General features: G+C 37.6%; 2 protein-coding genes, 1 non-coding gene and 1 pseudogene across 36 annotated transcripts; 3 read left to right on the top strand and 1 right to left on the bottom strand.

Annotated features, from left to right (window-relative positions):
- Window positions 1–170449: 170449 nt before the first annotated feature.
- Window positions 170450–170991, bottom strand: LOC107973835 (small ribosomal subunit protein uS8-like; annotated as a pseudogene).
- A 2346-nt stretch (window positions 170992–173337) lies between these two features.
- ATP5MC3 (ATP synthase membrane subunit c locus 3) lies at window positions 173338–176986 on the top strand. Its single transcript, XM_054679964.2, has 5 exons — window positions 173338–173473; window positions 173663–173774; window positions 174948–175028; window positions 175879–176072; window positions 176728–176986. The coding sequence occupies exons 2-5, from the start codon at window positions 173736–173738 to the stop codon at window positions 176840–176842; spliced, it is 429 nt and encodes a 142-aa protein (XP_054535939.1). The 5' UTR covers window positions 173338–173473; window positions 173663–173735; the 3' UTR covers window positions 176843–176986.
- An 8825-nt stretch (window positions 176987–185811) lies between these two features.
- On the top strand, window positions 185812–283159 carry ATF2 (activating transcription factor 2). Of its 34 annotated transcripts, none has more exons than XR_010149651.1 (16): window positions 186816–186875; window positions 203984–204082; window positions 207170–207204; window positions 218613–218687; window positions 224901–224970; window positions 233579–233675; window positions 236751–236869; window positions 237002–237130; window positions 240244–240422; window positions 241004–241118; window positions 243450–243536; window positions 257804–257953; window positions 262125–262331; window positions 262773–262846; window positions 274628–274733; window positions 280555–283159. XR_010149651.1 is itself a non-coding variant. In XM_063790147.1 (15 exons), the coding sequence occupies exons 4-15, from the start codon at window positions 218656–218658 to the stop codon at window positions 280779–280781; spliced, it is 1518 nt and encodes a 505-aa protein (XP_063646217.1). In that variant the 5' UTR covers window positions 186809–186875; window positions 203984–204082; window positions 207170–207204; window positions 218613–218655; the 3' UTR covers window positions 280782–283159.
- Window positions 187452–187527, top strand: MIR933 (microRNA mir-933). The gene has a single exon (NR_036009.1). It is a non-coding gene; the product is annotated as a microRNA mir-933 (primary transcript).
- Window positions 283160–288358: the final 5199 nt, after the last annotated feature.

Raw genomic sequence — 288358 nt, 5'->3', positions numbered from 1 at the left:
TTCCCAAGCTGCAGGATTGCAACTGGATTGGCTTTGAAATCTCCTCCTAAGGAGGAGAAGGCAACAGGAATGGACAGAAGAAGCAGTCCTGCTGCAATGCAGATATAATGATGGCCTCAGCCAACCCCACATAAGCTCTGAGACCTCGACTGTTCCTTCAGGACTTTTCCAACTTGAGTTGAGATGGCCAGGCCTTTATACCCTGCATCCATCAGTGGGATGCCCCAGGAAGGGGTGTGACCTTACGTGAGGTAGTTCTGGGCCACCGAAGCAACCCTTGAAGGCTGTCTGCCAACATCGTCCCAGTAGCTGGGACAACAAGTCATTTATTGAAGGAGAATCTGGATGTCTTCACGGTGTCTGTGACAGCTTCCCCTCCTCTAAAACAGATTTGCAGGTAGGAAGTGAGCCTAGCTCTCCTGGTTGGCATATAACCTGCACTTCCCTCTGAATCCTATCAAAATCCCTGTGTCTTTACTGTAAAAGTTGAAAACTTGTCCTCTGCTGGTCCTGGCAGCCCAAGATGTGCATGGGAGGATGGGAAAGCAGTCTAGGGAAATTATAGAATAGCCTCTGATGTTCGGTGCCTCAAGTTATTAGTTTGTAGAGTGTTGGGCTTGCAGTTTGGATCAACTGCCTGAAAGACTGTGCATAGGGTTAAGTTGAGGGGGTCAAAACTAAAGACAGATAGATGAGTTTGAAGCTAGTAAAGAAATCCAGAAGAAATGCAGCAAGACCCTGAACTGGGGTAGTGTTCATAGGAATGAAGCGGAGGCAAATAGATCTGAGAAATATTTTGCTGGTGAAATGCCAGGACTTGGGGATTGATCAGAACTGGAGTATGAGGGAGAAAGAGGAGTGAAGTGCTACTTTCAAGATGCTGACTGGGGCTATTAAATTTTGGGTGGTGACACAAACTGAGACGGGTAGTTTTGAATATGTGATATTTGAAATGTTTTGAAGTGCTATATGTCTAGCAGGTAGATGCATATTTAAGTCAGAAGTTCAGGAATGAGAGAGAAGTCTATTCTCAGCATAAATATTTGAGAATCTTGGCATTTAGGCTGGGCTAAAACTGTGGCTCCAGATGAGGGCCCAAGCAGAATGGGAGAGGGAAACCAAGCGTGGACAGAGGACCAAGCTCCATAATTCACCTGAAGGCTAAGGGTAGAAAGAAAATCCTATGAAGGAGGGTAAGAACAGGAAGGCCAGAAAGCTATGAGAACAATGCAAAGATTGTGGTGTCAGAGGAGTCAAGGGAGCAGAGTGTTTTGAGGAGGCTTCGATTAACAGAGTAAAGTGCAGTAGCGAGCTACAATATGATAATCACTAAAATGTCCACTGCATCTGGCTGCTCAAAGGGTACTGCTGACCTTAGTGACAGAAGTTCATGAATGTGGTGGGGGCAAATGGCAAGTCACAGCTGGTCAAGTAGTGGATCACGAGGTCAGGAAGTTGAGAACAGCCTGACCAACATGGTGAAACCCCGCCTCTACTAAAAATACAAAAATTAGCCCAGTGTGGTGGTGTGTGCCTGTAATTCCAGCTATTCAGGAGGCTGAGGCAGGAGAATCGCTGGAACCCGGGAGGCGGAGGTTGCAGTGAGCTGAGATTGCGCCACTGCACTCCAGCCTGGGCAACAGAGTGAGACTCTGTCTCAAAAATAAAGAAAAAAAAAAAAAGAAAGTGAGAATGTGACATCAGAAAGTGCCCATAACTCTTTTGCGCTGGATAAGACACGTAAGATCCATTCCACTCCGTTCTGAGTGCCTTCCTGTACCAAAGAACAGAAAGCAGAAAAGCTACATTTCCGAGACTTCTTTGCAGCTGGGATCTGAATGCACATGAGATGCACTCCAGCGAAACTGGAAGGAGGAAGTGAGGCAGGAGCCCTCTTCCTACAGACAAGCAGGGCCTTGGAAGCACAATGTTTAGAGAAGTTGCTGCCCCTGGACTCTGCATTCCAGAATCTGGTCACCAGCCTCCTGGGTGTCAAAGGACAGCATTCGTTGTACCTGGCCTCTGTGTGACAACCACAGCACTGGTACACTTTTATCCCGCTGAGTCCCTCTCTCCAACCTTTCTAATAATCCCCTGTATTTAAGCCCTATTCAACGAAGCCAAAGTGTTTTCTGTTGCATGCTCTGACAGATTTTTAACAATGTTTATATTTAAAAAAGGAAGAGAAAGGAGGGACAGTAGCTAGAGAAGGGCAATGTCAAGGAGTGGAAAGTAAAGGCAGCATTCACAATACTGGCAGCAGGGCCCCACCAGTCAAAACAGAACAGGGAGGGCCGGGAGTCTCAGAGGGGTGGGAGCTTCAGGGAGCTTGGGAGTGGTGTTTCACAACTTTCACAACTGGTACTAAAGCGTGTCGTATTTTAACTGCTGGTGTGAGTGCATTAGTGAGTCCCAGAAAGGAAAACAGTTGAGAATGAATACATAATTGGGGGGAAATCACCTGGGGGTACTTGTCGAAAATGAACATTTCCAGACTCATCCCCAGAGATTCAGATCCAAGAGGTCTGGAGTAGGGCCCAGGAATTTCTTTTGTGAGTGTTCCAGGAGATTCTAATGAGGAGGCCCACAGAACATGTCTTGAGACATCCTACTGTAGCAGAGGCAGAGAAGCAGAGGAAGAGAAGGGGTACTGACAGAGCAGGAAGCAGGAGGTGCTGAGGCCGGAGACCAGAATCAGCGAGGCTGTGTCTCCTCATTCCACCAGGACCCAGCAGACAAAGTGCAGGAGCCAAGCATGTCAGTAGTCACATGAATCCAGATTCCGGGGTTTTCCAGAATGGTGCCCTGAAAGGATGCAATTAATCAGGGGTTATGGTGAGAAAAAAGCTCAAGGTATCCAAGCAGCAAGTGTCTAGGCTGAGCAGAAACAAAGAGGAGCCAGAAATGGGTTGGAAGATTGGAGGAAAATTGAGGAATCAAGCAACTAAAAGTCTCCATGAGGTCACAGTTCAGGGCTGGGGAAAGTGGGAGTGTGAGAGAGAAAGGAGGAGACTTTCTAATGTGAAACAGTTCTGGGTCGAGAGAGCCCTCAGTGCTGGTTGTTCAGGAAGTGGGTGGCTGAACTGAAACAGAGGTGGAGGTGGCATTCAGGAATGGCAATGCTGGTATAGCAGGCTGAAAAGAAGACCCCCCCCAAAAATAACCACATCCTTATCCCTGGAACCTGTGACTATAACCCTATATAGGAAAAAAAAAAAAAAGTCTTTGCATGTGTGATTAAGTTAAAGATCTTGAGATGGGGGCATTATCCTAGATTACGTGGGTGGGACCTCAATACTATCACATGTATCTCTATAAGAGAAAGGCAGAGGGAGATTTTATATAAGCAGGAGAGCAGAAGGCCATGTGGCCACAGAGGCGGAGATAGGGATGATGCAGCCACAAGTCAAGGGATGCCGGCAGCCACCAAAAGCTGGAAGATGAAGGGAATAGATTCCCCACTACAGCCTCCAAAAGAGAACATTCCTGCCAGCACCTTGATTTCGGCCCAATGATGCTGACTTCAGACTTCCAAACTTCAAGACTGTGAAAGAATACATTTCTGTTGTTTTAGGTCACTAAGTTTGTGGTAATTTATTACAGCAGCCTTGGGAAATGAATAAAACTAGGATGTTGGGTGTGTTCTATGGACACTGAAATATTCTATTAATAGCTTTACAGTGAGTTGGGTAGAGTCGATGGTTAAGGGGGAGAATGGCTCAGTAAGAACATTCATGGAGAGGAAATGCCAGGCAGTGGAAAGACCAAAAGAGGAGGAACTTTTATAAGAAGGCAGAAGGGTAATTGTCTAGAAATGGCCATGGGAGAGCAAGTTGAATGCCAATGCCAAGCCTCCCTGGCCTCAGGAATGTGAAGAAAGAGTACTCACCCCCGAAGGCAGCTTGAGGGAAGGATAGATCTAGAAACTTAACAGCTGGACTCTGGAGTTTTTTGTTTCGTTTTGTTTTGTTTTGAGGTAGTAGAGATGTGGCAGTGTGGGGAGAACTTTTCTATTGTTCTCCCATTGCAATTCTTTAGAGTGCCAAATGCATTTTTAAAAAACATTTCAACCAAAGATTTAAGATTTAGAATACTGTAAACCACATGTAACTCTGACGATTATTTATCTTCTTACATTGCAAACAAGGGAAAATCTGGTTTTGTGATACCTGAAGGTTATACAATTTGAGGAGGTTTCTTTAAGAAAGAAAAAACAAAATTACATACACAACATTGAATGAAGTTATAGATTTTTATTTGGAGTGGAAAAAATTAACCACAAAAGGTGAAAATGTTTTAAAAGCTGGCAAATACAATAAACTTCATAAAATCCAGAAAAATGCATATGTATTTACAATTAACTTCCTGATACAACTGTTTTTTCTATTTTTTGGCTGCATACTCTGAAAAATTATACAATATATAATCTTAAATTGAGGCATGTACAAGGACAATTAAAATATACTTTTAAACTGCCACTACATTGTATTGAGGTATAATAATTGTGTAAATCAAATTACACAACATCCATTGACTCGATAAGTATATGTCAATTTGTGTCTTGACTTTTCTGTTTGCTGAATCAGTGACAATTTTGTATGCCTTCTTCTCTGGAACCACCAGTCTTTAGCAGAGCAATATACATCAGTATCTTAAAGACACAGTGCAATATTTGGGGTGCATACAACATGCAACCCCACCTACAGATGTGTGTGCTGTTGGTAGTAATGCTACAACATTTGCCCTGCCACAAAGGAACTCTTGATGCCCCACAGAAAAGAAAATGTGTGGTGCACTTAAAATTGCACACCGCATTATCAAAAATAGTTCTGGCAGAGGAAAAGTTTCATTTTGATGAGACTTTGATGAAAACCAAACCTTCCATTCAAAAATTTTACATCTGAATTTTTTGAAAAAATGTTTAATCATGTTTCTCCTCCAACACCCACCTACTCTTTGTGTCGCGCACTATAAGGCACGTTCATACTGTGATCCTACTTCTGGCCCTGCCCATTCATTTCACAAACTTGGGTGTATCAGCCTATTAGGCACCAGAAGTATTCCTGGAAGTCATTCTTTCACCAGAACAGCTAAAAATAACTTAACTATACACAGAAGTGACTGCAAACCACATGAATATATCCCTCTAAACCCAAAATAAATGTATCCCCTTCTCAATTTCCTTGCCAGAACACAAAATTCCTGCAGCCATTTCAACACCACCCAATTCAAGGAGAGGCACAAAGGGGAGGATATGGGAGTGGAAAGGAACAATGTCAAGTTTTGGGAGCAAACTTTTCAAAACCGCAACTATGTGACCACATTGCTAAGTTTTATTTGACTTCACAGTAAAAATGCCTCTGGTTTCAGGGGTCAAACCATGCTCAAAGAGGCTACCTTCTTGCCAATGGTCATTTGCAGAAGTCTCAATCATTCATATCTGAGGTCTGACCTATGATAACAGCCTCTGAAATATTTCTGATTAGTCAAGTCCCACCGTAACAAATTCCAATGACATATCCGCCTTCTTTTACTGTCCTGAAATTTGATGGTGTTGGAGCTACCTATGTGAGTGAGTGCTTGAAATGGAGTCAACAAATGTTTGTGATTGTCAAGACCTTGTCATTGTGATGGCATCAGTAATGCAATCTGATGTGCACTGTCCTCCCAAGTTCATTTTGCTTTTTTCTTTGAAGTCCATATACCATAAAAATGGAAAATGAATATTGAGCAGAGAGAGCATCGGCTTTTACTTTCCATAGGGTTCTTAAGATAGTCACTGTCGGGCAACAGAAATGAACTATGTTGTATGAGAATGCAACATGTGTAAGCCAAATGTAGTGCAAATAATTGGTAGAAACAGATCAGAAAGCCTTCACAAATTGTCCAACTTTTGTCAGTTTTGTGTCATCATCTGTCAGACGAGAAAGTCAACACCAACTTATGAAATGGCTCTCCAGTGCTGGGAGAGTACAGGAACCCAAAACTGCTGCTTGCCAGACCTACAGGTGCATTTTGGGGTAAACTAAAATAGCATTCACATCATGCAGGATTAAAAGACATATTTCCAGTTGTTTATAAGTCCATGTCTTCTGCTCCTAAGTAAGCCAAAATACTCTGGGTTCTAAATGAGAAAAATGGCAGAAAAGCTTCGTGTGATAACATACCACCTTCCCCACAGCAAGTTCCCCAGCCCCAAGGGCCTGGCTCTGATGCTCACTACCATTATCCTGGAGGCTAGGAAGTGGCAACCATCATTATTCCCCTTTTCTAATTATGGTTTGCCCAGACCCATGGACCAACCAGAGGCAGAAAGGGGAAACTTCCAGGGTGTGAGCATCCCCTGCGGTCTCATGCCTGGACAGAGGTGCTTTCAGATGCTTTCAGATATCCTCGTAAAAGAGCAGATTTGGATTCTGTTCTTCGTATAGCATTTGGTACAGTAATTAATCTCCAAGAGGCTAAAAGACATGGCATTAAATCTGTGTTCAGGTTATAAAGCTACAACCATGTGGAAAAGTTCGGTGTCCTTACCTTAACACTTACTCTAAGAGCTGTCCTGACACATCAAAAGATTTAATTAATTTGATCTTTCATTAGCTAAGGGGGAAAGATGAAGACAAAAAAGGATATGGTAAAAAAAAAAAGAAAAGAAAAAATTTAATTCACTAAATTACCCAAATTATACATATCCTATGAGAACATTGGAAAGATTACCTCTATCAGGGTGAGCACCATTTAAAGCATTGTTATAAATTGTTCAAATCCTAGATTGTAGATCTATTTTGGAACTTTCAGGAGAGATGCATTAATATATATTTTTGTTCTTCAGAGGTATCCTTATGTGTAAAAAGAATGGTGGCACTTCTGACATGTGATTTCAGGAAAAAAAACCTACATTCATTACACCATATATATATTATCCCACTCCTCATTAAACTTCCTAAGGAATTTTATATTCTTACCATTTTATACGTAAGAAAACTGAAGCCCAGAAAATTTTAGCGCATTGCCCAAGATCACAGAATTCTAAACCAGGTCCATCTATCTGCCTGCAATGCCCTGTTGATACTATGTTGCCTTCCTCGAGCTCCCAGCAGCTGTCCTTGGTCCAATTCAACATAAAGAACAAACCCCTATCTGCTGGGTCTAGTCCTTGGACTTCCTTCTCATGAATAAAGCCCTTTGCCCCATAAGCAGAGATAAGATTTAAAATTTTAAAGTCCCAGAAGACTATTTCCATGTGTTAATTTCATGAAGGCACAAATGTCTAATTTTACAAACTTTTTGTGAAGGGAAGTTTTGGTAGGAGTAAGGATCCTGTAGAAATGATTATTCATATCTACCCAGCACCCCTATAGAAGCCTCTCCCACCCCCAAGTAGTAATATAGTTTAGGCTGCATCACTTACTATTTTATTCCCTTGCCATAGCAATTGGTCCATGGGCTGGAACAATATCATATAGATTTTGAAGCCACATGCTACACATGGCAGCCTGGGTCCCTTAATAACTGCATGGAGCAGAGCCAGCTGCCCTCCCCTGTCTCAAGCCACCCCATCATCCTGTAATACCCACTCTACACTGTTGTGTAAGAAAAAGACTTTTTTTTGTTAAAGCCATTGTATTTGGGGGTATATATGTTATAAAAATTTAGCCTACACTAAATAATGACAGGTATCAGTAAATGTTAATTTTATTACCACCTCCATTCCTAGATTTTCCCCTTTAGAATGCTTCAAGGTTCCTGGTAATTTTATTAGGGTTCCTTTAAAATCATTATGAATCTACAACTATAGTAGATGTTATGGTTTGAATGTTCCTGCCAAAACTCATGTTGAAATTTAATTGCCATTATAACAATGTTGAGAGGCCCTACAAGAGGTGATTAGGGTCATGAGGGTTCTGTCTTCATGAATGAATTAATTTCATTATCTTGGGTTTGGGTTGATTATCAGGAGAATGGGTTTGTTATAAAAGTAAATTTGGCCTGATTTCCTCTCTCGGCCTCTCCTGCTCACTTCTACCTCTACCCTTCTGCTGTGGGATGACTGTCACCAGATGCTGGAGCCATGCTATTGGACTTCCCAGCCTCCAGAACCATGAACCAAGTAAACTTCTTTTCTTTATAAATAACTTAGTCTGTGGTATTCTGTTACAGAGGCAGAAAATTGACTAAGACAATAGATATGTAAAAGTGGCCACTTTTATAAATAATAAAAACAATTTAAATACCAAAATATATACATATTTTAAAAAATAAAAAATGAAAATATTCAATCATCTTCCTTTTACCAAATTTCTTTCCAGGCATCTAGGGTAAGGTTAGACTTACTAAAGAGCAATCTAATATGGAAAAAAATCAGTACTTTTTTTCTTTGATGATAGCAACCCAATACCTGAACTTAAGGAGAAAAAAATACTCCCCTTCTACTACGTAAACATGTAAATAGTATCTCTTCTTCCATTTTTACTTCTCCACTGGAGAAGTCCATCAGACTATCCAGTTTATTAGTTGAAAAGCTAAACCAGAGTTTGGACTCCTGATTTATAAGTAATGAGTTTGGGAACTCTAATGTGACTTGTCTTCAGTGATTTGGGCCATATCTGAAACTAGCTGCATACTTCCCTATCATAAATGACCCAGCATAAGTAAACCCAGTTACAGCACCTAACATCTCTTAGCAGATAAATTTGAAAAGACACATTGTGCATATCAGTAGCTTTAAACTTGGAATGCTTTGGATCCCAGAATTGAACTCAAAAGCCAATTTAACCCATAGTACAATGATTTTCCAAACGTGGTTCATGGACCAGCAGCATCAGCATCACCTGAGGCTTGAACCCCAGACCTATGGAATCAGAATTCTGGATTGTGGCCAAAGCTGCAATGCAAATGTATTGTCATAATTTACCAAAACACCAGACCTATGTGATCAAAAGTGAATTACACCAAGCACATATACCACCCAGATCTTCGTTTCTAATACTATTCTACGATAAAAGGAACCAGCGCTCCTTGGAAAAATGGCTGTTTCTAGCACTGCACAGGAAATATACAATATGAGCCTGGAACATCTTGTAACATCAGAAAGTAAGGAAGTGCTTTAAAAAATATAGAGATATGTAAAAAAAAAAATAGAGTAGCTAACTGAAAGAGCCAAGGCAGGAACAATTTGAGCAATAAAATCAAGAAATATTGAATTATATTGAAACGGGGTCTGTATTACGGTAAATCATGTAAAATCAGGTAAAAATAATAGTTTCTATTGCTAAAGGAACTTTGCATTCTATTGCTACAGTCTGTTGATTGGACTCTTGTTTCCAAGTATCCATAGTATCATAGTCTTTCCCATACTTCTCTTATTTATTTTATTCTCTTTCTCTTGTTTTCATGCTTTCTGCATGTCTTGTGCCACAGGTCATGCTGAGTGGATTGAGCTCTCATGCAAAGATTGAAAGTTCAGCCCAGCAATAATCCTCTGAGGGAGCCTGGATGCCAGACTCAAATTCTGAATGTGATCTCCCATTCAGAATGTCCCTTTCTGGATTAAAAGCTTTAGCACGGCTGGGCATGGTGGCTCACGCCTGTAATCCCAGCCCTGTGGGAGGCCGAGGCGGACAGATCACCTGAGGTCAGGAGTTAGAGACCAGCCTGGCCAACATGCTGAAACCCCGTCTCTACTAAAAATACAAAAATTTGCTGGCCATAGTGGCACGTGCCTGTAGTCCCAGCTACTCTGGAGGCTGAGGCAGAAGAATCGCTTGAACTCAGGAGGTGGAGGTTGCAGTGAGCTGAGATCACGCCACTGCACTCCAGCCTGGCGACAGAGTGAGACTGTCAAAAAAAAAAAAAAAAAAGGCTTCAGCACAATAATGAGGCTTGAGACAATACAGTCCTCCATCTGGCCAACTTTGATCTGATCCATGTGATACGGTCATGAATGATTTTGACCCAAGTCCAGGGCCCCAAACTCACAGCCCCTGAGTTGCATTCCACAGGAATCCAGGGTGGGGTATAGGAAGTCAAGACTAAGAAATTGTTGTCCCCAAAGCGGGTCATTATGGATGAAGAAAAGAAGTCACCCTCATCCTTCCATGTTCTAGCCCACCCAAAGGCCAACATGGAAGATGACCAGATGGGGGTCATAGATGGCGGAATGGGACACCACAGTGAACCAATCAGTTATGTCATCTTGTTAGCCCAAGATGTGACAGCCATAAATGACTAGGAAGAAAGAAGAAGTCCCTGGGAAGAAAATAAAGAAGAGATGTGTCTACTGTCTACTGAGGTCACTTACATATAAGGGAACTACAAAGTACAAACATTACACTCAAAAGATAAATTGCAGCATTAACTACTCATTTAACAAAACAACTAACCACTTAATTTCCTTAAATAAAAAAGTCACCCAGGATATTTTTCAAATGTTAAGATTTGCCAAAAGCTATCTGCACACTACTTTTCAGAAGTACATCAACTTCCCAATGACCCTAGTGTAGACTACGTATGGTAAAAAAATACAGGGCTGGAAATGCTGAGTATATAGAAGTAAGGACTGCTTGACATTAAGATATTACTTTTGTTATTATTTCTAGAACAACAAAGGACATGCCTTTTGAAAATTAAAAAAAAAGTCAGTTCATATCTTTCAGATCAGCACAAGAAGCAACTTTCAGATTTCAGTCTTTGCAAAGAGACTGCCATAGTTTAAAAATCAGCCTGAAAACATTAACTCTAATGAAAGATCAAAGTTTCTGTGTTCCTTATGAGGATGTCGGTATGTATCCCTGCCTAGAAGTTGGGATATATTTGGCTCACTAGTAATTTCTGTTTTTTCAAATCTCATTTTATCCTCTATTTCTTTTCATTTTAATCCTTCAGGCACTACATTTTCTTCAATTAAAATTTTAATGACATGAGGCATCTGGTACTTGCCTCCTTCACAAAGAAAAAAATGGTGAGTAGATAATCACACTTCAAATAGATCATCTAAGAAAGAACACTGGAATTCAATGGAGAAGTGACAACAAACACCTAAAGCAAGGAAGGAGAGGAAAACAGGGCAGCCCGCTTGGCCAGGATCTACTGGGAGCCCAATGTGGGGAAAGGGTAAGTGAGCGAACTTCAGTGGTCCACATTTCCACTGCGGAATCCTGCAATCCTAGCCATGCGAGAGCCTTCAAACCACATAAACCCTGAGACTAACATGGGGAGCTGCCTGAAGGACACAGGATGGCATTGTTCCAGAGAGGGGACCCATGCTGGCTCCCACACGCCCTGAGCCCTAAGTAGCTACAGCAAAGTGCCATATGGTGATCCAGCCCCCAAAAGACTGAATCCTGCCTGCAAGCCCAACAGCTCTGCATCTCCACCTCCCTAGATCCTCAATGACATTCCCCACCTGTCGCCACTGCCTTGACTGACTGCTTCTGCCAGGGCTGAATTGCGAGCCATTGGCAATGACCCTGCTGCCCCCAGCAGAGAAACCACCATGCATTTTTACACACCTCAAGGACAAACTCCCCAACTGCAGCCACCATCACTGCAGGCTGCCACTGCCTATGGCCAAAGGGCAAGTGAAGCGCATGCTCCCCAGGCACCTACAGATAGCTGCTGCCACTGAGAAGAACCCTGCCCTCCCCAGTAGCAGGGTCACATACATAGCCAGCACCTGTGCACATCACCAAGAGGCCTGAGAACAGGTCTGCTAGGCCAGTTTCTGCCTCCCCAGTGCCTGAGCATGCCATCAGGGGCCTGGGGACTGCCCAGCCCAGTCCTCCATCATTGGCACCGAAGCACTCCTTCTGGGGACCTGAGGTCAGGCCTTCCCAACCTGCCACTACCACCACAGTTGACATCGCCTGCACATACCTCCTGCAGGCCTGAGGACTGGCCTGCCCATCCTTTCACAGCAACTGCCAACACCAACGTGGACCACTTAGGAGCCATATAATTGTCCTGCCACTGCTACTGCTAATACATACACTATGCCTGCTGCCCACAGGCTTGAGAATCTGCGTACCCACCTGGCCCACCACTGCCACTAACGGCACCCAAGCAAGCTGTCTGAAAGCTCAAGAATTGGCAACCTGGACCCACTAACACCAGTACCAGCATATGCCACCCTGGAGCCCAAGGACAGGCATGCTCAGCCAACAACTGCCACCATTGGAACCTGAGGACAAATTCATCTGGCATCCCTGTCCCCAGCAAACCTTCATCAGAGCCTCCACTAACCATTGCACCCTGAGGCACTGAGGAACTCATGTATACTATTGACAGTGGTTATAGCCAACAAACTCATACAAAGACTACACTACTGCATGCATCAAAACCAAAGTGCTCTACCAAACCCGTGTCATAGATATATATTCAGGAAAAAGTTCTCCCCTACCAAAGCAAATACAAAAAAATTTTTGAAGACATGATTGTCACATCAGATGTGCAGACAGCAATGTAAAAACAGGAACTATGAAAAAGCAAAGAAATATGACACCTCCAAACAAACACAGTAATTCTCTAGCAACAGATTATAATCAAAAAGAAATATATGAAATCCTGGAAAAATCATTCAAAATAATAACATTGAGCCAGGTGCAGTGGCTCATGCCTATAATCCCAGCACATTGGGAGGCCTAGGCAAGAGAACCATTTGAGCCCAGGAGTTTGAGACCAGCCTAGGCAACATAGGGAGATCCTGTCTCTACAAAAAAAATTAGCCAGGCATGGTGGTGCATGCCTATGGTCCCAGCTACTTGAGAGGCTGAGGTGGAAGGGTTGCTTGAGCCTGGGAGGTCGAGGTTAATATGAGCCATGACTGCCACTGCACTCAGCCTAGGCAACAGAGATCCTGACTCAAAAAAAAATCAAAATAATAATAATATTAAAGAAACTCAGTATAAGAGAATACAAAAAAAACTAAGAAATAAGAAAAATAATTCAGAATGAGAAATTTTGTGAAGAGATAGATATCATAAAAAGGAACCAAACAGAAAATCTGGAAATGAAGAATTTATTAAATGAAATTAAAAATACATTTGAAACCTTCAACAATAAACTAGATCAAGCAGAAGGAATAACTTGACATAAAGACAGGTCTTTTTGAAATAACCAAGTCAGACAAAAATAAAAAAAAAGGATTTTAAAAAATGGACAAAGCCTAAATGACATATGAGAGACCATAGAGCAACCAAATATTCAAATTTTCAGTGTCACAGAAGGTGAAGAGAAAATAAAATAGTTAGAAAACCCACGTAACTAAATAATAAAAAGTTCCAAGTCTACTAACAACGAATTTAGACATCCAGATACAAGATGCTAAGAGACCCCCAAACAGATACAATTCAAAAAGATCTTCCGCATGACACACTATGGTCAAACTGTCAAAAGTCAAAGACAAAGAAAGAATTCTAAAAAGAGCAAAAGAAAAGCATGTAGCCACTTATAAGGGAACTCCCACCTGACCAACAGCAGATTTCTCCACAGAAACCTTACAGGTCAGGAGAAAATGGGATTACATATTAAAGTGTTGAAAGAAAAAACTTTCAGCCAAGGATACTACACCCATCAAGGTTAGCCCTTGTAACTAAAAGAAAAATTAAGTCTTTTCCAGACAAACAAAAACAGATAATTTACCACCACTAGACTGGGCCTACAAGAAATGCTAAGGGAATCCTACATCTGGAAGCAAAAAGACAATATATAACATTATGAAAACACACAAAAGTATAAAATCCACTGATAGAGCAAACACACAAATAAGGAAAAGAAGGGACTCAAATGTTACTACTATAGAAAACCACTAAACTGCAATAATAAACAAAAGAGAAAGAAACAAAGAATATACAAAGCAACCAGGAAGCAATTAATAAAATGACAGGAAATAACCCTCACATGCCAATAATATCTTTGAATGTAAATGGATTGAACTTTTCACTTAAATAATACAGACTATCTGAATGGATTTTTTTCAGTGACCCAACTATATGCTGCCTAAAAGAAACCATCTCACCTGGAAAAAAAAAAAATAAAACATAAACTGAAAGAAAGGGGATGGAAAAAAATTCCATATAAATGGAAACCAAAAGAGAACAGGAGTAGTTACACTTGTATCAGATAAAACAGACTTTATGTCAAAAAAAAAAGTAAGAAGAAGATGCACTTAACACCAGAATACGCAGATACATAAAGCAAATATTAGTAGATCTAAAAAGAGACACAGACTTTAATACAATAATAGTTGAGGGCTTTAACACCCCACTCTTAGCATAAGATAGATCATCTAGACAGAAATTCAAAAGAAATATTGGATTTAAACTGCACATTAGACCAAATGGACCTAATAGATATTTACAGAACATTTTATCTAACAACTATAGAATATATAATTTTTCTCATCAGTACATGAAACATTCTCCAAGACAGACCATATGTTAGGACACAGAACAAGTCTTCACAAATTTTTAAAACTTAAAGGAAATACTTGAAATCAGGCCAGGCATGGTGGCTCAAGCCTGTAATCCCAGCACTTTGGGAGCCCGAGGCGGGCAGATCACAAGGTTAGGAGATTGAGACCATCCTGGCTAACATGGTGAAACCCCGTCTCCACTAAAAATACCAAAAAATTAGCCAGGTGTGGTGGTGGGCACCTGTAGTCCCAGCTACTTGGGAGGCTGAGGCAGGAGAATGGCGTGAACCCGGGAGGCGGAGCTTGCAGTGAGCCGAGATCATGCCACTGCACTCCAGCCTGGGCAATAGAGTGACACTCCATATCAAAAAAAAAAAAAAAAGAAAATTGTATCCAGTATTTTCTCAGACCACAATGGGATAAACCCAGAAATCAACAAAAAGAGGAACTCGGGAAACTGTAAAAATATATAGAAATTAAACAACATGCTCTTGAATGATCATTAGGTCAAGGAAGAAATTAAGGAGGAAGTAAAAAACATTTATTGAAACACAAAATACCAAAACCTATGGAATACAGCAAAAGCAGTGCTAAGAGGAAAGTTTATAGCAATAAATGCTTGTATTTAAAAAGCATAAAGATAATAAATAATCTAATGATGCACCTTAAGAAGCTAGAAAAACAACAAATCAAACCCAAAATAAGTAGAATGAGAGAAATAATGAAAATGAGAGCTGCGGGATGGGGCCAAGATGGCCAACTAGAAGCAGCCACTACAGGAAGCTTCCATCAAAAAGAACCATAGTATGTAAATCCTGCCCAGCAACTAACATATCCAGATTCTGTCATTACAACTGACTAGGTAGCTGGTATGACCCACAAAGAGGAAGGAAGAGCAACTTGATGTGGCAGCCCACTTGAGACCCACAGCCCCCCACCCCCTAGCCAAGGGAGGCAGTGAGTGAGCATGCTGCCCAGCCAGGGAAACTGTGCTTTTTCCATGGAACTGTGCAACCCATGGATTGGAAGATTCCACTCGTGAACCCATGCCACCGGGTCCTAGGGTCCCACCCCTGGAGCTGCACAGATTCTCAACAGCCTCTCAGCTAGAATCTGCTTAAGCCTGCTGAGTTCCCAGTGGGGAGGGGTGACCAGCACCACAGCTGCATCTGCCTGCTGTCTAAGCCATTTGAGCTCCTTGAGGAAGGGGCAGCAGCCAGCACTGGGACTGAAAGCTGCCTAAGACACTACGTTCCCTGGGAAGGGGAAGGGTGGCAGCCATTTCTAAGCTTCAGGCCATATTTTTCCCCTGCTGGAGCCAGGGAGGCTGGACAGCTTGTTCCCAAGAGGTGTCCCCCACAGCCCAACACACCAGCTGTGGCAAACTGCAACCAGAGTGCCTCTTCAGGCTTGCCCTGACCCATCCCTCTTCACTAGGCAGACTACCATGGACATTCTTCAAAGAATTAGAAAAAACTACTTTAAATTTCATATGGAACCAAAGAAGAGCCCATATAGCCAAGGCAATCCTAAGCAAAAAGAACAAAGCTGGAGGCATCACGCTACCTGACTTCAAACTATACTACAAGGCTACTGTAACCAAAACAGCATGGTACTGGTACCAAAACAGACATATAGACCAATAGAACAGAACAGAGACCTCAGAAATAATACCACATATCTACAGCCATCCGATCTTCAACAAACCTGTCAAAAACAAGCAATGGGGAAGGCACTATTCGGTAAATGGTACTGGGAAAACTGGCTAGCCATATGTAGAAAATTGTAACTGGACCCCTTCCTTACACCTTATATGAAAATTAACTCAAGATGGATTAAAGACTTAAATGTAAAACCCAAAACCATGAAAACCCTAGAAGAAAACCTAGGCAATACCATTCAGAACATAGGCATGGGCAAAGACTTCATGAGGAAAATGCCAAGAGCAAATGCAACAAAAGCCAAGATTGACAAATGGGATCTAATTAAACTAAAGAGCTTCTGCACAGCAAAAGAAACTATCATTAGAGTGAACAGGCAACCTACAGAATGGGAGATGTTAGCAATCTACCCATCTGACAAAGGTCTAATATTCAGAATCCACAAGGGACTTAAACAAATTTACATGAAAAACATCAAACAACCCCATCAAAAAGTGGGCAAAGAATATGAACAGACACTTCTCAAAAGGAGACATTTATGTGGCCAACAAACATATGAAAAAAAGCTCAACATCACTGATCATTTAAGAAATGCAAATCGAAACCACAATGAGATGCCGTCTCACACCAGTCAGAATAGCAATTATTAAACTGTCGAGGAACAACAGATGCTGGTGAGGCTGTGGAGAAATAGGTATGCTTTCACACTGTTGGTGGGAATGTAAATTAGTTCAACCATTGTGGAAGACAGTGTGGCAAATCCTCAAGGATCTAGAACCAGAAATACCATTTGACCCAGCAATCCCATTACTGGGTATATACCCAAAGGAATATAAATTATTCTACAATAAAGACACACATGCACACGTATGTTTATTGCAGCACCATTTACAATAGCAAAGACATGGAACCAACCTAAATGCCCGTCAATGATAGATGGATAAAGAAAATGTGGTACATATACACTGTGGAATATTATGCAGCCATAAAAAGAATGAGATCATGTCCTCTGCAGGGACATGGATGAAGCTGGAAGCCATCATCCTCAGCAAACTAACACAGGAACAGAAAACCGAACACCACATGTTCTCACTCATAAGTGGGAGTTGAACAATGAGAACACATTAACACAGGGAGGGAAACAATACAAGGCCTGCTGGGGGCGTGGGAGGCAAGGGGAGAAAACTTAAAGGACAGATCAATAGGTGCAGCACACCATCATGGCACATGTATACCAATGTAAACATAGGTATACCTATGCAAACCTGCACATACTGCACATGTATCCCAGAACTTAAAGTAAATTTTTTTTAAAATGAGAGCACACCTAAATGAAATAAAAACTGAAAAAGTAGTATAAAAGATGAATAAAATGAAAAGTTGTTTTTTTCTGAAAAGATGAAAAAAATAATAAACTGCTAGCTAGTCTAAGAAAAAAAAGACTTAAATACACAAAATTGAAAATGAAAAAAAGACATTATAACTGATACCACAGAAATAAAAAAGATTATCAGAGATCACTAAAAAACTGGAAAACCTAGAGGAAATAGATAAATTCCTGGACACATACAACCTGCCAACATCAAATCAGGAAAAAATAAAACACTTGAATAGACCAATCATGAGTAATGAGATTAAATCACTAATAAAGTCTCCAAAGAGAAAAAATGTCCAGGACCAAACGGATTCACTGTTCAATTCTACCAAACTTTCAAAGAAGGATTAACACTACTTCTCCTCAAACTATTCCAAAAAATTGAAGAGAAGGGAATTCTCCCTAACTCATTCTATGAGGCCAGCATTTTTCTGATACCAAAACCACACAGATGTAACAACAACAACAAAGAAAACTATAGGCCAATATCCATGATGAGCATAGACACAAAAATCTTTAACAAAATACTAGCAAACTGAATCCAATAGCACATCAAAAAGATAATACACTATGAACAACTGGAATTTATACCAGGGATGCAAGGATATTATAATATATGCAAATCAATAAATATAATACATCATATCAGCAGAATGAGGAACAAAAACCATCTGATCATCTCAATAGATGAAGAAAAAGCACTTGATAAAATTCAATATCCCTTCATAATTTAAACTCTCAACAAGTGAGGCATAGAAAGAACATATCTCAACATAATAAAGGCCATTTCTGACAAACCCACAGCTAACATCACACTGAATGGAGAAAAGTTGGAAGCCTTTTCTCTAAGAACTGAAACAAGACAAGGATACCCATTTTCACTCCTATTCAACATAGTACTGGATGTCCTAGCCAGAGTAATCAAGCAAGATAAATGAATAAAAGTCATCCAAGTTGTAAAAGAGGAAGCCAAATTGTCCCTCTTTGCAAATGACATGATCTTATATTTAGAAAAACCAAAAGATGTCACCAAAAGACTCTTAGAACTGATAAATGACTTCAGTTATGTTGCAGGATACAAAATCAACATAACAAAAATCAGTAGTGTGTTTATACACCATTAATGAAATAACCAAAAAAGAAATCAAGAAGGCCACCCCATTTACGATAGCTACAAAAAAAAAATACCTACAAACAAATTTAACCAAGGGGGTTAAAGATCTCTATAAGAAAAATTACAATACACTGATTAAGAAATTGAAGAGAACAAGCAAATGGGAAGACATCTCATGCTCATGGATCAGAATTAATACTGTTAAAACAACCATACTGCCCAAAGCAATCTACAGATTCAATGTGATCCCTATCAAAATACCAGTGTCATTTTTCACAAATATAGAAAAAACAATCCTAAAATGTGTATGGAACCAAAAAAGAGCCAGAATCTCTGAAGAAATCCTGAGCAAAAAGAACAAAATATATGGAAGTATCACACACACTACCTGATTTCAAAATATATTACAAGTCTATAGTAAACAAATAATCATGGTATTGCTATAAAGGTAGACACACAGACCAATAAAACAGAATAGAGAACCTAGAAATAAATCCACATATTTTACAGCTAATTGATCTTCAACAAAGCCATCAAGAATATACAAGGAAAGAATGCCCTCTTCAATAAATCGTGCTGGGAAAACTGGGTAACCATATGCAGAAGAATGAAACTGGACCCCTATCTCTTACTATATGCAAAAATCAACTCAAGATGCATTAAAGCCTGAAACATAAAACCCAAAACTACTAAAAGGAAACAGGGAAAATTCTTCAGGTCATTAGTCTAGGCAAAGATTTTATGGCTAAGACCCCAAAAGCTCAGGCAACAGAAACAAAAATAGACAAATGAGACTTAATTAAACTAAAAAGTTTCTGCACAGCAAAAGAAACAATCAACAAAGTTAAGAGACAACCTCTTGAATGGCAGAAAATATTTGCAAACTATTCACCTGATAGGGACTAACATCCGGAATATACAAGGAACACAAATAATTCAACAATAGAAGAAACAAATAATCCCATTTGAAAATGGGCAAAGGACACAAATAGACATTTTTCAAAAGAAGACATACAAATGACCAACAACAATATGAAAAAATTCTCAACATCACTAATCATCATCTCACACCAGTTAGAATGGCTATTATTAAAAAGACGAAACATAACAGATGCTGTTAAGGATGTGGAGGAAAGGGAATTCTTATACACTTGTTAGTGGGCTGTCACTAACAACCACTATGGGAAGGAGAATGAATAGTTCTCAATAAACGAAAAATAGAACTACCGTACAATCCAGCAATCCCACTATAGGGTATTTATCTGAAGAAAAAAAAATCAATATATCAAATGAGTACATACATCCCATGTTTATGGCAGCACTATTCACAATAGCAAAGATATGGAATCAACGGATAGGAGTCCATCGACAGACGAATGGATAAAGAAAATGTAGTACATATATACACAATGGAATGCTTGACCATAAAAAATGAAATCATGTCACTTGCAGCAACATGGATGGAACCAGAGATCATTATGTTCAGGAAAATAATGCAGGTACAGAAAGACAAGTATTGCATGTTCTCACTCATACGTGGGAACTAAAAATGTTGATCTCATGGAGGTAGAGAATAGAATGATAGTATCCAGAGGCTGGGAAGCGTGTATGGGTGGGGGGAGTAAAGGGAGATTGATTAATGGCTACAAACATACAGTTAGATAGAAGGAATAAGTTCTAATGTTTAATAGCAAAGGAGGGTGTCTATAGTTTACAACAATATGTTGTATATTTTTAAATAGCTAGAAGAAAGGACTTGAAATGTTTCCAATACATAGAAATGATAAATACTCAAGATGATGGATACCTCAAATACCCTGGCTTGATTATTACACAATCTATGCATGTGATAGAATATCACATGTGCCCTATAAATATATAAAATATTATGTATCAATAGAAAATTAATGATAAAAATAAAAGAAACATGTTGTAATAACATGTTCTCAGCAACAACAAAAAAGAACAGGGAAAGAATTCTGCAATTGCCATTTATACTATCCTCTGATAATCCTGCTGATTTTATTTATCTAGCTATTTTGATGTTAATTCTTAATGAGCATTAAAATTGTGTCTACTTTGATGTGGAATTTCATGTTTGTCAGAGTACATTTGGCCTAACGGTTTGAAAGAGAGAGAAAGTCTGAAAACCAAAGGATAAGGAAGAATAAAGTGATTTTAAAGCAATTTTGAATTGGTGTTAAGAAGCAGTAAAGGCAAAAGAAAAGCCATTCATAAAAGCTTGGTTAAATTAAAAAGTCGTCAAATGAGCCTACTTTGCCTGGGATGGAGAGAGTTCCTGGGATGTGGGACATACAGTGCTGAAGCCAGGATAGTCTGGGGCAAGCAGGGATGACTGGGCGTCCTGGAGAGAGCCTGAGGTGTTATGGAATACATACTATGTGCACCTTATATACTGCCTAAATCCGGAGTCTTCTGGATTCTGAAACCCATGTGTCCCTAAGAGGTCTGAGTACACATATGCTGTCTCTGGAAGGGACAAAAGCACTGGCCACAGCATCTGGGAAAGAAATGGGTGGCTAGAAAGCAGGGACAGGAGAGAGAGTTTTTCACTGCAAATTATTTGCATATTTATAAATACTGAAATTATTGGGGGAAATGTGGTCAGCATTAATTTGGGGTCTCTATGCATCTGAAACAATTAAGTTTCCTGGTTATTTATAAAATCAGTGATTTCCAGTATCACTTCAAATTACTCCCTTACTCTTTTTTGGCCATGTATACTATTACTATGGACTGAATTCTTCCCCGAGCAAATTTATACGCTGAAGCCCTAAGCTCCAATTTGATGGTATTTAGAGGTAGAGCCTTTGGGAGATAATTAGGTTATATGAGGTAATGAGGGTGGGTCCCTCATGATGGGATTAATGTCCCTATAAGAAGAGACACTAGAGATCTTACTGTCGTCTTCTCTCCCCTCTCTTCTCCCCTCTTCTCCTCTCCTCTCTTCTCTTCTCTTTTCTCTTCTCTTTCTTCTCTTCTCTTGTCTTCTTTTCTCTTCTCTTTCTTCTCTTCTCTTGTCTTCTTTTCTCTTCTCTTTCTTCTCTTCTCTTCTGTCTTCTTTTCTCTTCTCTTTCTCTTCTCTTCTCTCTGTTATTCTGCCATATGTGGACATACCAAGAAGGCAGCCATCTACAGGCCAGAAAGAGAGAGCCTTCACCAGAAACTGAATCACCCAGCACATTGATCTTGGACTTCCCAGCCTCCAGAACTGTGAGAAAATAAACTGTCATTGAAACCAAAAAAATTATATTTTAACTAATTGACTTTTAACTTTGCTTAATGATTTTTGACACATGACATATTGATCAGGATATATCATTATGTGTATAGGACACTATATGTGTAAGGACACCAAGTAAGACTAAGGCCTTACTTTGGTCCCTGGCCTCAAGAAGCTCACATCAATGATGAAGAAAGCGAATGTGTGGAGGGTGGGGTGGAGAATAAAAGATATTAAAGGAAAAACTTTCATTATAGCATCACTTTTAATAGTCAAGATTGAAAACAACCTCAATTTGGAAAATTATGTAATAAATAATTATGTAATCAATGAGTATAATTACTAGTAAGTCATAGCACTACACATGGTAAATCATTGTGTAGCCATTTACATTTGGTTTATGAGGAATTTTATATGCTATACAAATTTGTATGTTGTAATATTAAGTAAAAAACTGGAACACGAAATTATATGTGCAATATGGTCACTGCTATCTTTAAAAAAATAGGAAAAACTGTGGTTGTCTTTGGGTGGCAAAGTTATGGATGACTTCTTTCTACTTTTCTTTATTTTTTGATGATTGCTATTTTTACAATAGCAACACCTAATGAGACACTATTTTAAGCACTGTATACATTTAACTTACTTAATTTCTCAAAAACCCTATGAGTTAGGTATGTTGTTATCCCTGCTTTGTAGACAAGTGAAGAACAGACTTAGAGTAAATTTCCCATCACACAGCTATTAGGTTGTGTAGCCAGGATTTGAATTCAATCTGGCTGCAAGTCTATATTGTCCTATAATAAACGTGTATTAATTCTTATTACTGGAAGGCTTCTAATATTTTTTAAAAGCAGATACACACAATTTGCCATAGGAATTCAAAGGAAGAAAATAAGCCCTGCATCCTGGGAATTAGGGAAGTCTTAGGAGAAAGGTTGAATAGGATTTAAACATGCATTAATTGAAGGAGGGGCATGTCAGATAATAAAAGAGCAGGAGCTAAAACAGTTAAATTTAACATTGATGGCCTGCAAACAATGAAGATACATTGTTTTTGTGCCTGTTGTTTGCATTATTTGGTGTCTTTAATCATTCTGCATCTCCTGGGAGTGCTTATTTTGCTCCTGCACAGCGCTTGCTTTTTTCCCAAAATCCAATACCCTTTCAGAAAATGTCAGAACCAAAAGGTATTATCTTGGACAGCCCCCCATCCACAGCAAGGACCCCTTTATACAATTCTTAACAAAAAGCTCCTCTATGTCCCTAAAGAGCCCATTTCATTTTTAGAAAACTGTAAATCATTAGAATATTCTTCTTTATATATGGGCTTAAATCTAATGCTCCAAAACTTTTATCATTGGTCTGGTTTGTCCCCAGAGGTATTCAAAGTAACACTAAGCACTCCTTAGTTCCTGGGCCTTCAGTTATCAGACTCATCTTGATCTTTTCTTCCCCGTGATACAAATCTTAGTTTCCGTCTGCAATTTTCCATGGGACTTGATGCTCAAATCCTTCCCATCATCATTCATTCTTTTCAGGAAACCCTGCAGTTTCAGAATGATCTTTTTAAAATGTTTATTCAAAACTGAACAAGACCCTCCTACGGAGAGAATCGTGAAATAACTACCTATCGTGATCTGGGCCCCATCTATTAATGCAGCTTGATTTAGAAGCCTCTTTATACTATTGCCTCATGTTCGATGTCATCAACCAAAACTGTTTTGTTGTTGTTGTTGTTGTTTTCTTTTTTTTTTTTTTTGACAGAGTCTGGCACTGTCGCCTGGGCTGGAGTGCAATGGCGCAATCTCAGTTCACTGCAACCTCCGCCTCCTGGGTTCAAGCAATTCTCCTGACTCAGCCTCCTGGGTAGCTGGGATTACAGGTGCACACCACCATGCCCAGCTAATTTTTTTTTTTTTGGTATTTTTAGTAGAGATGGGGTTTCACTAAGTTGGCCAGGCTGGTCTTGAACTCCTGACCTCATGATCCACCCTCCTCTGCCTCCCAAAGTGTTGGGATTACAGGTATGAGCCACCACACCTGGCTGGATCTTTTTAACATATATCTGTGTGACACGAGGTATTCCTAAATATAGATTTCATTATTTATTCTGCTCAAGAAGGAAGAATATGATCCTGGTATTTGGATGAAAAAGAAATCCAATAATGGAATTTGACAGTTTTCACTTCTCAGAATAGGCCATACACTAAATCACTGGGTTTTGGACATTGAGGAGAAAACAGGGAGGTTGTGTCATGACTTTGCAGATCAAGAGGTTAAAGGGTTTTTATTTTCTGGGGATATATGGGAGAGATTAAAAAAAAAAATCTGCCTTTCCCTTGCAGGATAGAAGAAAGACACTAGTTTCCACCAAGGGCCTACTGAGAGCACTGTAATACCCCATATTTTGTGAGTGGCAGCATTTGCTCCAAGTGTTGTGTGTGGGCCCTGGACAGGTGTTTATCCCTGATGACATTGCCACTGATTCAGGCAAAATTAGAGGAAAGATAAGAACAATGACTTTTATGAAAAAGTCCTCTACCTTGTTTGGTTGGCAAAGCCTTGTACTAGTCATTTCTTGCTTTCTTTTCTGTGCCTTCCTATGCCACTGGAGTTAAAGCAGAATTTCCTTCAGATGTAACAAATATCCAGTCTCATATCACTCAATTAGCTTGGGCTAAACTTAAATGTAAAGCACTGATCTGCCTTGTCCAGGATCATTCTGTTTTATTTCACCTGCCATTAAGAGGACTGCCATCGCAGGCTTTGAGGGGGACTCTCACTTGATATGGCAAAGACCAGCTGAACATAGTGCTCACAACATATTCTGCTTCTCTTTCTTTATTGGCACACAAATACAATGTATTTCCTAGTTCTCCTTCTATTAGGGATGGGCGGGTAGTTGAGATCTCCTAGGCTGTGACTAGAAGGCTAAGGCCTTTAAGAAGTAAAGCATGTCCCCTGCATGCTCTCAATCTCCTCCACTGGCTGGAGGCAGTGAGGCCCTAGGGGATCCCTGAGCCACAAAATGGAAGGAGGTTTGGTCTTTGAACCACCTTCTGGAAGACAGCCACCTACCAACCTGAAACATGTCTCTTGGTTTGTTGCCTGGATGAGAAATCAACTTCTATTATGTTTGGGCCATTGTTATATTTTGGGTTCTAATTATTACAGCAGCTGGTGACATATTTAGGTTGGTGCAAAAGCAATTGCAGTTTTTGCTATTACTTTTAATGGCAAAAACCGCAATTACTTTTGCACCAACCTAATACGCATAATCTTGACCTTCTCATTGTGTTAAACTGGCTCAGTTTAAGCTATCTTCTCTCTGCACTATATTTCCTTGGAAAAGCAGCCTCTTTATGGCCTGGGCCTCCAGCCTTTCTCTCATCTTTCTCAATTTTGAATTGACACTGTCTCCTCACAGTCATCTGAATTCAGTATACACACGTCGGATAAGAACTTGTCCACAGAAAGTCCCCAACTAGTTTTTCCTCTCTCTGTCCTGGATGGCAAAGCTGAACCATGGTGCTGAGCCAGCATACTTCCTGTGCCTGCCTCTTATGTGTGTTGTTTTTCAGAAGCAAATAAAGTTACAGACAAGACAGGGCTAGAAAATGTAAAAGCACTAGAGCAGCAGTTTACAGACGCCAGTTCACAGACCTGAACTGAGCTGTCTTCGTCAGAATTGCCTGGGAAGAGTTTTTGAAAATAGAGATTCATGGGCCTCACACTCAGAGATTTCGATTTGATGTTTCTGAGGTAGGTGACTAGGAATCTGATTTTTGAAGTATCTTTATGACCCTGATGCATAACCACTGTCCTAGACAATGTCATGTCAGGGTCAGCATTAATGCTAGCAAATATTAACAGTGAAGCATCCCATGATGGCCAGCAAAGCATAGTGGGTAAGAGCTTGGGATTTGAAGTCAGACTTGAGTCTGAGTCCAGGTACCATCACGAATAAGTTGTGACTTTGGTAAACTTAATTAATGTCTCTGAATCTCAGTTTTCTCACCTGTTACCTGGGCTTAATAATGCACAATAACAAACTTAAATGAAATAGTGACTGTAAAGTCCCTGGCTTGGAGAAAAGAAGAGCTAAATAAATAATTGTGTGTGTGTGTGACAGAAAGAGAGAGAGAGAGAGAAGTTCATTTACAGAGATGACAGCTGTAACGACTTCCATACTGGGTAAAAACAGCATTGGAACAACACTGCATGTTTAGATCTTCCTCCCACAGATTACATTATCCTTCATAAACTATTCTTGGGGGCTGGTTTTGCTGCTCCCACCACTACTAGAAGTAACCACCAGAGGGAGTGATTTTGCCCCTGTCGTGATCTTTTGAATCTAACCACAGTTGGGTTTCCCCTCCCTCCTTCCTTAAGGAAAAACAAAGTGTAGCCAGGCCCAATAGTCTGATGCATGAGTCTAGCCCTGGTACACACTGAGCACAGGGCAATCTCAGCACCCCTTGAGTACAAAGCAGGTCCCATTCAGGGCAGCAGGCCTCCTGCTCTCTGCTGACCCCAACACTGGGCACCCCGGCTTCCTAGCTGCTGGAAAAAGCTCTTTTCACATCACCCAGGACCTCCAACATGTCTCCTCCCTCTGGCCCCTCTCCTACAGCTCTGGGACGCAGCCCCTTTGACTGCAGGTGTAAGAGGTGGCTTGACCCCACTCCGTCACTTGCTCCTGTATAATCCTGGGCTTGTCACTTAATCTCTCGGAGCTTGTCTCCTGATCTTTAGACTCATCAGTTTCACAGGGTTTTCATGAGGATTAAGTAAGCTAATATACATGAACATGTCTTGTAAATGGAAAGCGCCATGTGAGTGTAATGCATTAATGCTAGCATCAGTTAGCATTTAGCAGGACACAAACCCCAGCGCAGCATCACACCCAGTACACTCTGCTTTTCCTATGAACTATTATCCTACTTCCTGTTTCTCCAAGGCAACTTGACAAAAACCAAAGGATTATTCTGCCTTAGCTTAGTTTACTTTCCCAAGTTCGAGTAAGGAATGTTTATAAACCCGCAGAAAGCCCCATTGTGTCTCATCTGTCCCAACTGTCCATTGATTCTTCACAAATTCACAGCAAACTGAGGAAGCTGGATTTTACTACTGGAAGGTCCACGCTCAGGGTAAGGGAATCTTTGGGTTAGAAAAGTGATCCTAGAAGACCCTACTAGGAATTCCCAAAGGACTTTGAAGAATTAAGGGAAAAAAATTAATTTAGGTTCTGGGCCAATGAAGAGACTGAAATAAAAATTGGAAGCTTTTACTTCCAGAACTGCCAAAGCTTGTGGGGAAAAGACTTCACTAAGCCTCAGTTTCCTTGCCTGAAAAATGGAGTTAACAATCTGCCCTCCCACTACTCCATGGGATTTTTAGGGGCGTAATATAAAAGAATTACGATACAAAAATAATGTTGAGTACCTACTGTGTGCCAGACACTGTTTTCAGTATTTTATGCTTAAATCTTCAGAACAAACTCATGTGGTCAGCACTATTACCCCATCTTATAGATGAGGAAATCACGCATAAAGGAACAATAGCTTTCAAAGTGCTTATTGATGATTATCATGATTAAATATAAATGTTCAAGGGGACGGGCATAGGACTCACACCTGTAATCCCAGCAGTTTGGGAGGTCGAGGTGGGAGGATCACTTGAGCCCAGGAGTTCGAGACCAGCCTGAACAACATGGCGAAACCCCGTCTCTACCAAAAATACAAAAATTAGCTGGGTGTGGTGGCACACGCTTGTAGTCCCAGCCACTTTGGAGGCTGAAGTGGGAGGATTGTTTGAGCCCAGGAGGTATAGGTTACAGTGAGCTGAGATGGCACCACTGCGCTCCAGCCTGGGCAACACAGCAAGACTGTCTCATAAATAAATAAATAAGTTTCAGGCACTTATATTTCTGCCTTGTGGCACCCAGTGAAGACATGGGCTTTTACTAATCAGATGATAGAGACTGTCAAGTGAGATGAAGTTTTCTGGGTTCCCCTTAGAGCGGGACCCTTCACAGTAGAACATTTTAAACATGACTGCTCCAAAAGGCAGACATCCATGGGTTAAGATAAAGGACTCTAGGTGCCGTCACACTAGAATGGGGCGCAATGGATGGATACTCATCCATTTCATGGAGGAGACTAGGAACCAGAACACAAGGTGGCCTCCTCTATTCTTTTGCTGATTTCCCCTTCTCCATCCTGTCCAGGCCATGAATACCCTCCTCCCTAATTCTCTTTCTCCCAGGAATACTGCTTCTCTTCTTCCAGCTGCTAAAGAAAGTGGGGTAGATAAAACTCTGCATCACATCATGGAGATGGCTGTTTAATTTGAGATGAGTGTTACATTACTCATTGCTCTGAGCCCCCTTTGATCCACCAACATTTGCTTCTTTTATCCCCATGTAGTGAGTACATTAGTGCCTGAATGCTGCGTGATCTCATTGTCTTTTAGATGCTGTCAGAGATTATTTACTCAGGAAAACAGATGAATATCTTGTTTAATGTCAAAATAATTACTATTTGGCTGGCCTGACAGTTTATTTATGCTTTCAGTATTTTTATGTTTATATCAAAAGAGCATTGCTAAAATTGTATTTTGCCATTAAACAGGATATGACAACTTTTTTAAACTTAATTTTTCTGTTTGATGAGTTTGTTTATTAAAATGGTTAGAAGATAACGGAACCAAGTGGAAATGGTCACTCGAGTTGAAATGTGCAGCTTTATGTTTCTTATTTGTATAAAAGCTCGAAAGAGGCAGTAAACAATGCTTTAAGCAAGGGGCACTAAAATGCAGTGGTTAAGAACACAGACTGTAGCCCCAATTTCAAATCCTCACTCTGCAGTCTTAGTCCAGTTTTTCAACCTATCTGTGACTTGGTTTCCCCATCAGCAAAACAGATATTATTGTAAGAGTTGAAGGAGTTCATATACATAAATTTCCTGGCATATGCAAATGCTGCTTAAGTATTAGCTATTATTTAAATAAACATTTGTTTTTTGCTTTTTGTTTTTTTGCAGTTGCAGGATTTAATAGAGTGAAAACAGAGCTCCCATACAAAGGGAGGGGACCCAAAGAGGGTAGCCGTTGCTGGCTCGAATGCCTGGGTTTATATCCTGATAACTGTCCTTCCTGCTGTGCTCTCAGGCAATAGATGATTGGCTACTTCTTTACTTCCTGTTTTTGCCTAATTAGCATTTTAGTGAGGTCTCTTTATTACCTGATTGGTTGGGTGTGAGCTAAGTTGCAAGCCCCATGTTTAAAGGTGGATGTGGTCACCTTCCCAGCTAGGCTTAGGGATTCTTAGTCAGTCTAGGAAATCCAGCAAGTCCTGTCTCTCAGTAACCCCTCTCAACAGGAAAACCCAAGTGCTGTTGGGGAGGTTGGTCGACGACCGCTCTAACTGCTTCCTGCTGAATTGGGGCATAATAGGGGTTGTGCAGTTGAGATTTCCTTGGGAGGGGTGCCTTCAATGTCATTAACACAGAGCATGGGCTAGCAGGCCAGTCCAAGGGTCCTCGGTAGATTTTAGTCACGGACTGCATCTGGGGCTCCAATTTAAGAACGATTTGCAGCTTTACAGCTTCAATTCTGGAAGAGACAAACTTAACAAGGAGATAAAAGATACAGGGTCCAAAGAGGAGTAACAATATTATAGCTGCTAGAGGTCCTAAGAAGGGGAGAATTCAGGGCATCCATTGGCTGAGGAGGCCCCAGGGTCCAGTGTTTTGAAGCTCCTCTGCTCTACATTGCATTCGATCTTGAATTTCTTTAAATTTCTCGGTAACAATTCCAGATTGATTAACCTAACAACAGAATTCTTCCCCTAAAAATAAACAGGTTCCCCCTCTTTCCGTGGTTAGCAAGTCTAAAGCTCTTCGATTTTGAAGGACTACTGCTGCTAGGGAGTTAAGTTAATCTTGCAAAGTGACCAGGGAGTCGGCGACCCATTCCATGTCACCATTTAGTTCTTGAGACAGTTTGTAGTAGAACTGAGTAGAGGTTGTGATACCGCCACACAGCACACCTAGCACTCCTGCTCTGATAACAAAAGGAAGAATGGGTACTCTTTTGTTGCGGGGCTTAGGTACATGATTGTATAAATCTTGTTCAGTGTAGATGGTCATAGGAGGCACTAAGAATGAGAGGAAGCACATAGATTCTGAAGAGCCATTCAAACAATGATAGGCTGAGGTACCACAGACAAAAAATATTCCTGAGGGTAGGCAGACCACTCATGTTGGAGGAGTTACCCACCTGAAATAAACACAAGTTTTACAGTCATTCTGTGAGTTTGAAATGGGGAAAGGGAGTCCCTATAATTTTATAAGGGACTTGACCTAGAGTGAATCTCCGTGACCCACCACCTTCCAATGTCTCTGGCCCAATGGCCACCTTGCCTCCATTTTGTAAAGCAAGAAGCCTTCTAAATTCCAAAGCCCTGTCCTGACACTGGACAAATCTTCCTGTTTCTTGGCTGAGCTTATCTGGAAAGGTGTTAAAAAGCCAGGTTTACTTGTCAATAATGTGCCCACTGTTTTCTCTTTTTGGGGGACTCTCTGTAAGATTAATTCATCTACACAGACAGGTTTCTCTAGCCATAAACCTTTATTCATTTTCATTCAGCAGCTTTTATTTCAACTCTTTTGTTTACCAAAGAAGCTTAAGGGAGGAAAAGCCCTCCCGGCAGGTTACAACCACTGTGGCACTTGGAAAGAGACACAGGGGATGAGGATTCTACAACATAACCCTGCTGGGAGCTCTTCTGGTTATTTTGGCTTTGTTTTTGTGTGGTATGTTACTTCTTTATTCTTCATATGACTGCAACTTTCTATTAAAATAAGTACATATAACTAGATATTAATTCACTAATTCAGCCAAACCAGGTTGTTTCTATTTGCTTCTCAGCTGGGTGATAAATGTATTGGTTTAGCCTCAGGTATGCTTTCTCAAATTCAAGTTCTTTTCTCAAGTTTACAATGGCTTGTGGAGACTCATCTTTCTGCAAGATGTCATTTCTTTTTTTTTTTTTTTTTTTTTTGAGATAGTCTTGCTTTGTTGCCAGGCTGGAGTGCAGTGGCGCAATCTCAGCTGACTGCAACCTCTGCCTCCTAGGTTCAAGCGATTCCCCTGCCTCAGCCTCCCAAGTAGCTGGGATTACAGGCATGTGCCACCATGCCCAGCTAATTTTTTGTATTTTAGTAGAGATGGGGTTTCACCATGTTGGCCAAGATGGTCTCGATCTCCTGACCTCGTGATTCGCCTGCCTCAGCCTCCCAAAGTGCTGGTATTACAGGCGTGAGCCACCGCGCCCAGCCAAGATGTCATTTCTTAAGAGCACTTCTCTCTACCCTGAGAAGAATGAATCCAGAAATGGTTCTGTTTGTGTGTTAGGTTACCAGGTTTGGGGCTTGTTTCAAGTCTATGTGACCTTTGAATTTCCCTCTTTGCCATGGAGAGGCAGGTAGGATGACTGGAATCAGGACTGGCAGAGAAGACTATAGAGCCCATTATACTCCCAGAAAGTAAGCCAGGGTGGGGCTGGCTTCCTTAATTTTCCCAAAGCCCCTTAGCAGAAGACTAGTGGCCCCACAAAAGACACATTCTGTCTTGCAGAGATTAGATGCCATACACTATTTTTTACCCAAATGGCAAGAATTACACATGGCATTTCTGCCATGTTGTAAATTCTTTCTATGTATCTGGCATTAAAGATCTGAGAATAATAAAATTTTGTTTTATACCTTCACCAGAAATTTCAGAAATATCAACATTCAAAAGCCTGAGATGGGCGCAGTACCAGGCTACAATTAAAGTCAAGCACTAATGAAATAGCAATTTAATTAGGGTAGAATAGACATGTCATAGTGAAATACAATTCTGTGTGTTGGGAATCGATTCTTAGACCTGAAAAGGACCTTAAAAAGCCATTTAGGACTCTTCTGATATTAAAAACCTTAGAGAACCACATTAACTGACAAAAAATTTTAAAGTGCAGGATGTGGCAAAATAGAAATACATTGTGCAGGATGTGGCAAAACAGAAATACACTCCTGGTAGGGATACAAAGTAGTTCACACATTGTGGATAGCGACTTGGCAATATCTAGAAAACTCAAATATGTACATGCCCCTGCTTCACATATTCCACTTCTAATATATATACCTTAGGAAAGAATCTCATATAAATGCCCAAGCAGACAAGCAGAAGATGTTCACTACATATTTGTTTTAACAGCTTAATATTGGATAAATATTGAATATCAATATGAATTGATGAATATTGAAATGTTCATCAAACAGAAGATGGATAAATAAGTTATATATTTTTACAATATAATATAATACAACAGCTAAAATAAATAAGCTGAGCTTTGTGCATCAACACGCATAAAAGTTGGGCCAGGCGCAGTTGCTCACGCTTGTAATCCCAGCACTTTTGGAGGCTGAGGCAGGAAGATAGCTTGAGGCCAGGAGTTCAAGACCCATCTGGACTACATAATGAAAACCCATTTCTAAAAAATACTAAAATCTCAGCCAGGCTACTAAAATCTCCCCCAGTTACTTGGGGGAGGCTGAGGCAGGAGGATTGCTTGAGCCCAGGAGTTCAAGACTGCAGTGAGTTATGATCACGCCACTGCACTCCAGCCTGGGTGACAGAACAAGACTCTGTCTCTAAAAAATAAAAAATAAGATGGCCGGGCGCGGTGGCTCAAGCCTGTAATCCCAGCACTTTGGGAGGCCGAGGCAGGCGGATCACAAGGTCAGGAGATCGAGACCATCCTGGCCAACATGCTGAAACCCCGTCTCTACTAAAAATACAAAAAAATTAGCTGGGCGTGATGGTGGGTGCCTGTAGTCCCAGCTACTCGGGAGGCTGAGGCAGGAGAATGGCATGAACCCGGGAGGCAGAGCTTGCAGTGAGCCGAGATTGCGCCACTGCACTCCAGCCTGGGCGACAGAGCAAGACTCCGTCTCAAAAAAATAAATAAATAAATAAAAAATAAAAATTTAAAAACAGATAAAAGTTGGAAACAACGCTGAGTGAGAAAAACAAGTTGCTGAAGGATGTGTTCCCAGGATGATGTCATTTATGTGGAGTTGAGACTATATGCAAATACATACATACCCAGTAAAAGTAAAAATATAGAAGGGAACCATATACACCAATTTCACAAGAATGCTATCTCTGAAGAGGGGAGGCCAATCAGGGAGGAATAAATAGGGCTTTCAACTGCATCTGTAAGAATTTATGACATTAAAAAATAGACATGAAAAAATATGGCTAATATTACTGTGGTAGACACATGATTTCTTTTAATTCCCTGAGCTTTTGTATGCTTCAAATATTTTTTAAATTCCCTGAACTTTCTGTACATATGCTTTCTTTCATCATCCTTACAATGTAGATGGCAGGGCAGCTAGACTTTTCCTCACATAACATTTCTGTTTAGACTCATGTTTAGACTCTTTTATGATCATTAATATCTTTAATTCTTCAATTGCAAAGGAGCTTGAGGTTCAGGAAGAGCATTTTATTTTCTAATAAGTTCTTTCTGTCCTCAAGTGCTCTTGTTCAGACAACTGAAAGTCATTTCCAAATTAAATCAACTCATCAATGTCTGGACAGAATTGCTTCTCTGCCAATAGAGCTTATTCTTCTTAGGTATTTCCTCTGTTCCCAAGGGTGTCATGACACCTTCCCATCTAATTCCATCAGCCAATTTGTGAAGGTACTGTTTGTTCTCTAATCCAGATCACTAATGACTCTATCATGTGTTTCTATCTGATTCTCTTGGTTAGGAGAGAATTGTCTTCTGCCTAAGCTGAAGGAGAGATCTTACTCTCAGTAGAGACATTAAAGTTGCCAAAATAGCTCCATAGGATTGTCCATTCTCTTACTGCCTGTGTGCTTTCTCAAGGGTAAATTAAAAACCTGAAAAATATGTTGCTTAATGAAAACCCAATGTATTGTTCTGGATTACCCCAACTATGCACTTGCATCTTCTTTTTTTTTTTTTTTTTTTGAGATGGAGTCTCCCTCTGTCGACCAGGCTAGAGTCCAGTGGCGCCCTCTCGGCTCACTGCAAGCTCCACCTCCCAGGTTCACGCCATTCTCCTGCCTCAGCCTCCCGAGTAGCTGGGACTACAGGCACCCGCCACCACAACTGGCTAATTTTTTGTATTTTTTTTAGTAGAGACAGGGTTTTACCGTGTTAGCCAGGATGATCTTGATCTCCTGACCTCGTGATCCGCCCACCTTGGCCTCCCAAAGTGCTGGGATTACAGGCATGAGCTACCATGCCAGGCTACATCTTCTTTATAGTTGGCTCAAACTCCAAGAAATTTACCTCTAATTTGAAACATCAGGTCAAGGTTAGCTATACAGAAAAACAAATATTTAAATTTTCTTTGAAAAATCTTCGAGAGCACTAAATGGAAAATAAAAGAAATAGACACATTTCTACAGGGCTGCTGAATAGATAGAAATGGGAAAATTTAGTGCTTAGGGTGTTTACAAGTCTCTGTCCTCTTCTGTTTCCCAGTTCCTCTCAACGGGAACATTGAAAAATGTAGAAGGTTATTATATAATGAATAACCTTAAAGACAAAAGCATAGGATGAGTTCAAAGAGGACAAGGTCAAAATTTTTTAATTAAGGAAGAAAACCCAATTTCTGTTATATGCCTCCATCATTGCTCATTCATGATAAATTATTATTATTGTGGAACAGATGGATGAATCTCAATCATTATACTATAATGGAAGATTAAACATTTTCTTAACTTCTATTCATCAAATTAAGTCTTTATACTCACAACAAAGGACAATGCATCAATGTTATCATTAGGGCTTTTTTAAAATATAACTTTAGCGTGAAGCGTAATAAGACATGATTAATATACTGACAAAAGTAAATACTAAACAACACACATTAGTCTAGATTAGAATCACTTTTTCAGTACTTCCATTTTGTAGCTTCTCAGGTTGCTATGAATTGTGTCAAAGAGAAATGACCATCAAAATAATCTGGTCTTTTCAGCTACATCTTTACCTGTAAAATATTGCTTATTCTCTAAAGCTGTGGGTTGAAAGGGTGATAGTATCTATTCAACCCCCGGTGAGGAGATAGGGTTCTCATTTGGTTGAGTTTTATGTCACATTTAACAGATTGTCGGGGCTGGAGAGAAATCTCAGGATCTACAGCCCCACTTGTCCACCCCTTCCCAACACGAAAGAGCATCCAGAACTACAGCAGATCCACAAAGCAGAGCCAATCTTTACAGCAGCTGGGAAGGCAGTTCCGCAATCTCCCTCTAAATTGCATTTCAACACTTTTCATCATTACCAAACACTCATCTGTAGAGGCAAATTTAAAGAACTGACAGTCGCAAAAAACTACATAGTAGGACAAAGAGCACTAAACTGGGAGTCGTGGGATCCAAGACCAAGCCCCTGATCACCTTATGAACTGGAGGATCTTGCACATGCTGTTTAGTTTTATATTTTATCTTATTTTTTACTTATAACATTTATTACCATCTCTGACCAGATGCACATTAAGCATTTTGTATATAATGTCTCAGTTTATTCATTAGGAAACCCCTTCCCCCACTACATAGGTCCTATTATCCCCTCTTATGCCCATTGTTATTATTCTTGCTAATTTATAAAGAACTGAAATACAACAAACTTATGAAGGCTTCAAGAAAAAATGGTCCTGTGTGTAGTTCAGGTGCTGAAAAAATTTAAAAGAAAAAATTGCAAGAGTAGTTAACAGGCCTCATGCATTCATTGTTCAATGAAATATCAATAGTTAAATATTTGAAAACATAATAAAGAGGATCAAATGTCAACTACTGTGCAGCAGCACATCATCTATCAAGCGTGGGGATCCCCAGCTGACATATGTGCTAAGATTTTTAACATAAAAAAAAATTTCATGACAAATTTTCCCATCAGTCCAACCAAATTTTGGAGGTCACATTTTTCAATCAATAAAGCCTAACAAAGTAGGGTACTATGTGGAAAGAAGAAAAACAATAGTCCACTATAGTTTACAATAATGTATTATATATTTCAAAATAGCTGAAAAAATAATTCTAATGTTCCTAACCTAAAGAAAAGACGAATATTTAAGGTGATGGATATCCCAATTACACTGATTTCATCTTTACAAATTATATGAATGTGCTAAATTATCACATGAGCCCCAAAGTATAACGATTATGTAGCAATGCAAAAATAAAATTAATTTTTAAATGCTCAAAGATGCTCTATGAAGTAAAATACCAGCAAAACCAAGTAATGACTCTATGTTTGCTTCACCTTACAGAGAGGAGCTTGATCCACACAACAAGAAACATTTCAGCTTTTCAGGAGGTAATGCAGGAAAGTAGTGGGACGTAGTTTAAGTATCTGCAGTACTAGAATAATTACTCTACCTCTTAACCATAAAATAACCCTGATATAAATCAATCCTTTTTTGGTAATGATCCAGAAGTCATGTCAGATCTTGAGGCCCTGCAGCATCATTTCCTACATTATCACTGAACAGAACTGAAACTTCAGAGCTATAAAAAGATAGGCTGAATCTTGCTATCAGACCACTTGTCTGTCATTCATCTATTTCTTGTTAACATTCAGTACAGACACATGCATGCCTACACAGGCTCGGTTTAGACTCTAGATACAGAATTTATGATACCTAATCTAAATCTAATCCTTGTTTAAATCCCATTGTCTTTTATTTTTAGACTAAAAAGACAAGATGAAAGATTTTCTTCATGAGTGAGATGCTATTGTAAAAAGAACATAGCCAGACTCTGATATTATGAGGAAGAAAGCAAGCTTGGAGGAAGGGCCCGGCAGGGGTAAGGGTCACACATACATAGTTTGGTGTGGGAGCTAGCAAGCAAATGTACTGTCAAGGAATCATGGAGATTGTTAGCGGAAAGAAGGCATACACAACAGTGTGTACAGTTTGATCTCATTCTACAAAAATACATACATATATACACATACATGTATTCTTGGAACTATATGGACTAAGGTATAAACAGGAGCAATCCCTGGGTAGTGGGAACATGATGTTTTCCTTTGCTTATTTTTATCTGTATTTTCTAACTTCTTTCAATGTAAAAACACTGATTTTGTAATAATTAAGGGTTTTGCTAGTTATTTACTTAAAGTAGATAACTTTCTCTACACGTCTCATAGTCTTGCTTTATTGCTCCATCTTCTGTCTATTCATCATGGTCTCAGCTGCAAGGTAAGGCTAGCATTTTCCCTTTTGTTCTCAATGTTGGAAAAGGACCAGTATTGAAGAATATGCTAAAAGGCTGTGATTGCTGTCTCTTCCCTGCCCTCCTCAGCACACACATGCACATGCGCACATGCACACACACAGAGTTATGCTTCTAACTCAGAAACCTGTGTCTGACTCTAAGTTCCTCTATTTGTTAGCTCTTGGCCCAGACAAATGAATTAACTTCTCTCCACCTCAGATTGTTCAATTATTAAGTGTGGTTGGTAATACATACCTTAAAGTGTACTGAGTGAATTAAGTGAGAAAAATACTTGTAAAAACATGGTAGACATTCATAAATGGTAGAGCCCCAAAAAGCACATATGTGGCAATTATGTGGGGAAACCATTGCTCTTGGATGCTGACAAGTTGAACCCTGTGTCTCTCGGACTATTGGAACTGAAGCCTAAATATGATTTCTCATCTACAAAAATTACTGAAGCAGGGAAAGAAAAGGTATTCACCTTTTGCTACCCACTTTCTTATTGCCAAGAAATAGAACATTGTTTCCTGATAATCTGACAAGAATGGATATAGAAAAGAAGATGAAAATAAAATGCTATCTCATTTCACAACTGCAAAGAAAAGTATACAAAGGTCTTGGCATTACCATGTAAATACCATAATATAGAAAAAGTGTTACAAAAGATGATTGCAGAGTTTTTCCTAATCTGAATTCAAGAATCTACTACTGTCATAAACTGCCCCAACCCTCCTCTGTCCATCTCCAAATGTATTCACCAATATCTGTTACAGACTTGTCAAGAATATGGCTTGCATTGAGTAAGTGAGCGAGAAGCCAAATTTATGGCTGGAGGTCAGACGAAGATTTGGGAGATAAGTCTCAAGGGATGTGTGTGTGTGTGTGTGTATGTGTGTAATACAGATGCTTCTCAACCTACGATAGGATTATGTCCCAATAAACCCATCGTAATTTGAAAATGTCCTAAGTTGAAAATATATTTAATACATCTAACCTACCAAACACCCTAGCTTAGTGTAGCTTACCTTAAACGCACTAAGAACACTTTTATTAGACTACAGTTGGGCAAAATCATCAGGCAACACAGTCCTCTACAGAGTATCAGTTCTTTACTCTCAGGATCATGTAGCTGACTGGGAGCTGTGGCTCACTGCCACTGCCCAGCATCTTGACAGAGTACTGTACCTCATATCGCCAACCCGGGAAAAGATCAAAATTCAAAGTACACTTTCAATTGAATGTGTACCATTATAAGGTGAAGCATCATAAGTCTAGGAACATATGTACTCATTTGTGCAATGTAAATACTGTCTTCACTCTTTCCTATGAAACCCTCAGTAAAATCTGCATTGTTCACAAATGCTTTCGTGCAAATAGATTCCTTATGATGAATTTAAAGGAGTGACAGGAGGAGGTAATCATGGAGGTTGCCCTTGGGGCCAGCTAACATGTGGGTCACTTTACTCTGAATGAGTTCAACGTCCTGCTTAGTGCCAGTCAAACCAGCGTTGGCAAATCCCCACTGTTGCAATGTGATGCAAACACTTTCATAACCAACTTTCACCATTGATGTAGCCAGCCAAGGTAACGTGTTCAGTGATGCTACGCAAGAACTATCAAACTTACCCAACTCTCACTATGGCCCACCAGTCTGGGGTGCCCTCAGACTACTTTCCTCGAACCTGGGACCTCCTGGGTTCCATTCTTGCCCTCCTGTACTCAAGAATAACTGACGCATTATTATCTCCAGAACATAGTCTTTCTGAGCGGCCCTGCAGGCATTTTATTAAATGATACTGCTTAATCATTTGAAACTAATTCTCTCATCACCTTTTTTAGAAAATTTCTAGACCAAGTATCACTAACTACCCTATACAATGCTTCTGGGGTTTCAACACATTTCTATCTCTTTTCAGGTAAATTCTAAGAGTTCATGTCCCTGCTGTTATAAGTGGACTGGCCTAGTGTAAAGGTCAGAATTTAATACAACAAACAGAAACTGCTCTCAGTTTTTCAACCTGTAAGAGATTTAACATAGGGAACTGGGTTCTTTTAAACAATGGAAAGTCTCAAGGGGTGAAAGTCAGGAGGCTCCAATAGCCTGTGTTACAAAGTTCTAACATCATCACCTTGCAGTACTCAAAATAATTTACAAATTAACTGACAGCTTAAAATGTTTTTCCACGATAGGATTTCTCAATTTTAAGGGAAGATATACTGTATATAAGATAAACGTTTCAGGCAAAATTGCAGAACACATTTGGAGTAGATAGGCTTGTAGAGCCTAGGACCTATAAAGAGGAATGTCTACATGTCTGGAGGTCTAGTCCTAAATAATGATGAAATTCTATTCAATGTTAGAAAAAGAGAGAGCAAGCTCCTTGAGGACAGAGGTTTTGCCTTTTTTTTGGTTCTATCTCTAGCCCTTGGTAGAGCACCTGACATAATAGGAATTCTACAAATAGGAATTCTATAAATTTTTAAGTGAAGAAATGAGTGAGTAAACATGGCAGGAAGCTGCTTGGTTCTTTGTCTCTCTGCCATCTCATCACATCCACACATGATTTTGAAGGACATAATGTTTTCTTCATCAATCAACACAAACCCCACATTTGGTCCTTAGACTTGTCTCTGTGATTTTGAGTGGTAAAGGACATGAACAGACACTTTTCAAAAGAAGACATACATGTGGCCAACAAACATATGAAAAAACTCAGTATCATTGATCATGAGAGTAATGCAAATCAAAACCACAATGAGATATCATCTCACACCAGTCAGAATGGCTATTAAAAAGTCAAAAAATAGCAGACACTGGTGAGGTTGTGGAAAAAAAGGAACACTTATACACTGTTGGTAAGAGTGTGAATTAGTTCAACCATTGTGGAAGACAGCGTGGCTATTCCTCAAAGACCTAAAGACAGAAATACCATTCAACCCAGAAATCTCATTACTGGGTATATATCCAAAGGTATATAAATCATTCTGTTATAAAGACAGATGCAGTTTATGTTCATTACAGCACTATTCACAATAGCAAAGGCATGGAATCAACTTAAATGCCCATCAATGATAGACTGAATAAAGCAAATATGGTACATATATACCATGGAACACTATGCAGCCAAAGAAAGAATGAGATCCTTTGCAGGGACATGGATGGAGCTGCAGGCCATTATCCTTAACAAACTAAAACAGGAAGAAAAAACCAAATACTGCATGTTCTCACTTAAGTGACAGTTAAATGATGAAAATACATGGATACATACAGGAGAACAGCACACACTGGGGCCTATCTGAGGGTAGAGGATGGGAGGAGGGTGAGTATCAGGAAAAATAACTAACGAGTACTAGGCTTAATACCTGGGTGGTGAAATAATCTGTACAATAAACCCCCGCAACACAAGTTTACCTATGTAACAAACCTGCACGTGTACCCCTGAACTTAAAAGGTTTTAAAAATTGATTTTTTCAGTTTTTATTTGGAGGATGTTCTTACTTTGTTTGGTTTTGTCTAGTTGATTGCTTTAGTAAACTCTATGTTTCTTTGAGGCACAAATAGGGCATTTTGAGATAGCATATGTTTCTAAGATATTTCTCACTTGTGTTAACATTAACCATGTTATAGGACTTGCCTGAGGCACCCTGCCCACGTACAAGCTATCTTTCAGAAAATTTTACCAAAATGGGCATAAGAGCAGACAGGGAAAGACAGCCTGAATTAAAAGCAATTTTTAAAAAGTGGGGTATAAAGTGCCTCACAAACAAAGTACTGTAAGAGGTATTATGGACCAGAAATAGCAATTATAAAAAAGTAAGAGGCAAAGTATATTCTGTGCCCATAAACATACTGCTGATACAGATGAAAAATCTAAAACCTGAGCTTTTCAGAGTAAATTGCAGTCTTTGAAAAGACAGATCAAATTTGGGAAACTATTAAAATCTAGATTGAAATATCTCTCTTCTATCATCAATTTTGTCACAAGTAATAAAAATCCTCAAGCATCTTTAACTAGAAGTAAATAATCCATTCTTGAGTAGCGGAAATACTGACATGCAAACCAATGCTATTAAAGATTGGACTAAAGAAAGTCCTAGCTCAAAATATACAGGCATAGTAAAACCAAAAGAATAAAGGCTGTATTTTCATAATTACTTTCTTTCTGAGCCAGAAATAATTTGTGACTACAGGCTAATCTAATGTATTGCATTTGGATAGTTGTGATATCATCTAAACTTTCAAATAGTGCCCATTAAGTTGTACAACAAACATAAATATAACAGCCAAGCAGAGTTCCTACCTTCCTAATTTAAGATTTATCTCAGAAATTATTGCTGTATAGTGGCAAAATTAAGTTGAGAATAAGAATGTTAAGTCAAAGAAGAAAATCTCATTATTTTAGTAGGAGGTGTAAGAATTCCTTTCAGGGAGGGAGCCATTTTTGTTATGAAAATTCCTACTTGGGTATGAAGCAGAATCAGTAATGCTCACCAAATATTGTATGGCTTCCCTGTATTTCTAAGCCCTTTAAAGTTAGTGGAGTTATGTGGGGCATCTTCTGGCCGATGATCTATAAGAAGTGAAACCATGTGTCACTTTGACATAGAAGCATAGAGGAGCATTTGATGTGTTGAAATGGTGGAGCCCCTGTCAGCCTGGTTCCCTGAGTGGCTCTTTGGAGCAGAGACCCTTAATGACCCATACTGAACATCTATCAAGAGTAGGAAATAAATTTTTTTTTATGATAGCCTCTAGGATTTTAGAGTTAATTTGTTATGGAACATTCATCACACCTATTCTGACTAACACAGATTAGAAGACAGATCCTGAAAAGCCTGGGTACTCACAGAATTGATCTATGTGAAGAATGTGGTCTTAGTTTAAAAAGGAAAAGAAATGTAAAGAGAAGAATAGGCACAAAACGAAGGGAGGCTGTGAGTTATACAATGGTATCCTCATCCTATAACTTCCAGATCTTAAGTAAATGCTACAAAAACACAAAATGCTTGGTGTCAGTGGATTATCAGTAAAGCAGTAAATCTTTGCATGAGGGTGATACAGGAAGAGACTGCAAACAGCATATTTGCTCTTAGAAGCAACACCAAAACAGCATTGGGAAGTAGCAGAAATCGTAGGCAAGCTTATGAGATCTTCAGCCCATAAAACGGGGTTTGAGGCCCTCATGTGTCAAATTCAGGGTTAAGGAAGCCTAAGCTTTATTGTCTGTCTCAGCTATTGGACCACTTCTTTTAACTACAGGAAAAAGTTTTTTATTAAAAAAAAATTTTTTTTACTTGAATCAATAAAATCCAGTAGTTTATGATCATAGAATCTCTGGATCTCAGGGTTAGAAAGACCATTAAAAGTCACCTATTCTACCTCTTCCTACCCTCATTTTCTAGGATAATCTCACCAGGTAGCTTTTGATCTCTGCTTGGACATGTCCAGTGCAGGATATTCACTCTCTCTCAAAGGAGCACTTTCGATCTCTGCAGAGCTTTGATAGTCTGTAAATTCTCTCTTACATTAAACTGAAATCTTTCTCCCTAGAACTTTTAGTGGCCCAAGTTCTACCTCTTGAGGCATATAAAACAAGTCTAATCCCTCTTCCATGAAATAGGCCTTCAAATACTTGAAGGCAGCAACAATCATGTTCTCCTTTCTCTGTAAGTTATTTTTGGAAAAGCATTACTCATATTCTTATCACCAAGCCTGGGTGCGGTCTGTCCCCTTTTCTTCTACTAATTACTCTGCTCTTCGGAAATGAGTTAAATGCCAGGGAGGGGGAATAAGAGGGAATACAGATCATGTTAATATCATGTTAATATCAACCAAAGACCTAATTAAGCAAGATTTCTTGTCTGCTCATTACCACTTCATGAATCTCACCTCAAGGGACCCATTAAGTGGGTGAGAACCAGAGTTGCCTTTTGAGTGGCTCAAGTAAGGGCTGCCCCCATGGTATCAGTTGAGACTATACCAGACAGGGCCCTCTGCCTTAAAATGCCAAACCCGACACAAAACATTTGGCTATTATCTCTTTGGATAATTGGGGTTTTCCTGATGCACCTCCACAATAACAATTATGGTTTTTTTGTTGTTGTTTTGGGTTTTTTGTTTGTTTGTTTGTTTGAGACAGAGTCTCTCTCTTGTCTCCCAGGCTGGAGTGCAATGGCACAATCTCGGCTCACTGCAACCTCAGACTTCTGGGTTTAAGCGATTCTCCTGCCTCAACCTCCCGAGTAGCTGGAATTACAGGCGCGTGTCACCACGTCCGGCTAATTTTTGTATTTTTATTAGAGACAGGGTTTCACCATGTTGGCCAGGCTGGTCTCGAACTCCTGAGCTCAGGTGATCCACCTGCCTCGGCCTCCCAAATTGCTGGGATTACAGGCATGAGCCACTGCACCCAGCCACAATAAAAATTATGAGACAACAGTTCTCTGATTGCAGCCCATTCACCAAGATAAGACCATCCATTCTCATCTGCTAACAACACGCAGAGTCAAAGTCAAAACTGGTATCACTGACCAGCTATATTTGAACAGCAGTGAAATTAGGAAACATTTCTCCTCCATACCATTCTAGCCTCATCTATAACACAAGCCCCCAATATATTATGTTCCCCATGTCTTACCAAGATTTCAAACAACTTGCAGATTATTTTCAGTCCGATTTCTACCACTCAGACTGGGCTGGAGGAACTCTAAGAAACAGACTTCCTGCTGACCCTCCTGCTCTGACTTCTAGGCATGTCTCTGGTCCAAATTTGGGCTCCTCTTCCTCCCTCATGCAAATGAATTCTTAAAGATTAGTCCATCAAGTCTTCTAGAGATGTCTACACAAGTCTGAATTCTAGGGTAAAAGTGGCTGAGGTTTAAGTTGAGAATCAGGATGGCAGATTCCTGGCTCTTAAAGGTTTTTAGTTTGAAGAAGATGAAATGCATGAATCATACTAGGGCAGAAAGAGTTCACAATAGGTGTTTTGGTGACAAAACACTTGTCCTACATAGCTCAAGGGTAAATGCCAATACATATTTAGAATGGAGCAGTGAAATTGAAAATAAATTTGAACCCCCCTAATGTAAAGCTTCTGTTTCATATCCTGGCTCTTACCAACCGAGTGACATTGAGCAAGTTATTTAACCTTTCTGAGCCTCATTTTCTCACCCTAAAATGGAGATAATATCAATATTGTCCCTATCACTCCCAACCCCCCTACTGTTTAGTAAGAATTACATGACATAAAATATGTAACTAATGCAGTGCCTGGTACAAAATAAGGAGTCAGTTAATATTAGCTCTTCTTCCCCAACCAGCTCAGCTCCTTTCCTCTTCCTTATCCAGGAAATACAGAAATACATGGATTCACCATAGAAGCTGGAACCAGCTCCTCAGATGCAGCAGATGGATTGGCCCACTCTGTAACGGCCCAGGATGGGGCAGGTGTTCTCCCACAGGGTGACTGAGAATGTGAACCTCAGAACGAAATGTAAGAACATCAGGCTCCATGAGGAATGGCTGCAGCCACAAACTACAGGTCAGTGTTCACAGGTGCTCGTAGGAAGAGAGAGGGGTTTGCAATTTTTTTTTCACCCAGATGGAAATATGCATTCATAAAATGATTTTTCCCAAAAAAAAAAAAAAAAAGGAGTTTGTGCCTGTGCATGTAGTGCATCTCTTTGTCTTTTTATCCAAGAAAGCCAGTACCTTTTACAAAATGATGACAAAATAATAAAAATATCCAACAGTGGAGGGAGATGCAGCATCAGCTCGGCATGGTATAACACAAAACAACATGCCCTTAGATAAGAAGCACTTGATCTAAATGTATGTAGAAGCCAATAAATAATTATCCAATATGGAAAAGAGATGAGGTAAAAATTTTAATGCCATATCTTCCTTACTTGCCATTTTCCCCAGTGTACCTCAGAAAAGGGAAGGTTTTTTTGTGTGTGTTTGTTTTTTTAAATAAATAAAGCCAGAGTTCTTCCGCCTAGCCCCTCCACCCCCAAGTATCTTGCTAGGGAACAGCAAGGCATTAACTCAGAGGGGAGGCTGCCACCTACTGGGCCACCAATAACATCCTTCAACATTTTTTGTTGGCCTTTCCAGGTCTCCCCTTAACAATCTCAATTTGACCTGAACCTGCTTTGTTAGTGACAGTGACAACAGCGTAGCCCAAGGTACTACTATATAGAAACTTAAAAGCTGCGGCATAATCATATGACAATGTCTTACAAACTTTGCAGCAAAAGATTTCTTTCAGCCTCAGAGACCCAAATTCAAATGGAAAAAGAAACCTTTCTCTGAATTTCTCTGTTGTTTTCTGAGGACAAAGTGCTTTAATAGTCGGTAAGTGCTGCTAATTGCTCCCCAGACAGCCCTAATCTAGCCATTTCCTCCCTGCCTTTTACTCCATAAATCCTTCAGAAAACTAATATATTGGTTAGCATTCCCCAAAAGTACCCACTGGATTTGATTGGTTTATATGTTATAGTTTCCCTACATCCACCCATTTGAAAGAACCTATTTCTTTTTTTGATAAATCTTCTATTATTGATGCTCAAAATAACTTCAGGCTTATCATTATATTGCCAAGATCAACCACCAAATCATCTTTCTTTTCTTTGTCTTTTTCGTTTTTGTTTTTAGAACCAACGGCCTGTACTCAATGGCAACCAGAAAATATGAAATCTCTACCTCCAACCAGTTGTATGGCTTTGGACAGGTTGTATGCCTTGGATTTTTTATATATGAAACAGGAATAAGAAACCTGCCTTTTAGCAGACTTGTAATAGTGGCTATACTTAATAAGTGTGCACGTCACTGCTCTATCATGATAAAGCACTTTCTCTTATTCTGAATCCTCCAACAACCCTGTCTATGAGGCAGGCATCCATCACCCTAAAGAAGAAATTGGAGATTAACCTAAGGTCAACCAAGGAGTTGAATTCACACTGGGAAACTCCAATCTGTGCCAGGGCTATTTCCACTGCTTCCTGCTGTTGCTCTTGAGCAATAGATGGAGTTTTATATATGTGAATGCATTCAATAAAGATATAACTACATGCAAATTCACATTTCATAAAGAATAAACACTACCCTTTGAAATGATAACTTGGAATAACTGGCCTCCAATGAATACTCAGTACTCTGAGATTTAGAAATATTTGCCTGTACAAGCAGGCAAGCAAGACTGACAGATAGGTAGGTCGGTAGATGGATAAATAGATAGATGATAGATAGATAGATAGATAGATAGATAGATAGATAGATAGATAGATGAAAGAGCTCTTCTTTTCCGGTTCTTTTTCACTTCAGGCTTTTTCCCCCTGCATGTTTGCAGATTGCTTAATTACTTCATTGGGCTTTGGAACTTATACATTACAGATACATGATCATCCAAGTCATTACCTGCATATTTTCCCATTAAGAATAATTATAGCTCTTACCATCACTGCCCACGTACTTATGTCCTGCAGGCCTGGGCACACTGAAGTAATCATCTTTCAAAAATGATCTTGATGGGCAAGTGTTGTGTGTACAATCAGCAATAAGCAAGATGAGGTGGGAAGATTTCCACCTCCTCCATTATTGAGCGGCTCAAAAATCACATTCCCGTTATTTCATCACAGTGCCATGCAGGACACTAAGGTGGTTTATGTTCTCCTGAAAAGCGAATTAGTGCTAAGTGCAGAGATGAGACCCATGGGATGCTGGATTGTACTGTCTCTCCATGGATTATCTTTCCAAGCACGTACACATCACCCATTTCCCAGCTCAATTTCATTGTCTACAAAACGGGATTTACAAGATACTTTAAAAATGTCTGGTCATCAAATATGAGGTGGAACAGTCTTACAGATGGCAGCATAGCTTTTTTTTTTTTTTTTTTTTTGAGATGGAGTCTCACCTTGTTGTCCAGGCTGGAGTGCAGTGGCGCAATCTAGGCTTACTGCAACCTCTGCCTCCTGGGTTCAAGTGATTCTCCTGCCTCAGCCTCCCAAGCAGTGGGGATTACAGGCATCTGCCACCACACCCAGCTAATTTTTTGTAGTTTTAGTAGAAATGGGGTTTCACCATGTTGACCAGGCTGGTCTTGAACTCCTGACCTCAGGTAATCCACCCGCCTTGGTCTCCCAAAGTGCTGGGATTACAAACGTGACCCACCGCGCCTGGCCAGCATAGCTTCTTATACTGATGAAGAGTCCACACTCTGGGATTCTGGCTTCTCCACTTCACCAACTCTATAACCTTGGGCATGTTACTTAACCTCTTGAAGCCTCAGTTTCCACATCTGTAAAGAAGAGGTAGTTAATAGTCCATTCCCATTAGAGATTCAGTGAGATCTTCCTTGTAAGGCACTTTGTCTAGTGCCTGGTACAGGTGATTGTCCAGCCAACATTAGCTAATATTATCATCAAGATGAAACTCAAAGAGTCTAGGGCTGTTCAACAGAGCTCAGGCAACACATCTAAATTAAAAACATTAACTGTCTGCCCAATAATCACTGAAAGCCATTGTGAAGGGGTCACATGTTCTTTTAATCAGTGAATCATGAATGAGTTCAATTCCAAAGGTAAGAGAAAAGCTAGCAGATGTTTGAAAAAATATTACAGTATACCCAAGAAAAAAGTATTTCAATAACTAGTGAATAATCTCCAACTGGTTGTAATTAATTATTCTTAAGTTTAAAAAAGTTTTTTGTTTTATTTCCATACAGACAAAAAGCATTCACTGTTAAATTTTCTAGATTTTAAATTAGCAGTTAAGAGTTTCCAAAAGCCATTAAAATTGCCCATTTTAACTAGAAACAAGGCTTAATATTTGTTGCAAGTCATTCTGCTAGCTTTCATCCAGGTTCTTTCTTATTACACTTTCCATATATAATAAATAATGATTTTGTATACACATTCTTTTCTTATACTGCTCTTTTCACTAAGCCGTATCTAGTAAATACCTTTCTGTATCAGTTGATATTCCTTGTCATCTTCTTAACAGCTACATATAGCCATTAATATATAATGTAATTCATTTAACCAAGTTTTTATTGTTGATTATTTAGGTTTGTTCCCAAACGGTTGTCATGAATATCCATGTAGCTGACTCTTCGGATAAATTTCTAAAAATGAGTTTCCTAGATCAATGAGTACACTTTTCCCCCCACAGTTGATTTTTAAACCCCATATTTTTTAACTGATTTCTACATGTAGACAAGTTCTCATCTTAACTAGAATTTGGTGTTCCCACTGGAATAATGTGTGTGTTTCTTCTGACAGACTATCTTTGAAGCAGGTTCTACTGGTGCTACTTGGCTAAGCTGCAAGTAGCAAACGACCAACAGCTCTGAAGACAGCATCTACCTGGGCCTCAGTAGACTAAGCGTGTCACATTTATAACCTTCTTGGCTGCGCTCCCCATAGCTGGGGGCAGCATAAGCTTAAGGTTCGCTAGCCACTATACCCAACTGAATATAATTATTTAAGGGTCTGAGTAGCTTGGCTTTCCAAGACTCATTTAGTGTCATTGATTTGATAGACTGTGTTCAAAATGGTTTAGAAAATTCAACCTTTTTTTTTTTTTTTTTTTTGAGATGGAGTTTCGCTCTTGTTGCCCAGGCTGGAGTGCAACGCGGCAATCTTAGCTCACACAACCTCCGCCTCCCAGGTTCAGGAGATTCTCCTGCCTCAGCCTCCCGAGTAGCTGGGATTACAGACATGTGCCACCATGCCCAGCTAATTTTGTATTTTTAGTAGAGACAGGGTTTCTCCATGTTGGTCAGGCTGGTCTCAAACTCCCAACCTCAGGTAATCTGCCTGCCTCGGCATCCCAAAGTGCTGGGATTACAGGCGTGAGTCACGGCGCCCAGCCTCAACCATTCTTTTAAAAAGTTATTTGAAATATAAGCTTGTTTATACTCTGTAGAATATCTCCAGAAGGATATGCAAGCAACTGGGGACAGGATTTGCCTCTGACTAGGGGAAGAGAGAATAACAGAAGTGGGTGGGAGACTTACTTTTCACTGTATTCTTTTGCACTGTTTTAATTTCTTACATATACAGGTTTAATTTCTTACCTTATTCAAAAGGGAAATTATTAAGCAATAAAGATTAAGCCCAAAAGAAACAATGCACGCATGTAGATGTTTTCTCATTGTCAACTACTGGATTAGTAAAACATAAGCAACAGTAAAGCAACTGAACAACTTTACCAAAAGGGTATGGTCTGGTAGTGAAGAATGCAAGCTCTGGAGTCAGACAGTCTGCCAGGGTCCATAATGCAGCTCTGTTATTTACCAGTTACGTGATCTTGGACAATTACTAAACAACTCTGTATATCAGTTTCCTCATGTATAAAATGGGACTAATAATGGTACCTACTTCATAGTTAATTGTATTAAATGAGTGAATAGTGGTGATTCCAAATTTGCAAATTGTTGCAAGTCTTTGTGAGAGTATGTGACTCAAACTACTTCACATCAATATGGCCTATGAATAGATTTTTAAAGTAATTATATTTTGGGGGGTTAGTTTTATGTTTTGTGTGTGTGTGTGTGTGTGTGTGTGTGTGTGTGTGATTTTCTTTCTTTTTTGAGCATACAGGTACAGTGGTTAAACAATGGCAAAAGAAAAGCTGCAGTATCCATTCAATTTGATCATGTCTTAAAGAACTGTTATTTTTGAGAAAGGTGTTTTGAAATCAGTATTTGCCTAAGGAAACCATTCACAAGATAAGAGGGCATTAAATATTCTGGAAAACATTCTAATCCCATTCACCCTGAATAATGTGCTCAGTCATTGGAAATGTATTGCTGGCAAAGCAGGTGATATGGTGACAGGGACAAGTAGACTCTGCTGTCACACAAGCCTAGATACATTCTTTTGCCCAACACTTTACTGAACATGATAAACAGAGTGCTGTTATTCCTGTTTTATGGGTGACCCCTGCTTCCCTATTTCAATGTGGCTCTTCCCAAGCTGCCAAATCATCAGAATGGGATCTTCACTCCAGGGTTTTAGGTTCAAGCCACCCCAAACTCGGGTAAACAAATTTAATGGATGAAAATACAGAAGACTTTTAACATTCATGAGGACTCTATTCTGGAGTCTTCGTAGATTCAGCATTGTGTCTCTCCCACAATAGGTGTCCAATAAGCGTTTATTGAGTGAGTCCTCAAATTCATCATGTGGCTATTACATAGTATTTCCCCATAAATGCAGGCCAATCTCAAATGCCCTGGATATGCAACACCTTCAGGCATCAAAAGGCTGTTTTGTATGGTCCAGAGTCCTTCCCCTACTGCTTATTTGATTGCCATAGATGATTCAGACAGAGCAAAGGGTAAGACTTATGTCCAAACAATAAAGTCTACTGAGAAAACATTTTCATTTTGTAAACACAGTTTATGTTAGCTTAGAATTCTGACTCTCAGGACATCCTATGATAACAGCTTTAAAAACAAAATGAATATTTGTTTGCTTCATTTTACTAAATTATTCAAAATCCAAAAAGTTTGAAAAAGTGGGCTCCATGATAAATGATCTGATAGACCATCTAAAACCAGAGACAAATGTCTGTCCTGCCTTCCTTGGATGACATGAGCAGTGTCCAGTTTGCCTTACCAGTACAGAAGGAAGCGACGATCAACATTGTTCTGTGCACCACAGTGTTCAGTATTCCCCTGTGGAATACACATTCTTTGAACAGTGATATAATTGCATGACATAACTTTGAAGAAAGAATATTTAGACTGTGTGTCTGTGTGTTTGTGTGTGTGCGTGTGTGTGTGTGTGTGTTTTTTTTTTTTTTAGAAGGAGTCTCACTCTGTCACCAGGCTGGAGTGCAGTGGGGCAATCTCGGCTCACTGCAACCTCCGCCTCCTGGGTTCAAGTGATTCTCCTGCCTCATCCTCCCGAGTAGCCGGGATTACAGGCATGCGCCATCATGCCCGGCTAAATTTTGTATTTTTTAGTAGAGACAGGGTTTCACCATGTTGGCCAGGATGGTATCAATCTCTTGACCTCGTGATCCGCCTGCCTCAGCCTCCCAAAGTGCTGGGATTACAGGCGTAAGCCACCACGCCCGGCCTAGAACGTTTTATAAAACTTTTGGGCAAAGATTGAAATAACTATATTTAAGCCACGTAAATTAGAATTTACCAAGACATCAGATCCAGATATTTTAAAAGCAATATTGTAGTGAAACACTTAAGACACTGAGGGATGGGATAATGTTATTTTCTTGTCAGTGGTCACAAGCTATATGGCATTACATTGTTAAATCTCCCCCAGAGACAGGGAACAACTAAGTTCCTGGAATACAATCTGTCTTGTTAATATTAAAACTGATGGTCATGGCTCTTTGGGGCTTGTAGATATTTTAATTATAGTATATTTGCTTTATAATTTTAACTGAGGTTATTTTATAAACATTTTTAACATATCACTATTAATAGGCTGAAGGAAGAAATCTATTTAAGACAGCAGATGGGAAATAAATCTTCACTATCTCCTTGGTCTGCTAGTTTACATTTAGAACATCACACGTTTTCTGAAAAGCTCTTGGAGGCACATACTCTCATTATTGTCCTGCAGTGAGTTATCACTTACCCCGAAACACACAATATATCCGTCTTACACACTAACTGGTGTCCTATTCCAATTCCCACAAATTAACTCAAAATGTGTTACTTTTACACAAACAAAGCATTATTTTAACATTCTTATGCTTTAAATCTCCAACTAATATTTTTCTTTTGCCAATATTTATTGAAAACCTATTATATAGCCAATGCTGTATTACTCAATGATATTTTTTAGTTTCCCAAATATATCTGAAACTTCTAATATAAAAATTTATTCTCAAAACTGAAAATCTGTAAGAAGAGCCGCAGGGTCAGAGAGTAAAAATATGAGACTGTAGACTTTCATCCAAGCTATGCCAACAATTCATAGTGTGGGACAGAAGCCATTGCATATCTCTGTGCCTCTGTTTCTCCACCTGCAAGAGAGTAGTAAGTAATTTTCTTTGACCTGATTTCAACTGTTAGGAGAAACAGCTAATAAAAATTTTGCAAAGCATCATGAATATTGAAAAGTGCATGATCATCATGATTAATAATAATGCGTAGAGCTCAAATATTGAAATGACTCTCTGGCTTCATTCCAAATCAAGAAGTATAAGCTCTGGTCTTGCATAGTAATGAAGAGAAGCAGTGTGAGATATTCTTATTGTATTAGTTCGAATGAACATAGTGATGAATATCTTTAATTATGGATTGTATTCTGTAACATTGCGTGTATGTGTGTATGTTTTAAACTAAATGTATTGCAATCTTCTCCATAATATTTCAGGGGTTCAAATGGAACCATTCCCAAACCAGGCAGACATTTATATGTCTGTACCTAACCTTGGAATGAATGTTCATTTTGATAGAGAATGTGAACAGGTAGGAGCCCTCAGTTAAAGAAAGCAAGCTCTGATTTCATAGATCTCCAAACCTGTCATCTTCATGTTAGCCAACTGTCTGGCACCTAATGAGAAAAACAAATTGCTTTTACTTTCTACGTAAGACATTTGCATTTATAATTTTTGGGGGCTCGTAAAAGCTTTATAAAGCATCCACTCAAACCATTCTACCTGCATTTTTCACCTAAAACGGTCTTTATGAAACCTTACGGCAAATTTAGTAACCTTCTTCAATAAACATAAGCTTTTATGAGTGTGACATACCTAAACAGACTCAATGGTCTGGGAATAAAATCTGCATCAGTAATATTTTCAGTGCCATAATATCCCACATATTTTTAAAAAGCCACTTACAGAGCAGACCACTGCATAAGGAAAAAAAATCAGTCTCCAAGTTTAAGAAAGCAACTGTTCAGTGAACACCTGGGTAACTCATTAAGTTAAATGTGAAATGTCCTGATGTGTACAACATCGAGCTTCATAATATTAAAACATTAGCATCTGTCTTTTTCTTCCACTTTCAGCAAATGCACATTAGAGAAATAACTTTAGGAATGGCCTTCAGTAATCATTCACACTGGGTTTTTTCAGGAAAGGGACCTTCACATGAGACAGTTCCCCACTTCAATCACCTCCACAGGGAACTTCTGCTTGGGTGAACCTGCTGACGTGAGTCCTGCTGCCCTGGGAATCTCATAGCTTCTTTCACCAGTTAAGCTACCAAATTAGCCTTGAGACTGGGACCCCCATTTCTCCCATTGCTGGTATGTATCAGTGAGGAAGACAGGAGAATGCTAGTGACTTTTTTATAGCTGCTATATAACAAGAGAATGAAATGTCAAAAGCCTGGAAACTCCATCTTTCTTAGTCCCATGAAAGCTCATCTAGCTCCTGCTGGTCGTGGGACTTGCACTCACCTTCAACTTTGCCTTGCTAGAAAGTGGCAATTTAAAATTCAACAACTCAAAGCAATCCAATGAATGAAAACATCCTGATTATGGACTCAGTACTTATCAAACATCTACTTGTGCTAAAGGCTTGAGCAAGCATTAAGAGTGGCCAACCCTTACTGAGGTAGCTCACTTCCCACAATTAGACATACCCTTGAGAAGTTGCATGTAAGTTGCTTCCTTGATACCTAGTTCATATTTATAACACACCAAGGGACTGTGTTTTAGAACATGATGAATTTTTTATACATTTTTAAAATTCTTAAAATTATTTCCTTTTAAATCAAGCTTTGCTTGCTTAAGGTAGACAAGATAGGGGGACAGAGATAAATTAAACACAAACAAAACCACAAATTCTCATTTAAGATTTTATTTCTATCTTCTCTCACCCCCTCACATTTTTTTAGCAGAATTTCTAGCCAGAAACAAATGGAGGAAAGTTGTCCAACAGTGAAAAGAACTGTTTCCTCTTTTAGTTCAAACTTTATTTTTCAAATCATTACATTATAAAGACTGAGAAGCAGCAAGATTGTAAGAAAAACAGCTGGGGATAAACATGAGACCTCAGAAGGAGATGGTCCATCTATGCCTTGGGCCTTCTATTACCCTTATCTAGATCCTCTCGTTGTCTTCAATTCTCTGCAGCTTGGGACACAAGACCATATAGAAGCTGAAGAGGAGCCTCTGCTTCCATACTCATTTCTTCTCTAGACAAACTCAGCCTAGAAGCAGCAGAATTGCCCAGCCAATCTCTCCTTCCAGCTTAGGCTCCCCATTCTCATACCCAATCTCTTCCTCTGCTTTTTTTTTTTTTTGCCATCTGGGTGGACCTAAGGGGCTCTAAGGCAAGAAGGCCTTCTGCATTTTGGAGAACCCTGCGGTCAGATGCTCAGACAAAGCAGAGTTAGGTGCTTCTAGAATGCCCAGCGTCGCCTTAAAATCTTCCTTCCTGCCTGTCCTTGGGACTGTTGCCACAGAGCAGCAATTGGTCCAAAGGCTGACAAACAGAATAGAAGGAAAAGCACTCTTCTTAATCAGCAAAATAGATCATTGTCCCTAAATAGACAAGAATTGGCAAGTCACTACTTAAACTTGGTTTTAAAACTTGTTTGTAGGTAGACATGCCTGCTACCTACAGCGAAGTGGGAGGGTATTTGTCAGTATCCTTGCCAACATGACCAGGGGCCCATCTTCGTGCCAAAGAGCCCCATATGACCATAAAACGTTTTCCCAAGGCCTACGTAGCTGTGCCTACTGAATGTTCTATTCCCAAGAATCAATGAAGCCTACTGCTCCAAATTAGTGCATTTTAAAATGACCAAATAAAATGAATGAGGTGATGATACAGAGAAAAGAAAACATTTAAAGATAATGAGCACAGAGCACAGAGCTTCATTCTATACAGGAGGGGAAAAGGTCAGTAAATTTAGCACACACATAATGGTCCTCGCAAATCATCTCCTAATTAAACCTCATCCAGCCAAAATGTACTGGTTTAACCTTTTCATTCTGTGCTTCTCACCATATTTATGAACCACTGCCTCTCAGCAGAAATGGAAAATGTGCCCATTCTGGAACCCTTGGGGCTAGGTGTGCTTCTAGATGTGTTCCTGCAGGACAGGAGACGGTGCCTGGAGCTGTCCCTCCACGTACTGGCAACAATTTGGAGTCTGACTGTATAATCAGAAACGATAATCCAAACATTTCAGGCTGATGTCTACATTTTCAGTGCCACAGTTACACGTACTTAGAGGCAAAAGGTTTTGGGGGGTTGGTTTGGTTTGGTTTTGAAATAACAGTAATATAATTGATCCCTTCTAAAACAGTAGAGCTGACCTCAATGAGAAACAGGTCTCACTTGGATCCTGTCCAAGAGAGTATGATTGGTGATTTATGAAAAAAACCTTGTCCAAAGGCAAATTTAATTATAAGTTAATCCCTAGGCATGGGGATACTGAGAATAAAGAACACTTGCGAAGATGCTAGGGCAGAAATTCCAAAAGACTATTCCAAATACATAGTTTCTCAGGAACAGTATGTTGATAACCAACTTAGGGTTTTGATTTGGAAAAACCACAGGGAAGTGCATTACGTGCATCACCTACTGAATGCTGTCATTTTGAACCCCTATTACATTGTACTAGCCCTACTCTGAACAAAGAGTGCAGAAAAGGAATCAGTAGCCTCAGCTTTCATATAACCTCCTCCATAATTTCAGGTCTACTCCAGCCAGTGTGCAGCCTTCTACCCAAAAGGGTCAGTCACTTTGATCACCATCACATGAAGAGTCAGAGAACTTTGGCAGAGCTAGGATGAGGTGTGAGGGGAGTGAGAAGGATGGGTAAGACAGCAACCATATTTAATTACTCTAGTGTCTGCCTGAGTAAATATAATACATAACATCTACTAAATGCTTTCTGTGTCCCAGACACACTTTTATGTACTTTATAGTTATTAAGCCATTTAGCCTTCATGATACTCCTATGAGGTAGGTGTTATTGCTATACTTCTCTGTGCTGACAGAGAGATTAAATAATTTCCCTAAGGTCACATAGCTAGGAAGAGGGGGAGCCACCAGAGTGTGAATATCTCAAGGACACAGTGATATTTTATTCAACTCTGTATTCTTTCTTTAATTTTATTTTAAGTTCCAGGATACATGTGCAGGATGTGCAGGTTTGTTACTTGGGTAAACATGTGCCATGGTGGTTTGCTGCACCTATCAACCCATCACCTAGGTATTAAGCCCTGCATGCATTAGCTATTTATCCTAATGCTCTCCCTCCCCTCACTCCACTGACAAGATCCAGTGTGTGTTGTTCTCCCACCATGTGTCTTTGTGTTCTCATCATTCAGCTCCCACTTATAAGCAAGAACATGCAGTGTTTGGTTTTCTGTTCTGCGTTAGTTTGCTGAGGATAATGGCTCGAGCTCCGTCCATGTCCCTGCAAAGGACATGATCTAATTCCTTTTAATGGCTGCATAGTATGCCATGGTGTACATGTACCACATTTTCTTTATCCAGTCTATCATTGATGGGCATTTGGGTTGATTCCATGCCTTTGCTATTGTGAATAGTGCTGCAATAAACATATCATGCATGTATCTTTATAACAGAATGATTTATATTCCTTTGAGTATATACCCAGTAATGGGATTGCTGGGTCAAATAGTATTCCTGGTTCTAGGTCTTTGAGAAATCACCACATTGTCTTCCAAAATGGTTGAACTAATTTACACTCCAACAGTGTAAAAGTGTTCCTATTTCTTCACAGCCTCACCAGCATCTGTTGTTTCTTGACTTTTTAATAATTACCATTCTGATTGGTGTGAGATGATATCTGATTGTCATTTTGCTTTGCATTTCTCTAATGATCAGTGATGTTGAGCTTTTTTCATATGTTTGTCGGCCACATTAATGCCTTCTTTTGAGAAGTGTCTGTTCATGTCCTTCACCCACTTTAAAATTTTTTTTTTTGTAAATTTGTTCAAATTCCTTGTAGATTCTGGATATTAGAACTTTGTCAGATGGATAGATTGCAAACATTTTCTCTCTTTCTGTAGGTTGTCTGTTGGTTCTGATGATAGTTTATTTTGCTGTGCAGAAGTTCTTTAGTTTAATGAGATCCCATTTGTCAATTTTTGCTTTTATTGCAATTGCTTTTGACATTTTCGTCATGAAATCTTTGCCCATGCCTATGTCCTGAATGGTATTGCCTAGATTTTCTTCTAGGGTTTTTATAGTTTTAATCTATCTTGAACTAATTTTTGTATAAGGTGTAAGGAAAGGGTCCGGTTTCAATTTTATGCATATGGCTAGCCAGTTTTCCCAACACCATTTATTAAACAGGGAATCCTTTCCCTATTGCTTGTTTTTGTCAAGTTTGTTGATCAGATGGCTGTAGATGTGCAGTCTTATTTCTGAGTTCTCTATTCTGTTCCATTGGTCTATGTGTCTGTTTTGGTACCAGTACCATGCTGTTTTGGTTACTGTAGCCTTGTACTGTAGTTGGGTAGCATTATGCCTCCAGCTTCATTTTCATTGCTTAGGATTGTCTTGGCAATATGGGCTCTTTTTTGGTTCCATATGAATTTTAAAGTAGTTTTTTCCAATTCTGTGAAGAATGTCAATGGTAGTTTAATGGGAAAAGCATTGAATCTTTAAATTACTTTGGGCAATATGGCCATTTTCACGCTATTGATTCTTCCTATCCATGAGCATGGAGTGTTTTTCCATTTGTCTGTGTCTTCTCTGATTGTCTTGAGCATGGTTTGTAGTTCTCCTTGAAAAGGTCCTTCACTTCCCTTGTTACCTGTATTTCTAGGTATTTTATTCTCTTTGTAGCAATTGTGAATGGGAGTTAATTCACGATTTGGCTCTCTGCTTGTCTATTGTTGGTGTATAGGAATGCTTGTGATTTTTGCACAATGATTTTGTATCCTGAGACTTTGCTGAAATTGCTTATCAGCTTAAGAAGCTTTTGGGCTGAGACAATGGGGTCTTCTAGATATAGGATCATGTCATCTGCAAACAGAGACAGTTTGGCTTCCTCTCTTCCTTTTTGAATATGCTTTATTTCTTTCTCTTGCCTGATTGCCCTGGTCAGAACTTCCAACACTATGTTGAATAGGAGTGGTGAGAGAGGGCATCCTTGTCTTGTGCCAGTTTTCAAGGGGAATGCTTTCAGCTTTTGCCCATTCAGTATGATATTGGCTGTGGGTTTGCCACAAATGGCTCTTATTATTTTGAGGTATGTTCCATAATACCTAGTTTATTGAGAGTTTTTAACATGAAGGGATATTGAATTCTATTGAAGACTTTTTCTGCATCTATTCAGACAATCATGTGGTTATTGTCTTTAGTTCTGTTTATGTGATGAATTACGTTTATTGATTTGCTTATGTTGAACCAGCCTTGCATCCCAGGAGTAAAGCCAACTTGATCGTGGCAGATAAGCTTTTGGATGTGCTGCTGGATTCGGTTTGCCAGTATTTTATAGAGAATTTTTCCATTGATGTTCATCAGGGATATTGGCCTGAAGTTTTCTAGTTTTCTTTTTTTTCTTTTTCTTTCTTTTTTTTTTTTGAGACAGAGTCTTGCCCTGTCGCCCAGGCTGGAGTGCAGTGGCGCAATCTCGGCTCACTCCAACCTCTGCCCCATGGGTTCAAGTGATTCTCCCGTCTTAGCCTCCCAAGTAGCTGGGACTACAGACATGCACCACCATGTCCAGCTAATTTTTGTATTTAGTAGAGACCGTTGTTGAACAGGCTGGTCTCAAACTCCTGACCTCAAGTGATCCACCCACCTTGACCTCCCAAAGTGCTGGGATTATAGGCGTGAGCCACCAAACCCCGCCTAAGTTTTCATTTTTTGTTTATCTCTGACAGGTTTTGGTATCGGGATGATGCTGGCCTCATAAAATGTTCAACTCTATATTCTTACACCTAATCCAGTCGTTCTCACCTGGGTAGCTTTTCAACTGGCTGGTTGAAAAGAATTAGGATGAATTGCAGAGTTTAAGGAATGTAGGGGAGATTGCCTGAGGCTGCAGAGGGAAAGGGGGACACTTGCACAGTGCTTTGTGAGCAAGAATCATGGTTTCCTAATCCTGGTCAATATCTAAGGTTTGTAGATTCATTGGGCAGCCCTCTTTTGAGATGTATAGCACACTGGGAGTGCACATAAGCCTCCATCTCCCCTTGATATTGCCTTTTCTCGAACGGTGCCTGCTGATTACAAATAGTAAGCGTGTTTCCTACTGCTATGGATTTACTTGAATTTAATTTCACACCTTAGGGCAAGGTGCTATTGTTTCTCCCTAGCCAGAGTTTGAAATACAAAGGAGGAATAATGAGAGCTCCCACATCCCAGATGCTGATACTTGCCCAAGTGGGACCCTGAACTTATTCAAACTGCACCCTCTACAGCACTCTCCTGAAAAGGAAGGAAAGGTTACATGTGACAAACCTTGACAGTGGAGTAGTCATGCAGATTAACAAAAAGTTGGGGGAAAAAAAACAACAGGGTAGGAATTAAGAAATGATCACAACCACCAATGTACCTGTTACTAGGGCTGAAGACTTGCTGTGTGAACTCAGCTTTCTATAATGTGAGAGGTGTTGGGACTTACATGTTAACCTTCTGATCATATCAATGGAAAAGAGAAGGAAAGCCTTTTATATTGGCACAAGGCTGTGGTCGCAATTTGGAGAATTAGACCCAGTTATAGCAAATTGCTGCAGGAGCAATATTGGGAACCATTACTGGGGAAACACAGACTGCTGAATTCAAGAGGCCACTGAATTCTCACTTATTGGGAAGCTAATTTGGAAGGAGGAAGAGCAGCCAGGTTATCGGCTGTCCTCGGGGAACAAATCAGAGCATCAAAACTGAAATTGAAGACCTAGGTTCTGGTTTGCAAAAGTTTCAGCCTCCTGGTGGGCAAACTGTCAAAAAGCAGGGTCCCAGGAGAAAGAAGTAACTACATTATACATATCTGGTTAAGACTACACCATAGAACACAACAGGGGCTGACTGTGGAGACAATACCCAATGATGTGCCTTCAGTATAGGGTCATCCCACACCTAGATGAGATGCTATGGGACCTAGCAGGGGCCAGGCATACAGTAGAAGCAGAAGCACACAGGACTTCCCAGGACTATGTGATGTGAAAACCTTAATTAGTGTTGACGGCAAAGCATGTATGGTAGAAGTTCTAGTCCCCAATACCACTGTACAGCAAGCAGTGATACTGCCCCAGCCCTCTGTGGACCACCAAGGACTTCTGCTGTTGAAGGAAACCCACTGCCTGCATGTAGAGATGGAGGAGGCACGGTACATGGCACTAAGTCAGTGAAAAGAAGGTGACACCCTTTCCAAATACCTAGGTGATGAGCAGAGCCAGGAAGGAACACCCCCAAAAAGGCCTCAGACTTTAAAAAGTCCTGCCAAGTCCCTTAGAATAAAAAAAAAAAAAAATGTGTGAGACACAGATGCCACAAATAAATCTTGAGTTCTGTGGTACAATGGGAAATAGATATTTGGTCTTTGTCTCTAGTTACTGGCTCATAGCTCCTAAAATGCTTGGACTCGCCAAAGTGATGAGTGTCTTTTGTATGCTCCTAAAATTCTTGGACTCTCTTAAGTGATAAGTGTCTTTTGTATGCTCTCCAAAGTGATGACTGGTGGCTCAGGCCCCTAGGAGACTTCAGGATGAGGGCTGGTCACTAGAAAGACCTAGGCATGATTAGAAGATTGGAACTTTCAGCCCACCACCTGACGTCTGGGGAGGGAAGAGGGGCTGAAGATTGAGTTTATCATCAACCGTCAGTGATTTAATCAATACTGACAATATAATGATACCTTTATTTAAAAATATATATATATGGGGTTCAGAGAGTTTTCAGGTTGGCAAGCACATCAAGGTACTGGGAGAGCTGTGTGCCTGGAGGGGGCATGGAAGGTCCGACTTCCCACCCTCCTCCCCCTGACCTTGCCCTATGCATCTCTTCCATTTCACTCTTCCTGAGTTGTATCCATTATAATAACTGGTAATAGGAAGTAAAGTGTTTTCCTGAGTTCTCTGAGTCATTCTATGAAAGTGTTGAACCTGAGGAGCGAGTCATGGGAACTCCCAGTTTATAACCAGCTGGCGAGAAGTATAGGAATCCCTGGACTTGAGATTGGCATCTGAAGTGAGGGGCAGTCTTGTGGGACTGAGTCCTTAAACTTGCAGAGGCTGCTCTAATTCCAGGTAGTTCGTTCAGAATTGAATTAAATTATGACACCTCATTGATGTAATCAGAGAATTAGAGAATAGCTGGGTGTGGAAAGCCCCCAGACATTTGGTGTCAGAGTGTTGTGGGTAAAAACAGCTCAGGTCCTGTCTTCTTCCATGTGCCTTAGACAGTTTGCACAGTAAATTAGCAAGAATGGAAATATTTTTTTCTCATGGGAGAATGTAAAAGATGGTGAAAATGTTCTCTTAGCAATCACCCTGAGAAATCCTCTTCTGGGAGAGAGGCGCCTATGTCACAAACTCCCTGATAAGGTTTCTTGAGGCAGAAGCTGTTGAGCTTCCCTTCCCCTGCCCTCCAGGCCTGTTCTGGAAACAGAGGAAGGATGGGTTGCTCAAGAGAGAAGGATGAGCGAGGAAGAAGGAAGAGTAGAGGCAATAGCAAGGTGGACAGCAGGAGGTAAACCTGCTGACATCACAAAATGCTTTGTGCATGTGGATTAATTGTCAACACACTGGGCTTCATGTTTACGTTGATGTGACAGTGGGACCAGAGCCCCAGATGCATGCAAATGCAAGAGCCAGAGACAGAAGGATAGAGCCAGGAAGGGATGCCAGGGAAGTGCAATTTCTGAAACTCACAGAAATCCAGGGAGGATTTGTGAAGGGAAGATGGTGAAGCTGAGGATACATGAAGCCTCCCTCAACCAGGTAGGCTTCATGTGTTCTGGGTGACCCAGGCCTTTGCTCCCCTCCTTCCTCCCTCGGATGATCCATGGGCCTCCTCTGCCTTCCCCCAGCCCTGGTGCTTGCCTTTCTTCACACTCCATCCTCCCATTGTCCATCTCTTTCCTTTGCCCTATTAATGCTAGTTCACAGACCTCATTTCCAAAGATTCCCCCTTTTCATATGAAGCCCTTCCTAGGCTCGTTCAATTTCCTGCTCTCACTAGAGAGTTTCTTCGTAGGCATTCAAACCGTGCATGAATAAAGTCACTTTTTCCTATTTCAGCCAGCTAACAAGATCACACACCACACAAATAAACTGATCTGTAATTCACAAACCTACACACATGGGATGTTTCTGTTTTACAGTTAGTACACATACTAAACAGAGTAATTTAAAATAAAGAATTGGATGGCTACGTATTATAATTTGTCATTGTTAAAGAATGAAGATGATTGGATAAGTAGACAGGACAAATGCATGTGAGATAATATCGACAGCATGTTGGCTAATCAAACACCCAATCATCTTACCTGCCACAAGTGAGAATTTGGTTAAACATTTTGATGACGTTCAGAATAGCTTGTGGAGGGATTTGTTCCCAGGTAATTGGCAGAAACTGCAGCTCATTAAATTAGCTCTCATCTGACATGCCAAATGATACTCACAGTTGATCCGTTAGATCATCAGCAAGCAATTGTTTATCTCTTCCATAAGCCAGGATGACAAATAAGCAATTTTTGCCAAAAGGGTTAAGGCCAGTGCCAATCATTATTCATACTGCAATTTAACTGATTCTCTGGCAATCAATACCATGCGTTCAAAATGCAATACAGCAGTTTCTTCCACATTGTGGGGCCCTTTATATGAATATTCTGCCAGAATATAAACAAACAAAATACTAAATAAAGACAGGTCTCAAATGTAGTATTTATCATCTTATTTTTAGGGAGTGGGGAAATCAGTAAACCTAGAGGCATTCACATCAGGTTGTTGCTTAACAGAGCAGGTATATTAAGGGAGCTCCTACCCAGATTATTGGGCTAAACCAGTAAGAAATCAAGGAAAGTGGTGGAAGAGAAATGATAGGGACTGGTTTAATGCCTACACCAAGCTTATAAGCCTCATCATGAAGTCTGAGATAATGATGGATAAAGCAGCTCTAAATGGCTACATTTTGCACTTTCATTCCCATGCACTTGAAATCAATGTCTTCACATGAGATTAACCAAGGGAAGGATTTGGCACCATGGCAATGTCTTACTCAATTTTCCCATTGAAACGGCTGGCCCTTGTCCAATAATAGATGCTATTTCCTTTTCTGACTGACCTTTTCTCATCTTGCCTAAGGCTCCTGACATTATGACAAGGGTCTAAGTTGTTGGGACAGCATTTCTCTTCATTGTACAAATGACCAAAATATAAATAGTCACAGGGAAAACCACTACAGATGAGTATTTTAAATCTTAGAACTATAGCCCAGAAACTCAGTCATCACTATGCCACTTAGTGGGATAAGTATAAGTGAAACAAAAGCACAAAGACTGATGCACCTCAAGCCTTGATTTCTCTTTCACTGGAACATGCAGAGTCTTATCTAGTTTTTAAATTATTTGGGTTTCTTGCTTCTTCCTCTTACCTTGACTATGGGAATTATGGTCTCTTGTCTACTTCACTGCTCATTTGCTTTGAGGAATACAAGAGGCAGAAATTCAAGCCAATAACAGCTTCCTCACATGATGCCTCTGCTGATAAAACATTCAGAGGGAAAGAGGATTGAAGTTATTGCCTAATATGAGACTTTGGGGTCATTTCATTATTCTCATTTCTTGTGCTTTTTTTTTTTTTTTTTTGGCCTTCTAACCAAGATCATTAAAATTTGGTCATAAATCTCCTTGATTAAGGGTCCTTCTTCTGAGATGTTCCAGTAATCACAGTAGTAATCAAAAGCCTTGTGAAAAAACAGGTACCTTAGGTCTTTAAAGCAATATATGTAATTAACGTGGTCATAATATTTCCAATTTTTATTCATGAATAAAATAATAAATACTATGCACAAAGCTTTCTCTCTGGAAGCTTGTTAGACACTCAGTGATGAACGCTAGATACTGAACTATGTGAGTGTAATGGGGCATGCTGTATAAAAAGCCATGGTGACTGGTCAGATTCTGATAGGAGGAGGAGTCAAACAGGGTGAGAGAGGGAAAGTCTAGAATCATTCCATGTTTCTAACCTAGAAAACTAAGTATATGCAGCATTAAGGTGGTTTGAGATGGGTGAGTGAGATATGCTTAGCACATATTGAGGTTAAGATGCCAGTGGGACTTTTAGATGAAGTAATCAGTTAGATATTTGAGCCTAGAGTTCAGGAGAAAGGTAGGAGCTGGAGATGCAGACTTGGAAGCTGATAGCACATAGTTAGTGCTGGAGCCATTAGAAGTGAGTGAGAGCTTTCTGGGGTGTGTGTAAAGAAAGAGCAAGACATGAGTTTCTGGGGTGTGTGTAAATGAGTTTCCAGGGTGTGTTTAAAGAAAGAGCAATGCAGAAGGGCAGAACTCTGGGGGCACGTTTAAGGAGCTAGCCCGGGAAAAGCAGTCATCCAAGGAGGCTGAAAAAGGACAGGAGACACTAGTGTTGGGGAACCGCCAGGGACATCCAGAGTGGGTTCATAACCTTCTGGAAATGTTCAGGCCTCCCACCATTGATAAATGTGTATTGCTATGCAACATAATTAGAGTCCTGGGCATAGGCTGGGCATGAATACTCCCGAGCTCAGACACCGGAGTGACACATCTTTTGTCCAAGGACTGTGTTCATGGAAATGGTTTGGGGAGGTGATGAGAGGAGATCTTAGGAACACAGCAAATGAAAATCCAGGGAGAATATCTAATGAACAGTCATCTATAGATGTTAGACAGAGAGAGAGAATCAGGTATGAAGGAGGCAGCATACAGGGAGTCTAGGCAGGAAAAGAGGATGAGACTAAACCTCAAATACAGCCCCAAGCCAATGAGAAGATAGGTTCTGGACTTCTCCTTTCAGTAAGTTACTTGGAATTTGGGTCATGGGAAGGAAGAGCCACGTAAAGCAAGGATGTAGCCTCGATCCCAGATGCTTTACTTACACATATTATCTCTAGGCTTTGCAACAACCCTGAAAGGTAAACACTCTCACCTATTCCCATTGTGGAGATGATAAAGTTGAGGCTCAGATACGCTAAGTATTTGTACAGTAAGTAGCAGAGCCAAGATTCATATTCATATCATCTGTCTACCTTCAATACTGATGTGCTTACCAAGCCGCCTATGGCTTCCTTAGAGTACATTAATTCCCCTAAGCAGGAAGAACTCTGGATATACTGACAAAATCAAGTCTGCAAACCTGAAAAGCTGAGAATCACACCCTGGATGGCAATGGCTCCAGCCAAACACTCTCTACGGGGCACAGTTACACAGCTATTCAGGACATCCCTTTGACATCAAGCAAACCCCAGCGGCCTTCTAGGTAAATCACCATGTTTTTCCTGATTACCACAAAGTGCATAAGTCCTGAGATGGAGCAACATATAAGTGATGTCAAATTCAGGAGTCTAATCTCATTTAAACCAGTAACTTTAATTTGATCCATAACATACACTATGTCCCTAAGTCTTACCTCTATATGTGGCCAAGAAAGTATAAATCAATCACTATTATCCATTATAAACACTAGAAAATAAATCAAAAGAAATGCCAAATTAGCAGTGGGTATATAATAATTATATTTCTGTATAGTTCTAATAAATTAAGGTAGAAAAATAATCAGAGCTCATTGTAAATTATACCAGTGAAAAATAAAAAGAAAACTTTTGTCTTTCTTTGATATTTAGTAACAACTATTTTGGGTGAAGTTCGTGGTCTTAAATTGAAAAAAAAAAATAGGTCTGTTAGTTATTATAATTTTAAAAATTATGAAGTTTAGAAATAATTCTGTAATCTTAAACCAACAGTCAATGTTATACATAATTACAATACACTAGAGCATTTTTCTTGATAGCCAGTGGGGAAACATTTAAGGTTTTTAAGAGGTGTAATGTAGAGATCAAAACTGATGCCTTAAGAATTTGAATCTTACAGTAGCATAATGTACAAATGAAAACGGAGAAGAACTAGAGGTAGGAATACCAATTATGAATTTAAGTGTAGGGATTTCTGGTCAAGAGAGTGGAGTAGCTCACACCAAACACCCCTCGGCTCTACCTCACCACCACTATCACTATGACCTCGAAACAAGAAAGAAAGAGATAAAAATAAGAAGAGAAAATTTTTAAAAGGCAGAGTTATACTCAAAATCAAGACAAATATCTTGACAACGAGAATAGAAGGGGAATTAAATTCATGAGGGGGAAGGAAGACTGAACATTTCCCACAAGGGGAAGGGAATCAGAGATTGGATGGGGCTGCCCATCCCAGGAACAGAAGTTGAGGTTCTGGGATGAATGAGCAACATCCCCCCAGGGTAACAGCTCTAAGTTGCTCACATAACGTAAGACCTGGTTATGGGCTGGAGTCTGCAGGAGACAGCTACAAAATCACTAAAAGAAAGGCTGAGCTCAGGAAGAGAACAAATACAAACAAAATCAAATTTCCACTTAAAATGAGTTTGCAAATGAGAGTTACAAAGCACATAAAGAAAAATTCACCCAATGAAAGACAGTCAACAAACTCAAGGGACAGAAGAATTTACTTTTATTTTGGAAATTGAAACAATAGAGTAATTTTAAAAGAACATTTGTGAGATCCTCAGATATATTTTCTTTTAAAACAACAGTAGGTTATAAAATAAAGCAGGCAGCTCTGAATCAAGTGCAGGGATATTTAAAAAAAGATTCAGAAATCCTGGAAATGAATATAATCATTGCAATTTTATAAAACCCTTAAACAGATGGATAAATTTTAACTAGTCATAGTCAAAAAGAAAACTGGCACATCTGAACAGGAAAACGATTGCAAAAATTGAGGTAGAGGTAACAAACGTCGAAGTAAGGTAATGGCAGGAGAAATGTACAAGCTAAAAAACATTATAGAAGCATAGAAATAAGTAGGCTCTGCCACTGTTAGGCAGTATTCATTGAGACTTAATTCCATCTAAACCTTGCCAAAGGCTGACTGTGGCTATGGCCATTTGAAATTCTTCTATTTGTGGAGCCTCATTAATGCCAAAAGAGGACTGAAAAGATGAGAAGTAGACCTTCAGTCTGTCCATCAGCAGCCAACAAAAATAAAATGAACTTACAATGAAAATTCCTCATTGTTTGTGTCTGTAGCAATAAGAAATCTTTATTTAAGGATCAAGGAAGTTCATTAGAACTCTCCATTATCTGGCTGTTTTCTGCTTAAGTCCACAAATAAATAGTTTTAACATGAAATACTTACTATATATTTCTACATTTAGTATACATTATATATTTATTACATATTTACATGTTACTGTATTATTCCCTCTTACGTTTTAGGCCGGGCATGGTGACTCACGCCTGTAATCCCAGCACTTTGGGAGGCAGAGGCGGGCAGATCACGAGGTCAGGAAATCAACACCGTCCTGGCCAACATGGTAAAACCCCATCTCTATTAAAAATATAAAAATTAGCTGGGTGTGGTGGTGCATGCCTGTAATCCCAGCTACTCGGGAGGCTGAGGCAGGATAATTACTTGAACCCAGGAGGCGGAGATTGCAGTGAGCTGAGATCATGCCACTGCACTCCAGCCTGGTGACAGAGTGAGACTCCATCACAAAAAATAAAAAAATTAAAAAAAAGTTTTAGAATATCCTCCTTCGTATCAATAAAGTGATTACAAAATGATGACTATTGGAGTATTGAGACTGTAAGAATTTTTTTTAAAAGACAGAATTACAGTTTAGTTGAAAAGTTAACATGTAAAGTAAGAATGTGACAGAGAAAATGAAATTATTTATATTAAAACAAAGTTTAGAAATAAGTTAGAATTCCTTTAAAAAGAAACATTTTTCCAGCTCTACCACTAAAGATGTCCCGAGAGAAGCAGCAGCATCTTTGCTCAACTCTCAAGTTTTGAGGCAGGGAAAAATCAGAACAGACTTGGAGCATCCCAGAGTACTCAGACTTTAGTCTCCGATACTGTTCTTTATTAGAAAGAATCAGAACTACTTGGAGGATAGATGGTTCCACGTTTTGAGGCAGGGAAAAATCAGAACAGGCTTGGAACATCCCGATGCTGCCAGTCAGTAATTCTGGATGTTCTCAAGGACATCTGATGCCCTGCTGAAAGGATAAAGGAAGACCATCCACTGAGAGGACAGTCTGGGACAAGGGCTGAGGGACAAAGCAAGAGGCCAAGCCTAAGGGGGCTCTCAGACTCTTACAGAGGACTCTTCAGGTGAGGGCACCTTTCAGCCCTCAGAAGAACTCATCAAAGCACCCCCTAACAGCCACACAAGAGACCAGCATTTGGATGGTTGATCCATCACAGAGAAGGAGCAACAGTGATAAGAAAGGGGTCAAATGTGGGATGTGCTTCGATGCAAACAGCAAGTACAACTGACAAGACACCTTGAGTGCCAGAGTTACAAGGACATGATTTTGTTCTTTTGTTCCTCCTTGCCCCTACACCAGAGGAATAAGAGCAAGAAAGAGACAAAGTGGTATGTGACAGAGCTAACCGTGCAACACACACACACACACACACACACAGTCACTCCAAGCTCTTTGAGTCCCAAGGCCAGTCTGTATGGATGGAAGAGGAATGTTTTACATCAAATGAGATGTTAAAATTTTTAAGTAAAAAGGACTAAGTTTTAATAACAAAAATGAGACCACTTTACTAATTATAATAAAGGTGGCTGAAAAGGTTGAGAATCAGAGGGAGCCATTATCAAGGCAGCTCCTATGCAGGAAATAGCAAGAGGCCATGACAGCAGTGGTTGCAGTACAGAGCTCTGTGATGGCAGTTTATAGCTGAATGAGTTGAAATTCCTCAATCACACCGCATAAATAAGATGTGTGATTCAAACATTAAGAAAGATAGTAGAGAGACTACCCTCTACACACACACATACAAGAAAAAAAACCTTTGAGCCACACATAGAATACAACCTTTTAAAATATAGCCACTTTTAGGCAGGTTTTCTCTAATATGGCTATTCGCGTCCTGTACTATTAGAGGTTGGCTGTTTATTGTGGCAACTGCAACTTACTTTTAAAACATATCATAGTATCTTCATCTTTACTTAAGATTGTAAGCAGAAATTAAAGTGTAGACATATATTTAGCTTGTAGAATCTATTCTTAAAACTTCCAGCCATTTTCCTATATATGTGTGTCAATATATTTCAACCTCCTACTCCCAACTCTGAAATTGTTAGGGCTAATAAATTACCTTAGGATGTTGTCTTAGACATGTTCATTTCTACCCAGTGTTATGCTGGGCCACTTTTCTTTTATGAAAACATGATCTACAGTTCAATAACACACTTAGTCCAAGCTATTCGAGTCCCAAGCCTAGTCTGTATGGAGGGAAGCGGAACGTTTTAGATGAAATGGGATATTAAAGTTTTTAAATAAAAAGGACTAAGCTTTTTTTATTTAAAAAACTCCTTCACATGTGCTCCTTAACAATAGAAGAATATGGATCATAGCATTCTAGCTCTGTTTTTAAAACAACATAATACATAACCATGTAATATTACAAATAACACAATTTTTCATGTGTCACTTCCTTCCAAGACAGTTTGAGCTTTGATAAATTTTAATTGATATAAGTTAATCTCATATAATTAATGTAGATTTGCTGTAAGAATTAAATGCATAATTAGAATTTCTCTACTAAATGCAGATTCATTTGCAAACTCTTTTGAAATATATTTGGAAATGCATACTGGCAGCAGGATAGATTTTTGAACCTTAGAAATATAAATGCATTCTTTAATTACAATAAATTACCATGATTTTATATAGTCAATATGTAATTAATAAATACACTTAAGTTACTTTATTTAGGAAAAGTTTAATGCCTTGAGAGAAAAGGAGATAAGTTATTGGGCTGTGAGTTAGCAAGAAAACCTGAAAAAGAATGAAACCTCCTGAACCATGTGGCTCCCTCTTCTTTTAACAGAATTTCTAGCAATGAAGTGCTTGGAGACTCTAGTTTGAGTTCTAAGTCCCGCATTTCCAACATGTGAACCTGAGCGAGCCACGTATCTACCCCAAGCCTCAGTTTCCTCATTAGTCAAGTAGCCTATTTCATGATAATCCTGTCAAGATCAATAGAGATCTGCAGGGCAGAATTATAAGCAAGTATTATCATCACAATTATTGTATGTAATACACTTCTACTCATTTTGTAGCTACCAGTTGCTGTATCAAGGTATAGTTAAATTTGGATAGTGATAGCCACCATTTATTAAACACTATGCATCAGATATTGTGCTAAATGCTTCACATATGCCATCTCATTCATTTTTTACAACAACACTAGTATTATCCCCATTCTATAATTGAGGAATCCAAAATTCCATAAAGGAGTAACTTGTCCATGGTCACACAGCTGGTAACTGACGGAGCTGGGATTGAATTGGTATCTAGCTCCAGAGCTGATGCGCTAAACCACCTGGGTAGACTTTCTCCCTACTAACATTGATAAAATTATACAAGCCCTACTCATCACATGCAAACTCCCTATCCATTATTAAGAACAAAATAGCCAGTGAATTCTAAACCTAGGAAGAAAACAATCTATTCAGGTATGATCAATCCCTTTGCTATGCTACCCTCCCTAGCAATGAGTGTAGTGTGTTGGAAGCAGTTACTATCCTACTAGCTAGACTCTAAGCTTCAAGAGGGCAGGTTCTCACTGCCTACTTCATCACAGAGTGCAAGAATACACTGCTTATTTGGTAAATAGTTCATGTTATCACCAAATTCCTTAAAAACATGCACTATTGAAGGAAAATTCTTGTCAGGCTAGTCTTTTGCATTACTGATAGAAGAAGTAAAATTTGGAAGAGGACAGAGACAGAATAGCATCTACTGGGTCACTTGCTGGCCTAGGAGCTTTAGAATAGAGGCATCCCTGCAGCTCCTTAGTCCCAGAGGCCTGCATCTTACAAGTGAAGACATCCGGGGTTAGAAATCAATGAAGGGCCTGTACCTCTGGGAGGCAGGGATATGAGCAAGAGAAGGAGGAAGTGGAGAAACCATTTTTCTCCTTCATCCTAAGTGACCAGCACAGCAATAGACCCTGTGTCATTGGGCACACTGGGGAAAAATGTTCATTGTAGAACCCAGATGCCAAAGTGAAGAAGAAACAGAGTGTTTTCAGCAGCTGCATCTGGCTTTTTGGCAAGCTCTCCACACTTTGGTACTGATTATCCCTGCATCTGCTCCTTAATCGTTTCACTAGTTACCTGTGAACTGTTTTACTCACTTTGATCACACATTGCTTGGAACATGGAAAAAGGTGCCACTGTTATGTCTATTTTCAAGCTGCTGTGAACCTTTCCAAAGAAATCAATATCAAAAAACTTTCAGCTGTAGGGATAAAAAGAAAGAAAGAAAGAAAAAGAAATTCTCTATTCTGGACTCCCAGCAGCTAAGCACCCTGATCACGTACACATATAATGATTTCAAAAATTGAGAAAAAACTGTGCCTTATCGTGAAGTAAGTGCTCCCTTTCTGTAAATGAGAATAGGGTTCAAAGGGTTAATCCAGTGGCCACGCACAGTTAGGTAGGCCCTTCGGAAATTTAATCTACAAGGAGGATTTGTTAAAACTCTCATCTTTAGCAGGGCTTTTCTGCACATCAGAAAAGTGAGATACATTTCATGGCTTTCCCTCTACACATTTTTATGCTACACCTTTCAGCAAAAGCTTTTACAATGATATTAAACATTAACTCTGTATGGGTTAATCCCAAGACACAGCAGCAGCCTTAAGGTTAATAGTCCTTTTAATTAAAAGATAAGTCAGTTATTGAACACAGAAGCTAATCACAAAAGGATTACCACTGAAAATGAACATAGTCTGTGCAATTAGTCTGATAATTAAGACTTAAGTACTGGACAGAGATCAAAGTGCTTGTAATATGCAATAAAGTTCCCAGAGTTGTAAGGATATTCAAAATGTTAGCTTGTGCTTTTATTGCACCTTCCATTTATCGTGTACCCATGATAGCAGCAAACACATTTCCCCGATGGATGTCAGCAGGGATAACTGCAACAGCTGTTACTACATAAGCCTGGTGTTTCTCACAATATGATTACTCTGTCAACGATGGCCGTAAAAGGTGGCATCTGCATTCATCAAACAGAGTTATCAATAAATGTAAAACCATACAACAATTAGAGATCTCAAAGGAAGAACAAATCTAACTGGAAAAAAAAATGTCAACCACACTCTTTAATTACTAAAATTGTTAATCAATAAAATGCCTTCATAACTTTTAATTAAAATTTGATTTGAACTGGATGTTTGGATAATCTGATTCTTTGTTTTCATTACCTTTAACAGTTGCATTACAAAATTCTTAGTGGCATCTGTGAGCAGCCATCCCCTGGGGAACACTTTATATCTGTAATTGCATATTGTTACCTACAGAGGGTGTTAAGAATCCTTGTTAAAAATAAAGGAAATGGTTAGGAGACATCTCACAGTAGCCATTATTGTGGAGCAAATTACTAGGTAGAGCAATCCAGAAGCTGTCAAGAAAGGTTAGCAAAAAGGAGTGTCAGGAAATCAACCATTCAGCAATTCATCATGGGCCAAAACTAGCTCTAAAATAAAACCAAGGAAAAAAGGTATCGGTTTTATGAAGTCAAGACATTGTCTTTGTTTATAGCAGTGAATAAAGATTATAGAAGGATAAAAAGATGAAATGATAAAGGAAAAATCAATTGCTTTAATCACACTGATGCTCAGACAAGATATAATGAGAGCAACTACTTAGAATTCCAAAAGCTCAATGCTGTATACATTATCTTTACTTTAATTTGTGTTCATAAGGATCTGTGTAATTTATGTATCACCAGCCCCAGGAGTTGACTGGTAAGTTTTCATACCTTCATATCAGTCTCTTCAAGCTGAATACATGTATCACTGTTACTTTTTTTTTTTCTTTAAAGACAGACTCTCACTCTGTTGCCCAGGCTGGAGTGCAATGGTGTCATCTCGGCTCACTGCAATCTCCACCTCCCAGGTTTAAGCGATTCTCCTGCCTCAGCCTCCCGAGTAGCTGGGATTACAGACGCACACCACCACGCCTGGCTAATTTTTTTTTTTTAGTAGAGAAGGGGTTTTGCCATGTTAGCCAGGCTGGTCTCGAACGCCTGATCTCAGGTGATCCGCCCGCCTCAGTCTCCCAAAGTGCAGGGATTACAGGTGTGAGCCACCATGCCTGATCACTGTTACATTTTTTAATGTCTTTTTGATTTGTAGGAAAACAAAGTTGATCTTGAATTTCTTTCCTGAGTTTTCACTGGGATTTCATTTGACTGTCAACTCCAACCTACATGAATAAACCAGGTTGACTGTTGCTTATTTCACTGCTGAAATAATTAGCAAGCTCTCCTTTCACATTTTTGAATGCTGATACATGTAGAATTTAATACTCAAAGATTCACTCTTAAGGGCTTTTCTTTCCTTAATCTCAGCTTGGTTTCCTGGATTCCCATATGCATAAGAACAATTGAGAACTATAGCCAACCAACCTATCCAGTGTCCTAGCAAAGGCCACTGATGGGGTGCAGAACACACAATCTCAAAATATGGCACCTTGGCATTTGAGAAAACAGTAGAAGCAGGATGGTCACTCTCATCTTCTTCCCTAAAGTAGGCCCTCAACAAATTATCTCATCTTCCAAAGTAGGTCATAAGACAGTCATTTCAGAGACACCTTCCCTATACCTTAGGGAGGAAAAGAATGTCTCTATGAAGGACTATGAAGACACAGGGAAACAGAAAAGAATCTGAGCAATCAGGCCTTACTAAGTTCCCCGGTTTATTACCATTAGATCACACACCCTTTATCTAATCATACTTCTGCACGACTATCCACTTCTTCATCAAATTTAGCATAAAAATACACAGGTTTCCCTGTTTCTTTGGGTCTTCATTTCTGAAGGCTTTCATGTCACATGAAACTTATATTAATTACGTTTATGTGCTTCTCTCTTGTTAATCTGTCTTTTGTTATAGAGGCCTCAGCCATGAGCCTTATGATAAGTGAGGGAAAGATAGCCCTTTTTCTCCCCTACACTATAATTCATAGCTCATAACAGACAGAATGTGCCCTCTATGCTTTTTTTTTTTTTTAGACGGAGTCTTTTTCTGTCACCCAGGCTGGTGTGCAGTGGTGCGATGTTGGCTCACTACAAGCTTCGCCTCCCGGGTTCACGCCATTCTCCTGCCTCAGCCTCCCGAGTAGCTGGGACTACAGGCGCCTGCCACAACGCCCGGCTAATTTTTTGTATTTTTAGTAGAGACGGGGCTTCACTGTGTTAGCCTGGATGGTCTCGATCTCCTGACCTCGTGATCCACCCGCCTCCCAAAGTGCTGAGATTATAGGCGTGAGCCACTGCACCCGGCCACTTTCTTTCTTTCAAGAAAAGTTAACATGCTCTCATCAGAGCATTGCTTGGAAATCAGCTAAAGAAGGCTCTATTTCACCAACAAGTTTGCAGCTCAACTTTGCTTCAAGTCATTGGGAAACAATGGTTACACTTAACCTTGTTCATGAGATCAGGGTCATATCTTGAAGAAAGAAGAGGAAAATAATGGTACGTCGTACCAAAATAATGCTTTCCAGATGCCAGGCCCTATTCTAATTGTTTTACAGATATTAACTAATTTAATCCTCACAAAAACCCCAGGAAATAAATTGTTACCAAACCAAGAAGTTGGATAGCTTGCCCACATCACACAACTGGTGGATGCCACTAACCTCTTCTATACTGCTTTTGAGAAGACAGCATTTACTGAACATGCTATTTTGTGTCAGGCTTGTGCTAAATGTTTTATTTCTGTTTGCGTAACTCTGAAAGGTAGGTTCGACAGATGGGGAAATTGAGACGCAATGAAGGGATATGAACCTCCCCAAAGTCACACAGTAATGTAGTACCCAGAGTCAAATCTATGTGTATCAGACCCTACAATCCCCTATTACTTTACGTATCATCAGTGTAAGACATTATTGTTGGATTTTTTTTCTATCTCCTTTTTTTTTTTTTTTTTTTGGTAGAGACAGGGTTTAGCCATGTTGCCCAAGCTGGTGGTGAACTCCTGGGCTCAAATGATCCACTTGCCTCAGCCTCCCAAAGTGCTGGGATTACATGTGTCAGCCACCATGCCTGGCCAGAAATTGTCACTGGATTTTGATTCCACTAGCATTCAATGATGAATGAAAAAGGAAAAACAAAAGATGAAAAAGGCAAGAGAGGAAGAGACCATGTCTATGTGCTACATAATTTCTCTCCTGGCAGGTTGAAGAGTAAATTGGGTCCAAGACAAAGGAAAGATTAGGCAAAGTTTGAAAAATTTCCCAAAGGGTAAGGGTGGTTATTAAACAGAGTTTAAATATTATAGGGTGGGTTTTCTAAGAGAAGGAGAAGATACTCTAAGAATGAGAGCTTTTGTTTCAAAGAGGATCTAAGATCTAAGAGGGCAGAAGGCAGGAAAATAACAAAAAATTTTATGTGGAGATGTTCCCAAGAACTCTGAGAGATGGTTGTGTTCTTATTCTCCTTCTCAGGCATGAATATTAAGAGTTGTGACATTCTTGGTGAAACATTCTCCACCTGCCAGGTTAGGAAAACAAAATATACTCCAAGGAAGACATGGGTGTGCAAATAAATGATTAAGCAGTCCAGGATGGGAAATAATTCAGCAGGGTAAGTAGAGGGGGGCTGCTAAAGTGGGGAAAATTGAGGTCTAATTTATCTTTGTAAAACCACAATACCATGCAAAATAGTTCACAGGCTCTAGTCAACATGTCTGGACTAAATGGTGGACCTCTTTCCCCTTTATTTAGCTACTATCCTAGGAGATGGTAACCCCCAACCTCTCAAAAAACAAGACTCAGTAGCCACTGTCAACCTACCAATGATTGCACTTGCCAATCTTTGGCATTTAACATTTGTTTTTTTCCTGTTTTTCACCCCTTTTATTCTTAGAAGTTGTTAGCTTTTTCCCTTCATATAATCAACAGTGTAGAATGGTCAACAACTCTATTTAATTCATCAAAATGTAAATTTTTAATATCACAGTAGGACCTATGATTTCTTCCCCATTACTTAATATGGCCTACCTAGTGTGTCACAGACAGCAGTCAAAAACATCAATGGAAATGGTGCATATTTATGAAAAATCCTTAGTGTTTTGTTCATACCTATAAACAAAGCAGGGGCATGCCCAGTACAAGTAATTTTAACCACTTAATCTCATCCATTGAATATAAATGGCAGTCATATTTGAACATCAAAGAGATGTTTTAAACCTTAAATGATACGTAAAAAGCACTGTAGACCCCCGGGTGTTATTCAATTTCTACATTTTGAGATGATTGAAAATGAACATGATTGAAATCTGAAAGTCATATTTTTTAAAACTATCATTTTGCAAAGGTTAATTGACAAGTAGTTTGAGCAGAGGGAATGAGCTGAAAGTAAGTTTCCAATTACCAGAACTGGGCCATAGACTTGGGAGAACGTATGAAATATATAAATCTTGAAATGCTAACAAAACTTCCATTTACTAGGCTGAGAAGTGAGCAGTACAGACTTGAAGACATCGCTCTCTTTATAAAGCTATCTATATGAAGATAAAACATAATAAGTATCTTGAATTTAATTTCAGAAAAAAATTCTTTAAAAATTTTCTATAGGAACCATTAATGACTAACAAAATGAGACTGCATTTTCTATTAACAAAGTAGAAAAATTGCACGAGTACAGCTGCATGGTTGTATGACTCTCTATATATTCGTATATAGACACACATATGTAAATTCACTCCCAAATAGATTAGCAAAATGCAAGTAGTACGGCAATCTGGAGGAGAGTCTATCTTGTTACAATTTTAAAATTTCTCAATCCATCAGTTAAATGTGGATTCAGGGCACAGACTCATATTTCCTTGTCAAATAAATTATGTCTTACATCAAAGACCACACAGATTTCCACTTAACAAAACAGGAGAATGTCTGAATAGACCATAAATGTGAAATATGCAAGAGAGCAAAATGAGACAGCCAATAAAATAAAAGATTTGTTAGTCAGCTAAAAACTATCTACAAAATGGTACTACTGACAATCAGAACTGTTGATTAAAGAAATATTCTTTTAAACTGATGCTAATTTTTTTTCCATGAGAAATGAGCTCTGGTGATAATGCAAAATGGTAAGCAATTGCTATGCATAAAAAGTTTTAATTAGACAACAAAGACTAAGATAGTGCATACATCTTTTTTGCTTGATTATTGAAACGCCATGTACACATAATATAGCAGGAGAAAACAAGAAACGTGTTAGGTCTTTAAGAAATAAACCAGGTACCAAATTATTATATAGCTGTAAATCCATGGGTCAATAATATTCTTTATATGAACTTGACATTTTTCCCTTCCCAGGTAATTTGTAGCAATTAATTCTTATTTATAGATATGTTTGCTACCCTGTTTTTTTCCCCCCAAATATGGCATTAAAATATACAGTTGCCCCTGTCTAGCAGCCACTGTTAAAGATGTTATTTGGTTTAATGATTCTGGCAAATTAAATTGTTATCAGTCCTTAGATTAGTATTATCTTAAAATGTAACACAATATAACAGATTATAAGATAAAGAAAAATACCTTCAATTCTTCTTTAAAACAGCTTCACTACAATAGTGAGTTTCTTAGATAAGTCTGATTTCCAAAGGGTTTTGGAGGATTCAGCTTAATGGTTAAACGAGATAACACAGGGAAAGTGTTTAACACTGTGTCTAGCACTCAGAGTAGGAGCTCTATATAATTGGGATGAGTTCTACAAATATGCGGAGAAATGAGAGTCCCTTGTTGTCTAGGGCTTCATTATACACATACTAGTTTATTGGGGCTGCCATAACAAAATATCACAGGCTGGATAGCTTAAACAACAGAAATTTATTTTCTCACAATTCTGGAGGCTGGAAGTCTAAGATTAAGGTGCTGGCAGGGCTTGTTTCTCCTGGGCCTCTCTCCTTTGCTTGCAGGTGGCTACTATTATGCTGTGTCCTCACGTGGTCATTCCTCTGTGTGCACTGATGTCTAGTGTCTCTCTCCTCCATAAAAGGACACCAGTCATACTGGATTAGGACCCACCCTAATGGTCTCATTTTAACTTAATCACCTCTTTAAAGACTATCTCCAAATACAGTCACATTCTGAGGTGGTGAGGGTTAGAGCTTCAACACTGGAATTTGTAGAAAACAAACAATTTAGCCCCTAACAACATAAGATCATATGTGGACACCTCCCAACATTTAAGGAGGATGTTGGGAACCCAAGTGTGCAGAAGTGGGAGTTACAGCCAGTCTGGAGTAGAAAACCTGATGTGGGTGGAGTCCCAGCACCCTCTCTCATGCTTTCTTCCTGTCCTGGTCCTGCTGGCCTTCTCTTCTGCACCAGCATCTTCACATCTTTGCAATTTTTTTTTGTACCAGCATCAAAGCATCTTCGCCCTGAGTCAGGTGTTGATTTGTTTGAATTAATTATTGGATGAAAGTGAGTAAAAAGCTTAGCACGCCAAAGAGGTGTTCCACATCCCCCCAGAGAACCTAGTTATCCAAAAAGAACCTGTGCTTAATGAAATGGGCAGGGAGAGGTGTAGCAGGTAGGTAGAGACATTTCTCAGTCATAGCTTAAACTGCCCACTCAGGACCCCTCACTGAGTAACTGCTTTTATCTTCCACACCCTCTTCCTTTTGTTAGTGGCTCTGTGCTCTTGCAGAGTGAAGCGAAACCAAGTCATGGAGTGAGGTGGGGGTGACTATTCCAAATAAGAATGGGGGAAATGGAGGAGGGGTGAGGAAGAGAAAGGGTCAAGGGGAGGGCAGACAATGCTCTATATTTAAAGAGACCTAAAGAGACTTGGAAAACTTGTCTCAGCATAAACAAAAGTGTTATTTTATCCATGTTTCATCCTGTGTTATAATTGTCATTTATGAAACTGTATTATGTTCTCTTCAGAAATGAGTCATCTTTCCTTAACAGGATATTAGTGTTGACAAAGACTGTCATTATGGAAAATCATCTCATTGGAATATGTAATTCACTATAGTACAAACCCTAAGGAAAGGGAGGAAGCAAACATCTCTTCCCTGTTTCCCTTCTCTCCAGGTTACAGGAAGAAAGGGGGTGTGAGTCTGAGAGTGTCTGTGCAATTTAAGCCCTGGCATAATGCCTAGTACAGTGCTCTGTGCTGTGTTCAATAAATGATAAATTCTTCAGTGTAATCCTCAGACACTCTTCTGCAAAGTAGACACAATAGTAGCTACCTCATAGGAGTTATAAGAGCAAGACAAAACAACACGTGTAAAACACAAGCTCAGGGCCGGCCACATGGTCATCAGCATGACAATTTAAACTGCTTTGCAGGGATTTGTTGAGTGAATGAAAAAAATAGATCTGACTAAAAAGTATATTTGAAATATGTATACATATGTATGTATATTTTTAAATATAATTTAATATGCACACACATTCTTTTTTTAGCATTTACATATGTATAGTAGATATATATATATATACATATACACACAGAGGGAAAATTTTTGGATAAAAGGACAACAAAATATTAAAATATTAAGATGATTAAGTAGTGGAAGTTTGTTTTAATCTCTATTTGTATATAGTTTCTACAATAAGCATGAATAAGAATTTGTGTAAAATAGGTTTACATATTATTTTTAAAAATCAATTTTGACTTTTATCCAAAATAAGATTTGGTTTAAATCTCATTTATTTGGGGGTAAAGCCTAAAATTACTTTCACATGTGAGCTACTGACAATGCCAAAGTTATCGGCATTTTTCCCCAAAATGTTGCTGGGATTTTATTTTTAATTAATTTAGTTAATTTTTGCATTTATTTACCGATTTTATTTAATACTTACCATGCAACAGGCAGTGTTCCAAGTGCTTTATGAATATTAACTATGAAAGAGTAATATCTTATTTGGAGAGGAAAATAACTAAATGTAGGAGTAAGACATACCTAGAATTAAAAGAAGAGAGCATAGTCTAACTTTTGTCTTTTAAAACCAGACCAATGAAAAATATAGGGCAAATGTAAGACTCCTGTGAATTATTTTATTCCCATATACATCATATCCAGCAAAATAATCTAGCTTAAGTACACTCTGCTAAGAAATGAGTCATTATTTTCTAAATAATTTAGACATGGTTTCACGAGGCATGATTTTACAAGGAAATCATCAAAAACTCTGTAAACTATATAACAGGCTCTTAACATACCATATTGTTTTCTCTCTAACCAAAACTACCAATTGCTGTTGTCTTGGTGAAATTCAAGTACACAATTACAAATGTAATAATAAGATTGAGAAATCTTTCTCATTATCTCCCCATCATGTTCTTTTCTGCACATACAAGATCCCCACGAAGCCAGCAGGCAGAGACTCCGTAGCGTGGAGGTCACAGAGGGGGCACAGGAGTGGGTAAGACTCGAGCTGGTAGTCAATATGATATACTTCTAGAATCAGTATAATCACCCTGAATAACACGGGAACATCACCGTAATATATGACGGACTATCATTTTTCCTTGCTGTTCCTTGTGTGGCCGTGATGACCATAACTCAACAACAAATTTGTCATAGAACCTTCAAAGAAGTGGGGGAATATCAGTGGGCTTGCATATGTCTCTTCTGGGAACATACGATTTTTTTCCAATATAAATCCAAAGATATTCAGGACCATATTTGCTTCAGGTGTGGAAGTGGCTACTCTTAAATATCAGTGTTCCAAAGGGTAACCACACCAAATTTGCCACTTCTGTCACTCAAACACTGAGCAATATAGAAAGAGCTGCAAGCCTTTAGGAAAAGGAAGAGTCAGTAGTGTTCCTGATCTGGGTGCTTCAGGAAAACCACCCTTACAAAGATCAGTGGCTACAGCTTAACCTGGAAGAAAGTAGTTGTTTTCCAACCTGCCCTAATGTTCATTCAGCACCAGAGATGAGCTCATGTTCGAAGTCTGAAATCTAAGCATTTAGATCAATGAAACAATAGAGTCAGCTGATTCTCCCTTCTGACACACCTGATTCCCTGATTCTCCCTTCTGACACATCTGATTCCCTGATTCTCCCTTCTGACACACCTGTACTGACTTCAGGAAGTCAGATATGTGCAATAGCTAATGGCTGTCCTGGTAATTATTTTCACACCAAGAAAGAAGAGAGCAGAGGATTATTAAATCTTTTCTCCTTCTGGGGATAAATCAAGGAGCTTTTCCAACTTCATGGCAAAAAGCAGAGGTCCTTAGAAAAATGTTATTCAATTTCTTTATAAATCTCCTATGCTGTATTAGTCTGTTTTCATACTGCTATAAAGAACTTCCCTGAGACTGGGTAATTTATAAAGGAAAGAAGTTTAATTGACTCACCCTTCTGCATGGCTGGGGAAGCCTCAGGAAACTTACAATCATGGCAGAAGGGGAAGCAGGCATCTTCTTTGCAAGGTGGCAGGAGAGACAGAAAAGCCCAGGCAACACTGCCATTTATAAAACCATCAGATCTCATGAGAACTCACTCACTATCACCAGAACAGCATGGGGGAAACTGCCCCCATGATTCAATCACCCCCTACCAGGTCCCTCCCTCAACACATGGGGATATGGGGATTAAAATTCGAGATGAGATTTGGGTGGGAACACAGCCAAACCATATCATATGCACATGTTAGAAGATATATCAAAGTTTGAAGCCTCCTAAGTCCAAAGAGGGGTAGGGCTCTATAACTAGAACAATAGCAATAAATAGGAAATGAAGCAGAAGGGATGTTAGGATTCACCACACCCAGTCCTCCAGCCCCCATCCCATTACTGATAAGGAAACAAAGATCAGAAACTTATCCCAAGTCAGACAGTGCATTTCAGGCAGAGCCAGGGTTGGAACCCACAGCAGACTGCAGACTCTCGGCACAGTATTTCCCCGACTATAACAGACTGCTTCACAGTAGAAAATGGGGAGCTACTGCAGGTTTTTGAGCAAAGGAATGGCATGATCATCTTTGTGTTTCAGGAAGGTCAATCTGGCAATCCCATATGTAAAATGGAATTTAAAAGATCAGGATTAGCACAACACATCATCAGTCCAGGGCCATGGAAACAGGAACTAAGGGAATAGAATGGAAGGGGCAAGATGCAAGAGATATTTCAAACCTGCTTGTGTGCAGGCTTTATGAAGGCAAAGCCAGTTGTATCTCCAGCTCCTAATACGGTGTCCAGTGCATAAAAGGCAGGCAGTCACCACTCACTAAATGGACAAATATTTTAAAGAAGCAGAAAAAACAGGAATCAGTGACTGACTGGATAAAAGGAACGGAAAGTGTCAAAAATTACCTCGAAGTTTGTGAGTTATATGGATGACAGAATGTTGAAGAAATTGGTGGTCTGCGCACAAGGAAAACAATGAAATATAAGAGGTCATTTAGAGTGGACCTGAAGAGGGCTTTCTGGAATGACCAACATAGAAGTGATCAGTGAAGCCACAGAACAAGTGAGAATGCCACCAAATTATAAAAATAGAAATGGGGCTGGAGATATCCGTGGGGTTAACGTGTGCACCTGTAGAGTGTACCTGGGGGTGGTTTTAGATTCATGGTTCTCCACATCTGAATGACTGAAAGAACCATGAAGTTGGCATTTGACAAAAATAAGGGGCAAAATTTCAAACCCAAGCTCAAAGTCAATGTGAAAGTTTTAAGCAGAAAGACCCAAATGTATGCATACAGTAGCAGTCAGAAAATTTTCGCTTCTATGAACTTGTACAGAATTTTACAACCAGGAAACCTTAATAATAAGACAAAGCAAAACATAAACCCTCATGATTTTCATTTTATCATCTGTATAAACTTTGAGTTTTGTAACAAAGAGATATTTTAATTTCAAAATACACACCAGGTATGGGGGGCATCATAATCTTTTCAGGGACTGGACCAGGTAGCAGACAAGCCCTGACATCCCGACCCCTGGAAGAGACAACATTTGCATGCATCCTTTCTGCAGGATCCCTGGGGAGCAGTCACCTGCCCACGTCTGCTGCTGGCCACAGCAACCTCCTCAGGGGTATCCTGCTGCTTTTCCACTCCTTCCACCCACCTGGTCAATCACATACGGGCCAGAGCTTTGAAACAGAAATATAAAAGTATATTCTGTGGTTATTACTTAATGTTGTAGAATCCTAGAACCATAAAAATCAAGATTCATATTCTGTTAGAGCTAAATATGACCCTAGAGATGAGCTAGTTAAATCCCCTTGAGGGAACTGGGAACAAAATCCGACCTTCCCTCCAAAGATAGAAGAAGGGCTAGGTTTTTAACTGAGGTTGGTGTTTTAGGGTCTGCGGCTGGAAAGTGAGGCTGAGAGTGGGTTTGCCCTCCTGCTGTAGAATGTGCACTTGTGAAGAGAGCACAGGGCGGAGGGACTTGAGAACCACAGATACAAGAGCAAACAGGATTGCAGACAGGAAGTGGGATCTGAAGAAGTGACAGAAGGTGACTGGACAATCAGCAGAGGTGTGTCATCGTGGGGATGGTTCTTACAGACCGTTGGGGTTAGGAGTTCTCTCCACAGTAACCTGGCCCTGCTGTGAATTAGGGCTATCCACTTCCCCTGAAGAGAGGTTTCTCCAACATTCACGGCATTACGGTTGATTGTTATCACTGGTGGAAATAAGAGTTTTTAAATAAAGGGAGAAATACAATAAGATCACAAGTATTAGCTAAGCAAGATGGAACTATGTTTTATTATAAAGAAGAGTAACATTAATTTGCCAAAAGAAAATTAAACCCGTCAACTTGTATTGGGTATGTATAAGGACTTCTAGTTATTTTTCAATATTTTTTTTCTATTTTCTCACTGGCCTCTCTACCTACCTACATTGAAAAAAAATTCATGCATTCATTTGTTTATGATTTACTCAGTAAATATGTATTTTTTGCCTAATATGTGTTGGACACTAGGTATACAATAGCTCACAAAATTGTATTGAGCTTTCAAAGAATAATTTTAATTTCCTATAACAGATATTCAGCTAATTTCATCTTTTATTCTTTCTTTTCCTAAAAACAATTATGTTTTCATAGAACTCAGTTCTGTTAAGCTGAGACTATCTCTTTTTGGGAGAAGGAGAGTAAATAAAAAGTCTCTCCATTGCAGTAAAACTGGCATTTTGTGTACATTTATCCTCAAAGTAGGCAGGAATTTATAATCTGTTCCTTAGGAATATTCAGAAATAATTGGAAAATCACCCTCACTTATCTTTGCTTTTGACAAGAGTTTGTTAGTAATATCCTCATTTGCCCTGTTCAGTTGGCCTCGGATTTCAAAATTCAGTACCTACACTCTTAAGAGTAACTCTTCCCACTCTCTATTCATGCCAATTTCTTTCAACACTTAACGAACCTGTGGATAGTGAGGTTGCATTAAATTATTCTCAATTTTATCTTTAATATAGTCAGCAGGCAGTATTTTCTGCAAAAGGCATTTACTCCTAACTAAAAGGAGAAGAAAGCTAACTCTAGCTTCCTGTGGGCCCTGTCCCTTGTGAATTCCAAGAGGGAGAAAAAGGTTAATTGCTAACAGTTCTGTGCATGTGTCACTTACAACTTACCACTGGATTCCTTCAGTCTAACACTCTTTCAGCAGTAGCATTTAGAACACTGAGACCAGACTGAGTTTTTTATTGCTTACTTCAATAAGATACAGGGTGAGTTTAAAAAAGGCGATCTTTAAGATTTATCTGTGTACTCTACAATAAGAGTTCAATAATTCCTTTAATCCATGTTGTCATCTCCCTTGGCCTTTTGCTTTACTTTACTCTTTTAACATTACACCTTATTTTAATAGCAGTTATCAGAATCCATATACTAATTCAAACTAACAAGAACTCTAGTATGAGCCTAGTATGAGTAAGGTACTGAACCAGGTACTCACATTATACTTAGTAATTATACCATATTTCACAGGCAAGTAAACTGTTTTCATAACCATACTTTATCTACAATTTATCTTTAAAAGATCTGACAACAAATCAAAAGGGTTAATTGGATAAATTTTTCTTAAGAGGAAAGTATAGTCTTATAACCTCCCTTAACACTAGTTGAAGCAGTGGACATAAAAACTTGCAAATGTACCGCAGAAATAATTTAAATTTAGTGAACAGGATCAAAAGAAGTAAAAGCCAGGCTTTAAATAGAATTCGTGGATCCAAAGTTTCTTCTGGAAACTTTAAAACTATATTTATATTTATTGATTGATCAATCAATCAATTGACCTGTCTGTCTGCCTATCTCATATCTATCTGTAAATGTCTGTAGATATATTCTTAAACACACTTAGTTCTTAATGTATTTAATTTTCCACTTCAAGAATCACTACATACAGACTCCATTTCTAGGATGTTTTGGGTTAGAGCAACAGCATCTCCTTGAAATTTCACAAAATCTTCCATACCTATGATATCTCTAGATAACCACCAAAAGAGAGCTGAGCACTTCAACACTTGAAAACAGTAAAAATCATTCCCATCCTAAAAGTAAATCAGCAGAATCATTTGTTCTTATTTCACAAACATATCCAAAAACGGAACCTCTATGTATCATGTGGTTCATCCTGTATCTAAAATAATTGCCATCTTTAGCATCATACACTTGGTATAATTTTGCAACTCAGGGGTTTCTTAGAAATCCACTCATCCATTATTTCTGCAACTGCCTTCCAAAAAATATTCATGTACTTAAAATGTTAATAGGTGTTTAAGGGAACACTGTCTGTGTTCAGATAAAATTTGAAAATTTTTTCTGGGAGCTTGTGGTGCACATTTTAGCAGTAATAAGGCTGAGAAGATCTGCTGTTGAAAAAAAAAACAAGGGGGGAGTTTACATTTTACTCTCTAAATATATTTATACTTTTTATTATTTTATATAAAAATATTGTTTTGTACAAAAATATTGCATGCTACTTGTATAATAAATGATGAAATAGATCTCAGAGAAAGTGAAGAAAGAGAAGAGACTTGGGGAAAGATGTGATCAGTCCCAATGAGGAATGTAAATTTAAAAATTAAGAGATATGTCTTACGAGCATTTCTACCAAGTTTTATAATGTAAGGTGCTATATATCTCTTCTTTGATGTCCTTAAGAATCACATTTCTTGTCAGGGCAAGAGAAAGAAGAAAGGAAAGAAGAAGGAAAGGAGGGATGAAGGGAGAAAGGAACTAAGTTTGTCTAACCCTGTGCTTCCAAAATTTATTTGACAGTAGAACGCTTTTTTTTCCAAGAATATTTGTAAACACTAGAGATATGCTGGCAAATGCTTAACAACCAGCTCTTGGGAAAGGGAGAGGGCCTGGTTTGTAGCACTTGTCCATTTCCATGGTGTAAATAATCCCAACCATGGCCAGTAACAAACTGCCAATATGACATCACTGGCTCCCAAGCTTCTGGCTCTAGCCCACCACTGCCAGTGTTCCTTGGAAGAGAGTTTTAGAAATGTTGAGCTTGTGTATCTTACCCTTTTTCTCAGTCCTCACTCCTGTATACATATGTGCTTCAAAGATGAAAAAAACTAAGACCCAAAGAGGTTATGTGACTGTTCAAACTACACAGCTACTCATCTTTACTGGTATCTAAACTAATTTCTAAATTAAAAGATGATCCCATACTATCTAAAGTAAAAATTCAGCTATATGAAAAAGAAGTATAGTACTGTAAAGTCAGTGATAAGGAAGGCCCTTACCTCATAAATATAAAATGCATATTGATGTCTTTTAGCTGCTCAGCTCCTCTGCCTGGAGTTAGCATAACTTGGATAATATGTATGTATTACCAATATCTTCTAAAAGTAGTAAGAAATTTGAGCCCATTTGTTCATAAATATTTTCAAATCCTTAATCAAAAAAGGGTGCAGAAGAATTTAAAATATTATTATAAAGTCATTCAAGTCTTAAGATCTCTTGGATCTTTGTCTCACCCAGAGGTAACTCTCTAAGATTAGAGAACACACCTTACTTAGAAAAAAAGGAAAGTTTACTCTTACTTATTTTACTATTTTTTTTGTTCAGACTTTTCCTTCTAGCCCATAATTTATCTTGTATTTTTTACTTGCCTTATCATATTCTCAAAAGATAAGGATTTGTTGAGATACATGCTTTTAAATCATATTTTCAAAAGATAAGGATTTGTTGAGATACATGCTTTTAAAACAGAATTGTTTTTATGTGAATCAATACATATATATCAATAAATTTATTTTTGTTTGTTCAACGTGATGCTACTTCCTTAGGTTCAAAGATGATAATATGAATGTGTTTATTGTTATCCTTTGTGGCAGAAAAGTGTCTGTGAGCACTTCTCTAAAAGGATTTGTCATATAAATCCCAGGCACTTCCCTGCTGGATTTTACTAATCTCAGACAAGTCCTTTAATCTCTTATAACCTTGATTTTCTTATTCATAAAAAAGAATAGAATAATAGTAATCTATATTTCATGGGGAAGTTGGTCTCAAATACATAGATTTTGAGAATTGATCATTAAGTTTGTGAATTTCACCCTAGCTTCTGGCCATTTTACAACATGTTGACTGTTTCACCAAGAGCTTGGTGGGAAAAAGAGTGAAGATTAAAATTTGTTTTCTTTAAATTATCTCTAGATTGAAATCATTCAGATGCTCCTGGCTTCTTGTTAAGAATGGAAGCCAAGAGTAAGCAACAGTGGATAGTCAGTATATTGTAAGTATAATAACAGACTTGTCTTGCCACTATAATTATTTAATGAGCAGCATCAACAAAAGGACAGTTTTAAAAATAAGGACCTTACAAACTCAACAGGCCACAGATACAAGATGAAAAGAAAGAAAGAAGCTTAAGAAAAGTAGAAAGAATTAAGATAAATGGAGCTCCCTGCTTGGCTGGGGCACTTCCCTGGGCTGAACCACACTTTCCATCTCAGGTATACAATAACTAACATTCATTCTGTAATGATGCCTATCTGATTTTTTCAGACATTCTAATGAAATTCTGCAAACTTTCGGTTTTTTAACTTGAAATCTACCTCTACCTCCAAGTTTCTCTGTGGTTACAAAGTGATTGGTTCCTTTGACAATGCATATGCATCATTCAAGAAGACAATTTCCTCATAGGTATCCTAAGCTCTGCTGGAAAATTCTAAACAAACAGGTAACTACAGGTCAAATTAGTGCTCCTAGGATTGGAACCAGTGATCCTTATTCATTGCTCCATCCAAGTCTACTAAAGTCAGTTCATCAAGCAGCTTGTGAGTGCAACTACTTTATAAGAGAGATTTTGCTAAAAATCCTGAAAATGGTGTTATATGAAAAAGAAGAAAATTGTAACTAATATTTAAATAGGACTTTACTGTTTAGCCAGTGCTTTCCCCATGTTATCTCACTTGATCCTCACAATAATGCCCATAGGGTGTACTATCCCAATTTTATGAATTAAAAAGCTGAAGTTTTAAGAAGTTGACTTATTTAAATCAATAGAAGACTGTCAGGGAAAACTTTGAGATTCAAATATCAAATTCTGTGCACCTTCCATACTGCATTAACTCTTAGAAATGAACTTGACTTTTGCTCCTAATACTCAACTAATTACTGATGCCAGCTAGTCCCCCAATCCTGAGGAACCAGCAAAGGTCAGGGAAATAGTTGCCTCTACATATTTGCAATAGGCCTGTGACATACAAATGCAATGGTAATAAGGCCGTATACCAAAGAGCCATTCCTCTGTAACTGGACAATGCAAGGTGCAAATCCTGGCTGCAATGCTTACTTGGACAAGTCACCTAACATCTTAGAATCTTGGATTTCTCATCTGTACAATAGGAATAATGATAGCACTTGCCTTATAGCATTGTTGTGAGGATTAAATGGGGCTAAACACAACAAGCACTTAGCACATAGCAAGCATTCAATAAATATTAGCTTTAAAAATACATAGATTTATGTGGCTATATGGTCTCCTTTAGACTATATAGCCTATACTTGACTAGGAGAATCAATCAGACTTAAAACTCTGTCCATCCAGCTGAGGTAACCAATTAGATACATATGAAAATTCCATAGTCACTACCACCTCTGATACCAAAAATACTATTGGTAAATAGTATTAAACTATTTAAAAGTATACAGTATAGATTATATAAAAATAAAAATTAAAATATATATAAAATTCAGTGCAAGAGATTGAATTTAAACATGATCTCTAAGACTCCAGTCCAAAAATGTGATGACTCCATGATAACTTGGTACTGGTTATTGGTATAATGAGTTTACCAAAGGCAATTACTCAGTTTCATTATATTGCCTTTTAATCTCTTAACAAAAATCTAGTCCAAAATTAAAATTAAAGGTATTCAACTCAAGACACACACACAATGTTTACATAAGGCCCATCACTTGGGCCTTAACTGTTCACTCCTGTCTGCAGAAATCTAAAAGCCACCCAGGCCACCAACTTAATTATATCCAGGATGCGCACCAGAGGTGAAAAGCCTCCTAGAACCGTTTTTCAATCATCATCTCTCCAACTGAGCTGGACTAGTGACACTAAAACCAGCAATTAAAAGCCTCAAGTTTAGAAATACATTCAGTTTCCCAAGTCTCCAAATGGCAAAGGTTAAGTGAATTATGTGGAGATAATTCACCAAAGTCCCAAGGGAGGGTCCTGCTAACTTCACATTGCTGGTTGTTTCACTCTTATTTTTTTCTTCTCAACTGATATGCTTCTTGTCATGGTGCTGCCAATGCAAACAGCAGGAAAATAAGAAAAGTTGCAGATAGGGAAAATAAAATCCCTTCAATGTGTTTTGCAAGGGGAAGTCATGCGATTAACACATTCAGTGTTTCTGTAACACAGAAAGCTGTCTCCTCTAGCTATTTTCAAGAATAATTGTGAGTAAATTTACACTCACCTCATATTAAAAATACGTTAAATCTTTACTGTGTTGCTTTGCTACTTAAATTGGATGGCGTCGCTGGGCATCTTACTGTGTGAGACTATAATGGGACCGGCAACTCTCCTCCAGGCTGAATTAGAACCACCCATTACACCTCGAGTTGTGTGGTAACACCTCCACAGTGTTTCCAATTAACTTTGTAAGTTTTTAATCAGTGACAAATGCATCTTTGTAAATTCAATTTACCTTTTATTGCAGTGCTATAAACCGTCTTGCAGCATTCCGATATGTTGTGAACATTTTACTTGCTACTGACATAAGACAGCTGTTGGACCTACAACAAAGGCTAAGCTTTATGAGTTACCTGAATTAGGACGTAGGTGAAGTAATTAAACCCCAAAGAGAAAGAGGGGGAAAATAGATAGCCCTCCATGATCCACATACACCGATAGGTAGGCAAGGACTCCTGAAGCAACTCTGAAGCAACTCTGAAGCTGAAACATTCAAGATTAAAATCCCAGAAACTCCCTTCTGGTTTAAACTCACAGTATGTTGAAAGAGGTAGATAAGTGAAAAGGTCAGGCACATTTTATTAATAAATCCATACAGCTCTTTGTTTTTCTTTTTAATCAGATTCAAATGCATCCTGTTAAAGAGCCATGGGTGATTAGATCATAAATCTGCATGACCTTGAAGATGATGAAGGAAATGCTTCTCTGTAAAGTGATCATCAGGCTGCCAGTTCCATCATTTTCACATTTTTACAGGTGCAAGGAAAAGGTTTAATTTCAAATTGCTTGCAAAAATCACTCAAAATAAAATATTACTTTATAAGATCTCCAGATAATAAAGTAAATGAGCTAAATGTACTACTTGAAAATGTATTTTTATTTTTGTTTCTATCTTGGCTCCTAACATCTACAAAAAGAAAAAACTAAGAGGAAAGAGTAGTATAGGTGTTTGCCTCACTGTACTTACTCTAGGAGTCTAGCTTAGGTTTTGTTTGCATGTTATTAATGACACATTATTAACTCATTGCCGCTTATAGCATATTATTTACAATTATTAACTAATTGTAAGTAATATGGTCATAAGACATATCTTTTGTTACATATTTAATCAAAAGTCTGCATTTTATATAGGCAGCAAATTTATGGATGGCATTTACAGTTTTTTCCTAAAATACCGAAGAATTCTTTTTGTCTTGCTTTCAGATTTATCACCCAACCATAAGACATTTGACATTCAAGTTGTAGATATGAGTCTTGCTATTTTCACATTGAAAATATTGTAAATGTTATAATTTGTCAAGAGTTTTTAGACCCTAACATTAGCTAATTCATTAATTCATTCATTTATTCATCAAGCATATTAAGTGTCTAATATCTGCCAGGGATAAATAGTGAATAAAAATGTAGTCCCGCTCCTGAAGATCAAAGATTATAAACACAAGAAAAATTTCAGACCTATATTTATATATTGCTTACTTCACACCTCTATTTAGACTTTATATAGTTTTAAAAATCAGCCATAAACTAAAACTTTTTATTAAATCTGTACATTGTTACCATTTCTAAACCATAGGCTTGGCTTTCTTTGACCTTTTCTGAAGGGCATACTCTTTGAATGCTGTTTTGATTCTTCTGTATGTATCGCACAGCCTTATGATAGCTTATGAATTCTTTATAATACATACACAAACTAGTCAAAATACAGCTTTTATTTGCATAACCCTATTTTTCTCCATTCTTTATTACATGTATTAAAGAAATAAGAAAACGCTTGACAGGTTACTATATAGCTACTTTAGGATGTAGGAATTAGAAATGAAAAGCACCCTTTTAAATTCCTATAAATTGGTCATCAGTTTCCCACCATTTCCTCTCGGTGCTCAGAAAAATATGACCGGCTGAAGGAGTGGAGTTTCAGCAGACGATACTGAGTTTATGTTCTTTATCCCACATTGTGCTGTTCAACCAGTGGAAGGAATACTCTGATGGCAGTCTTGTGACTTCCAGGACAAAAGGAATCAGTGCCCTGCCACAGCACAGAAATTAGAGAGGCCTTTGAGGGGCTACTAAGCCTTCCCCATCTCTGTTCTCTGCGTAACACTCACAAAAACAACCCGAGCACCTTGCCAAATGGGTGGAGAGAGAGGTGGCCTCCCAGCACTCAGGCTTTCATAATTATTTCCCAAGATCTCATCTGACATCTCACCTCAATGTGACAGCAGAACATGCCTTAAAGATGGGGCAAATCAGAAGTGAGAATCAAAAGCTTTAGAGAAGTGCCTGCGTATAAGTGGCTAAGCTGTATGAAGATACCACTTATTAAGAGCTTGAAATCTGCAGGCACTGAGTTCGTCACAAAAACCCCATGTGATGGATGAGAAAGCTGAATCTCAGGGGTTTTCCCGGAGTTACAAAACTTTGGAACTGGAATTCAAACCCATGTTGGCCAGCTCCAAAGCCTACCTTCTTTTTTTTTTTTTTTTTTTTTTTGAGACAGAGTTTCGCTCTGTCGCCCAGGATAGAGTGCAGTGGCGTGATCTCGACTCACTGCAAGCTCCTCCTCCCGGGTTCACGCCATTCTCCTGCCTCAGCCTCCCGAGTAGCTGGGACTACAGGCGCCCGCCACCGCATCCAGCTAATTTTTTTGTATTTTTAGCGGAGACGGGGTTTCACAAAGCCTACCCTCTTAACCACTGCACCACTTTGCCTCTCAGATGCCAACAGGTCATGCTATCTCTGAAGCCTAAATCCTTATTCTTTAAAACATGAAGCTTAAAATCTATGGCTTGCCTGTTTAGTAACAAAGTTTACACCCTCAGAAACCCATCCTTAAGTGAAAACTAAATAACTACTGCTATATTTCAATTCTATTTCTTTTACTTTATGCTGCCCAGCTATGTTTGATAGAGACTATTCCCACCATTGTAACTATACGTTGGAATTGAAGATCCTCTCTAAAATAGCAAAATCTGCCCTATCTTGATTGCAAAATATGTCTCTATTTTAGAAAAGTAGATGAATCCCTTCCCTCCCCTGATTGTGTCAATTTTAACCATCTTAGAGCCAAAGCCACTTTACCATAATTTATGTTAAGCTTTTTTAATAAATGTCTTCTAATAATGGCTCTTGCATAAGAAGGATTTTATAGTATTGTATGTGATATGTAAATTGTTTCCACTAAAACAAATCTAAAAGAAGGTCTGTACATATTCTGCATTATTTAGTGATACAGGACTCTAGCTCTTGAAGTAATTAATTAGGGATCATTGGGAATTGTCATTTTGGACCCTGATCAGGGAACATTTTAAAAATCAATGAATATTGGAGACTTCACTTACTTCACACCCAAAAGGAAAAAAAAAAAGATTAAAAACAAATTCCTTGGGTATTGTCAGGCATTCTCAGCACACTCACATCTGGTACCGTCTGCAACAGCTCAATCAATAGAGAAGAGTAATGTAATAATTGCTACAACATATTTTGTAATTCTTCGTTGTGGTGGCAACAGCATTTCAATAATATTCAGAGAGACTATTTATGATGCTTAAGGTAAGAGGTTTCTACCATGTGCAGAATAACAAAATTCAGCAGATATTTAACCCTTAGTGTGAAAAACCTTTAGTGAAAGTAAAGAAGCAGTTAAGCTTAAACTGAAGTCATCAAATATTCTCTGTGCCAGACAATAGTCACAGCAGGTTGAGCCACAGGGCATTTGAATAGGCAAAATAGTTTTTGATGACTATTAATTAATACGGAACCAACTGAATAAAATATGCTATATCCACACAGTTGAAGATTATGCAGTTGTTAAAATGAACAAAAATTGAAGAAGCTCTCTGTGATATAAAAAATTCCAAGGTATTTTGTTGAGTAAACAAAGCAAAACACAGAATACTGTGTCTAGGAGGCTACCTTTTCTGTAATAAGAGAGGAAAATTACAAAACTACATTTGTATTTACTTCTATATGCATAAGGAAACTTTGGAGACTATATCTAAAATGAGGGGATGAATATCCCATTCTCCATGACATGCTCATTTCACATTGTATGCCTGTATAAAAACATTTCATGTACCCTACAAATATATATACTTACTATGTATCCAAAAAAATTAAAAATTAAAATAATAATAATAAATATATATAACTATAAAGTTTTTACCTGAGTGTATGTGTGGTGGTTGAGGGCACTGGAGTGGTTGGATGACATGAATGAGCACAAGATGTTTATATATATGTGTATATATACACACACATATATGTGTGTATATATGTGTATATATATACACATATATACATACACATATGTGTGTATATATGTGTATATATATACACATATATACACACACATATATGTGTATATATGTATATATATAAATATATATACATATATAAAACTTATATATAATTGTTGAAACATATTAGTGTATTACTTATTTAATGAATTAAATTAAAAGTTGTTTAAGTAATGTACCTATTATCAACAGGAGCTAGTGAAATAAATACGGTAAATTAATAGAGTGGAATACTACGTAGCCATTAAACAATAACAATAAGGAAGCTCTTTATGTATGGATACAGAAAGATCTCTCAGATGTGTTATTGTGTTTAAAAGAAAATCAGAATAGCGTCCTTAATGTGCTACCATCTTAGTGGAAGGAAAAGGACCATCACTGTGTGTTTGCTTGCATACAACTATCTCCGAAGGGTGGTTGGTTGTGTAGAGGGGAGCCGCTTTGTGGTCTGGCTTGGGATCGGAAGGGAGACTTTTCACTGCCTTTTCTGCTTTATTCTTACCCACTTCAACGTATTATCTTTTCACTAAAAATAAAACTCAAGCACTTTTAGATCATTTTTAAAACAGTATTTAATTATAATTACTGGGTTTTTTCTCCAGGGAAAGAAAAGAATTAATCAATAAATCAAACTCAGAATTAGAGAAAGGAGGAAAACCAAGCCCTCTTGAAGTTTAAGCTATGTAAGTCAACCCTTGAATGAGATCTAATTTATCAAACTATCTAATTCGTCAAACTACTACTCCAACTGCAGCTGCTAATATTTTTTATTTTTACTCCGCTCATTTGACTGCAATGTATTGCCATTAATTCAAACTTAGCTTAATAAAATTAACAGGATTTATTTCTTCCCAGATATATAAACAACTGTCATGTTGTCTTTCACCAGCTCCACCTCCACTCCAAGAAAGGAAAACTAAATGGATTGAGATTGAGTAATTTAAGTTTTACCTGGTTCATTATCAGTTTCAAATAATTTATGCATTTTAAGCAGCTGCTTTTCTTCTCCTTATGTGTCACTCACGCAAATTAGCAAGACCTCAAAGAAACTAGCCTATAACAAACCAATTTTTAAACTAAATATTTCACAGGGTTATCTTTCCCTGTGCAGATTTTAACAGTGTAAAGCACCCTCGTTTCTACATTGTAGTGGAAAGATTATGAGCTTAAACACATCTAGGGCTTAATCTTGACTCTGCCACTTAGAAGGCACATGTCCTTGGACAAATAATTTAACCTCTTTGAGCCTCAGTTTTCCTTACCTGTAAAATGGGAATGGGAATACCTATTCACAGGGCCGTCATGTGAATCATATAAAATATATTAAAGTGCTTAGTAGCATCCCCGATACCAGGGTGACCAAAAGTCCTGGTTTGTCTGAGACTCTTAAGTTTCATTTAGCAACACAAGTCCTAGGAAAACTCTCAGTTCCAGACAAACCAAAACAGCTAGTCAATGTATCTGTACACATGAAATATTCAATGGAATATCCAATGAAGTGATTTTCAAAGGGAAATTCTGAGTGCACAGACCAGGGAGGGCAGTAGTGTCCACAGTAAATTGCTTTTATTGCTATTAGGGTGAAAGATACAAACGGACACAAAAAAATCTGCAACTTTTAGGCAACGGAAGCACAAGATAAGCAGGGAAAAGTAACTTGTCTTTGGAGCCAGATGGCCTAAATTTTAGTTCCGGTTCTCTTGAACCAGAATAACCAACTCTCTCACTGGCCTCTGTGCCACTGGCCCTTGGTTTCATCACGGATAAATGAGAAGTTTAGACCTGCTCTTTCCTACTCTAAAATTCGATTTCAAGAATAAGATTCTCAAATGACGTGAGAAATTCTTCAACACCCCCAGAAGCAGATGAAAAAGGTCAACATCCCTTTGTCTTGTTAGCCCCTCCAATACTGTGGGCACTGGAACATTAGCTACTCTTTGAAAAACATTCCACTAAGTAGGAACAAGGTGAAGAAGACCCATCCATGCCCTTCACTCACGTATCACAGAGTCAGAGCATTTTTGCCAGCCAGAATCTGAAAAAGCTCTAGCAACAAGTGCTTACCAGTTGGGCCTGAAAGTTGGGTAAAAAGTTAGTAGGCAACTGAGTAACTGAGGGCAGAGGCAACTGCCTGAAGGAGGGAGAACGCTAGTCATCTAGAATCCTACTGCACTGGGTTTGGTGAAAGCAGATAAGAAGAAATATTCTGGAACGCCATTTTACGAGGGTCCGTAGCAATATCATCGGGATTTCCAAGGGGGGAAGAACATGGAGGTCTTGGAAAATGAGAAGAAGAAAAGAGATGAGAACCTGAAGTGGCAACAGAGTAGCAGGGGCAAGGAAAGTTTTCCATAGTAAAGAGGGGAGATTTGAACATGTTTGTAAATATATCAAAAATCAGCAGCAGAAAGAGAGCAGAGTTAGAAAGGTACACATACGGGAGTAAGGAACTTTCTTCTTTCTAGACTTTAGGTATAGGAAGAAAAGAAAATTTCAGAGAAGCTGAAAATGCTGGAATTTGGACTTGGTCTCAACAGAGTAAAATAACATGCAATGCCTTCTTTCAGCTAATTTCATTATCACCTCAGTTTGTTGAATTGGCTTCATGTTCTTGTACTAAGGACAGTGGTGCTTAATTAATGGATGGAATACTAACAATGTTTTGGTTAAGTCAAGCTTTGTTGAAGATTTCAAACAAATTCTGCCTTGTTCCAACTCTGATTTTGAATTTTATAAAAAATATATTAGTCTACTCTCCCTTCTTGGCAATATAACTGTAAACATTGACTTTTAAAAAAATAGCCTATATATGGATTTTTAAACAAAATGTATTTTATGAAAAAAAAGCTTAATTATAGAAGACATGGAAAATAAAGACATGTAAAGATGAAAATTTTTCACATAGCACACAACACAAACACTATTATTTTGGGGTCAGTATTTCCTTCTAGTTTTTTTTCTAGACTTTTTTTACAGTTATGGTAGTATGCAAATAATAAATATCACAGCTTTTTTGTTTCACTTACCCATAGAAAACAGAAATTTTCTCAAATTACTGAGAGGTGACAGCATGCTGGCAGCCCTCACTCGCTCTCGGTGTCTCCTCAGCCTCGACGCCCACTCTGGCAGCGCTTGAGGAGACCTTCAGCCCCCCGCTGCACTATGGGAGGCCCTCTCTGGGCTGGCCGAGACCGGAGCCGGCTCCCTCTGTTTGAGGGGAGGTGTGGAGGGAGAGGCGCCGGCAGGAACCCAGGCTGCGCGCGGCGCTCGCGCGCCAGCGCGAGTTCCGGGTGGGTGCGGGCTGGGCAGGATCCGCACTCGAAGCGGCGGGCTGGCGCCGCCGGCCCCGGGCTGTGAGAGTCTTAGCACTCGGGCCAGCAGCTGCGGAGGGTGGGCTGGAACCCCCTGCACTGCCGGCCCGCCCGCGCTGCGCTCGAATTCTCGCGGGGCCTCAGCCGCCTCCCCGCGGGGCAGGGCTGGGGACCTGCAGCCCGCCATGCCCAAGCCCCGCCCCCCATGGGCTCCCGCGCCGCCCGAGCCCGAGCCTCCCCTACGGGCGCCGCCCCCTGCTCTGCAGCACCCGGTCCCATCGACCGCCCAAGGGCTGAGGAGTGCGGGTGCGCGGAGCGGGACTGGAGGGCAGCTCGCCTGCCGCCCCAGCGCGGGATCCACTAGGCGAAGCCAGCTGAGCTCCTGAGTCAGGTGGGGACTTGGAGAACTTTTGTGTCTAGCTGGAGGGTTGTATATGAGCCAATCAGCACTCTGTGTCTAGCTCCGGGTTTGTGGATGCACCACTCAGCACTCTGTATCTAGCTAATCTGGTGGGGACTTGGAGAACTTTTCTGTCTAGCCAGAGGATTGTATATGCACCAGTCAGCACTCTGTCTAGCTCAAGATTTGTAAATGCACCAATCAGTGCTCTGTGTCTAGCTCATCTAGTGGGGACTTGGAGAACTTTTGTGTCTAGCTAAAGGTTTGTAAATGCGCCAATCAGCACCCTGTCAAAACGGACCAATCAGCTCTCTGTAAAATGGACCAATCAGCAGGATGTGGGTGGGGTCAGATAAGGCAATAAAAGCAGGCTATCAGAGCTCCAGCGACGACCTGGTGGGGTCTCTTTCCACACTGTGGAAGCTTGGTTCTTTTGCTCTTTGCAATAAATCTTGCTGCTGCTCACTCTTTGGATCTGCACTGGCTTTATGAGCTGTAATACCACGAAGGTCTGCACCTTCACTCCTGAAGCCACCAAGACCACGAACCCACCAGAAGGAAGAAACTCCGGACACACTATCTTTAAGAACTGTAACACTCACCGCAAGGGTCCGCAGCTTCATTCTTTAAGTCAGTGAGACCAAGAACCAACCAATTCCATACACATTACTACAACTTTTTATAAGACTTTGCCTACATGAAGCATTTTAATATCTGCATTCCATGATAAGGCTATACCATACATTATTTAGCCACACACCTATTTGGTCGTTTGGGTTGTTTTTAATTTTTCACTATTATACATAAGGCAGCATTGTGCAACACTGTGCACGAAAGGAGTTTTCTGGTTTATTTTGGATCATTTTCTCAACTTTGATTTCCCATAAATGTAATTATTTTTGAAGAGATTTGTTGAGTATTATTCACTTACCACATAATTCACCCATTTTTACGGTATAATTAGATGTGTTTTTTGTGTATTCACAGATACATGAAACCATCACCAAAGTCAATTTTGAAACATTTTTATTATCTCCAAAAGAAACCCAGTACTCTTTAGCTATCACTTCCCTACCCTTTTCTCCCCTTCCCGCCACCCCTACCAATAGTCTGCATTCTGTCTCCATAGATTTCCCTGTTGTGGATGTTTTATATTAATAGAATCATGTAATATGTGGTCTTACGTAACTAACTTCTTTCACTTAGTATAATGTTTCCAAGGCTCATCCACGTTGTAGCCTTCAATACTTCATTCCCTTTTATAGGCAAATAATATTCCACTGTAGGGATATATACTACATTTTGTTTATCCATTTGTCTGTTGATGGACATTTGGGTTGTTTCCACACATTACTATTATGAATAATGCTAGTAGAAACATTTTTGCAGAAGTTTCTATGTGGACATACATTTTCATTTTTCTTGGGTATATACCTAGAAATGGAATTTGTAGGACATAGGACTAGAAATGGAATTTTTACTTCTAAAAGTTTAGACACTGCAGTCTCTTAATATGTATCTCCAAATGCTCTTCGAAAGTGTTTTGAATTGAGTTTTAATTCTGATTGAAGACCTTGTTGCTGTTCGTGGTCAGTTGGTTCTCGAGAAGCAATGATGTCACAAAGTAAAACCCTAGGATATTGCTGTACAAGGGAAACAAAATATGAGTCATACATGTAATTTGAAATTTTCTAATAGCCTCATTTTTAAAAGTAACAAGAAACAGGTAAATTAATTTTAATAATATGTCTTATTGAACCCAACGTATCCAAAATGTTATCTTTACAACCTGCAATTAATATAATACTTTGTTTGTTTGTTTTGAGACAGATATTCGCTTTTGTTGCCCAGGCTAGAGTGCAGTGGCGCGATCTTGGCTCACTGCAACCTCTGCCTCCCAGTTCAAGCGATTCTCCTGCCTCAGCCTCCCAAGTAGCTGGGATTACAGGCGTGTGCTACCACGTCCAGCTAATTTTTGTATTTTTAGTAGATATGGGGTTTCACCATGTTGGCCAGGCTGGTCTTGAATTCCTGACCTCAGGTAATCCACCGGCCTTGGCCTCCCCAAGTGCTGGGATTACAGGAGTGAGCCACCATGCCCAGCCAATATAATACTTTTTAATGAACTATTTTATGTTCTATTTTATTCACATTCCATTTCTGAAATCTACTATGTATTTTACACATAAGCATATCTCAATTTGAACTAATCACATTTCAGATGCTTTATAGCCACATGTGGCTGATGGCTACTATACTGGAGAATGCAGATTTAGGAGTTTGACTATATTTTCTTTGGAAGATAGTGGAAAGTTACTTTTTAAAACATAGCCTCACAATTATTTACCCTTATGTTTTTCTATTTAATGAAAAAAAAGCATGAACAAAATTTAGCTAACTGAAGATTCCTCCTAGATAAAGAATGGTTAAGTGCTTATTGCTTTCATGCACTACTTTATATTTTTACCTGATGAACAACAATGTATAACGTGTCAAAAAAAAAGTCAATTTTAAAATATCCACTCTTTTATTTGAGTTAACTTGGACAGACCCTGGAGCTATTTTTGTTTCTTGAATCTACATAATTGTGCTGATGCTAAACACTAATGATAACGTTCCCCAAATTGGTGAATAATTTTCTTTATTGGGTCTTTAATGGTGAAATAAACAGGAAAGAAGAAAAGGCAAGAAATAAATTTTACTGTGCTATGCTTGGGAAAACCATGTTTTCCAATTTATTCTTCACACAACAAAACCTATTTGATCTGAGATCCCATATAATCCCAGGACACAACAATCCTTCTCTGTTGTATGGCAACTTCCTGCCATGCATAATTATTTTGCAAAAGCGTATCAGGTCAGAGATGAAGCAAAGAATGGGGGAAAGAGTCCATGGTGACCTCAGGCAGATTTTTTTACTACTACAAATCAGTTGGATAGTTATTACCACCTGGCGCTGCTAATGAGTCTAGTCGGGAAAACAAAGCTGCTAAGCATTCCACAGCAGACTGCACTGCAGTCCAGGACTGGGGGAGTCTTTTGGGGTCTGCTGAGCATCTGAAAATACATTTTAAGGTGTTCTGGCTATTAAAGAAATCAAACTTCTTAGTTTCTTATTTTTAAAAGAAATACGTTGCTAAAAAGCATTATCTGTTGTTGATTCTTTTGTACTTCTGTAAACTATTTTTCTGTATTCATAAAATAATTCTAAAACCTTAAGTGTATCTTATGCATTAAAATTTTTTATTCATAGTATTTTCAGATGAAGTAGACCATCTCTTCCAGGAAAATGTTTCCACTACTAATTCAAATTGCCCCTAAGCAACCTAAATAAAGAGACCATATAGTGCAGTCATTCAGAACAGGAAGTTGGATGTCAAAGAGTTCTGGATTCAAATTTGAGCTCTACTACTTACCAGCCCTGTGACCTGAAGCAAGCTACTTTTCTGTGCAAGATCTCTGTACTGAAAATAGAAATAATGAGAGTTATTTTAAGAATCAAATTAGATAATGAATGTATGGTGCTTAGCAGAATGCCTGTCACTACTATTTTGTTGTGTACTTTTTGTTGTTTTATTACATCCATCTCATGAATTTCAAGCCTTAACAGCATAGAGAATAGCTGTTCTATCCAGGGAATAGAAAATCATCAAGCATCAATTATTATGTTGCTCAGCTGCTATGTTGTATAAAAGGAAAGCACGGCTATCCCACAAGTTGTGAGAACTAGGGAAAAGAGAACTGGAGTGATGGGAAGAGGAAGCAGTAGGAAACATGAAAGTCACTTAATTACCAAGAAGATGTTTTACTAATGTATCTCACATGTTGTTAATTAATTCAGTATATACTTATTGCACACTAACTATATGCAAAACACTGTGCTAGGTGTCAGAGTGTTCTGGAGTTACAAAGATCAGACATGTTACCTGCCTTCAATAATCGTAAAGCCCAGCAGAGTGGTTACCTTCATTATATCTGTACTACCTTGCCTCATAGTCACTGACTTATCAGCCTTAGTCTATTGATTATGAGAAGGTATGCTGTCATTCACATTTGTTCCTCTGCACTTAGCACAATACCTTGCTCCTAATAAGTATGCAATAAATGTTTGTGGAAGTAAATTCTTATCATGAAGGAGAGAATCAATCATTGTTGGATTTCTAACTATACTATGTAAGCTCTTAGAAGGCAAAGACATGTACTTGTAAATTTCTTCATGCCAAGAGAAAGGTGTTTTTGATATTAGATTAGCAGTTATGCCAATATTAAAATACTGCATCATTTGTTCTCACTCATAGGTGGGAATTGAACAATGAGATCACTTGGACACAGAGCAGGGAACATCATACACCAGGGCCTGTCGGGGGGTGGGGGGCTGGGGGAGGGATAGCATTAGGAGAAATACCTAATGTAAATGATGAGTTGATGGGTGCAGCAAACCAACATGGCACATGTATATCTATGTATGAAACCTTCACGTTGTGTGCATGTACTCTAGAACTTGAAGTATATATATATAAAAAAACTGCATCGTTGTTAAAATGAGAGTTGCTATGCAATATCAAAATGCACTTATTGCAGTCTCCATTTTCAATAGGCCTCTTTAGTCACAGGTGCATAAAATATGCATTGTATTGCACTGTGGTATCTAATTAAAGGAAATAAAGCAATGAAAATATGCTCTCTGTAAACAGGCTCTTTCCTTGAGGTTTGGAAAACCCATTTTTTGATAAGATACTATAAAGAAGCTTTACGTTGAGTCATAAATGCTGGAACTTCGTGATTTATTTTTAATTCATATTATTTTAGTTTATTTGTCTATTAAAATACATTATAAAATATGGACAATTATGTTTAAATTAGGAAGAACTGATTACACAATGTGTATGTTTTCCAATTCTCATGTGGCTGTAATAGACAATTCATAATACTGTTATAGTTTATTTGATAAAATTATGGTTTGAGGAGTGTATTCTTTCTGATGTTCTATGAGGTAGATTGTGCGTTGTTATATTACTGAACTTTGTTGGCTGTGGAAGTTTGCAGCTGAGGCTTTAATGGCAGAGTGGAGGCAGGCTACTCCTCCTCTCTTGAAGCTGATTATAATCGGTAGGCTGGAATGAAATTATCTACAGCCTAATCCAAGCATGATGACTTTCCATTAATCTGTGATGGAGTTTTATTTCTTTATTATGAGCTAAATGTGTAAACGCATCAGAATTAGCAAAGCCATTTTGGCACGATTTAATTCTCAGGGCTCCCTCTGCTGGTAGTGAAAGATGACAAATTTACAGAGAGCTTAAGAATGAGGGCAATACAATTATTACCACAATTTTGCTATTTATATTAGATCTAAATTTATTGTTGGACACTTATGCAATAAAACCAATGTTTTGGTTTACAGCTAGCCAGTTTTCCCCTTAAAGATTAAGTGATATTTTGTGGTTGAATTAGTCTTTTCATCATGGAAAATTGAGCTATTTTGTATTTAAAATAAATATTTGCCAGAGTTATACACAGTAATTTATAACATCACTTATACAAATTATTACCAACAGCTTACATCAATAGAAATGGAACACTTAATAGAGACATAGTGAAGATTTAGTAGCTACCCAAACTACTTCATTCTCCCCTATAATTCCTATACAACAAATACCCCACATACCATCGGATAAAAATTACTTTCTGAGACATAATTCCCATCTCAATGTAATATATATATTACATGAAAAATTGGGGCTGGGCGAGGTGGCTCACGACTGTAATCCTAGCAGGATTTGGGAGGCCAAGGTGGGTGGATCACTTGAGGTCAGGAGTTCGAGGCCAGCCTGACCAATGTAGCAAAACCCCGTCTCTACTAAAAACACAAAAATTAGCTGGGCGTGGTGGTGGGCACCTGTAATCCCAGCTACTCAGGAGGCTGAGGCAGGAGAATCGCTTGAAACTGGGAGGTGGAGGCTGCAGTGCCACTGCATTCCAGCCTGGGCAACAAAGCAAGACTCCACCTCAAAAAAAAAAAAACAAAAAACAAAGAAAGAAAAGAAAAAAATTGGAAAAAATATTCAAAGTGGAATCTCTGAGACTGAGTACTCATATATATGAGTGCTCTTTTAACTTCGAAGCATACTTTCATATTTATTATCATATTGTATCCTAACAACCCTAGAAATAGAGCAGAGACTATCAACCTAATTCGACAAATACAGAAACAGAGGTCAGAGATTTTAAGTGACTGTCCCCAAGTTATACACTAGTTAGTGGAAAAGAGTGTTTCTTCCAGCAAGGCTCAAAAGCCTCTGTCTCTTGAGAACTATTTAATAAAAAGGCATCAAGAAAATTATTTAAATAATCTAGTTTTTTATTAATGATGTTGTCTTGGATGGCTTCTTCATATTTATACTTCACAATACCCTATTCTGACCAGCTCCCAATGAATCAAAATCTTCTGAGAGCTGTAGACAAATTTCAACAAAGGGTTCTGTCAATGAATGAGAGAAGGCATGAGGGAACTGGCCAGGTAGAGTTCTAGTCAGGATCTTGAGAGACCTCCATCTAATATTCAGCTAAAATTGTGCAAATGTAGGCATTGTCCTCTTCAGAGACTTTTTTGATCCAAAAGGGACCACTCTATCATTATCCAGTAGGTTGGTGCTTAAAAGATGGGCTATTTTCTCAAAACTCCAAGTTTCAAGATCATTCAGGAAGTGATGAGAGTTCTGTTATTGTATAGAACTATAACCTGGGTTCTAATTAGGTCAGCCTCAAGATAAAAACAAATGAATAATACAGTTCCCAAGAGTCACCCAGACCATAAGCAGATAATCTTTTGAAACCAAATCACGAACTTAGCTTTTTTCCATGCATAAGTGCACAACCTTTTAGCAAAATTTAATGACAGAGTTGAGACCAAAGATTCTGGTCTAACTAACAATCCTCAGTGAAATCAGTTTGATGGTTTCAGTTCAGTGCATATCATGAAAGCACTCTGGCACAATTGATAGGATGTTCATGAGGAGGTAATATACAGATCCGCAGATTAAATTACTTTTCACCCCAAGAGATATTTATAGGGGCGATCTATCAAGGTTACAGGGAAGAGCAGTGACCTGACAGTAAGAATGTTCAACCTAAGCTTATATGCTAGAACATAAAGACACCTGCAATTTTGTCTTTGTTAACTATTACAATTGACAACTTTTCATTAGAAAGTGTTTTGGTACAGAAATTAGTTCTAAAGATTTATATTTGTTTTTCACATTGAATAAAAATGTAGAAATGCATCAATTTATTTTATTATAGAAAAGATACTACCTATATTTTAATATATATATGAAATTACTGTTTCCATAGTTAAAAAGTCAATTTATTTTATTATAGAATATGTGCTACCTACATCTTAAAGAATAAAGACCAGAAATATGAAATTATTATGTTTTTACAACTATAAAACCCATTCAATGACAAAAAATTATTTTTCTGAATAGAAGCTTCGGCAAACATTTTGCCTCTATAAAACCTTCCATGAGATCTACTCAATTTCGACTGCATTTCAATGTTGGGTAATACAAGTGGATGAAATTGTCATGTTCAACTCCACAAATTCTATTCCAATAATTCTTAATTGGAATGGAATCTGGGCCACCTGACCTTTAGACTTCACATTAATAAACTGTGTTATTTTCTTGATTTTGTCAACAATTGAGAAAATAGACTTAACTATGTTTTCAAAAGCACAGTAATATTTTATTTAACTATGTCTCACATATCTGATTACTTCATTCTACAGACTGCAACAACCAAGGAACCAGAAGAAAACTAAAAAGGCATCTAAAAAATAAGAATAAATCGGGTCAAAGCTCAACCACTGTATTTGTGAGAAAGTTCCTTGGTACCTCATTTATAGTCTATTTACTCTTATTTTTATATACATTCCAACAAGCTTGGTTAACTGGAAGAAAGGTGAAGTGAGCATACTGGCATTAAGAACAGCATTTTATGTATACCAGATGCAAATCAAATTACCACTCAGGTCCAGAGAAAGGGAGAATTGTAAAATTGTAAAACACACATAAAAATCTACTCTTCTCTAGTCATAATATCAGAAAGCAAGATTAAAATGTATGCCTTATAATCTTTAATGCTGAATAAACTGAAGAGTCCATATTGCCTACTAACTCCACTAAGGAATATTTACTCAACCACTTGGCTCAGACCAGGCTGTCACAGATCCAGAGAGAGACCACCGAGATTTACACTAGGAAGGGGAGAACACGTCTCTTCCTCCTTGCCTGAATGCAAATCTAGCTTCAGAGGCCCAGATGGGGCTCAGCAGAGAAAGAGAGAAGCCAGAGTTGGCAGCCAATGTAACCTGTATTCACTTATCCACAGAGGGCCACCTCTACAGGATCTCCATGGCAGGTTCTTCTGCTCTACTTGTACAGAGGCACAAGAAAGCCGTGTTCCCCGCTCTTCTTGAGCAGCATTCAGCAAGGGTAGGAGTAAAGGAAGCATTCTCCTTTCGGTGTTAAAGTAGAGTCAAACAAGAGCAAGAAATGGATACTCAGGGGATACGCACTTTATATCCTCCCAAAGATATAAATCATGGTTTAAACAGAAAGCCAAATAAAACACATCCTGCTGATTGACCTTTCAATACTGAATTAAAGTCCCATTTTTCTCTCCACAAATATCTTCGTTTGATAAAGTCAGAGTGCCTTTCATACTTCCTGTGTTTCTTTGATTCTCTTCCAAAATGTTGAACCCAGCAAAAATGGAAATATTTTACAAAGACAGTATCATGAGAGAAACTTCTAATTTTGAGTGGATGTCTTTGAGAACATTTAAGAAAACACTTGAAAATCTCTAGAAATTATTTAAAGAATCTCAGAGTGATCATTTGTAACAGGGTTCTCAACCTTCTTAATCACAAGGGGACTTTTAAAAAGTTTGCAGAAAATGGAATTAAAATATAAAATTTAAAAATATAAACTTTGTTTCTCAAAAAAACTCCATCAAGGTCAAGACACTTTTGTAAGTGATGATATCAGCCATTTTAGTCCATACCTAAAGAACTGACATTTCTGAGAATTTAACCACATCAATGCAGTCTTTCTTTACACTATTAAGTGAAGGAAAATAAGTGTCCTTTAGAGACTTTTTGAGATTAGAAAACAAAAAGTAATCAGAAATAGCCAAATCACGACTGGAACATGGATATCTAATGATTTCCCCCTGAAAACTCTTGTTTGATGAGAGGAATTAGCAGGAGCATTGTCATGCTGGAGAAGGACTCTTTGGTGAAGATTTTTCTGGGCATTTTTCTGCTAAAGCTCTAGCTCCTTTTCTCAAAACACTCTTTAATAAACAGATCTTATTGTTCTTTGGCCCTCTAGAGAGTCAACAAGCAAAATGCCCCAAAAAACTGTTGCCATGACCTTTGCTCTTGACCAGTTTGCTTTTGCTTGGATTGAACCACTTCCACCTCTTGGCAGCCATTCCTTTGATTGTGCTTTGTCTTCAGAATTGTACTGGTAAAGCCATGTTCCATCTCCTGTTATAATTCTTCAAAGAAATGCTTTGGGATCTTGACTTCACTTATTTAATGAAAGCTCTGCTCTTGCTCTTATCTGCAGCTCTTATCTGGGTGCAATGGTTTTGGCACCCATCAAGTGGAAAGTTTGCTCAACTCAATTTTTCATTCAGAATTGTGTAAGCTGAACCAATTAAGATGTCTATGATGTTGGCTATTGTTCCTGCTGTTAATCATCAGTACTCTTAAATTAGGGCATGAACAAGTTTATTTTTTTCCTCAAAAATTGATGTGGATGGTCTGCCACTGTGGGACTCACCTTCAACATCATCATGTTCCCTTCCTAGAACTAGTTTTTCATTTGTAAATTGCTGATTTATTTGGGGAATTGTCCTCATACACTTTTCATAAAGGCTCAATGATTTCACCATTCTTCCACTAAAGGTTCACAATAAATTTGATGTTAGTTCTTGCTTCAATTTTAGCAGAAGTCATGTTGCTCTGATAGGGGCTCTTTTCAAACTGGTATCTTATCCTTCTTAATGCCTCAAACCAAATCCTGTTCAGGCATGTTATAACAAGTCACTACGAGTTTATTTTGGCACAAAAATTTTTTGAAATTCATGTATTTTTTTTCATAATATGCATTTTCTATGAACTTTTTGAAGTCACCTTGTATGAAGACTCCTTGCTGGAAGTCTTTAAACTTTTAGTGTCTGTTGATTAGGAAGCAATATAATGATGAAAAGCTACTACCAAGTTAATGATTAATTTAATTTTAGATTAACTTTCAATTAATCACAACATCTACATATATTTGGAAAGTAGCAATATATGTATGTGGGAGACAGTATTTAAAACCTATTTTAAACCTACTCACAGATTAACCATAGTAACTTCAAAGACTCCTAGAAACTAAGATCCACAGGTTGGAAACTACTTTAGAATAACTAAACTCATAAAAATAATAAGTAATTAAATCATCTAACCATTTTGAATGTGTGCCAAATTAATGGCAGGAATCTGAAAACAGATGAAATTAAGTGTTCCCCTACTTTTTTAAGATCAAGTATATTTTGAATACAAATAGTATAAAGAAACTGAAAACTATATACTTGACTGGCATTGAGACAAAAGAGACTTCACATTTAACACAGGAAAGGATGTCATTAAAAATTAATCCTGGCCTGAAAAAAATGGTTTTTTTTTCCTCCCCTTTTCTCTTTTATTCTGGAAGAAAAGGAAAAGATAGGAACATATAGATGATAAGGTAGCAGAATCATGTGGTGGCTAAGAGCCCAGTTTTCAGAGCCGGACAAAGTTGGGTTGGGTTTAAAACCAGGCCTCAACTAAACCAATATATAGGAAGGATCTTGACAAGTTTCTTCACACTTCTGAGTCTTTTTCAAATGTAAAATAAAAATATCTATATACAAAAATACCTATTGTATTATTTTGTTCTCATGCTGCTGATAAACACCTACCAGAGACTGGGTAATTTATAAAGAAACTAGGTTTAATTGACTCACAGTTCCACACGGCTGGGGAGGCCTCACAAACATGGTAGAAGAGCAAGGGACATCTTACATGGCAGCAAGCAAGAAGAACTTGTTCAGGGGAACTCCTCTCTATAAAACCATCAGATATCATGAGACTTATTCACTTTCATGAGAACAGCACAGGAAAGACTCACCCCCATGATTCAATTACCTTCCACTGGGTCCCTCCCACAACACGTGGGAATTGTGGGAGCTACAATTCAATATGAGATTTGGGTGCGGACACAGCCAAACCATATCACCTATTTTATATATTTACTAATAGGAATATTTATATTCCCATATATACACTTGAAATAGTGAAATAATTTACAATTACTTCACTCAGAGACTACTTCAGAGAATGGTGATATAACCATCTACTTCAGAGAATAGTGATAAGCACTGAGTAAAGTAATTGTAAATTGTAAATTGGTGTATAATAAGAGCTCAAAAAGTGATCATCATTATTGTTAGGGAATTTTGTATGTAAATGGATACTCTAATGAGGTTTATGTTTAGAAAGCTAATATTTTTTAGTACACATAGAGAAAGAACAAATTGCAAACAAACCTAAATGCTAGATCTTCAAAGTGCAAAGTGTAGATAGGTAGATATCCTCATCCTGTTTAAGTCAACTCCAGAAGATGAAAAGACAGAATTTTTGTCATTATTTATTTTATGCTCAGACTCTTTGCTGAGGCCATAAGTACCAAATGGTCTCTGTACTCCCGGTAATATACAAGACACTTACAGAAGCTAATGTAAGTCAAAAAATGCCTATAAACTTAACAGAGTGTCTGAGACAAGCATGGATTATGACAAAGACATAGTCTGGGGACCTTCCTATTGTTTTAGTGAAATGTATAGTCTTCATTTGTGAAAGAAAACCCTATTTCTGCTTTTAAATAGGCACTATGTATTCCACTACTAGGTTTAGAGATTGTGTATTGTCAAAAAGGATCATATATGAACTCATATGCTGACATTGCACTTTTTCTTTAGTAGAACATTAATTCCCTTCTACCTCCCCTTAAAAAGAACAGTTGAATAAAAACACAAATCAAAAATATATTGTGCCTTTAAGTTGGAAAACCAAATTTCCACTTCTCACTCTTGCATAATGCTGAATATTATGCATTTCTTTTACCTTGAAGATAAACAGGTATAAAGATCTATTTCTCCATTTTTGTATGGGGTGGGGAAGAAGGAATTGCAACTCAGAATTTCCTTTTTCTTGAAACGTATTAATACTCAGGAGCCAAACATTTAGCTTCACTTGAAATAAGGATTATAACACCAAGAAAGTGTCTTTGGCCCTTCAGGGATTTTTTTGAAGTCTGCAGAAAATCATGCTGATAGCACCTGAAGGATCAGGAAGGATAGTTCAATTACAGTCGGGAAGTGCTGCAAAGAAGATCTGCACATAATTCTCACAGTGCTCATTACCTCTGGCTTTCTGCCTTAGCAAGTGCCGTGTACTATATCAAGCGTGTAAATGTTCTATGCAGAATGCTTTTTTGTCACAGCCTTTGGGCCCCTGGGGCACAGACAGGGCTAAAAGAAAGTTAGCATAAGACATTCAGGATCCAGTTTCCTAACTTTTCAAAGTGTTGAGGTTTTAATCATGAAACTTGTGATGAATAAAAATATCAAGAAGTATAACACAACAAGTATTTAATAGTTGGTTAAACCAGATAACAATCCTATGAGGGATGCAAATACTGTGGCCATCTTTATCGGGTTTGTTTGGTTAGTTTGTTTTCAATATAAGGTGTAAGAACTCATCCCGAGTCATCCATCAAGTTTGGCCCAAATATCCTAATCTCTCTCTTTTGTTATACTGTCCTGAAGTCATATAAGGTCTGGGCTTTCTTCTTCCAAATTTTCAGTTTCTTGTTCAGTCTCCGATCATTCATAAGCCCATTCATCCATTCCACATGTGTTTTTGAGCTCCTACTGTGTGCAAGGCACTAAATGTACATAAGTATGTACTCCCTCCCCATGTGTAGGTTACAATCTGTGGGTGATATCAATGATAAACAAATAAATATGCAACTACAAGTGATTATACATGCTCTGAGGGGAATGAGTAGCGAACACTGATGGTCAAATAGAGAAGGCCTCTCTGGGGTGACATTTAAGCCACAGTCTGCAAAATGAGAAACATACAGAGCTTTCCAAGAAAGGGGAACAGAAAGAAAGTGCTCTGGGATTCCTGGGTATTCCCAGGACCCAGGGAAGCCAGTGTGACTGAGGCAGAGCAGGCGAGGGGCAGTGTAGCTACAACGGCATTAGAGATGGGCTGGGGCCAGATCACACAGGCCCTTGTAAGATCTCATTAACTTGAGTTTTCTAAAGTGCAATGAGGAGCCTTTGAAAGGTTTTAAGCAGGAAAGTGGCATGGCTTTAAAAGACCTTTCTCTAACTGCTGTGTACTAAATGGACTGAGGTTGGTAATACTGAAACAGGGAAGGTGAATAAGGAGGCATTTGCACTTGGCTGTGCTATGGAAGTAGTTCTCTTCAATTGACTTCAAGAAAAGCTGTAAATGCAGTGGGAAGGTAAATTCCAAGGCAAGGAAGTGCTATGCTGCTAACCAAAATTTTTGTGGTGTTTATAAGCTATATCCTACTACTTCATTTCTTTGAGCATCAGTTTCTCTGGATAAACTTGCCAATCTTAAAAAATTATATTGAGGATTATATGACAAAATTAATTAACATGAAACATCTAACACCATGGCTGGCACATAATAGGTGCTCAATAAATAATATTGTTATTATTTTCCATAAAGGTACTACTTTATGGAAAAGGTACTTCTCATGGCCTTAGAAATCTCCATTTTTTAGTGGTCAATCTCTATTTAGAAACTTGTTAAAACAGAAATTACCTCATTTAAATGAGTTCCTATCTTCTTGCTTGCTTTTTCTTTTACATCTTGAAGTAGAGGCTGATTTTTCAAAATAATGAATAGACTACCAAATGCACGAAAATCAATCAAAACCTTAAAAATTCAAAGTATGTTCAATATCATTCTATAGTAGTTTGCTTTACTTCTGGTTAACATGTAGGACACATTTTACATACCCATTTCTGTTTATATACAAATAGAGAAAAATATTTCAAATATGAATTATTATATTTAAATTGTTTCCAGTTTTAATCCATAGTTCACTAAATCTGAATTACATTTTATGAGTCAGTATTTATCATTTAATAATAGTACATTTTATATTTTATATCATGAAATCATAAACCAAATATTAAGGATCAAGTTCAATTAATATTTTTACTTGCTAATGTTTATGACTAAGATATTGGTGTGCCAGTATCAGTAAATGAGTATTTTTTCAGTGAAGAAATATAAACAATATTCTGACTAATATTGTCCACTTATTTTTCTTAATCTCATATTTAGTTTTTAGCTACATAAGCAAAAAGGAGTTTGGCCTGACTTCGGGGTTGGGGGGCAAGTAAAATTCTGGATTTGGGAATACTGGATTAGTAATAGTTTGCAGGGCATCTGGAAAGTGCTCCCAAAAGTACCTATGGCCCAATCATAAAAGAGTTTGAGGAGACCGCAGCCACACAGGACCCAAATCTGACAGCATCCAACCTTTAGAGTTTTCTCTGCATCTCTTCCCCTCCACTGACCCACATGAAAAGACAAAGGCCAATTCATGATTGGGCAGATATATTTGAATCTAGGGCCAATTATAGAACACTCTCTAAAGCTATATGTTACTAGATTGATAGAATGCAACTCAGATCAAATAAAGGTCCCACAAATATAGCTATATCCAGAAAAATCTGGATAAAATATTGTTAGTGACCAGCATAGCTTTTTAGTAAAAAGCTGTGTTTCTAATGTTGTCTTGTGAATTAGTGTGTATCAGATCAGCCACAGATTTTCCATTAAAAATGAACCAAACAAAGTATGGAATCTACAAACACTGCAGAAAATAAACATAGCTTGGCTCAGTCTTTCTTGGAAAATGAGTTCAGAAAATTGGGCAAAAGTACTAGTGATGTAAGTCTTCTGGCTGCCACCCTGGAAGAACACAGAGACTCTATCTTTTCCCTTCTCCATTGTCATATAGAGGGAGTTGGGGTTTCCAAGCTCTAAAATACAAGTCATAGGTACCACCTTCATGAGCAGCGATGGGACTCTGTGAACTACAAGGAACAGAGGTCTAAGAAGTAAGGGTGGAGTCTGGGAGCAGTAGCTCACTCCTGTAATCCCAGCACTTTGGGAGGCCGAGGCAGGAGGAACACTTGAGCCCAGGGGTTCAAGACCAGCCTGGGCAACATGACAAGACCCAATCTCTACAAAAAATTTAAAAATCAGCCATGTGTGGCTACACACATCTGTAGTCCCAGCTACTTGGGAGGCTGGGGTAGGAGGATAGCTTGAATCTTGGAGGTCAAGGCTGCAGTGAGCCATGATCATGACACTGCACTCCAGCCTGGGCAACAGTGTGAGACCCTGTCTAAAAACAAACAAAAAAAGAAGTAGAAGTGGGGGAAGGGAGCTGAGAAGCAGGGGAGGAGTTCTGGAAAGGGGGGAATGTAGAGAGGTCCCCACATGAACTCTTGGATATTCAGTCCAGCCCTGGAGAAGCTGGAGAATGATGATGAATGTCCCACTTGTGTCCCAGGCAGAGGCAAGAACAGAATGAGGGCAGGAGTGGAATTGATCACAAATCAGAGAAAGGGGAGGGGGAAAGAGAAAAGAGTACATACTTAAAGCCAACAACCCAGTGAGATGTGTCTGCAGGTCATGGGAGAGGGTGAAGAGCTGAGAGAATATATAATACAATAATCAACACAACACAAACAGAAAAACTGGTGGCTTATCGCATTATTCATATTGACTTTTAAAGAGATGTTCAATGCCCAGTTTTTATATCTCTCAGAGGTTGGAAGTGACATGAATTGGTTATCACTGTTAAATGTGATTGTCTAGATTAAAGTATGCTCATGAAGAAAATGAGGAAAAGTTTACATTTCTGCCAGAGTTATATAAATTATTTTATATGTGTTTAAGTTCTTTTTCTTTTTACACATTTAGGATGCAAAATATATGACAGAGTATCCAATACTGAAGGTTGGGAATTATCCTATGCCACTTTCCTATCTTGACCTGCACTATGTGTCTTAGCCTCTGGTAAAGATCTGTTGTGTGGGAAGCTCTCAATAAACAGCCATTGAGAAGACAGTGATAGTTCTTAAAATTAATACCTCTAGAAGAGTTCACAAGTGTAATAATCATGCTATAATTGTCACCAACACATTCAAAGAACTAGAAACTTTGAATGATTAAGCTAGCCATGCCCATGACCATGGGGCCACTGATCCAAACCATGAAAGCAAGTATATCATGAAAGAAAACCATTTTGCAAGGGGAAAACCTTCTTTTTTAAAGTTTTTAATGTACCTTTTATTTAGAACAGCTTTAGGTTCTGATATGGTTTGGCTGTGTCCCCACCCAAATCTCATCTGGAATTCCCACAGGTTGTGGGAGGGACCTGGTGGGAGGTAATTGAATCATGGGGGCAGGTCTTTCCCATGTTGTTCTTGTGACAGTGAGTAAGTCTCCCAAGATCTGATGGTTCTCTCTTTGCTTGCTGCCATCCATGTAGGACATGACTTGCTCCTCCTTGCCTTCCGCCATGTGAGGCTTCCTCAGCCATGTGGAACTGTAAGTCCAGTTAAACCTCTTTCTTTTGTAAATTGCCCAGTCTTGGGTATATCTTTATCAGCAGTATGAAAATGGGCTAGTACAGTAAATTGGTACCAATAGAGTGGGGTGCTGCTGAAAAGGTACCCAAAAATGTGGAAGCAACTTTGGAACTGGGTAACACGCAGAGGTTGGAACAGTTTGGAAGGCTCAGAAGAAGATAGGAAAATGTAGGAAAGTTTGGAACTCCCTAGAGACTTGTTGAATGTCTTTGTCCAAAATGCTGATAATGATATGGACAATGAAATGCAGTCTAAGGTCATCTCAGATGGAGATAAGGAACTTATTGGGAACTGGAGCAAAGGTGACCCTTGTTATGTTTTAGCAAAGACACTGGTGGCATTTTGGCCCTGCCCTAGGGATTTTTGGAACTTTGAACTTGAGAGAGATGATTTAGGGTATCTGGCAGAAGAAATTCCTAAGCAGCAAAGAATTCAATAAGTGAATTGGGTGCTGTTAAAGGCATTCAGTTTTATAAGGGAATCAGAGCTAAAAGTTTGGAAAATTTACAGCCTGACAATATGATAGAAAAGAAAATCCCATTTTCTGAGGAGAAATTCAAGCTGGCTGCATAAATTTGCATAAGTAATGAGGAGCTGAATGTTAATCCCCAAGACAATGGAAGGGCACGTCAGAGGTCTTCATGGCAGTCCCTCCCATCACAGGCCCAGAGGCCTAGGAGGAAAAAGTGGTTTCATGGGCCAGGCCCAGGTTCCCCGTGCTGTGTGCAGCCTAGGGACTTGATGCCCTGCATCCCAGCCACTCCAGCCATGGCTGAAAGGAGCCAATGTAGAGCTCAAGCCATGGCTTCAGAGGGTGCAATCCTCAAGGCTTTGCAGCTTCCACATGGTGTGGAGCCTGCGGGTACGCAGAAGTCAAGAATTGAGATTTGGAAACCTCTGCCTACATTTCAGAATGTGGATGGAAACGCCTAAATGCCCAGGCAGAAGTTTGCTATAGGAGCGGGGCCCTCACAGAGAGCCTCTGCTAGGGCAGTGCAGAAGGGAAATGTGGGGTTGGAGCCCCCACACAGAGTCCCTACTGAGGCACCGCCTAGTGGAGCTGTGAGAAGAGGGCCATCATCCTCCAGACCCCGCAATGGTAGATCCACCTACAGCTTGCACTGTTTGCCTGGAAAAGACAAAGACACTCAACTTCAGCACATGAAAGCAGGCTGGAGGGGGGCTATACCCTGCAAAGCCATGGGGGCAGAGCTGCCCAAGACCCTGGGAACCTACCTCTTGCATCAGCATAACCTGAATGTGAGACATGGAGTCAAAAGAGATCATTTTGGAGTTTTAAGATTTGACTGCCCTGCTAGATTTTGGACTTGCATGGGGCCTGTAGCCCCTTTGTTTTGGCCAATGGCTCCCATTTGGAATGGCTATACTTATCCAACTCCCATACCCCCATTGTATCTAGGAAGTAACTATCTTGCTTTAGATTTTACAGGCTTATAGCTGGAAAGGACTTGCCTTGTCTTGGATGAGACTTTTGACTGTGGACTTTTGAGTTAATTCTGAAATGAGTTAAGACTTTGGGGGACTGCTGGGCAGGCATGATTGGTTTTGAAATGTGAGGACATGTGATTTGGAGGGGCCAGGGGTGGAATGATATGGTTTGGCTGTGTCCCCACTAGAATCTCATCTTGAATTCCCACATGTTGTGGGAGGGACCGAGTGGGAGGTAATTGAGTCATAGGGTCAGATCTTTCCCATGCTGTTCTTGTGATAGTGAGTAAGTCTCACAAGATCTGATAGTTACTGTAAGGGGGAGTTTTCCTGCACAAGCTCTCTCTTTGTTTGCTACCATCCATGTAAGATGTGACTTGCTCCTCCTTGCCTTCCACCATGATTGTGAGCCTTCCCCAGCCACATGGAACTGTAAGTCCAATTAAACCTCTTTCTTTTGTAAATTGCCTAGTCTTTATCAGCAGTGTGAAAATGGACTAATACAGGTGCATAGCAAAATTGAGCAGAACTCTCAGTCATTGCTGGTGGGAAGGCAAAATGGCACAGCCACTTTGGAAGACAGCTTGGCAGTTTATTACAAAACTAAACATACTCTTGCCATATAATCCTTGGTATTTACCCAAATGAAGTGAAAACTTGTATCCACATGAAAACCTGTACATGGATGTTTACAGCAGATTTATTCATAATTGCCAAAACGTGGAAGCAACCAAGACATCCTTCTGTAGGTGTATGGATAATAAACTGTGATATGCCCAGACAATGGAATATTAGTCAATGCTAAAAAGAAATGAACTATCAAGCCATGAAAAAACAGGCAGTAATATTAAATGCATATTACTAAGTGAAAAAAACCAATCTGAAAGGCTACATACCATGTGATTCCAACCATGTGACATTCTGGAAAAGGCAAAACCATGGAGACAGTAAAAAGATCAGTGGTTGCCAGGGGTAAGAGGGATAGGAGGGATGAAAAGGCAGAGCACAGAGGATTTTTAGGACAGTGAAACTACTCTGTATAATGCTGTAAAAGTGGATACATGTCATTATACATTTGTCCAAACCTATAGAGTATATCCCACCAACAGTGTGAACCTTCATGTAAACTATGGACTTTGAGTGATAATGATGTGTCAGTGTAGGTCCGTTGATTGTAACAAATGCACCACTCTGGGCAGAGGGGGGATTTTAATAAAGAGGGAAACTGCATGTGTTGGGGTGGGGATATATGGAAAATATCTGCATCTTCCTCTCAATTTTGCTGAGAAAAGCTTTTCATAAGCAGTTTGCTCCGAGTGACGGTTTAATAATAGCTAACTTTGCTGCCTTCTTACTATATGTCAAGTAGTTATACACCTTGTCACATTTAATCCTGAACACAATCCTATAAAGTAGGTACTATCATTACCAGCATCTCTGTTTCACAGAGGAGGAAATGAGGTTTGAAGAGATTGAGTAACTTACCAAAGGTCACTGTCATAACGGACAGATCCCAGGATGTCATCGTTATGCCATGCTCTCTCAGGCCACCAACCCAACTGAAGTCAGTGCTTTGTCACAGGGACGTTGTAACTTTTGGGCATGACTAGTAACTATGATGGGATAGGAAAGACTTGGACTGAAATTTTGTATGAAGCTGTTTGTAAATAAGTTGTAAGATCACATAGACTGCCACCAAATGAGACATCTAGGGAATACCTTTGCCCGATTGACTCACTTAGCATCCACTGTCAGAGCATCCGGGAATCATTTTTTGTGTTGAGGTAATGTTTATCATGCTTTTCCTGTCAAAGAAAAAAAAACAGTTAAAAGTTATTTGGTGGCAAAAATTTAAATAGATTCTAATGGTTTATGCTCTGACTCCTTTTTTTTTAAAAGTGTTCTTCATTATGCCTAAAATGAAGTAAAATATGACTTCTTCACTTTCTAGTGATTTATAGGTTGTACCCCACACTGTGGCCTCACAGGGCACGTACAAAGGGAAGGCTGAAATCATTAATAATGTAAAGGACGCCCGCATCTGGTTGATCCTCCCAGGTGAATCAAGCCAAAGCCTGATTTAACAGATGGACACTGCACTGTTTCCTGATGGTAAAATTACCAGATGTTCAGAGATTCCAGAAGTACAAAGGCAGAAGGAAATGCGTTAATGATGAGGTTTCTGGCATACCTTTGAATTATCTTCCTTTTAAACACTGCATTTTCTTGCACACTGGGTATATGTGCATGAATTGCGCCATTCCTTGAATTTTAATTAAAATAGAATTTTGCTCTAGAATGTTTTATTCTAAAAATAAGAAATAAGGGAAATATTTTTATCTGCCATCATCAAACTATACTAAATATTATTCAAAGCTTGAAAACATTTGTTGTTTTATTTTCCATTGATTTTCATCTGCAAAAGCCCTTGAAGTAGTCTGTGTAAGGTATTCTTGCCTTTGTAGGGATGACTTGCCAGGTCCTGTGTGGCTCTGTCTCCCTGGTTGTGCAGGGGAGCCTTTGCCTTCTGCTGCAGAGGGATCAGAGAAAGTTTGCTCCAGCACTTTCCTAGGTGGTATATATTATTTTGTTTTATTATTATACTTTAAGTTCTGGGATTCATGTGCAGAACATGCAGGTTTGTTACATAGGTATATACGTGCCATAGTGATCACCTGCACCCATCAACCCGTCATCTAGGTTTTAAGCCCTGCATGCATTAGGTGTTTGTCTTAATGCTATCCCTCTCCTTGCCCCCCACCCGCTGACAGGCCCGGGTATGTGATGTTCCCCTCCCCGTGTCCATGTGTTTTCATTGTTCAACTCCCACTTATGAGTGAGAACATGTGGTGTTGGGTTTTCTGTTCCTGTGTTAGTTTGCTGAGAATGATGGTTTGCAGCTTCATCCATGTCCCTGTAAAGGACATGAACTCATTCTTTTCATGGCTGCATAGTATTCCAGATATATATTATCTTTAACCCTCTTACCCTAAAGGGAAATTAGGCCCAGTCTCCTTCAAAAAGGGAAAAGTGTGGAGGCCATGATGCTGGGGAACCTGCATTAGGACTGTGGTCCCTGTACAGCCACAGGAGGGAAGTTTTTCAATGGTGAGTGAGAGTTATAACTAAGACCTAGATTTGAATCTTGACACCAGCATTAGTAAACCATGTGACGTTACCCTTAGAGAAGTTACCTAACCTCTCTATATCTTGGTTCTTAGTTTTCTTCTCTGTACAGTGGGGATTATAATACATACCTCATAAGACAGTGTTGATGATTAAATGAGATAATACATAGAAAGATACTTTGCATCTGGTTGAGAATAAATCCTTAAATAAGAAGAAACCACAGTGATAGAGAAACCACACATTGTTAATCCCATGTGAATGAATTCAGGTAACATATACTTCCTTCCTTCCTGACATTTCCATTTCGATACCTGGAATGGACTAGCTTCAGTTTGATTGTTCCAAACCTGTCTTGATCACGTTAGTAATTAAAGTTTAAAGCCCTGGACTTTTTCAGGGTGGGAATCCTTATTTCAGAACCCAGAGCAGGCTAAATGGCCCACCCAACACAGCTATCCTGTCATGGTTCCTCTTTGGAAGTTCTGAAGGTTGGCCTCTGAGTCCACCTGAATACAGAAATAAGCTACATTTTTAAAAAAAATAGCTTTCTCCAAGAATCTTTCATGTGTGCTTTTAGCAGGATGAAGCTGCCCTAGGGTTAAGCATTGTGCTATCAACTGATGGAAGACAGAGACGCACCCCTGCAAGAGTAAGGCCGCACTTCCCTTTTTCATATCCTCTCTCAAACTACCTGCTGGGTGACTGTTTAATTAGTGGGCAAGCAGTGATTCCTAGAAATTATGGAGTCTTTAGTGTTCACAAGGATATAGTTCCTAATGTTTTTCTCAGCAGTATATACAACCACTTCCTACTTTTAAATAGTAGGCTAATCTGAATATTAACTACCTGCCAATTTCAACACACCTCTCCTACAAACATTTCCTTCCTGGGTAGGGAGGAAGCCCAAACGATGTGGTCCTGTGTAGTTCTTTTTCTTTTTTATGATTGGTGCAGAGCATCTGATTATTTCCAGGTGTTTCAGATTTTCTCATGGCCTGCTTGTTATTTTCCCCCTTTAAGCTCCTTTGGCAATGAATGTGACCATGAGGTCCAAAGCTATAAAGGATGTGTTCACCACTTCCCTCTTATGTCTGTCTCTTTATTTAACCACAAGTTCACTGTCTTTATCCATGTTAATTCCCTGAGGTATTCACACAGCATTTGTGTTGACTGCCTTAATTTTGATCTTCTCTAATCATTCCCTGCCAGATGGTAGTTAAAGTTTAATGGCCCCTGTAAAAATAGTTCCCTTTCTTCTTTCATCAGTCATGTGTCTTTACTTAGCTAACTGCTGGATGTTCAGAATGAACACAAAGTGACCACCAGCAAAACGAATTCAACAAACACATTGGCTTAATACTTTTCATGGTAGCTAAAGATGTCTCCTGCCGTTATCCACTCAGCCATTATCCTTACCTTTTATCATCTTTCTTTTTCTGCTTTGTTAGTTTTCTTTTGTTTTTATCTCCCTTCTCAGGTTGTCTGATGGAAAGCCACAAGACTGAGGCCTGGTAGTCATCAGTACGCAACAATTAAAGTGTGCGGACATGTCCAATTTCCAACGGCATTTAAGTGCTAGATGACATTTGGCAAATCCCTAGAGATTTCCATGCCACACCCATAAGATGCAGGTAAGCATCATTCTTTATCATTCAGATAAAGGAGCAGAGATAACTCACAGCAGGCCACACAAGAGGCTGGCATAGAAACTTGGCATTCTCAAGGTACAAAATAAAGAAGCAGATACATATAACAAACTCATCACTAAATAAATAGTATGCCTGGCATGTCTTTAGTGCATCCTACTATCATCCCCAAGTTCACTAGTTTGGAAATAGCAATTAAATAAGGATTATGTCGTATGCCATTTTACAGATGAGGTAACTGAGATGAGTCATATTATATGAACTCTTGCCAGACCACATACATATCTCTAGAACTACCCTGTCACTTATGTTTACATTCACTTTAGTTAAATATGTAAGGGCTGTTTAAAAGAAAAATAAAACTAACCAAACAAAAGATTATCTGCATTTTTAAAGTAAGCATTTTTAAAGCAAGCATCACTTTATATATACAAACGTTACTTAAAATCTATAAAATACAGGACCCTTAGCCAGAGTCAGAGAACCACAGCCTGAAGGCCAAATTCAGCCCACTGCCTTGTTTTGTAAATAAAGTTCTATTGGAACATATTCATGCTCATTCTTTTGCATATAATTTACGGCTGCCTTCACTTTATAATGGCATCGTTGAGTAATTTCAACAAAGACTGTATGATCTACAAAACCTAAAATATTTACTATCTGTAAATGTTTTACAGAAAGTGTTTGCCAACCTCTGCTCTAGGCCTTTGAAATATGGCATCACATGTTATTTCTACTTAAATAATTACTTTTTCTTTTATTTTTTTTTTCTTGAGATGAAGTCTTGCTCTTGTCGCCCAGGCTGGAGTGCAATGACACAATCTCTGCTCACTGCAACCTCCGCCTCCCGGCTTCAAGCAATTCTCCTGCCTGAGCCTCCCAAATAGCTGGTACTACAGGCACCCGCCACCATGCCTGGCTAATTTTTGTATTTTTAGTAGGGATGGAGTTTCACCATGTTGGCCAGGCTGGTCTCAAACTCCTGAACTCAGGTTATCTGCCCGCCTCAGCATCCCAAAGTGCTGGGATTACTGGTGTGAGCCACTGTACCTGGCCAATTTATTTTATAATTCAGGAATGCTAATTAGATGGTGTTGGATATTGCTTTAAATGACATTGATTTGGCCAGGCGTGGTGGCTCACACCTGTAATCCCAGCACTTTGGGAGGCCAAGGTGGGCAGATCACAAGGTCAGGGGATCGACACCATCCTGGCTAACATGGTGAAACCCCGTCTCTACTAAAAATACAAAAAATTAGCTGGGCGTGGTGGCGGGCACCTGTAGTCCCAGCTACTCGGGAGGCTGAGGCAGGAGAATGGTGTGAATCCAGGAGGCGGAGCTTGCAGTGAGCCAAGATAGCGCCACTGCACTCCAGCCTGGGCGAAAAAGCGAGACTCCATCTCAAAAAAACAAAAAAACAGAAAAACAAAAAATGACATTGATTTGAAATAGCATTTCAAGTACAAAAGGATAATAAACTCATCTACAAAAATGCCATCCCAATTGTAATGACCATCTTGAAGAGTGAAGAAACTATAAATGTTCAACAACTTCTTGATAACTTTGGAAACAGCTGATGGCCACTTTACATTCTATAACTCATGATAATACAGAATGTGGGCAAGAGATATCCTAACTAACTATTAATCAAGGAATAAATATTAATACTTAGCCAGTTTCGTAGTTTGGGACAAGAACTATGATCTATCAGGGCTTTAGTTTCTTCATCTATAAATCCATACTATGCATTAAATAATCTCTCCCAGCGCTTCTAGTACTAATGTTCTATGGTCCATATTCTTCTACCCGGTCAAAATGCAACCCGCTGGCCTCCTCCTCTACCAAAAAAAAAAAGTTTCTAGACTCTTATGGGCGTATAGTTAGTCCCAATTTTTAAACAACCCCTGCAGAAAGTTTTTAATTCTGGACAACTTTGACCTGAATCTCAGGAGGGTGAGGGAGAGATAATACCCTGGAATGAAGATCATCAAGCAGTCTCATACCAAATGTCTCAGTTTAATGACTATAAAAATTGGAAACTTGTGCCTTTGAGAACATGAGGAAGTGTATTTGGACACAGGACAAATGAGGTATCAAGTTTCCACAAAGATTTTGAAGGAGTAATTAAGAAATTTAACTGATGATTTAAATTATCTTTTTATATTAAAGCAATTACAGCCATATTGTGGAGGAGCACGCAGAAATCAGCATGAATTTTTAAAGTAAAATACAATCCTTCAAATCAATTTTATCCATGAGCAAGGAAGTTTAGAGTTTACACCTGGAATCCCTCTCTCACCTTGGCCTCTATGCAAAGGGCTGGTCACTAGCAAACTTCAAGGGAAAAGTTGGAGAGTTATTGCCTTAGAATTTGAGTGAATTCTCAAATTCTACTACAAAAAATATCACTTCAGCTTCAAGTCAGTACACTAGAATTTATAGTCAGACTTATTACTGTGTCCCAAAACTTCTTACTAGTTCTGAGTTTATCCCTCTAACATGTGTGTAAGTGAACATTCAGAATGACTCAAATTTATGAATTATCAGGAATGTGTGTATCTTCTCCTTATGTTTCAATAAATTACTGTGGTTAGAATGTAAGCATCATATATCAACCAAATTATCTCTAAGTTCCTTTCCAAGCAAGGGAGGCAGTATAAGGAGCTGAGAGATGGGACAGGAAATAAACCAGGAGGTTCTGCCACTAACTCACAGTGTGAACTTAGTCAAGTACAACAACTTTGGGCCATGGTTTATTTATCTATGGACGAGAGGTTTGAACTAGAGGCAGGCCCACATGTGTCATGTGTGAAATTCTTATAAATTATAACTACTATGAAAATGTTACCAGTATTGTCTTCTACTCACTATCCTATGATTATCCTCACTATCCTATTTACTACTATGAAAATGTTACTAGTACTATCTTTTCTACTCACTCTCCCTCCACTGTATGTCTGGCAGTTGTAAAAACGTATCATACCTTACGTTCTATAACAGGGTGAAAAATACTATTATTTTATACCTATTTCTTATCTCTTAGTAGAATAATAAACACTGTGAACAAGGAAAGTATCAGAAACTAATTTTGAACACAGTAAGTGAAAACAAAAAAAGAGAGATGATTACATATCCAAAGAAGCAGCCATAAGACTGAACAATAATAAGGCTTAAGAAACATGGGAGTTGATTTCTCTCTCAGATAGCAGTCACAGGTAGGGAGGCATCCTCTGTTCCACGTAGCCATTCGGGGACTGAGGCTGGTGACAGCCCTCCTGCTTCCACGTGTGATTGCCAAAATTACTTTGGTTGTTGCCATTCCAGCCTCAAGACAGCAGAAGCCTGGAAGTCCAGGGCCAGGAATTTGTGAGAGGCAAGTTGCTCACATCACCTCCACCTACCTTCCATTGACAAAAGTTTAGCCACACACACACATCTAGCTGCAATGAGGGCTGGGAAATGGGATATTATTATGAAAGAAGATAGATTTGGGTGGACAGATGATCCTTATAATCAATAAAATGAAAGGAGGCTGAAGAGGCAGCCTAGTCTGTTCCTCAGTGTACAAGAGGATATATACATATGTATACATTTTTTAATATTTCATATAAATTTTCATATATTATATATACATAAATTTCAATAATAATAAAACAAATTAGTGTGTACTCACCCCAGCTGTAACAAATCTTAGACTTTATACAGTTGGAGACCTCCAATTCTCTCCCCTCCCTTAACAGAGGGAAACTTTCCTTTAGTGTGAGTCTTTCAATTCTATGTCATTTAAAATGTTACTACATTTTAAAATCAATAAACAACATAATGAATAACAATGTGTTTACTTCGACTTTATGTAAAGTGATGTCACATCATATCATAACATAGCTTGCTTTGTCCCCCTGACCCAAAATTTTCCCTCCATAAAAGCAGCTTCTTTTTCCCTCCAAATTGTATTCTTTAGATTTACCTATGTCAATAATACAAACTCAATTTATTCATTTTGACTGCTTTCTCATATTTGTGTGTGAATATGGCTTTTTCTGTTTTTTGTTTTTTGTTTTTTTTTTTTGAGATGGGAGTCTCGCTCTGTTGCGGCTGGACTGCAGTGGCACGATTTCTGTTCACTGCAAGCTCCGCCTCCCAGGTTCACGCCATTCTCCTGCCTCAGCCTCCCGAGTAGCTGGGACTACAGGGGCCCGCCACCACGCCCGGCTAATTTTTGTTTTAGTAGAGATGGGGTTTCACCGTGTTAGCCAGGATGGTCTCGATCTTCTGGCCTCGTGATTCGCCTGCCTCGGCCTCCCAAAGTGCTGGGATTGCAGGCGTAAGCCACTGCGCCCGGCCTGATTTTTTTATGATTATAGATATTGCTACAATGAGCATCTTAGTGAATGTGGGCAAGCATTTTGCGAGGGTTGTGTTGTTCAGTAAAGTAGCCACTAACCACATGAGGCTACTTAAATTTAAATTAATTAAAATCAACTAAATACAACTAATTGAAATTAATTAAATTAATAAAATTAAAATTTCAATTCCTCAATTACACCAGCTACATTTCTTTTCTTTCTTTCTTTTTCTTTCTTTCTTTTTTTTTTTGAGACAATGTTTCACTCTTGTTGCCAGGCGATGTGGTGCATGCCTGTAGTCCGAGTTACTCAGAAGACTGAGGTATGAGGATCGCTTTAGCCCAGAAGTTAGAGTCCAGCCTGGGCAACGTGATAGCACTTCTCTCTCTCTCTCTCTCTTTTTTTTTTTTTTTTTTTTTGAGACAGAGTTTCACTCTTGTCGCCCAGGCTGGAGGGCAATGGCACAATCTCGGCTCACCGCAAACTCTGCCTCCCAGGTTCAAGTGATTCTCCTGCCTCAGCCTCCCAAGTAGCTGGGGTTACAGGCGCCCGCCACCATGCCCAGCTAATTTTTTGTGTTTTTGTAGAGACAGGGTTTCACCATGTTGGCCAGGCTGGTCTCAACTTCCTGATCTCAGGTGATCCACCTGCCTCAGCCTCCCAAAGTGCTGGTATTATAGGCATGAGCCACGTGGTCGGCCCACTAGCCACATTTCAAGTGTTCAGTAGCCACATGTGGCTAGTGGCTAGCATAATGGATGGCACAGCCATTATTATAGAAACTTCTATGGACAATGCTGCCATAAAGTGTACATGTAACTGTGGAAATGCTGAGTTGCAGGGTATGCATATCCTCAAGTTTAATGGATATCGCCAAATTGCTTTTCACATCATCAAAATTCTTAATTATAAGCAAGAGAACACCATTATGGATCATTCAAACAAGAAAAATTCTTTTTTAAAGGATGTTGGATAGCTTACAGAATCTCAGGAAGTGCTTGAGAACTACCCAAATATGAATGGAATTGACTAATGTGGATGCTGCACTGCTTATGGTACAGTTCCTGCAACTTATATTTCTGAAATGACATATGCTGGGTGGTGGTATTGTTTCCTGCACTGTCATCATTGCTGCCTCCAGAAACTGTACCTAGGTGCCATCACTGCTGCCACATTCACTACAGGGGTTCTGCTGGGTTCCTACTTTTTAATACTATCTTCACACTTCATACAATTTGGAGCTGCTGTATCTGTTTGGCAGACTGAGTAAAACACCTGCATCCCATCTTTACAGAAGGCTTAGGAAGACATATGTCTTGCAATTTTTCATTGCTGGGAAATATGCAAATTTTCAGACTTACTACCTATTACCCAGTTGGTCTCTAAAGTAGATATAAACACTTTAATTTCTACCACAACAAGGGACAGTTCTCATTTTTCCACAGTTTCCAACATGTAGTGCCATCTAGCATTTTAATGCTTGCCAAACTAATAGTTGTGTAAAGATGCCTCAATGTGGTTTTAATTTGCATTCTCCTGATTAACGTAAAGCTTATCATCTTTTAATATTTTTATAATTGTTAGAGCTTCTTATTCTGTGAACTACCTATTCATATTCTTTGCCCAATTTTTAAATTGGGGTTTTGGCCTTTTTCTTATTGATATAAAAAACTTTTAAAATATATACTTGATATTAATTTTTTTAATTCTAGGCATTAAATATATCTCTTCCCAGGTGGTAGATTGTCTCTTCACTTTTAAAAAATCTTATTATGCAAATCTTCAATCATATACAAAATAGAATAATATAATGAATCCCAACATACCCATCACCCAGCTCATAGTCAACCTTGCTTCATCTATATCACCACCCACATCCCCCCACACTAGGTTATTTAGAGGAAAATTCTCTGACATCATGTCACTTCCTATGAATCTCTGAGGATAAGAACACTGTAAAACTGAAACCATAATACCATCATCAACCTAGTAATATGTAAAAAGACAGCGCCTTAGTATAATCAAATTATTCCATGTTCAAATGTTCACAATTGCTTTATAAATGTTTTTACAATTTGAGTCCATATCCAAACAACTAATTACGATCAATGTTCAACAATCAATATCCAATAACCACTACAAATGGTTGATATGTCTTTTAAGTACATTTTCATCTATAGGTTACCTCTTTATATCTTTCTCTCTCCTCTTTATTTTTATTGTTATTTTTATTTCTTTGAGACGCAGTCTCGCTCTATTGCCCAGGCTGGAGTGCAGTGGCGTGATCTCAGCTCACTGCAACCTCTGCCTCCCAGGTTCAAGTGGTTCTCCTGCCTCAGGCTCCTGAGTAGCTGGGATTACAGGTCCACACCACCACGCACGGCTAATTTTTGTATCTTTAGTAGAGACGGGGTTTCACCATTTTGGTCAGGCTGGTCTCAAATTACTGACCTCGTGATCCGCCCGCCTCAGCCTCCCAAAGTGCTGGGGTTACAGGTATAAGCCACCGCGCCCAGTCTTTATTTTTTGTTTTTTGAAATGTTTTGTTACTGTTGATAAAGCCAGGTTTTTGTCCCGCATAGTTTCTAAGATTGGAATTTTGTTGTTTGAATCTATGTGGTTGTAGTGTAGCATGTTCCTCTGTCCCCTGTATTTTCCATAAATTGGTAGTTAAATTGAGATCCCTAAATAGATTGAACTTCAACTCTTTTGGCAAGATTACTTCATTGATCGTTTTGAGCTGGGTATGGTGGGCTTACACCTGTAAGCTCAGCATTTCAAGAGGCCGAAGCATGAGGGTCATTGACCCCAGGAGTTCAAGACCAGCTTAGGCAACACAGTGAGACTCCCATCTCTATAAAAAATAAATAAAATAAAGTACTTCATTGATTATATAGTGTAAGTCTATCAAGAGATACATAACTTCTACCTGGCTCTCCTTGTGAGATGCTAGCAGCTCTTGATGATCATTGCCCAGTTCCATTCATTCATTAAGGCTTGCAAAATGGTGATATTCTAATACTATCAATCCATCTTCATTTGTTAGCTGGAACACTTCTATTAAAAAACAGAAAAATTTCTTCTAATGAGCTATTGGTACCCTGATGTGCAAGTACCTCAAATATTGGTACAAGTACAAGCACAAACACCAATATATGAATAAGAAAGACAAAACAAATGCTATTTTTCTTTTAACCATTTTCAACATCATAAATTGATTTCCTACAGTCCTACAAGGAAGAACAGGTTGTGAGCTCTAAATATTGTTTACTACTGAACAAACTAAGGATACTTAAATAAATGGCTATCTCCTAATCTGGAACAAGAAATATATGGAATAAGTCTACAACATCATAACTGAAAGTGACAAAGCTATAAAGACTGCTAGTGTTGCATCAACAGTGCTCAGGAGTCAACCTGAGTTTTCCACTGACCAAAGAAGGTAATTTGAACATTCAGAAGAATAATAATTAAAAGATTAAAATATAATTTATGTGTTTAAATTCACAAGTTCATAATGACACCAAACAAAAAATGTTTTATATTTCAAATGGTGTGTTCTTCTGTGTCCAGATATTTTTTAACCTTAATATAGTCAGATTCACTAATATTTTCCTTTAAGTTTGTGCTTTATGTCTTGTTCCAGAAATTCTCCCTTACCCTGAAGTCATAAAAATATTTTCCTAAAAAAGTTTTTAAATTGCCTTTCATATTTAAGACTTAATTCAAACTATTTTTATATATTATGTAAGGTAGTTCTAAGTGTTTAATTGTAGTCCCAGAAAGAAAGATTAGAGAGAATCAAATAATAAATTTTTAGAAAGAGTGGCTGGAATTTTTCTGGAATTAAAGTGTAAATAAAAAGAAATTCATGCTTGGACACATCATGTAAAAATGCAAAACAGCAAAGACAATGATCTTTAAACCAGTCAGAGAAAAAAGAGAGATTAAAAAGGAGTGGCAATTAAACTGATGGTAGATTTCTTAATATCAATAATAAAAGCCAGGAGCTAGTATTTATCTCAAATACTGAGAGAAGGAAAAAAACCCTCAATCTAGAATTGTGTACCTTTCAAAATTATCTTTCAAGAATGAAAGTGGAATAATAAAAGAAGGTACTTTGGGAACAATAAAAATGACTCTATAAAATGCTAATCTGAGATAGGAGAAGGAATAGTGAGAAAATAAAATGGTAATGATGTATCCAATTACTATCTGTTTAAATAATAACAACAACAGCAATAATGTCTAATTTATGAGTTTAGAAAAAGAAAAGGACAAAATTAAGATATGGGATAACAAACAACTCAGGAAAGGGGGCAGTATGATCCAAATTAAATCGTTAGAAAGACTTGTATTATTCAACATGAGATTAAGTTATTATGTAACTTTAGATTTTGTTCAGTTAAATATATATAATTAAACTTCTATAATAACCAATATAATAAATGGTATCATTCCAAAACAGCACAGGGGAAAACAGTGAATAAAAAAAGAAATATACGTAAGGATAGACATACGAATTAAAGAGAATAGAATCAAGAGTCCAGAGATACACTATTACATTCAAGGTCAATCAATTTTTGACAAAGGTGCCTAGACAATTCAATGGGGAAGAACAGTCTTTTCAAAAAATAGCTCTGGGACAACTGGATAGCCACAGGCAAAAGAATGTTCCTTCTCTTATACCATATACAAAAATTAACTCCAAATGGATCATAGAGCTAAATGTAAGAGGTAAAGCTATAAGACTCCTAGAAGAAAATATAGGATTCAATCTTTGTGACCTGGGGCTATACAAAGGCACAAACAACAAAGGACAAAAATAGATAAACTTTCTCAAAATTTACCACTGTAATGCTTCAAGGGAGAATATCAAGAAAGTGAAAAGACAACCTACAAAATGGGAAAAAATATTTACAAATCATATATCTGATGTGTGACTTGTATTTAAATTATATTTTAAAAAACTCTTACAACCAGTAATAAAAAAACGAAAAGCCCACTCAATTTTTCTGTATATCTAAAACTGTTCAAAAAATAAATTCTATTCATTTTTAAAAGACAAATAACTAAATTTTAAAACAGACAAATGATCTGCTTAGAAACCTTTCCAAAGAAAATATACAAATCGCCAATAAGCAGCTGAAAGGAGGTTCAACATCATTAGCCATTAGAGAACTGCAAATCAAAACTATAATAAGATAGCCCTTTACACCCACTAGGATGACTATAATAAAAAAGATAGACAATAATAAGTGTTTGCAGAGTTGTGTAGAAACTGGAAGACTCATACATTGCTGATAGAAATGCAAACTGGTGCAGCAACTTTGGAAACAGCTTGGCAGTTCCTTAAAAACTAAACTGGCTTGCTATATGAGCCTGCAATTCCACTGCTAGGTATATATCCACAATAAATGAAAACATATGTCTATGTAAAAACTTGTACACAAATGTTCACAGCAGCATATTCAGAATAGCCAGAAAGTGATACAAATCCAATTGTCTTTCATGCAGTGAAATATTCAGCCATAAAAAGGAATGTGGTACAGCTACATGATTCAAGAGAGATGAATTCTGAAAACAGCATGCTAAGTGAAAGATGCCAGTCATGGTAGACCACATGGTAGACCACTATATTTATATGCCATGTCAAAGATAAGAAAATCGATGGAGCACAGTGGCTCACTCCTGTAATCCCAGCACTTTGGAATGCTGAGGCAGGTGCATCACTTCAGCCCAGGGGTTTGAGATCAGCCTGGGCAACGTAGTGGAGCCCCATCTCTACAAAAAACTACAAAAATTAGCTGGGCATGGTGGTACCCATATAGTCTCAGCTACTTGGGAGGCTGAGGTGGGAGGATCACTTGATCTTCGGAGGTCGAGGCTGCAGTCAGCCATCATTGTACCACTGCACTGCAGCCTGGGCAACAGAGTGAGACAAGAAAGAGAGAGACAGAGACAGAGACAGAGAGAGAGAGAGAGAAAGAGAAAGAGAGTGAGGACAGAAAGAAAGAGAGAAAGAGTGAGACAAGAAAGAGAGACAAGAAAGAAAGAAAGAAAGAAGGAAAGAAAGAAAGAAATAGGAAGAGAGAAAGAGAGTGAGACAAGAAAAAAGAAAGAGAAAGAGAGAGAGAGTGAGACAAGAAAGAAAGAAAGAGAAAGAAAGAAAGAGGGAGGGAGGGAGGGAAGGAAGGAAGGGAAGGAAGGGAAAGAGAGAAAGAAAGAAAGGAAGGAAGGAAAGAAAGAAAAGAGAGAAAGAGGAAGGATGGAAGGAAGGAAGGGAGGAAGGGAGGGAAGAAAGGGGAAAAAAGAAAAAAAGCATAAATAAAAGTAAATTAGTGGCTTCCTAGGGCTGAGGTGGTTAGGGAGAAATGAGGAGTGACTACTAATGGGTACAGCAGTTTTTTGGCAGGGTTGGGGGGTGAAAATATTCTAAGGTCGACTGTGGTTAATGACTTTGTTAATGTAGTAAAAATCATTGAACTGTACACTTTGAATCAGTGAATTGTATGGTATGCAAATGATATCCCAATAAAGCTGTTAAAAAATAAACAAAAGAAAAAAGTAATACTATCAAAGAATGGTCGGAGCCAATGCTATCAGACCTCTCTCTCAGCCTCTTTTCTCTGTTTTTCTCACACATTCAATGCAGCTCTTTCCCAACATATAAGTGATATACAGCTAGTCATGGCTTCCAGATTCCTATTCATCTAACTCCACAGCTAGAAAGCAAGGTGGCTTCTCTTTCCAGAAACAGTTTGAAATATCCCAGCAAAAAGCTCTGATTGGCCCTGCTAAAGTATTGTTCCTACCTTCAAGCCAATCACAGTGGCCAAAGACACGAATAATTATGTTTGGTCAAGTTTTGACAGGCGGAGTAAGACAGAGAAAGGCTGTTACCAGAAAAGAAAATGGAGAAGAAAAAGAGGAGGAAGGGGCTGAGAGGGAAGTTTTCCACTTTAGGTTTACAGTTTACCTATAGACCCATCCTTAAATAATAATTTGTTTCTAAATTACAGCCAAGAAACTTATTCACTAGCCTGGCCAACATGTCGAAACCCTATCTCTACTAAAAATACAAAAAATAGTTGGGCATGGTGTTGTGTGCCTGTAATCCCAGCTACTAGGGAGGCTGAGGCAGGAGAATCTCTTGAACCCGGGACGCGGAGGTTGCAGTGAGTGGAGATCGTGCCACTGCACTCCAGCCCGGCTGATGGAGCAAGACTCCATCTCAAAAAAAAAAAAAAAAAAGAAAAAATCTTATTCAAAGTTTCCTATGCAAAAATTCTTGAACCCGAGTGATGGCGGCTTTCAGTTCATCAGTCAATCTGCTGATGCCCAGCTTTAAATGAGTCTGGCCAGCTATCTCTTGCACGAACTTATTATAACCCTTGTATCCAAAGGGGGACTATTCCTATGGGGTAGTATAAGATACAAAAAGGTTACACAATTGCATGATTTTATTTAATTTTATGATGACATTTATGTGATTGCTTCTTGGCAGTGATCAAGGCCAGAGTTCCTCTGATAAATTAATTTCCTTTTATATCATCCCTAATCACACTCTTCAGAGGCTCATGTACTTAGGAATTTACCTGCCTTAATTCACTTCAATTAAAAAATTGTTTTTTCTTCTTTAGCTTCACATTTATTGTGCTTCTTAAAGTCAATTTTATCAACAGAACTTCTAAAATTGCCAAAGCACAAGGATGAATGTCAGAATGTCAAGGGTTTTTAAATGAACTCTGACAAGACAGAAAAGGTCAAAGCAGATTTCTTCAACGTGTTCAAATGTGGTCCTGATTATAAAGATTTTTACAAGGAGTATTTAGGTTATTCCTTAAAACGACTGCAGTATTCTGCTATACTTGATGGATTAAATTTTGCCTGGACCACCTTGCTCTCTAGCGCCCCCACCTTCTGTCTGGGTCAGCATTCCTCATGCTTCTGTTGTTGGTTTAGATGTCATGTCTTTCAAGAAGTCTTTCCAGGTCCCTCAAGGCATAACCAGTTGCCCCTTCTGATGTCCTCTCCATACTCAGTGTTTACCGTTATTATAGCATTTACTATACTGCATTGTAATTATCTGTTAATTTGTGCATCTCAGCTCCTCTCCACAATAAGGTCAGCTTCCTGGGGGCAAAGACTGAACCTAAACTAAAGCACTTCAGAGCCTAGCATAATGCCTACAAAAGTGTCCCACAGGCCTTTGTTAAATTGTGGGACATTTTTCAAATAATTGCCCAGTACTCCATAGACGTGTCAGGGTTATGAATGACTGAAAAACTGCCTCAGATTGGAGGATTGGAGGAGATCAAGAAGGCATGACTCTGATCTTGTATAGGATCCTGGACCAGAAAAAGAACATTAATGGAACAATTGGCAAGATTTGAATTAGGTCAGTAAGTTAGTTAATAGTAATTCATAAATATTAATTTCCTAGTGTTGCTCATTGTACTGTGGTTTTATAAGATGTTAACATTTGGGGAGTTGGTGAAGGGCATATGAGAATTATTTGATTTTTGTGATATTTTTATGAGCCTAAAATTACTTCAAAATGGAAAGTCAGAAAAATTTTAAATAGGAACAAATATGCATATGTTGGCTTATAAATAAAAAGAAAGAGAGAGAGGAGGAGGGGAAGCAAGGTAGGAGGGAAGAAGGAATGAAATCAAAAAGCTAGCTGGTTTTGGAAGTATAGCTAGGGTGATAGAAGGGTAGATCTGAGAGCTTTTATAACTGCAAGTGCCTTGAATGCCATATTATTACCACATTCTTAGCAGTCTAATTAGGAAATGCTGTTCATGAACAGAACCTTGGGTAACCCTTTCTTTGCTGTTTACTCTTGAGCTTTGTTCCAATGCTTTCAAATTATTCTGTTTAATTTTAACAAGTACTTATTGAGTGCCTGATATGTGTCAGGCAGAATGATGAGCACCCAGGATAGATGCAAATGTAGTAAGACACGTTACTTGTCCTCAGGGAGGAACACCATCCACAGAAAAGAGCCAAGCAAAAAGAAAACAAAGACTGTCCATAGAGTAAAAAATGTGCAACTGTTTTTACACAGGTACCAAATAAAGAGGCAATGCAGAAAAGTGCTGCTCTCCTGGGAGCACAAAAGCTTCACAGGAGGGTTAATGTGGAAGCTGAGTGTTGAATAAGTGAGAATTTGCCAGGTAGACAAAATTGGGAGGAGCATGCCCAGCACAGCATGTATAAAGATCTGAGTTGGGAAACAGCAGAGTGAGATCAATACAGCTAAAATAATAAGTACCCACAGAAAAAAATGGACTCTTATTTGTAGTAGCTTTACTGGGATATAATTTACCTATGATAAAATTCACTCATTTAGAATGTACACTTCAGTGGGTTTTAGTATATTCACAGAGTTATACCACCATCATCCCTATCTAATTTTATAACAGTTTCATCGCCCCTCTCCCAGTGAAATCCCATACTCATTAGCAGTCACTCTCCATCCCCCAACCCCAGCCTTAGGCAACCACAAATCTACTTTCTGCCTTCACAGATTTGCCTATTCTGGACGTTTCATATTGAAGGAATCATACAGTCTATGATATTTTGTGACTCCATTCTTTCACTTAGTATAATATTTTCAAGGCTCATCCATGTAGTAGCATGAGTTAGTACTTCATTTCTTTTTATTGCTAAATTATATTCCATTGTATGGCTAAACCACATTTTGTTTGTCTACAACGCATAGACTGATGAACATTTGGGTTGTTCTCACATTTTGCCTATTAACACTGTTATAAACAGACAGCTACAATTTTTTATGTAGACATACATTTTCCTCTCTCTTGGATATATACTTAGAATTACTGGGTCATACGGTAATTCTATGTTTTGTTTTGTTTTGTTTTTAAGAGATGGGGTATCAGGCTGGGCGCAGTGGCTCATGCCTGTAGTCCTAGCACTTTGGGAGACTAAGAAAAGCAGATCACCTGAGGCCAGGAGTTAGAGACCAGCCTGGCCAACATGGAGAGACCCCGTATCTAATAAAAATACAAAAATTAGCTGGTTGTGGTGGTGGGTGCCTGTAATTCCAGCTACTCAGGAGGCTGAGGCAGGAGAATAGCTTGAACCAGGAGGTGGAGGTTGCAGTGAGCCGAGATGGCACAACCGCACTCCTGCCTGGGTAATAGAATGAAACTCTGTCTCAAAAAAAAAAAAAAAAAAAAAAGAGAGAGAGAGAGAGAGATGGGATATCATGTTGCCCAGGCTGGACTCTAACTTCTGGGCTAAAGCGATCCTCCCACCTCAGCCTTCTGAGTAACTGGGACTACAGGCATACACCACATCGCCTGGCTATATTTACTTTTTGAGGAACTGTCAAACCGTTTCCCAAAGTGGCTGTACCATTTAACATCACCACAAATGCTTGTTATTGTCTAGCTTTTTAATACTATAGCCACCGTAGTGGGTATGAAGTGGTGCATTCGTTTGCTAGGGCTGCTGTAACAAATTACCACAAACTAGGTGGCTTAAAGCAACAGAAATTTATTCTCTCACAGTTCTGGGGCTAGAAGCCTAAAATCAAGGCACCATCAGGGTTATGCTTTCTCTGGAGGCTCTAGGGGATAAAGCTGTTCCATGCCTTTCCCTTATTTCTTGTGTTCCTAGTAATCCTAACCATATCTTGGGTTACTGATGCATGTCACTCCAGTCTCTGACTCATCACATGGCATTCTCCCCTGTGTCTCTTCTCCAGTCATATTGAATTAGGGCCCACCCCAATCCAGTATTACCTCATCCTGCCTTGATTACCTCTGCAAAGACCCTATTTCTAAATAAGGTCATATTCACAAGTACCAGGGGTGAGAAGGTCAACATATCTATTTGGGGGACACAATTCAACTCACAGCAAGAGCTGGTGTCTCTTTGTAGTTTTGATTTATATTTCCCTAATGGTTAATGATGTTGAGCATCTTTTCATGTGCTCATTTGTATGTCTCCTTTGGAGAAATGTTTATTCAAATTTTTGTTCGTTTTGTGATTAAGCTATTGTCTTTTTATTCTTCAGCTGTGAGTTCTTTACATATTCTGGGCTCTTATCAGATATATGACTTGCAAATATGTTCTTCCATTCTGTGGGCTGTCTTCACTTTTTTATAGTGCCCTTTGAAACACAACAGTTTTTCATCTCGATGAAGTTCAATTTATTTTTTCTTTTGTTACTTATGCTTTTGTTGATAAGTCTAAGAAACTGTTGACTAATTCAAGGCCATGAAGATTTATGCCTATGTTTCTTCTAAGAATTGTATAGTTTTATCTCTTATATTTGGGTCTTTGATCCTTTTTTAGTTAAATTTTGGGTATAATGTGAGGTATGGATCCAAATTCATGATTTTACAAGTGAATATTCAGTTGTCCTAGCACCATTTGTTGAAATTAATACCCATCTCCCATTGAATTGTCTTGTCACTCTTGCAAAAAAAAAAATTACCAGAAATGTAAGGATTTGTTTCTAGACTCTCAGTTCTATTTCATTGATCTCTATGTCTATCCTGATGTTAGTACTACAATGTCTTGATTACCGTAGCTTGGAAATCAGGAAATGTGAAAAATCCAACTTTATTCCTTTTTCTTAAAATTACTATGGCTATTCTATGTCCCTTCACTTTTCATATGAATTTTAGGATCAGATTGTCAATTTCTGCAAAAAGCCAGCTGGGATTTTTATAGGAATTGTATTGCATCTATAGATGAATTTGGGGAGTACTGCCATCTCAACAATAGAAAGTGTTCCAATCTATGTGCATGGATATGTCTTTCTATTTATTTAAACTTCTTTAATTACTTTCAACAATGTTTCATGGTTTCAATTCATAAGTCTGATATTTCTTTTATTAAATTTAAGTATGTTATAGTATTATAGAAGAAATTGTATCTTTAATTTCATTTCAGATTGTTCATTGCTAGTGTATAAAAATAAAGAAATTTTTGTATATGATCTTGTATCCTGCAACTTTCTAAATTCATTTATTAGTTCTAATAGCTTTTTAGTGAATCCCCTAGTATTTTCTATACACAAAATCATGTTACCTGCAAATCGAAATACATCTACTTTTTTCCTTTCCAATCAGGATGGCTTTCATTTCTTTGTCTTGCCAATTGCCTTAGCTAGAGCCTCTGGCACAATGTTAAATAGAAATGATGAGAGTAGACATTTTTGCCTTGTTCTTGATTGTGAGGAGAAAGCTTTCAGTCTTTCACTAAGTATGGCATGAGTTTTAGGTTTTTCATAGATGCCTTTTTGGTTAGAAAAACTTTCCATCTATTCCTAGTTTGTTGAGTGTTTTTGTCATGACAGGCTGTTGGATTTTATCAAATGTTTTTTCCTGTCTATTGAGATGATTATGTGGTTTTTGTCCTTTATTCTATTAATATAGTATATTATTTATTGATTTTCATATGTTCAACCTTGCCTTCCTGGAATGATTCTCATGTGGTCATGGAGTACAATTGTTTGTATATGTTAATGGATTCAGTTTGCTAGTATTTTGTTGAAGATTTTCATATCCATATCCATAAAGTATCTTCGTCAGTAGTTTTCTTGTGATGTCTTTGTCTGGTTTTGGTATGTGAATAATGCTGGCCTCATAGAATGAGTTGGGAAATGTTTCCTCCTCTTCTGTTTTTTTGAAGGTTTGTGAATGATTGGCGACTCTCCTTTAAATGTTTGATAGAATTCACCAGTGAAGCCATCTGGTCCTGAGCTATTCTTTGTGGGAAGTTTCTTTGATTACTAATTTAGCCTCATTACTCGTTATAGGCTTATTCAGATTTCTACTTCTTTTTGGGTCCATTTTGATAGTTTGTATTTTTCTAGGAATTTGTCAATTTCATCTGTTATAATTTGTTGGCTTATAATCATTCATAGCATTTATTTATAATCCTTTCAATTTTTTAAAATCAATAGTGATGCTCCCTCTTTCATTTCTGATTTTAATAATCTGAGTCTTATCTCTCTCTTTTTTCTTGGCTAATTTAGCTAAAGAATTGTCGATTTTGTTCATTTCAAATAACAAACTTTTTCGTTCACTGATTTTTCTCAATTGTTTTTCAATTCTCTATTTTATTTATTTCTACTCTAATCTTTTTTTCTACTTGCTTTGGGTTTAGTTTCCTCTTCAGTGCCATAAAGATCTTTTTTGTTTTTTATTATAGACATTTACAACTGTAAATTTCCCACCAAACACTCTGCACCTCATGCATTTTGGTATTCATGCTTTCATTTTCATTCATCTCAAAGTATTTTCTAATTTCTCTTATAATTTTTTTAACCCATTGGTTATTTAGAAGGAGTATGTAATCTTATTTCCATATATTTGTGAATTTTCCAAGTTTCCTTTTGTTGGTTTTGTTTGTGTTTGTGTTTGTGTTGTTTGTTGAGATAGGGTTTCACTCTGTTGCCTAGCTTGGAGTATAATGGCACAATCACAGCTCACTGCAGCCTCAACCTCCTAGGCTCAAGGGATCCTCTTGCCTCATCATTCCAAGTAGCTAGGACTATAGGCACATGCCACCATGGCTGGCTAATTTGTGGAAATGGGGGTCTCCCTATGTTGCCTAGGCTGGGAATTGAACAATGAGAACACCTGGACCCAGGAAGGGGAACATTACACACTGGGGCTTGTTGTGGGGTTGGGGGAGAGGGGGAGGGATAGCATTAGGAGATATACCTAATGTAAATGACGAGTTAACGGATGCAGCACACCAACATGGCACATGTATACATAGGTAACAAACCTGCACATTGTGCATATGTACCCTAGAACTTAAAGTATAATAAAAAATATATATATATATATATAAAAAAATAAAAGAAAACATCAGTTCTGGGGGGAACTGTCAAGCAAGGTGACCCACCCTCATCTGCCAATGAGAAAGGGGCATCAGCATCTTGCCTCCTGGAATTTGAATCTTGAGCAGTGAAATTCGGTGCAGTGGGAACTGATCTGAGGTCCTGCTATCCTGAAGAGAATATACATTGTTTGCCACTACTTAGAATCCAGAGTTGACCCCTATTTTTTTAATTTTATTTTTTTATTATACTTTAAGTTTTATCGCAAGGACAAAAAACCAAACACCGCATGTTCTCACTCATAGGTGGGAATTGAACAATGAGAACACTTGGACACAGGAAGGGGAACATCACACACCGAGGCCTGTTGTGGGGTAGAAGGAGGGGGGAGGGATAGCATTAGGAGATACATCTAATGTTAAATGAAGAGTTAATGGGTGCAGCACACCCACATGGCACATGTATACATATGTAACTAACCTGCAAGCAGAGCTAGCGCCAGGATTAGGGTGAGGGGATGAGACAAGTGAGGCATTCACCTGGAATGGAAAATTTAAGAGGGCTCCAAAAAACTCAATAATCAAGTGAATAATATTTGAAGGCAATATTTTAAAAAATAAAAATTAATGCAAAAATCTATGATGAACAAAATGTCATTACTTTAAAGACAGGATCAGTGTTCCTGATTTTTTCTTTTGCCTCAGGTTCAAATATGGTTTAAAATTGGACTACAGAGCCCTGGTTGTTCACATTTTCTCATGTTCCCACAAGTCAGTTCCCATCCTCCCAGTAAATTCCTCCTTTCCATAAGTTCCAGAAAATGTTTTCTTTGTTTACAACCCAAAACCCAACTGATATGGAGTCTGACATTATAAGTAAAGGCAAGTTTCTGGTAGTTCCTTGGCTGCTACAGATTCCAACTCACAATTCTAATCGATTGGCCTTCTAGTGAGAGAGATTTTATGTTGTCCTCAAAAAAAACTAAAAATTCCCTTTACCTGAAGACTATCTGAAATCAGAGATAAAAAGCTACCAATTAGGGAGGAACTCAAAATAATTATGCCAAGTGAGAGAATTCAGACAAAAATGGATACACGCTGTGTGACTTCATTTATATAAAGCTTCAGAAAATACAAACTAATCTATAGTGACAGAAAGCAAGTCAGTAGTTGCTTGGGGGCGGTGGGAGTAGAGGGGATTGCCAAGGGTAATAAGAAAACTTTTGGTGCTGATGGCTATGTTTACTCTCGATGGTGGTGATGAATTCAAGTGTATACATATGTCAAAACCTATCAGATTATACCCTTACATATGTGTAATTTATTGTTTTTCAATTGTGCCTCAGTAAAACCATTTTTGAAAAGTCACTAATTGGCTTTTAGACTTTGCATTTTTACTATCAAGTAATTTCCACCTTTTGAAAAGATTTATTTGAATGCTACATAAAATGTTTTTAATTGATGTTTTCAATATTTGTTGTATTTGGCTTTTTCCATTTCTTTCTGTCCCTATACGGAGGTGGATTTATTCATATAATTTGAAATTGTTTTAAGGGACTATTTCCCTAAATTGCAATGGAATAGTAATTTAATCTATCAACTGCATAATATCCCAACTGAGAAGTGTATGAAAAGTGTACCTATTCACACTGAGAAACAAAGACAAGGAAAAAAAATTTTTTAAAAAGGAAAAGTGTACCTAAAGTGCTCTTCTTTTCATCTAGTTTTCTACTCATGAAACTCTTCTTTCTTATGATTAAATTGTTTGTCTTATTGATATGAGAAAAGTACTGAGTAAAAAATGTTACATAAAACTAACAAAGATACTCATGTAGAGAACAAATTACAGCATGAGTCTTAAAGTTCTTCTGCAATAATTCATTCCAGAAAATTAAATTTTAGCAGTATACTTTAAATATTATACTTTTAAAATAATAACCTCTTCCATAAAATGATAATGGCAATAAAAAGATATCCCTTTTGTTTCCTTCATTAGTGAATCAAAATTGTATAAAAGAAACATGAATGAGCATTGATGAGCAGCACTAAAATCTTTTTTACTCAACTTCATAATAAAACAATATTTCTCAAGTGGAATCATACAAATACTGGGTTCGATCATGTACACATACACACATAAATAAAATAACATAATATGTAAGGTACATGTTTTGCTACTTGTTAAATCCTAATTCTTAACAAATTTAGAATTGCATTTCTAAATTGTAAAGGAAAATAAATACCTGATTGGCCTTCAGTTATGTTAGTATTATTATTCATAACTATTCATTTTAATCAGAGGAGTTTCAGTGGGATTGTTCTCAACTTTTGGAAATATTGTCTTCTCAAGCTCTTTGCCTATTTCTAAACTGTGTGCTCTGCTCCTGGGTAATATTTTCTCAAAGGAATGATGTTGTACATGCCAGATAAACCCATAGACTAATTCCCCAAATTTTCTTTTGGCATAGTTACAAATCCAACCTTGAAATTAAAAAGGAATGAAAAATCTTTCTTGAAAAATAATTATTACTAATTGTGATAGTTCATAATATCTCAGGCTGGGTAATTTACAAAGAAAGGTTTATTTGGCTCACAGTTCTGCAGGCTGTACAAGCATGGCATTAGCATCTGCCTGGCTTCTGATGAGGCCTCAGGAAGCTTTTATTCATGTTGAAAGGCATGGGGAAACAAGCACGTCACATGATGAGGGAGGAAATAAGAGAGAGGGGAGGTCCCAGACTCTTTTTAACAATCAGATTTCATGGAAACTCTTTACCATAGGGAGGGCACAAAGCTGTTCATAAGGGATCTGTCCCCATGGCCCAAATGCCTCCCACCAGGCCCCACCTCCAATGTTGGGGATCACATTTCAACATGAGATATGGAGGGAACAAAAACATCCAAACTATATCATTAAATTTAGAATTTATTTAAAAAAATAAATTCTAAAAAGTGTAAAATTTAACTTCAAAACTTGCCTTCAATAAAGTACTTAGGTACAGAAGTTGGAGAGATGGTCAATAGAGATACCTATGGAAATTCTGAAGGAGACTTCTAGACTTTCAAGGGCTTTATAGGATAATAAAGAATCTCAATGATTCTCTATCATTTCTAAATCCACTTTAAGTATTCCTTTTCTCATCTAGCCAAGTGAGGATAATTAATAAAAAATGATTTCTTTTCTATAGTCACAATTTATATTCAGCCAAGTGAGGATAATTAATAAAAATGATTTCTTTTCTATAGTCACAATTTATGTTCAGTTTTGCTTTAGGTTTTAACAGCCAGGGCTCATTTCCTGGAATTTGGGGTACATAATGCTTCAGACCTCCATTGCCCGTTTGAATGCCACTTATACCAATATAAAATAAAGCCATAGTTAAGGAAGAAGGCTGGCTCTTCTTCCAGTTTCTCCTTGCTCATCTATTGTTTCAGCCCTAGCTTACCATGCACAATCCCAGAGTAATCAGTATGCTTTCTTAAAAGAAAGTAATTTTTTGCAACTCTTATAAATCAATGGACTTTTTATTATAAATCAATGGATTTCTTGTTTTGTATGTTTTATATTTATTTATTTATTTTAAGGAGCTCAAATAATTTTTAATCTAAATATTAATATTTTAATTTTAAAAATTCAAAGATTTTCTCATATTCCAAATTTTATTATAAGACAAAATAATATACACATTGATTTATAATGTAATTGAATTCTGTAGCAGAACCCCTCTTACCCCCAGTCTAAATTTATAATAGGACTCTTCTGGATTTTAAAAGTCAAATCAGACTCCTGGTTTTCAGTCCAGCATGTAAAAAGCTTGAAAGTTGCCACTCTGTCCTAAGAACAAGTAAAAATCTGAACAAACTGAAAAATCAACAACTGTTCTAGATCTGTAAGAGAAGTAAGGCCACAGGACAAACCACTGCCTCCAAAATTGGAGAGAGCAACAGGCAAATACAGAGAATCATAACTTACCAGAGGCAGAAACTTATGAGTAGCAACCTCTGTAGGGACTAGTACTAGGCTACTGTCACTCAGCACATCATGTGCAGCTAACAACAAAAACTTATAATGTATACTAAAAGGAAAAAACACAGTTCGAAGAAACAAAGCAAGCATCAAAACCAGGCTCCAATATGACAGGAACGTTGAAATTATTAGAGCAGAAATTTAAAACAATTATGATTCATATGCTAAAGGTTCTTATGGAAAAGATAGGCAGTGTGCAAGAATAGTTGGGCAATGTAAGTAGAGAGGTGGAAATTCTAAGAAAGAACCAAAAAGAAATGCTAGAAATAAAAACATTGTAACAGAAATTAAAAATACCTTAAATGGGTTTATTAGTAGACTGGACACCACTGAGGAAAGAATCTCTGAGCTTGAGGTTATCTTAATAGGAACATCCAAAACTGAAAAGCAAGCAAAAAGAGACTGGAAATTTAAAAAACAGAACAGGATATCTCTAAGAACTGTGGACAACTAGAAAAGGCATAACATATGTATGATGAAAATACCAGAGTATAAATAAAGACAGTAAGAAACAAAATATTTAAAATAATAATGACTGAGAATTTTCCTAAATTAATATTAGACAACAAACTACAGATTAAAGAAGCTCAGAAAATGCCAACCAGAATAAATGCTGAATAAACTACACCTGGGCTGTCATTTAAACGCTACAGAAAATCAAAGTTGAAGTACTGAAAAAAAACAGAGGGAAGAAAACACCTTATCTTTAGAGGAGCAAAGATAAGAATTACACCTGACTTCTCCTCAGAAACCATACAAGCAAGAAAAGGGTGGAGTGAAATATTTAAACTGTTGAGAAAAAAACTTACCAACCCAGAATACCATGTGAAATTATCCTTCAAAAGTGAAGGAGAAATGAAAACTTTCTCAGACAAACAAAAATTGAGAGAATTTGTTGTCAGTAGACCTGCGTTGCAAGAAATGTTAAAAGAAGTTCTTTAGAGAGAAAGAAAATGATATAAGTCAGAAATGTGAATCTACATAAAGAAAGGAAGAGTATCAGAGAAGGAATAGGTGAAGATTAAATAGAAACTGTTATTTTTCTTCTTCTTAGTTGGTTTTCAGATAACAGTTTGTTTCAAATAACAAACATATGTAGTTTGTTGTCTAACATTAATTTAGGAAAATTCTCAGTCATTATTATTTTAAATATTTTGTTTCTTACTCTATTTATACTCTGGTATTTTCATCATACATATGTTATGCCTTTCATTGGTTCCAAATAACACCAACAATTCAATTATGTATGCGTATACATATGGTTAAATATGCTTATGTACACATATGCTTATATATACTTATATATAAGTAAAATAAATGGACAGCAATGATACAGGGGAGATGAATTAGGATTATTTTGTTATTGTAAGGTACCTATGCTACCTGTGAAATGGTAGAATGTGACTTGAAAGTGGACTTGGATTACATGTAAACGTATACCGCTAACTCTATGGCAACCACTTTAAAAATTAAAAAGAAAAGTACAACTGATATGCTAAGAAATTGAATTATATGTAGTGCTTACTTAAAACTACAAAAGGCACATAAAGAGTAGAAAGCAAAAATAGGAACAAAGAACAAGAGCAACAAATAAAAAATAGTTTTAAAAGTCATCTATATGTATAAATCATATACATATGTATAAATCATATACATATAGATGACTTTTAAAACTATTTTGTATATATAGTAAAAGTATATATAATATATGTAAAAGTATATATAATATATGTAAAAGTATATATTATATATATATATAATATATATATATAAATCCAGAACACTGAAAATATCAAATCGTGGTGACAACATGGAGCAACAGGAACTCTTATCCACTGCTGGCAGGAATGCAAAATAGTACAGCCACATTGAAAGACAGTTTGAGAGTTCTTCCAAAACTAAACATACTCTCACCACACGATCCAGCAATTTCATTCCTTGATGTTTACCCAACAGAGTTGAAAACTTAGGGCCACACAAAAATGTGTATATGGATATTTATAGCAGCTTTATTAATAATTGCCAAAAGTTGGAAGCAACCAAGAAGTCCTTCAGTAGGTGAATGGACAATAAAATGTGATACATCTAGACATGGGATATTATTCAATTCTAAAAAAAAATGAGCTATGAAAGCATAAAAAGACATGCAGAAACATTAAATGTACATTACTAAATGCAAGCCATCTGAAAAGGCTACCTACTATATGATTCCAACTGTATGATATTCTGGAAAAGGCAAAACCATGTAGGCAGTAGAAAAATCAGTGGTTGCCAGGGGTTAAGGAGGAAAGAGGGATGAGAAGGCAAAACAGAGAGAATTTTTAGGACAGTGAAACTATTCTGTATGATACTATAATGGTGGATACATGCCATTACACAATTGTCCAAACCTAACAAAGAGTGAACCCTCATGTAAACTATGGACTTTGGGTGATAATGATGGGTCAATGTAAGTCCGTCAGTTGTAACAAACGTAGTACTATAAGGGGCAGGGAGTATAACAATACAGGAAGTTATACATGTGGGAAGGGCAGGGGGTACATGGGAAATCTCTGTACCTTTCACTCAATTTTTCTATGAACCTAAAACTATCCTAAAAAATTAAATCTACTTTAAAATATGTATATATATATATAAGTTTTTTAAAAATCAAATTAGGCTGAGCACAGTGGCTCAAGCCTACAAGCCCAGCACTTTAGGAGGCTGAGGCAGGAGGATCACTTGAGTCTAGTTCAAGACCAGCCTGGGCAACCCAGGAAGACTCTGTTTCTACCAAAAACAAAAAAAAATTTTTTTAATTAGCTAGGCATGGTGACTGATTTGGTCCTAGCTATTCGGGTGGCTGAAGTGGGAGGATTGCTTGAGCCTGGGAGGTCAAGGCTGCAGTGAGCCAAGATTATGCCACTGCAATCCAGCCTGGGCAACAGAGAGCAACCCTGTCTCAAAATAATGATAATAATAAATTAGTGAAGACCTCAGAATACTGATGATAAATGGGGAATAAATCTAGCTCATGAACAGAGTAAAAGCCTAAATAAAAATACAGCAAAAAATGATAATGATATTTTCAAAGGAACAAATGTAGCTGATCCAAACCTTGCAGTTTTAAAGCATTACATTTGCATTCTATGGTCCTTTAGAATGGCTTCCAGCTTACTGAAGAGAGACTGCCTCTCTACAGGCCAAATTACAACACTAAGGCAGATTGAGGGAGAAATATAATCAACCATTTGTTGATTATTTATTTTTTAATCATGTCCTCAAGCATGTACAGATGTAAGAAAGCATGTGGCCTCAGACTGGAGCTGTTTGCAAACAGCAGGATTGCCTGGCCCAAGAAATGGCGCTTGCTGTGTGATGAAAGCCACCCTTCTAAAACCGTGTTTGGTTAGCACCTATGCCCTGCTGAAATTGGCATAGCACATTCTCTGTGGGCATGCTGCCAGCCTAACAGATGGGCCTGAATGTAACCCTGCCAGAGAATCAGTGTGTGCAATGAGTTCACAACTGTGGTTAGACTCCTTTCCAAAGATGTTGCATCTACTTAGGCTGCCCAGCAAAAATTTATGACTTTCATGTCTTCAAATGGCATTAATGAATAAGTAAATAATTCTCGAAATCAGTGGTTCTCAAACTGTGGTTCCCTGGACCAGCAGCACCAGTACCATGTAGGAAATCACTAGAAACACAAATTCTCAGGCCCTACCTTTAAGCTACTGAATCAGAAACTCTTGGGGTGGGGCCCAGCAACACGTGGTTTAACAAGCCCACCAGCTGATTCTAATGCAGCTAAAGTTTGAGAACCACTGCACTAAACGACTGGTTCCCAAACATTCACATTATTTGAGAATTTTTTAAAAATACTGATGCTTATGCGTCAAGTCCAGAGATTTCGATTTAATTGGTATATGGTGCAGCCTAGACATCAAGAATTGTTACATGTCCACAGTTAACTCTAATGTGCAGCAGTGTTTGAGAAGCACCATTCTAGCTCATCAGAATACCTAGCACAAGCTTTGAGGAGAAATGCTTCAGACCTTCCTAAATGCAGTTAAGTCTATATTGAAAGAGAATATGTATAGATCTTTGCTTAAATAATTCTTTGATTGATGGATCATTTTATTTTGAGCCCTGAGATATAATAAAGTTTATGTAAAATCTGGCTTTCAGCAAAGCTCCTCTGTGGGTCACTTACCTTCAAGCTTACCTTTTCTCACAGTACTATATTTAACTTTGCTTCTGATTTCAGTGTGCTTTTTTTATCTCATTGAACTGGACACCTTCTGATGTAATATCCTAAACCCCTATTCTACTGGTATCCTGCTCCTTGTATCTTCTTCCCAGTGAGGGAGAGACCTGATATCAAAATATTTAAACTTCAAACAATCTCAGTTGAGAAAAAAAAAAAAAGGCTCTTTAAGCCGCAAGGTTACCCTGCATATTTGGTATTCATAAGTATTTTAATAAGAAGACAAGAGGAGGAAAACTTGATATATCAACTAATTTGCTAGGTTTTCCCAACGGATTTCACATCAAAACACATATAGAAATGATAATATTCGCACAATCCACTGGAGTGAATGGGACAGGTGGCTGACCACCTGTCTGCTTTGAGGGCAAGAGATCAAAAACTCACACACCAAATTCACTGTTGGGAAGGTCTGAAACGATGAAAATGCAGATACACAAAAGAAATGTTAATATAGTTTTATGAAAAATGAAATGGAACAAATAAATACCTGTTTCCTTTCAGGTTTTCATCAACAAATCTATTTTAACATGACAATGATGGTCCTTTATTGTACTTTTGACACTGCTAAGGTTCAGCTTGATGCTGATAAGAAACAATGAGGTGAGAAGTTAAGTGACTGGAATTAGCTTCCTACAGTAGAAGTCACTCAGTTATGTCACTTACCAGCTATGTGACCTTGAGCAAGTAATTTAATCATGTTGTACTTTAATTTACCTAACTACAAAATGCAGAAATAATAGTACCTGTCTCATAAGATTAAGAAATTTTTTGTTGGCCAGGTATAGTGGCTCATGCTTGTAATCCCAGCACTTTGGGAGGCTGAGGTGGGTGAATTGCTTGAGCTCAGGAGTTCAAGACCAGCCTGGGCAACATGGCAAAACCCTGTCTCTACAAAAAATACAAAAAAAAGTAATATTTTTTAAAAAGGAAAATTTTTGTAATTTATCTTTTATTGATATGTAATAGTTATACATATGGGGTACATGTGATATTTTGATACATATATACAGCATGTAATGATCAAATCAGAGCAATTGTGATATCCATCACCCCATCATTTATCATTTATTTGTGTTGGGAACATTTCAAATCTTCTCTTCCAGCTGTTTTGAAATATACAATAAATTCTTAACTATAGTTGCCCTACTGTACTAGCGAACACTAAAACTTATTCCTTCCAGTTCCATCTGTGTTGTTGCAAATGACAGGACTTTATTCTTTTTATGGCTTCATAATATTCCATCATATATACCATATTTTCTTCATTAATCCATTGATGGACACTTGGGTTGACTGCATATCTTGGCTACTATGAATACTGCTGCAATAAACATAGGAGTGCAAATATCTTTTAGATATACTGATTTCCTTTCTTTTGTATATATACCCAGCAGTGAGACTGATGGATCATATGGTAGTTCTATTTTCAGTTATTTGAGGATGTTATGAAAATTAAATAAGTTAATATATAAAAGCACATGGTAAGTCATGATTAAATGGTCGCTGTTCTTATTAACACTGACTACATTTAATTATTGCATTGGTGGACCTACTGCTAGCCCATAACTTCATTTCCCTTATCTCCATCTCCCCTGACTCTCTGATGATGGATCTACTGAAGGAATGGACATTCAACCACTCTTTTTTTTTTTCATTATTGTTGTAAGATGAGTCATTCAGCCATTCTAACAGATGAACAGAACAGGGTACCAGCGAAGTCCAAGGAAGTTGTGAGGCATGCTTCTGCAGTTGCCTGACTACACATGATAAATAGCCTACACTTTCCAGGCTATTTGTGATAACTCCAGCTCCCCAAAAACTCTGGACAGTGGCTTTGTCACTTACAGGCTTGCTGCATAAATAAATCTTAGCTATTCAATATCTATATTATTCATTCAAAAAGGACTCTGAGCAATTTCATAAAGATCAAAAGTAGAATAATTGTAACCAGGTACTGTAAGGAGTGAAGACTTACTGTCTAATGGATACAGAATTTCAGTTTGGGATGATGAAAAAGTTATGGAGATGGATGGTGGTGATGGTTGCACAACAATGTGATTATACTTAATGCCACTGAACTGTATACTTAAAAATGGTAAAAATGGAAAATTTTATGTCATGCATATTTTACCACAATTGTTTAAAAGGACTTCGAAAACAGGAAACAGGAATATTATTCTCTCATATTCTCCTACTCTAGTTAGTTACTTTTGTTGGTAAGGGACAGATATTCACTCAAGTTTCCACAAGAAATGGCTGTTTATTGCAAGACTTAAGATGGAAGCCAGGATCTCATGGTGATCAATGAGCAGGGACCAGAAATGGAACAGAAACTGGGACTGTACCAAGAACCCTCAGGAGCAAGAACTGTGAACCTTCCCTCAAGAGCTCCACCAGAAACACTGCTCAGCCTCCTCTTGTCCCTGCTTCTCTTCACATATCTTCTAGCTAAACCGTATGTAACTAACCTGCACAATGTGCACATGTACCCTAAAACTTAAAGTATAATAAAAAAAAAGAAAAAAAAAGACTGAATTCCTCTTCATCTTTTCTTTTTCTAGTAGCTTAAGCTTAGTTATTGTCTCACTTTCTGCAAGGCTTAGTTTCCTCATAATCTGGCTGTGCTCTTGGCCTCTATTCTACATTATACCCCCACTATACATTATTTCATATCAGTTTCTACTATGAGTCCCCTCATATTCTGTATCCCGAATCAGATTCTCATAAGTAAGCATATAATTGGTCCAACTTGTTCCTCTTTGAACAGTTTTTTGAGCTAAATCACCCCATGAGCTGCTCTCCCATCATACTTTGGCTCCCTCTGGTCTAAGCAGCCATATTAAAGGTGGATTTATATGGTTTAAAACATGGCCACCTTCAACTGCCTCTTTAGCAGCAGTGGTGGATATGAAAGACTGTGATAGCCACATACAGTACAATCTTGTTTGCTGTATCTTCTCTCCTTATGCTCTGGAATAATAACCCCTCTCTAGGCAAAGCCACAGCAACTACATCTGGGTTCAGTGGCATCTTAGACATTTGTATATATCAGGAGGATCTCTACTATCAAATAGAGCTAAAGACCAAATGGCTGGCCTGGAGATTACACCAGCAGCAGCACTGGAGATTGCCAACACATGTCCCTACCAAAGAGCATGTTTCAGGTGAGACCACAATGCAAAACTATTTTAAAACACTTAGCTTGATTTTACAGCACGTTTTTTACCCCTATTGGTTAATCATTATGTTCCTAATTTTGGCATAGCGTAAATCCAAAAAAAATCCTCTGGACAAATGTATCATTTTAAGTCAGCAAATTATTTTTAGTTCTTGGTCATTAAATCCTAACATATATCTAGCACGTTTGGCCTGTAGCAATTGTATTAATTATTGATGTTTTAAACTGCAGAAAATAGTTTATCATGTGGGCAACAAACTAAGTAAAATATCCCCTAAACTTGGAGATATAGGGCACTATTTCTTGAGATATCAGATCGGGCTGTCTGAGTCCTGTAGAGCAGCTGGCTCAATCCAGCTCTGCAGGGCTCGAAGCTTCTAGGCAGGAGAACAGGCAGAAAAGCTGCATTGTGGGTGCCCCCAAGTGGGTACAATTTGATGTGCACGCTGAGGATTTTCTCGCCAGCTCCTCTAGCGTTTGGTCATGTCTGTGAAGTGATTTTAAAGATGGAGAAAAGCTAAAACGCGTGTATGTTTTACAATATACATCTCTCATAATATCAACTGAAGCAATATTTAATGTTTCAGCCTACCACAGATCATTTATTTTCTAGCAAATGTCTTTCAGAAATGTTTTCAAGTTATGCTGCCATTAAAATATGGAGTAGAAAAAGAATGGAGTTTAGTGTCAGACAAAACTTGACTTTGAACACTGGCTCAGCACCTTACTAGCTGTGTGGCCTTGGGAAATTCATTTTACTTTCCTAATCTATAGTTGTCTCATTTCTAAAATAAATTCAGGAGTATTGGAAAGGAAATTTACCTTGTAGGGTTATTTACTGGATAAGGCAATAACGTAATATGATCAGTGTGCAGCACATTGTAAGTGCTCAATAAATATAATTTATTATTGTTTGTAAAAAATATTTGTTGAGATATACTGATATATTAAAATTCTAGGAGGTCCTCAATACCTTTTCAATAAATCCCTTTCCTACTTAAATCAGCCACAGGCAATTTCTATTATTTACAACTAATAACTGGGAAATATCTATGATCATAGCCGGGAAAAAGTATGCAGTTGACCTGTATTCTTCAAAAATGTCAATGTGGCTGGGCCCACATTAGAGGGGAAAAATTCTATAAAGAACTTTATTGGAACAATTGATGAAATTGGACTATGAACTGCAGACTAGGTAAAAGTTTTATATCAATGTTAAATTTCCTGAATTTGATAACTATACTGTGGCTATGTAAGAGAACCTTCTTGTTTTGAGAAAATATGCACAGAAATATTAAGGGGCATAATGCAGGCAACCTACTTTCAAATGGCTTAGAAAAGTAATTAAAATATCTATAAAATGTCTTTGTGCAAATGTGTATAGATGATAGACACATAGATGTTTATGTATACAGTTAATACCATACGTGTGTGTGTGCATGCATGCACACAGTCAGAGAGAGTATTAAAAATTATGGAAAATGGCAAAATTTATTGAATCTGCATAAAAAATAAATAGGAATTCTCAGCATACTTGCAACTTTTCATGGTTTAAAATTTTAAGTTTAAAAACCTAAGTTTAAAATGTACATCAAGAAATGTAAAAGGTAGTGAAGTAGCCCCTGAAAAAAATTAGCTAACTATCCAGAACTTTGAGAAAACACACAAAATTTTTGCAAATTCTTTAGCAAATAATATCTGTTAAATGTTAAAGGAAGGTCTGCTCTCTAAATAACATTGAAATATATCAACTAATTCTTTTTGAAAATTGAGAATTAAAACATAAATGGTTTTCATGAGCAAGAAAAATTATGAACTTCAAGAGCTCAAAGGAACCATAGAGATTACCTAGTCCAGGTTTCTTTCAAAGACAGAAAATCATCCAAATTCCCTTAGGGACACGTCATCCACTCTTACTCTATGAGATAATCACCCTACACTAATTACTTGATGGTTTAAAATTATATATGACTCATTATTCTGAAAACTAGTAAATAAAAGGAAAAACTCAACAATTTAATTCTGGCTTTTTGGTTCTAATAGTATTATCGGGTAACAAAAATCGTTGATAAAGGAAAGTTCTTCTTTGCAAAATAATTCCAGCTAATAGACGAAGAAGAAATGATAGGAAAAGAATACTGTCGTTTTTCAATTCTGATGAAATAATGGATCTAGGTAGTAATCATTAACGGCCACTAAAATCACTAAGTGAAAAGCTGACAGGGAATTATAATAAATCAGGCTGACCTCACTGATTAATTACAACATCACAAAAAAGACAATCAGATGTTATGTGTCTCCTAAATGGTGCACATAGGAAGTACACAACATCACCTGTGAATGCTATTTGAAGAAAGCAAAAATCCAAATCAGACCAAGCCTGTAGCTCTAACTCCCAATTTACAGGGTATATAGGGTTCAGATGAACATATTTAGTAATACCATGAGGATAAAATTAGCAAAATCCAGAATGTGGGAAACCGCATGACAAAAAATCTAGTTTGTTCAACTAATCAATTTGAAAGAAGAGGAAGGGAGAATCTATAGATTAAAAGAGACTTAAACGACATATGACTCATAATTTATAGACTTGTTCAGATCTCTAATTTCAACAAACCAACTATTAAAAAATATTATCAGGCAATCAGATCAACACTAGCTGGATCTTTGATAATATTAACAAAGTGTTAAATATTTTAGATGTGATAGTGGTTTGTGGTTATGTTTTTCAGAAAAGAGTCCTTATGGAAATCATACTTAAACATTTATAATTTAAATATTATGATGTCTGGAATGGGTTTCAAAAAAAATGAGGTAGTGAGGAAACGATGTAGATGAGCAGAATAGAAGACACAAGATTGACCACGTGTTGATAAGTGCTAACCCTGGAAGACAGGTGGGAATTTATTATACAATTTCCTTTCTTAATATGTTTTAAATTTCCATTATAAAATTGTAAACATTATTTTTAAAAGATTGAGGTAACTTTGTTTACTGAAATTGAAATACTAATACATATGAGTTGAAAAGTCAAGGTCGATTAAGGTAGCTCTGTGCTGTGTTTACTGAAATTAAAATACTTATACATATTAGTTTTAAAATAATTTTTATTATGGTAAAATATACATAACATAAAAGTTACCATTTTAACCATTTTTAAGTGTACAGTTCAGGTGCATTAAATGCATTCACATGTTGTGCAAACATCACCACTATCCATTTTATGAAAGATGAACTTTTCATCTTCCCAAGCAGAAGCTCTGTGCCCATTAAGCAATAACTCCCAATTTCCCCTGGCCCCGGCCCTGGGAACCTCTATTTTACTTTCTGTCCTTATGAATTTGCTAAACCTAAGCATGCCACATGAGTAGAATCATATACTATTTATCCTTTTGAATCTGGCTTATTTCACTTAGTGTGTTTCCGAAGTTCATCCATGTTGTAACACACATCAGAATTTTACTCCTTTTTAAGGCTGAATAATATTCTATTGCATGTGCATACCATATTTTGTTTATTCATTTATTTGTTGATGGACATGTGGGTTCTTTCCACCTTTTGGTTACTGTAAATAATGTTACATGAACATTGATGTACAAGTATCTGTTTCGGTCACTGCTTTCAATTCTTTTGAGTATATGCCTAGAAGTGGAATTGCTGAATCATATGGTAATTCTGCGTTTAACTTTCTGAGGGACTACTATACTGTTTCCAACAATGACTACCATTTTATATTCCCAACAGCAACAAACAAGGGTACCAGTTTCTCCACGTCCTCACCAACCCTTGTTATTTTTCTTTTTTTTTAATACCAGCCATCCTAATGTGTGTGAAGTGGTATTTCATTGTGACTTTGATTTGCATTTTCCTAATGACTAGTGATGTGGGTCTTTTCATGTGCTTAATGCCCATTTGTATATCTTGTTTGGAGAGGCATCTATTCAAGACCTTTGTCCATTTTTATTTATTTATTTATTTGAGATGGAGTGTCACTCTGTCACCCAGGCTGGAGTGCAGTGGTGCTATCTCAGCTCACTGCAACTTCCACCTTCTGGGTTCAAGCAATTCTCCTACCTTAGCCTCTCAAGTAGCTGGGACTACAGGCGCACACTGTCAGGCCTCTGAGCCCAAGCTAAGCCATCAGGCCTCTGAGCCCAAGCTAAGCCATCATAACCCCTGTGACCTGCACATGTACATCCAGATGGCCTAAAGCGACTGAAGAACCGCAAAAGAAGTGAAATAGCCAATTCCTGCCTTAACTGATGACATTCCACCATTGTGATTTGTTTCTGCCCCACCCTAACTCATCAATTGACCTTGTGACATTTCTTCTTCTGGACAGTGAGCTCCCCACTGAGCACCTTGTGTCCCCCACCCCTGCCCGCAAGAGAAAACCCCCTTTGACTGTAATTTTCCACTACTACCCAAATCCTATAAAACTGCCCTGCCCCCCCCACTGCCCAGCTCCCTTTGCTGACCCCTTTTTTGGACTCAGTCTGCCTGCACCCAGATGAATAAAAAGCTTTATTGCTCACACAAAGCCTATCTGGTGGTCTCTTCACACGAATGCACATAACACATGCTACCATGCCCAGCTAATTTTTGTATTAGTAGTAGAGATAGGGTTCACCATATTGGTCAGGCTGGTCTCAAACTCCTGACCTCAAGCGATCCACCCACCTCAGCCTCCCAAAGTGCTGGGATTACAGGCATGAGCCACCGCGCCTGGCCTGTCCATTTTTAAATTGGGTTGTTTTGGTTCTTGTTGTTGAGTTGTCAGAATGCTTTACATATTCTGGGTGTTTTAACTTTATCAGATATATAAATATTTTTCACCATTCTGTGTGTTGTCTTTTCAATCTCTTAAGAGTAACCTTTGATGTATAGAAATTTTAATACTGCTAAAGTCCAATCTACCTATTTGTTGTTGTTGTCTGTGATTTTGGTGTTATATCCAAGAAATTATCACCAAATTTAATGTCATGAAAATTTTCTCCTATGTGTTCTTCTGAGAGTTTTGTAGTTTTAGATCTTACATTTAGATCTTTGATGCATTTTGAGTTATTTTTGCATGGAGTATAAGGTAAGGGTCCAGCTTCAAAATTTTGCATGTAGATATTCAGTTTTCCTAGCATCATTTATTGAAAAGAAGGTATAAGTTTTTATTTGAGAAAATTAAAACCATATTCATATATTTCCACAGAAAAACATAGTAAAATATCTGGAAAGATACACATTAAACTGTTAATAATGATTACTTCTGGGAAGGAAAACAACACTGGGGAGTAGGCTGTGCAAGAGCTATGGTTTTTGCTCTACATAATTCATATTGTTTAGATTACTTACGAGCTCATATTCCTGCATTTCTTATATAATTATAAAAGGATTGTTTTGCTCTTGGTTTTAAGAGAAAGTTGGTCAGATGTGAAAGCACAGGACAAGTAGACCAAGAGTCAATATTTCGGCAGGATAGAGATCCAAATTAAATAAAAATTCTGAGGCAGAAGAGTCGAGCGTGAGAAGGAATTAGCAGATCTCAAGGGTAATGCTGTTTGTCCAGATAATTTGGCAGCAGCAATAGCAAATAGGGACAGTAAAGAAGACTTGGTCTTAATTCTCAACCTTCCCCTACCATTCCCCACAATTTATTATATTTTTAATCTTTAGCTGTGTTTGGGTAGGTTATATTTTGCTAATATATAAAAGAGATAACTGAAGACTCAGAGGTCTCTGAACTTTACTACAGCAAAGCAGTCAGAGTTACAAAGAAGTTCTTATGCAATGGGTGTCTAGAGGATGGGAACTGGGCCATTTTGGCCAAATCAGAGGGTTTCAATAATGGGCAAGGTGGGGGAAGGACAGGAAAACAAAGAAGGCTTTTAAGCTTACATTAATTAGTATACATTTTATTCTAGGTTTTTCATCATACGAATATCTTTTTTTTTTTTTTTTTTTTTTTTTTGAGACGGAGTCTTGCTCTGTCGCCCAGGCTGGAGTGCAGTGGCGCAATCTCGGCTCATTGCAAGCTCCGCCTCCTGGGTTCACGCCATTCTCCTGCCTCAGCCTCCTCAGTAGCTGGGATTACGGGCGTCCGCCACTATGCCCGGCTAATTTTTTTGTATTTTTTAGTAGAGACGGGGTTTCACCATGTTAACCAGGATGGTCTCGATCTCCTCACCTCGTGATCCACCCACCTCGGCCTCCCAAAGTGCTGGGATTACAGGCGTGAGCCACCACGCCCGGCCCAAGTAAATATCTTAAGAAAGCAGTCTAACAATTGTATGTAATAAATAAATAAAATGCTTGTTGAATGAATGAATGAGACACAAGAATCTAAAGAGAGGAGATGAAGACAAGTGGATTAAATAAGAGTAGATTAACACCAGTAAGATATTAGTGTAAATAGAATGGTTTCAGTGGGGGAAGAAAATAAAGGAATGTGTCTAGACTTGTTCCCCAGTAACACTGGACAGGACCCCTATAAGATCAAAATTGTGAATCCTGGCCAGGCGCGGTGGCTCTCGCCTGTAATCCCAGCACTTTGGGAAGCCAAGGTGGGCAGATCACCTGAGGTCAGGAGTTTAAGACCAGCCTGGACAACATGGTGAAACCCCATCTCTACTCAAAATATAAAAATTAGCCAGGCATGATGGCAGGTGCCTATAATCCCAGCTACTCAGGAGGCTGAGATGGGAGAATCGCTTGAACCCAGGAGGTGGAGGTTGCAGTGAGCTGAGATCACGCCACTGCACTCCAGCCTGGGTGACAGAGCGAGACTCCATCTCAAAAAACACAAACAACAACAAAGACAAAAAAGTGTGAATCCAGAAACCCATGACTTTTACCCTCCAGTAAGCTATCAGTGAAACTGACCCATCATTGAACTGACACTGTCTCACATTTCTTGGCCTTCTTTCTATTACCTTTCTGGCCAAAACTCTGTCATTGATGATTCTTCTCTAGCTGCCCTGTTCCTGCAGGGTTTTCTAACCTAACAGCAACTTGAAACCACTGGAGCCCAACCTGGAAATGTATTTCCAGCTCTTCTTTTTTTTTTTTTTGACACGGAGTCTCGCTCTATCGCCAGGCTGGAGTGTAGTGGCATGTTCTTGGCTCACTGCAACCTCTACCTCCCAGGTTCAAGTGATTCTCCTGTCTCAGCCTCCTGAGTAGCTGGGACTACAGGCATGCACCACCACACCCACCAGCTGTCTTTAAACAGCCAATGTAGTTCATAAAGTGTTGTGTAGCTTTATGCTCAAGAGCATTTCAGCAGCACTATGACGTATCAGCTTCCTGTTTCTACCTGCCTAGAGGTATCAACCTTCTCTTCTTGTACACTTCTGTCCTTTTCTTGGGTATGCGATTTTTTTTTCCCTATTTTCCCAAATTTTGGGTGCCCAGAATAAGCTTGGTCCTATGACCCAACCCACTGGCTAGTATACCTACTATGCTTTTGTAGATCCTATCAACATTTTGTCAGGGCACAGCCCTGCTGCTCATATCCCTGACCTTGCACTAAAATGACCTATCCCATGAAACAAAGTCCACCTCAGCTGCCTGAATTCCAAAATCAAGGCTCCATCCACTCTTCTTCGTTTGTCCTCCCAGATTAATGACCCATGTCTAGAATCAGACAAAAGTTTGACTACTGTATTAGTTTCCTTCTACTGCTGTAACAAATTACTACAGACTTGTTGGCTTAAAACAACATAAATTTATTACCTTACAGTTCTGGACGTCAGAAGTCTAAAATGGGTCCCAGAAGGCTAAAATCAAGGTGTTGCCAGCACTGCATTCCTTCTAGAGGCTCCACAGAACTCACTGCCCTTCCTTTCCAGATTCTGGAGGCTGCCCACATTCCTTGGCAGGTGGCCTCCTTCCATATCTTCAAAGCTAGTGACAGCTAGTGGAGTCTTCCTCATGAGGCACCACTCTAATTCTGCCATCATCACAGCTCCTTCTCTGATTCTGGACCTCCAGCCTCCCTCTTTAACTTTATAAGGGCCCTTGTGATTACATCATGCCCATCCAGATAATCCAGGCAAATCGCCTTGCCTCAAAATCCTTAGTTTAATCACATCTGCAAAGTCTCTTTGGCCATGTGAGGTAACACATTCCAAGGTTCTGGGGATTAGGACATGGATATTTTTTGTGGTAGTGGGGAACCATTCTGCCTACCAAAAGTGCGCTCCAAAGTATTTATCTAAAGAAGTCACAGTCTTTCTATGGGGGAAGCAGTTATCACTTTAGTCTCTGAATTTACCCTGAACTCCTTATACCTCGTTTCTTTTCCCAGTTAGTTCATTCCCCAGAGCTCTCAGCATGCTGTGTGATCGGATGTTAGCTGATACTGACCAAAAATAAGAGTGTGGTACAAAAAAGCATGAATTGGATGTTCTGAGCCAAGAGGTTAAAACAATAGTGAGGAAATAGGGTGGGGAAAAATTTGACTAAGGTTAACTCTTGAGAAGTTAAAATTGCTAGGATCTTAAGAAAAGAATTTGTACACAGTTTGCTATAGTCTAGTAAAGTTTCCAGAAAGATGGACAATTTACCTGCTGTCTGTATTGTTGTAGATTATGTACCCTCTATTAGCCAGAGACCATGGGATGAGCAGATAGAAACAGGAAAGTCTGACAACAAATCCCTCCACCTAAATCTGAGATTCTTGCACTCTTGAGGTATGCAATGGTGGGATAGGATGTGAGCAAAACCATAAGAAAGCAGGACCTATCTCCTAGCACATCAGTTTTACTGGAGAATAGGGCAGAGAATTCAGTAATTTAATTGGTAATTTAAAGTATTTTAAATTATCTCAATCAGATACACAATAGAATGTAATATAAACATTGCATAATTTTTTTAAAGATTTGAAGTTTTTTCTAAGCTAAAATAGAACAGAAGCCTTAAAAAAGTTTTACTGGTTCTTTAAGGCTATACTCTCATAGGGGATCTGTTTATCTCCACTGATGGTAGAACAAGTTCAGAGGATTCCCTTAAATGGTCAAGAAGGGCAGATGGAGGCCAGGTGCAGTGGCTCATGCCTGTAATCCCTGCACTTTGGGAGGCCGAGGCGGGCAGATCACTTGAGCTTAGGAGTTCCAGACCAGACTGGGCAACATGGGGGATAGGACCCTCTAAATTAAAAATTAAAGCTTTTAACTACTGTGTTCTCTGCTTTGTTTTTCTGTAGTTATTGATCATGGGTGTTTGTCGGACCATGTTTTCTACTTCAAGTTCAAATACAAGTTTTTAATTTAAAACGTGCATCTTTTGTTTAGCTATCCTCTAGTTCAAATCAATGAAAGCAATTTTAACAAGCACTCTAATTCAATCCATGAACAAATCCTGATGCTTCCACTTACAGACCCCATTTTGTAGAATGTGTCTCCTTGATGTTTTGCCTCTGAACATCATACTCCACTTAAAATTATTATATAGCAATCACTACTTTAAGCCAAGTTCCCTGGCTTGGGGACCTGGCATAGGAAACTAACCTAATTTTCAAAGTCCAGAGATCAGAAATTTTTAGAAGGGCAAGATGGGTAAGGAAAAGTCTGAAACTAATCATCTAATGGAATAAGTGATTGAAATCAGTAATGGGAAAAGGTGGCCGAGAAAAGTATGACTAGTTCTGTGTAACCCTGTTATTCCTCCATAGGACCATGATAATCCAAAAATGGAGAGAAAATGAAGCATACTCAGCATGATGCACTTGTACCACATGCAAACCCTAGAATTCTGTAATTGATACAAGGAATTGACTAGGAATACAACCCTTACAGACCTCACTGGGACTACAGTAGCAGAAAATTTTGATACGTAGAAGTGCTTTGAAACATTTTGTTATTGTTGTGAAATTTCCTATCTCTTAACCAAAATTTGAATATCTGGGTCCATTAAATATAGATGAATTTGACTTCTTGAAGGAGAATGAGGACTTATACTTGCAATTGATTTTATTAAAAAATAGCCAAAATTCACATAACATCTTCCTATCACATATAAGAAACTATAGCCAATATATAGATAGAAAGGTACACACACACTCACACACTACACACACACACAATGCTTTAAAACAAGGATAGCCTAGCCATAGATAGATTAGAGCTACAATATAATTTGAAGAGTATTGGGTAGGGCTATAGACTAAAAGTACACCCAAGCCTATCACCAAGAACTGAAATTCAACATTTAGCCACGCTTCCCTTTGGTTTAATTAATGCAAACACACAGAGGGAATAATATATTTTATTAATTATTGTGAATTATTAAAACATTTCTAACACTTTTTTTAATTTTTAAAGTAATTCGTGTTTATTGTAACATATCAAATAATACAGAGATGTACAAAGAAAAAGTTAACAGTTTATCCTTTCCTTCTCCAACCCCATTTCTCAAAAATTCATTGAGTGCCTCTTAATGGGCTAAGCATGTTCTAGACTTTGTGAATACAGCAATGAAAAAAACAAAGTTGGCTGGATGCGGTGGCTCACGCCTGTAATCCCAGCACTTTGGGGGGCCAAGGTGAGTGGATCACCTGAGACAGCCTGGCCAACATGGTGAAACCCCATCTCTACTAAAAAAAAAAAAAAAAAAAAAAGTAGCTGGACGTGGTGGCACACATCTGTAATCCCAGCTACTCAGGAGGCTGAGACACGAGAATCACTTGAATCCAGGAGGCAGAGGTTGCAGTGAGCTGAGATCGTGCCACAGCACTCCAGCCTGGGTGACAGAGCAAGACTCCATCTCAAAAAAAAGAAGAAAAAGAAAAAAACAAAGTCCCTGTCCTCATAGATTTATAGTCTAATACAAGAGCCAAACAAACTAATGATCAATACATGACACTAGGTAGCAAGAAGAGCTCTGAAGAAATATAAAGATAGGTAAAGGATTTGGGAAGCCCTCTCTTAAGAGGTGACATTTGAGCAAAGACCTGAAGAAAGTGAAAGTGAGAGACAGGTGAATATCCAGGGGAAACGTATTACAAGCTGAAGGAACAAAACATACAGCATTGTGAGGTGGAGTGTAGTTCACATGATTCAGGAACAGCAAGGAGGCCAGTATGTGTGAAGCAGAATGAGCAAGGACTTGCCTTTTTATCCCTTAATAGAAACTCTTTCTATTTACTCTGTGTAATCGTGCTACCAGCTATGCAGAGTTAAATTCATTTGTTCCGTTAATTTTTAATTTTTAGAAATTTTTTAAAATTTTACTTCTCATATGGTTTGCATGGTTCCAAATTCAAATCCACAAAGCAAAGTACACTCAAAGAAGTCCAGCTTCTATTCCTTTTTTTTTTTTTACATAATTTATTTTATATTTAGGATCATGAAGGAACAATTTTTTTTTTAATTATACTTTAAGTTCTAGGGTACATGTGATCAGTGTGCAGGTTTGTTACATATGTATACATGTGTCATGTTGGTGTGCTGCACCCATTAACTCATCATTTACATTAGATATATCTCCTAATGCTATCCCTCCTCCCTCCCGCCAGCCCACGACAGGCCCCGGTGTGTGATGTTCCCCACCCTGTGTCCAAGTGTTCTCATTGTTCAATTCCCACCTATGAGTGAGAACATGCAGTGTTTGGTTTTCTGTCCTTGTGATTGGTTGCTGAAAATGATGGTTTCCAGCTTCATCCATGTCCCTACAAAGGACATGAACTCATCCTTTTTTATGCGTGCATAGTATTCCATGGTGTATATGTGCCATATTTTCTTAATCTAGTCTATCATTGATGGACATTCGGGTTGGTTCCAAGTCTTTGCTATTGTGAATAGTGCCGCAATAAACATATGTGTGCATGTGTCTTTATAGCAGCATGATTTATAATCCTTTGAGTATACACCCAGTAATGGGATGGCTGGGTCAAATGGTATTTCTAGTTCTAGATCCTTGAGGAATCGCCGCACTGACTTCCACAATGGTTGAACTAGTTTACAGTCCCATCAACAGTGTAAAACTGTTCCTATTTCTCCACATCCTCTCCAGCACCTGTTGTTTCCTGACTTTTTAATGATCACCATTCTAACTGGTGTGAGATGGTATCTCATTGTGGTTTTGATTTGCATTTCTCTGATGGCCAGTGATGATGAGCATTTTTTCATGTGTCTGTTGGCTGCATAAATGTCTTCTTTTGAGAAGTGTCTGTTCACATCCTTTGCCCACTTTTTGATGGGGTTGTTTGATTTTTTTATTGTAAATTTAAGTTCTTTTTAGATTCTGGATATTAGCCCTTTGTCAGATGGGTAGATTGTAAAAATTTTCTCCCATTCTGTAGGTTGCCTGTTCACTCTGATGGTGGTTTCTTTTGCTGTGCAGAAACTCTTTAGGTTAATTAGATCCCATTTGTCCTTTTTGGCTTTTGTTGCCATTGCTTTTGGTGTTTTAGACATGAAGTCCTTGCCCATCCCTATGTCCTGAATGGTATTGCCTAGGTTTTCTTCTAGGGTTTTTATGGTTTTAGGACTAACATTTAAGTCTTCAATCCATCTTGAATTAAGTTTTGTATAAGGCATAAGGAAGGGATCCAGTTTCAGCTTTCTACATATGGCTAGCCAGTTTTCCCAGCACCATTTATTAAATAGGGAATCCTTTCCCCATTTCTTATTTTGTCAGGTTTGTCAAAGATCAGATGGTTGTAGATGTATGGTATTATTTCTGAGGGCTCTCTTCTGTTTCATTGGTCTATATCTCTGTTGTGGTAACAGTGCCATGCTGTTTTGGTTACTGTAGCCTTGTAGTATAGTTTGACATCAGGTATTGTGATGCCTCCAGCTTTGTTCTTTTGGCTTAGGATTGTCTTGGCAATATGGGATCTTTTTTGGTTCCATATGAAATTTAAAGTAGTTTTTTCCAGTTCTGTGAAGAAACTCATTGGTAGCTTGATAGGGATGGTATTGAATCTATAAATTACCTGGGCAGTATGGCCATTTTCATGATATTGATTCTTCCTATCCATGAGCATGGAATGTTCTTCCATTTGTTTGTGTCCTCTTTTATTTCATTGAGCAGTGGTTTGTAGTTCTCCTTGAAGAGGTCCTTCACATCCCTTGTAAGTTGGATTCCTAGGTATTTTATTCTCTTTGAAGCAATTGTGAATGGGAGTTCACTCATGATTTGGCTCTCTGTTTGTCTGTTATTGGTGTATAGGAAGACTTATGATTTTTGCACACTGATTTTGTATCCTGAGACTTTGCTGAAGTTGCTTATCAGCTTAAGGAGATTTTGGGCTGAGATGATGGGGTTTTCTAAATACACAATCATATCATCTGCAAACAGGGACAATTTGACTTCCTCTTTTCCTAATTGAATACTCTTTATTTCTTTCTCCTGCCTGATTGCCCTGGCCAGAACTTCCAACACTATGTTGAATAGGAGTGGTGAGAGAGGGAATCCCTGTCTTGTGCCAGTTTTCAGAGGGAATGCTTCTAGTTTTTGCTCATTCAGTATGATATTGGCTGTGGGTTTGTCATAAATAGCTCTTATTATTTTGAAATGCATCCCATCAATACCTAGTTTATTCAGACTTTTTAGCATGAAGGGCTGTTGAATTTTCTCAAAGGCCTTTTCTGCATCTATTGAGATAATCATGTGTTTTTTGTCTTTGGTTCTATTTATATGATGGATTACGTTTATTGATTTGCATATGTTGAACCAGCTTTGCATCCCAGGTATGAAGCCAACTTGATCATGGTGGATAAGCTTTTTGATGTGCTGCTGGATTCGGTTTGCCAGTATTTTATTGAGGGCTTTTGCATTGATGTTCATCAGGGATATTGGTCTAAAATTCTCTTTTTTTGTTGTGTTTCTGCCAGGCTTTGGTATCAGGATGATGCTGGCCTCATAAAATGAGTTAGGGAGGATTCCCTCTTTTTCTATTGATTGAAATAGTTTCAGAAGGAATGGTACCAGCTCCTCTTTGTACCTCTGGTAGAATTTGGCTGTGAATCCGTCTGGCCTTGGACTTTTTTTGGTTGGTAGGCTATTAATTATTGCCTCAATTTCAGAGCCTGTTATTGGTCTATTCAGAGATTCAACTTCTTCCTGGTTTAGTCTGGGGAGGGTGTATGTGTCGAGGAATTTATCCATTTCTTCTAGATTTTCTAGTTTATTTGCGTAGAGGTGTTTATAGTATTCTCTGGTAGTTTGTATTTCTGTGGGATTGGTGGTGATATCCCCTTTATCATTTTTTATTGCGTCTATTTGATTATTCTCTTTTCTTCTTTATTAGTCTTGTTAGTGGTCTATCAATTTTGTTGATCTTTTCAAAAAACCAGCTCCTGGATTCACTGATTTTTTTGAAGGGTTTTTTTGTGTCTCTGTCTCTTTCAGTTCTGCTCTGATCTTAGTTATTTCTTGCCTTCTGCTAGCTTTTGAATGTGTTTGCTCTTGCTTCTCTAGTTATTTTGATGTGATGTTAGGGTGTCAATTTTAGATGTTTCCTGCTTTCTCTTGTGGGCATTTAGTGCTATAAATTTCCCTCTACACACTGCTTTAAATTTTTGCAATATTCAGAAGAAATACTAGAGGTCATCCTAATTTTTCTTAAGAGACACATACCTTAGCTAAAAGAGAAGAATAATTATGGTGCTGGGAAACCTGGATATCCATATGAAGAAGACTGAAATTGAGCCCTATCTCTTGCCTTACATAAAAATCAAATCAAAATGGATTAAAGACTTAAATCTAAGATGTCAAACTATGAAACTACTACAAGAAAATATTGGGAAAACTCTCCAAGGCATTAGTTCAGGCAAAAATTTCTTGAGTAATACCCCACAAGCACAGGCAACCAAAGCAAAAGTGGACAAACAGAATCACATCAAGTTAAAAAGCTTCTGCACAGCAAAGGAAACAATCAAAATGAAGAGACAACCCACAGAATGGGAGAAAATATTTGCAAACTATCCATCTGACAAGAGATTAATAACCAGAATATATAAGGAAGTCAGACAACTTTATAGGAAAAAATATATAATAATCTGATTTTAAAATGGGCCAAAGATTTGAATAGACATTTCTCAAAAGAAGATATACAAATGACAAACAGGTATATAAAAAAGTGCTAAACATCACTGGTCATCAGAGACATGCAAACCAAAACTGCAATGAGATATCATCTCACCCCAGTTAAAATGGCTTTTATCCAAAAAAAGAGCAATAAAAAATGCTGGCAAGGATGTGAAGGAAAGGGAACCCTTGTACACTGCTGGTGGGAATGTAAATTAGTACAACCATTATGGAGAACTGTTTAAAGGTTCCTCAAAAAACTAAAAATAGAGCCACCATACGATCCAGCAAACTGCTGGATATATACCCACAAGAAAGGAACTCAGCATGTCAAAGATATATATACACTCCCATGTTTACTGCAGCACTGTTCACACAACAGCCAAAATTTGGAAGTGGCCTCTAAGTGACCATCAATAGATGAATAGATGAAGAAAATGTGGTACTTATACACAATGAAGTACTATTCAGCCATAACAAAAAATGAGATTCTGATATTTGCAACAACATGGATGGAACTGAAGGACATTATGTCAAATGAAATAAGCCAGGAACAAAAGGATAAACATCACTTGTTCTCACTTACCTGTGGAATAAAAAAATCAAAACAATTGAACTCATGGAGATAGAGAATGGAAGGATGGTTACCAGAGGACAGGAAGGGTAGTGTCGGGTGGGGGTAGGAGAGAAGGGGGGATGGTTAATGGGTACAAAAAAATAAAAGCTAAAAAGAATGAATAAGACCTAGTATTTAATAGTACAACATGGTGACTACAGTCAATAATAATTTAATTGTACATTTTTAAATAGGTAAACGGGCCGGGCGTGGTGGCTCATGCCTGTAATCCCAGCACTTTGGGAGGCTGAAGCAGGCTGATCCCCTGAGGTCAGGAGATCAAGACCATCTTGGTTAACACAGTGAAACCCCATCTGTACTAAAAATATAAAAAATTAGCCAGGTGTGGTGGCACGCGCCTGTAGTCCCACCTACTCAGGAGGCTGAGGCAGGAGAATCGCTTGCACCCGGGAGGCAGAGGGTGCAGTGAGCTGAAATTGTGCCACTGCACTCCAGCCTGGTGACAGAGCGAGACTCCATCTCAAAAATAAATAAATAAATAAAATAAAAATAAAATAAAATCAGTAAATGGGTATAATAGGATTCTTTGTAAAACAAAAGATAAATGCTTGAGGGGATGGGTAGCCAATACCCCATGATGTGATTATTACACATTGCATGCCTGTTCCAAAATATCTCATGTACCCCATAAATATATACACCTACTGTGTACCCACATAAATTAAAAATAAAAAATAATAAAATTATTGCCAATTATTTCATACATACTATTTATTATTGAGCAAACATTTATTGAGTGACTACTATGTTTGACACTCTGTTAGGTGCTGTGAAAGACACAGCATGCCTTAGACATAATCCCTGCCCTTGAGAATCTTACTATCTGTGCTAGTTATTAACTTATGACTTCTCAGCTAGAAATCCACCCTTTTTTCCCTTGCTTTGTTATTCTGGAGCTGAACCCTGTAAGCTTTTCTGCTTTGGCAATGGTAAAATTATAGGTTCTGCCAATAGAGGGTGATGGGGAGACACTAGGAGGCCAGAGCAGGAGGAAAGAACTTGACATTCTTCTTCTGGTAGACTTTTTTGTGTGGAGCCAGTGGACTGGTTTGCAGGCGGGGCCTGGTAGTATTCACCTCTACAGTCCTCACAGTTCAGTTACAGCCTATGCCTCCAGCAAGTTTCTTCAGCACAGGTGGACTGCACATTCCTGTGGCAGCCACACACTCCCCTCTAAATTTCTCAGCTTCTTTCTTTTTGTACATTCTTTTTCAGCCAAGGTTAGTAGCTGTGCCTACAGGACTACTACTAGACCCCTTAGAGTCCACTCTACTCCTTTTAGGCATCTTTCACTGGTTAATGTTTTTTTTATGTTAAATTTTCCCTATTCAAATTACAGGTATGATTTTGTCTCCTGATTGGTCCCTAGCAGACATACCATCAAATAAGGAAGAAAAGACAGATGTAAGTTAATGTAAATTTGGAGGGAGAATGGGCACTTCAGCTGTAAACACAGCCCAAAGGCCAAAGATCTTCAGAGACGTAAGTCTATAAAATTATCTGCTAGTTAGGGTTGTGTTTAGCTGAATATAACAGAAACTGACCTCAGTGACTTAACCAAACAGAGATTTATTTTTTTCATGTGACATGAACTCCATAAATAGGCAATTAAGGGCTGATACTCCAAAAAAAAAAAGTGAAAAATTCAGGTTCCTACTTTCCAGATTCTCCATCCTTAACGTGTGACTTGTTCTTGTAGTTGCAATATTGCTGCCTCCCATCTAGACATTAGATCTGTATTCCAGGAAGGAAAAAGAAAAAAAAGGTAATGGAAAAGAAAGAATGATCCATTTGAATCTATCCCTTTTCTGCACATTCTTAGGGGCTTCATGGAGTAACTTCAACTCACATGTCATTGACCATTCCTAATCATAAGAGAATCTGAGAAGCTCAGCATTTTTTTAACTGGGGACAGATCTCTGTAAGTAAGAAAAAAAGGAGAGGGAGAGAATGGATGTTGGATAGGCAAGTAGCTGTGTCTGCCACAAATTGAAAAATTAGGAAATTACTTACATTTGAGATGGGCAAGAATTAGCAGAGGGATTTGATTTCATTTCCATATACTTGTTCATTTTCTTTTCATGTAAGTACTCTTTTATATTAATTATACACTATGGCATACAATTGTTTTTTTCCTCAATAACTGGCATATCTTACCAGAAAAGAAGGACAGAATAACATTTATTTTATTATGACATTGTTTTCATGTAACTCTTTTATAAAGTTTAGCCTAGACCTAAAGAGGACATGGAGACATACATTTACTTCTAGTTTCTTACTAAATTATTTGTGGCCCATTTAGTAAATATTCTAGTCCAGTATACTAGATGTCATTAAAGTGGTTAAATAATTTGTAGAACAGTCAAAAATGAAATTTAAGGACAAAATTTTCTACACTAGAAATTGATTAGCAGTGTAGGCAGTTGATAGATCTGGGAGTGTTAGGATCTATTTAAGAGATACCTAGAAATTTTTTCTATCCAAATCATGCCATCTTTCAAGTCCTAGCTCAAGTTTCTCTTCAGTAAGCTACTTTCTGACCAGGACAATCTCTTTTCTAATGCAATTTCCCTTAGTGCATCACACAACTTTGTCCTGGAATGTGTACTAATTTGTATTTTTCTCTAATTTTTTATATAAGTCAGTCCAATTTCTCATATGCCCCAATTATATTGCAAACTCTTACCTTTTCCCTGTGTCCTCACAATGTTCAAAGAAAGGGCATAGTATTTATTTGAGCTAACCTCAATTGAATGTCCTGTAAAACTAGTGCAGGTTCAGAGGTTTTTTTTCAAAGAGAAATTGATAACAAATTAAAGCCAATAATAAGACACAAAAGCTTTTATAAGAAAAACTAACTATAATAACAGACCCCAGAATATTTTAAACTTATATTTCTGATTTTCATTTCAACAATTTTTTTTTCTCACACCAGCATGAGAAGGCTGATGAAACTTTTGCAGGCTATTAACATTAAAAAAAATTTTTTTAAGACAGGGTTTCATTTACATCACCCAGTCTGGAGTGCAGTGGTATAATCTTGTCTCACTGCAACCTCCACCTCCCAGGCTCAAGGGATCCTCCTGCCCCAGCCTCCCAAGTAGCTGGGACTACAGGTGTACACCATCATGCCCAGCTAATTTTTGTATTTTTTGTAGAGATGGGGTTTTGCTATGTTGCCAGGCTGGTCTCAAACTCCTAAACTCAAGTGATCCACCCACCTTGACCTCCCAAAGTGCGGGTATTACAGGCCTGAGTGAGCATGCCTGGCCTAAAATGTTCACAAGTAGATAATTTAAATATCTTTCCATGTGGTCAGTTAGAATTACCTTACTAAAGTTAATGATAACAATCCTACTCCACCTCAATACTTCAAGGAAAGGGAGTTAGTAACCAAGACCTGGGCTTCTTTCTATCTGGTTTGCTATGAGCTACACTTGGAATTTTAAACTGAAATTCCCCATTTTAAGATGCTGCTACCAGATGGATGTGGTGGCTCGTTCCTGTAATTCAAGCTCTTTGGGAGGCTGAGATGGATCGTTTAAGCCTAGGAGTTGGAGACCAGCCTGGGCAACACAGGGAGACTGTGGCTCTATAAAAAATTTAAAAATTAGCAGGTATGGTGGTGCATGCCTGTAGTCCCAGCTACTCAGAAGGCTGAGGTGGGAGGATTGCTTAAGCCCAGGAGGTCAAAGCTGCAGTGAGCTATAGTCGCAACACTGCACTCCAGTCTGGATGACAGAGCAAGACCTTGTCTCAAAAAAAAGAGATGCTGCTACCTCCACATAGATCTCAAAGAAGTAGTGAATATTTAGCAGACAATGTTTCCTGTTTTAGTTATGTATTACTAAATAGATATTAGCACTTCATAATCAACAACCCTAAAACTTAATAGCTTCAAATGACAAAGTTTCTTTTTTTTCTTTTAGCACCAGAGTCCATGAGGCATTTTATTTGTAAATATGTATTACATCTCTAAAAAAAGAATCCCAGGATTTTACCTGCTGTGTGTTTTCTTCTTGCTTCTTCATGGTCCATGATACCAGCTGAGGTTGTTAGTACAATAAAACCAAACTGGCGGGATAGAAGCAGATTATTCTGCCATTTTTCCAGATGTTTGAGTTGCACATCAAATCTGGGGCTGATTACTCAACGCTTGTTTAGCCTACCTGTGAGGTTCACAACAATTTTTCCCAGCTCTGTAATCATCAATGATTCAAATTTGCCAATGTAACCATACTTCACCATTACGGTGAGAAACCAGATGATGATTTTGGAGCACAGCCTAATAAGAACCTGGGGTTTGCCTCTTCTTTCGGCATTGTTGATGCTCTTGAGAGCATCAGGCAGGACATTCATGTGCACCATTGTGGCGTCACGAAAAGATGGCGGAAAGAGCCAAACGACAACCCTTTCATTGCTCTTGACACCGTGGGTCAGGAATTTGGGTAAAGCTCATTTGGATGGCTCATTTTTGTTCCTCGTGGTGTTGGGAAGGCTTGACGAGAGCTAGAGATCCAAGAAGGCCTCACTCATGTGTTGGACACCTCAGTTCTCTTTCTCTGGACTTTTTTCTGTCCAAGTGGTTTCTGGAGAGGGCTATATTTGGGAGTGATCTGTCATACTTCTCTTTGCTATCGGATTTCTATCTTCATCATGCCATCATCACTCAGGCTATCATCATCACCCGGTCTTATCAGATATTGCCAAATTATGATGTCATAACTTACTATGACTGTCCCCACTGTCCATGAAAAAACACAGAAAAGATTAGATACTTCTCAGGGAGGTCCCTGTTCATCTTTATGGCCTCACTTTAGTCCTCTCAGAAGGTACTTCTTTTCTTCAGTCTTCCTCAGTGCAAATATCCACCCTCAATCAACATCAACATGGGTTGGTGTTACTCCAATTCACTCCTCTTTTTCTTTTTTTGTTTTTGTTTTTGTTTTTTTGAGATGGAGTCTTGCTCTGTCACCCAGGCTGGAGTGCAGTGGCGTGATCTTGGCTCACGGCAACCTCTGACTCCCAGGTTCACGCCATTCTCCTGACTCAGCCTCCTGAGTAGCTGGGACTACAGGAACCTGCCACAATGCTTGGCTAATTTTTTATATTTTTAGTAAAAAGACGGGGTTTCACCGTGTTAGCCAGGATGGTCTCCATCTCCTGGCCTTGTGATCCGCCCACCTTGGCCTCCCGAAGTGCTGGGATTACAGGCATGAACCACCGCGCCTGGCCTTCATTCCCCTCTTTCTATAACGCAATCTTAGGATGCAAAACCAAGCAAAGTCTGAATTAATCTATCTAGAATAGCACCGTGGAGTCACAGCCATTGTCAGGCCCCTCCACAGAACAGACTGGATTTCGGAACCTATGTCTCTCCCTGCCACAAGCAACTAGTCCATATGCAACTTGGAAGCAGCCACTGTGGATCTTGGCTTCTTTCTTGCTTCCTCCTCCATAGTTACTGCCACTGATTTAGTGCCAAAGAGATAGGAACATCACTTAAAACCATCTCTACACATAAATCCACTTAGAAAATTTTTTTCCCCTGGAGGATCTATTATTGAAGTACAAGGCTTTACTGTTTATTCTACTGTAGACACCACAGGACACCATGTTCTTGGTTAGAATTGAGTACTTGAGAAACTATATGAATAATTGCTTGTTGAACAGTACACGTGAATTATCTCTATTTTCCAGCTAAAGATTGAGCCTAAAATGATTAGTATTTTTGTAATTTTGAATCATTTGATCCATTTGAAGTTGGATTAGTGACAAAGTCTTATTCATTTTTCAAGTGTTAGTTCTGAGGGCTTCTCCCAGAACTAGCAGCAACCAGCGTTGCTGCTAGATAATATTGCACCTTTAAGCTAACAAGTAAAAAGCTGATCCTCTGGGTTGATGTTGTCTCATGCTAGGGCTCTAGGCAGAGTGGGCTGGAGTTCAGTCCCCAGCCATCTTCTTAGCAGGGCATTCTAGATGTTTAATCTTTTATGTTGACGTGTTGATATCACTTCCATTAGCCATTTGTTAGAATTACTAAATTAAATTTACATAATTCAAGGATCTAAAAAGAACAGAAGTTCAGTCAGAGCCATTTTTCTGAGCTATTTCTGCATTCCTCTGAAGAAGATAATTTGTCCAAACTTAACAAAAACAGGTGTTAAAATTGAGTACGTTCTGAGACTACTCAGACTTTTTTTAAGATTTTTTTTTAGTCTCAAGCCCTACATGAAATACAATCCCTTAAATCTTCCAATCTTAGAGCTAGAAGACAAAGTTGAGCACCCTCACTTTACCCAGAGGCAATTTTGTGCCCCAGATGACAAAGCTCTTAGATCTACTCATTTGCTTATGGCTCCACCAGTACTTCTAGGTCAGGCCCTCTTTCACCTGAAGGATTAGCCATACTTCTGGAACCATTTTCCAGGTTCCTTGAAATAAATATCTTCGCTTTGCTGGGGACCCTAGTTTCCTGTTAAGTAGTGAATGACCCTTCTTTCCTCCCGCCAGCCACAGTCCTATTTCACAGAGGAAGAGAATGACCAGCAAGTCAACTTCTACTACAGAGAAACAGCAACTGATAAAAGGCCAAATCTTACAAGGTGCCAACGTGAAGAAAAAGGCCCACTACCCTGCAGCCAACTCATATCAAAAGTTAATCTGTTTAGTCCTCTCTGCCGGGGCGAATGTACAGTTTTTCTTTTTGTCTCCCTCTTGCCCCATCACCAGGTGGTTGTCGTTGTCCTTCCCGGCTAGTTGCCAATAAAGTTGTTACAAAGTGACCTTGAGTGTCTTCCTTGGTGCACCCGAAACCCCGCCTTCTTCATCCGGGTGCTGCGGCGCGAATAAGAGCCGGACCGCGCTTGCGCATTGAGTCCCACTCCTTCGACCTCTGCCGCAGCCCGTGCCGCCGCCGCCGCCTCCCGGGAAGGTAAGTGGAGGGCACAGGGAGCCCGGCCTGGCCAGGGCGGAGCGGCGCCCAATAGGGACCCATTCATTGTGCCGGCGCCTCACTGGGCACGGGGCCCAAGCTGACGGCGTGCACGGGAGCCTGCGGGGCCTGGGTGGGAAGAACAGGCCCCTGGAGGGCACTTGACCTTAAGCCTCTTTGCCTCCGCAGAGAGGAAGCGGGAGAGGAGCCCACGTCGCCTGTCACCCAATATCTCCAGCCGCGCAGTCCCGAAGAGTGTAAGATGTTCGCCTGCGCCAAGCTCGCCTGCACCCCCTCTCTGGTGCGTAGCCCAGGCAGGGTCGGGGGGATTGAGGGGTGGGCGTTTTGGCCTGGAGCGTCCACGTTGTTGAATGGGGCAACCTTCGGGCGGGGCACACCGCCCTCGGGAACGGCTTTCTCCTCACCTATTAACCCATTGCCGTTTTCTTCCTAATCTTAGGGCATCTCAGCCCTCTCCTCGCCACTAGGGCGAGGCAGAGCAGCCGAGGCCTAGCTGTCAGGCCTCACTCGGTGTAGGTCAAACTCTCTTGTCCCTAGACCAGGAGTGGCCCTTTCCCCCACCTTCTCTCAGCCTCTCTGTTGGATTGGGGTCGACGCGAAGGTTGGAGTACTGCAGAGGATGTAGGGGGCCGTTGAGGCCTAGTTCACCTCAGCAGCGCTTTCCAGTGCCTGTCTGTAGGTCAAACTCGTTGCTGCAGAGGGAGGGACTTTGCCTTTCCGTGTGGGGGCGGAGGAAGGTGGTGGGGGAACGAGCCCAAAGTCTTTCTTCCTGCCTCTGGAGTATTATTTTCATAACAATTTTGCAGGCTTAAAGTGAGGTCTAGATCTGGAGGATTTGTCTTAGAGAATCAGGTTTTGGTTCGGAAGGGTTTTTCTGTGACCTTAGTTTAGTGGACACTCAAGGGCAGAGAAGTTGGACTGGAATATGTCCTTATGGTCAGATATTTCACAGATTATTCTTAAACTGATGTAGAATTGGTTAAGTTCCTTTTTTAGAAATTTTTTTTATGATTAATGGTCATATAGAAATATCTTTGAAATGGTCAGGGCTATTAACTGCTGGGCTATTTTGAATGATAAATGTTTATTGTGACGCTCCTAATATACTTGTTGGTCCACTTAAAATTGCCAAAGAATGTGTGGTATTTATTGCTTTTTTCTGACTTGACTTACGGCACTACAATAATGGAAATGTCAAAAGCAGTTCTTACTCTCTTTGTAACTGTTATTAGAAATTTTATTCAAGGTAGCAAGCTTTACAATTTCATTAGCATGAAACTTTATTAAAATTGCTTATGTATTAAAAATGACCAAACAGCAAACAGTCAATTCAGAAGTCTCTGATTCATTCTTACTGCTTGCTTTTTTAGAATTCATGGTACCAGAAAAGTCATTGAAGTCTTACCTGTATTCTTTCTTAATATTGAAATCTTTATTTTTTTTTCATTAATAGATCCGAGCTGGATCCAGAGTTGCATACAGACCAATTTCTGCATCAGTGTTATCTCGACCAGAGGCTAGTAGGACTGGAGAGGTAATAGTAGCAATAATTGAAATTAGGTAACACTACCAAATAAGGGTAGGGTTTTGATTAGAGTGAAGGAAAAAAACTTTATTAATAAGAGTTTGAGGGCAAGTCTTTCCCACCCTTTTATCCAAAAAACTAGATGAGCCAAATAGCCAAAAATAGAGAGCCAAAAAACTAGATGAGCCAAATAGAGAAATTTCTCTATCCAAAACTTGGCCAAGTATTTATATTCAAGTCTATTGATTTAAGTTGCCTATATTTAAAATTATAATAGCTACAGTTATTGAAAAATGTACTCATTGGGCTGGATGCGGTGGCTCACACCTGTGTTCCTAGCACTGTGGGAGGCCAAGGAGGGAGGATTGCTTGACCCCAGGAGTTCAAGATCAGCCTGGGCCACATAGTAAGATCCTGTTTCTACAAAACATTTAAAAATTAACCCAGCCTGGTGGTCACCTGTAGTGTTAGCTACTCAGGAGGCTGAGGTGGGGAGCTGGCTTGAGCCCAGGAGTTCAAGGCTATAGTGAGCTATGATCACACCACACTGTACTGCACTCCAGCCTGGGTGACAGACCAGGTGAGACCTTGTCTCTTTTAAGAAAAAACAAAACAAAAAACCCTACTTTATTTAAAAGCATATTTATATATGTTGTTTCTTAATTTTCAACACCCTTTTAAGATGTAGATATTGTTATCCCTGTTCCACAAGAGTGAGATTATTCTAAGCTCTTGATTTGTTTCTTTACACTCAGCTACAAAATAAAAAAGTACTTATCATTTTGACAATATGGTATTTAATTAAAATAGCTACCTGTGGTTACTGATACGACTTTTACCTTTATTTTCTGTTTTCCAGGGCTCTACGGTATTTAATGGGGCCCAGAATGGTGTGTCTCAGCTAATCCAAAGGGAGTTTCAGACCAGTGCAATCAGCAGAGACATTGATACTGCTGCCAAATTTATTGGTGCAGGTGCTGCAACAGTAGGAGTGGCTGGTTCTGGTGCTGGTATTGGAACAGTCTTTGGCAGCCTTATCATTGGTTATGCCAGGTAATCATTTCTATCCCTAAATAAATTAGTTTAAGAGCATGCTTGTAGTAGTTGGAAACTTAGCTACTGAAATAATAGCTACTTTGCATTAAGTGCTTACTCTGTGTCTTGCATTATATTTAAAGGGCTTTGTATGCATTATCTCAATTCTCATAACACCATTTGGGGTGTTATGAGAATAACATCTATGAAGGACTAGAGACACAGAGGCCACATTACTTGCCCAGGTCATAGCTAGTAAATGTCAGAAAATGAATTTTAACTAAGTCTGACTTCAGAGTCTGCATTCCTAATTGTTAAGCTATTTTGGGAATAAAATTATTAGAGCACATTCCTTAAAAGGATCAATTTATTTTATTTAAGACCTAAACTGTCAGATCTTAAAAGGTATAGATCATATTTTCAGATGGATAAGAATGTCAGAACCCATCAAAATGAATGAAAACTAACCATTTATATTGACAGACAGCTCCCTACCTTTACACCATATTATCAGGATTGAAGGAGAATAGTGTAAGAGAGATCTAGGCAAATACTCTTCCAGCAGACTTTTCAGTTTACAAAAATCCCCACACTAGTAATCTGATTCATTAACATTTACCAAACATGTTGAAACTAATATTTCAAAGTAACAGTCATATGTGGTCTCTTTTAGAAACCCTTCGCTGAAGCAGCAGCTGTTCTCATATGCTATCCTGGGATTTGCCTTGTCTGAAGCTATGGGTCTCTTTTGTTTGATGGTTGCTTTCTTGATTTTGTTTGCCATGTAACAAATTACTGCTTGACATGTTGGCATTCATATTAATTACGGATGTAATTCTGTGTATCTTACTGTGACTCCGAAAACTGTAGTATTGGTGTCATGGGAATGTACGTTATTTCCAAAGTCATTTCATTAAAGATGAAAACTTTAATTTCTTCTGTGATTTGTACTTACACTAAGTTTAGATTATCACAAAGAAGAACGTGCATTCAGGCAGATGCTGTCCCATTCAGAGGAAGCTACAGCAGTTGCTCCACTGATGAAAAATATTCCAATGTAATTTTTATGGGAATTCTTTTATATAGTGTTCTACATATTGTAATTCATAGGGCTTTTGTTTATTCATATAAAGGATAAATATTTGGGTGTTTTGAGCTTCTATAAAATATGATTAATTAAAGGTAGTTAATACTCAAGATGGTCTTGTGTTTTTAAGGTCTAACATCAGTTAGAATACTTCAAATCAGAATCACCTTCCAAGACTGACTTGGCAGGTGGTTCTAAAAATAAATCACGTCAGCTTTTTAGGAAATGAAGCCTTAAGCTAGAGGGTAATGTGACTTTTGTTTTTCAGTAAGTCTCACATTAAGCAATTGTGTGCCTCTAATGAATCTTCCATGTCTTTTCAGAACAGGCTCAGTCCAACTAGCAGCTAGTTTCTTACTTGAACAAGACTATTAAAAACCAAATATCAAAAAGTAAACTAAATTGGCTAGATTTTTACAGCCAAAAATTGCTGTAAGGCAGTGTGTATCACTGTTGCTAACATGTTTATAGTGGGAGTCTTGGGGATGATAGCTGGTTCAACAGTATTTTGCTAATACTTTATGTTGCTTCTTGGTCAAACTTTTCCCATTCAAAGGAAGAAGATGGTGCTACTATAGACAGTTTTTCCCCTAGCAAATATATTGTACCATAATATCTATTGTCCAAGTTTCAGGGTTTTTTGAAAGTTGATAATTAGGAAAGTGACATTTTACTTTTCTTAGTGCCCTTTGCCTGTTTGATTTCCATTGAGAAAGAGCAGTCAGTTACCAAAGTTCCTCAAGTGTGGGAAGACCACCTCCATCAGAATCAGTGCTTGTTTAAAAAATAAAAATCCCTAGGTTCCAGACCTACTGAATTGGACTCTTTGGACATGAGACTCAGCAATCTACATCTTTAAAAAGGCTTCCCAGGTGGTTTTTGTGCATACTGTTTGAGAGTCACTAAGTTATATATATATCCTAACTTCTGTAAAGTGAAATGAGGCCCCAAAAAGCTAAAGAGGTAGAGCTGCTACCTCGTTTTTAGTTGATTCATCATCTAGTCTATATCACCCAAAAGAACTGGAAATAGGTATTCAAACAAAAACCTGTATACAAGTATTCATAGAAGCACTACTTACAATAGCCAAAAGGTAGAAACAACCAAATGTCTATCAGCTGATGAATGGATAAGTAAAATACATCCATATAATGGAATATTCAGCCATGAAAAGGAATGAGGCACTGATACATAATGAATAGATGTGAGTGAACCCTAAAAAAGCATGCTAAGTGGAAGAAGCCAGCCACATGATTCCATTTATATGAAATATCCAAAATAGGCAAATCCATGGTGACAAAGCCAATTAGTAGTTATCAGGAACTAGGGAGGGGGTGAAAAGGGAGTGACTGCTTAATGCGTATGGGGATTCCTTTTAGGATGATGAAAATTGGATGAATTACAGCTGGTCTGATGGTAGTGGGTTATCAGAACTTATTAACATTAGTGTCATTAAAGTTGGTATATAGCCCCTCACTGCTAAATCTGGCTCAAAAATTAAAAGATTATTAAAATTTGATGAATTAGTGGTGATGGTTGCACAACATTGTAAATATAATAAATGTCACTGAATTGTACACTTTAAGGTGGTTAAAATGGCAAATTTTACATGTCTTACTGAAACTACTGTACTATTTAATAAAGTACATAGTATAAAATTTTAAAAGTGATAGGAAAATGCTTAGATTAATAGTCACCTATTCCAAGTATATTTTAAATAAAAACAGTCTTGGTAAAGACCTGTTCTTGGTGCTGGTTTTGGTGGTTGAAAAGGCTTGAAACGTTGATTTGGGAACAGGTTTCTTGTAAGAGATGTCCCAGCTGAGGGAATCTCCCAGAATGAAAATGGACTAACTGAACTGTGGCTGCATAGTCTTCAGGCTACTGAGAAAACAATACAACAAAAAACCACACACAATGACTCAAACTTTATAGAGGGGAAAGGTAATAGTGCATCACAAGTTTAACATCCTTGAGTATACATCCTTTTACTTAACTTTTGTTTCTAGTAACAAAGTTATGACATTGAAAGTACATCACTGGAATGCATCTACTAGCAGAAATGTTTATTGTGCACCATTTTTATAGGAAGTACTGCCTCAGCTTACGAGCTTTGCAAACAAATATTAATGCTAAATGGTTTTTACTGACATCTTCGTTTCTGAACAGAAGCTGATAAAGATACTATTTTTCTGTCAAACATGAAATGGATTTTCCATGTTGATAAGATGGTGTTGGTAAAATGGTGAATTAAATGAGTGGCAGTAAGTGTTCAGGTGTTCAGAGGGAGTAGAAATAATTTTATAGTTGAAGAATTACATGAAAAAGTACTATTTGTAACTTAAGACAAACCTTAAAGAACCGTGTCACAAGGACAGACCAGGAGAGGGCATTTTGGCTAGTGAACGGCATGAGGAAAAGTAAATGAGCACAGCATTGGTACATGAGAAACAAGGAGTTCCCTGAGTATGAAACAGAAATGGTGTGAGATAAGGCTGTAAAGGAAGACTGGGACCATTTTATGTAAACAGGCAGGTATAAGATTGTGAGTTTTATTCATGTGATACTGTCAGTCATTCAAAGTTTAGAGCTGTATTTTAGAAAGGTTGATAGGAGACCAGTATGTGAGATGGACTGGAGCCAGCAATGAACAGCAGTTCATACTATAGTAGCTTTGCTGAAATGTAATGAAGGTGTAGTCTAGGATGGTGGCAGTGAAGACAGTTGACCCCCTGAACAACATGGGTTTGAACTGTGCAGGTCCACTTATACACAGATTTTTTTCAATATGTTGGAAAATTTTTTGAGGTTTGTAACAAATTGAAAAAACTCTCAGACAAACCATGTAGCCTAAAAATAATTGAGAAAATTAAGAAAATGGTATGAATGCATAAAATATGTAGATACTGGTCTACTTTATTTACTGCCATAAAATATACATAAATCTATTACAAAAACAAATTTATCAAAACATGCACATAGACTACATTGTACCATTTACAGTTGAGAGAAATATAAACGTAGAGATGGAGTAAATCATAGCTGCATAAAATTAACTGAAGAACATACTGTATTACTGTAATAATTTAGTGGCCACCTCCTGTTGCTATTGTAGTGAGCTTAAGTGTTATGAGTATCCACTTAAAATGCTGTGATGCTCCTCATCTTCATGGGGCAGTTCATCTCCAGTAAATTGTGTATCACAAAAAAAGTGATCTTTTGCAGTTCTTGCCTTTTTTTTTTTTTGAGATGAAGTCTCTCTCTTGTCTCCCAGGCTGGAATGCAATGGCGGCTCACTGCCAACTTCCACCTCCCGGGTTCAAGCGATTCTCCTGCCTCAGCCTCCTGAGTAGTTGGGATTACAGGCACCTGCCACCACACCCAGCTAATTTTTGTATTTTTAGTAGAGATGGGGTTTCACCATGTTGGCCAGGCTGATCTCGAACTCCTTACCTCAGGTGACCCCGCCGCAGCCTCCCAAAGTGCTAGGACTACAGGCGTGAGCCACTGTGCCCGGCCAGTTCTTGCATATTTTTCACTGAGTTAGTGCAATATTATAAACCTTGAATAACACCATGGAACCTATACAAAGTACTAGTAGTGATGCTAGAAGCAGTCCCACGACGCGAAGTCATGACATTGCAAGAAGCTGAATGGCTTGATATGCACCATAGGTAGAAGACGTCCGCAGCTGCAGTTGTCACCATTTCAGACAGACAATTCATCTTGTAAACAGATGGTGTAAACTTGTAAACTTAATGATATCGATATAGTACTAGAAATGTATTTTCTCTTAGGATTTTCTTAACATTTTCTTTTCTCCACCTTTATTGTAAGAATACAGTATGTAATGTATATAGAGTACAAAATTTGTTTATCAACGATGTAATCAGTAAGGCTTCTGGTCAACAGTAGGCTGTTAGTAGTTAAGTTTGGAAGAAGTCAAAAGCTATATGCAAATTTTTTTATTGCATGGGAGGCTGGTGGGGGGAATCAATGCCCTGAACACCCAACCTTATTCAAGGATCAACTATATTTTAAAAAGAGTGCAAAGGTAGTATCAGTAGGATTTAATGCCTAGATCTCAGGAACCAGTTAGGAGAAGAGGGTGTGTGCATCTAGTAAGTGCTAGCTATACTGTTATTTAACCCTCATAACAACTCTGTAAACTTGGGAATAATTTCCAAGATGCAAAGGAAAATAGGCTCAGAGGTTAAACAGTTCCCAAAATTACATAGCTATTAAGTGGCAAAGTCAGGATCCAAATTCAGATCTTCCTTAAAGCCCATGCTCTGATTTTTTTTTTTATATATATGACTGTTAGCAATGACAAGGAAAAACCTGATTTGGGGAAATGATGAACTTTGTTTTTTATATAATTTTAAATACAAGAGGTATAATTTTACAGATCTGGGCTTTAAAAGAGAAGAAAGGTATGCACAGCACAGACTAGATGTGCATAAGAGAAGTGCAGAGCAGCAGTAGGGACCCAGCTCCACACAGGTAACAAATTGGTAGTGAACATCATTCACCTAGTTTTGTGACTCTCCAGCAATGTTGGGAAGCTTGCTAATACAAACTGATGTAAAGAGCAGTGAGGGTTATCAGGGTTGTGCACTGGGAAGAAGAGATGATGGAAGGTCAAAGTGGCTCTAGGCAGACAGCAAACAAGCGCACTGTTCAACAAAATGATCTATGCATTTCAAACTGGGTAAGGAACAAGGGAAGACACAATAAAGGTGATAAATTGAAATAACAGAGGGGTCAAGAGCTCAGAGGTTTCACTAATGTTGAAAAGCCGTTTCAATAAGAACCAAAAAATACACAAGAAATTTAAAGAATTTCAGAGTTCAAGATCTTGGAAATAAGGTAGGCTCGAGGAATGATCAAAATTTGAGGTCAAGTTGCTGAGTGATTGAAGTTGGGTAGAAATAAATGTAAATGCTGTTAATTTTAAGGCAGGATTGTAGATAAATGGGAAATAACATTTGAGAACCAAATAAACTACTTGTGCTTCTGCTGTAAATTTTAAGTTCTGTTAGACAAATTTAGTGAATATGGTTTGGTTTGGATGTTGGGTGCTTGGAAGAGGAAAAAATTGTATTGTTATGGTCCTACGTGCAAAGCCTTTTAAAATATTTTGTGATTTCTACATAGGAAATTATAAATGAGTTGTTGATTCCTCTACATGCTGAGCATATCAACGTAGTTATTTCATAGTATAATTCTACTGACAATGTTATGGACTTAACACCCAAATACATGGTCCATCAGTTACTTGCCCAATTCTTTATTAAGGGCAAAAAAATATTATTTCCCTAAAAACTGGTTCAGGTTCCTGGCAAGAATTTGCACTTCTTTCTCCTGAATTGACAAAAGTAATGTGTCTCCTCTGAGACATTTAGTGACTTCGATCTTCTTTCTCAAGGGAGCTTAAATATTGGAGAGAGGAAGTAAAGAGAGTACCTAAGACCAATAGAGACTCATAAATCCAAGAGCTTTTGGTTGTTCCTCCCATTAGCATGAGCTAGCATCCTACAACTTATTATGGCAGAGACTCCTGAGGACCCATGATTGTTGTCAGTGGCGCTTCAACAACAGCTTTTAGTCAGCACTTCCCAGCCATGGAGACTCCAGGATCTCCTCTTATAATTGCATCCCAGGCTTTGCTTCCTCAAATAGCTACACAGGTTGGCTGAGTCTCTCGGCTGCCAGACATCGCAGTATTTTTCCCTCAAGAGTTGTATCTTAAGGACAACTCACAGAATTCTCCGACCGCTCTAGTGCTATCTAAAGTGTCTGTTACTTTCAAGTTCTCTAAAGTTGTATTTAAAAAGCAAGTTCTAATATTGTATGTTATTACACCCCTGCTCTATTTTCTCCATAGTACTTACCACAATTTAAATTATCTTGTTTATATATGTAGCATGTCTCCCCCTGCCCCTGCACCCAACCACAAGAGTCTCCTGAAAAATCTTTGTCTTATTTATAGTTGTCACCTCAGAGCCAGAAACAGTGCCTGGAATGTTCATGCTCAATTAATATAGATGCTTTATGAGTAAAGAGAGCATTTATGAGTAAAGGTTGATGCTTGACCTCATTGGCCATAGTTGACCTATGAGGCTGTATCCAAGGTAAGAAGGTAACTGAAACGAGCAGGATGTTAGTCTGAGGACCCAGGAGGATCCATATGGTGACCGACCTCCCTTGATTTCTAGGATACAGATCACATGGCTTTGGTGTTACGTGGGCCTCAGGTTGACAAATAGACTAGTTATGGGAAGCTATGAAAGGTAGGAGTGATCCTATTTTTATTAATAATATTGTATAAAAAGAATATAATGATGGCAATCCCTCTTTCTGGTGAGTCAGATGAGAGAGAGAGGTGGCATTAGCATCAAGAATGAAAACAAGGCCCTTAAATTCCATTCTCCCTCTCTCTGGGCTGGTTTTATTGAAGCTAGTGTAAGCTAACTGGTATGATGTGAAGATAAACATAGCCCTTTTTCCCCATAATGCCACACCCCATTAATTATAAATTCTTTTGGGAAACCCAAGATTTGGGTTGGAGGGTAGACATCCCTGCACTTAAAATTTCCATGATGAGGACAAGTGCTGAGAGGTAACTTTAACATAGGCCATTTCAGCAATGTGCAGGAAGACCCTGAGCTGGCAGAGAGAGGAAAAGATCTGCCATGAGATAGAAGCTACCAAAATGTCTGTACAACGTCTAGGGCCACATTATCCTATTTCATTTCTCAGATATCAGTGGGGTAATCATGTCCTGCGTCTCCCACCCCTTTCACATCTCACACACACACACACACACACACACACACACCACACACACCCCTACCTTGATCCCACTGATAAAATCCCAGCTAATCCACTGTACTGGGCTGCATCCTGAGAATATCATGAAAATGTAGAGGCTCTTTCCCTAAGCCTAGGATTAGTTGTACCAAGTAGACATAAGGGGTGCCCTGTAGTCTTCTATGTTTTGGTTAGCTGCAGACAAACAGAAACTATGTTCTGAAAATTAATTATTAGAGAGAGAAGGAGAGGAAGTTGAAAGGGAAGATGGAGAGAGAGATGGTTTGGCTGTGTCCCCACCCCAAATCTCATCTTGAAGTGTAGTTCCCATAATCCCCACATGTCATGGGAGGGACCAGGTGGAGATAATTGAATGATTGGGGTGGTTTCCCCATCCTGTTCTCATGATAGTGAGTTAGTTCTGAGATCTGATGGTTTTATAATGGGCTTCTCCTTTTGCTGGGCACTCATTCATGTGAAGAAGAAGGACATGTTTGCTTCCCCTTCCGCCATGATTGTGAGTTTCCTGAAGCCTCCCCAGCCATGCTGAACTGTGAATCAATTAAACCTCTTTCCTTTATAAATTACCCAGTCTCGGGTATATCTTTATTAGCAGCGTGAGAACAGATATATATATACACACACACACACACACACACACATATACACACATATATATACACACATATATATACATACATACATACACACACACGTTTTAGAATTTTTGTGAGTAGTTTTAACAGATTATGGATTAACAGCCCTATCATACTAAGGTGGAAATACCACATTGTGTGGCATTTGGAAGATTTTGAGGGCACTTAGAGACCATCATTGTTTCTTGTGATATTTACTTATTAACATTTTCATGACAGAAATGCATTTTCTTCAAATAGCCTCATTTTGTATCTAAGGAATATTAGTTTTATTTAGCAGTCATGCTGGGTTCTTAAAGGAGATTCACTAGACCCTCACTAATTCTCTTAGAACTAAGTTGGGTAGATGTATCATGGAACAAGACAGGCAAAGAAGAGGTCTACAAGAAGTTTCCTGCGTTTGTAAAGAGAAGACTGTAAAGAATTTTAGGACTCTTGGGGATATTGAGGAATGCAAAAGTGAGAATAAAGATGGAAAAGGGTGGCATTTTATGAGGATATGAATAAGTAGTGAGACAAGTTCATGGACTCAGACCTGAATATGGTAACTACATTCATTTTGACAATGCTGAATGTTTTCCCCACTTGTAGAAAAACTATAGTAAACAAACCGCTGTGGAACTAGAAATATGTGGATAAAGTGAGACCCTTTGTTAAATGCCGGGCTGCCAAAATGCATATATAACAGATTGGCATAGTTTCCACCTGTTTCCTGCCCCCTATCTTATTTTTTTTTCTCACTTTAGGTATACCCTCTCTTTAGAAAATTAGCTAAAACTGAATTATCAAAACAGATCAGAGTACTGTTCATATCACTAAACAGTTCTTCTCTTGTCTAAAAAGAACTGAAAGACTTTCTTTAAAATAATGTGTTTCTCGAATGCATCATGTAGATAACTGCTTGATAACAGACTGGAGAAGTAGCAATGAGAAATTTAAAACCAAAGCTACTGCCCAATTGAATCAACACTGGAAAAAATTTCAAATTTTAATACACGTGAATGGAAAAACAATTAAAAAAAAAATCTATTCTAATTGACCCAAACTTCTTTTGAAATGTCGTAACATTTGTAGTTCTTTTTCTCACATTAGTTGTTTTGGGAGATGGAGAGAGAAGCATCTATTTAATCAATGTGTTCTAGACCTAACAATTGTGATGTCAATCAAACATTTTGTCCACCATTTCCATCATGAGTAATCTGAACTGTGAGGTTTTGCTGACATAATTAGTGTTACACTACAATGGCACTACTACATTACTGTTACTATATGGGGACAGTACTTTCATTTTAAGTAGGAAAGTGTTAATAATTTGGCTTAATGTTTCTTAACTAAAATTAGTTTTAAAAGAGGACTGAGTTGGCTTATACACATGTATGCGGTCCAGAGACCTACCTGTTAAAATGTCAATGCCATTACAATTTCACTTTTATGCCAGCTATCATTCTTGAACTTCAGGCTCATTAACTCTCATACTATCCCCCAAAACCTTTCAACAATTTTGAGAGTGTATTTTATGTTAATATATAAACTAGTTCATAATTTTGTTCCAGACTAGAAATCAGTATTTAATAAATGGAAAAAATAAGACACTGAAAATCTTTTATTGAATAATGTAAATTTTCACAGAGGCCTCTGATCATACTTTTCAACTTGTGCCTATTTATTGAATAACCAACATCCTTACAGTTAATATTAAAATCTTTAAGTTGTGTGGGGTTTTTTGGAGGAGAGGGATGGGCAATTACCAGCAAACTCCGCCTCCCCCAAACCTCACCTAACCCGAAGCTCCCCGCCTCAGGCTCCCGGGGAGCCAAGGGGTGGGCTGAGGAACGCAGCCTACTTTTACCCACCTCCCTACCTAGTGCTGGGAAGTGACGGAAACGGAGACACCCGGCTCCTGGGGCTGGGCTCGGAGGACCCATCTTGCTTTCCCTCTAGCAGCCTTTCCGGAGCTCACCTTTCCTCCCCTCACACCGCCAAAGCCCTGCCTAGCCCTCCACCGCCGCCTGCACCCGCGCCCTCCTCCAGCCGACAGCCAATCACAGTCTTCCACAGCTCCAGGTTTACAGAAGTAACGCTCCTTGGGCCCTCTGGTCCCGCCCCCTCCAGAACTGCTTCCCGCCCTTCGGGCTCCTTGTCCAATCATGAGCGCCCGAGTGCTCTTTGGTGCCCGTCCCCCCTACCCGCCCTGCCGAAGACCCGCCTTCTTCTCCTTAAGCCTGACGGAATCACCTGACTCGGAGGCGCTCCCTCAGAAGGAAGGCAAGAAGGGGCGTGTGGGTGAAGGGGAGGGGCGCCAGAAGGAAGGTGGGGATGCCGGGAGCGGGGCGGGCGGGCGGGGGTTGTCAGTCCGATCTCGCGAGAGAGGACGGAAGCCTGTGGGAGCCCGTGGCCTTTAAAGTGCCGTTCAGGCTTTTCCTCCAGGGGTGCTTTGTAAACACGGCTGTGCTCAGGGCTCGCGGGTGACCGAAAGGATCATGAACTAGTGACCTGGAAAGGTGAGTAACGATGGGCAGAGGTCAGCAGGGCTGGAGACTGTAGGGATACGGAGAAAGAAGGCGCTAACATGGCGACGTCGCTCAGCACAGTCCCCACCCCCCGTTTCCCATCACCTCGGGTGCTCCTGACGTGCTCCTTAGCCCTTGGGGCGATTGTGGCTGTGCTGCCACCTCGGCGGCCCGCGCGGTGTGTGCTTTGGGAACCTGACTGGCTGGGCCGGACCGTTAGGTAACCAGCGTTCGTTGTTCCGGCCCCTCCCTCTCGCGCGCTTTCCTAAGGCAGAGGAAAAAGGAATAACGGCTCCCTCTTAGACCCCTCCCTCCGAATTATCTTCACCCTACTTGGGTCAGTTCAGAGGTCCTCGGGGCGCGCGTCGAGTCAGCCGTGTGCGCAGGGAGACCTCTCCCACCCACAGTCCTTGGGTTGGGCGGGGAGAGGGCCCACTCTGGTCTCCCCACCCAGTATTCAAGCGATTGAGGACCGTGTATTGGTGATGGTGGCGGGGAGGAGGATCGGGAGGCGCGGCTGAAAATAGAATCAGGGTCCCTGGCTGCGGTGCAGCTTGAAGGAAAGAATGGTGTGGAGAACCTAGGAGCTGGAAGTCTCGGCCTTTTCCGTCCTTTCCGCTACCCCCACAATCCCGCTACCCCCAGCTTTTTCCCGGTGGGGCGGGGCTTAGGTGTGGGTGCAGACTGATTCTGGTATTTTCCCCTATTATTTTTTTTTTTTTTAAATCTCTGGGTGGACAGCAGAGCGTATGTAAAGAAATAATTTGCTTTTTATCAATGCCCTAGGGACCAGGGCCGAAAGGGAGTGTGTGTACGTGTTTTCTATGTTCGCTCGTTTAACCGAACCTAGGAGGAAAAAGGAGGAGCTGGGAACTATTTTTGTGCCCCTAGGTAGTATAAAATTGGCTTTCTTTAATGGAGAGTCTTAAAACTGGTGAGGCCAAGAGCAAAACTACTGTGAATATCATGGAGTGAAAGAGATTACTCCTGATGGACCTTAGGCATCAGAAATTTTAGTGAAAGAAATGTTTCTCTTAAAATTCAACACCTATTTTAAATAGTGATGTAAAGCATTTCTTTACATGTACCTTCAGGTTTTCTAATGCTTTCCTGGCTATTATTTAACTGGTACTAAGGGATTGACTAATCCCTAAATTATAATGTGAAAGTTTAAATTTCTTAGAGGTTTTAAATTATGGAGACGGTCACAATGCATGCATTTAAGATATACATTTAAAATCAGAACAAAAACTGACTTCCTTTGAGCACACTTTTTGTCCTATTTGAAGAAACATGACCACTGGCGTTATCACTGTAACAGCCGTTCTAATCTTTAAATAGCCATATAGCTTTGGTCTCTTGAATCAAAATTATGAAGGTAAAGCTTTATTTATAAAAGCTTGTTAAAAAGTCAAACCTACAGGTTTAAGTGTCTTAAAGTACAAACACAGAAGCAGTTTTATCATGTATTAATTTTTTTTCCCTTACTTGAGGAATCCACCGTAAAAACTTTGTTTCAAAAATGTTAGGAACATCCTTGTAAAATATGTTTTAAATATACAGATTCCCCTCTGCAGATTAAGAAAGTTCATGGATCTTTAAGGCCATCAGTAGTTGTGTAATAGTTAAGAATCCTCGTCTTTGTAAAATAATTTCTAGGAATCTTCCAAATTTACCATGATGTGTAAAAGAGTTTCTGAGAATCTTCCAAATTTACCATGATGTGTATGTTGCCTTCCTAAGACGTTTAATCTTGCTTTGAGAGAATGCTACTGCCATTAAGTTTTAAGAACTGATTTAAAATGTAATATCGTGGAAATTTAGAACTTAGTTGTTATGTATTTTAATTGTCAGTTAGGAAGGAGCTTTCAGGGACTTTTTTTTGTATGTGTAGTGTACATAATACCTTCTATAGCTCCGGGTGCATTTCCTGAAAATCCTTTTTAAAATATCTTATCCGAATGTTTATTTCGTATTTGGGGCACTGTGTTTTTATTAGTTAAATATGTAACCCAGGAATTCCTGCACTTTTTTCTTTGGCGTTTTTTGTTTTTAAGCTAAGATAATAGTAGAGGCTGGGCGTGCGCGGTGGCTCATGCCTGTAATGCCAGCACTTCGTGAGGCCGAGTGGGGCGGATCATGAGGTGAGGAGATCGAGACCATCCTAGCTAACACGGTGAAACCCCGTCTCTACTAAAAATACCAAAAATTAGCTGGGTGTGTTGGCGCCTGTAGTCCCAGCTACTCGAGAGGCTGAGGCGGAGAATCTGTTGAACCTGGGAGGCGGAGGTTGCAGTGAGCCGAAATGGCGCCACTGCACTCCAACCTGGGCGACACAGCGAGACTCCGTCTCAAATAAATAAATTAGTAGAAATGGTTGTCAGCATTTTAACAAATAGTGGGGTTGGGGTGGTCTTTATTGGTATTCAGGATCTGAAAGCTCTATGAGTATGGTTGAAAAATATGCCATACATCAAACATCTATCTGTAAGTAGCATTAACTCTTCAAAAAATAATGTACATTTTTTCTACCCAAATTTTTGTATTTTGGAAAACTTGGGTTTTAATGATACATACGTTCTTGTCTGGTAAATTGTTAGATCATGTTAGATCAGGTAAACAATCTCACCAATGTGTGCTTTTTCTACTAATTTTGTCTAAAGGCTTTTCCTTCCAATATGAAATATGCCTATAAGTAGGCATTTCTTTCTCTTTTTTATTCTTACTAAAATGTCGTTGGAGAATATAAAGTAGTTGAAGTCTCCCTTATGAAAACCAGATTTTCATCAGAACCTCTCGTTAAAAATTCAGTGAATAGCAATAATCAATATTCAACTGACTTTTATAAAAGTCAATGCATATAGCACCTGTTGGGTTATTTTGTATAATTAAAATGTACCCTAAAAAAATCCCACCTTAGCCAGGTGTGGTAGCTCACGCCTGTAATCCCAGCACTTTGGGAGGCTGAGGCAGGTGGATCAGCTGAGGTCAGGAGTTCAAGACCAGCCTGGCCAACATGGTGAAACCACGTTGGTAGGCGCCTGCAATCCCAGCTACTGGGGAGGCTGAGGCAGGAGAATCGCTAGAACCTAGGTGCAGGAGGCTGCAGTGAGAGCCGATTGTGCCACTGCACTCTAGCCTGGGCAACAGAATGAGACTGCATCTCAAAACAAAACAAAAACCAAAAAATTCACTTGGTATTGTTATAATCTGGAGTTTAATTTAGTATTTCTGTGTTTATCTTATACTCACACCTGTTCCTCAAGGCTAAGAACTTGTCTAAAATGCTGCATGTTCTCTTTATGTAAGTTTTAATGTTGAAGTAGTAGGATAGTATTCACCTATTTCTATTTGAAGGAAAACCCCAGAGAACATTTTATTTCCTTTGTTATGTTTCTCAAGGTTAAAAGGTTATATAGTAAGGTATAAGATAGTTTCATAGAAAATCAAGGAAATTTGTGGATCTTTAAGGCCATCAGTAATTGTATTTTATCTTATTTTATTTTTGAGACAGAGTCTCCCTCTGGCTTCCACGCTGGAGTGCAGTGGTGCAGTCTTGGCTCACTGCAATCTCCACCTCCCGGATTCAAGCGGTTCTCCTGTCTGAGCCTCCCGAATAACTAGGATTACAGGGGTGCACCATCATTCCCTGCTGATTTTTGTATTTTTAGTAGAGATGGGGTTTCACCATGTTGGCCAGGCTGATCTCGACTTCCTGGCCTCGAGTGATCCACCCACCTTGGCCTCTCAAAGTGTTGGGATTACAGGCGTGAGCCACTACACTAGGCCTATTTTTACACATTATTTTATAATATAAATATATTTAATGTTACATATTATATAAATATAAATAAATATGTATTCATTATATGTGTCTTTTCAATTTGTTGAGACTTTTTGACAACCTTGAAACTGGTGTATTCATTTTCACTTTTAAGGCATTACAGGCATGAGCCACTGCACCTGGGCCTATTTTTACACATTGTATTACAGGTGTATTTAATGTTACATATTATATAATTATAAATAAATATGAATTCATTATATATATCTTTTCAATTTATTCTTGTTGGCAACCTTGAAACTAGTGTATTCATTTTCACTTTTCTTTTTTTTTTTTTTTTTGAGACGGAGTTGCTATGTCACCCAGGCTGGAGTGCAGTGCTGCTCTCAGCTCATTGTAACCTCTGCCTCCCAGGTTCAAGTGATTCTCCTGCCTCAGCCTCCTGAGTAGCTGGGATTACAGGTGCCCGCCACCACACCTGGCTAATTTTTGTATTTTTAATAGAAACGGGGTTTCACCATGTTGGCCAGGCTGGTCTCGAACCTGCCTCGGCCTCCCAAAGTGTTGGAATTACAGGCATGAGCCACCACACCCAGCATCATTTTCATTTTTTAAGTATGTTTATTGATTTTTTTTCCTTGGCATTTGGACATTGACAGTAAAGAAGAGATGTAAACAATGTTTTGGGGGCTTTGCCTATTCACCCATATTTGCATTCTGTATCTTAACAAAGATAGTGGTTCTCAGCCACTTTTTTGCCTTTCTACCCAAGGAATACAAAATACTTCCAACAGTAGTAGTGGCTTATTACCACAGAGATTCTCAACAAGATTGGTAGGGAAAGACAGGGAGAAATAATTGTAATTGGCAAAATACCATATGGACTTTGGTTATTTTTGTAATATATAGTATTTTTATCTATAATATTGACCATAAATTTATAAATGTATTCCCTAAATATTCTTTAGTTTGCTAGCAGAACCGAAACCTTTGTCATTCTAATTTCTTTAGCTTTGCTCCAATGTTATAGCTTTGGTTTTTCTAATTTTACTGTTTGGGCTAGTATGTTTGCTTTTATTTATTTATTTATTTATTTATTTTTTGAGACAGAGTCTCGCTCTGTTGCCCAGGCTGGAGTGCAGTGGCACGATCTTGGCTCACTGCAAGCTCCGCCTCCCAGGTTCATGCCATTCTCCTGCCTCAGCCTCCCAAGTAGCTGGGACTACAGGCACCCACCGCCACGCCCGGCAAATTTTTTAATATTTTTAGTAGAGACGGGGTTTCACCGTGTTAGCTAGGATGGTCTCGATCTTCTGACCTTGTGATCCGCCCACTCAGCCTCCCAAAGTGCTGGGATTACAGGCATGAGCCACTGCACCCAGCCTGCTTTTATTTATTAAACGTGTCGGAACAATTTTTTTATATATCAACTTGTTTTGCCATACTAACAAATAATTGTGTTCATTATTTTTGTTTTCTTCTAGTTTGTGCATATATATTGCAGTTTTTACAGAATTATATCAAATAAGTTTTATTTTACTTTTATAGCATTGTATTTTTCCATGTTGTATAACCTTTATGATATTTGATTGTTACTTGATAGTTGAAAAATAAGTATTAAATTTGTTCTAAATGCCTGACAGGAAAATAATAGTTTTCAGTTTATGCCTATTTTGACATTGAATTGAACATCTCTGTGCATTTTTTCTTTTATGAATTGTTTCTATAGGATACTAATCTCAAATGAATTAATAGTCAAAGGATATAAATGTTTCTACAGTTGCCAGATTTTTGCCTCCCCAAAGACTTGAGCAAGTTTACACTGTCAGCAGAGCATGAATGCGTTAGCTTTGCCATACTTTTGTGAACTTTGGAGTTATGATTAATGAAGCGTGATTACCTAATTGGGAATTATTTCTGGGAATAAGTTGTATTATTTAGCAGTTTTAAAATTATTTAGTTGGCCATATCATACTATAGTTATTTATCTACCAGTGATCTATGTGATGTGACAAATATTGTGTATTTCATATTTTCTGACATTTTACTGTCTTTGTTTCTTTTAAAGTTTACCAAAACTTTTGACAGACTGGTAACAATAATTCTTAGATTTCATGCAGTTTTATGTGGTTTGTACACTGAGTATTTTAATGCTAGTTTAAGAGTTAATTTCTGGGCTGGGCGTGGTGGCTCATGCCTGTAATCCCACCATTTTGGGAGGCCTAGGCGGGTGGATCACCTGAGGTCAGGAGTTCGAGACCAACCTGGCCAATGTGAGAAAACACCATCTCTACTAAAAATACAAAAATTAGCTGGGCATGATGGCGGGTGCCTGTAATCTCAGCTACTCGGGAGACTGAGGCAGGAGAATTGCTCGAACCTGGGAGGCAGAGGTTGCAGTGAGCCAAGATCACGCCAGTGCACTCTAGCCTGGGCAACAGAGCGAGACGGTGTCTCAAAAAAAAAAAAAAAAAGAGTTACTTTCTGAACTATACATTTCGTAGTTCTGTCTTATGAAGGTGTCATTATGATTTATTAAGATTTATAATGACAAATTCATTTCCATGTAGGAAACACTTGGAATAAAGAAAGTGTATATGAGTATATGATAGCCAAATTGACTGAGTTTTGTCTCTGGCACATAGTTAAGTGTGTAATCAATATTTTAGGATAGTTATTAAAAGCCACATTGTCAGGGGTCTACCACTTACTGTGTTATCTTGAGTAAATTATATAACCTCTCTGCCTCAATTTCCTTCTCTTTAAGGAGAATAATTTAACTCATAGTCTTGCTGTGAGCATTCATGTAATATATATACAATACTTAATACAGTGTCAAGAACTTAATGAGTACTCAGTATATGTTGTGGGAATTATTATTGAAGTTCATTCAGAAATAATCTAGCCTAGCCCTCCAGGCATGCTTGTGCTGTAGCTTGAAAGCAGTACAGCAACCATCTACTTGGTAGCTTTGGCAACAAAGTTGTTTTTCCCTAAGAATTTATAATTTGTGGAGGAACATGCCACCTTAGAATTTTCATAAATTCATTTGAGAGAATGTCTCATTTTTTTTCCATATGTACCCCTTCTCAGACATTTTCTGTATCAAATTCCTTCAGTATAGCATATCCTTATTTTAAGATGATAAAATTATGATACTGTGATTTTCATAAAATCCAATTATCTTTGTATTTTTGAGACAAAGTCTTACTCTGTCATACAGGTTGGAGTGCAGTGATGCGACTAAGTCTCACTGCGGCTTCCACCTCTGGGGCTCGAGAGATCTTCCCACCTAAGCCTCCCAAATAGCTGGGACCACACTCACATGCCACCACACTCAGCTAGTTTTTAAATTTTTGTAGAGATGGGGTCTTGCCGTTGCCCAGGCTGGTCTCAAACTCCCAGGCTCAAGCGATCCTCCCACCTCAGTATCACAAAGTGCTGGGATTACAGGCTGCTCCCCACCCCAACTATTCTTTTCTTCTACTCCACCAATCCCATTATAAACATTCTAGGGAAACCTTTCATTTCTCCTTCCCCATAGTGGAATTGAGATTATGATTAAAATACCACAGTTCTAAAGTTGTTTTGAAGTCTCTGCTAATTATACAATTATAACTACACTATCAATTTTTGGCCACAAAGTTGAGAATCAGTGAAATATTTTATCATTTGTTAGGTAGGTTTTAATGATTGTTGATATATGGATTTTGGGTAGAGGGATATTTTTTGTAGTAATACACTTTACTTACTTGAATTTTGACATACTTTGAAAACGAAAGAAAGAGGTGAGCTTATCATTGTTTTAATGGGCATAGTACATAATCCATAGTCTTACTTTATTTCATTTTTAGAGACAGGGTCTCTATCACCCAGGCTGGAGTGTGGTGGTGCAGTCGTAGTTCACTGCTGCCTCAAACACCTGGGCTTCAGCGATCCTCCCACCTCAGCCTCCCGAGTAGCTGGGACTACAGGCATGTGCTACTATACCCAGCTAATTTTTTAATTTTTTGTAGAGATGGAGTCTCACTATGTTACCCAGGTTGGTCTTGAATTCTTGGCCTCAAGTAATCCTCCCATCTCAGCTTCACAAAGCGCTGGGGTTACAGGCGTGAGCCACCACACCAAGCCTGTAGTGTATTTTATTTGTGCCCTCTTCATAATGAGAAATTTTTATTGATGTATTTTTAATAATGGTGATGACTGTGAATTACTGTAATTCTTGGAGAACTGAATTTCTATTTCTATTTTCTTTTTGCTTTTACAAAAAATAAGTTTCTCAGGAGAAAAAAAGCAATGAAAGGTATTTTATCACCTACCTTGGGCAAAAATAATGCTATGGACCTTAGACCACATAATTCTGTTACCAAATCTAAAGTGATGTTATTAGCACAACTTGTGCTACTGTTGTTTATATTCATAATTATTACTCTGTAAATTTTTTGTATTTATGTATCTGTTATTCTATTATAATTTTAAACTATAAAACTACTTGCTTTTTTTACATTGCCTAGGAATAATCAAGACTCACTTAAAAAATGTTTAATTTAAAAATTGGACTACTGATTTTAATTGAATATTTTTGAGATATTGAACTGATTTCACTATTCACATACTCATAATACAGTCTGGAGAAGTTTGTGATACTTTTTACGTGTACCATCAACTTTGAGAAATTTCATCAAAATTTTAGTATACTCTTGGGAATTGTGTGAAGGACCTCTCTCATGTCTGCTGTGAGTGGGGGAAAAAATACTGCTGCTTTCCTTGTTAACATTGGGCTTAATATTTTTCTCTCAGCTGATGAATTTGAGTTACCTAAATTGATGAACTAAACATTATATATCAAATAAACTTACAGATAGCGTCAGAATCATGGGTTAAAGATTAATATAAAACTTCTTTTTTTTTGAGACGGAGTCTTGCTCTGTCACGCAGGCTGGAGTACAGTGGTAGGATCTCAGCTCACTGAACCCTCCACCTCCCAGGCTCAAGCAGTTCTCATGCCTCAGCCTTTTGAGCAGCTGGGACTATAGTCTCCGCCATCACGCCCAGCTGATTTTTTTGTATTTTTAGTAGAGACGGGGTTTCTCCATGATGACCAGGCTGGTCTTGAACTCCTGACCTCAAGCAGTCTGCCTACCTTGGCCTCCCAAAGTGCTGGGATTACAGGGTTGAGCTATCATGCCTGGCCAAAACTCTTATGTCTAAAAGTCAAACTGAGTATGTAGTTCAGTTTCTGGCCTTAAAAATAAAGAAGATAGTAAGATTAGGTATTTATTAGGCATTAGAAAAATGTACATTTAAAGTCAAAGTAAAATGCAGTAAAATTTATGAACTTAATAAATACTATTTTAGTGTCATGCACTATTCTGTGTATTTTACGTATGTTACTTTTATATATTTTGATAGCCCTGAAATGTATTTTTTTTTTTTTTACTGTAGAGGATCATAGTGTAATCATACAATTTAAAATTTTCCTGGCCAGGGGCAGTGGCTCACACCTACAATCCCAGCACTTTGGGAGGCTAATACAGGAGGATCATTGCCTTGATTAATGGAGGCTTTAAGTCACTCTTATTTTAAATTATCCATTTAAAATATCCACTTGGGTTCCTGTAGAGATGACCTCAGTTTCCAGTGTTCCCCCCAGACGTTTGCTTCTTGCCGTAGGATCAGGAAGCTTTAAGGCACTCTTATTTTAAATTATCCATTTAAAATATCCATTTTAAGTTATCCATTTTAAAATTATCCCTGAATAATTTACAATAAGAGTTTGAGCTCAAGGAATTCAAGGCCAGCCTGGGCAACATCGTGAGACCGGTCACTCCAAAAAAAATTTAGCTGGGTGTGGTGGCATGTGTACCTGTGGTTCCGCCTACTGAGGAGGTTGAGGTGGGAGGATCACTTGAGCCCAGGAGATCCAGGTTGCAGTGAGCCATGGTTGGGCCACTGTACTTACAGAGCAAGACCCTGTCTCAAAAAAAAAAAAAAAAAAAAAAAAAAAAAAAAAAATCCTGAATTCAAAATACTTTAGTCTTGAGAGGCAAGTGAAGTCCTACTAGGTCGTGGCTGCAGGTTTTCAAACTCCTTGATTTAGGTTTGTTATTATGACCACTTTGCTATTCCCAAGGTGATCTCTAGGATCATTTCAGGAATGTATGAAGATAGTCATGAATGTACTGAGTGTTCGTATCCTGCTTCAGTTCACCTTGGCTGTGCCTACATGATGACAAATATTGGTGTTTTTTTTTTTTTTGAGACAGAGTCTCACTCTGTCACCCAGCCTGGAGTGCAGTAGCGCGATCTCGGCTCACTGCAACCTCTGCCTCCCGGGTTCAAGCAGTTCTCTGCGTTAGCCTTCTGAGTAGCTGGGATTACAGGCGCCTGCCACTATGCTCAGCTAATTTTTGTATTTTTAGTAGAGAAAGGGTTTCACCATCTTGGCCAGGCTGGTCTTAAACTCCTGATCTTGTGATCCACCCACCTTGGCCTCCCAAAGTGCTGGGATTACAGGCATGAGCCACCGTGCCCAGCCCATGATAACAGATGTTTGACAGGGAATAAAGTCGTGTCTAGTGTCATTGTGCTAGCGTGCCCCTCCCCCTTCAGTGTTGGCCCCAAATCTTCCCTTTATTTTTTTATGTTTGTGGGAAAGGGGCCACATCAGCAGCAATCATCAACCAATCAATAGGATCTACTTAGTGGTGAACATATTGGCTGTTTAATTGGTAAGAGTCGCTGGCCTGACCACACCACAGCATGGCCACTTGGGTTCCTGTAGAGATGGCCTCAGTTTCCAATGTTCCTCCCAGACGTTTGCTTCTTGCCCAGTCGAGAGGGGATCTCAAGACTCCTGATTGGTCATTGTGAGCTCTCACCCTGCCTGGCTGTGTAGATAGACTGCATAGATACATGAAGTGGGGATGGGGGCCAAGGTCCTATTACTGCTGTTTGGAAATAACTTGCCTCTTACAGATCCAGCCTTATTGTTTTTCTGACATCCTAGTAATGGCAGATCCTGCACAAAGTGGATTTCAGAGTTAATACTGTGAGGAGACAAAATAATGAGAATAGTTTTACCAAAGACAATGAAATATTGCATAATGTCTGCATTTTGCCATTGATTTGAGTGCATCTTTAGAAAACTGAATTTCACGAAAACCCAGGACATTGCTGGAAATTGTATGCCCTTTAGAAACTTTATGTGAATTTTTATACAAACGCTGTTTTATGAGTTATATAAAATGTTACAAAAATAGAAAAAAAATACCCTGTGTCTATAAGGTGGTGCTGCTGTTGAAGTCGTGGGGCACAAGTCCATCTTCCTGGTACCTTACAACTCTTCTTACCGTATTAATTTTCTGTTTCTGACTCATACATTACCACCTACTTAACATCTTAAAACAATAAAGATTTATTGTCTCACAGTTTTTGTAGGCCAGAAGTCCAGGCAGGCCCAACCGAGTCCTCAGCTTAGGGACTTACAAAGCCAAGATCAGTGCGTTGGCAGAGCTGCATTCCTTTTTGGAGTCTCTAGGGAAGAATCCACTTCCAAGTTAATTCAGGTGGTTGGCTGAATTCAGTAGGTCTTTCCTTTCTTTGTGTCCCTCTTTCCTTACTGGCTATGAGCCAAGGGCTGGTCTTTTCTCCCAGGAGCTGAAGTGCTTTCCATGTGGCCCCCTCCAGTAATGGCAGGTCAAATCCCTCTCATGCTTCTAACCTGTCTGACTTCTTTTTCTGGCTGAATCTCTGACTCCAGATGGAGAAAGTTCTCAGCTCTTGAGGTCTCTTGATTAGATACCTGGATAACCCAGGAATCTATCTTATTTTTGGATCTGTAGTCCTTTTTTTTTTGTTTTTTTTTGTTTTTGTTTTTTTTTGAGACAGAGTCTTGCTCTGTCACCCAGGCTGGAGTGTAATGGTGCAATCTCGGCCCACTGCACCCTCCGCCTCCCAGGTTAAAGCAATTTTCCTGCCTCAGCCTCCCGAGTAGCTGGGATTACAGGCACCCGCCACCACGCCTGGCTAATTTTTGTATTTTTAGTAGAGATGGGGTTTCACCATGTTGGCCAGGCTGGTCTCGAACTCCTGACCTCAGGTGATCCGCCTGCCTCGGCCTCCCAAAGTGCTGGGATTACAGGTGTGAGCCACCATGCCTAGCAAAGATCTGTGTAGTCTTTTTACATCTGCACTGTTCCTTTTGTGGTGGAAGGTAACCTATTAACAGGTTCCAGGGATTAGGGTATGGACATCTTTGGAAGGCCATTCTGCCTAATACACTCATATACTCCTGAAAAGAAACTTGATAAATTCTCTACCCTTGCACATTTTAAAGTTGATTCCTACAATTTTCATCATAGATTGAAATTGTTGAAAAAATATAATTTCTGTTTTTTCCAGATACACCACTTTTATAAGTACCTAAATATCATAGTGATTTGATGCTGTCATTGGTTTTAAAAAACAAGCTTGAATTAATTCATTTCACAGTTGGAAGTTTTCAGCGTCCCTTTTTCTTATTAAACTTTATTTTCTTTCGACTTCTCCAACATAATTTTATTTGAATCCAATGTATTTTAATGTTTTAAAATACTTTATTAATGACTCTATCATACTTGTTTGCAGCAAATATACATTTAATTTTTTAAAATTTTTTACTGATTTCTTCATTCTTGCGGAACTCCCTCTCTGGACAATGCATTTTTGTATGGTATTTCCACAATGGAAGAGGTAATCATTAAATGAAAATTGTTATTCTTTCTGTCATCACACTATACAATAAAGTATATCTGAATTCCTAAACACAAAGCAGAACACCAATTCTTAAAGCTATGCTTTGCCTTTAATAGAAATATTTGTAAGACAGGGAAAGCCAGAAGCTTGAGGGTTAATGGTGTCTTGATTAATGGAGGTTTTAAGGCACTCTTATTTTAAATTATCCATTTGTTTTGTTCCATGGAAGCTTCTACAACCTAGGGCAACTCATTCTAATAAGATTTGGGATGGGGATAGGTATGGATTTCTTGTGAAAAGTGGGAGAATGAGGGCTCTGGGAAAGTAAGCAGATCATCTTTGGGAAAGCAAACAAAGGGAAGATGAAGATACAGAAGCTGATTTTCTTAAAACTTGTCTTGCTCAAGTATCCCTTGGAAAGCCTTAGTGTGTACCTTTAGTAATACATACCCCACTTTGTCTGTATCCCATACTGCCTCCTTGAAAGACTGTCCACCTCCTGCCTACCTCCTGTCCTCCCACAGGGACAGAAGCTAACTTCTCTCCACCACCCAGGATTGCCCTTGCATCTGTTACACACTTTTGAGTCCATGCCCAAGAGAGGATTAATTCCTTTCTCATACTGATGCCTACTTTTTGGGCCCTGTTTCTTGTCACAGTATTTGGCTCTTACCAGGAAATTTGCCATTAGCAGTGTTTGCACATTTCAGCAGAGATTCTACCCACAGGTTAGTGATATCCAAATATAGCCATTTGCTGCATAACAACATTTTGAGTCAGCAGACCACATATAAGATGTGGTAGCCATCATGATATAGTATAACACATTACTCACATTTGTAGTGATGTTGGTGTAAACAAACCTACTGTGCTACCAGTTGTATAAAAGTATAGCATTTGTCTTTCATTAAGACAAGGAAAAAATAGCACAATTACGTACAGTATATAATATTTGATAAACAATGATGTTACTGGTTTATGTATTTAAATATACTTTTTAATCATTATTTTGGAGTGTACTTTTACTTTTTTTTAAAAAAAAGTTTATTTTAAAACAACCTCAGGCAGGTCCTTCAGGAGGTATTCTTCAAGAAGGCGTTGTTATCATAGGTGATCACGGCTCCATGTTATTGCCCCTGAAGACCTAGTGGGACAAGATGTGGAGGTGGAAGACAGTGACACTGATGATCCTCACCCTGTGTAGGCCTAGGCTAATGTGTGTATCTGTGTGTTAGTTCTTAACAAAATAATTTTAAAGTAAAAAAATATATATATATATATATATTTTTTTTTTCTTTTTTTTCTTTTTGAGATGGAGTTTCGCTCTTCTTACCTAGGCTGGAGTGCAGTGGTGCAATCTTGGCTCACTGCAACCGCCGCCTCCCAGGTTCAAGCGATTCTCCTGCCTCAGCCTCCTGAGTAGCTGGGATTACAGGTGTGCGCCACCACGCCGGCTAATTTTGTATTTTTAGTAGAGATGAGGTCCATGTTGGTCACGCTGGTCTTGAACTCCTGACCTCAGGTGATCCGCCCACCTCGGTTTCCCAAAGTGCTGGGATTACAGGCGTGAGCCACCATGCCCGGCCTAAAAATTTTTAAGATAGAAAAAAGCTTATTAGAATAAGGATGAAAATATTTTTGTATAGCTGAACAGTGTGTTTGTGGTGGTGGCTTTTTTTTTTTTTTTCTTTGAGGCAGAGTCTCGCTGTGTCGCCCAGGCTGGAGTGCAATGGTGTGATCTCGACTCACTGCAACCTCTGCCTCCTGGGTTCAAGCGATTCTCCTCTGCCTCAGCCTCCCGAGTAGCTGGGACTACAGGCGTCCGCCACCATGCCCAGCTAATTTTTTGTATTTTTAGTAGAGACGGGGGTTTCACCATATTGGCCAGGCTGGTCTCGAACTCCTGACCTTGTGATCCACCCTCCTAGGCCTCCTAAAGTGCTGGGATTACGGGTGTGAGGGTGTGAGCCACAGCACCCGGCCTAAAATCTTTTGTACTGTATTTTTACTGTACTCTTTCTGTGTTTAGATACACAAATACCATTTTGTTACAAATGGTAACAGTATTCAGTACAGTAACATCCTGTACAGGTTTGTAGCCTAGGAGCAATAGGCTATATCATCAAGGTTTGTGTGAGTACAGTCTGAAGTTTGCACAATGATGTTTTGGCCTAACTTCACATTTCTCAAAGAATGTATCCCTGTTGTTAAGTGATGCATGATTATGTAAGAAAGACGTCTACAATAAGTCAGGTAGTGGGGGCAAAGCAGAGGCTCCTTACATCTGTGCCTTTCAAGTTACAAAAAAAGGATGTTATTTTTAATGTTGTTCAAAGTCTGGGTGATTATCTTAACATTGCATGTGTTAAGACATAAGCTATACAGGCCAGTTACAACTGGCTATCTTATTTCCTTTTGCTTGAAATGACAATACCAGTTTGTCTTCCAGTTTTTTAGGGTATTGTATTTAATGGAAAAAACCGCAATTACTTTTGTACCTGGTCTTTTGTGAGTAACTGCTGAAATAAGAACCCAAATATCTCTATACAAATAGGAAAACCCGAAGCCATACTTTAAAAATAAACATTTCTCTGAAAGAAACAATTTGCAGAAATTTATCTCTGTCAAGAAGATGTGGTCCTTTACATTATCCCACAGAGCCATTTGTCCTTTGAATTGCTGCTTCATTTTTGTAGTCCCTATTTTACATTTGTATGGCTGAATATACTATTTGGGTCCTTTTTCCCTTAAGGAACAGCCTGTATATAAAGCATAATTTTGTTGCCAGCTTTGAAATGAGTTTCTAGTTTCTGATACAACAGTGTTTTAAACATATTAAATATTTAAACATGTTTCAAGCAATCTTGAAAGTGTCAGGAAATCAAAGTTAAGTGCAACCCTTCTTTCCAACATTCTGCACAATAGGGAAATCTCCCAATACCTATATGACCTGGTAATGGAAGCTCAGCACTGAGAAAATGTAGAGAAAAGTGTCTTTCTCTTTGAATATTGTGCCTTTTCTTAATGCGGTTGGTAACTGAGCTTTCTGCCAGGTTCTTACTCATTCTCACCTTGACCACACCATTATTTACATAATGATTCTGAGCAGTCATTTCTGAGTTTTGTAGACTGAGTATGTGAGTTTACCTTTCCAAACTACAACAATTTAGGTTGTTTCTTTGCTCTTATGTTGTCATTCTGGTCTTCATATTTTTCCTTTCTTTTGTCACCTATAGATTAGCCTTACATATTAAAGAAGTCCTTATGAATTTTAGTCTTGGCTCCTGACAGGACCTTCTGCTTTCGAAAACTCTCTTTAGTAGTTTGCCAAGCCATCTCCATGAGGTATCTGGACATCTTACATTTTAGAATGAAATAAGTATGAGGACAGAAACAACTAATTGTCTGCCAATATTCCTCCTATTATTTTCTCTTATTGGTAGATGCTCCAGTTCTTAAGCATATGGTGAAATAAAGGACATATTTCCTAGCCCCCCGATAGCTATGGTCATATGATTAAGTTCTAAACCATGAAATGTAAATAAAAGTTTCCTGTGAAATTTCTGAAAAATTGCCTTAAAGGGAAGCTGTTGCTTATCTCCGTTTTCTCATCTTGCTGTCTGATCAGCAGATGTGATGGCTAGAACTTACTTGAACAGTTATTTTTAAAACCATGAAGGAGAAGCCACATGTTGAGGATGGCAGACCAACAAAATATAAGGACTCTTGGTTCCAGACGATCATGGTTCTGGGTTGCCTATTTTTTTTGTGAAAGAAATAAACTTCTGAATCATTTAAGCCATTGTTATTTTGAGTGTTCTGTCATTAACAGCTGAACCTAATCCTAACTGATACACATATATTTAAAAGTCAAGCTTTTTCCAAATAAGCACATAGACTGGGTCCCATGGGTTTTATTGTGCAGCAATGACAGAAGAAAAACTGTTAATCTCCACTCTAAAAATTTTGATGCTCAAATTCAGCACTGACATTTCACCTGTTATCTATGACTCCTCCTCTTTCATTTTTCTACTTTCTACTTTCACCAAGGTTTCATTGCCCTACTTCCATCCTTGAAATTGTTAATACCTCTAATAGGTGGTAATATGCCAGGAGTTACGGGAGGCTACAGGATAAACATCTTCCTGGAGCATTGACAATTTGGAGGGAGAACCTTAAGTTTTATATTGAAAAACATGGAATGGGAGGCAAAATTTACATACATTTTTGAAACATTAAGAAAACATTTTTAAAAATTCTATGGAATTGAAATACAAGAGGCTATTAATTTAGATCCCACATGGTAATAAGTTCACTCTTTTCTGCCTCTCTTTTTCCCTAAGGATACTAGATGGAAACTTGAGAAAGGACTGCTTATTGATAACAGCTAAGGTATTCCTGGAAGCAGAGTAAATAAAGCTCATGGCCCACCAGCTAGAAAGGTAAGAGATTTTAAGCTTTTAACATAAAAGTATTCTTTTCATTTTGTGATTATCTTTCAAATACTACCGAATTTAGTAGATGCTTCCAGACAGTTGTCTTCAGAATGCTGATGTCCTACCATATTGATAGTGTTTAGTAAAAAAAGATGCTGAGATTCAGCAAATTTGGAAATGTCTTTTGGAGATAGAATGAATGTCAGCATATAAAAGCACAATGAGGACTTAGGTTAAATATTTAATTTTGTTTAACATAGAGTTTCCTAAATTTATCTGACTAGGGACCCCTCTTTAGCAAAGGGTTCCGATATAAAGGTCTCAGTTCTTCTAAGAATAATAATATAAATTAATCTGAGGTATTTTCTGTCTTTCAAAAATATTTTGGGCAAAAAGTTTACCCACTCTAGGGCTGTACAAGCTAATGAAAATGTCAAATTTATTTGCTTTCTAATTGAATGATATCAACCAAGTTTATTACCACAGTTGTCTCATGCTGATCAGAAACGTTAATTGGAAGTTATACAGTCCCTTATACATACCTTTATTGAATACTGTGTGCCAGCCACAGAATGGTGATATTAGAGTATAAAGTAAAAAAAATTTTTTTTTCTAATCTCAAGCCATTTACAGTTTGGGGATGTAGCTTCTAAATATGGAAGGAAAATACCAATTTAATAAATGTAGTCTGGCGTACAAAATCTTTCAAAACATAGTGATAGACTTTGTTAGATATATCAAAATATACAAGCAGATTGGGTTTTTTGTCACACCTGGATCTGGAGGTTCACATCAAAAGAGGAACTATGCATAAAAGTATAGTTATTCTAATTTTGACAAAAATTCGGAAAATAATTTAAATCTGTCAATACATTTATATATTTAAAAAGCAAAAAATTTTAAAGCAAGTATAAAGCAGAATGGGTGATAACACTTGATAATTTTTTCTTACTCTGTGATACCTGCATTAAATAATTTTAAGCTGCTTGACTAACTTAAATGATCAAGTTTACTAGAAGCAGTCATCATAAAATATAAGCTCCATTAGGTCAGGAACAGTGTCTGTGTCATCGTACCCTGAAGTCTAGCACATTCCTACCCTATTGCATGTGCTCAATAATGTTTATTGACTGAATGATGGGGTAAATGAGAGATCCAAATTTGAGGGTAGGGGAGTAGTAGATGGAAGAAGCTCGGAAGTTAGTGGTGTTGACTAAGAAAGGAATGGATGAATGGGAAATGGATGATATAAGGGAGGAAACTGATTAAAAGCCTGCATAGCTAGAGCCAAAGATTAAGGGGAAGCCTAAGACTGGTTAGGAGGTAGTGGTCAGTCCATGCAAGGGTCTAGAAACAATGTTAAGCATTTGAGACTATCCTGTGAGCTGTTTTTTTTTTTCATAACTGATCCTTGACTCTCATTTTGATAGTACTGCTTTAGTTCAGACCATTATTCTCCCTTCAACTTAGCAGTAGCTTGTGCCAGTTTTCTTTCTGTTTTGTTGTTGTTGTTGTTTAGATTTACCTCTTATTTTTGTCATTTTTTGCCAGTTTTCTTATGCATAGTGTGCTGCCCATCTTCTATACTTTTATTAGTGATCTTGCAAAAATCCTCCTCTTGATTTAGTTCACGTACTTAAAATGTTTCAATTTCTTACTACAGAGTTAGACAAACTTTTTCTTTAATGGGGGAGTGGGAGACTGGGAGACTGATCATACATATTTTAGACCTTGTGGGAACCACATGTGATCTCTGTTGCATAGTCTTCTTTGTGTCCCCACCCCCACCTTTAACAATTTTAAAGTGTGAAGAACTCAGCACTTTGACCCAGGGCCATAGCTTATATAACCTTGGGGCAGTGGGAAGGGAAGGAAGGATGGTGGAAGGGCAGGTAATGGTGGAATCCAAACATTTTACCATGTTATTAAAGGCCTTTCAAGATTTGGATATCTCTCTGGTCTTACTGTCTTAATCTTCTATCCTGTTGATGAGAAGAGTGAAACTCTATAAAATATTTGAAGAGATTTATTTGGAGCCAAATATGAGTAGCCAGTGGCTAATGACACAACCTAGGAGACCCTGAGAACATGTGCCCAAGGTGGTTGGGCTACAGCTTGGTTTTATACATTTTAGGGAGACATAAGACATCAATCAATACATTTAAAATGTGCATTGATTGGGTCCAGAAAGGTAGGACAACTGGAAGTTTGGGGGGTGGGGTGCTGTGCTCCAGTTAATAGGATTCAAAGATTTTCTGATTGGCAGTTGGTTGAAAGAGTTACTATCTAAAGACCTGGAATCAATAGAAAGGATTGTCTGGGTTAAGATAAGAGGTTGTAGAGAATAAGGTTTTATCATGCAAGAGAATAGACTGTAAATGTTTCTTACCAGACTTAAAGAGTCTGTTCTATCAATCTTACGGTCTCTGTGTTGATATTAATGTTGGTCAGCTGTGCCTGAATTTCAAAGGGAGGAGGGTATAAATGAGGCATGTGGGACCTCCACTTCCCATCATGGCCTTAACTAGTTTTTCGGGTTAACTTTGGAATGCCCCGGGCCAAGGGAAGGGTCTGTTGGTTGGGGGGCTTAGAATTTTATTTTTGGTTTACAGTCCCACACTTCAGCTATCAGAGGTTCTCAGAGTCTCCTCAGTGGACTGTGCTTTATTGTGCCTCAACATACTGTCTCCTCTTTACGAAATATCCCAGAATGGCTGATGCCTCTTGCTTTGAGAAAACTCAACTCAGGCATTACTTCCTTTAGTAGCATTTCAGGGCCCTCTCCAGGATTGGCTAGGTATTTAGGGAATGGAAACTCAATCAGATAAATTCAAGTAAAAAGAGGGGGTGGGACTCATACTAATGGTACTGGAGACTCTCGGATCCAATCACAAAACATAGTTGGGCATCACAGAAACTATTTTCCTTCATGATTTCTCACCTCTGTTTTTCTGTGCCTACTCCATTCTGGCTTTTATTAGTTTTTTTTTTTTTTTATCAGTAAGAACATGACAGAAAATGTCTACCGGTCCTAAAATATGATTTTGAATCTCTGATGCTCACTTCTGTGTGACTGATTTTTTCTTTCTACAGATTTCCTGAAGAGGTAGTCTGATTGGCTTAACTCGGTCAGTATCTCCCCTAGTTTACCTGAGGCAGGTATGTCAGGATCATGGATATATAGGATTGCCCTTTTCTCCAATGTTGGCAGATCAAGCTCTTTAAGAGGGGAATATGAATGCTTTTGATTTATGTTCCCATAGCCTGTCTTTATTATTATATGTATCACTGAATTACTATTTTCACTTTTTCTCTTCCTTACTAGTCTGATTTTAAGGGCAGGGACTATGTCTTATTCTTTTTAAAAAAATGTTTATGTATTTTCATAAAAACCATGGTAACATCAAGCAACTTTTATTCTTAATATGGTATTAGATACAAAATAGGCAGTGAAATGTTTTCCAAATAAATTTTATAAAGTAAATGATTTGTATTGGAAATGCTCAGAGTGCTATGTATTATCTATAAAATTTAGTATTACCTATATTTTAGAAACTTGTTTGGAAACTTGAGTACGTGCTTAAAAGGTTAAGAGTTTGCAATGTTTATAGTTCTATAACCAACTAAATAGAAGATCAAATTCATATTTTAGAATCCAGATATTTCTAACGTTAGTCACCAGAAATGTGTTTGCTCCCTCCCATTTTTGTAGACTGATTTAACAGCACTATTTTCTATGAAGTGAATTGCTTTCCTCATTTGTTTTTGATAGGGATGTAGGAAAATAAAATATTTTATCGTGTGAATCACTTCAGCGATAGAATTAAAAATGACATGGGAATATTGATACTACAGCCTAAAGCATCTTCCTTTTCCTCAACAGACTTAACCTACATGTCATATTTTAAAAAGGGAACAAGGAGCTAACAGAATAAATGATTATATGATATCACCCTTTGAGTCTTCTGATTTGTAAATTATTCTACTGTAGTATAATTTTATTTGCTCTTAACCTTGCAGTGCAGAATGTAGTTTTTCTATTCTTTGATATATATCATAGCATGAAAATTATAAACAAAAAACAAGCAGAGTTCTTAGAGAATAAATATATCTTGTAGTGTTTTTTTCATGACTACTGCTACAAACTACATCTATGCTAATTATATAATGGTTATACAGTACTCCCCCGTTATCTGTGGAGGATAAGTTTCAAGAGCCCCAGTGGATGCCTGAGACTGTAGATAGTACTGAGCCCTATACATGCTATTTTTTTTCCTATGTAGTAATGAGCAGGTAGCATATATAGCCTGGATGTGCTTGACGAAGCGACAATTCACATCTCGGGTGGAATGGAGCAAGAAGATGCGATTTCATCGCTCTATTTAAAACAGTACACAGTTTAAAACCTATGAATTGTTTGTTTCTGGAGTTGTCCATTTAATATTTTTAGACAGCTGTTGACTGTGGGTAACTGAAACCATGGAAGGTGAAGCTGCAGATAAGTGGAGGACTGCTGTGTAATGAATTATTACAGTGCATATTATTTACATACAACTTAAACTCCTTCTATAAGTTTTTATTTTTTACTTCAAAACTCTTTAAGGGTTCTACAATAAGACATTCTGTTACAAAATCACAATATGTCCATGAAAGTCAGGAAGTTAACATTGATATATTGCTACTATCTAATCTGCAGGTCACATTTAAGTTTTTCCAGTTGTTCTGATAATGTACTTCATAGAAAAAGGATTCCGTCTAGAATCTCAGGTTGCAATTATTTGTTATGTCACATTGGTCTTTTAAAATCGGAAACAGTTCCTTAATGTTTCCTTGACTATAATGATTTTGGTGTTTTTGGAGATTATTATGCCAGTGAATTTATAGAGTTTACCTCAATTTGGGGTTATATAATACTCTTCATTATTAGATACAGGTTCTGTATCTTTGGCATGACTATTATAGAAGTGATGCTGTTACATTCTTATTACATTCTATCAGTGGCACATGATTTTATCTTTCTTATTTCTCGTGGGGTTAAGTCACATCACTTGATTAAGGTGATGTTTGCCAGGCTTTTGTGCTGTAAATTACTTTTGCCCTTAGTAATTAAGCTGTATAGGGAGATATAATACTTTGAGATGATATAAATATCCTATTTCTTATCAAATGTTCAGTTTATTCCTTTATATCAGTATGGGGTCATAGAACCCTCTTTATTTACGATGTGATCCATTACTATCATTATTTATTTTGATCATCATATTATCCCAGATTTAAGTCCTTTCTTACTTTCTGGCCAAATCTGGCAGCAGTACAGGATGGGTCTTGAATATCTTGTGCCAGAAAGTAAGGAAGGACTTCTTTGTTTCCACTACAAGACCCATCCTGTACTGCTGAGTTAGAATCAGCCAATTCTTCAAGGAGCTGAGGTCCCTTTTGGTGGAGAATGGTATTTACACACCGTATTAGGCCATTCTTGCATTGCTATAAAGAAATACCTGAGACTGGGTAATTTATAAAGAAAAGAGGTTTAATTGGCTCCTGGTTCCACAGGCTATACAAGCATGGCACTGGCATCTGCTCAGCTTCTCAGGAAGCCTCAAGGAGCATTTACTCATGGCAGAAGGCAAAGCAGGAGCAGGCACATAACATGGTGAGAGCAGGAGCAGGAAGAGAGTTGCAGGGGGCACACAATTTTAAAAAATCAGATCTCCTGAGTATTCATTCACTATTGAGAGGACGGCACTGAGCCATGAGGGATCTGCCCCAACACCTCTCACCAGGCCCTACCTCCAACATTGAAGATTACAATTCAACATGAGATTTGGCAGGGACATATATTCAACCTATATCACACGCCAGAGTCTGGATGCTAAATGTGCTTATTGGGGTTTCAGTGTTCCCAGGCCCTCTCAGTGGACACAGCTAGGGACCTACATGACCACATATGCATGCATATACACATTAACATCTATATTTCTGTATCTTTATGTTGAGAGCCATAAATTACCACTAGTATCTTCAAATGTCATCTAATACCAAGGTTCATTCTATATTTATAATTCCCTTCAACTGTAGTATGAATTCACTCTTACCTAGCACATCCTTGATATGTTTACTTATTTGATCAATATCCACGTATTTACATAATGAATTGCCTGGTGCCATTAGGCACTCACCTTTCCTCTCCATCAAGTAGATGTCTTCCTGTTTGGGTCCTGACACCCTGTGCTGGACTAGTGCCACTCCTATCCTTTACTTCATGTGGATGCTGCCTTAGCCCACTTGGGCATTGACAGCTCACATCAGGCTGCCTTCCCTTCTTTTCTTATCCTTCTGAGACTCCAACATTAAATGCAGGGCTGACCACCTCTTTCCCAGCCCAACCCTCAACTCATCTATCTCCCAGTGGACATCTTTCTCACTCTGCTTAGACTCAGACACTGCAGTGGGCTGCCGTCAGGTAGCCTGTCTGAGCTACCTCCTGTGCAGACACTCTATATTTGTTTTCTCTGGTGGCTTAACTTTTATGTGAATTTTAAGTTGGAAGATGCGTTTTGCCGGTTAATTTCTTCCATTTTCTTCTATTCATCTTTTCTTAAAATGTTTTTCTTTATTATTCTCTTTTCTTATTGGCATTTTATAATACATGATTCCATTTGGTAATGAGCCTGTCTAATAACTCTAGAAATTCTAAAAGTCTGTCTGTACTATTAAAAGTGGTTTACATAAAATTTCTGTATAGTTGTTAGTTGTAAAATAGCAGGAGAAATATTTTTGTCTCATTTTTGACCTCGAATAAGTCATTTTACCCTTTCAGACCTCAGTCTCCTCATTTGCAAAATGAATAGTTAGGACTATATTAGGAACCTAACGACGAGGTGCCCGATCAGAAATCCGTGTCATAAGAAAAAGCCTATATTCTATATTCAAGTGAGAGAATTTTAACTAACATTTTTTTTTTAAATGGGCAAAGAGTCAGGTGCAGTGCCTCATGCCTATAATCCTAGCACTTTGAGAGGCTGAGGCAGGAGGATGGCTTGAGCCTAGGAGTTCAAGATCAGCCTGGGAAACATAGGGAGATCCTGTCTCTACAAAAAATATAAAAATTAGCTGGAGATGGTGGTATACACCTGTGGTTCCAGCTATTTGCGAGGCTGAAGTGGGAGGATTGCTCGAGTCTGAGAAGGTGGAGCCTGTAGTGAACCATGATCATGCCACTGCACTCCAGCCTGGGTCACAGAGCAAGACCTCATCTTGAAAAAAAGGCGGGGGCTGGGCAGAGGAGGCATTTTACATAGAACCACAAATGACCATTATATATATGAAAAAGTTCAGCCTCATTAGTGTGTCAAGATATGCAACTTAAAAATTAGTTTTTTTACTAATATGACAAAAATGTTAAAAAATGATATCCACTGTTGGTGTTGGTATTAAGAAATGAGGTCTTTCTCTGCTGGTAAAGTAGAAATCAATACTGTATATTTGGAGGGCAGTTTAGCAATATAAATTGAAAGCCTTAAAATATGCCTTTACTTTGATATAGCAGTTTCACTTCTAGAAGTTCATCTTGTGGAATTTATTATAGATATTGCACAAAGATTTGTCCCAAAGATATTCATTGATGATAAAAGCCCATTAATAATTATATGATGGAGTACTATATAGCCGTTAAAAATGACATCTATTTAATGACATTACTATTTAATTATATGGCAGAATGTAGATAATTGCATTTTAGAGGAAGTTATAATACTATTTATATATTTTTCTTGTTTTTTTCATTGTCATAGAGTCATGTTTTTATAATTTATAAAGTTATGTATCACCATACATTGACAAGACTAGACTATGTACTCTGGAATGTTAACAGTAGTTATCTCTGAATGGTAGTATTCAAGGTAACTTTTATTTTCTTTTTGCCCTTCTGTATTATTCTTGGAGCAGATTTAAAGTTCCTTATAATGCCTTAGTTCATTAGGTGTAGTTTAGTTTACATTATTAGGATATAACAAGTGATCTCCTTCTGAACGCCAATGAAAACTTCAGCTTTTAGCCAGGCATGGTAGCATTGCCTGTAATCCCAGCTACTTACTTAGGAAGCTGAGGCGGGAAGATCACTTGAGCTCAGGATTTCAAGGCTGCAGTGAGCTATGATCATGCCACTGCACTCCAGCCTGTGTGACAGAGCAAAACTCTGTCTCTTAAAACACACACACACACACACACACACACACTCTCTCTCTTGCTCGCTCGCTGTTGCTCTCTCTTTCTGTTTCTCTCTGCAGCTTTAGGGTTTTTTAGAATTATGTAAGATTGATCACACACACACACACACACACTCTCTCTCTCTCTTTCGGCAGCTTTAGGGTTTTTTAGAATTATGTAAGATTGATCATTTATACAGGATACCTAATAGCAGAAATTGCTATATGTTGTCACAAACAAAATTGAAAGTAGAATTTAAACAAGTATGGAGTTCTAAAATAACATGCTTTATAGCAATAAAATAGAGAAAATATGAGGAACATATACATGTTTGTATGTGGAACTATCTTAGATAACTGGAAAGAGGGCCAGGCACAATGGCTCAGGCCTGTAATCCCAGCACTTTGGGAGGCCAAGGCGTGGATCACCTGAGTTCAGGAGTTCAAGACCAGCCTGGCCAACATGGTGAAACCCCATCTCTACTAAAAATACAAAAATTAGCCGGGCGTGGTGGTGCGTGCCTGTAATCCCGGCTACTCTGGAGGCTTGAACCTGGCAGGCGGAGGTTGCAGTGAGCCGAGACGCAACATTGCACTCCAGCCTGGGCGACAAGAGCGAGAGTCTGTCTCAAAAAAAAAAAAAAAGAAAAGAAAACTGGAAAGAGGAAACCTTCACTTTTGTACTGATCTAAGTTCTGCAGCAGAACATCAAGCAAGTGTTCTCAGTTCATAGGATCCTCTTATGCCTATATTAAAATAACTGCCTATTACCTCAATATATTTTGTAGGTTTTTTTCTTTTCTTTTTTAGAATTTTCAGGGATTTGCTCTTCCCTATTTTTCTGTTCCATCTCTTCCTCTAATCTTGGGAGCAATTGTTAGTGCTCTTTTACCCCAGAGCTGTTTTTGTTCATATTTCTCATTTGAAGTTTGAGACAACAGTTTGTATGGAGGAATATTTATTTTTTTCTGAAGTAACACATGTAGATAGCATACATGTTAAGATTTTTGTAGATTCACATTTGAAAAATATATTTATAGGGACCAGGCACGGTGGCTCACACCTGTAATCCCAGCACTTCGGGAGGCCAAGGCGGGCGGATCACGAGGTCAGGAGATGGAGACCTTCCTAGCTAACATGGTGAAACCCCGTCTCTACTAAAAATACAAAAAAATTAGCCGGGTATGGTGGCGGGCTCCTGTAGTCCCAGCTACTTAGGAGGCTGAGGCAGGAGAATGGCGTGAACCCGGGAGATGGAGCTTACAGTGAACCGAGATTGCGCCACTGCACTCCAGCCTGGACGACAGAGCGAGACTCCGTCCCAAAAAGAAAAAAAGAAAAGAAAAATATGTTTATAGTTTTATGTTGATTCTACCAGAACCACATACCTAGGTGAAATTTTTAAGTGTTGAAGATAAAGCTTCATGTTGTATTTAATTTGGATAAAGTGCCGGGGGCACTTTATTAAGCCCCTGCCAGTAGGAGACAGAGAGAACGTTGCCATTTCAAACCTGGAAATTATGCTGAGTTTTTATAGGATGTGAAATGAAGAATCCAGCCCATGGTGGGATAGGAGGAGGGAAAAAAACAAGAGTGAGTTTCACTGACTTAAGTAATTGACAGATACCATTTATGAATGGTCAAATGGTCATTAGCCCTGGTCTTTGACTTCATGCAGCTATGGCAGGAAGGTTATTTCACAAACCTTGAAGTTCATATTTTAAGGATATTTGTGTGTGTGTGTGTGTATACATATATATACACACACATATATATATATACATATATATATATATATTTTTTCCTGAGATAGGGTCTTGCTCTATCCCCCAGGCTGGAGTGTATTGGCAAGAGCATAGTTCACTGCAGTCTCAAAATCCTAGGCTCAAGGGATTCTCCTGCCTCAGCCTCCTGAGCAGCTAGGACTACACGCACATACCACCATGCCTGGCTAATTTTTAAGTTGCTTTTTTTTTTTTTTTTTTTGTATAGAGACAGAACCTTATGTTCCCCAGGGTGGTCTTGAACTCCTGGCCTCTGATCCTTCTGCCTCGGCACCCCAAAGTGCTATCATTACAGGTGTGAGCCATTGCACCTTGGGCAGGATTTATATATTTTTCAAACAGTTCAAGGTATCCTTTTAAAAACAGCTTTTTAAGGTATAATTGACTTATAATAAATTATACATATTCAAAGCATACAGCTTGATACGTTTTGACTTATATGTTATACACCCATAAAACCATCGCCACAATCAAGATGATAAATTTGTCACCTTCAAAAGTTTTCTCATGCCCCTTTGTAATCCTTCCCTCCCACTCCTTCTACTCCTGTCCCTCAGCAACCAGTGATCTGCTTTCTGTCGCTGTGGTTTTCATTTTCTAGAATTTTATATAAATGGAATCATACAATATAATTTCTTTGACTGTCTGCTTTCACTTGGCATAATTATTTTGAGATTCATCCATTGTTGCAGTGTCAGTAGTTTTCAAGAAAATCTCTTTATTCGCTTAAGAATGCCATTGTCACTTTGAACCAAGTTATTAGTAAAAGAAGAGCAAATCCAAGATGCAGTCTGATTTGGGACTTTTAATCTTTGGCATTTTCGCCTAGCTGATTTTTTTTTTAAACCCACAAGGCATTGTAAACATTCCAGAATGAGGACACTTTTTCTTATGTGTATCTGTGCAGTGACTGCTTCATAGTAACCTCTATGAAATTAAAGATTATTTGTTACTTAAATTTATTCCTGATTTCCTGATGTATTTTGTTATTTTTTTCTCAAAGAAGGAGTTATATTATTCTGCTTTTTACACACATTGGTATGGCACTTTAATTTTAGCTTAACTTTTTGGGCATTTTGCTTTAACCTTCATTTTACTTTATGTTCATGAGTGAGTATATTTCAGCAATTTACTTAAGATGCCTTCACCAGTATTGAAGAATTGGAATGGAAGTATTTACAATTTGCTGAGAAGTGGGAAAGTCATGTTTTAGATTTTTCATAATATTTGAACTTTAGGTTACCCAAATTTACTGGTCTGTCTCTTTAATAAAAACATCTGTTTACACTTTTCCTGATTAAAGGGGTGGTGGTATTTAATGTAATCTATTTCTTTCTTTCTTTCTTTCTTTTTTTTTTTTTTTTGAGATGGAGTCTCACTCTGTTGCAGCACAGTGGCACGATCTCAGCTCACTGCAACCTCGGCCTCCCGGGTTTAAGCAATTCTCCTGCCTCAGCCTCCCGAGTAGCTGGGATTTACAGGCATGAACCACCACACCCGACTAATTTTTGTATTGTTAGTAGAGACGGGGTTTCACCATGTTGGCCAGGCTGGTCTTGAACTCCTGACCTCAGGTGATTCGCCCGCCTCGGCCTCCCAAAGTGCTGGCATTACAGGCGTGAGCCACTACGCCTGGCCATCTATTTCTTTAAAACCCTGGAGCATAGAGGTTGGTAGCCTCTCCAAGATGCAGAGTTATTATTTCCATGTGAAGTAAATATGGACTTACACATTTTACAAATTACAGTTTTTTAAATTTTTAAAAATGTATCCAACTGATACAATTTCTTTTAACAATTTAACAATCACTCTGTGCCTGCTGTTAGCAAGTAAGATACTGTGCAGATACAACGATGAATAGAGCCAGCCTTATAATTTTAATAACAGTAGAAATAATAGAACTGCAGCTGCCATTTTATCCAGTACTCATGTGCCGAGCATTGTGCTATATACTTTACATATACTATTTTAAAATGCTTACAACAACTGTGAGGTAGGTGATACTACCCTTGTATTATAGTTGGTGAAACTGAAGTGCAAAGTTGCTTAGAACCTTGCACAATATTGTATAACTTACGAGTGACAAAACCAGGTTTTGGAGCCAGTTCTGACTCAAAAGCTCATATTCCTTTGGCTGTGTTATGTTTCTTCAAGAAGTAGTAGGCAGTAGAATGGGGTGGGAGAAGCACACAGATTATATAATAGATGACATTACAGAACACAATGTGGATGCTGTAAGCAAAGCATAAACAACATAGCTTGTGGAAGAAATTTTCAATCTGGATTATGGGGAAGGTATCACAAAGGAAGCGTTATTTGAAGTGGGCCTTGACAGTGTAATATCAAAGGAGGCAAACATTCATTTGGGAGGGTATATTTTAGGGAGAGCTAAAATAGTATGCAAACTGAGGGTGATTTTCAGAGGATGGCAGGCAGTCTGATACTGTTAAATGGGCCATGGTGTATTGGAAGTAGCATTTAGAAGGTCAGGTTAGATATAAATGATAGCTAAATTTGTATCTCTCAAAGTATACCTAAAAGGTTGAGTCTGTAGGATTTACTAAGTGGATAATCAGATTTGTATTTATGGTATTCAGTGATAGTTTTGATTCTTAATTTGAGGTTGTAAGAAAAGGAGCTCTGAGTTGGATGCTTGATTAGTTAATGTAAGCCCCATCACTATCTTGGAAACTCCATGAAGGCAGGTATCTATCTTGATTTGCCAGTACATCCCCAGCATCTAGCAAGAAGTACTCATGCCAAGTACAAAATGGAAACTCAAGAGCAAGGAAGATAAAGAAATGTTAGAAGAAGAGTTAAGAGAAATCAAAGAAGCCGACTTCTAAAAAATTTTACCTAGAACTCTCCTGGGTGCTTTTCATGACAGTTGATTTTCCTACCAGTATAGATTGTAGGTACTTGCCAGAGAGTAATGTGATATATTAACAATTGTCTATGTGCAGTCATTGACTTCTCCAACAATCTATAGCTCAGCAAAACCTCCCTTCCAGGATTCTGTTATGAGCATATTTGCAACACTGCAATAAAAAGGAGATAAGCCTGGATTTATAGGCTTTAGATTCAGTTAGATTAACAAAGAGATAGCATTTAAGCCTCCCAGAATTGTTATCGTTTCTGTCTCAGGGTGCTTGAACTGTTAATATTTATAACTCTCTTAGCTAGGTATTAGAAAATGGTAATAAGGGAATGGAGTTTTTATTTGTTGGCTAAGAAATGGGCTGCTGTGTAGGTAAGAAACTTGTTTTGTAGAGGAGGGGGATAGTATAGTGGAGAGTAGAAAAGATTAAGGAGAAGGGTACCAAGGGCTAACTCCCTCTGAAAGTTTTTCTAGAGCTATCAGATTGATCCCTCCACTACCTCTCTACTCTCATAATATTTTAACTCTTATTCCTACCAAATTAATTGAAAATTGTACTTCCATATTCCTCTTTCCTCTAGACTGAAAGTTTCTCAAATGCAAGGAGAGTTTTCTTCATCTTTGTGTCTGTGTATAGTTGATGTTTAAATATTCCTTGTACTAAACTGAGCTAGGCGCTGTTGTAGGTGTTAACCCAAAGATAAGTTCCTTGCCCTCATGGAGCTCATATTCTACTTGTAATGACAGAAGCATGGCTATTACAGATTTCCTTGGATTTTTCTAGTGTTCTTTTTCCTCTCCTCGCAGACAGCATGGTAAAGTTGAATGTGAGTGAGGAAATGGAACACTCTCAGATAAAAATTTTGCATGGGACAAGGGAAGAAACTTTCTCTCTTCTTATTTCCTATACCAGATCCACCTTTACTCCAGGACTCTGAACTTTGGCTAGTTACACATTTCCCCACAAGAATTACCAAGTTTTTCTGAGCATGACATTCTTGAAACTTCATTTATGAACAAAATTATGAAAAATGCAATTTTCCTCTATGCCCCATTAGCTTATTTGGATAACCACATAGTTACTCTTATTTACCACTGGATGAGGTTTCAGTGACTATAAGGTGAAGCCATTGGTGGAGTTTTAAAAATGGGTCATCAATCTGAGTAGTTTCAGTATACTGTACTTGTCCTTAAGCTGATACAAATGGGAGCTGTTTATATAGATCAACTACATTGTGGGACAAATAAATTTTGATGAATTAGGCTGAGAAGCTGAATATCAGTAAGTACATTTTTTAAAATTAAAAGCTTTCTGAAGAGAAATATGGAATTACTAGGTTGCATCATTCTCATCAGTGTTCAAAGTAAGGATTTTTTTACTCTTTTAATGGCTGCCCTTCAATCACAGCCCTAAGGGCTGAATTAAATGTTTCTTCCACTTTTAATCCCTTTGGTGGAGTTAGATATGTTAATACCTATGTTTAGGATATTTGTGTAGGTGTGTTGATATTTCAAGAGCAGTACTCTATTATAAAAATTGTTAATAGTGACTAGTTTTGGGGTGACAGTAGTGTTACAGAGAGTAATTTGAGCACTTTATTTTCTACTGTGTTTCAAGAAGTGTTTCAGAACTATTTTTAACAGTGTGAAACCACTTTGTTTTTCAGTATTCTTGCCATGAGAAAAAGAATGTGATAAGTTATTCAACTTATGAAATTCAAGTTACATGTGAATTCTGCCAGGTATGTGTGCAGTATTTGGTATTTTTAGCCATTTTTTACATTTTGGGTTGTAAAAATCTTTATAGCTTGTTTCTATTAGATAAGTATTTGTGGTGTTTTTTTCCATAGAAAACAAGTCACTTATTTAGTATGTAGTTTAGCTGATACTCCTATTTTGTTTTTAAATAATCAAATTAAAAGCATCTAAGTACACTTAGCTATGACAGACATAAACATGTTTTAAGGTTTTGATTTCCTCTAAAATGAGTTCTATCAGTCCCATGGGATGTTCTGTGAAAAAGTATTCAAATAGCAAATAGCTTTGGCAAAAATGCCATACTCTGGGTGCTCCCCTAGTCATTTTACATTAGTATATTAAAGACTGTGAAGAGTCCTGCCAAAAAAAAAAAAACAAACAAACAAAAAAAGAAAGAAAGAAAAGTATATTTTAGCATTTCCCGGATTTGTTTGGCCACACGTTTTTTTCTTTAGTGTCTACTGACATCCCCGTTGAAATGTTTTGGGGAGCACTGCTATTGAAGGGTTAACAAGCTACTATTTGAAAAAGAAGCAGTGTTACAGAATTATTAGTTGAGTCAAATATATTTGCTATATAGAATTTCTAGAAAGAAAACAAGTTGATGGATGGGATAATTAATTGAGAACTTTTAAATCGAAATTTAAAAGTAGGAAAGTAATCCTGACTCAGAGATGTCTTTTTGCATTTGTTTTGTTCGAATCAGGATCCAAAAAGGTCCTTAATTTGGTTGTATGTTTATTAAATTTCTTCTAATGGAAAACAGCAACCCTCTTCCTTTGCTCTTCTTTTTATCTCCATGACATTTACTTGTTGAGGAGACCAGGTCATTTGTTCTAACTTACAGTGATTCATCTTAGTGTTTTTTGACTTTATGATGGTGGGAAAGTAATACAGTCAGTATACTGCTCAATTCATGATGGGGTTATGTCCCAATAAACCCATCGTAAATTGAAAATATCTGTATTGGATTTGGATGATTGCCTCCTGGTGGTGGTGTTTAACTTCTTTTTCTGTCTCCTGAATTTCCTTGTAGTTGGAGCTAGGGAGGCTTGATTAGATGCACTTTCGACTTTTGACATTCCCTGCCCCCACCCTTAACAACCTTTGGTGTTAATTTAAGACTAATCTGTGAATTCAGATGCTGTCAGCCTGGTCCAACCATTATGAAATTCCTATCAACTTTTCTCCTAATGGTTTTAAAAATCAGACATTGATGATAGTTGCCCAGATCCATTATTTCATTAGGGATTAAAGTGGTGGTATTCTTCCTCTTCCACTTGTTCCTCCTCCTCCCCCTTCCCCATGCCTGGTTAATTTTTTGTATTTTTAGTAGAGGCGGGGTTTCGAAAGTGTTAGCCAGGATGGTCTTTTTTTTTTTTTTTTTTTTTTTTTTAAAGAGATGGGGTCTTATTCTGTCACCCAGGCTGGATTGCAGTGGCACAATCACAGGTTACTGCAGCCTGGACCTCCTGGGCTCAAGAGATCCTCCTGCCTCAGCCTCCAGAGTAGCTGGGACTACAGATGTACACCGCCAAGATGCTACCACGACACTACCACAAGTGGCTGTTTTAAATTATTTGTAGAGATGGGGTCACGCCGTCTTTCCCAGGCTAGTCTTGAACTCCTGGGCTCAAGCCATCCTCCCACCTCAGCCTCCCAAAGTGCTGGGATTATAGTCATGAGCCACTGCACCCAGCTAAAGTGGCAATTTTCTAATTATTTTATTCTTCTGCACTTGTTGAAATTCTATAAAAGACTTTTCCTTCATCAACTCTTTGGTTACTGGAAATACATTTTATGCACAAAAGGCAGATTAAACACACTGATCTTTTTTCTTTCTTTCTTTCTTTTTTTTTTTTTTTTTTTTTTTACCAGTTTTCAGATGAGTGCATTTTCTTAGTTGTTGGGTTGTATGACTTGTCTGTCAAGCCCTTACTGGTTTGCTGTATGCCAGGCTTTTCTTTCAATCTCTTACTCCACTTCTACTTAGAGTCCTGTGAAAATCAGTCGTTTTTTTAGATATACAGGTGTTCCTCAATATCTGTGGGTGATTGGATCCAGGATCTCCTGAAGATACCAAAATCTGAGGATGCTCCAGTTACTTATATAAAATCGTGTAGTATTTGTGTATCACCTATGCACATCCTCCCGTATACTTTAAATCATCTCTAGATTACTTTTAATACCTACTACAATGCATATGCTGTGTGAATAGTTGTTACACTATATTGTTTAGGTAATAATGACAAGAAAAAAAGTCTGTACATGTTTAGTACAGATGCAGTTTTTTCTCACATATTTTTGATCCAAGATCGATTGAATCCATGGATGCAAAACTCATAGATACAGAGGGCTGACTGTACATATTCTTTTATTTTTAATTATTTTTTATAGTATGTGTCCTTCTCAAAGCTTCTGTAAGGTTTCCTGGAACACACTGTCTCTGGATGTAGTTACCTGTATAATTTTTGTCTTTTTCCTAGTATTAGGTTAAATAACTGTTTGCTCCTTTTTTGCTTTTTATTGAGGTATAATTTAAACAGAATAAAATGCACTATGTAGAGTAAAATCTGTTTTATCAATCTTTTCTTTTATGGACCTTTTGTGTCCTGTTTAACCTTTGCCTACTCCAAAATCATGAAGATTCTTTCCTATTTTTCTTCTAGAAACTTATGCTTTGCCTTTCACTTTTAGGTCTATGATCTACTGTGACTTAATTTTTAGTATAATGTGAGATAGAATTCATGGGGCATTTTTTAAAGTTATGAATCCTTAATTGACATAACATTAAGGTCATGAAAAGTCCTGTGAAATGAAGCCTACACATTCAACATTTCCCAAATTTATTTGGCTAAAAATCATTTTTCTATGATAGCTACCATGCTTTGGGAAACATTGATCTAAAGCACTGATAAACTACTGTTGTCAAGGGAATATTACATAATTATTATTAGTTGAGTCAAGTACTCTTGCTGTATAAAATTTCTAGAACCAATTATTGAAAAGACCATCCTTTTCCCACTTAACTGCAGTTGAGCATTTGTACAAATCAGGTAGCCTTATGTGTGGTTCCATTTCTGTACTCCTTTTCCATTTCTTTGTATGTTTATCATTGGACTGATACCACAGTGTCTTAATTATTGTAATTTTATAATGGGTCATGATATCTGGTAATAAAAGTCCTCTAGCTTAATTACAATTCTTCATGACTGCCTTGTTTATTCATTGTCTTTTGCATTTTGTTACAGATTTTTCAGTTTCTACACATACATAAAAGCACTGGGATTTATTTTATTTATTTATTTATTTATTTTTTGAGACAGAGTCTCACTCTGTTGCCCAGGCTGGAGTGCAGTGGTAAAGTCTCAGCTCACTGCAACCTCTACCTCCCCAGGTTCAAGTGATTCTCATGCCTCAGCCTCTCTCAAGTAGCTGGGACTACAGGTGTGTGCCACCATGCCCAGCTTATTTTTTAATTTTTAGTAGAGACAGGGTTTCACCATGTTGGCCAGGCTTGTCTCGAACTTTTGACCTTAAGTGATCCACCTGCCTCAGCCTCCCAGAGTGCTGGGATTGCAGGCATGAGCCACCACACCTGGCTGAAGAACAAAACTGATATAATAATTTTGGTTTGTATCTATTTAAAGATACTGAATTCATTACTTAAAACCACCCAGAAGAGAAACCTCCAGGCTCAGATAGCTTCACTGGTGAATACTTCCAACATTTAAGGAAGAATTAGTACCTATCTTATGCAGATTTTTCTAGAGAATGGAAAAGAATTAACATGACCCAATTCTTATAAAGCCACTGAACTTAGATACCTGGCAAGGTTATTTCTTATGACATAGATTGTAAACATCTTAAGATACGAGCAAAAGGGAGGATTTATTTAAGAAATTCTGGTTGGTTTGTCAAACATTCAGTGTGATATACCACATTAAAACAATAAGAGAAAAAAATAGTGTCTGAATAGATGCAGAAAAAGCATTTGATAAAGCTCAATGTCTACTCATCATTAAAACTCGCAGGAAACTAGAAATTGGAGGAAGCTTTCTTAATCTGATAAAGAGTATCCGAAAAAAATCTGCAGCATCTGCTTTCTCCCTGAGATTTAAGTGTATTTTTAAGACTAGCATCTGCACAGTACAATAAAGCTAAGCACAATAAAATGAGATATGCCTGTACCAGGAATTCTCATAATGTGAGAGCAGTCTGTGAAGTCAAAAACATTTTTATAATAATACTAAAATATTTACCTTTTTAAAATTCTCATTATCTCACAAGGATTTGATGCCATTTTCTAGAGGATACATGATGATATCACAACAGGTTGAATACCAGAAGCACATAGGAGAATTCAGCTGTGTTACTCTGTTAAGCCAGATGTTAAGGATTTGCAAAAAGTGAGAAATAATGCCTTTCTCACTAAATTTTTTGTTTTGAAAATATATTGTTTTAAAAAATATATGTTAACATGCAGTGAGTTCATTGTTATTTTTAAATCATAAATTAATATTTTTAGAATTTCTCAGTTTTAATTTCTGATGTGGTCAGTATTGATAGTACGTAAACAAAAACGTTCTTTGGGAGCCTAAATTTTTAAGAGTGTAGAGGATCCTGTTTGAGAACTGCGGTGCCATACTGTTCTCACTCATTATTTAGTAAGTTTTACTAGTGGTCAGTTACAGCCAATCTTGTTAGAATACTTTGCTCTTACTTAAAAATTTATATATCAGTATTCCTTAGTTTGTAAACATTTAAGAAGCACTAGAAGGATAATATGTTATTTAGATAAATCGCAGATATCATGAGGAGGTGTTCCAAATTTAGTTATAAAATAGCTTATAATGCTCACAGATTGTGTAGGTCAAAAATTTGTACAGGGTACAAGAAAATGGCTTGTCTCTGCTTTTTGTCTCTGCCTAGTACTGGCACCAGCAGCAGGCATTTGCTATTAATAAACTGTGATTCTCAGTGTCTGCCTCAGTCTCAACTTTTCAGGGCACTGCCCTTTGACCTCATTTCTCTGATGGATGTAAGAAGAGTTGATGATTTTCCGTTTGTTTAACTTATTTCTCTTTATGAGGACAGGAATGATGACTTTCAAGTTCTTTATGTGTTGGACTAGAAACCAGAAGTCTAGACCAGTGTTTCCCCAAGTGTCATCCTTGCACCTACCAGTGCAATATCAAGTTGTCCATAGGCTATTTGACAATTATAGCAATAAACATTTTGGATAAAGCAATAAAAATTTTGTTAACACATTTCACAAATTTTGTATATGAGATTAATAATGGTGACTTCCTGGAAACCATTTGTATTCTCAGTGATCATTGCGTACATGCTTTAAACATGAAGCAGTGACTACTGTGAACCAGCATGGGTTTCCTAAAAATGAGATATATCAAATCTTTGGCAAAAGTTTTGATATATTACAAGGAAACAGCATAAAATATTGACAAAACTTTTAAACTTGGACTCAGAAGATTAATTTATGATCCTCAGTATACCACTAACAAAAAGTTGGAAATTTAGGATTTAGAAAGAGATCAGAGTTAGAGATACAGATTTTGTTATGTTAATACTACCTTATCTCCTTTACTGGGAGGAGAGATTCCCTGAGGCTGGGATCCATTTCTCTTTTATTTTTGAATTTCTCTGAGTCTTCTATAGTGCTTCCAATATAGGAAAAGGTGTAAATTTAAGAAGGGATTTAAGAGTTTGTTTTTAGACATGTTGATGTTTTGGTAGCATATTTAGGTAGAAATGTTTAGCCAATAGATACAAATATTCCACTAGAATATAGGACTGGAGATGGAGATTTTGCCACATTATTTTCATAACAGTACAGTAGGATCCTTGGAAGACTGCATAGTATTTGCTCATTTAATTTTCTTGAATAAATGAAATGTGTTCATTTCACCATAAGTACTTTTACACTGTTGAGCAGGAAAAAGTTTGCCTGACAGAGCAGTGTTCCTAACCTTTTTCCTATAGTGCAAAATCTGCATGTTACATGTATTTTATCTACTCTCATAATAAGAAAGGTAGAATTAAAATGTCAGAAAAGTGTTTTATTTTGTATTAAAATAGAAAAGTTAATAAGCTTAATGAAAAATCTTGAGATTTATATTTTAAATTATTCTTTATTTTAAAATATGTACTCTAAAGTGTCTTCTGTTTGATTATAGGCAATACAAGGACCTGTGGAATATGAGTGATGACAAACCCTTTCTATGTACTGCGCCTGGATGTGGCCAGGTAATATATAAATTACTTTAAATTATTTTGTATATTTCCACTTATTAAAACATTGATGATATAATATGTTATCACTAAAAGTATTTTCTTACAGTATTCTGTAAAATTTTAGAGTTAGGATGAAAAAAAACCCAGGAAACTTTTGGCAAGAAATTCTGCTTTTTCTTCAATAGTGCAACTGAGCTTTAGAAAGTATAATCTAATACGGAGGGGGGGAGCATTATATCTTGTAATGGAAAGGTGGAAATCCTACACAAAAGTCCAAGATATAAAAGTATAATTTGACTGTTATTGGTTGAAAATTATTGATAAACTGCCTAATTAGAAATCAGATCGATATTATATGAGAATTATTTTGCTTACTGAACTTTTATGAAATTAACTGATATTTACTTCTTAGAGTATCACTAATGTATTAATGTTGTTAAGCCTAACGTCTTTAATATTGGGCATGTGGCAGCAGTTTCAGAAAGTAATATTTTAGTTTTTTTTAACAACCCACTAAATTATTAATCTATTCCTATTATACTTATCTTAAAATAACTATAGACAGTAAGGAAGAATTAAAGAATAAATGTAATGTATAGCGAAGTTACAAAGTACTTAAATATACGGACCATAAATGTAAGTAAGCATTATTCCTTCTCATTTATTTTCTTCAGTTGACATTTTAAATTGAAATATAATTGACCTACAATAAACTGTATATACTTAAAATGTACCATTTGATAAGTTTTAACACACGTATACTCATAAAACCATCAGCACAATCAGGATAGTAAACATACAATCACCCAAAAGTTTCCTCATGCCTATTTATAATTCCTCTTATCCCACCTACCTTCATCAATTACTGGTCTGCCTTCTGTTACTGTAGATTTGTTTGCATTTTCCAGAATTTTGTATAAATGGAATCATATAGTATGTACGTTTTTTCACTCCACATAATTTAATATTTCTCCATGTTATGTTACCAATAGTTAATTCCTTTTCATTGAGATATAATATTTCATTATCTCACAATTTATCTGTTCATCTGATGGATATTGGTTTACTTCTATTTTTTAGTTGTTAATAAAGCTGATGTGAATACTTGTGTACAAGTCTTTTTATGGACACATGCTTTCATTTCTCTTGGAGGAATACATGGGAGTATAATGATGGGATTATCTGATAGATATATGTTTGACTTTTTAGGAAATTACCAGGCTGCTTTTTTCATGTGTTTGTTGGCCATTTGTATCCCTTACATTTTGTGAAGTATCTTTTTAAATCTTTTGCTCATTTTAAAAAATTGGGTTGTCTTTTTATTATTGAGTTGTAGGAGTTCTTTATATATCCTGGATACCAGTCCTTGTCAGAGGCTTCTTTTTCTGTGGTTTGCATCTTAATTTTTGTAATAATATCTTTTGATGAGCAGATGTTTCTAATTTTAATGAATCCTAATATATTAATTTTTTTCCTCTTATGGTTGTTGCTTTCTGTGACTTGTCAGAAATTTTTGCTTGCCTTTAGATTATGAAGGTATTCTCCTTTGTTTTCCTCTAAAAGCTTACTGTTTCATTTAGATTTCTCTTTAATCTTGAATTAATTTTTGTGTATGGTGTGAGATAGGGGTTGAAGCTAACTTTTTTTTTTTTTTTTGAGACGGAATTTCGCTCTTGTTGCCCAGGCAGGAGTGCAATGGCACAATCTCGACTCACCACAATCTCCGCCTCCCAGGTTAAAGTGATTCTCTTGCCTTAGCCTCCCAAGTAGCTTGGATTACAGGCATGCGCCACCACACCTGGCTAATTTTGTATTTTTAGTAGAGATGGGGTTTCTTCATGTTGGTCAGGCTGGTCTTGAACTCCTGATCTCAGGTGATCCGCCTGCCTCGGCCTCCCAAAGTGCTGAGATGATAGGCGTGAGCCACCGCGCCCAGCCAGTTGAAGCTAAGTTTTTAAAAAATACGGGTTTAGATATCCCAGCATAATTTCCTGAAAAGATTTTTCTTTCCTCATTAAACTGCTTTGGCTCCTTTAATGAAAATCAAATGATTGTGTAAGTGTGGGTCTGTTTCTGGGCTTTATATTCTGTTCCATTCATCACTCTGTCAACTTTTATGCCAGTACCACACCATTTTGATTACTCTAGCTTTACAGTTAGTGTTCCAGTCAGTTAGGGTAAATTCTCCAATTTAGTCCTCATTTTTCAAGATATTTTTGGTTAGTCTCTTAAGTTTTAGTCATTCTGGTGAGGGTTTAGTGGTATCTCATTGTAATTTTGATTTATGTGATATTTAATGATGTAGAGCGAGGTAAACATAGGAGTTATCAGGGTTAATGCAGTTTTAGATAGGTTAACCAGGGAATGTGCCTCTGCTAAGGTGACATTTGAACAAAGACCTGAAGAAAATGCAGGAGCAAACCTTGTATGCTTCTAGACTAAAGGAGCAGCAAATGTAAAAGCTCTAGGGAGGGAATGTGTATGGTGTGTTTAAGAACAGAAACGCAACTACTGTGGCTGGAGCATATAATGACCAACAGAGAGAAGGTTAAGAGAGGAGGTCAGAGGAGACAGAAAAAAAGACATATCCTATGATAAGGTGTTTGGGTTTTATTCACTGAGCAGTGAAAAGCCACTGCTGAGTGGTCACAGGGAGACAAGAGGCTGACAGCAGTCCAGGTGAGAGATGATGGTGGTTTGAATTAGGTGTTAACAGTGGACACAGAGAGAGAAATAGGCTAATTTGACATATGTTTTGGAGATATATTTGACATATATATTTTTCTGTAAAGTTAAGAGAGCTAAAAACTACAGTTCTCTTTGCACCTAGAATTCTGCATATGATTTTAGGTTTCACCAACCAAATTTACTCTTTCTGGTAAATCAGATGTACTTTAACTTTTTTTTTTTTTTTTTCTCGAGACAGGGTCTCACTCTGTCACCCGGGCTGGAGTGCAGTAGCATGATCATGACACACTGAAGCCTCAACCTCCTGGGCTCAGGTGATCCTCCCACCTCAGCCTCCAGAGTAGCCGGGACCACAGGTGCTCACCACCACACCTGACTAATTTTTTGCTTGGTTTTTTTTTTTGGATACAGGATCTCCCAATGTTGTCCAGGCTGTTCTCAAACTCCTGGGCTCAAGCCATCTGCCTACCTTGGCCTCCCAATGTGCTGAGATTGTAGGCATGAGCCACTTCGCCTGACCCACTTTACTTTTTGGATTTGGTACTGAGTTAAATGGAATGAGAGATGGTATTACTCAAATCATCCATTTTGCTGGCTTGGAGTGAACAAACAACTTGATTCTGTAATCCCTGAAGTACAGCTAATGCAATATGTGTTTCTAGGGCCAGCCTTTGGACAAAGACTAGTTTTGACATGTTCTAAATATCATTCTTGGAGACTCAAAAAAGGCCTTTCCTGATTCTCTTCTGCTTAAAATAGTTAGAATGGGTTTTGTGATTGAATTCTTACTAATACACATGCCATTTTAAATAAAAGCATTACAATTAAACAGAAGAAAAACTGATTGCTGAACATTAGAATTTGTGTGTGTATGTGTATCATAAGGAATTGTTAAAAGACCTCTGTAACATTAACTATATATGTGAAAAACATTAAGAAGTTAGGGAATTATTTTTTTAGGTTTCCTACTATTAAAGGAGTTAACATTCATACTTTCTACCTCCACTTCCCTATCCCCTGATGTCTGATAATTACTCTTATTTTTTCCATTGTCGAGGTTTGTAATACTTACATTTTGTCTTATCCATAATTCCCATATTTGCTTAGTTTTACATCTGTATCACAATAGTATAGATGGAAGGGTGAAAGCTAAGCTTTAGGGCACCTCCGGTGTTTAAAAGTCAGAAAGAGGAGAATGTAGCACAGAAGATTAAGAAGTAGCAACCAGTGAGGAAAATTGAATCTTGAAAGTTAGAAAAAATATTTCAAAGTAAGAGAAACAATAGTCATATCCTAAATAGGATAAGATGATAATTCAGTATTTACTATTGAATTTAGAGACTATGATAAGAGTAGCTTTCAATGAAGGGGCAGTAACAACAGTGTAATTGGAGTAGGTTGAAGAGAGAATGGGAAGAACCAGAAATGGAGACATTATAGGACAGTTCTTTCTTGGAGGTGTAGCTAAAGGGAAAGTGAGATACATAGCTTCAATGTAGGATTGAAGATGGTGGAACTTTTTTGTTTTGCATTTTAAGGTGGGAATATCACAGCATATTTGGCAATGCAGAAAATGGGACCATTGCAGGAGTGGGGTCCTTAAGTAGCTAGCAGAGGATGGGATTTAGTTTTATTTTTAAAACAAAATTGGGACCATACTGCACAGTTTTGTATTCTGTTAGTATTTGGATGACATTACACATATCAGCATTTTGTGTATTAATCGAAAGCATGGCTTTAAGTCACTATTGCTTGAGCATGTCTGATTCCACTATTATAAACTTTTAATTTTGGTATTATAAGCAACATTGTGATGAATATCCTTCTACATAACCCTTTGTATATGTCTCTACTTAGTTTCTTAAAATACATTTTGGAACTAGAATAACTGGATTTAAATGTTTACATGTTTCTAAGTTTCTTCATGTATTTTGCCAAATTGTTTTTTAAAAGCTAAATCAATTTTTTATACTCACTCATAATTGAACTCTCACTAATAGTGATTCTTTTAAACATTAAACATTTGATCCTGAGTATTATTTTAGGGGGGCCTGTGTTTGTACCCTAAGATACTTAAAATAATCTCTTTGCAAGTATTACTGATCAAAATATAACCTGGCTACTCATCCATTTGTTAAATCTTGCTGAGAACAGAAATGGTATGGTCTGTTTTTAGATTTATATAATATTTCCTAGGAACTACTTAGTAAGAATTGGTTTTAGAAGCATCATTTTGATGGTGACTGCTTTTTCACAAGATTGCTTTTTCACACAGTCTTTTTAAGTTTCTTGTTATTTTTTGTCACCAGTAAGCAATGACATTATTCTGAATCTGAGTTTCAGCTTTAACACAATGGTCTTAGTTAAATTTAAGGTTTCAAATAGATTTTTACAATTTAAAATCTATTTTGGTGATAATACAACTTCAGAGAGAGACCTATAGAAATGATTACAAAGAGTTTTTAATACTAGACTCGTGCTATTAAATCTTTTCTTGTATGCCTCAGTTACTCTTAGGTTTTCCACATGCCTGTTAATTTCACTTGTTTTAAAGTGATGCTCCTTGGAATTTAGTAAAAGAGACACTGAGATAATTTGGTGAAAGATTCACTTATCTTTGTTAGTCTTCCATATACTTGGTAGTATCTTTGCTTTTGGTGCCCCTGTCATTGAAAAATGTTTCTTTGGTAGAATGTTTACACATTATAAGCTGTTTTATAAAGGAGATAAAGATTCATTTTATATTTAGTCTAAAGTGACAATGGAGATGTATGTGTGGGAGTGTGTGCGTGTGTGTGCATGAGAGAGACAGTGAATATATCAGTGTAACTTCCTGCTGTTGTTCAATAGTCCTTAAACTAGTGAAAAAAGTAGTGAAATGAGCTATTGGCCCAATGGCTTGAAAACTTATTTGTGTCTATCTAATATGTTTAAAAGGAATAATAATATATCATGGATATGAGTGTATGTATTAACTATAGAATGACTGATTTTTTAGGAAGTTAATTCTGGTGAGAGTGGTCAAGCCTTAGTAACACAGATTTCCCAGATATCAGAACTTAAATTATTATAGAAGCAACTGATCTACCTTCTTCCCATCTGACAGGTTACCCTTTCTTTTTAACCTTTTAAGAGAGATTGCTACCTGCTAGGCATCTATCAAAAAAAAAATTCTTTTTTTCTTCACTTTTTCCATTGTTTATTGAGCTATATACTCAAGGTCTTAGTCTTGTTTAACAAAATACTTGTGTTTCTTTGTATATCTACAGTATTTTCTTTGGGGTTGTGCTTTGAAATGCCTGGAAGAATACAGTTTATGAATTCAGTATGTTGGTGTTGCTAGTAATATAGATATTTTTACAAAACTTATTTTTGGAATAAACTTTAATTTGACTGGGAAGACATTTCATATAGATTCTGTGAAAAAAATTTAGCTTGCAGCTATTTTATAAATAAATAAAGAATGCATTTCTTTCATATTAAACTTCTGGTGACTGCCTTTTCACAAGATTGCCTTTTCACACTGTCTTTAAGTTTCTTGTTAAAAATAATAAATTTTCTCAGATAACCAAGGTCAAATTCATCTGTATCAAGTGCCAGTGTATTTTGTCTTTTGCAGTGTTTTTGTATTTTGAGTGTATTTTGTCCTTTGCAGTGTTGCTGTCCCTGTATATAATTAATACTGTTACAGGATCAGTAATCCCTTTGTAAATTGCATTTAGGGAAATTTGATCTGTGGATCTTATATGAGAGTTTATAAACACATATTCCTTGCATTCTCCCTTTTAATATTCATATGATCCTAAATATTTGTTAGGTTGCTTCTGGCCACTTCTTTACACTTAGGATTGAACTTGGTGCCATTTCGTATGTTTTGTACGAACACAATGTTATTTATTCTACATGCAGTTCTTTGATTTGAATATTTGGGGTCAAACTAATCCAAGCAAAGAAAATTGATAGAATAAAATTCCTAGGCGACAACATTCCAACTTCTTATCTATTAATTTGTTGACTTTGCAGTTTTAAAATCTGGGACCTGCACCAAAATGCATTCATTCACAAATGTTTAATGATTGCCTTCAGTGGAAAAGCCACATTATGAGGTTCTTTGAAACATAAACTAAATATTACTTTCAGATGCTTTTAGTGTAGGATGTAAGACACATATATTTAAAACAGCAATACAAAGAAAAAGCATAAAATATTAATGTCAGTATGCTCTGCAGATATGTTCATTTTCTGAGAACTTTGTTATTCAGCAATCTGTCAAAAGTACCACTGTTTCTTATTTCCCCAAAATTGGGGGAGATTCTTATAATGATAAAGTAATAGGAAGACAGTACCTGGGTGGGGAAAAGTTTGATTGTGGTCCTACTGCCTATAGTTGCTGCCCAGTAAATGTCTGAAGAGTGAATGAATATGTCAAGTAGTGGAAGTGTTGTTGCATCTGAACACTCTCCTTCAGTGGTAATACAGGCAGGTTCTGAAGAGAGGTTATAAAATAATAGTTTTCTGTTGGTATGTGAAGTAATCCAAAGACTAAGTGATAAAATGCAGCAAGATTAAATTGAAGTTGAATTCATCTTAATGAACAATGGTTTAGGGTCTTTTTTAGCCCCCTCAGATTGATCTTTAAGATTCATCTATTTTATTGTAATGAATTCATTCTTTCAGTCAGCATTTATTGAGTACTTACTATATGCTAAGTTTGGGGGACCACGGTAGGAGCTCAGCCTACTTAAAAGGACAGACATATGAAAATATGATAGGTGCTATAACCAAGGCATTGTGCCGCACATATGAGATGATTTTCACCTCTACAGGCAGACGGATAGTGGACTGAGCCAAAGATGTTAAAATGTTAAAAATGTTTCATTCTTTTACATTGTGTTTAAGGTAACCCTAAAGCTACTATTATTAGTTGCATGAAAGGATGTAGTGAATTGGGTAGGGGAAGGAGACCACAAGAAATGGAATTCGTTTTGATGGTTTGGGCAAACCAAGTTCAAGTATATATATTTTAACATCCTCACTTGTAAGGTTATAAAGAGTGAATTGAGATCTGTTAACTTAGCATTTTAAAATTATTGCTCTGAAATAACAGCTCCCTGTTTTCAGTTATAAATGTTGCTTAATGAGCATCTTCAAAAATGTTGATGTTCAGACATTGGAGATAATGCATTTATTATGTTGTAATCATAAATGTTACCTTTGGCATGCAAAACTTACCCAAGTTAGAGGTAGGAAAAAATATGATGGATAACTTTAAAAATAAAATGTTCTAAAAACAACTTTGCTCCATTTTTATGTAAGAACTCTCATGAAAAAATTATTTTGGCTACTTTAAATTTTTTTATTTTAAAATGAGCTGTTTTGTTATTGTATCGGTTGCTATTTCTTTGCTGGATTAAAACAAAGGCATTCTTTTTTATGTGGTAACGTAAAAATCAGATTTATTTCTAAATTTTGTCCAGGCGTAATACTTTTATAAGAAAATTCTCTTTTAAAAAGTGGTAAGTAACCTTAAGTCTAGGTAAATATTAATACTACAGTACTTTCTTGAAAAGTCATTGAACCATGGAGTATAGTTTCTACTATGATAAGACAAATTAATGGTGGTCTATTTTTAGTATCCATAAGAAATTTATATAAAGTTTCTTTGCCTCCAATTTTATTTTTAAATACTCTCAAATGAGTTATGTGACCTAGCAATATATCAGTATTGCTTATTCTTGAGTAATAGGTTTCTCTGTGATTGTTTGCAATCTAGTGTGCTATCTACTAACAATAACGGATTCTTTTATAGTTTAAAAACTGCTATTTCACTGTTAATGGTGGTTTTACATGTTGTGGAAATTAATTTCCTAATCATTTTACTTATTTGATCAAATTGAAAATCTTAACTATATTTTAAAACTTTTTGCCACAGCGTTTTACCAACGAGGATCATTTGGCTGTCCATAAACATAAACATGAGATGACACTGAAATTTGGTCCAGCACGTAATGACAGTGTCATTGTGGCTGGTTAGTATATGCTTTTATTAATAGCTTGTATACATATTTCACCTGGAATGTGCACAATTTTTGTGTATTCTCTGTAAATAATATAGTCTGGTGATATTCCAATGACTTCATTATAGTAAATGTTGGCAACATGTATTTTACCCATTACATTTTCATGTTTCCTTCTGACCATTCATTTCACTTTTTTGTGTGGTTTTCAAATTTATATTCCAATGTCAATTTTGTGGAAGTTCATTAGAACTCTGGGAACATTCATACCATCTACAAATTTTACATTTAACTAATAATTGAACTAACATGGTATTTAGTCAGCATTTCTTTTAGCTATCTTGTACAACTGACTTACAAGGCTGTGTGAAGATAGAAAATGATCAAGCTTCTCCCATTGGAGAAAGAACAGTGAGCAGACTTGTTCATTAGAGTTGTTTATATTTCTTTTCAGACTAAACATTTGTATTAGTAAAATATTCTCAGTAAGGAGGCTCTAAATTCAGTCAATACAGTTTTTGTGTGTTGACACTATGAACGTACAGTATCACCTAAGCAGATGATTATTTTTCACTGTATGTGAAAAGAAAAACCCAGTTCATACATTGGTTGATTGTCATTCCATGCTGTATTAGCTGCCTTTTTTTGGTATTTAAATATATACACACACACATCTATGTATATATACATATATGTCATGTATAATTTTGCTACTTTTTTTGTATATTTTATAAGTATTATGATAAAACAAAACTATATAAATTTCAGATCCTTTGTGTCATCACAGATTTACATATCATAAATATTCAGATTAACTCCACATTTTTCTTTTCTCTTGTAAAGCTTGTTATATATCATATAAGTCTGGAATTACACCCAAATACTGTAATACTTTTAAATTATTAATCAGTATAGAGACCAAATTGTTCTATGCAGTGTTTTGGATAGATAATAAAGCAAATATTCGGTGGTTTTCCCTCTACTTTCAGTATTGAAATTTTTGTAATGAAGAAATTGAAGGTAACAAAGTTAATTTATCGAAAACAATATACGTAGGAAAAATGTAGGGGAACTTCCAACATATCCTAAGTTCCATAAGTAACTTAGAGATATGTTACTTATACAGAAGAGTGAGATAATGCTTTTTTTTTTTTTTTTTTGGAGTATTTTACATTAGACATTAAGAGCTAGAACCAAAGGAACCAAACAAGCAAAATAGTAACAACCTGGAAAGTTCACTCTCCTAGGCATGAAGCTCTTTGTTTCTCTGAAACTTTCTGCCTTAGCACAATCTCTGTCTGTGTGTAACTCTTTAACTCAAATATGTTTTGAAATTGGTTTCTAGAAATTACTTTCCTGTCTGATCACATTTAATGCAGTAGAAAAATAGAGCACATTCAAACACAGTACTTGACCTTTTTTTTCACTAACATGTTGAGATGAATAGGTTAACATTACTATGCAAATAAAATGCATGATGTGTGTGGTATATTTTTGGTGATCAGTAGCCATATGCAATGTGCATGTTAAATGATTGTGCCTATGTTGACTTTTCTGAAGTCTGATGGTTCCAGTAATCATTGATAAAAGTGACTTATGCTTATGTATTTTATTTTTTTAAGATTTTCCCCTCCCTTTAATGTAAGTTAAGAGCCTTCTGATGAACTTAGATAGACAAACCCTTTGGGTGTGAACAGAAGAGTCAAATTTAGATTTGACCTACTAATTTAGTCATGATGGACTTAAGCTAATACATGTACTTTACTTACTGTAATGTGATTTTTGAGATCTTTTGGGAGGTGGGAATTAAGGGATAGGCTAGAAACTAGTAAAATTATGATATAATAGAGTCCTTTTAGTAATTCTGATATTACTAACAGTGCCTGAAACAGGCCTGCATTATGTCTAGTTTTGTATTACAAGTGGATCATTTTAGTGTGAAATATATTTGTACATAGTAAAAATACTAGTTCTCTAGGTATACATGTGGGGGGCAAAGGTAAAATAGGAAGTAATGCCCTCTGTGGGGACATAATGGTTAACAAATATGTAAATTTTAATCTTACAAAAGGAATTAGTAGTATTTTCTCTTAAACCAAGAGTCTTCCTTAGTAGAGTACTTTTACTTCACTTAGGCTAGATCCCTGCTATAGCCTGTAAAATTGGTGCTCTAAAATATTAAATGTGAATAGAATTTGAATGTGCTACCAACTCTAATCAAGATGAATAGACACCCTTGAAAATAGTAACACTAAATAGGCAGAATTTATAAGTTTCTTGCTTTTCATTCAGTGTAAATCTTACCTGGCATTTTTTGTAGCCTATACATGGACACTGAGTACATATGTTAATGTACATAGTAGGAGTACATATTTGAGTAAAGTTGAAATGTTTCATGTTGTAAGAAAATAGAGTAGACTCTTTCTTTACTCCTTAGGAATTAAGCTAGAACATTCTGGAGGCATGTGACTCACACATATTCCTTGTACCTATCTTGTAAAATGCATTAAATTAGAAAATTAGTTTCAGTAGATAGTGGCAAAAAGAGGGTTTGTTGTTTTAGGGCTGTTTTAACTTTTTTTTTCTTTCTTACAATATTTTTATCTACCTATTAAAGATTGTTTTATCTTAGTTTGCTTTCATAATAGAGTATGAATAGCTAGTGGAAGAACCAAGTTAAAGCAGATATACATGCTCTTATCCTAGTTTTCCCCAAATTTCATTTATTTAAATAATTATAGTTTTTAATAATGTAAATTAAAAAAATTCTTTATACTGTGTTAGATAATAATAGTTTATCTCTTGAGTAGAGGATGTTTATGCCATTCTACTCAGAAAGAAGCAGTGGACTAAGGAGCAAAAAGGACTTCTTTCCTACTTTCATATTTCATAGTTCTTAAAGTTGGAGGAAATACGAAGTACAACAAAAATTTAACCAAATTTTGTTTGCTTTAAAGGAAGAGGTCTTTCCAAAGAGAGAATTAACAACTGACTGAACCAGTCCTGCTAATTTGTTAACTTAGTAGCTATATTTTAGAGTCTTAACATATTTAAATATGCATGATTACTTCTTGACATTTATTTCAGATCAGACCCCAACACCAACAAGATTCTTGAAAAACTGTGAAGAAGTGGGTTTGTTTAATGAGTTGGCGAGTCCATTTGAGAATGAATTCAAGAAAGCTTCAGAAGATGACATTAAAAAAGTATGTTGTAACCATGAAATTTAAAAAGAGTCCTTCTGACAGAAAAGTAATCATAGTTTATACTTCCTGCTTTTTAAATTTAGACACACTGTTTTTGAACTTATAACCTTTTTCTTATTATTTGAATTATAGATGCCTCTAGATTTATCCCCTCTTGCAACACCTATCATAAGAAGCAAAATTGAGGAGCCTTCTGTTGTAGAAACAACTCACCAGGATAGTCCTTTACCTCACCCAGAGTCTACTACCAGTGATGAGAAGGTTAGAAATTTTTAGAAATACAAAGTAAGGGGGAGGAACAGTACCCAAATAAAGTTTACTATTTAATCTCCATAAAATGTTAATGTATTAAATTCAGTGTCAGCTTGCAATAGTTTTATATGTGAAAGCCTGTCAATACTCAGGTATTTCAGGGTAAGAAGACTGCAGCTTTTATTGTACATAGAAAAATTATAGGGAAGAACAGTCATGTTAGATAAAACTTATTTTTAAAAGATATATAAATTTAACTTAATTTTTCTGTGTTTTGCTATTTTATATTTAGCTACTTTTATACAGTAACAGCTTAATTAAGAATCTATTCAAAAAATTATTTGAACAGTGGTTTTTTAGACTTTTACAGGATTAAGGGACTAGTTACTCATTCTCAGCAGTGGATCTTTGTTAGTGGCAATTAGGACGATGATGATACTAGCTTGAATACCCAGATAATCTGGGACCACCTGGGCTACAGTTGTGTGTTGAGTAACATTATTATGGGAACTTCTTGATCACTCTTTTGTTCACAAGCACATAGAATAAGCACGTATTTATTTGGGAGTACCATGCAGGACACAGCGAAGGGCAATGGGACACATAAAGAGGCAGTGGCAATATTCTTTTTTAGATTGTTATTCTAAAACCATACTTATTAATGGACTTCTGTCATGGCAGAGGAGCTAGAAATAAGGAAATACAGAAAAAATAACTTTTTGGCTAAGAATAAATGCTTTGTTTTCTGTTTTTTTTTCTTCATTTTCTTTTTCTCATTTTAAAAGTACATTCTCATTCTTCTTCTCTAAGAATACAGAAACATGAAAAGAAAACCAAAATCACCTATTAGCACATAATTGAATAAGAATTACTATCTTGAAACATTTTTTTCTAGATATATACATTTATAGGTACAAATACATAAGTGAATAGTTAAATAGAAGGATAGATGGATATAAAGATCCTAGCTTTATTTTATATTGTGCTTTAGACCCTCAGTATTGATGAATATTTTCCCATGTCATTAGAGAGTTCCCCAAATCATACTTTTTAATGATTGTACTTTATTTTATTATATGATGTGTATATGTATTATGTTATCCTGTTCTTTTTGGACATAAAGGTTGTTTCCACATTATTACAGTTATTGGAAATGCTTTTTAAATCTCTGATACAAATCTTTTTTCCTAGAGAGCATTTCATTCTTTTCACACTTAACAGTTTTTCATTGTTCGTGGCTGCTTCAGCATCTTTTAGGAGTATTCCTTCTTTCTGCATTCCCCAATCATTAGGCCCTCCTTGAGCAAGGTATACCATATGAAATTGATTTAAAAAAAAAAAATCTGGACCTCTTCTTCTTTCTTGATTTTCTTCCTAGGTGATCTCATCCAGGCCCATAACTTTAATAAACATCTACATACTGATGACTCCCAAATTTCTATGGGCATAGATATCTCACCAGATTGCCAGATTTATATCCAACTCCGTCTTGACATTACCTTTTCTATGTCTAATAGACATCTTAAACTTAATAGGTCAAAATCAGAGTCCTTGATTCTTCCCCCAGTTTTCCCCATCTCAGTAAATTTTCTCCATCCATTTAGTTGTTCTAGCTGAGAATTTAGGGGTCATCCTTAATTTCTTCTTTTCTTTTACACTGAAACTAACAGCATATTTTATCAGACCTGAATCTCATCCTCTATGTCTGTGTTCAGTGACACCACTTAAGCCCAAACCATCATCATCTTTTGTTTGGATTATTAACAGTTACCTTCTAACTTGTCTTCCTGCTTATACCTCCAATCCATTTTCTGTAAGATGACTTTTAATACATTAAATATGTCACCTGCTTAAAATCTTTCAATGGTCTACCATTGTATTTAAAATAATTCACACTCCTTGGCATAAGCCCTCTTTGATCTGGGCCTGTCTACGCATCTATCCTCACCTCATGCCTCTCTATTGTGTTCATCAAATATTCAAAGCTTTTTCCTACCTCAGGACATGACATAGGGTATTGCTTCCTTCTCCCTACAATGAAATGCTCTCCTCCTCATCCTTTTATCATCAGTTCAAATGCTGTTTTTGCAAAGAAGTTCACCTATTCTTACTGTGCTGTCTAAATTAACTGACTCTTCCTTACCTTCAGCTAATCTTTCATCCTTTGTTACATTGCCATATTATTCTGTAACACTTAACATTTACTACAATCTGAAATTTTCTTACTTGTTTTACTTGTTTATTGTCTCTTCCTTGAGAGCTAGTCCTTGGGAGCATAAGTTCTCAACTTACTGAATAAATGAAGTTACAATACTACTACTTTATCCTTCTTCCTATGTAGCTTAATAAGATTTTGATGATAAGTGGCAGCATACAGGCCAATTCATAAAACACCATAGACCCAATTTTTACACTGACTATTTAAGGAGTTCTGGGTAAAATCTTTTAAAACTTTTTGTTCTATAATTTGTAAAACCAGAGGAAATACCATCTTTAAGGTCTTGGCTGACAAATTCTGTTTTCCTGACTTGAAAGAGTTCACTCCGGTAATTATTTATTTTACATTCAAGATATCAGTATTACGTGGCCTTTTGATATGAAGAAATTATTGATATAGAAGAGGTGGCTAACTGGAATTAACAATTATTTGTATTGCTCTAAAAGTTCTTATTTCTGTTACTTAATTGTATCAGCCATAACACAGTCTCACTGGACCTGTTTCCTCTTCATACAGTATAATGAGGGAGGGGGACTAAACAGTCCCTTCTGGATTTTAAGTTCTGTGATTCTCTGAGAATGAATTATATTTTTATTTTTTATTAAAATTCTCTTGGTATCATAGCCAAGTTGCCCAGTCTAACTTATTTCTGGATTGATAGGAGAACAAGTTGTACTGGAAAAAAAAAAAAAAACGAGTCTTTTTAAAATTAAAATATTAATTGAACATTGCATTTGAATCTTTACAGCTCTTCTAAAATGTTCTTTTAATTAATTTTAGATATTAATTTGCTTTTAGCAGTTATTATTCTGTAGATGCTTTTAGAAGTGTGTTACATTCTGTTCACTAAGGTACATGATTTGTATTTTTAAATGCCACCCTTGTTTATCTCATTGTTAAATAGGAAGTACCATTGGCACAAACTGCACAGCCCACATCAGCTATTGTTCGTCCAGCATCATTACAGGTTCCCAATGTGCTGCTTACAAGTTCTGACTCAAGTGTAATTATTCAGCAGGCAGTACCTTCACCAACCTCAAGTACTGTAATCACCCAGGCACCATCCTCTAACAGGCCAATTGTGTAAGTGATTCAGGCCAATCATTGAACATATACATGAATTAAGTTTGTTTTGTAATGATTTTTCCTAAGACATTTGATTATTCAAACTAAGATCTTAGTTTTGTATGTGTGTGCATGCTTCGAATTTTGGAAAAAGTACTTGCGTAGTCTTCTTTAATATAAATATTAACTAACAGAGTGGGAGATAAATACAACTAAAAACAAATATAGAATGTGAATTTAAGATAGTCTTATTTTCATGCTATTTCACACAAAATATAAAATTACTGCATCACCAGATTCCATTTCTTTCAGTTCTTACTGGTAGCTCCCAGGAGCTCTCTGATGACAGTTTTTCTCATTTTACAAATTGGAGATTGTCCTAAGTAAATCCATAACTTTTCTCTTCTTTTCAATACTGCTACACAGGTTATGCATTTAAGATGCAATTAAAAATAATTAAATTTTGCTATTTGCTTTGCTGTGGTTAGAAAATGTATTTTTAAATGATATGATTATAGGAGTAAAAATACTATTGTATTTTTAAGAGACAGTTGGTATGAATCTCTTTTTTAAAATTTCTCTTCTTTTGTTTTTCTTAGCCCTGTACCAGGCCCATTTCCTCTTCTGTTACATCTTCCTAATGGACAAACCATGCCTGTTGCTATTCCTGCATCAATTACAAGTTCTAATGTGCATGTTCCAGCTGCAGTCCCAGTAAGAAAGTTAGACTATTTAAATCTCTATCGCAAAACTGATCTTTGTAGTCAGAAAATAAAGTTGGCTGCTTGACTGGCTTATGAAATTGAATTTAACATAATATTGATTAGCAGATGATAGTATTTATTTGTTATCATTGTAATAGCATATACCATTCAAGGTATAGCTATTTTTTCTCTTCTCCCCAAAACCTTAATTTTTTTTTTATACTGAGATCTTCTTATTCAACCCATATCAATTTGACTGGACTTGTAGCATTCAAATATTAACACAGATTTCAAATTTTAGAAAGATATTTGTACTAGAATACTTGTCAGGTAACTCTGCGGTATTTCTATTAGTATGGAAATTGTTTATAAAGACACACTCTGAATTTTTGTGGTCAAGTAGGGTTTGTAGAATCTTTGATAGCCCAGCATGTTAAAATGTAAATGTTCTAGAAAAATAATCTTTCACTTTCCCTGTGAAAAGACCCCGCAAAAAAGTTTTTTGAGGGGTGTGTTAAATATATAAATTTTGAAAGACATAGACAAAATAGTTAACTATCTACTTATGATATTTAATAGTTTGGCCAGGCATGGCGACTCATGCCTGTTGTAATCCCAGCATATTGGGCGGCTGAGGTAGGAGGATTGTGTGAGCCCAGGTGTTTGAGACTGCAGTGAGCTATGGATCCTGCCTGGATGACAGGGCAAGACCCCAAGTCAAAAAAAAAAAAAAAAAGTAATAGTTTAATGAACATTTAAAAACACATTGTTTGGAATAATGTGTGTTAGAAAATTGCTTTTTTCTTACTTACATTACATAAAACAGTTTTATTCAAACAAACTCTTCAGTTATGTCTTTGACATTCGAATTTTCATCCTGAGAACCACTTTTTGAGACATCTAGCACAGTTTCCAGAACACATTATTTTCTTTTTCATCTAAATCATTTATGATATATTACTTTTTGAATCTCTCTATTATTCTCTCCCTGGAAATCTCACACCAAGCATTAGGTACTTATTTATGTAATAAAAAGATAGTTTTTTCTTTTACCTTCTAAGATGCTTGTTACTGATCAGTACAGTGTAGCTTTTAAAAATTATTTTTAGGCCAAGTGCAGTGGCTCATGCCTGTAATCCCAGCACTTTGGGAGACCAGGGTGGGTGGCTTGCCTACGTCCAGGAGTTCAAGACCAGGCTGGGCAACATGGCAAAACCCCATCTCTACAAAAAATAAACACAAATTAGCCAGTTGTGATGGAAGCACCTGTAGTCTCAGCTACTCAGAAGGCTGAGGTGGGAGGATCACTTGAGCCTGGAGGTTGAGACTGTAGTTAGCCGAGATTGCACCACTGCCTTCCAGGCTGGGCAACAAAGTAAGACCTTGTCTCAAAAATAATAAAAAATAAAACTTATTTTTAAAAGCTTACTTATAGTAACATTCCAACACTTTCGGTGAGATTACCCCCAAGAATATTACTAGGATTAATGTTTGATATTTATATCTTTTTTTAATTAACTAATTCTTCCAGGTGATCTTTCGAACTATCCAAAATTAGCATTGATTGACGTAATTTCAAGATAATGTGCCTTCTTTAAAAAGAACTTTGTTGTTCAAAATGCATTATTTGAGAGACTTTGTGAGGACTCAGATATAAGGTATCTGCTTCCTCTTTACTGAGAATATTTTTTTGAGGAGGGAAACATTCTTGCTTTGTTTTTGAGATTCTGATTATCCTGTTACATGTACCTAGTGATGAAAGCAACCGGAAATGAAAGAAAAGATATGCTTTATTTATACAGTAACTGTGTTCACTCAGTGTTAGGTTTAAGAAAAAAAAGGAAAAAACCAAAATGGTAAAACCTGTTACAGATTATTTCAGAAATTATTACAGTGTGTTATTTGTTATTATGTGGTATGTATAAGAAAATTCATTATATATATTTTTAGAAAAGCAAAATTCATTGTTGAAATTATTTTTTACGCCTAAGTGTCACAAGTTTTGACATTCTTCCTTTCATATTCAAAATGGAAGTTTGACAGATCTTTGAGAATTTTTGCATTAATCACTTTGAATATTATGAATTTCTAACAGGGACCATTAAGAAAGAAATTGTAGAAACTGAAAATTAGGAAAGCACATGTCTCAGAAATTGACAACTTTTGAAGGATAAGTCAGGATATAAGACCAAATGAGGATTTGGTATAGAGATAAAATCAGCTGGTGATAAATTTACAATGTTCTGATTCTTAAAGTCTCAAATTATTACAACAGCAGTAAAGTACAAATCTCATTTTGAATATATTCTCTAGCAATTATTTTTCCTTATCTCATGCATAGCTCGTTCGACCAGTCACCATGGTGCCTAGTGTTCCAGGAATCCCAGGTCCTTCCTCTCCCCAACCAGTACAGTCAGAAGCAAAAATGGTAAGCCAGATTTTATTTGTTCTGTACATTGCTTGAGGCTGTTTTGAATTAATGTTTTCACTAAAGCCTGCTTCAAATGCACAATTTAGATCACATTTTTATAAAGTTACGGACTGTTTTATACTATAGATAAACCACAAAATTTGAAAAAAGAAATCTTCCTTTAGCATAGTGAGTAGTTAGTGATACTTTAAAATTAGTGGCAGATTAGAAGTTCTGTTTCTTGTCACTTGTTGTTTGTCTGGCTTTTTCTTGTGGCTTTTTCTCCTCCTAGTGGAAAATAGGAGTATTACATCTGAAACTAGATGTGATCATCTGAAGGCAGTGCTGCTAATAATGATGAGTGGTTTTAACAGTATTAAAAAGAATTCTGAAATAGTGTACAAGTTAGCAAACATGATAAAACCATTTTTTTCTATTGTGCTGTTTGGATGCTATTAAATTAATGTTTAGATGTGTATTTTAATTTTAATTTTAATCCTAACTCCACTATTCACTACCTTTAATTAAGCAACTGTAACTTTCCTGAGATTGCATTTCCTCATCTGTAAAATAAAAGGATTAAGCTTTGGTTTCTGGGGTACTTCTTAACCCTAAATCCTATAAACGTTCTAATTTTCTTAGTAGAAGATCTGACGATTCTATTTTTAAAGAAAATCAGGGCCGGGCGCAGTGGCTCACACCTGTAATCCCAAGCACTTTGGGAGGCTCAGGTGGGCAGATCACCTAAGGTCAGGAGTTCGAGAGCAACCTGGCCAACATGGTGAAACCCCATCTCTATTAAAAATACAAAAATTAGCCGAGCGTGGTGGCGCATGCCTGTAATCCTAGCTACTCGGGTGGCTGAGGCACAAGAATTTGCTTGAACCCAGGAGGCCGAGGTTGCAGTGAGCCAGCATCGCACTATTGTACTCCAGCCTGGGTGACAGAGTGAAACTCCGTCTCAAAAATAAAATAAAATAAAATAAAAATCAGTGTAATTCTCCTTGCTGTGTTATAATACAATAATGTCAGTTAATTAATAACATCGATTAATTGGGTAGATGTTAACGTTCTATATCATAATAGGGCTAACAACAGCAATTAATTAATGTATCCTTAGGAAATCAATAGATTAGTAGTTATTAGACACCTTCTGTTTGCTTCAGTTATTTGCTAGGCACTATACTAAATACAAATTTTTACATGCTAAAACATATTGCAGAGCTGAATTTATTTATTTATTTATTTATTTATTTATTTTTGAGATGGAGTCTCGCTCTCTCACCCAGGCTGGAGTACAGTGGCACAATCTCAGCTCACTGCAACCTCCGCCTCCTGGGTTCAAGCAATTCTCCTGCCTCAGCCTCCTGAGTAGCTGGGATTACAGTTGTGCACCACCATGCCTGGCTAATTTTTGTATTTTTAGTAGAGACGGGTTTTCACCATGTTGGTCAGACTGGTCTCGAACTCCTGACCTCGTGATCCCCCCTCCCCAGCCTCCCAAAGTGTTGGGATTACAGGCGTGAGCCACCGCACCCGGCCTGAAAAATTTTTACTGCTATTCTCCATTAGTGCAGACAATCAGTCAGAAATTTGCACAGGACACCCTGTTTTAGCAATAAAACTTACATATTATCTGAATGAACAGCAGTTGGTTGAAGAGTATAAAAATTAGGTGGTTATTGATTGTTAGAGAAGACCCTAAAAACCCAAGGAGGAAATTTTTCACATCATAGTATGTTCAGGTCAGAGCTTTGGAAATACTAAGATGAATCTTCTTCACTTGATAGCAGAAGAGCTTCACCAGGGGCCTTTTGTGCACTTCCTATTTTAGTATACTGATTGATGAAAAATTCAATTTAATTTACCATGCAGTGGGAACTGAATAGAGCAGATATAGATATTAAAAGGAGATCCTGTTATTGTGTACTGCATCTAAAAGTATTTTTACATATTCATTGGACTTTTTTCTATAAATTAATTCAAAAGGAACAAATCCAGTTTTAAGAAATACCTTTATTTACAAGAGTAGGCCATATTTTTAGAAACTGTTAAACTTTACACTTAACCTGAATAACTGTTTCTTTTAGGTCATCAGGAAATTAAATTAAAAAGAATAAAAGTTTCTCTCTTTCCGATCGGTCCACTCCATCTATTCTGATGTTTGTAACCATAGATTAGTTATAGAATTTCATATAAATAGCCACTTTATACTCTTATGTCCAGCTCAGCATGTCTCAGATTTATCCATGTTGTTGAGTGATCACAGTTTGCTTCTTTTTATTGCTGAGTGGTATTCCATTGTGTGAATATACCACAATTTCTTTGTCCATTCTCCTGCTCATGGACACTTTAATAGTTTCTAGTGTTTAGCTATTGTGAATAAAGCTACCATACACAGTCTTTTTTTTTTTTATTGATCATTCTTGGGTGTTTCTCGCAGAGGGGGATTTGGCAGGGTCATAGGACAATAGTGGAGGGAAGGTCAGCACATAAACAAGTGAACAAAGGTCTCTGGTTTTCCTATGCAGAGGACCCTGCGGTCTTCCGCAGTGTTTGTGTCCCTGGGTACTTGAGATTAGGGAGTGGTGATGACTCTTAACGAGCATGCTGCCTTCACGCATCTGTTTAACAAAGCACATCTTGCACCGCCCTTAATCCATTTAACCCTGAGTGGACACAGCACAAGTTTCAGAGAGCACATGATTGGGGGTAAGGTCATAGATCAACAGCATCCCAAGGCAGAAGAATTTTTCTTAGTACAGAAGAACTAAGTGAAGTCTCCCATGTCTACTTCTTTCTACACAGATACAGCAACAATCTGATTTCTCTATCTTTTCCCCCACCTTTTCCCCTTTTCTATTCCGCAAAACCGCCATCGTCATCATGGCCCGTTCTCAATGAGCTGTTGGGTACACCTCCCAGACGGGGTGGTGGCCAGGCAAAGGGGCTCCTCACTTCCCAGAAGGGGCGGCCGGGCAGAGGCGCCCCCCACCTCCCGGACGGGTCTGCTGGCCGGGCGGAGGCGCCCCCCACCTCCCTCCCGGATGGGGCGGCTGGCCGGGCAGGGGCTGACCCCCCACCTCCCTCCCGGAAGGGGCGGCTGGCCGGGAGGGGGTTGACCCCCCACCTCCCTCCTGGACGGGGTGGCTGCTGGACGGAGATGCTCCTGGCTTCCCAGACGGGGCGGCTGCTGGGCGGAGGGGCTCCTCACTTCTCAGACGGGGCAGCTGCCGGGCAAAGGGGCTCCTCACTTCTCAGATGGGGCGGCTGCCGGGCGGCAGGGCTCCTCACATCCCAGATGGGGTCGCGGCCGGGCAGAGGCGCTCCCCACATCTCAGACGATGGGCGGCTGGGCAGAGACGCTCCTCACTTCCTAGATGGGATGGCAGCTGGGAAGAGGCGCTCCTCACTTCCCAGACTGGGCAGCCAGGCATAGGGGCTCCTCACATCCCAGACGATGGGCGGCCAGGCAGAGACGCTCCTCACTTCCCAGACGGGGTGGCGGCCAGGCAGAGGCTGCAATCTCGGCACTTTGGGAGGCCAAGGCAGGCGGCTGGGAGGTGGAGGTTGTAGCGAGCCGAGATCACGCCACTGCGCTCCAGCCTGGGCACCATTGAGCACTGAGTGAACGAGACTCCGTCTGCAATCCTGGCACCTCGGGGGGCCGAGGCTGGCAGATCACTCGCGGTTAGGAGCTGGAGACCAGCCCGGCCAACACAGCGAAACCCCGTCTCCACCAAAAAAAATACGAAAACCAGTCAGGCGTGGCGGCGCGTGCCTGCAATCGCAGGCACTCGGCCGGCTGAGGCAGGAGAATCAGGCAGGGAGGTTGCAGTGAGCAGAGATGGCGGCAGCACAGTCCAGCTTTGGCTCGGCATCAGAGGGAGACCGTGGAAAGAGAGGGAGAGGGAGACCGTGGAAAGAGAGGGAGAGGGAGACCATGGGGAGAGGGAGAGGGAGACCATGGGGAGAGGGAGAGGGAGACCGTGGGGAGAGGGAGAGGGAGACCGTGGGGAGAGGGAGAGGGAGACCGTGGGGAGAGGGAGAGGGAGCCACAAAACGTACTTCTATGAGGATATCTGCTCAGCAATTGTCTGTCTCATACACATTCTTATATAACTCTTTTCATGGCCATATATTTTCATTTTATTGACTAAACAGCTAAAAGTAGAATCGCCGAGTCAGAGGGTAGGTATACATTTAACTTTATAAGAAATTGCTAAACCTTTACCCAAAGGTTTACATTCCTACCAGCAGCGTATGGGAATTCCAGTTGTTCCCACATTCTTGTCAACATTTGGTTCTCCCTGTCTTTTTAATCATAGACATTCTAGAGCTGTTTAGCAGTGTCTCATAGTTTTAATTTCCATTTCCTTTTTGGCCAGGCATTAGTTGTGAGGTCTTTTGCCCATTTAAAAAATTGTGTTGTTTTTCTTTTATTGATTGATTGATTGAGACGGGGTTTGGCTCTGTTACTCGGGCTGGAGTGTTGTGGCATGATCTTGGCTCACTGCAGCCTGGATCTCCCAGCCTCAAGTGATCCTCCTGCCTTAGCCCCTCAAGTAGCTGGGACTACTTGTATTTTTTTGTAAAGATTGCTCTGCCAGGCTTGTCTTGAACTCCTGAGCTCAGGCAATCCACCCTCCTCGGCCTCCCAAAGTACTGGGATTACGGGCATGAGAGTCACCGCACCCAGCCAATTGTTTTTATTATTGCATAATTATTTTTATTTATTTATTTTTGAGACAGAGTCTTGCTCTGTCCCCCAGGCTGGAGTGCAGTGGCACAATCTCAGTTCACTGCAACCTCTGCCTCCAGGGTTCACGCAGTTTTCCTGCCTCAGCCTCCCGAGTAGCTGGGATTACAGGCTTCCGCCACCACATGCAGCTAATTTTTGTATTTTTAGTAGAGATGGGGTTTCACCATGTTGGCCAGGCTGGTCTCGAACTCCTGACCTTAAGTGATCTGCCTACCCCAGCTTCCCAAAGTGTTGGGATTACAGGCGTGAGTCACTGCACCTGACTGTAATTCTTTTTTTGTTGTTGTTTTTGGACAGTCTTTCTCTTTGTCACTCAGGCTGGAGTGCAGTGGTGAGATCTTGGCTCACTGCAGCCTCCCCTTCCCAGGTTCAAGCGATTCTCCTGCCTCAGCCTCCTAGTAGCTGGGATTACAGTCACCTGCCACCACACCCAGCTAATTTTTGTATTTTTAGAGATGGGTTTCACCATGTTGGCCAGGCTGGTCTCAAACTCCTGACCTAAGGTGATCCACCTGCCTCGGCTTCCCAAAGTGCTGCGATTACAGGCGTGAGCTACTGCACTCAGCCTGGAATTCTTTATTTACACTGGATATAAGGTTTTTGTTAGAGAGAGAGGTACGTATATTTCTACTGTCTATTTTCTGTTAGTGTGTAGCTTGCCTTTATTTTTCTTAATGGTATGTTTATACTCCCATTGACTTACTTTTGTCTTTAATATTTGTTTTCTCCTACTTAATTAAGCTTAATTTGCTTATCTTTTTTGGGTTTCTTAAAGTAGAAGCTTAGATTATCTATTTAAATCTTTTTTCTAATATAGACATTTAAAGCTATAAAATTTCCTCTGTGCACAAATTTTGATATGCTATACTTTTATTGTCATTACTTTTTAAATTTCTCCTGTGATTTCTTCTTTGACCTGTGAGTTATTTAGAAGTGCACTATATAATTTCCAAATATTTCAAGGCTTTTCTATTTATCTTTTTCATATTGATTTATATTTTAATTACATTGTGGTTTGGGAACTTACCATCTTTGGTATATTTGATTTTCCTTTATTTCCATTTTCTAATAGATCATAGCTATTTATTTCAGCTCATTTGTGTAACAGTAGATATTGCTGTGCTGGTACAGTAGCCTGAACTGGTAATGTCAGTGTACTGGATAAGGGAATTCTGGTTACTTGAATTTTTTTGTTGCATAGAAATTATTTCACACTTCAATATTCTTTTTATATTAACAACATCATTTAACAGCTATTTCTATCAATTGTTACATGGCAAACATTTCTTGGGTTCTAAGAAATTCAATAGACATGATCTTAAATTTTGAGATTTTTCTTGCAAATGTGTTCAGTGGCCATCAGGAGAGTCAAAAAAGAATGTTCTTCTAAGAAGACCATTATGGTTTTCTTTTCCAGCATGTGTAGCAATTAGGATTGTATTTTATCAATGAGCTATTTTGTTTTGGGTTTTGATTTCATATTTTTTGGGGGGGGCAGATTTTAATGCCCTTGATGGTGACTTGTACACATAATGATTATTCAGGGACTACTTTTAAAAAATAATATAAGATTTATTAAGATTACAAGTTTAAAAACCTAGTGCTTTCCTAAGTTCTCAAGGCAATTTACATGTACAGTTATGTGATGATTGCTTTTAAAGAGCTTAAAATATAATCTTAAACATGCTAAGCTATATACATGTAAAGCTATGTACTCAATAATTCTCTCAATTGTCTGACTTTCTTAAGTACTTTAATAATTCTTAAATTTAACTAAACTTAGTGATACATAGTTTTCTTAAATATTCATTAATTATTTAGAAGCTTACTTAAGATTATCTCAGCACTTACAACTAAAATCACAGGCCCATTATCTCAGCACTTACAACTAAAATCACAGGCCCAAGTCAATCTCTTAATTAAACATTTTCACTTAAAGTCCAAGGGTAATGTGTTATTCCACTTGGCAAGTTAGATTAGACACTTGTAGAACGTAAAATACCAAATAGGTATAGTTTATTTGAAATTTAAGTTTGAAATTAAAATGTCAGTGGTATTGGTTTACTTTTTTAAGCTTCAGTGGGCTTAAGAAGACTCACCATATAAACAATTCTGTCATCCCAACTGAAGAACATTGAAGATGGGTTCGTATCCCAGTGCACAGAGCTTTCTTAATGACCAGATAAATGGTCACAGAACTTGATTCTTTCATGCCTTAAAGATAGAACTCCAAGTCCAAGTTCTCCAAATAAGTGGTTCCCAGCTCACATTCCCTAGATTCATGTTACACATTAAGTGATTTTTCTGACTCTTCACCTGTTGGCGCACCGCCCCCCCTACCCCGCCACCACCTTAAAACTTGTAATTTCTTCTTTTACTGCTTTTGTTGGATTTTACTTTGTTGTTTTCAGATCTTTGAAAGTATTTTAAACATCATCCTTTTGGGGTTCTGCATCTCTCTCAAGAATTTATTAGACCTTTATGATCACAATCTGTTAATAACATGCTGTATATTGTAGCAGTAGTGATTCTGCTAAAATGACCTGTGGTTAAAAATAATGGGATTGGAACATGGAAGAATGAGTAGCACACTACAGCTAAAGAGAAATTTACTTTGTATGCTAACATAGGATGTTTTTGTAATTCTCTGATTTTCAGATGTTCAGTGCCTTTCCAGGAAGATATTATGTATGCATTGTGTTTGTGTGTGCTGTGAATACTGAAATAAGATCTTTCTTTTCTGCCAAAAAAAAAAAAAGTCTTCAGAGTAAGCTTGTATTTTTTAATTTTTAAGAACTTTAAGCCTTTGGAAAAGTAAGAATGTGTTAAATGTCGATAGGGACCGAAAAATGAAAGACTATATAGTACTTTTTAATACAACAGAAAAATTCCCAGGATATAATTTTCTACAGAATTAGACTAGTTGTCACTAAATTTTGGTTTCAGGGTTTTGTTTGTCATTAAGCCCGTAAATCATATTACTCTTCTAATAAAACAATTTTCTTTTGTAATATTTGTAATCAAAAAGCAGCTCTTCTGAATAAGAAAATGTTAATCATCTGGGAATTTTAAGATTTAGTAGAGTATTTAAATAGTATCCTCCAGAGTCTTTTTTTTTTTTTTTTTTTTAAGATGTGTGACAAACTGAGAAATATCTTTGCACACAGTGGGTAGCCAGTAGGTTTTCTGCAGGGGGTTTCTACTGAGAGCTGACAGAGGGCATCTTGGCAAATGTTCAGAAACCTACATTAACTTGGTTGGGCCCTGCATGGAACCTCATGTTCAGCAGAATTCTTCTGACCTGCCTCTGCATGCCGAGCTAATCAGCAAATACCTAATGAGCCCACTCCAAAGAAACAGACCCTCTCTCAACCTACTTGATTTTCATGTGTTCTCTGGGGGTGGGGAGACAAGATTTCATGAGGACTGATGATGCTGCAAAGACCACAATAATGATAATTAACTTGCTGAATTTAGAAGATTATGCTGTTAATTAGTTGCAAAATAAAGATAAGTAATAGAGCAGCAGATGGTAGGATAACACCCAGGAGAAGGAGGGTTATTACTCTGATGAGCTTTTGTGGCACATATGAAATATGGATCTGACTTTTTCATAAATTGTTTCTAGAGAACATTATCTTTTTTCTTTGAACTGTGATGGAGTACTTTGTTCTTACTACTAAGTTCTGACAGATGTGATAAAATTTATTTTCAAGGGTGCAACATAGAACTTGAATGACAATTATTTCTAGGAGATCACCTCTTAAAGCGAATGTGTCAGATTGGTCAGCACAACAAATTATTCATCCTTTAATTAATTGAAACAATCTATATCTCTCTAAGAAAAAGAGTTTTCAGTATAGTAGTTGAACTTTACATCACTGAAAATTAAACATTAAAATACTGGTCTGTTTCATAGAAACATAAGACATTTTTGTTTATCAAACAAAGTCTACCTTTACTTTAAATTAAAATTATGCCTAAGTTTTCTTGTACAGGTTGGATAAAATAGACCTTGTAAAGTCCTCCTTTTTTTCTCTCTCTTTTTTTTGAGTCAGGGTCTTGCTCTGATGCCCAGGCCAGAGCTCACTGCAGCCTCAAACTTCTGGGCTCAAGCAAACCTCCTGCCTCAGCCTCCTGAGTAGTTGGGACTACAGGCATGCACCACCACACCTGGCTAATTTTTAAGTTTTTTGTAGAAATGGAGTTTTACCATATTGCCCAGGCTGATGTGGAACTCCTGGGCTCAAGGAGTCCTGCCTTGGCCTCCCAAAGTGCTGAGATTACAGGCATAAGCCATCACACCCCACCTTAAATCTTTAATTTTTATGAGTGCTCTATCTTTACTTCTTAGAGTACTTAATCCTTATTTACATATATTAGATTTGTCTATTGAGAGAGATTTTTGATCTTAGTAATGGACTGACCAATATCAGATGCTTAACTTAATTGATTACTAATAGATTTAGAAAATTTAACATTAGACTAGAGCTCCAGTTTGGCAAAGCTTTTGTTTAGAATATGTTTGGTGAACTGGGAGTCAACAAATAGAATTTCTGGTTTTATCTCTGCTAACTTTGATTCTGGGAAGTAACTTCAGTTTTTTGGAGTTTCTGTATCTGTAAGATGGTGATTGGACTAATTGACTTTCATTATGTCTGCTAGCTCCAAAATTCTATTGTAAAATAAATGTTCATTACATTTGTTTTCATTGATTTTTTTTTTTAAACCCAAGTATTTGGCCTTCTTCAAATGCTCCTAACAAATATGTATGGCTGGATTGTAGATATCCTTACATTAATTGTAAAATTTATATGAATGATATTTAGTGACTGCTTTTTTGACCTAACTCTAATTTTTTTAGCGTATGTGCATTTTTGTTGTAGTTTTAGAAAAATTAATGGACAGTTTAGAACAGTGTTAATTAACCCTTAAAATCTTTTTCTTCTGTTGTATACCCACTGGCATACTTTTCAAGTCAGACCCATTGTAATCAATGTAACAGCATGGAGCAAACATTAGAGCTTCCTCACTGGATGAGTACTGTATACCCTAGGGCAGTCAAGGAAGGATAATGAATGAATACTGATGCTGCTTTTAAGTGCTTTATAAGGTAGTAACTTGCCCTACTAAAGATTATTCAAGAGAGTGATGTTTATGTACTTCAGGCTCCCCTATGTGCAGTTACTGTATTTCATTAATTCTGAGAGTTAAGCTCTTCACTGTAAAACTTTAAATGCTCTTCAATTCTATGATAATTTCTACCTAAGAACTTAAAAATCTTTTCCAAACACATAATTTACTAAGCCTCACATTTCTACTTCTAGTTATATTTGTGCACATTTTAAAACTAGAAATGAAAGCCCCAATTTATCACTATAGACTGGGTACTAGTCATGGTATTTTGATGTCTAACATTCTATTTATAAAATATATAAATATGCAGACTGGCGACCTCCCAAGACTCTCTCCCTTTGTTCTGACCCACACTTTTCCAACTCAGGTGTTTCTACTTTAAATACTTCTTGATCGTTTTCCTAAGTATTCCTGTCTGGTTCTAGCCAGCTACTACTTTAGTCCCTCATTTAATTTCAGTTTTAATCCATCCACTTCCACATTATCCCATCAATTATTAGGGTCCTAATTTCCTATGTTTTAGCTACTAATATAGTTGTTTCTGATTGTTTAGAAAAGGAACTAGGAATCTTGTCTTGATTCTAAAAAATTCAGTTTTTCTTATGGTCTTGAGCATGTCTCTGTTAGGAATGCTTACTTGTTCCCCGGTGCTGTAAAGAAATAGCACTTGAACATAAATTTAATTTCTTCAGCAAGGCCAATTTTTTTACTTTCTGCAGAAAGGGTACACTCGCCAGCACTTTTCCCATGAGAGTACACCGAACAAAGGAGACAGGGTCATTTATAACCTGACGCATCCACCCTACTGCCGTGTCCAGTTTCCATTGGCTGGAATGGGACCTCACATTCTGTATTTGTCCTGATTGGCTAGCAACTTAGAAGTTTTAAAAGAGGCAAAGGCAGAGGAGAACAAAGGAAGGAGGAAGTAACTTGTGGAATGCTGAGAAAGGTAAAAACACCTTCAAATAAGGAAGAGGAACAGGCTATGACCTAATGCTTACTTGGACCAGTATACGCATGCCAGGGCAAATATGTAGGTAAATTGTGGGAGCTAAGAACATAAAGTACATTGATTTCTTTATTACGGCTAGCAGATATTTGAATGTTAGCACAGGTCTTTGAATAAATTTTGCTTCTAAGAGAAGTTACTATTTATTCCTAATTAGATGGGGAGGAGAGTCTTTGAAGAGGAACCTCTAGTTTACTTTTTACATCTCATATATAAAATATGTTTGGGATCAAACCAATGCTTAAGATGACCCTTAGGGATATTTTGAAAATTCAGAAACATAGGAACTATCCTGATTCTTTGGACCTCCGTGCTAAGAAAATAGAGGCCTCAATAGTATTCTTAAAAGAAATAAGGAGGCCGGGCGCGGTGGCTCACGCCTGTAATCCCAGCACTTTGGGAGGCCGAGGCGGGCGGATCACGAGGTCAGGAGATCGAGACCATCCTGGCTAACACGGTGAAACCCCGTCTCTACTAAAAATACAAAAAATTAGCCGGGCGTGGTAGCGGGCGCCTGTAGTCCCAGCTACTCGGGAGGCTGAGGCAGGAGAATGGCGTGAACCCGGGAGGCGGAGCTTGCAGTGAGCCGAGATCGCGCCACTGCACTCCAGCCTGGGCGACAGAGCGAGACTCCGTCTCAAAAAAAAAAAAAAAAAAAAAAAAGAAATAAGGAAACTGACATCTGAAAAATTCTTTTACGAGTCAGATAGTTTTACATGTTATATTTATTTTTCAACTCAACTCTGCAAGGAAGTTATTATTCCCAGTTTTATAGGTAAAGAAATTGAGACTCAAAGATCAATGATTTGTTCAAAGTCACAGATAGTTTGAGGTAGAGTTAGGTTCTGAACCTAAAGTGTATTCTCAGCTTTATAAGACCATAGTACATTGCATGTTCTAATCAGTGAAAGCACTAGGATATTACATAAGTGGTACTTTTTATAATTCATAAAGAAGTAGTCTGTCAGAAAAGAGGGAGAAAACATGCCTGATCCTGGCTTAGCAGTTGCAGTAACAGGTTTGGCACTCTAAATCCTTATGATTGTTTTTTGAATCATTAAGCCACAAAGTTTCAGACTCTCTGTCTTGAGTTTTCCCTGTGTTTTCTGGTAGCACCAAGGATAAAGTATGCAGCATGGTGCCATGGAAATATTTTACACTTGAAATTAAAGAGATCTGGGTTTATATCCAGGATTTGAACTAGCTTAACAGCTCTGCATCCTTGAGCAAATGATATCTGGTTTCCTAAAGTGTAAAATGGGGATACTATACAATTAAAAACTCATTAAAAAACTACAGATAATACAACAACACAGGTGAATCTCAACTGCATTGTGCTAAGGGAAAGAAGCCAGATTCAAAAGGCTATACAATGTATGTTTCCAAGTATGTGATCTTCTGGAAGAGACAAAACTCTTGGGATCAGAAAACAGATCAGTCGTTTCCAGGGCCAGGGAGTAGAAGGAGAGTATGACAGGAAAGGGCATGAGGATTTTATTGTGGTAAAACTGCTGTGTATCCTGATTGTAGGGTAGGTTGCATGAGTGTATTTGTTTGTTAAAATTCAATAGAGGCCAGGCACGATGGCTCACACCTGTAATCCCAGAATTTTAGGAGGCCGAGGAGGGTGGATCACTTGAGGTCAGGAGTTCAAGACCAGCCTGGCCAACATGGCAAAACCCTGTCTCTATTAAAAATACAAAAATGAGCCGGGCGTGGTGGCATGCACCTGTAATCCCAGCTCCTCAGGAGGCTAAGGCAGGAGAATTGCTTGAACCGTGAAGGTGAAGGTTGCAGTGAGCTAAGATCATGCCACTGCCCTCCAGCCTGGGCGACAGGCGAGACTCCCTCTTAAAAAAAAAAAAAAAAAAGAAATTTAATAGGATTGTACACTAAACAGAGTTAACTTGCTATGTGTAACTTATATCTCAAGAAAAAACTTTTCTTTTTACAAATTGACTTTATTTTAAAAATCACACCCAGAATATACGGTGATTCGCAAGAGAGAGAAAATGTCCACTAACATTTGTTCACGCATAATTACTGCCTCAGTTGAAATTCCGGTGATCTTTTCATATATGCTTCAGTTTTTATGGGATCTGGATCACGTATGATAGACAGTAAGAAGATAGGCCTAGATGAAAAGGAAGAAATTACAAGTTTTGAAATAGTTATAAAAATTTCTGAATTGTTCTTAGTTGAAGTGAATGGAAATACTTGTACTGGTATTATTTGGGGGTCTTTTTTAAAAGCTCTTCTCTCACTCACCCCTTTCTGCTGTACTCAGGGAAGGAAGAAAGGAAAAGATTGCCAAGAATATGTGTTCTTAACACTTAACACCCCAGACAGTTATTTAATTCTAAGAAGTTTGGGAAGCACTGGGTAGGCTGCAACATGGTTCTCACATCTCTATCTCTCTTTTGTCTCTCAGTTGCACTCGCTCTCACTCTCTTATTAGCCTCCATCCCCTCAAAGATGCACCTCTATAAGAATCTTAGGAAAGTGTAATACACATAACTCTGACTCCAATTCCTGTAATAGTATGTATTTGGGGCCCAAGAACTACATCTCAGTTATTAAGAACAGTATCAGCAATAATAGTCTCAGGTCTGTTGGATCCCTGAAGTCCCTTTCATTGCTGAGATACTGTGGTCTGATTATCTTTGCAAATTATTTCATATTTACAGATCATAACAAAACCACCTTAAAGATCACATATGACCATTTTCACTAAAGAAACCAATTTCTATCAGTTAACAGATATGTTTGTTTTGTACCTATGTAGCAAATCATTATATCAGTTGCTAAAAGGAATACCCAAAAGTATAAGATAATCTCTGCTCTTAGAGAGCTTACTAACTGGTTGGGAGATAAAATAGTTGCATATGACAAATTTTTATTGATAGCATAATAAGCTTCATTCAAATTGTTGCTTGATAAAGTGGTAGACATAAATATCTAGGGCCTCATTCTAATACTAGATCTGTCATGCTCTGAATGTGAGTCCAGTACAATCCAATAATTAACTGGCAAACCTGCAACAGCAAAAGAGAACTAGATCTGCTTACTGGGGACAGGGAAAACCTAAGAGAGACAAACCCAGCTGTAGGTTCTTGGAGGAGGCTCAGTTTGGGCCCATTTGATCTCTTTGCAGGTTTGGTGCCAGTGCTTACTTGGACAATGACATGATGTTACATTTTTAAGGCCTTTATTATTATTTTCTCAAAATTCACTAGGAACAGCAAAATACAGAATCCTCTAGTAGTACTAGGCAAAAGGACTCAGGGAAACTACCTAAGGTGTTATTGTTTGTCTTGTTGATATTCATGATGATCTTTAAGGACTTAAAAAAAATTTTTAATGGTGTTTGCATTTCAGAGATTAAAAGCTGCTTTGACCCAGCAACATCCTCCAGTTACCAATGGTGATACTGTCAAAGGTCATGGTAGCGGATTGGTTAGGACTCAGTCAGAGGAATCTCGACCACAGTCATTACAACAGCCAGCCACATCCACTACAGAAACTCCGGTATGTGTGTTGTTTTTATTATTCAGCACTCTGTCATCTTTAAACAGAAAAGTACAGTGTAACTTATGGCTTATTTAAAAAATATTACTCTGGTCATGTTGTTATTCCAAAGATGTATCAAAAGCCTCAGGAAAAGGTAGCTCAGTATACAAGTATTGATACAAAAATAGACATAATAGAGCAGTTTTTCTGTTCAGGACACCTGCAAATATTTCTGTGGGTGTCCATATATGTTGGTCACAATTCTTTTTAAAGAAAACATCTTTTTCTGTTGATTTTAGGACAGTGAAACTGAATACTGCTTTGAGAAATTTCCTTTACTATTTCCTGATTGAAGAAGTTTATAGAGTTATGACTTTGGAAAATAGTTATATAACCAGAAAAATAATATTAGAACCTTATAGTGAGAAGAATGAAATTGTATCTTGTTTTCTTATTATCCAAAACTACAAATTTGACATAAACTGTAACTATTAACACTAGATATTTTTTCTTGCTGTGGCGTAAACAGGTTTGATTTGAACTGTTCTCCTATGTAACCAAAGTATTGATGTTATAGGAAAATTTAATAGGTTAAGTTCTGTAAATTTTATAGACAATAGCAACTTCTTTGTTAAGAGATGCTGTGTTCTTCAGAAATGTATGTAACTAAATCTTACGTTGTTTTTCAAGTAGCAAAGCTAAGATTTCTAAAGAATCTTTTTGGATCTCTTCTTAAAAAATTATTGATTTTCCTTTTTCCTAAAATGCCATATGTTTATGATTACAATGCATATCATATTTCAGTATTGTGTTGCCATCTACAACCATTAAAGTGTGTATGTCCCAAAGAGGCAGATGTTTTTTCTGTTTCCGTTACTAGCAGAACAAATAATTCTTGTTTCTGCTTTTAATATTTGCTCACTCATTGTAAAACATTACTCTTTGTTATTTATTTGTATAAGTAACCTTATCTCACTTGTAGGTAATCAGAAGTCTTTTAGAGAAATAGGTAGATAAATATTCACACATATATACACATATGTAGGTATTACATTACTAACATAAATCAAATGATTCTTGAATTAAAACTTGTGAAACATCACCAAAGGAGCAAATATGCTTTATGGCAGCTATTTATACTAGAGACCCCTTTCACTTATCTCTAGTTTGTGACTGCCTATGAGATGATTGATATTGTTATATGCCTGCAGTGCTTTTCTAATTCTTTCTAGTAAAGGATTATTGTACTCCTGTTAAATGTTTCAGAATTCTATTTAGACCTTTTATCTTTACTTGAAGAATATTAGCATTGGCATTAAAAAGCAAAAGTTTTCAATCAAAGAAACACATATAAACAAGTTTTAGATTGCCACCTAAGCATAGGTATTTACATAACTGTATCTTGTCTTTTAAAAACTTAATATATAATGAAATGTAGTTGTGGTTGTCATCCACTAACCAACTTTACTTAGGGACCAAAAGGGAAAATGAGGGGCTGAGTGATTGTGTATATGTGTTAATGTTATACCTCAGGGTTTAACAATGATTCACAGGCCATATGCAACCCATGGGTGTTTTTGTGTGGTCTGCAAGTTAAGTATGATTTTTTACATTTTTAAAGGGTTATTTTTAAAAAATGAATATAATTTATTGTCCTTACTTTCTTGCACTAACTATAGTTTCCCTGGATCTAATTTTTATTTATATCTTTATATGTTATTGTATTGGATGGAAGCCCCATGAGGGTAGGACTTTATCTGTTTGTTCACTGCTATACTTAGTTTCTAGAATAGTTCCTATAAGGATTTTCTGAATGAAATAGAATGAATTAATAGACATGGGGAGAGAAGGAGCAGTATACACTTCTAAGAAGCCTCCAATCCTTGGTAGACATAAAAATATACAAATGTAACTCTGAGTAGCAGAAATTAAGCTTCTGTTATTCTGCTAGTACTTATGATTAGTCTTTGCTATAATGAGTTAAATCAATTAAAAACAAAAATAAACTGTTCTCTCTTATTCAGCCAGATGAGTAAAAGAAAAAACCTGCCATTCTCAATAAGAAAAATAGGAGGTTGTGGCTCACGCCTATAATCCCAGCACTTTGGGAGCCTGAGGCGGGTGGATCACCTGAGGTCAGGAGTTCGAGACCACAACCTGGTGAAACCCCGTCTCTACTAAAAATACAAAAATTAAGCTGGGTGTGGTGGCGGGCACCTGTAATCCGAGCTACTCGGGAGGCTGAGTAGGAGAATCACTTGGAACCCAGGAGGCGGAAGTTGTAGTGAGCCAAGATCACGTCATTGCACTCCAGCCTGGGCCACAGAGCGAGACTCCATCTCAAAAAAAAAAAAAAGAAAAAGAAAAATAGGAGGATGAAGAAAAACATTTCAAGATTGCAAATCTTGAAGCCAGCCATAGAAATATTTTTCTAAAACATTAAGTTGCAATTATGTAAGTAAAAGAAACGCTCTAATTTAAATGCTTAATCTTTATTACAATTAAAATATTTCTTTTTTGAGACGGGATCTTCCTCTGTTGCCCATGCTGGAGTACAGTGGTGCGATCATGGCTCACTGCAGCCTCGACTTCCCAGGCTCAAGCAATCCTCTCCCACCTCAGCCTCTTGAGTAACTAGGACCACAAGCACATGCCACCGCACTTGGCTAATTTTTTAAATTATTTGTAGAGATGAGGTTTTGCTATGTTGCCCAGGCGTGAAATACTTTATACATGAAATAACTCTCTTTGTAATGCTAGTTATTTGGACAAAGAAATGATAACTTTATTTTTTGGAATTTGTTAGAGTGAAAAATAGTTTGGTAATTTACCTGCAGAATTTATCTTGAGCTTTATATAAGACTTGTATTACATAGATTAGGAGAAAAGAAATTTTATTTGTGCATACCATTTTTAAATATAATAAATTATAGGTAAAAGATTGTTTTCAGGCTTCTCCTTTGGATAGTGTGCCTGTAGCCACAAAGTGTTCTTTTCTCTGCACCATTTCCAAGAGCTCATTTTCTTCTTTCTTTGTTTTTTTTTTTTTTTTTCGTATTTTTTGAGACTGAGTCTCGCTGTATTGCCCAGGCTGGCGTGCAGTGGTGTTATCTTGACTCACTGCAACCTCTGCCTCCCGAGTTCAAGTGATTCTCGTGCCTCAGCCTCCCAATTATCTAGGATTATAGGCATGCACCACCACGCCCAGCTAATTTTTTTGTATTTTAATAGAGACTGGTTTTCACCATGTTGGCCAGGCTGGTCTCGAACTCCTGACCTCAAGTGATCCACCCGCCTTGGCCTCCCAGAGTGCTGGGATTACAGGCATGAGCCACCACGCCCGGCCAAGAGTTCATTTTTTGACACCCATATTCATTTGTTCTGTGGCACAGTTTTGGGGTTTGTGAAAGACTTGAAGATACCTATTGTTTTATAGTCTTATACATTAGACAATATTACTGGTGACTGAAGATTTCTTTCTCTTACTAATCTGAGATAACCAAGCTGATTCATTGGGGAGCAGAGGGAACAATTAAAATGAAAATTAAGGCTCCTGTGGGATTCTCCCTACCAGAAAAATGAGTATTAATAAATATAAGAACTTGACCCTTAGAAAAAGACTGACCCTAAATTTCACAAACTGAAGAAAAGCTGAATATACCAAAGAATATATATATTTTCACTCCATAACTTTAGAGAAACAAATTTTAAGAAAATTGGCATTTAATGTGAGATATTTAATTTAAAAATAGCATAGAAATCATGGTTTTCTATCATGAATTTAAATAGGAAGTTATTAAACGTTTTGAGAAATTTATAATCAGTTTTCCAGGGATTTAATAATATAATAAAATCTGTTAAAATATACTTGGAAAAATATTTCTATATATCATTTGTATTGTGTTTTAAATTTTTTCATATTTGTATGTAAATGAAAATATTATACATAAAGAATACATTTGCTGTGACATTGCATTAGTGAGAATTGTGTTATAGCATAGCTCATAACATAAGTATATTCAAGAAGGAAGTTAAACCACAGGGTGATTTTCATATTGCCCCAACATACTGATGTATTCAACAAGACTTAGAAAATACAGTTGCTCTCCCCCTTTGACACCCTTTACTGCCTATGTTAATTCACTCACTAGATACAAATATAACAGGCTTTCATCTCTGTTTATAATAGGCTTCTCCAGCTCACACAACTCCACAGACCCAAAGTACAAGTGGTCGTCGGAGAAGAGCAGCTAACGAAGATCCCGATGAAAAAAGGAGAAAGTTTTTAGAGCGAAATAGAGCAGCAGCTTCAAGATGCCGACAAAAAAGGAAAGTCTGGGTTCAGTCTTTAGAGAAGAAAGCTGAAGACTTGAGTTCATTAAATGGTCAGCTGCAGGTATGGTGCATATATGTGAATTTTGTTTTTCTTTTTTAATAATTGTGAACATAGATTTTTTTTTTCCTAGTTGGGCCTCCAAACATTTTAGGACATGATATTGGGTGTGTATGGAATCTATAGTAAATCATAGTTTTGTAAACCTGTTTGTTTGGATGCTGAGATGAAATAATATAAAACTTTCAACACTGATACAGTGAAGAAATTTAAAATGTGTTTACCTGCGTACAAAAGTAGCTAAACTATCCGGTTTGAACTTTATAAAGTTGTGATATAAAGTGCAGAGAATTTTAAAATTTAAAAATATCACTGTTATTTCACTTTTCTTGTCTATTTTTTTGGTTTATAGCACAACTATAAGTTGCTTCAGTAGCAGTTTTTATTTTTAAATTCTTTCATTCTTTGAATTATAAATTTTGTTCTGTTTTGTTTTATTTAAAGTGAATATATTGCTCGTGAAAGGTGCCAGATTGACAGCTTTGGAAACTGAAGGACTCTAATTATCCACAGACCAGGTACAATATGGCCAGTGGCAGTACAGATCATTTCATACTGCCCTGCCAATGTGCCTCAGATACATTTCTTAAAACCTCATGGAGTATAAAGTTTTAAGGCAGCACCGAATCTGTTTCCTTTGTTTTTCTTCCTTCCTTTTGTTTTTGTTGTGTTTTTTAACGTAAATATTCTCCTATATAATCTTAAACTGCCAACTGATAAGTATCAACTAGAAAATTGATGTTAATGAATTGCAGTTGTTATTAGTCTAGCTCAATCTTCTGAATTATCCATACCCAGTTAAAAGTGAATCTTTCTGTATAATCATAATTGATGGTAAGAGACCTGCTGTCTTCTTAAATCTGTCTTTAAGATATCACCAATATAGTTGTCTGTTTAAATGGTTAGGAAACAGTTTTTAGCATCAGACATAGCATTTAACCAAATGTAAGTTTTATAATTTAAATTTTTTTAATGTGAAGCAGACATCTTTAAGTCTTTATTTTGCTTTGAATATTGACATGATAGAACAAATAGATTGTCTTGCAGAACTTATTTTTAACGATTTTATTTTAATGATTTAGAAGAAAATTTTAATACAACTTACCACATCACATAGACTTAAAATATGTGCTTATCTTCTAAGGTTTATTAAGAAATATATTTTATCATTTATCATCTGATAAATTGTTTTTTTGTTTTTGAGACGGAGTCTCACTCTATCACCTGGGCTGAAGTGCAGTGGCGCAATCTCGGCTCACTGCAACCTCCAGCTCCCGGGTGCCAGTGATTCTCCTGCCTCAGCCTCCCAGGTAGCTGGGATTACAGGTGCGCACCACCACACCCGGCTAATTTTTGTATTTTTAGTAGAGATGGGGTTTCACCATGTTGGTCAGGCTGGTCTCGAACTCCTGACCTCAGGTGATCCACCCGCCTCAGCCTCCCAAATTGCTAGATTACAGGCGTGAGCCACTGTGCCCAGCCCATCATCTGATAAATTTTTAATCCAGAATGTTTCAGAAATTTTTGGAAAACATTTCTAAATTTTCTTTTTTTTTTAATAGTACAGACTGTAGGTACTAATTTATGCTGCAAAAATGGCTATTTTATATCAAGTCTGTTAGAATATTTATTATTATTTAAATTTTCAAATATTACATGAACAAAGTGATTTAGATATGTGTATTTTTTTTTTGTTCTTAACTAACAAAATCTTCTGAATGACCTGCTATTTTATAGTTGTATGACATAAAACACAATCACTGTTGTCTTCAGTTGTCTTACCTGTAGAATAGATGTGGTAATACCACTTCTCTGTATTGTTACATAAATCAGTCAGTTCACGGGTTTCTTCGTACAGAAAATTTTAACTAGTAAGACAAATTTACCATTATTTTCCTTTGTAATTTGGCTTATTATGCCTTATTTAAGAAGTAAAAGTACCTGAAAACTATGAAGTAGTGCATACATATATGTTATTATTTACAGGGATTTTAAGCTGGGCAAGTTTTCTGCTTTGACCCATTTTAGAGCAATCTTAATACCTTTTAATGAGATATTGCTGTTTCCTTAGTTACACTGCAGCACTGGTTACCACTGTTAGCCCTTTATTATTGCAGAAAACCATGGAAAATTAAGTATTCAAAATAAGTATAATCTTGACTCCATTTATTTCATGTTTTTTCTGTCACACAGTCTATGATTAAAATGTCATTATTGTAGAAGTGCTTTGTATATACTTCCTAATTTGGGTAGAAGTTTTTTGATTGGAGAAATAAAGATAAGATTTATCATTAGGTAGAAGTTTGCTGACATCATTTTTTGAAGCATGAGACTATTAAATGAAAGCTAAATTTAGGAAATCACTAAATTAAGCTCTACATTTGAACTTGAGTTTAGTTAATACCTCAAATTATGTACAGAAGAAGTAAAACCAGTATTTTTGACCATTAAAAGCTGGGTGATGATGGCATCATCTTAGATTTAGAAATGCATTTTAAAATAGGAGCCAAAATGATATATTATCCAGGATTTTACTTACAATACTTCTCCAAAAAAGAAAAAGCATTATATCCATCTATTTATATTAACCTGGGAAAATATCTATAATATATATATTTGTATGGGCAAAAAGAAAGTTGTTGGAAACAGCCCAAATGTCCATCCAAGATGAATGGATAGACAAGTTGTGGTTTATATGTACAATGGAATATTATTCCGCCATAAAAAGGAATGAAGTATATGCTACAGTGTAGATGAACCTCAAAACATTATGTTAAGTGAAAGAATATAGAACAAACATCAGATGTTGTGTCATTCCATTTATGTGAAATACCCAGAATAAATAAATCCATAGAGAGAGATGGCATATTAATGGGGGAGGGAGAATAAGGAGAAACTGCTTAGTGGGTAAGGGTTTTACTTTGGAGCGATGGAAATATTTTGTTACTAGACAGAGGGTGGTAGTTGCACAACATTGTGAATGCACTAAATGCCAGTTTAAACTGATTACCTTTATGTTATATGAATCTCACCTTGGTAAATTACGAAAAAAGGTCAGTTACATCTAAATTAAGCATTATTATTATGCCTAATAAAGCATAATGCTTTCTTATTAATAAAAAGGTTTACAGTTAGATGGGTAAATGTATAGGTATAGGAACTGGTATAGAAATGACTCCGTAAGTATAGGTAGCATTTTAGAAATGACATGTACCAAGGTGCAAACGATGGTGAGGAGGGAATTGAGAGCATGGATGGTTTGGGAAGAAAGGGTACTTCAATGATGACTTTCTGTTATTGTTTCAAGTCAATATATTATTTTGACTTTTTGTTGTTTTCTACTTATTTGTCAAGTAAAATAAGTTTTTTAAAAGTGACAGATTTTAGCTTTCAGAATGTGAAGAGTTAACATGCCTATAATAGATTCGGGGAGAAAAATTTCTTTCAGTCTGCCAACAGCAAAACCGTTAACTGTGAAGAACAGAATGACTTGTAAAGAAAATTGAATGTCAGAGAAATAATTAAACCCTACTTTATGTGAAAACATTAATCAATTCTGTATTTCCTTGATGATCCTTCATGTGACATGTAGGCTTAGCTGATCAGTGTAGTGGGCTGTAATGACCCATAGTTTACTTATATATTTTATATGTAATACAAGGTTTAACAAGTGTTGAGGTGTGATTGTTCATATTTTTACCAAATACATATTAGGCCTTAAAATATATACAACCTTATTGCCGCATTCACTAAATTTAATCATGTTTTAGTTTTCCCAAATCATTGCTAAAAGAGCAATTTCATCAAATTATATTAGAGACATTTATGGTAATCTAGACCAAAAATTGAATACTGTTGGTTATAAATTATTGGGTTTTTTTTGGAGACAGAGTTTTGCTCTTATTCCCCAGGCTAGAGTGCAATGGCTCAATCTCAGCTCACTGCAACCTCCACCTCCCGGGTTCAAGCAATTCTCCTGCCTCAGCCTCCTGAGTAGCTGGGATTACAGGCATGCGCCACCACACCTGGCTAATTTTGTATTTTTAGTAGAGATGGGTTTCTCCACGTTGGTCAGGCTGGTCTCGAACTCCCGACCTCAAGTGATCTGCCCGCCTCAGCTTCCCAAAGTGCTGGGATTACAGGCATGAGCCACTGCACCCAGCCAATTACTGTATTTTTAAAGTAATATCTATTTTGTTAATTTTGTTATCTTTTACTTGAAATGGTTTTTACCTGTTTATAGCTTTGTCTTTCAGTTATACTCATTATGGGGGTTAATTTTCAGTTTATAAATGTAGCATGTTTCCTTATGAACAAAAAGCAGATTCCTTTTCTTTACTAACAGTAGCTGCTTAACAGTTACTCTGTGGGTACAACTTGATAATTATTTTTGTGTGGATTTGGCTGTTATATTAGGTTGGTGCAAACAGAATCGCAGCTTTTGCCATTAAAGGTAACGGCAAAACATACTTTTAATGGCAAAAACTGTGATTCCGTTTGCACCAACCTAATAACTTAGATACTGCAAAATGTGTGTGGAGTGGAAGCACAATAAATTAATAAAAGCACACTTTTATAGCTAGAGAATTATTTACTCATAAGTTAATGATGTGGAAAAGGTTTTATTGGTCCGTTGACTTATAGAAAATGAGATTAAATCTTTTATTTCTGGTACCAGACAGTATTTTATTTCAGTATTTATCACTTGAAATAGGAAAAAATAGCAATAATTGGAAGATACATTATAATACCTTTTTGATTTAATTTCTGAATTCTATATCTATCTTCCACTTTTTTCCACTGAGTTTTTAACTATATTCTAGATGAAAGAAAGGGGTATTAGTGTAGCTGCCATCATCTCATGCATTTTATTCTGAGTTTGAGATCTAATACTTACATTTGAAGCTTTTACTAAGAATCTTCCTAAGCCTTTGTTTCTCCGTCAAACTGATAGAATAAGTACTTTTATGAAAAGCAACTGAAATAAGGTATAGAACAGTGTTGTAACTACACTGTGCAAATGCTAGTTATTTTTCATTCTGTCATTATGCATCTATTATGTGCAAGGCATATTATTAGATATGGATAACAGCGAAAAAGACATTGTCTTTGCACTTACAGAATTTGTGGCAGAGGAGACAGACATGAAACAAGTAATTAAAGTGTGAGAATAGGAAAGGAGTCATTCCCATTCATTTTGCAAGGTGTTCCCAAAATATTTTGTAGCTCTAGTGAGAACTCTTGTCTTTTTTTCTGTTAAAAATATAAATTTTTAAAAAACTAGTTTGTTTTCATATGTAAGGTTTTACATTCCACGATAACCCTTGGAACTATGTGGAGGGAAACTTGATACTTAACTGCCTTTTGTGAGGCTTAAACATTTTAAAAATTCATAGCAATGAGAAATTCCGCAAAATAAGAAACTATTCATACTGTTTCTTTATTTTTGGGGGTAATGGCTGAAGTAGAAAGTCAAAGATCATAAATTTAGGGAATACCTGATATTCATGGCCAAATATCAATAAAAGCTTTGATTGATTAGTCAGTTGGCTATCGTTTGATGATTTCAGCAGGCTATTTACATTACATAGACAATGTAAGAAAAATTTGTTTGCTGCTATGTAATTAACCTTTGAGTAGCCACATTATTAGAGTGGAGCAGTGGTAGAGATAATGACAAAATAATTTACATTAGATTTTAGACCAGAATAATAATTTCTTTTAGCATCTGTTCCATCTTTCCAAATATGTTTTACTTTGACAAAGTGATGATTTCTCACATTTGAATGGGACTTTCACATTTTCAAAATGCTTTTATATCCCTTATTTTACTTCATCTTCAGAATGACCCAGGAAGATAACTAACATATCCTGCAAGTATACTAACTCACAAATAGTAGATAGTACAACCAGAAGGACTTTGGAGGCTGAATCCAACTAAAATCTAGTCTAAAATAATCCACAAAATAGTAAGAGGTATACATTTTTTTTTTCATTTAATATTAAGTCTTTTTGTGGCTGAACATCCCCTTGATATTTATTTTGGCTTAAGCAAACTGGTTTTGTGTGTGTGTGTAACCTCTGTTTTTATATTCTGAGGTCTCTGTGTATAGAAACTTAAGGAGTCTTCCCATTATATTTGTGTAGCAGCCCCTTCTCTCTCTCTACCTGTCTTCTGATCTTTCTTAATAGAAAGATTTCAGAATTAAAATCATGACTTATGCAGCCATCTTATCTGAATAGTAATAAATCATGCCTATCTTTATTTTTAGAAACACAGTATTTTCTTTATGAGATTAAAATTCTTGAATGCTTGGAGTAGTTTGCTGAATTTACTATATTTATCATAAATGAGGCCAGGAGCAGTGGCTCACTCCTGTAATTCCAGCACTTTGGGAGGCTGAGGCAGGTAGATCACTTGAGGCTGGGAGTTCAAGACCAGCGTGGCCAACATGGTGAAACCCCATCTCTACTAAAATAAATAAATGTGTATATATATATATGTGACTTAGGAACCACTCAGCTTTTGTCTCTTCTAACTAATTCAGTTATAAAACCTTTACCTGCATGAGCATCCTGTTTCCAACCCCCGCTTGACCTGGTCTTGACCACTAGCATATGCTTATACTTACTAGGGCTGTACAGCTCAACTAATCCACTTCTTAAAGGTTTGGCCCACCCTCATGCCTAAACTGCACTCCAGCTATGTTTGCTTTGCAGTATTTCTCTCAGTCCCAATTCCTAGCCAGTAATTGTGTCTCATTTGCTGCTTTTAATCTAGTGGTGATACCATCTTTTAATGAAATGGACTATTAGAGTACAGTAATAATACAAGTTATATTTAATTTGTAACCTGTCATCCAAAAGTCACTTTTGAGCTTCAGAATCATCATTAGGAAAATGTTACTGTAAAACATTTTAGATCAGGACAATGTAAAAAATTGGACTGAATTTGTATTGTGCAGACCTTGAATTTGTTGGTTTATTTCTTAACCATTTCTGCCATTTAAAAGGTGTAGTGGAAAAAATTGGTTATTTGAATTTTGGATAAATATAATTTACAGCATGCTTGTATATTATACCTTTTAGATACATGCAAATTTATATATAAGAATGTGCAGAGTTTTTAAAACAAAGAGTAACAGAAATTAAAAAATAAAAGAATGTGCAAAAGTTTTTAATTTCTTCTTCTTGGCCTTTTCCATTGTTTCCCCAAGTTAATGCCAGTTAAAATTCAGTTAGCACAAATATATGTTGTAGCAAGAATCAAGTACTGTACCTCTTCAGTCCTTGATGTTCATTAACCTTTCCTAGCTACTGGCATCTTCATGTTACAACTATATGTTAGTAAACCAGGTAGTCTAATTAGATCAACAGCCTGAATACCACCAACAGTTAAGTTTGAAATGTAGAAATTGATGTCCTGTTCATCAGTTTCAGACCTGTCTATTTAAAGAGAGAATTTGTGTGTGTGTGTGTGTGTGTGTGTGTGTGTGTGTGTGTGTGTGTGTGTGTATGTATGTATGTATGTATTTATTTATTTATTTTATTTTTTTGAGACTGAGTCTCACTCTGTAGCCCAGGCTGGAATGCAGTGGTGCAACCTCCACCTCTTGAATTCAAGCAGTTCTCCTGCCTCAGCCTTCCAAGTCACTGGGATTACAGGCATGCGCCACCAGACCCAGCTAATTCTTATATTTTTAGTAGAGACAGGGTTTCACCACGTTGGCCAGGCTGGTCTTAAACTCCTGACCTCAAGTTATCTGCCCGCCTCAGTCTCCCAAAGTGCTGGGATTACAGGCATGAGCCACCACACCCAGTCTATATTTAAATCACTTATTTTATATCAATTAGCTAGCCAACACATAACACTTTCAGTACTTTTGTCACATATAGCATTTTGTTACATAATATGGTTTATTATGAATGTATAGAGTGTTTCAGAGAGAAGACATTTGTGATTTTTAGAGTTCCGTAATTGAGGTGATACTACATAATATGCCAATTTACATAACAGAAAATTAACAGTGTAGCTGTATTGGTGAGATTATTGCTATAAATGATGAAGTTAGGACCTCTGACCAGATTCATATTATTTAAGCTTTTTCATTTCACCTTCTTTGATATTTTTTACCTCCTAGACATAGAATTACGTGGTCCTCTCTAAAATATGTCTGTCTACTCAGTCCATATCAGGCAATGTGCTGTGCTCTGGGGATACCAAGGAAAAGATATGTTCTGCCTTCAAGAAATTCCCAGTCTGGTAGAGGTAGCAAACAAGTACACCAAAAGTTACAATCCAGTGTGATAAGTACTATGGAAGAGATCTATATGTATACACACAAAAGTATGTGGCTGTGGGAACACAGAAATAGGCACCTAACTTATTTTCCTATGCATTCTTTTTTTTTTTAACTTTTTTTTTTTTATACTTTAAGTTTTAGCGTACATGTGCACAATGTGCCGGTTAGTTACATATGTATACATGTGCCATGCTGGTGTGCTGTACCCATTAACTTGTCATTTAGCATTAGGTATATCTCCTAATGCTATCCCTCCCCCCTCCCCCCACCCCACAACAGTCCCCAGAGTGTGATGTTCCCCTTCCTGTGTCCATGTGTTCTCATTGTTCAATTCCCATCTATGAGTGAGAACATGTGGTGTTTGGTTTTTTTGTCCTTGCGATAGTTTACGGAGAATGATGATTTCCAACTTCATCCATGTCCCTACAAAGGACATGAACACATCATTTTTTATGGCTGCATAGTATTCCATGGTGTATCTGTGCTACATTTTCTTAATCCAGTCTATCATCGTTGGACATTTTGGTTGGTTCCAAGTCTTTGCTATTGTGAATAGTGCTGCAATAAACATACATGTGCATGTGTCTTTATAGCAGCATGATTTATAGTCCTTTGGGTGTATACCCAGTAATGGGATGGCTGGGTCAATTGGTATTTCTAGTTCTAGATCCCTGAGGAATCACCACACTGACTTCCACAATGGTTGAACTAGTTTACAGTCCCACCAACAGTGTAAAAGTGTTCCTATTTCTCCACATCCTCTCCAGCACCTGTTGTTTCCTGACTTTTTAATGATTGCCATTCTAACTGGTGTGAGATGATATCTCATTGTGGTTTTGATTTGCATTTCTCTGATGGCCAGTGATGAGCATTTTTTTCATGTGTCTTTTGGCTGCATAAATGTCTTCTTTTGAGAAGTGTCTGTCCATATCCTTTGCCCAGTTTTTGATGGGGTTCTTTGTTTTTTTCTTGTAAATTTGAGTTCATTGTAGATTCTGGTTATTAGCCCTTTGTCAGATAAGTAGGTTGCGAAAATTTTCTTCCATTTTGTAGGTTGCCTGTTCACTCTGATGGTAGTTTCTTTTGCTGTGCAGAAGCTCTTTAGTTTAATTAGATCCCATTTGTCAGTTTTGGCTTTTGTTGCCATTGCTTTTGGTGTTTTAGACATGAAGTCTTTGCCCATGCCTATGTCCTGAATGGTAATGCCTAGGTTTTCTTCTAGGGTTTTTATGGTTTTAGGTCTAACCTTAAAGTCTTTAATCCATCTTGAGTTAATTTTTGTATAAGTAAGGAAGGGATCCAGTTTCAGCTTTCTACATATGGCTAGCCAGTTTTCCCAGCACCATTTATTAAATAGGGAATCCTTTCCCCATTGCTTGTTTTTCTCAGGTTTGTCAACGATCAGATAGTTGTACATATGCGGCGTTATTTCTGAGGGCTCTATTCTGTTCCATTGATCTATATCTCTGTTTTGGTACCAGTACCATGCTGTTTTGGTTACTGTAGCCTTGTAGTATAGTTTGAAGTCAGGTAGCATGATGCCTCCAGCTTTGTTCTTTTGGCTTAGGATTGACTTGGCGATGCAGGCTCTTTTTTGGTTCCATATGAACTTTAAAGTAGTTTTTTCCAATTCTGTGAAGAAAGTCATTGGTAGCTTGATGGGGATGGCATTGAATCTATAAATTACCTTGGGCAGTATGGCCATTTTCACAATATTGATTCTTCCTACCCATGAGCATGGAATGTTCTTCCATTTGTTTGTATCCTCTTTTATTTCATTGAGCAGTGGTTTGTAGTTCTCCTTGAAGAGGTCCTTCACGTCCCTTGTAAGTTGGATTCCTAGGTATTTTATTCTCTTTGAAGCAATTGTGAAATGCTTTCCTATGCATTCTAAACTGTTCTGAGTTGACACTTAAATAAAATATTTAGCAAGACAAAGAAGAGGGGATAAAGACAACAGTATGTATTTAGCTACCAATTTCAAACTTACTTTTGTAAGTCAAGACAAATACTGGTTATTTCATATGGTTCAAACTAATGTGAAGGTAGCAAGGGTATGAGAGGCTTGAAGCATCACTAGTGTTTGGTGTTAAAGGATAGAGTATATTGGAAGAGCAGTGAGAGTTGAAAATCATTATGTTCACCATCACCAGATTGTAAAAGATTGTATATTCTTGACTAAAAATAAATATCCAGCCCATTTCCTGTTACAGGATTTAATGAGAGAAACTTGTAGACATCAGTCTCAAAATCAAGCTGACAGGATGGGTAATATATATTGGGTAATATACATTGGATTATTCATAACATGGTTTCATCAATAGTGTCATTAATGCTGAACTATAATTAGCAGTATTGACACCAGTTGGAGAACGTGTTTCCTAAATGACAGCTTATCTTTTCAAGCCAAACTGTTTTAAATTTTACCTTTTGTACTTTGATTACTATCTACCCATTCTTGCCTCAAATACAGTATTCTAAATAATTTAATCTTTTAATTAACGGTTTAGAGTTATTATGAGCATCAATTTTTGTTCTGTACTTAAATACAGTGATGTAGTTCATTGTTATTGGGGTGTGAGGAACTGTTTGACCCAATAGACTTGCCTTTAGATTGCTTAACTTTTATTATTTAATTTTTATGTTTCTGTCACTTATCACTTAAGGAGGCCCAAGTCTGCTAAATTATTTCATTTATTTTTTTTGAGACGGAGTCTCACTCTGTCACCAAGGCTGGAGTACAGTGGCACAATCTCACCTCACTGCAGCCTCTGCTTCCTGGGTTCAAGCAGTTCTCCTGCCTCAGCCTCCCAAGTAGTGAGTAGCTGGGATTAGAGGTACCCTCCACCACGCCCAACTAATTTTTGTATTTTTTGTAGAGACAGGGTTTCACCATGTTGGCCAGGCTGGTCTTGAACTCCTGACCTCAAGTGATACAACTGCCTCGGCCTCCCAAAGTGCTGGGATCACAGGCGTGAGCCACCGTGTCAGCCTGCTAAATTATTTTACATTCAGCTCTCTGGTTAAGAAACAAGGTAGAAAATGTCATGCCTGAGCTTTTATGTACACCTGTTTGCTATATTTTCTAATTTACTTTTTGGTTCATGGATGAAATCTGAATGGTTATAGTTACTGTGTGAGTCCAAGTAAGTAGAAGTATTTGTAAGTTAAGAATTTTTTATGTTACCAGTTTATTAAATTCATATTATTTCTAACTCTTGAGTATTGGTAATGATCACTGACTTACTGTTTTTAATATTCGGGGTAACTCAAAGGAATTAGTCAGACTTGCTCAATTTGGAACTTTTTACCAGATTAATGTATCCCAAACAATGGCTGAAGTACTCATTCTGAAGATTAGGACAAATCTCCATTGACTTAGCAGATTTAAATTTAGATGTGTACAAATTGCCTGGGTCAAAGGCAGCTAAGCCATTTAAATGTTATATCTAGTTTCATTGGTTTCAGTGTCCAGCAAGAGTGCCTTGCAGTGAATTTTAGGTATCCATGATTCTTTGGTTATTTTGGTTTCCCCTGTGGAGCTTTTCTTGGTTTCTAGGAAACTGGAAACTTGCTTATTTGAATTTCTAGGATGATTTTTTTCATTTTTAAGTGAATGGAATCAGTGAAAATTCATCCTGACTCCCTTGATGTTTCTTTTTAAATAATCAGAAGAGCATGCAACATATATAAAATAAAAATACTTTCAACAGGTCACCTATAATATATAAGAAGTCCCAGGGAAATGGAAACAATTTTGAAATATGCTATCCAGTTGTGGCATTATCTTAAATTTTTATTCAAGTTACAGCTTTTTAATAAATGCTAAAATATAAAAGCTGCCCTGTGCTGATTAGACATATTTAATCAGCATATTTTCTTTGTTTTTAATGTTCTGCCAGTGATGTCCAATTTTATACTTTAATCCTTGCTTGTTTTAAATAGTAAAAAATATGTTTAGTCTGTGGTAAGGTACATAAGTTGTTTCTTCTCCAGAGTGAAGTCACCCTGCTGAGAAATGAAGTGGCACAGCTGAAACAGCTTCTTCTGGCTCATAAAGATTGCCCTGTAACCGCCATGCAGAAGAAATCTGGCTATCATAGTGAGTAATGTTCCATTACCTATAGCCTTAGGCTACGTCAGTGAAATACCGTCAGAGTGAACTGAGCTGCTACTTTAAAAATGGAGACTGCGCTTCTAATATTTAAGATTAAATATCAGAATTTCTGTAAGGTTATTATAGAATGCAGTAGAGAGGTATAATTTTTTAGAATCTAGAGAGTTTGAGTTTTCCTGTTTCTAGCTTTTTTCCTAAGCATTACTATAGATCAACAAAATGGATTAGCTAATAATTTAAAATATACTGTAAGTACTTGATGATATTTTGTTCATCTTCTCAGGATAACACTTTGTCTTAGATTGACAGGGTGAAACACTACTTTTTTCCCAGACTCCATTCATTACTGATGATATTTTTCTTTTTAAAATCAGCTGACTGCCTTTAACAATATATGATATCCCTTTAAGGTATCAGATCCTATTGTTCTTTCTTAGATAATGTCAGCATTGTGTAACGTTTTTATTGTTGTAAACCTTTATATTGAGATATCTAGTTAGTTATAAAAATGTTAAAACGGGAACAGTAGTTAAATTATCTGCTTGTAAGTTTCCTGCTAAATGTTTTCCCAAAGAATGAGATTCTTTTGTTTTCAGCATTTTAGAGGTTAATTGTGCCTTTTCCTTTTTGTAATGTCCTTCTTTTTTGATAAGATGCACAGTGTTGGAACCAGCTGTTACTCTTGAATAAATGGCCAATTTTGTCCATAGTATACAAATTTGTAACAAACAACAGAGTTGGGAATGCATTAGGCAACATTTATAATATATAACCCACAGTTTTAGTCTTTATGATTTAGTGATATTTCAGGATATTTGTAAATGTGAAGATTGTTTCAACCATATGTATCCACTTCATTTTAATTTGCCAGTGTCAGTAATGCAAAAGAAAGAAACATTTTGTATTGGATGCAAACAGTTCCTCAGGTGCTCACGATAAAACTTAATGGCCACCATCTTTACTTGTAGTCATTGTAAGCAGTTTCATCAGAATGGGCAATATTTTTTAATTTAAAAGATTCCGTAGATTTAGCAACTCTCAATTGCCATATATATTTAGAACGCTGATTTTTGTCAGTTTTGAGCATATAAATCTTGGTTATTTGATATCTAGTAATTTTGACAGGATGGTGAAACACATTGGAGTAAATTGGAACCATATAGAAATATGTTTGGGATTTATATTAACAATGATTGCTTCAGGGATGAGGCCATTATGGTTCCCATCTGACTTAACAACATAATTTCCTATAGAAGCTACTAGTTCAGCATTTATGCATACGTGATTTTCTTAACAAGAAATCTCTCTTGGATTTTCATAGTTTAAAAGGAAATAAATTGTTTTATAAAATTAAAAGGAAATTAACTGTTCTCTTAAATTGTATCCAATTCAAAATTACCTGTAATTTTTAAATCTTTGATAATTTATTAGATAATCCCAACAGTTTTGACTCTATTATCCAGGCAATGTATGCTCAGCAGATGCAAACCAGTTATTCATTTGACAATCGATTTACAAGATATCTTAAGTGTATAGATGCGTAGGTTTATATACTGTATACTTAAATGACTGAAAATCTAGATTAATACATTTTTAGTACATAGAGTACTAAGTTATGAGAATATAAGAAATGAATAGGATTTTTTCGTTGTTTGGAAATAATCCTATCTTTATTCCTGTCTAGTCATGTAGATAATCAAATTAACTGAAATATAGTTCTACCATAAAATTAATTCTCTTCAGATCTTGGGAGATAATTGGATTTTGTAGAAATTTTCAGGTAATTTATATTTTCAAGTTTGAAATCTTTGAAATAAGTCTGACTTCTCTGTTGTGTAGTAGTAAAAATAGATACAGAGATTGACTAAGTGAATACGTTTGAAAAATTTACACTCTTCATTATGTTGTAGCACACAGCTCTTGCTAACAGTGGTGAGTTGTAATACTAGCTAAATCTTTTAAAACATTTGGGAATCAAAACTAAGATTTAGTAGAAATTAAGGAATGTTACAAAATCTTTCAAGTAAAGGTGGAAGTACTAAGTCACAGCCATAGGGTCTGTCCCGCCCAGTTTTAGCACTGAAAGTCCTACTTCCTAAGAAGACCCCTCAGTCGTGGGAAAACCATGACAGTTAGTCACCCCAACAGTTAAGTAATATAAAACCTGAATGAAAATAATAAGAGTACATTTTAAATATTTGGGTTCCATGAAAAATAAAGCACAAAAGTGATCTTATTGCCATGAATTCACATTCTTTAGATCTGGGCATAATTAAAGTTGTATTATAATTGTCTCTATAATTATAAATGGGAAGAAAAGCTTCTTGGGGACTAATCAACCACAAATACTTTTATTACTGAAAATATGTACAGGCCAGGCACTATGGCTCATCCCTTGTAAGCCCAACACTTTGGGAGGCCAAGGCGGGAAGATTGTTTGAACCCATGAGTTCAAGACCAGTCTGGGTGAAATAGCGGGACCCCATCTCTACAAAAAATAAAGTTTAAAAAAGCCAGGCATTTTGGCACACACCTATAGTCCCAGCTACTTGGGAGGCTGAGGCAAGAGGATCACTTGAGCCCAAGAGTTCAAGGCTGCAGTGAGCTGTGATCGTGCCATAGCACTCCAGCCTGGGCGACAGGGAGACCCTATCTCAAATAAGGAAAAGAAACTTGTGGACATAGGTAGAGAACTTTCAAGATTACTGAATTGCCAAACAGCTGGTTTCTTTTAGCTTAGGTAGAGCTGGAAGTGGCTCTTTGAGTACAGCATGGTTTTCTGTATCTCTCTAGTGCTTGTGATTACACCAGTCATTTTCTCCCCTCACCTAGAACTGGACATAGGTGCAAATATATCACATTGTAAAGGTATTTGATGTGTATGTAAGGTTTATAATTACATAATTGTGAGTACCTGATTCTTTGTACTGCTTAAAGATTTGCTTTACCTAATTCTGAAAGTCTGTAGGTAAGCATTCATCCCTTATAATTTACTGTTTCATTTTAAGTTGTTGCCTCCAGTATGTATTTACGTTTCCTTATACCACTCATCACAGATCAGCCTCTTTATTTTTAAAAGCTGGTGTGTCCCTTGAACTCAACATTCAGGGAAACGTCAGCCTGTTGTTCTTTTAAAGAATAGTGGTGAAGTTAGAATGGTGATCATTAAAAAGTCAGGAAACAACAGGTGCTGAAGAGGATGTGGAGAAATAGGAACACTTTTACACTGTTGGTGGGACTGTAAACTAGTTCAACCATTGTGGAAGTCAGTGTGGCGATTCCTCAGGGATCTTGAACTAGAAATACGATTTGACCCAGCCATCCCATTACTGGGTATATACCCAAAGGATTATAAATCATGCTGCTATAAAGGCACATGCAAATGTATGTTTATTGCAGCACTATTCACAATAGCAAACACTTGGAACCAACCCAAATGTCCAACAATGATAGACTGGATTAAGAAAATGTGGCACATATACATCATGGAATACTATGCAGCCATAAAAAATGATGAGTTCATGTCCTTTGTAGGGACATGGATGAAGCTGGAAACCACCATTCTCAGCAAACTATTGCAAGGACAAAAAACCAAACACTGCATGTTCTCACTCATAGGTGGGAATTGAACAATAAGAACACATGGACATAGGAAGGGGAACATCACACACCGGGGCCTGTTGTGGGGTGGGGGGAGGGGGGAGGGATAGCATTAGGAGATATACCTAATGTTGGATGACGAGTTAATGGGTGCAGCACACCAACATGGCACATGTATACGTATGTAACAAACCTGCACGTTGTGCACATGTACCCTAAAACTTAAAGTATAATTTTAAAAAAGTGATAAAAATAAAAAAATTTTAAAAATCACATATAAATACTTAAAAAAAAAAAGAATAGTGGTGAAACAAACAAATAGAGCTTTTTAGTATTCCCTCCAGTTAAACTGTCATTGCCAGTATTTTGTTTTCTTTATACATGTAATGATTATGTAATGATTATATTGGCTATTTTAATAACTGAATTATAAATATTTTATAACATTCATTACTGCTTGATCAGAAAAGTAGGGGGGTGAAGGAGAGGGGCACTAGTTGAGAAACTACCTGTTGGGTGCTATGTTCACTATTTTGGTGATAGGTTCAATAGAAGCCCAAACCCCAGGATTGCACAATATACCCATGTAACACACCTGCATATGTACCATCTGAATCTATAATTTTTTTTAAGTATTCATTCTGTTTTATATAATTTTTAAAGGATTACTACTTCTGGTGGTTGGTGGTGGTGGTGGTGTTGTTTTATTGTACCTTGAGGTCAAGTATCTAGGGGTATGGTTTTGATTTATAGCATGTTATAGAGAAGATGGGGTTCCATCTCATTAATGTATTTTAAAACCTGCTTTTCAAAAATGCATGGATTTGAGGCAGATGTTGAAAAATTCTGTAAAAACTATATTTCAGAAAATGCACAAAATTAATAATTTTATTTTAGCTAAAGTTGACACTACCAGGTATCCCCCTCTCCATCTTCTACATTGCAAATCATAGGCTAAGTCCTGCTTCATAAGATGTCCACAATTTTTTTCACTAATTGACTTTCAGAATGGGCATCTGGCCATTAGTAAGCAGGCCAATACACATTCTTACATTTGATTTTAGAAGCCTATTTACTGTCACTCCTAAACACTGAATAAAAAAAGTTTTAATGCCAAGTGAAAAAAGCAAGGTGCAAAAGAATACATCCAGTGTGATACTGTTTTTAAAATGTTTCAAAATAAACAAAGCTGAACTATATTGTTTAGGGATACATGCCTATGTGGTAAAACTGCAGAGAAAAAACGAGAATGGTTAAAGAAATGTCAGAGTGGTGATTACCTTTGGTGAGGACAGGAACCTCCAGGAAGCAGAAGTGTTAATGGCAATGTTCTCTCTTAAGTTGGCGGCTCGGTTCCCAGGTGTTCATGTTATCATTGTTCCTTATAACTTACATATACTATAAATATTTGTGTGTTATCTATATCAAATTTTTACTAAATGAAATTACTGGATTCTGTTCTATTAAAATAAGGATGTAAGAGACTTGTTCAGGTCTAAATATTTGCAGATTTATTTTCGTAAATATTTAGAATGCCCTTTCCTTAATATCTTTTCAGTTGCAATGTTTAGAGTTTTATATGGATTTTTACTTGAATCCCAATTTATTCATGCAACTGTAACAGCTGGTGGCATTTAGATTCTAAATACTGCTTGTTCGCCTATGTATGCATCGTTAGAATCAGGTGTTATAATCATCCATGGCTGCAATAGATGGAAAATCAGTCAGAATAAATACAGTTCTGGAGAATGCAGAGGGAATAATTTGAAGATATAATTTGTATGTAAGAATTCATTTTGTTTATGCATGTGGTTATACATTTTTATCTTGTAATAAGAATGACATGTAGGCCAACCAGACTGAGTTTGTTAAATGTGATACTTAATGTTTGATTGTATCTGTAAGAGACTATCTTCCAAACTCTACCTCATTTTCTTTCTTTAACACTATTTAGCAAATATTTCTTCAGCTCTATTCCATAAGGCAGTGGGCACCCAGATGTTTCCATATGCATGGTTGTGCCTTCTTTTGACCTATTGCAGGTAAAATTGCCTACTTCATGACCTATATCAATTCCTGTAATACCAACTTGTCTAATCAGTTTTGTAAGATACTTTCTAACTTTTTACTCTGTGTATTGCCTCAGCATACTGGTGCATTCTTACCGATTTTAGGAAAATGAATAATTTTTCTTTTTTCCACCCAGCTGCTGATAAAGATGATAGTTCAGAAGACATTTCAGTGCCGAGTAGTCCACATACAGAAGCTATACAGCATAGTTCGGTCAGCACATCCAATGGAGTCAGTTCAACCTCCAAGGCAGAAGCTGTAGCCACTTCAGTCCTCACCCAGATGGCGGACCAGAGTACAGAGCCTGCTCTTTCACAGATCGTTATGGCTCCTTCCTCCCAGTCACAGCCCTCAGGAAGTTGATTAAAAACCTGCAGTACAACAGTTTTAGATACTCATTAGTGACTTCAAAGGGAAATCAAGGAAAGACCAGTTTCCATTTATGCGAAATCTGTGGTTGTAAATTTTTTTTTTTACTTGAAATTAAATTTGGCTCTAAAGTTGGTGTAGCAGCAGTTGATCAGACTGAAAAACAGTTTTTAGTCTCTGGAAAAAGACTGATTTTGCTTTTTTTATAAATATTATTAGATTTATTAATTTTTCTGTGCTCAATGTGTAAATTGTATTATAATTCATTGTGATTTATTTCACTTTTAATTTGCTGGTGTTTTAATAAATGGGGGTGTTACTGAATCTTTCTTCCCACTTCCATTTCTTTTGACCACCCCTTAACCCTCAACTGTGATGGTAGTAGTATTATCATTTATACCAAAGTTTTGCATAGTCCCTGTTGACTTTGTAATGTTAATGGAGTCATAAAAGCACTAGGCAAGAGAAAGATAGAAATTTGCTTTTAATCTTTTTGCCTTTTATTTTGCACATTATGCAAAAGGAAAAACATTAAAGAACACTTTTTTTTAAGTGAGTGAAAACATGGTAAAGACATACAGTGCTTTTATGCACATTGTTAAGCTAAATCAAGGTCATTTATAATCATTTTCCTTTTTTATTTAAGATTTTAAGTAAACAAATTTTAGAATTTTCAGCATTTCAAAAATGATTTTATTTTTCAAGTCTTAAATTCAATATTTTACACCTATGTTTTGAGGCTAAAAATATGAAATTATATAATGTATGATACAGGGTTATCAAATATCTAATAATTTTTGAAATTAGCTCTTGTTTTTGTTTTTTTTGTTGTTTTTACAGATTTCAGGTTACAAACTGCAAAGTTTATGCATAATTAAGTATGGTATGGTTGCCAGAAAAGCCTAAAATTACTACTTAGAAAATTTAAGACTGTTTACCCCCATTGTCTTGTACTTGCGAGCTAACTTGTACTTATTCTTGTGAAAGCACTGTCATCTTTTAGTAGCAAATTTTGATAATGTTTCTCGTGGAAAAAAAAATCAGTATCTATCTTTAGAACAATGTAATTATAATGTGGGAAGTGTGCATGAATGAGAGAGAGTGTGTGTGTATCTGTGTGTGTGTGCGCGTGTGTGTGTCTTTCAATAGTTTATGCCAGCAATCTTTGCTTGAATGTTTAACGATGCCTTCAGTGTGATGCTGGCCAATAGATGATTGCAGTTTAAAATGTCATTATTGTGCAGGCTTGGATAACTAACATTCCATGATGTAGCTTGTTTCTGATGAGATGATTGTAGGTACATTTTTCTCATTATCCAATCATCTGTGGGATACTTAGTTTTCTAATGTGCCATTATCTATTTTTATTCTGCAGTTATGTTCAAAATACAGTACATATTTTAAAATAGAATAAATTGTTAAACATAAAATTTTAAAAGTAGTAGATGTGCGTAAGAAAACTTTGTAAAATAGTTATGAGTCCTACCCAGTAGCAACTTCTGGCATTCAAGCAGGATTCCACTATGTAAATATCTGTAATGCATTTATAATAAGTTGTGTAGTTTGTCCTGCATCCATACTACACTATTTGCTAAAGTCTCAGTGCCATCTCCTAATGAGACTGACATTTTAAAAGTCTGTATGGAATATCCTTGATAATTCAAGGAAATATCCCTCCTGCCTAAGTTCCAAACTGGGAAACATTCAAATTATATAAATGACATTTCAGGACTTTAAATATGAAGATAATGGGAATTTTATTGTTTTGCTTTTTAAAATGAGAGCATTTTTATTTGATAATTTTTCTTAAATTTTTAATTTTTAACTAATTTCATTATTTTGTTTGTTTTTTAATTTCATTATTTTAAAGTAATCAGTTTTTCAAATCATGATTTTGATATCATTATTCTAAGGAGTTATCTCAAAGGCACAAAATATGAATTCTGCAAGAAGGCTATTTTTTATTGTAGTTTGAATGGGTTAGGAAAAGCCTCAATTTTTCACTCTAAGTCCTTCAGTACATTTTTCTTTCATCTTATTACTTATGCAAGTTAAGGTTCTTTGGTAACAGAATTCTTGCAACTGTAAAATAAAACTACATAGATGTAAGAAGTCATGTAAACGGTTAACAAGCTTACCAAGGTTAGCAAAACTTTCATTGTAAATCAATCTGTACTGAGCAAATAAAAATCATTATTAGTTGTATAAACACAAATTCCATTTTGACTTTCAGGATGTCATACTACTTCTGTACCTAGCATTTTCAGTCCTTATATTTGCAATGTTACACAAACTGTACTATTTTCTTTTATGTGCAGTTTGCATGAGTAAACCATCAGAGAATAAATTCTATCTTTAAATTATGTTCATAATTTGCTTGTTCTCTTACCTTTCATTCATAAATTAACATCACCAGATAATGATTTTTTTTTTCCTTCAGGACATTTATTAACTGAGAAGAACCTGAGATTCTTTCTAGTTCTGTGATAAAATTCATTCATTCCTTTTAACTGCAGGGTACTTGGGCCTTATTCCTCTCTGCACTCACTTTGCATCCCATTTATATATAATGAATTATATAATTATATAATTCATATGTAATTCCCCACACCCCTGAACTTCAGTCATAGATCCACCTGCCTTTGGCATCCCTTGGTGATGGCCTGACAAAACATCTGAAACATAACATGTCCAACACTGAACTGCTAAACAGCTCACCCTACCCTCAAACATTTCTCCCACAAACTTTCACAAGTCAATTGATGACAATACAATTCTTCAAGTTGCTTAAGCTAGAACAACCTTGTTGTCACCCTTGATTTTCTTTCTCTCAGCCCACATCCAGTCCGTCAAGAAATACTATTTGCTTTCCCCTCAAAACAATCCAGAATTCAACCACATATCACCATTTATACCACTTTCATCCTAATCTGTGCCTTTATGATTCCTCATCCAATTACTGTACTTGCTTCATAAATGTCTTTTCACTTTCACCCCTGCCCACCACAGCCCATCCTCAATACAGCAGCCAGAGCGGTGCTTTTTAAACTTTTGTCAGGTTACAGCACTGCTCTGCCTAGAATCCTGGAGTGGCTCCCCTGTTTCACTTAGAACTTGAAGACGGCCCACAAAGCCCAGAGATGATTTATTCCATATCCCATCCCATTGTGTCTCTGACCTCATCTGCCACATTGTTTTGTCAGTGAACATTTGAGTGCTACTAGGTGCCAGAGGTTGCTCTAAGCACTTGAAGTAACACAATGGCCAAAAGCAAAAATCTCTGCCTTTGTGGAGGCCACATTCTAAAGATGGTGGGAGGATGTTGGGAAATGTAATCAACAAGTCAATTATGTGTTATATTAGAAGTGGTACATGCTAAGTGAAGAAGCAGACTTACACCAGTTTTGCTGGAGAGTGTGTAGAGTGACCGTTTTAGTCATATCTGTTAGATATGACCAATCTGAGGAGATGCATGGCTATTTTTTAACAAACATTCTACCAATGTGCTTAAGGTAGATTATGTGATACAGATAAAAAGTTTCATGAAGGCAAGCTGATGTACTTCTATAACAGGTTAACAAATGATCAAACAGGTTAACAAAAGGTCAAACTCATGTTAGTCTTGACTTCAGAGGACAGGAAAGATAATCTCGTCTATGGTGTGTGCTTACTATTAAATGTAGTTTTGCTAATTGTACATCTATGAGACTATGGGATATGATGGATGACCATATTTGAGATTATCATGAGAGAATCCTATTTATTCCAAGGCCCTCATCTTAGATAGACATGAACAAACACACACACCCAAAATACCTAGAGAACACAGTTATCAAAGCAAATGAACTTTTCCTGTAATTCTCTCACATGGCTTAAAACAACAGCAAGTCTTTCCAGATTATCAGTAACTATATATTGAAATGTGGGTGTTCATAGAGTTAATAGTTTGGTATTAAGATCCTAGACAGCTAGCATCCTTCTGTGTAGAAAAAAAAATCTCAAAGTTTAGAATATTTCTAAAGTCCTTTCTGAAGAAATAAATGGTTCTACCATTTAAATATAAATGATGAGTTGCAAGTTACATACGTTGCCGTAGAATAGGTGCCATCAGTGAAAATGTTTCCAAAATTAAAAGACTTAATCTGAAATAGCAAAGGCCATGTGGCATTGGAACCTACAATGGAAGAAAAAGCATGCATAGTTTTCTATTGTAGTCCAAATCAAAGGTTAATTGTAAAAATATCAAATATGTCACAGCAATCAAACCAGAAGGGCTCTGTTAATGGGCAAGTGGCTTGCATCATTTTTCTTCAAATGTACATGCAAGTTCTTCCAGTGGCTTTCCCAGAAGAGAAGATACCTCATTTTCATTAGTGTTGCTAGTACACCCTTGTCATGGTCACAGTGCCTTCCCTTGTCTCTGTGTTGCATTAGATTTTACAAGTGAGACATCATTTCTTGAGACATAATTTTTTGAACAAAACAATTGTATTGGTGTTATCAGGCTTTATCTCAGTTATTTGGGAAAATATTTCTTACTCTGAATCTCAAATTTTAACTATGGCAGTTATGTCAAGAATTGGCTTACTTTAGTCATTTTGCAGTATATTTTGCTTTCTAGGAAAGTATTAATAGAAAAAAACAGAATATTCCCCCAAAACAGCTTCTTTTAAAGTTATTTTTCCTTAATAATTTTTAAAAGCATGTAAATTAAGAAGAGATGCTATTTTTCGTAGGCTGACCCAAAAATTCGGCAAATTTTTATAAATTTTCCATTTTTTATGCATTTATAGTAGGCATATATATTTATGGGGCACATGAGATGTTTGATACAGGCATGCAATGCATAATCACATCATGTAAAAATGGGATGTTCGTCCCCTCAAGTATTTATCTTTTGTGTGTCAAATCAATTATTTCAGTTATTTTTAAATGTACAATTAAAGTATTGACTATCGTCGCCCTGTTGTATTATCAAATACTGGGTCTTCATTCGTTATATTTTTTTGTACCCGTTAACCATCCCCACTTCCTACTCACCCTCCCACTGCCCTTCCCAGCCTCTGGTAACCATTCTTCTGTTCTCTGCCCCATAAGTTAAATTGTTTTTATTTTTAGAACCCACAAAGTGAGAGGATGTGATATATATCTTTCTGTGCCTGGCTTATTTCACTTAGCATAATGACCCCCAGTTCCATCCATGTTGTTGGAAATAGCAAGATCTCATTCTTTTTTATGACTCCATTATGTAGTTACCACATTTTCTTTTTCCATTGATCTGTTGATGGACACATTGGTTGCTTCTAAATTTTGGCTATTGCGAACAGAACTGCAACAAACATGGGAGTGCAGATAGCTCTTCAATATACTGACTTCCTTTCTTTTAGGTATACACCTAGCAGTGAGATTACTGGATCATATGGTAGCTTTATTTTTAGGTTTTTGAGGAACCTCCAAACTGTTCTCCACAGTGGCTATACTTTTACACTCCCACCAACATTGTATGAGGATTCCCTTTTCTCTATGTCCTTGCCAGCATTTGTTACTGCAGTCTTTTGGATAAAAGCCATTTTGCCTGGGGTGAGAGGATATCTCATTGTTTTGATTTGCATTTCTCTGTTGATAGTGATGTTGAACACCTTTTCATATATGCCTGTTTGCCATTTGTATGTCTTCTTTTGAGAAATGTCTATTCGAATCTTTGGCCCATTTTAAAATCAGATTTTTAGATTTTTTTCCTGTAGATCTAGTTGAGCTTTTTATATATTCTGGTTATAAATCTCTTCAGACAGGTAGTTTGCAAATATTTTCTCCCATTCTGTGGGTTGTCTCTTCACTTTGTTGATTGTTTTTTTGTTTGCTTTTTGTTTTTTGGGTTTTTTGTTTTTGTTTTTTGCTGTGCAAGCTTTTTAAGTCAATGTGATTCCATTTGTCCATTTTTTCATTGGTTGCCTGTGCTTGTGGGATGTTACTCAATAAATTTTTGCCCAGACCAATGTCCTAGAGAATTTCCCCAATTTTTTTTGTAGTAGTTTCATAGTTAAGAGGTCTTAGATTTCAGTCTTTAATTCATTTTTATTTGATTTTTTTATATGATGAGAGAGGGGTGTAGTTTCATACTTCTGCATATGGATATCCATTTCTCCCAGCACTGTTTGTTGAAGAGACTGTCTTTTCTCCAGTATGTTTTTGTCACCTTTGTTGCAAATGAGTTCACTATAGATGTCTGGATTTATTTCTGGGTTCACTATTCTATTCCATTGGTCTATGTGCCTTTTTATGCCAGTACCATGCTGTTTGGACTACTATAGCTCTATAGTATAATTTGAAGTCAGGTAATATGATTCCTCAAGTTTTGTTCTTTTTGCTTAGGAAAGCTTTGGCTATTTTGGGTCTTTTGTGCTTCCGTGTACGTTTAAGGATTGTTTTTCTATTTCTGTGAAGAATGTGATTGGTATTTTGATAGGGATTGCATTGAATCTGTAGATCGCTTTGGGTAGTATGAACATTTTAACAATATTGGTTCTTCCAATCTATGAATATAGAATATCTTTCCATTTGTTGATGTCCTTTTCAATTTCTTGCATCAGCATGTGATAGTTTTCAATATCGCAATCTTTCACATCTTAAATTAATTCCTAGGTATTTATTTGTGGTTATTGTAGGTGGTATTACATTTTTTATTTCCTTTTCAGATTGTTCATCACTGTTGGCGTATAGAAATGCTACTGATTCTTATATGTTGATGTTGTGTCCTGCAATTTTACTAAATTTATCAGTCCTAATAATTTTCTGGTGTAGTCTTTAGGTTTTATTAAATATAAGATCATAGCATCTGCAGACAAAGATAATTTGACTTCTGCCTTTCAAATTTGGATGCTCTTTATTTCTTGTCTGATTACTCTAGCTAGGACTTCCAGTCCTATGTTAAATAACAGTGTTGACAGTGGGCATCCTTGTCATGTTCCAGATCTCAGAGAAAAGGCTTTCAGCTTTCCCCCATTCTGTATGATACTGGCTGTGGGTCTTTCATATATGGCTTTTATTATGTTGAAGTATGTTCCTTCTATACCCAGTTGTTTGAGGGTTATTATCATGAAGGGATGTTGAATTTTATCAAATGCTTTTTCATCGTCAATTGAAATGATCATATGGTTTTTATCCTTCATTCTGTCCATGTGATGCATCACATTGATTGATTTGCATATGTTAAACCATGCTTGCACCCCAGGAATAAATCCCACTTGGTCATGTTGAATGATCTTTTAATACATTACTGAATTTGGTTTGCTATTATTTTGTTGAGGATTTTTGCATCAATATTCATCAGACATATTGGCTGGTAGTTTTCTTTTTATGTTGTATGTGTGTCTAGTTTTGGTATCAGGGTAATACTGGCCTCATAGAATGAGTTTAGAAGTATTTCCTTCTCTATTTTTTGGAATAGTTTGAGTAGGATTGGTATTAGTTCTTCTTTAAACATTTGGTAGAATTCAACAGTGAAGCCATCAGGCCCTGGGCATTTCTTTACTGGGAGACTTTATTACAGCTTCAATCTTTTTACTTGTATA

The sequence above is a fragment of the Pan troglodytes genome, chromosome 13, assembly GCF_028858775.2.
Source record: "Pan troglodytes isolate AG18354 chromosome 13, NHGRI_mPanTro3-v2.0_pri, whole genome shotgun sequence".
NCBI classification, from domain to species: domain Eukaryota; kingdom Metazoa; phylum Chordata; class Mammalia; order Primates; family Hominidae; genus Pan; species Pan troglodytes.
Note: the sequence above shows the minus strand (reverse complement) of the source record. Positions and strands in the feature narration are given on the sequence as shown.

Coding starts and splice junctions, on each gene's coding strand:
- ATP5MC3 (XM_054679964.2), top strand. CDS start 173,736: ATGTTCGCCTGCGCCAAGCTCGCCTGCACCCCCTCTCTG. Junction 175,029..175,878: donor AGGCTAGTAGGACTGGAGAG/GTAATAGTAGCA, acceptor TCTGTTTTCCAG/GGCTCTACGGTATTTAATGG. Junction 176,073..176,727: donor CTTATCATTGGTTATGCCAG/GTAATCATTTCT, acceptor GGTCTCTTTTAG/AAACCCTTCGCTGAAGCAGC.
- ATF2 (XM_063790145.1), top strand. CDS start 218,656: ATGAAATTCAAGTTACATGTGAATTCTGCCAG. Junction 243,537..257,803: donor TACAGTCAGAAGCAAAAATG/GTAAGCCAGATT, acceptor TTTGCATTTCAG/AGATTAAAAGCTGCTTTGAC. Junction 262,332..274,627: donor CATTAAATGGTCAGCTGCAG/GTATGGTGCATA, acceptor TTTCTTCTCCAG/AGTGAAGTCACCCTGCTGAG.